At 38.2% G+C, this 241,755-nt stretch overlaps 11 protein-coding genes, 1 long non-coding RNA gene and 4 other non-coding genes across 23 annotated transcripts in view; 3 read left to right on the top strand and 13 right to left on the bottom strand.

Annotated features, from left to right (window-relative positions):
* slc45a2 (solute carrier family 45 member 2) overlaps positions 1-490 on the bottom strand; it is a 23,503-nt gene extending 23,013 nt beyond the window's left edge. Inside the window, exon 1 of the mRNA XM_066646391.1 lies at positions 40-490. Coding sequence (XP_066502488.1) covers positions 40-490 — 451 coding nt within the window. The remainder of the gene's footprint in view (positions 1-39) is intronic.
* A 2,144-nt stretch (positions 491-2,634) lies between these two features.
* On the bottom strand, positions 2,635-16,912 carry amacr (alpha-methylacyl-CoA racemase). Of its 2 annotated transcripts, none has more exons than XM_066646016.1 (6): positions 16,874-16,912; positions 15,609-15,866; positions 14,624-14,767; positions 12,241-12,401; positions 7,800-7,986; positions 2,635-3,989 (listed from the first exon to the last, which is right to left on the bottom strand). In XM_066646016.1, the coding sequence occupies exons 2-6, from the start codon at positions 15,853-15,855 to the stop codon at positions 3,580-3,582; spliced, it is 1,149 nt and encodes a 382-aa protein (XP_066502113.1). In that variant the 5' UTR covers positions 15,856-15,866; positions 16,874-16,912; the 3' UTR covers positions 2,635-3,579. The 2 variants fall into 2 exon arrangements, with proteins under 2 accessions (XP_066502113.1, XP_066502112.1); XM_066646015.1 differs by lacking the exon at positions 16,874-16,912 and adding an exon at positions 16,660-16,775.
* Positions 16,913-37,915: 21,003 nt separating this feature from the next.
* On the bottom strand, positions 37,916-51,197 carry btc (betacellulin, epidermal growth factor family member). Of its 3 annotated transcripts, XM_066645223.1 has the most exons (7): positions 48,169-48,278; positions 47,959-48,050; positions 47,306-47,410; positions 45,639-45,756; positions 43,701-43,847; positions 41,916-42,055; positions 37,916-38,803 (listed from the first exon to the last, which is right to left on the bottom strand). In XM_066645223.1, the coding sequence occupies exons 2-6, from the start codon at positions 47,996-47,998 to the stop codon at positions 41,917-41,919; spliced, it is 549 nt and encodes a 182-aa protein (XP_066501320.1). In that variant the 5' UTR covers positions 47,999-48,050; positions 48,169-48,278; the 3' UTR covers positions 37,916-38,803; position 41,916. The 3 variants fall into 3 exon arrangements, with proteins under 3 accessions (XP_066501320.1, XP_066501319.1, XP_066501321.1); XM_066645222.1 differs by having other exon boundaries at positions 47,959-48,278; XM_066645224.1 differs by lacking the exons at positions 37,916-38,803; positions 41,916-42,055 and adding exons at positions 42,164-42,846; positions 51,180-51,197 and having other exon boundaries at positions 47,959-48,278.
* On the top strand, positions 50,175-53,542 carry LOC136668008 (myosin light chain 5-like). 2 transcript variants are annotated; one of them, XM_066645227.1, is made up of 7 exons: positions 50,175-50,241; positions 52,244-52,351; positions 52,434-52,509; positions 52,597-52,701; positions 53,067-53,145; positions 53,246-53,294; positions 53,370-53,542. In XM_066645227.1, exons 2-7 carry the CDS (start codon positions 52,316-52,318, stop codon positions 53,469-53,471), a joined length of 447 nt encoding a protein of 148 aa, XP_066501324.1. In that variant the 5' UTR covers positions 50,175-50,241; positions 52,244-52,315; the 3' UTR covers positions 53,472-53,542. The 2 variants fall into 2 exon arrangements, with proteins under 2 accessions (XP_066501324.1, XP_066501323.1); XM_066645226.1 differs by lacking the exon at positions 50,175-50,241 and adding an exon at positions 51,205-51,340.
* On the bottom strand, positions 53,537-61,779 carry hpse (heparanase). 2 transcript variants are annotated; one of them, XM_066645220.1, is made up of 12 exons: positions 61,421-61,779; positions 60,265-60,410; positions 58,958-59,086; positions 58,457-58,630; positions 58,109-58,280; positions 57,194-57,241; positions 56,844-56,937; positions 56,426-56,532; positions 55,478-55,592; positions 55,074-55,192; positions 54,552-54,704; positions 53,537-54,444 (listed from the first exon to the last, which is right to left on the bottom strand). In XM_066645220.1, the coding sequence occupies exons 1-12, from the start codon at positions 61,660-61,662 to the stop codon at positions 54,288-54,290; spliced, it is 1,656 nt and encodes a 551-aa protein (XP_066501317.1). In that variant the 5' UTR covers positions 61,663-61,779; the 3' UTR covers positions 53,537-54,287. The 2 variants fall into 2 exon arrangements, with proteins under 2 accessions (XP_066501317.1, XP_066501318.1); XM_066645221.1 differs by having other exon boundaries at positions 60,298-60,410.
* Positions 61,780-62,395: 616 nt separating this feature from the next.
* On the bottom strand, positions 62,396-73,148 carry helq (helicase, POLQ like). 2 transcript variants are annotated; one of them, XM_066645928.1, is made up of 18 exons: positions 72,689-73,148; positions 71,868-72,468; positions 71,436-71,614; positions 70,947-71,147; positions 70,758-70,830; positions 70,576-70,673; positions 70,370-70,468; positions 70,131-70,276; positions 69,336-69,575; positions 68,644-68,785; positions 68,000-68,104; positions 67,682-67,892; positions 67,396-67,553; positions 67,219-67,317; positions 66,528-66,701; positions 65,925-66,038; positions 62,686-62,820; positions 62,396-62,553 (listed from the first exon to the last, which is right to left on the bottom strand). In XM_066645928.1, exons 1-18 carry the CDS (start codon positions 72,887-72,889, stop codon positions 62,470-62,472), a joined length of 3,060 nt encoding a protein of 1,019 aa, XP_066502025.1. In that variant the 5' UTR covers positions 72,890-73,148; the 3' UTR covers positions 62,396-62,469. The 2 variants fall into 2 exon arrangements, 1 of the variants encoding a protein (XP_066502025.1); XR_010795496.1 differs by lacking the exon at positions 62,396-62,553 and adding an exon at positions 64,100-64,234.
* A 336-nt stretch (positions 73,149-73,484) lies between these two features.
* mrps18c (mitochondrial ribosomal protein S18C) lies at positions 73,485-75,279 on the top strand. The gene is made up of 6 exons (XM_066645887.1): positions 73,485-73,636; positions 74,389-74,444; positions 74,534-74,617; positions 74,708-74,765; positions 74,847-74,906; positions 75,069-75,279. The coding sequence occupies exons 1-6, from the start codon at positions 73,564-73,566 to the stop codon at positions 75,143-75,145; spliced, it is 408 nt and encodes a 135-aa protein (XP_066501984.1). The 5' UTR covers positions 73,485-73,563; the 3' UTR covers positions 75,146-75,279.
* Positions 75,280-75,291: 12 nt separating this feature from the next.
* abraxas1 (abraxas 1, BRCA1 A complex subunit) lies at positions 75,292-80,089 on the bottom strand. Its single transcript, XM_066645886.1, has 9 exons — positions 79,746-80,089; positions 79,019-79,109; positions 78,861-78,897; positions 78,712-78,778; positions 78,418-78,614; positions 78,208-78,327; positions 78,037-78,121; positions 77,818-77,932; positions 75,292-75,900 (listed from the first exon to the last, which is right to left on the bottom strand). Exons 1-9 carry the CDS (start codon positions 79,827-79,829, stop codon positions 75,533-75,535), a joined length of 1,164 nt encoding a protein of 387 aa, XP_066501983.1. The 5' UTR covers positions 79,830-80,089; the 3' UTR covers positions 75,292-75,532.
* Positions 80,090-81,479: 1,390 nt separating this feature from the next.
* On the top strand, positions 81,480-91,751 carry gpat3 (glycerol-3-phosphate acyltransferase 3). Its single transcript, XM_066645766.1, has 13 exons — positions 81,480-81,586; positions 82,049-82,246; positions 83,711-83,777; positions 84,806-85,100; positions 85,702-85,776; positions 85,991-86,080; positions 86,414-86,507; positions 87,177-87,292; positions 87,405-87,460; positions 88,817-88,902; positions 88,984-89,112; positions 89,213-89,292; positions 90,054-91,751. The coding sequence occupies exons 2-13, from the start codon at positions 82,100-82,102 to the stop codon at positions 90,142-90,144; spliced, it is 1,326 nt and encodes a 441-aa protein (XP_066501863.1). The 5' UTR covers positions 81,480-81,586; positions 82,049-82,099; the 3' UTR covers positions 90,145-91,751.
* Positions 91,752-105,394: 13,643 nt separating this feature from the next.
* Positions 105,395-202,511, bottom strand: LOC136667964 (uncharacterized). 2 transcript variants are annotated; one of them, XR_010795453.1, is made up of 7 exons: positions 202,397-202,511; positions 196,812-196,912; positions 194,853-194,951; positions 183,857-184,071; positions 150,923-150,981; positions 147,418-147,544; positions 105,395-105,507 (listed from the first exon to the last, which is right to left on the bottom strand). It is a non-coding gene; the product is annotated as an uncharacterized lncRNA (long non-coding RNA). The 2 variants fall into 2 exon arrangements; XR_010795454.1 differs by lacking the exons at positions 150,923-150,981; positions 183,857-184,071.
* Positions 202,512-203,920: 1,409 nt separating this feature from the next.
* Positions 203,921-214,466, bottom strand: nkx6.1 (NK6 homeobox 1). The gene is made up of 4 exons (XM_066646580.1): positions 214,396-214,466; positions 207,778-208,350; positions 206,042-206,214; positions 203,921-204,703 (listed from the first exon to the last, which is right to left on the bottom strand). Exons 1-4 carry the CDS (start codon positions 214,427-214,429, stop codon positions 204,461-204,463), a joined length of 1,023 nt encoding a protein of 340 aa, XP_066502677.1. The 5' UTR covers positions 214,430-214,466; the 3' UTR covers positions 203,921-204,460.
* Positions 214,467-216,648: 2,182 nt separating this feature from the next.
* rpl17 (ribosomal protein L17) lies at positions 216,649-220,143 on the bottom strand. The gene is made up of 7 exons (XM_066645894.1): positions 220,100-220,143; positions 219,282-219,331; positions 218,646-218,686; positions 218,077-218,211; positions 217,802-217,900; positions 217,335-217,526; positions 216,649-217,080 (listed from the first exon to the last, which is right to left on the bottom strand). Exons 2-7 carry the CDS (start codon positions 219,319-219,321, stop codon positions 217,033-217,035), a joined length of 555 nt encoding a protein of 184 aa, XP_066501991.1. The 5' UTR covers positions 219,322-219,331; positions 220,100-220,143; the 3' UTR covers positions 216,649-217,032.
* On the bottom strand, positions 217,220-217,285 carry LOC136669003 (small nucleolar RNA SNORD58). Its single transcript, XR_010795577.1, has one exon. It is a non-coding gene; the product is annotated as a small nucleolar RNA SNORD58 (small nucleolar RNA).
* LOC136669005 (small nucleolar RNA SNORD58) lies at positions 217,967-218,035 on the bottom strand. Its single transcript, XR_010795579.1, has one exon. It is a non-coding gene; the product is annotated as a small nucleolar RNA SNORD58 (small nucleolar RNA).
* LOC136669004 (small nucleolar RNA SNORD58) lies at positions 218,299-218,365 on the bottom strand. Its single transcript, XR_010795578.1, has one exon. It is a non-coding gene; the product is annotated as a small nucleolar RNA SNORD58 (small nucleolar RNA).
* Positions 219,405-219,475, bottom strand: LOC136669006 (small nucleolar RNA SNORD58). Its single transcript, XR_010795580.1, has one exon. It is a non-coding gene; the product is annotated as a small nucleolar RNA SNORD58 (small nucleolar RNA).
* Positions 220,144-241,755: the final 21,612 nt, after the last annotated feature.

The following is a 241,755-nucleotide window of genomic DNA, read 5'->3' as shown; positions in this document are numbered from 1 at the left end:
ACTTTTTTCAGTTAAATAAACTCAAACGTAATTTCTCACCTGAAACCACAGCATCTCCGTTGAGGAACAGGGCGAGGCCCACCAGCATCATAATTCCCAGGGAGAGAATGTAAGGTCTCCTGCGGCCCCAGCGGGAGCGGCAGTAGTCGCTGGCTGAGCCGATGACAGGCTGCAGGATGAATCCCAGCACGGGGCTGATGAGCCACACCAGGCTGTAGAGGCTCCGAGGGAGTCCCACACTAAGAAGAACAGGTGTGACGAAGGCTGCCTCCACAGCGTAGCAGAATTCCCTTCCAAACATCACCACTCCATGCATTATAAGTCTACCTCTAGATCTTCGAGGTGGCTCCACAGCCTCGAACACGGCTGACTCTGCGGAGTCCACCAAGTCCCCCTTGGATCCATGGTCCACAGAGCAGGGCTCTATTGCTGTGATGTGGCTGCCCGGCTTGGGAAACCTGGTTGGCTTGTCCTCACTCAGCAGAGTCATGGCTCACAGTGCTAACTGACCACTCCACAATCTCCAAAACCTCCCTAACTTCCCAAACCTGCACCTACTAATCTCTACTGCATAGCTGAGTGAGCAGAGTGCAAAAGCGAACACTTGAGTAAGCCCTCAAGATCTGATCTGAACTGAGGGAGTATGTAGTTGCCTGACTTGGATGAATGAAGAAAGCCTCTTTTCCCTCCTTGCCTTGCTCAAGGCCTACAGCAAGTGCTGTAAACACGTGACACTGATTATGCGCTGAAGCTTCTCTCCCTCTCCCTTTTTCTCTCTCTCTGAGCTTTCAGCTTTGCCGAAATTCCTACTCTGGCATGTTTCTATGGCTGTTGTTGGCAGACAGACGATGGTCGTGAGCTGAGCTTTTCTAAGCAACTGCAGATTGATTTACAAGCACATGCTTCTTATTTTGTTTATTTAATTACCTTTGTTTTTCATGTTCTTAACTTCTCCTTGCTGACTACTCACAAGGGCTCTTTTGTGGCCTCTCCACTAGAGTGGATTGCGCACATTTGGTTTATCAAATGATGTAACGTGATCAATAGAAGAGGACGGCACATGCATCCCAACTTGTCACAAAAATTCCAAGATTGTAAAAACGCACTAATGCTGAAACTCTGACCTCTTTGTACGTAGTTTGTCTTAGAGCAATGTATATACCATAGAGTCTGAGTAACTTGTGAGCTCACACGTGGTTAGGTATCTCTCCTCTCCAGCTCATTCACATTCGTCATGAGATACTTCAAAGAGATCATGTGAGAACCAGGCCATTCCACTGATTCACTGAACACGCCGCCCACCACAGTCAGAGGCCAGGCCACGGCCCACCGACAAAACATCAGATGGGTTGAGCTGTTTGGATTAAATGCCACATACCTCACATATCTCTAAATGAACATGGGTTTAGAAATATGGGTGGATGCACTACACTAGAGTGATTATGAAATGAACATTTCCCACTATTTTACTTCTTTACGGTGTGTGTTTATAAGGGAACTGTTCCAAATATTAGAATTAAACATAATGACAAACATTAGTAACACAGTAGTAAATTACACAAGCTAAAAGAATAAGGTTAAATGTGGCAGGAAAAAGAGGCACATGCAAGAGTAATATGTAGCTTTATAGTTAGACTACTGTGTTGTACTGGTATGTGTGGATCAGACACAGCAGTGGTGCAGTAGTTATTAAACACTGTTCACACTTCCTGCCCACTCAGTTTAGACACACTTGGTCCAACTTGTAGATTTAGAGACAGTAGCTCATCTGTTGTTGCAGAGTTTGTGTTGGTCATCGTCTAGTCCTCCAACCATGAACACAGGACACTGTTGGCTGGATATTTTTGGTTGGTAGACTATTCTCAGTCCAGAACAGATGGCCCCCAGTTTGTAAGTATAGAACTACAAAGTGCTCCTGGCAATAAAACACTCTTAAATTCATAAACTACATTTATGCAATATATATATTTCCATTATATCTATCATTCTGGACTTATGCATGCATTATTAAAAAGAAAAAGAATTGCGTATGAAATGTCATCAGAAAGATTTGGGCAAGGCAAATGAACTATGCACATTTGAGCACTGCTAGCAAAAGATGGACAAACGTGCAGCAGATGATGAGTTATCTCAAGCCACAAATTCCAAAGGGAAAATATCTAATTATGATGAGGCATATCTTGAAGCAAATTCATACCAGTCACTGAAGAGATGAGGGGATTAAATGTGCCATTTTTGCAGAGCAAATGTGCAGAAATAGGCTTTTTCTCTCAAGAAGCTGTTTTATAATGTACTTTTTTCTGCAGAGAAGCAATTAGGAGCAAATATGTTTAACAATGAATGTTAAGCACAGTCATTATATTTTGTATTTCCTAAAAGTAGCTGCAGTTTTGTATAAATGTATACATAAATTCCAGTGGAGCTTGGAAGTAAAAGATGTGTATGTGTCAATACAGGGGGTTGAAAAGGGGGCCGCGAATATTTTCATTTTTTATCTACAAAAGGGGGCACGGCCGAAAAAGTTTGGGAACTACTGAGCTAGGATACGACAATGCTGAATTTAAGGTCAGGGTGATGGTAAATAAAACGATACAATAAGTACATTTTAATATTTTATTCATTCATACAATCCAGATATACATGCATACATAAATCAACACTTCATTCTCAGTTAGAAACTACAGTTATATATGAAAATATAATTGCTACTTTCTGATCTTGAAAATCTCAAGTATTAAATTTTAAGTGCACATAAGGAAGTTCAAAAAGGCAAAAGTAAAATGTCTTGAACGGAACATTAAGTATGACATTTGTAAGTTCTATGCGGATATACTTTTATACAAATACGCATTTGCAGATAAATTTCATTGTAATATTTGGATTCTCAATTGTTTATTTAGAAAATCTGATGTATGTTTAGAGACATATCTAAGTGGTGACACAAATTATATATACACAACAAAACAGCCGTACAAATCCCTGAACTGTACCTGGAATAAGTAATGTTGAAACCGTAAAACCAAAACAAACGTGCATGTAGATTGTGCTTTAGAATGCTAGAAAAATAACCCATAAACTATCTTGTCCATTGCTGACTGACATTTAGCGAAAACACATTTTGTAGTTACACCTGTAGAATGTCATTGGTATTTGATGTGCTAGATGTACCATTATCCTTGGTATATCATGATATGAAAGTAGTTGGCAGACAGAGGTTCAGTTCACAGATAAGCACATTACTCTTTACCAATTAGATTTTATGTGTAAGACACTTAATGCTAGAAATAACCTCCATCCAGAGCATAGTTAAAAAGTTTGGGTCATTGTTGATAAACGCATCTGCCTAATGTCATAAATATTAAATTCTATTTGGACGGAATTTTTCAACAGAAATGTACACTCTGAAAAATGATTTATATGACCTGTCTGTTTCAGATTTTCCTGCACTAAACTGGAGTAGCTTTTTTAGCTTAAACCTTCTTCACCCCTCACTTCTCTGTTGAAGGCAATGGGTTTCAAGTCAGTTTTTCACTCCGATGTTCAACACACTCTTGGTAGTGAGTCGTACAGAGAGACATCCTACAAACGTGCTTTAGCTTCATTGCACTCTACAACGCCTGCAGACATCAGCTTTTCAATCTTAGAAGAATCAAAGCCAATCTCCTCCAGGACAGAGCGAGTGTGTTCCCCAACGAAAGGATCACGCAACAAAGAGGGAGCAGCAGGAGAGCGGGACAATATAGGTGCCGGCCGGGGGCTGACCTCGCCCTGGGCATTCTTGAGGAATGACCCTCTCTCATGGTTGTGAGGATGAGCAGACACTTCGTCCAGAGAAAGCACAGGAGTCACACAGGCATCTGTCCCATCAAATATCTGACTCCACTCCGCCTGTGTTTTCTTGGCAAACACCTGGGCGAATGTCTGTTTTAACTGTGGCCAATCAGAGACGCTCATCTGGGATGGAAGGTCTGCCACATTCAGTCCCAGCCCTGAGGTACAGCAGAGAGGCATCACGAATAGGGATTAAAAAAAAAAAAAACAATCAGTCAAATAGATCAAAGCGGATGTCACAGAGAACTGTGTAACAGATCAGTACTGAAAGTCTTGGGAAAGTTGAAACTGCAGTGTTATAGGGACATTATGTCTGGCAGAAAATGATTAATAGGGCTGTACATGCACCGAGATGGAGAGTTAAGAGAAATCAATATGCACACACTGGTAAGTGTCCTGTGATTCTACACTTATCGAAAAGTACCTCATGTTCTTCCAAACACTGAGCTCTGTGGCAAGCCCACAGTGTCCTTCAAAACTCTGAGGTCAAACTCACTGCAGCTTCTTACAAATTTCCACATTAAAGCAGATGCATTGTAAAAATCATAAACACAGTTACTGTGAGCTACACTAATGTATTAGGTATTAACTGTGCACATCCCATAGCTTTGTTTAACAAACATGAACAGTAAAGTCACCCTAAGACAGATAATGACTAAAATACCAATGCCATTAAACTGCATTAACTTTTAAACATTACAACTAAAGTGTGAAGTTGATAAATAAGAAAATATGCATTGAGATGGCATAGTTTAAATAAAGAGATTAGCCAAATCTTTCACTGATTATTCTGAAATTCTATTATTGATAGTTACAGGGTCATCTGTAAATAGTGTCAGATTTTGTTCATTCTGATCCCCAGAATGTAAATGTAATAAATGTAATATGAAACAATAAATGGAAAGACCATAAATATCAGCTTTGATACAAGAGAATTTATGTCCTCCTAAATATACTTCATGCCCTAACTCCATAGAGCAACTAAAAATAAATTTAATCCCTCAGAAATTCTTGATGCCCTTTTCTCACTCTTCAACGTACACAAGTCATCTACTGTAGGTTAGAGAATAACTTATATTCGTTTCTGAATAATAAGCCCTAAAGCTTATTAACGAAATATGTGAAAGAAATGTGTTCACATCTTAGGTTGTAAGTACACATTGTAAAACTTTACTTTTCACTCAACAGTTCACAAAGGAAAATATCTAAACTGCAAAAGCAGCCTGTTTTGATGTCAAGAAAAACATAGTGTACCTAAACATATTTAGCCTATAGCGTTCGAGCTTTTCCAGGAGAAGTTAAAAGGAGTGTTTCAGCACAATCTTGCTTTGAATTGAAGTCAAAATAATATATATATATATATATATATATATATATATATATATATATATATGAATAAACAAATAAAAAAAAAAGAAAAAATACAGAGAAGCCAATCAGAATAGAGAATTTTTACATATATACGTTATATACATACATATCTCTTAAGGACACATTATGAGAAAAGCAAATCTATTTACACTTATACTTAGTATAAATTAAGTCTGGAAAATGTTGAGTGGAAAAATAAATATTTGAGCTTTCGGTAAACCATCCCAGACTGGTCAGAGGCTCTAAAACATTACAAATGCAGCATAAGCCCTTAGTCATTAATAAATTAATTATAAGCCTGCAGCTAAAGAGAGGTTAGTCCCCCAAAATCTGCAACTTTGTTAAACTGACACTATTTCTCATTGTTTCAACAATGTTACAATTCCTTATTCTTGTTTTTTTGCATTGATTCTTGTCTTCAGTATGTGAAATGCTTGCTCAAAGGGTTCAGGTTAAGGGGCTAACATCAATAACATTCTAGTTTGAATGAAAATGCTGGGTTACTGATCTGCAGTAGAACATAGTACAGAAGCAGTTAATATGTATTTGGCTTTAAATATTTCTGAATTAATTTTTGCTTCCAGCAATAGATCCTTTTCTTCAGGATGGGATTTATGTCATTTTCATCTTGTTCCACAGATGAGGTGGTTTATTCTGAATCATATTTATATAAATATATATATGTGTGTTCTATAAGACATCATTCAAGGCTCTACAGATTATCAGACTATGTATTTTTTTTTTTAGAAACTGCTACCTGGTATTTTCTTGCAGTAACTGTTAGCATCTTTAAGCATCACATGTTGAAGCCACTGAGATCATGCTGCTGCATTCTTCTTTTAATGGACTGTGTTTGACTTTTTTTTTAATTCACTTTCAATAGTGAAAGTCATCATGGGCACTTTAACCAGCCTGTGGCTATGTAGCCTCAAACACATCAAGCCACAATGCTCTGTGTGTTCTAACACCTTTCCATCAGAGCCAGCATTAAAGGCTAAGTACCACTTAATGGACCTCCATGAATATTTCACATTATTTTAGTTACTGACATATATAAGTATAAATTAAAATGAAAATAGCAGCTTAATTTGCTTTAAAACTGACAATTTTTTAAAATTGACGGAAAAACCCGAGCTCGCTACGGAATTGCGTTCAAGAATCCGTGACGTCACTGGTGGACAACAGCTGAACAACGCCACGGTAAAACACTGTTATGACTGACTGTTATGAGAGTATCTAGCTAGCTAGCGATAAATAACAAACATTATTCATGACAATAGCTTAGCAATAAGCTAAACTCAAATTTAGAGGTACCATTATTCTTGTAAATGTGATCAAAGTCGAACTCGAATTCATCCGACACTATAAACCTCCGTAATGCAGCTACGTAGCCGAGTATAATCTGAGCCACCGAGTTTAGCAAGTCAAGCTAACGTTAACTAACACCAACTAAAACAGGCGAAGTAAGTGTCCTTACCGTGTTTACCTCCATGTTACAGAGGCTCTTGAACACCTTTTGTTGGTTTCCTTACATGCCCATATTGTTGGAAAAGCGCCAGTGAAATGAGCTACAGATAACGGAGTGAGCGGATGGTCCTTTCCAAAGTGCCCGTTTAAAGTTGACAAATTTAGTCCTAGATATTATAATTTTCTAGATATTTTGGGATCTTTGGGCCATTTGTGCACAGATGTCCCACTGTACATTGAATTATTGCAGCCAAAAACAACACACCTTTTCGTCATTTTGCATTAAATTAAGTGCAACTTCTAGAGTTGTTGTCCACCATCTACGTCACAGGCAAGACGCCTATTAGAGTTTCCCAACACCGTTGGGGGGGGGACCAACAGTCTTTTAAACCTTATTCCTTGAATTAGTGAGAACATGTTTTCTGACTATTAATAAACACAAGTTAGAAACTCAAATTCCACTTATTTATTTGTTTGACACTTCCATATAGCTGGTGCTTAGCCTTTAACATTTTAGCCATTTTTGCTACAGTAGCTTTTGTGATTGAAGGCAGGTTTTCACTCCCCACATTCCTCCGTCTTGCTCAACCCTGACTCTGGATACTAACCACTGTATACAAGGAAAATCACACAAGACCTGCCATTCTGAACAGCTCCTAACTAGTGGTTTAGACATCAAAATTAGAGCCAAGCAAAAGTCACTAGGATCCTTACACATGCCCATTATTTCTGCTTTCACCACATCAACGTCAAGAACTGACTTTTCACTTGCTGTCTATATATCCCACCCTAGACAAGTACCACTGCTTAATTGATGTTAGTCACTTGATCTATCAATGGCTTTATTATTGTGGCTTTAGTCACTTGATAAGAGAGAATAATTGAAAAAGTATTTCTTGTATGATTCCCACAAATACCCGAAAACAACTGAAATACATAGACTGTCTGCAGTTTAACCTCATTGTCATTGTTTATTGTGGATGGGAAATACGGGAGTAAAGATCACTAACAAAATATAGTAAGTTTGTATGTACAGGAGCCTTACATCTTTAGGTGATTTATTGTCCATCACTACATTAAAGTAAAATTCTCTGAACATAGTGGTGTTTGTGTACCTGAAGAGTACTGACCTTGAATGAGCTGACCATAGAATTGTGGCTCGATGGCTCCTACTGCCATATATTTTCCATCAGCGGTGCGATATGTGTCATAAAACGGAGCTCCACTGTCCAGTACATTTTCCCCCCGGGGTCGATTCCACAATCCTAGACCACGAGATTTCCACATAAAGGACCCCATATAGGCTGCCCCTTCCACCTGGACAAACACAGAGTACACACTCTTTACAAGTACTTGTGTGGCATATAGTTTTAAAGCAAGTGACAACACACTGCGAAAGTGACATTCTGACCAATGACAAAGCTACAATTTTCTTCACCTAAATTAATCTCATAACACTCTTAAAGCAAGATGCTGTGTGTGTATATTACAGTACCCTAGTTTGATTATGACACTAGAAACTAAAATTAAACCCTCATAAATAAATTAACATGCATTTCAAAGGCTGCGACTTCACAGAAATCTTAAATATAGCATATTCTCAGAGAGGACAGATTCCCAGAGATCTCTAAATCTTCAAAGCGTTGTTGACACTTTTTTAGTCCATAAAGTGACCCAAGATTCTAAAAAACCTAAATGACCCCAAACTTGTACAGTCACAAGCAAACATTTGAGCATCTCCAGGCAAATTAAATGTTTCTAGGAAAACATTAATAATAAAAATACAACAATGAATCCTCCACAGAGAACATACATGTTGAAATTCCCATTTAATGGTGATGCGATATATATTTAAGATTATTTTGAGGAAACAACTATGACAATAATTTTAGGTTTGATTTTTTAAACTTAAAATTACATTATCTAATCTATTTACTCAAAATAAATATAGAATTTTACATAAATATTGCAGGAAAATACCATTTTTAATTTTGTGCTCCTTAGAGAATGTGTTGAAGCTAATTTAATGTTATGTAGATTTAAGTCTAAAAGCAGCTAATCTAATAATCAATAACACCCAGTTATCAATCACATGTAATAAACATGTACACATAGTTCAGAATATAAATGTTTTGTTTCTCTATCATAAACCAAATTAACACATCAGGTGAACAAGTTACTCCCAAGAGAAAACTAACACTTGAGAGCAGCGGCACCAAGTAACAACACTGGGTTTTATGACCAGTCACAACCAAACAATATATTTAAGAATTAAAAATGAATACAATGTGGACGCAAAATATGTTGCTAGATTTGATCTGGAATATGACAAATACAATTTTGAACTCTATCAAAGCAAACTGTCAGAGACATTTGTATGGAAACGCCTCTGGTTAAAAAACAAATAAAAAATTCACCAGATGTAATCAGTGTCCATTCAAGGAATCTAAGTATATGAGGGAAAAAAGAGAACTGACAATACACTGAAAGCTTGTGAGAAATTCAGTAGAACTGCGAATCTCTTTTGCAAAACTAAAAAAGCCTTCAAACTCCCTTTTCTGACATCAAAAACACAACACAAAATCAAATTACAACCCTTGCACATCTTTGCAAACTGTTGAAAGCGTTGCTGCCACCCTATGTTTATGTGGCGATGCCAAAATGAAAGTGACTGTGCATGGAACTTGAAAGAAAGTCTGCTGATTGATCCTGAGCCATTCTTTAAAGTCAGTCCTCCATCTTGATTTGAGTGCCTCTACCAGCAAGGTCTGAACAGATTATCATCAGCAATTTAGCTGAGACTGCCTGACCAAAGTCCGTTTTAGAACCCACTTTAAACCCCATTATTTCTCAGTAGGTACAACCTTTCTGTTACCCAGGCCATTGATAAATTGTGTGTAATGTCATTCACCCTGCATGGATCAGCAGGATAATCACAGTTAAATATCATTTTAATCCTAGGCGTCCTCAAGCAGAGCTGTGATTTAACAAGTGACTTACAAGAAGAGCATGAAGAAATGACACTTTAGCATCCTGGCTCTTTCAATTCAATCTAAATCAGTTTTTGAGTGGAGGAAGCACGGTGAGGTTTGGGGCTGTCAGAACATTTCACATTGTTCATTATAGCAAGGGCATGGATACAAGTGTTAGTCACTGTGAAGCCAGTGTGTAATCACACAGCACAGCCACAAAGAAGCTCTTAAGGGAAAATATGACAAATATCATTACTGCCTGTCAACTAAACAGCTAATTAACATGACGGCAGCACCTGCTCATCCCACACTCTCTGAGGAAGACTTCACACAATCACAACTCTGCTCCGTAAGTGAATTCAGAATTGAAAAGCCATTCATCTCATTCAAACCATTCTCTTTTTGTCCATTCTGGCTAATTATGATCCACAAAGAATAGACAGCACTGTGTATGTAATACTACATTTCTAAAACACATATTTTTTTTAATTTACAGTGAAATTATATTCCAAGACTCTGTGTGCAAAATATAGCTTTAACAGAATTAATTTATGGTAATAATTTAAGCAAATAGCTAGTCATTTTATTATAATTAAAAAGTGTAAAATAATCAGTTGATAATTACATTCGTTTATTCATTCATTCATTACATTCATTCAAGGTGGGTCCGGAGCCTACCCAGAAGCATTGGACCCAAGGCAAAAACACACCCTGGAGTGGACACCAGTCCTTCACAAGACAATATAAACTCTCTCTTTCTCTCTCTCACATACACACACTGACACTTTTGAGTCATTAATCCACCTCCCAAGGTGTGTTTTTGGACCGTGGAAGGGAACCGGAGCACCTGAAGAGAACACAACAAACTCCTCACAGACAATCAGCCTGGAGCTGTGGGACTGCAACACTACCTGCTGCACCACCATGATGCCCTGGTAATTACATGTATAATCATTTGCTTATTATTATTCTTATTATTGTCTTCTTGTAATTTGTAATCAATGACCCACAAGCAGAGAAATTATCTATTAGCTGAAATGTTGATAATAATCTGTGGGAGCTGGTGAATAATTACAATTTATTTGTGAAAGCCTTCTAGTCTCTAGAGGACTAACCAAAAAATGCTCAAAATCTTTCTTTCAAGTCTTATATCATCACATCCACGTTGATATTACAACATAAACATGCAGAGCACTCTTTGCATTCCTTACATCTCAGAGTATATGGAAGAATATAGAAATATGAAAACACATATATAAAGCATTCTATCCCAATGGTTGTCGTGAGTCACTCTGTGGTCAACACAACAAATGATCCCCAGTGTCTTGATGATTTGGAAGGTAAATATTAATTTTTGCATGATCTCTGACCTGTATGTTTTCAAACAGATAAAAACTACATGGCGTGGATTAATTAATTAATTAATTAATTAATTAATTCATTCATTCACTGTCTATAACTGTTTATCCAGTTCAGGGTCGCAGTGTGACCCTACCTGGAAATCACTTGTTTTAAAAAAATCTAAATTAGTAATCTTCCTTATGCACAAATATTAAACTGAACCTGTGACCTTGTTAAATGATTGGCAGAACTGTGAGCTACAACTGCTACATAAAAATTACTTTATTAAACAGTAGGAATCTCCACTAATCTTGTATGCTGTTAATATGTACTATGTACATTAGTATGTACATTAGTAATTATACAGTTAAATATTTCATGTGTCTATTTCAAATCTTCACAGTAGAAACAGAATTAATTGGAAACAAGGAGCAGTACAATAGACTTCACAAGCTCAGTGAAAGACCAGAAAGGACATACAAAATAATTTATATTTCCAATTTTTCACATGCACTCCTGTGGTACTGCACTCAGGGTCCACAGACTGCTGAACAGCTAAAGTGAAGAAATTGTACATTCTGACGTTTTCTAAGCTGTTTGAACTTGTGCAGATAAATGAGAAAAACATAGACTCACACTTCAAGCAGAAATGTAAGGGTGGAAAAAACTGACTATTAACAGGGTGGCCTGGAAAGAGGACTACAAAATGGAGGGAAAACTAATGTTTATAATGGGCACAACTGACTGTTGGAAAATAAAACTTTTGTGGTACTGTTAAAAACTCTAATAATCTACAAGTAGAAGAAAAGCCTGAAAAGGCTTTGTGAAAAAAAAATAGTGTGTCTCTGGTGAATTTTACTGCAAGAAATAATACAAGAATTTTAATACAAGAAATTTAAAAATGAACATTCATGCATCTGTGAAATGCAATAGAAAAATAAGTGATTTCTGTCTATAGGGCAAAAGTTTTCACACTGTTTGAATAACACATTTTGTCTTGCATAGTTTACTTACACAGTTTGGTGAATTAAATTTTTTTCTACACCACCTGAGCATATCATTTGTACTTTAGATTGTGTGATGCAAAATATGCAATATGCAACACTGGAATGCTCCAACATGTCCGCTTTACCTTAATGTGCATTAGAATCTAAGAAAAAATTTGCCTTCCCCTGTAAAAATACTACTTTGAAAATACATGTTTCTTCTGTAAAACGATATGTTTATATATGGCAGAATGAAAGAACGAGAGACTGACCATGCTGGCATCAATGATCTGGCCCTGGCCTGACCTGCTTCTCTCCAGCAGAGCCAGGACAATGCCTAGGGCACAAGTTAGGCCACCTCCAGCAAAATCTGCCACCAGGTTGAGCGGAGCATATGGCTTTTCTGAGCTGCGCCCCAACATGGACAGCAACCCTGGAACAGAAGAAGACGAGACCATGAAGAACAGAATCAGCTGTTGGTGTAATGTAATGGGTAACACTGCTATTCTACAGACTAGTGTTCGATTAGCAGCAAACTGAAAGGAACACATTATCTATTCCAATAAGAATCCTTGGGCAAAACTCCAATGTTGCATTAGTATACAACAGCAAGTGACAAGAATTGTTAGTCACTCTAAACAAGATCATCATTAAGTGTGTGGAACTGTTAAGTTAGCGATAAAAAACTGTGTTTAATTCAATTAAAATATTTGTTTAGGAACCAGTCACAAACAAATTAATTTGAAAAACTTAGATTTAACTTAGATTTCACAAACATTGTCTCACACAGGTGCAAACTGCTTTGGTTTGGCACTGACTGCCAGGCTCAAAATATGTCAGCTGAACATTACTACTTCTGTCAGTTCATGGAATAAACCTGGCAACTGTCCTACAGCATTAGTCAGCAATAAACTCCAGAGATAAACTCCAAGTATCACTTTCTAAACATGTTGTGACATTTATCAGATCAGTAAAAACATATCTGAAACAAAACATGAACAACAAGTCTAAAATGAAGCTACAACTAACAAACATTCATTAACATTTATTGATCTAAAATGTGGTCCATGCCTTGTTTTCTCTTGCCATTCCTGAACTCCATTAATTAACATTAAAATCAACAGAAACCAAACACTGAATAACAAAAAATATGCTGAAAATTTGTGAAAGATTCTCCATGCAAAGAATTTATAAAATCAAAAGGTCTGTCTCTGTGCCAGATTACCACTCTTTTTCTGCTTTATTCTCATTTAGATGCTATGTTCTATAACAAAAAGAGAGCTTGCACTTTGTACTTTGTCCTATGTCAAGTTGAATCCAGGCAGCCAGGCTTGTAGCTTTCTTTATACAGGGTATCAAAGATTCATCACATTCCTACATAAAAGGGATATATTGTGAAAAAATAAATCTAATTTTCAATGTTTTCACAAATTAATACTTATATCCAGAGAATAACAACACACAAACTGTGACATGGCATTTGTTCTTCACTTCTCATCCCTGGACGCTCACACTGAATTCAGCTGTGGCTCATTTTCATTTAAAGGAACAGGAGCTGAATCCAATCATTCTGAACACAGCTGTTTAGGAATGTACCGAAATGAATTTTGTTGGCTGAAACCTGAATACACTTTTTGCAGTGTTTTTGTCACTTTTTCACCACCTTTTTGCCTTGGTTTTCAAAGAAAAAAATTACTAAACTGATATTCAAATCTATTTATTTAACACTGAACATTTTTAGCAGCACATGCCAAGAATATGACTTAAATTTGTAAAACGAAAAATACAGTACGACCATATAACTTCACATAAATATGAGAAAAATGTATGTAACATACATTTCTGTATACAAATAACAAAAAAGTCACGTGCATAGAAAAGGGACTAGAGAGAAGGACCAAGAGAGAAGGAACGAGTGAGGGATGGAGAGTGTGTGTCTGTGTGTGTGTACGCACATGTGCATGCTGATGAGTTGTGTGCCTTACTGTAATGCTTGTGTTACTGTAACACAATGTTTTTTACTCTTACTGGTGTTAGGTTTGCTCAAATGTTTGAAACTGAATAAAAGCTGGGAATTTTTAGTGTGCTGTATTTTGACATGCTGTCGACAAATATCAAGTTAAAGTGGGTATTACCCTGGAGCAGCAACTAGCTAAGGACTAAAGTTCCACTCTGTTTCCCATCTATGGCTGAGAACTAGAAAAAGGTAACAGTGTAAATAAAAGCATCATTTTTTGGTATAAATTATTCAGTCTTTTCAGGGGTTTATTTTCAGCCGAGTAATTTCAGTTCCCAAATATTCGGTGCATCCCTACTGTTCAGTGCGATTCAATTCTGTGTTGTTTGATCTTTGGTCTTGTGACAGAATGAGTCTCAGCCATTTCAGTTCAGAAAATGTCCATACTTAAAACAGTATATATATATGATTTGGACATATGTATTAGACATTTTAAAATGTATTTCACTTTTACATTAAAATATTTTAATTTAAAAGTCAAAATTATGGATAAATGACGTTCGCTAGCATACCTGCATATGTGTGTTTATTTACAAGTGTTTCACATGTTACACATATTTATATTCTCACTCTATTACAGCCTCACCAACAGTTCATGAGTCAAAGCTCTGAAAGTGAATTATTAGTGAATCACATACCTGACAGGGCCAGGAAGTTGATATCGTGTCCAGCAGCCTTGGCATATGAGCCGCTCTGACCATAGCCAGTGAGCCGTGCATAAATAAGTCTTGGATTCTCCTTCAGCAACTCCTCAGGACCTAAACCCATCTTCTCCATTACCCCTTCAACAGCACAGAAACAGGGAAAGGGTGTGTGGGGGGGCTTCAAGTTGAGTACATTGAACATGAAAGCAGCAGGGGGCTGGATGGTTAGAACAGGGGACTGGGTGGTTAGCTGAGAGCAATTTATTCTGCTTTATATTCATTCATTCATTCATTGTCTGAAACCACTTATCCAGTTCAAGGTCACCGTGGGTCTGGAGCCTACCCGGAATCACTGGGCGCAAGGCAGGAACACACCCTGGAGGGGACGCCAGTCCTTTACAGGGTGAAACACACACTCACAAATTCACTCAAACCTATGGATACTTTTTTGAGTCGCCAATCCACCTACCAACGTGTTTTTTTTTTTGTTTTTTTTGGACAGTGGGAGGAAAACCGGAGCACCCGGAGAAAACCCACACGGACACGGGGAGAACACACCAAACTCCTCACAAACATTCACCTGGAGCGGGACTCGAACCCACAACCTCCAGGTCTCTGGAGCTGTGTGACTGCAGCACTACCTGCTGTGCCACCATGCCGCCCTTCTGCTTTAGATGTCAAACTAAATGTAAAAATTATTTTAGCATCACCCCTGCTACATTTCTTAAGTTATAACAGCATAAGGAAATGTAAGTTTAAAAAAAAACAATTAATTCACAGAGGGTAGATATTTGTGAAAGCGATGTTTTGCACCATAGCAGCACTTTTCTTGTTTATCCTCATCAGTGTTTAGGTTACAGTGCCTTGGGTAGCCTTTTAGGGTTTTTAACCACTGCAAAGTCTAAAGTGATCTGTATCTAATCATTTGTAAAACATTCATTTTATTTCCAAAATCGAGACAAGTTGCTTACAGACTAACCTTTCCGAAATGGTTCAAGAACCACATCGGATTGAACACACAGTCTTTTAAGCACCGTTATGCCTTCAGGGCTCTTCAGGTTCAAAGCCACAGATTGTTTGCCTCTTGCTTGAATATCGACTGTCATTGCTACCTTTGTCCGATCCACGCGAATGACCTTTGCGCCAAAGTCTGCCAGAATCATTCCACAGAAAGGTGCAGGAGCCAGCCCAGCAAGCTCAATCACACGCACTCCAGCCAGCGCCATGACACTGCCTTCTGCATAAACAAATAAATAAGCTATAATAAAAATGGTTTGATGTGATGTGAAACAGTCTTCTTCTATAGAAACATTGACCTGTTCAAATAGGTGTTGATAAGAACCTGACCTAAATGATTAGTTAATGCCCTTAAAATGTTACTTTACTTTTGTTTTCATAGAGTTTGAAAATAAGCTTTTGGACTAAATCTGTTTATCAAATTTTTGGAGGAGAGATTCATGAAAAATGTTTTAATTTTCAACAAGACCAAAGGAAATACATTTTTTAGGGACTCTTGAATTCTTAGAATAAAAGTCTAAAAATGAAGTGTTACTTTATTAATCCCCTTGGGGATGCCAGACATAACACCCAGAAAGCAGCTGTGGGTTAGGTGTCTTGCTCAAGGGCATTTTATCTGTGGAATCTGAGGGAAGAGAAGGCACAGTTCCTTCCTTCCTCATTTATCCAGTCAGTTCTGCGAATCATGCCAAGATTGGGTTCACTGGGACATGCTTCTCATGTCTGCCCCCTAAGCAAACTCTTATTTCTGTCCTGCCACCACTGTACTCTGTGAACTAGCTATAACCTTGTCAGCTTTTCAATGCACAATTTTACTTCAGATTGTTCTGAATTACTTCACCTCTATAGTGTTGTGAACTGTGTTGAAAATTTAAAAATGGTTGGAACAGCCCTTTAACCCTATCAAGAAAGATTCAATACAACATTCAGAACTCAAAAAGTGCTCAGTCTATTTAGACAGAGAATAGTTATGAGAGAGTATTCATATACAGTATTCATTAGCAAGGCATTACCTGTGAGAAAGCACTGTTCCCACTATAAAGCTAACGGTTTATTTGAGGTAAGAGGATCCTTCAGGAGATAATCCATTTTTTGAGCAGGACACTAAAAGCAGGTAGTCATGTTAAATATCTATATATGGATAGACTTTGATTTAAACTTGCTTTACAGAAGAAACAGAGAACCTTTAAAAAACACTACAGGGACGAGAAAAATCACCTCACTCACCTTTCACAACGCACTGAAGAAATGCAAATAGTTTGGCGCCATTTGTTGACGTCACTCGCTCCAAATGACTTTTGGGAGTTGTAGTTTTTTTTTTTTTTTTTTTTTTTTTTTTTTTTTTTTTTTTTTTGCGCTGATGATCTGAGACGTCCTTTGATACGGAACTTTGATCAAAGTCAGAATAAATGAAGGCGTGAGAACACGTAAAATTCCTTGATCCAAAACTACCTAGAAAACTACCTAGCAGATGCACACCCTGAACAGGGCACCCATCCATCAGAGGCCATCACACACTCAACCAGTCACTCATAGATTCACAGCCATGGGCATTAATGCAAGGCCAATCCACAACATGTGATTTTGTATTCTGGGAGAAAAGCAGAACACCTGGAGGAAACCCACAAAGAAACAGAGAGAACAGCCCTCTTACAGACCGTGACCTCAGTTATCCTTTTTCAAAATTATATTTAGACGACATGGACTCCTCCAGCTGTTTAATTGAGGAGGTTCATTTGTAAAACTAACCTCACCATAGGGTAGCTGTTTTCAACCTGATTATTTTTTGGTGGGATTTTTACTCATACTTTAAAATAGTAATAGTTAGAGTTAGGGTTTCAGACACCAACAGTAATATAATTTAATACACATAACTCTGGTTTTCCTGCTCATATATGAATGCATTTATCTTCACAAATACATTTATCCCATGTTTATTACTTCCTACTACAGTGCTAATGTTTTCTTATAGTTTGTCTTGAAGACCTATGTTTAAAAATATTACTTATTTTCAAAGTTTCTGTGCATCAGGCATTAATATTATAATCCCCCAGTTCTGACACACTGTACAGTGGCATTTTATTTTATTGCATTGTACTATAAATGCATTATTTATGTGCATTTATATTTTAATTTGGGCGGAACGGTGCTGCTTGCATGTAGTGTCGCAATCACACAGCTCCAGGGACCCGCTCCGGGTGACTGTCTGTGCGATCTTCCCGTGTCCACATGGATTTCCTCTGATTGCTTCGGTTTCCTCCCACGGTCCATAAACACACGTTTGTAGGTGGATTGGCAACTCAAAAGTGTCTGTAGCTGTGAGTGTGTGAATGAATGTGTGTGTCACCCTAAGACCCACCGCAACCCTGAACTGAATAAACGGTTACAGATAATGAATGAATGAATATTTTAATTTGCAAAATGCTGATAATCACATTATTCACTTTAACATTCTATTTACTGAAAACTGCATCAAGCTGTAACACTTGAAGTGACATTTAAAGCACTGAGTTGTTATACAACAAGAGTTTTAGCCCTCTAGTCCTTCATACAGATGTGGAAAATATGATTACTGGAGATTTTGGAGGTCTGTGACTCAGCAGCACATTTTACATTGTGGTTGTTCCTCAGCTTCAGCTTGGTGAAATGTCAGCATCATGAGTTCCACAGTGTGATTGAAATTCAGGAAAAGTGTCTCTGAGGAACTGTGTGAATGCTGATTTGAAGGGTTGCACTCTTCATGCGTGAAGATACATGGCACTAAATCCTGCCTCGTCATGTCTCTAGGGTTATTTGATTCACTGGAACAAAATGGCAAGACAAAACCACTGACTTATATCTGAAACATGTTGTGTCTCCTTCACAGATGGAAGAGTGGTCAGTTTTTATAGGACCCATGTTGTACTATGTCTCATCCACTTTACCCACCACACATAAAACCCTGTGATTCATCTGTGAGGGTCCTAACCACTGAAGAACAGGGTGAAAGGTGACTAACAAAGTATGCAGAACAGGAGATGGCTTACAGACTGTAATTGTTGAACTATACAAAATGCTAAGTATATTGTAAGTGGAGCTGATGCATTGAACAGTTAATTTCCGACATGAACTAAAGTTAATGTTATAGATATTCAATGTTCATCCATCCATTATCCACCACTTATCCAGGTCCTGGTCATGGGGGAAGCAATTAGAGTAAAGAAACCCAGACCTCCCTCTCCCTAGCCACTTCTTCCTACTCTTCCGGGATGATGCCAAGGCGTTCCCAGGCCAGTCGAGACATGTAGTCTCTCCAGTGTGTTCTGGGTCTTCCCGGGGTCTTCTCCCTGTTGGACATGCCTGGAACACCTCACCAGGAAGGCGTTCAGGAGCCATCCGGACCAGGTGCCCGAACCACATCAACTGGCTCCTCTCAATGTGGAGGAGCAGCTGCCCCACTCAGAGTCTCTCCCGGATGTCTGAACTTCTAACCCTGTCTCTAAGGGAGAGTTCAGACACCCTGCAGAGAAAACACATTTCGGCCGCTTGTACCCGCAATCTCATTCTTTCCGTCACTACCCAAAGCTCATGACCATAGTTGAGGGTTGGGAGGTAGATTGAACTGTAAATCGAGAGCTTTGCTTTTCTACTCAGCTCTCTCTTCACCACAACAGACCAGTACAGAGTCCGCATTACTGCTGACACTGCACCGATCTGCCTGTCAGTCTTATGCTCCATCTTTCCTTCACTCGTGGACAAGACCCCAAGATACTTGAACTCCTCCACTTGAGGCAGGAGCTCACTTCCAACCTGGAGAGAGCACTCCTACTTTTTCCAGCTGAGTACCATGGACTCAAATTTGGAGGTGCTGATTCTCACCCCTTTCGCTTCACACTCGGCTGCAAACTGGTCCAGCAAGAGCAGGAGGTCCCAGGTGCCCGAGACTACGGAACCATAAAGGTTATGGACAGAATAGGTGACAATGGGCAGCCCTGATGGAGTCCAACTTCGACTGGAAACCAGTCAGAATTACTGCCAGCCATACGAACCAGACTCCTGCTCTATTTATACAGGGACTGGGTGGCTCTTAGCAAAGAACCCAATACTCACAGAGCACCCCCCACAGAATATCCAGAGGGACACGGTCGAATGCCTTCTCCAGATCCACAAAACACATGTAGACTGGTTGAGCAAACTTCCACACACCCTCCAGGATCCTAGCGAGGGTAAAGAGCTGGTCCTGTGTTCAACAACAACGTGGAATCCACATTGTTCCTCTTGAATCTGAGGTTCAACTATCAGTCGGACTCTCTTCTCTAGTACCCCCGAAAAGACCTCACTGGGAAGGCTGAGGAGTGTGATCCCCCTATAGTTGAAACACACCCTCCAGTCCCCCTTTTTGAAATGAGGAACCACCACCCCTGTCTGCCATTCCAGAAGCACTGACCCTGATGTCCATGTAATGTTGTAGAGACATGTCAGCCAGGACAGACCCACAATATCAAGAGCCTTGAGGAACTCAGGGTGGATCTCATCCACCCCTGAGGGCCCTACCGCCAAGGAGTTTTCTAACTACCTTGGCCACCTCGGCTTGGGTGATAGACGAGCCCTCCCTGGGGTGCCCAAGCTCTGCTTCCTCTATGGAAGACATGCTGGTGGGATTGAGAAGATCCTTAAAGTATTCCTTCCACCACCTAATGATGTGATTAGTCAAAATCAACAACTCCCCACCCTCACCATATACAGTGTTGGTGGAAAGCTTCTTTCCCCTCTTGAGTCACCTGACGGTTTGCCTGAATCTTCACTGAGCAGACCGAAAGTCGTTTTCCATTTCCTCACCGAACTCCTCCCACACCTGGGTTTTTGCCTCGGCAACAGCGGAAGTTGCAATCCGCTTGGCTCTTCGGTACCTGTCACCTGCCTCCAGAGTCCCAAGGGAAGCTGTGCCTCTGCTGTTCTTCTTTTCATCTTTGTTTTTATGGATCACTCTTTGTCTGGCCCATCACCTAGGACCAATTTGCCTTGGGAAACCCCACCAGGGGCAATTTCCCTGGACAACATAGCGCCTAGGCTCACACAGTCACGCAAACCCCTCCATCATGTTAAGGTAGTGATCCAGGGAGGGGCTATTCAATGTATTCAATATAAAAGATATTTCATGTAAAGCCACAAAATTGGGCTGTCTTCTGGAGTTTTGGAGCTCCATCCATTAGCTTTAGAGTGATGGCTTTGATCCAGAACTAATAATCCTATTTCACTACATGATGTTACTAATGCTTTTTTGACAAGAATGCCAAAAAAATCTTCACAGACGTGTTCAGACATATGGTATAAAGCCTTCCCAGAGGAGCAGAGGCTGTTACTGCATCAAAGGAAGAAAAACTACCTATTAATACAAACAGTATTTTCTAATGTTAAGTCCCTCTTGCCGCTCCATGTTTGATATTTTCATCTGCAGTTGCTTTATGGATGAGTGGTGTTAAACAGCTTTATTATTTATATAGTCCAGTGTCACCGTATATATTCTGCTAGGTCAAGTGCAATTCAAATGATTATTTCCTGTCTTCGTTTAAAAGAATGTCCTAGAAAATGTTGTTGTCATAATCATCAAATTCTTCCTCACATTTATAAAGCCTTAAATCAGTGCTGATCTACAAAGAAGTGTGAGTTTAGCGTTTTGTTGCATTCACTGAGAGACTTCCAGCTGTGGCAAGGCAATTAAAATTACTCTTACGCTCTCACAAAAAATGACTGCTTTTCTCTTTCCCCATGTCAACGTTTGAAAGACATTTGATGAAGTGGATCTGACATGAGTCATAAGTAAACTGACATGGAATACAGTGCTCATTTCAAGGACAGTGAGACTTTGAGGAGTCATGTAACTACAGAAGCTGAAAAAGAAATCAGAAGTTAAGAAATCATAGGCTTTGGTAAAGCACAAAGCACATTGCACTTTCGACACATCTAAAGTGAATTTGCCTAGTAGAAGTGTCTAAGACTTTTGAATGCAAATTTTAATTGGTTCTGTAGAGTACTGAGAATCACACAGAGTTGTAAAAATGTTTAAAAGAAGAATTCAAAACCCTCATCCTTAGCCATTCCTAAACATACATTATATACCCAAATGTTATATAATTATGATTAGTGAATTCAGCATCGATGTTCCATTACACACCCCCAGTTTGTATAGTTTCCATAGAAAAGCATGCTCCAGCTGCACTTGAGCCAAAGATCATGGTCAATGCCAAGCATTGGTTCAAGAATAAAAAAAATTCTACCCCCACTCTCAAGCACAGGACTGCATTCTCTGGAGTTGTTTGGAGAACAATCCAGCCTCTTATACAACATCTGCACCTGACTAACGAATGCCTACAGATTCTTACAGAAATGGTTAAAAGAGATAATTTGGGTGAAAGTTGGATTAAAAAAAATTAATAAATACATCCATAACAAAATTATAAATATCTGTAATACTACAGCAAGCATTTAAATGGCTGCTGCAGTCCAAATTTAGAACATTGGAGAGAGTTGTCTATCCCAACTCTTTCTCCTCCCTAGACAGGAATCTTATGTGGGTTGCCAGGTTGAGAACAATGAACCTAACTTACAAGCACAAGGTGATTTCAAGAATTTTGAACCTTCATAGCTATAGTCTGTATTTACCAGCTTCATATCTGACTATCCATTTCCAAATTAAATGTGTAACTGGACAAACTTGTCATTTTCCATTTTTTACCTCCACTTTAAATTCCACTTTAGAAGGCAGATCTTTGGTTATTTTGTCATATTTTCATATTGAAACGTTTAGTTCCACCTTAAGTGGGTCTTTTTACAAGACCAATATTGGTGTTACTTGCCAGCTGCTTATGTGAACTTGCTGTTCCACCTTAAATAGGCAACTATGTAAGGTTGAATTTAGCTCAACTCTTTCTTCACTTCTTATTCTTCTTCATTTTAAACACACAAACCACAGTTTATACCTTTTAATCCTGCAGTTATTTTTAACTATCTTTGTTTAAAACACAAAGGCTGCAGAATTTACACCTGTAATCAATATTTACCCTTCTCCGTTTTTGTTTTTCAAATACATTCACAAAATCTACTCTTGTTTTACTCCATCTCTGGCCATGAGATTTTTAAATGCTGAGGCTTTTTAGATCTGACTGAATGTAATCATATCTCTGTTCACTTGCATGGCTGCAGCATACAGTTTTTGTGTGCTATTTCATTTAATACCTGGTAACCCGGATTTTGGGGTAGTATTACAGGCCTAACACAAACAGAGCCCCACTCCAGAAGGCATACTTCTCAAAAAAGATAGCACTGCTGTCAGAGATGCCAGTGCTTAAATGTATCTCAGATGACATATACTGGTAATTATTTTATGAGTTATCACAGTAATCATATTACAAATTGCTTCTTTAAATAAAATAATCTATACCATACCCTCATGTACATGAAAAATAATTAATAAATATATGGTTAGCCAATTAAAATCATTAAGACAAACCAATACCATTCAGAAACAAAGCACTAGACCAGAGGTCACGAATAGGTGGACCGCGGTCTGAGTCCGGAACCAGATGTTGTCCTATCTGGACCTGGACCTGTAACTGAAAAACTATTAAAAATAGTTTTTTAAATGGTGTGACTGTTGACTCTTCTAGTCATTACGGTTCAGGTTTAGTGCTTCAGGAAACTCAAAGGCTAATTGCATGCGTTTGTGCATATTAAATGCAAGGCTACTCAGCTAATCAGATCTGTGCATCATGATGAGCGCTGTGACTTGAATGAGTGACACACACAGGGCAGGGCTCCAGACACTGCTGTCCTGGGGTCAATAAAAATAGCCCACTGGACGTGATAAAAGCTCTTTTGGCACCCTTTCAGGACGACAGTGTTGTGTGAGGTAAAACCAGAAACTTTAATAAGAAGGGAACGATTAACGATTGTAATATTCTCATAACGCTGAACATGGATTCTGTTTATGGATAAAGTCCCTTCAGCACAAAGAGCCAATCGGCTCGCTGCTAATGGATAAAGTCCTGTCCTTCAGCAACAAATGTCAATCGCAGTAAAGTCAACTTCACCTGTAATTTGATTTGACATTCAGTTAACTGCATAAAATGTTGCTATACCTACTTGAGTATGCAGGTCATGGCACTGATCATAATGCATGTTATACATTATATACAGGCGCTTAATAAATTTTAATTAATTACCCCTGTACTAGACGATATTTTGAATTTAATCCTTCCTCTAGAGAGATTATTTTGCACCCTGGAAATTCTAACATATTTTAATCTGTTTTTGCTATGTTTGGCTGGACCGACAAAAATGTCCCCTTATGGAAATGTGGCATCAGTATTCATAAAGATTCCTTTGCTACAGGACAGCCCTCAAATATTAAGTTGAGTTAATTACACACATGCACTGAGCTCTTTTTCACTCAGGAAAATCCTCTCTGCTTTGCACATACCACATTTGATGTTGCTGATGACATTTTGATCACTGATTCCCTGTTTCCACTCTCAACAAGGAGATGTTTGACACTGAAAGGAAGGAGCACATCATGTGTGTGAAAAAGCGCCAGTATGATCTACCAGCTGACCTTTTCCAGAACACTGTGAAATCAAAGTACATGCTCACAAAGTTCAGTCCCTGTGCTACCACTGCATCTGCGGCAAAGAATCCTAGACAGCCCAACTGGAATTAAAATTTTACATCATCACTTCACTTCATACTTACAGTCCCTGCAGCCAAGTCCAAACAATCAAACAGGAAAGAAAATCCCCACAGAGCTGAGAGTGTAAAATCCTCTCTGAGTAGGAGAAGAGACAGTCTGAGACTGAGAATACACTCTGAGCTTCAGTCACTACACTCTAAACATTTTTATTCCTTATTGCTTACTTTTATCTTTTTTTATATGTTACCATACTGTAGGGTTTGCCTTGGGTTTGCTTTGAGTGTGAGGTCATGATAGTGTCTTTGAGACTACTGCATGCTACACCCCTAGAATGTATAATCACTGTTCCATGAAGACATAAACCTTCAAAATACCTGGTCAGATAGATGTCTGTTGAATTTGTAAGTGAAAATAAAAGCCATGATATTTTTTCTTTATTTTTTTACTGCTAAGATTAATTTACACAGATCCTTTTTGATTTAAGTCCACTCACTGTCCATTTTCTCAGCTCCTTTGACTATTTAGGACTTTACTACAGTCCAGCTGTAGCTTTTGCAGGACCAACAGAGAGCAGGTATTTTCTGGGTGGTGAATTATACTCTTGCTGCAGTGACAATGATGTGGTGGTGGTTTGTTAGTGTGTGTTGAGCAGGTACAAGTGAATCAGATAAAGCAGTGTTGACAGGGGTCATTTTTGCTGTGTCATTTTCATAAACAACACAGCAAGAGCACTCAGTCGTTGGCTGGACACAACAACAACAAAAACTCTAAACACTAAAAATAAAATTTATGATAACAATTTATGGTCATATTTGAATGGACTCATCTATTTTTTTAATTAAATTAAAGTTGTAGGTGTTCTATAGAGAAAAAAACTCTCAAATTCTCAAACAGCCTGGAGAAATATAAAAAAGAGTTTGTCTTAGGACAAAGTCACAGCGGCTCACTTAAGGTCACAGTGGAACTAAGTGGAGGTTAATTGTCCTGTCAATAATCCATTACTGAGAAAACAAAACAAATGCACTCTGAGGGAGTCTTTCCTTGCTACTGCTAAAGCTAGTTTGTGACAACAACATTTGTAAAAAGTGCTCTATAAAAGGTTAATAGCATTGAAACAAAAAAGATCTGGGGAATAGCTTTAAATCTGGAGAATTGCGGCCTTGTGTCTAAATATTCTGGTTAGGCCCCTGACCCACTGGGACTCTGATTAAAAAGTGGTTACTGAAGGGGAATGACTGAAGTCTCGGGAAGAGTGGAGAGCTGTAATGAAAGCAGTAGATAGTCATACTGTTAAACCTTCTATTAACTATGTGATATTTGCTTTTATTTTAACTGACACTGAAAAACGATCTTGTATTTAATGGCAATTTTGAGAGAAAATTATACAGTGTGGTCTCTAACAGTTCTATATACTGTAGTGCCTTAAAGAAACCCCAACCCGTTAGTTGTCATCGTCAATCCAACAAGCACATCACGCTCAACAGCATGACCAGAATCTGCTTAAAATTCAACTCACACATTTCTCCCTGCATTTGAGCAGCTGCTTTCTTGGAGATCTTATTCACACACTATTTGTGCTTCAAGTTGCATAGTTTTCTTTTGTTTTTCCATGATTGGAAAGATCTACGTTTGTTTTCCATATGCTGCAGTAAAAATTACAGCTGGCTGCATATCAGTTTGTATGCATCCATCGGCATCTTTCAAGTTTGGGCAAGGAAAGTAATGGCTGTGTTGATGCTAAGGCGTGAGGGCCCAGCATGTTACCACACAAGAAAATATGTCAGAGAAAGATAAGGCCTATTTTGATGCTTTCTGGAGGATCCAATGTGGATATCTGAGACTTAGTGTGGGGCTGAGTCAGTGTAAAGTGCACAAAAAAGCATCTGCTTTTATCTTCTGTAAAAATTAGGATATATTTTGGATCAGACATGACCAGAGTGTCCACACTTTAGAGAATAATCTGACATAGATTAAAAAAAGGGGGCATGCTGCAAATGTCAGAGACCACCCTTGATTTTCCAGTCAAAGAAACATGAAGTACAAGTTCTATATTTAAATCAGACACAGTAGTCTTTCTGAAGTTTTTAAAACCAGTGTCACTCGACAATTTACTTGTCTGTATATGTTGACTGTTCAATAAATGTGATGATATGTTTTCAAGGTGGACATAAATTGGGCAAACTTAATGCATTGCTTTTTAACAGTGCCCTTGATTGACATTTTGCTTTACCTCTCATGAATAGTCCTTTTACTCATTAAGAGCCTGTGCTTTTATTATATACTTGAAGATGGAGCATTTTCTTTAGAAAAGGCAAAGCCTGTGAAGTAGGAGTCATCTCATTAAGACAAAATTTTGCCTCCCACCTCCGCTCAACATGAACCTGGAGTCAATTAGTGATAATAAAGAATGGTTCCCTTCCATCGCGGAAGATCTATGTCAAAACACCAGTTAGTTATTCTGTGTCTTATAAATATTACTGTAAGAGAGCTCTCTGAAAGGTCATAATGCTGCTTACCACAGTGTTATCATCATATGTGGATCAGCGTAAGACTAATTAGTAAAAGACTAAGTTCACATTCACCTACATGTTTTTTATGTGAAATGGACTGATAATGAATCTAAAACTTTGCTCCTTTCATTTGCTGAATCTGTCTATTTTAATCATCTAAACACTTTAGTCTAAAAATGAAACTGTATTGTATGATAAAGATATAATTTCAGTTTATCATGTCAGATTAACATTTTATTAGATTTTCATATGTTAGCAACGTTGGCTAACCCTTATATTAGACAAAATATCCTTGACAAATAGACCAATAGAAGATTCAGTATCTGTAACCACTTATCCAATCAGGGTCACCTTGGGTCCAGAGTCACTAGGTGGAAGGTGTTTATATAAATCTACAAAATACTACAGTTGTGCCCTTCCACCTTTCATCCCACGTGCACACGTGTTTGTACTAGACTTGCCACATCTGAGTAGTGGAAAACCAGGACGCCTCGGTACTACAGTTGGGGTAGAGGTTGGAGACTAACCCTATCTGTCAAATGGCTTAGAGTTATTTAAACCACTATTAAGGCATTTTGGAATGCCTTAATATGAAAGATTTTCTCCTTGGAAGTAACTTCAAAATATGAAATTATGAACAGTGATGAGTTTTTGAGGGGTTAACTGATGGCTGGAGGGGAACATCAAAAAACATCCAAATTGATTTCTATTCCACCAGCAGAGTTAGAGGCTATGAACATGTTTTGCTTTTTCAAAAATGTGCAATTTCAGATACATAAGGGTTTAGAGACTACAGCGATGGAGAGATACCTGTCTAAGCCAAATATTATCAGTCTACAGTGCTCTGGAACCAAGAACATCAAACACTTGAACAAAATTCAATCAGACTTCATGCAGGGAAGACTAATAACCAGCAGTGCCACGATAAGCCCAAGAACGTTCATTTGGTGAAGTTTGAAGGAAATGAGTGGAGTCCAGCAGAGTAAAAATAGTCCATTCTTATGGATGAATGACTGCCTAAAGACTGAAAAAGTGAATGTGAATCAGCTTCTAGAATACTAGTCCATTTTCTCCACAGAAGAAATTAAAGGTAGAGGTAGAGCGGCATTACAGAAACCATATTTCATGGTGGTCTGTTCCTCCCTGTTCACTGTAATTCAGAGTTATTTGGGAGTTTATATGGAAAATACTGCCCTACAAACAACATCATTGCTCTCCAATGAAAAAAATATCAATCTTCTCAGTTTTTTTCAAACATTTGAACACAGCAGCTGCCCTTCACATTGTGTGAATCAATAGAATGGACCAGTAGAAATACTCCACAGCAATGATATTTTACAGAGTGAAGCAGCCCCCTGTGGCTTGCTTAAGTGAAACAGACCCGCAAGGTTCCTACAAGAAACAAGGAGGGTAATTCCACCCACTCCACCCACTGCTGCCTGACCCACTCAGAAAAAGCACAACACACACTAACACACCACCACAACCTTGGTGTAACTGCCGTGCTGAAAATGATCCACCACCCAATCATACATGCCCTGTGGCAGAGAGGCTTGATCAAAATAGGGTAAAAGGGGGCAAACCAAATATCCAGCGAAACAGAGACAGACTACACTCTGTAATTGCAGAACTACAGAGTTCTCCTGTGTGGTCAGTGAAGCTGAAAGAATGGACAGCCAGTGTAGAAACAAGGAGGTGGTCATAATGTTATGATTGATTGATATATGCTGCTGTGAAGACAGAAGGAATTGGTGTCACCACAGACCCAATAAGAATGAATACACATATTTTGACTGATTAGAAAAATAATATTAACTGTGTTCTGGCAAAATTAGAGAAGATCTGATTCTAGGAAATTTTGGAGCATTTCTACTGATTTAATCCTCTTTAAAAATTCACAGTGTTACTGGCTGAATCCGTGTTCAGATGATCTACAAAAATAGAGTAAAAATAATAGAAAATATTATAAATATAAACATTCTCAAAGTGACATTATAATACAGCAATTTTCTTTTATATTTTGCAAATTACTAGCTAATTATCCTCCAGTCACACAAAGGCATCAAGCTGGGATAATGTGGGCAAGCATGCGCTTCCTCTGAGACACATGAACAGCTCAACACACTTGGAAGAGAATTCTAACTGCCCAGATTATCCAGGTTATGGCAGCATTTAGCTTGTGATAAGGTGAGAAGAAAGGGTATCCTACCATCAATCAAGAGAGTGAGGATCAATGACAAGACCAACACATTGTTTTCTTTGTTTAGAGCTATAGTTTTTCATTTGAGTTTCCATATTTCATTGTACTTGTCCTTGCCTTCTGGACTTTGTATCATTTACCTATCCATCACTTCCCATTGCAAGCGTTTTATAAAGTACTATTACAGCAACAGCATTGGTATAAAATATGATTTTGTCATCTAAATGGCTAGGAGTGTCAGGCCTGGACAAATTGCAGGGGGCTTTTGCATTGGTTTAAACATAGACAACATGTAAACACACAGACAGACTTCTCTGAATGCAAATGAGAGCTTCCCCTGTAGCATTCTGTTCTAGAAAACAGAGCTCTCTCATATGACAACTGCTGTGAAATATTAAAATCCCAATATCAACTTGTAGTCTGATTAAATGGACATTAAACCTTCGGGATGAAACCACCAACCTGCTGAATACTAATGCTGTTGCTAAGCGATATGTCCACATGTTTGCATTCAAACTTCAGGCGTTATTTAAGACATGATGTGATATTTAGCCAATGCACTGCTCGTTCATGTATAAATGTAACTATATTTATAAAGATTGCCAGAATTGCTCTTTATCTCAAAGCAGTCCGGATGTGCGACCGGGGGGGGCAGAAGCTGACCACACAGTGAGAGGTCACTATGCAGTTCCATATTATAATCAGTACTCAGAGATACAAAAACAGCTACATTTTGTAATAGCTATGACTCATTTATCTTAAAGCATTATTTTTCTTTTTCACTTTTTAAAGCAAGGCCCAGTTTAGAGATCAGATGGCAGAAGCTGACCACAATGATTGAGGTCATTTTACACTTTTATAGTATAATCAAATCTTTGAGATATTCTCTCCACTTGAACAGTACAAAGGGATTTCCTTTTATTGCTGTTTCCTTTGAATGTTTTTATTTATTATCTTGTATTTTTTAGATTTGGCGCTGATACTTGAATCATTAACGTGGTCCCTGTATTTTTAGTAATATTTACACTGCATTGGGCCAAATGAGTCCTTGTAGATCTTGCACGATTCCTCTGGGATGTGGAGCTGAACTCTTTTATCCTGGTCCTGGGGGCATTGGCACAAGCTGTTCAGCTTTGCTCTGAAATAAAACAAGCCTCAAAATGCCTGAATATACTGCTCTCTGTACACATTCCACTATCCTCTCTGTTCCACTCCTAATGTTTTGAGGTTATTCTCTCACTAGGGACAGTAATATGTGTGTGTGTTTGGTGAAAAGATAGGGGAGAGCAAGGCATTAACTAATACGAGGCAATAAATATAAATAAAAAAATAATATGATTAATATGATGTTTAATTAGGACACATAGTGGTGGTGTCACTCATAGCTCCGGTGTCCTGTGTACCTGGGATTGATCCTCACTTCAGGTCACTGTCTTCAAGAGTTTGATGTGTTTTCCCTGTGTCTGTTTGGGTTTCCTCCATACTAACTCCTGCTTGTATGACTGGCTCTGTACATTTATTCACAGATTTGAGTGACTGGATGAATGTGTTATGCCCTGTGACAGACCTGTCCATTTCAGGTGGGCTCTGGACCTGCCTAGACACTTGTCAAGTATAAAACGGTTAAAGATTACTTATAAATAAATGTTGAATTTTTATAGCATCATTTTAAAGTACAGTTTACATAATTAAAGTAAAAAACAAATCACACACACATGCACACAAACAACACATTTTAGCTATGGAGGTATATTTGGTGTATAACCCCACAGCATGTGACAGTGAAATTTGTAGTTGTACAAAATAGTCACACGTGTGTATCTAGAATTTTGAAGTGACAGAGAAAATCTCTTCAGGAGTTGCAAACCTGTAGATTTTTCCTCCATTTTGTTCTTTGAAGAAGGCTTTTTGTAGGAGACGCTCAGTCACAGAACCAGGAGACCTAAGCCAATAGCATTTGACACGGGCCTAACGAGTCCTGTGGTTGGTCAGAAGGGTTTGCTGATCCCTGAGCAGTGCCTGCCCCTGGCTCTACAGATGCACAAATTAGTTTTGCACCACACTGACTGAGATATATGGTGCAAAGTGAAAGCGTGCGAAAGTTGTCACGTGTGAGCGACAAAGTGAGCATTTGTGACTCGTAGCTGCAGATATGAGCAGGTGTTGTCATTGACTTATGTTTGTGCAAAGCAAATATTCATTCATTATCTGCCCTTCACAGGGCAATACACACTCACACATTCACACGTATGGAGACTTTTGAGTCGCCAGTCCACCTACCAACGTGTGTTTTTGGACTGTGGGAGGAAACCGGAGCTCCCAGAGGAAACCCACATGGACACGAAGAGACCAACTCCTCACAGACAGTCAACCGGAGCGGGAATCGAACCCACAACCTCTAGGTCCCTGGAGCTGTGTGACTGCGACACTAACGTGCTGCCACCATGCCATGTTTGTGCAAGGCAAATATCCTCTTAAAAAATCTTTTAAAAAAAATACAGGTGTACAACTTGCATTGCAGATTCACATATTGGTTTGAGAATGTGCAACTTTTGAGCATGTTTTATACGAGTGTGGGAATGTGTTCATTTATATTCACACCATATTCACAGCTGCAACTGGAGCAAAATTGTGAGCGTATGATATTTTTGTACTTGTGTTTGTAGAATTGGATTTTTTTGCATCTGCAATGAAGAGTTTGTGAAGGTGTAACAGTTAAGTTGTATTTGTCAGAGAGGGAAAAAATCTACAGGTTTACAACTCCTAAAGAAATTTTCTCTGTGACTTCAAATTTACTGATACGCTTGTGTTTACAACTACAAGGTTCACTGTGACAAGTGTTCAGGGGTTTTGCACCAAATATACCTCCATATTTAGCTTTTAGTCATGTTCTTGTTTTACTGTAGTCAAAGTCATAATAGATTAGTCACAGGAGTCATTGTGTGCAAAGCTGGAACATATTTAATTTACTGTAATTATATAAATGAAAGTCATTAATCACTGAAATATTTCTAAATTAATGATATTATTTTCTATTAGTCTCTCAAAAACAAGCTATTAGTGATTTCATCTGTTGTAAAGAAATACAACTGGACAGAACTGGAGTTATGCAGTTTTGATTTGACAGTAAAAATACTTTAAGATTTCATGAACAATTTAGGGGGAGTCAGGGCAGTGGTTGTAAAAAGCATGTGAAACTGCTGCAAGTTTGGTCCAAAATCACCGCCATTCTGCCAAAGCACAGCACTTTGTACAAAACCTTTAATCACATCACAGCCAGGAACATGTTTGGATTTTATTAAATTTAAGCCCCATATGAAGTGGAAAACGTGTACAGCTAAATACTCTATTGCAGGATTAGAGGATTTGTTTGGAGCTGCAATAAACTCTGTGTTGTACCTTATAATAGTATTAGTATGACATGATGCTGTGTGCTATTATATCATTGCCAGATTATTTGTTTTGTTTGTTGTTTGTATTGTTCTGTTGTAGCTTTCCCATGGAAGATTCTGAGGCACTCGCACACTCAGAGATATGAAAATATTTTCATGGCCAAACGTCATGGAAAAAACCCCACAAAGACATGGGATGATCACAACACGCCTCTGCATTGTGGGGGGCTCAGTAGAACACCAATTAAACAGCATCTAAACAACAATAAAAAAAACACAACTATAAACACATCAAAACCCCTAAATAGCCGAGAGGATACAAACACCTCATGGAAGATACCTGCTGCTAGCTTCCCCTACATTTTCTCATTCTCACACACAAACACAGCTCAGTGTATGCCGCTCAGTATCCTTGGTGATCCCTCAATATTGTTATATAACAAATATATATATATAACAAATCTGTCATACACATACACATAACACTGCAGGCCTGTCAGATTTACAGTAATAACTCAAATATTACCCAAACTACTGTTTCTTGGGATTTCATTGCAATCTAACACTTAAATAAATTAATAATACAATGTCATTATCATATCCCCAGCTTGTCAGTTGGTGGTAAAACAATAAAATATATGAACGTCTAAAGATAGATCCAAAGGGCAGAAGTCCAGTCGTGCAGCTCTGACGAATGTGTACAAAATTCAAATTATGTTAACTGCATGTTTTTGTGAAAGAATTCTTTGTAGTTCACAAAAGCAGCAGATGGCAGGGTACATCTGTCCTATGGTTCCTTAATGAGGTGATAACGATGAAAATACTTGATCCTTCATGTGGGTGAGAGAGCGAGCGAGAGAGAGACTGTCTGCACTAACATATTAATACATACAAACAGTTGGACACATCACTGGTGTTATTATCAGCTTATATCCACATGAAGGAATTCAACATGACTCAAAAATACCGTAAGCTTCTTCTAATCCTGGCACACTACAGCAAACTGAGAGCCACATTAACAAATTCATCAGTGTAACAAGATTTCACACCAACACGCCTTCAAAAACGAGAAGTATCACACTGTAAACACTTTCATGTAGGTTAAGACACAGTTCAGGAAAAGAAAACATAAAACAGTTTTAGTCCATCATGTTCAATGTCAAGCGTCAGTGAACGCAGACCCCAAGTACGGCACGGTGGAGTACTGGAGCTGTGTACCCTGTAGAGAGATATAACCCAATTCGGAACTAACCATGCAAGTACTTGACCTCACTAATGCTCTTGCAAAAGAATGCAATCAAATCCTGATAGAAATGTTCCAACATGTAGCATAAAGCCTACCCAGAAAGCTGCAGCAAAGGGGGACCACACACTCTTGGCTATATAGGGTATATGTAAATGAGCTCTTTTCATGTTTTCATTGTCTTTCATTTGTTATTAATTTTCCATAACCACTTCATCCTAAAATTGTCATGGAGGGTCCATAGCCTACACAGAGTCATTGGGCACGAGGCATTAACACATAAGCGAGGAAACTGAAGCAATTACCCCAGGTTCCTGGAGATGTGTGATAGTGACACTGCCTGTTGCAGCACCGTGTACCTCCAGTATTTATTGCTTTTTTAAAATATTTTATTTATTAATTTTGTGATATCACAAAAACAGGCCTTTTGTATTGCATTGTAACTATACAAGCCCTTTCATTTCAAACATGGGTCTTTGGAGCGACATTAAACAAAAAACACTGGATTCAGAGCTGGAGCGCGACTGGACAACCGCCCCGTATTTGGAAAATAAAACCGTGTTCTGTTGGACCCGATATGGGAGGGGTTTTATCCCGAACTTCTGAGGTGGAATTGTAAAGAAACTCCACAGTAGATGTGGGCGGATCGATCCAAATATCGATACCAACGCTGGTATTGATCAATATTCGTGTAAAAAGATCGATACTCAAGCTTTTTTCTCTCCCGCTGCTCTTCGGCTTAAGACTGTGTGACTCAGCGCAGAGCAGCGCGCACAACCACCACCCCCTCCCCCACCTCTACTGCACAGCTCTACTCCTCAACCAGAGAGAGAAGCTAATTCTTATTGGTCGTCACTTATTTAGCCAATCAGCAGCCGGAGTTATCTGTCCTTCATTTAGTGCTGCAGCCAATGGAGTCAAAGTCCCTCCTAGATAAACTGCACTGAAATACAGTTTTAATCTTACTTTAATAGAGATGTTCCGCTTATTAAATATTAAACCATATTTGTTATAATGAACTGGACATGTTCATCTATTTTGTATGTTGAAATGATGAATTGAGTATGCACCCTGTGGATAAACTGAAACATTAAGAGGAGTTGCTATGTTATTGATTAAAGCTTTTGTGGTCCAGCCCGTACCTGACATTGAACTGAGTTTAATGTGGTCCACTACCCGCTGAATTTGACACCCCTGGTTTAGTGTATTTATCACAAATGCACAGTACTGCAGTATTTTCTGAATGCAGCAACAATGCCCTGCATTTCCTATGTTTTTGTTGACATTATGCTATTTTGAGTGTATTAATTAAATACTTCCATATTAAAGTAATCTCAAAGAAAATGTACATATGCAACCAACGTATAAATATATGAAGTTTTAGTAGAACTGCACTATTAAACCAAAGCCCCTCACAGTAAAATCTGCATTCTTGTTTGGTTTGACCTTACAAACATTTGGTAAAGATTTCATAGAGCAACATTTCTTCTTGGAAATAAGACCCAGGTCTCTTTGCAGACTAGGCACGCCCCTGGTTACAGACAATGAATGAATGAATGAATGAATGAATGAATGTTCTGAAAACAAGCAACAATAACGTCTTATGAATACTGGAATCTCCTTTATTAAATAAGTTGCACATGGAGCTCACAATGAATCACTTTAGATCAAATGTGCTGGAGTAAAGAGTTCTGCCAGAAACCTGCACACTCTGATACACATGCCACTCTAATATGGGGCCTTTGATTAAGACATTAATCCACAAGTTCTAAAACAAAGAGACAGGCCTTCCAATTTTTTTGTGGCTAAGCTTTAGTTTACTATTTGGTCTTAGAGAGCCAAGAGTATTCCGTCATGTGCTTTACATAATTCCTATTAAAGTCTAATACCTTTTATTAAACAGGTCCAGCTCAAAGAATTTTGATTTACTCTTTTAGGAATAAAGAGTTTTGTGTTTTGTACAGCTTTTCTTCTGAAGAGCAACAATTTTTATTTCCCAAAATATAATATAGAATTCATAAGCATATCAGGAATGTTTAGTACTGAACTCTAGATGGCAGTGTGGACATATGCATCTTCATGCATACAGACCCTAATTATTAGATATTTTAATGCTCATACACTTCATGAACGTGTACAAATACATTCCTACATGCACATACATATGTCCCCTCACATGTCCTTAGGCTTAATTAAGATTATGATGATTATGATATTAATTACTCTTCTCTCTCTGCAAATGTCAAAATTGCAGCGGTCATTGTTGCTACATTGTTCTTGTATTTATATATATATGTATTAACATTGACTTATGAGATCTATATATTCAAGCTGTCCCTGTTTATTTAACTTAAATGGAGTTATGACATAAATAAAATTTGGGAGAAGGACCATAGCCAAACTCTTCTTTTCCATTATTATGCAGCCTATGATACTCCCCTCACATTCTCATGACAAAAATTAACAACTCAGCACCTCTTCCTTTTCCAAACACCACTGAATTTTGCTTGGCAAGGGGGGGTCCAAGTCTCACCAGTAGTAACCACCCAGAACTCCAGTCCGCATTCCTCCTCCTTGCTCAAGCTCACTTTGGCTGTGGGCCACATTTTAAATGTATTATGTGTAAATGAGCTGTGCTCTGACTGGCTGTCCTGTGTTGGGGCTGTTTCACAGAGCACCCTGTGCTAAAACACTTATAACTTCAGCATCCATCTCCCAGATCATACCTGCTCTGCAGTGGTCCTTCAGGGATATGAACATTGAGGAACAGGGTTAAAGGGGGCTACCAAATTGTGCAGAGCAACAGCTGGACTACAGTGAAACTACAAAGTACCCCAGAACAGACAGTATGTGTAGAAAAAAGGAGGTGGTCATAATGTTATGGTGTGAGGTAAAAATGTAGTTTTAAAAAAGTGCACTGTGATTTTTCTGGCATCAAAGAATCAGCCACGGAAGCAATAATGGCAACGACATCGGTGACAATAAATTCAGTTTGAGGCTTGAGCCTCTTGTAACTGTTTCTTTGAAGCATAAGGCGGCTGCAGTAAATTCAGCTCAGCAGCTGAGGAGAAAGCGTGTCTCATGAGCTGATGGAGGTGTTGGATTGCAGACATGGCCCCATCACTGTCACCCGGCCAAGGCAAGCTATTTATGGCCTTCTGCTGAAACACGAGGTTGCCTGTGCTGATGGTCGTGGACAGTTTCTGTCAGTATACACACGTTCACCCTTCTAGACTTAAGAGCAATAAAAGACCTTTAAAAGCTGCGGCACTTCAAAGCATTATCAGATACGGTTGTGGTTCAATGACACTATAAGCCTGGGTCACGCAAAGGGCGGCAATGTCATAATTAGGACACAAAAGCAGAGAGGTAAAGGCATGGAATGTTAATTCCCTTAGCAACAGGATCAGAGAAATGGACATTCAAGCCCAGCACCTTTGCTCATTCCCTCTTAAGGAAGTTTTCGAACACTAGTAGGGCGTGGAATTGTTCAGTTTATTAGACAATGCTATTTTCACCAGACGTTCACCTGAATGGTGTAAGCAAACAAAGAGAGGCTCTACCTGGAATTGAGCTGCTCAGCCAACACTGACCAAGTTGTATTTTGGAGTGGACCGATAATTAGATTAGGGATCTGGTGTCTTAGACCTGTGCAGTCTTTTTTTCCTTATGAGTAACTAATATGACCGAATGGAAAACATTGATTACAAAATACTTTTGTAATGATGCCTACTTTGAACTTTGGAAAGTCCTTTTGGATAAGAGTATTTTCTTAATGCCATGAATTCATTCATGTATAATATGAAAAAGACAGGTGTACCCCTTCCCCAATAACACCAAATCATCAGTACTTAAAGCGTTTACCTCTTAGAGGCAGTTAAATATCAAACTGCTAAATGTGAGTGAGTGAGTTACAAGCCTAAAGACATTTGTGAAAGGCCGATCCACTAACCAACATGCATTTTTGTATAGTGGGAGGAAATTGGAGCACCTGGAGGGTGGAAAGCTCCTCCCTCACAGAGAGTCACCTGATCAGGACCCTGGTGATTCAGGTAGGCTCTGGACCCACCGCAATCCTGACCAGAATTAAGTGGTAAAAGATGATGAATGAATAAATTAATAACGTGTGTTTGTGTTGTTTTAAGTGAAATAAATGAAGGGTGGTCTCTGACGTTCTGCTCTTTTCCCTCTCATTAGTCTGTGAAAACATAAAGACATACTCATAAATATGTGACAATAACAGATTTATTGTGGATGAACTTGAAACAAAAAAAAAAAAGCTGAACATTTTTTCAAAACAGCAGAGAAAATCAGAAACAACTGAAACTTTAACTATAAAGTATATATTAGAAGACAGCAATAAATAGGTCAAAGTGATTGATGTAAAGATTTCTGTTGGTCCTTAAAACATATGGATGAAAGCAAAAGCTAGTATCATGAAATGCTACACAAACTATTAAACCGATTGAGGTAATTGCCAATAGAGGGATGCATTCAAAGCCTATTGTCATTGCACTTTGCCCCAGAGGGTCTTGAAAACTCTCACCATAAACCTTTGTTTATCTGACAAGAAGAGTCTGTAATATAATACATGCACTCTAGTTTCAACTGGAGTAGTAAAGAAACAACTCATCCATTGAAGTATTAAGTAACCTCTGTTTAACTCCATTGATTAATTAATCCAGTTCATTGACAAGAATGCAGCTTCTTTATCCTGGTCTTCTGAAATGCCAGTTATTCATAACAGACATAACACAGCTCTGTGGACATTACAGTTGAGTGTTAACTTCTCTCAGGAATCTGCAGACCACCATTGCACAGGCTGATGAATTCCAAGCTGACATGGTTTCATTTCGAAGTACATTAGTGCCCACTTTCCTGCCACCCCAACTGCTTGGAATTGCAAGCCTTTTCTTTCTCCAGCAAAGCAGTAGTCTCTTAAAGGAAAGGGTATGCAACAGTGCACTTAACAGTTAAGGACGGCCGACATGCCGAATCCCCCCAGGTCCATTTAAAGTCCACTCTCAGCAGCACTCTGAAAAGGACCAGCTCAGTTCGCTCTATTTTTTTAACGCCTTCAAGTTCAGTTGTCAGTCAAGCCTTCACCCTGCCCAGCAGGAGGAAAACCCTGTAGTCCTGCTTCAGTGCTGGAAATAAATCAATACACACACACACACACACACACACACACACACACACAGTTGGCACTGCGAGGAATGTGCTAAAATAAAAATGATAATTTTTACTGATAAAATAATTGCACATATTTACAGAATTGGAAGCACATTTTAAACCATAGCTAAGTGAATGACTGACTCAAATGGCTGATACACGTCTAGTTTAAGAGATATGCTCAGAAATTAATTATATTTATTTTGATAACAATAAAATATATTCTACCAATAACAGGAAAACTGCATAATACACAATACTGTGCAAAAAAGCTCAGACCACCCTCATTTTCACTTGTGTTTCTGGTCAGAATTACCAATTGTGATGAGAAAATGCAATATAACATTGAGCTAATAATGATAATAATCCACCAATATATTCTATAATGATTGTTATAGACACATCCTGACTGAGGTATAGAACATATTGTGCTAAAGCTCATGACGTTAAATTGCTTATTACACGATGCACTCAGGACATGACCCTGGAGTGGAGAGGGAAAGTGCTTAACAATGCACTTCTGTAGTTAAATTAGAGAAGTAACATCTCTAGATAGATTGGAGAAGTCTAATAAATATGTTGAAGAACATCCTGAGTGGAAAACCTGATCTAACCGTCTGCAAACATTATGCTGACAAGAAAAAACAAGACAACAGATACACGCACAGCATAAGATGCCAATTAAGGGAATGTCTGGGTTTGTGAAATGAGACATGATGTAATAATGTCCGAACGCTACACACGATGCTGGGTGTACGTGACTGGGGCCCTATATGTACTGCATCAAATATTCAAATAAACTAGAGATTGGAGTGAATACTTGACTCTGTCTTTATTCCTCTGATTTCTCCTCGGGCCTGAGAATCGGTCTTCCTTCCTGGTTGCATATATAACACCCATAAATTGACAAAATGTTTTTTCAATTTATGTGAAAAATACATTTTCACATTAATGGCTTATTTACAGCTGCACATTCTTTCTGACCCACACAGTTGAGTTTTCTTATCTCAGTGGAAAGATCCACAGAAACCACTGTGGATTTTTTTCCAACCAGAAGCAAATTTTGAGCTAAATGTTGAGCCATCTCTTAAAGATTAATGTTTTAATTACTGTTTACATGATAGTGTCAATGGGCGGCACAGTGGGTAGTGTCGCAGTCACACAGCTCCAGGGGCCTGGGGGTTGTGGGTTCGATTCCCGCTCCAGGTGACTGTCTGTGAGGAGTTGGTGTGTTCTCCCTGTGTCTGCGTGGGTTTCCCCCGGGTGGGGTTTCCTCCCACAGTCCAAAAACACACGTTGTTAGGTGGATTGGCGACTCAAAAGTGTCCGTAGGTGTGAGTGTGTGTGTCTGTGTTGCCCTGTGAAGGACTGGCTCCCCCTCCAGGGTGTATTCCCGCCTTGCGCCCAATGATTCCAGGAAGCCTCTGGACCCTGAACTGGATAAGCGCTTACAGATAATAAATGAATGAAATGAATGATGGAGTCAGTTCAAGTCTTGCACTTTTTGTTAGGAACTTCTCTAGATCTTTTAGACTTCTTTTTAGACCTTCTGTTTTTGGAAATTTTGAACAGTTGCATTGTCATATGTAAATGCCTCAAAATACTTCCTAAATAACTTTATTTTTATATTAATTTACTATATTTACATGAATTTGACTGTAAATAAATAAATGATATTTGCACAGTCTTTAAAAGTTAATGATCAACTATAGAATGGATTTTTTTCTACAAATTAACACCCAACACCTCTCTTCCTCCTGGAAATGCACAGGATGTTTTGCTTCTCATTCATATTAATGAAGCACTGCTAACCTTCATGGATGGATGCAAGCGGCAAGTCATCTTGGCTCCTCAAAAAGTAAACAGATTCTAGCATTGTGTAAATTATTAAAACGGAAACAAGCTTTGCTTAGATTTCCATCTTCAGGCATGGCATGTACTTCCCTGTTGTGCCAAGCACCATTCATGTAATCAGAATTATCCGCTAGCTTTTGCTTGCTTACAATGTTACTCAAGGCTACTTTTTAAAATTCTCATGAATTCCGAGGTTATATCTGGTATTTCTGTGATGTTTTTGGGTTTAGCGTTTGGAAGCAGCGGGGAAGAATATATAGCTTAGTATTAAATAGAAGCCAGTTTCTTTTTAACCAAAAGTATTTGCTGCCCTTTCTCATATGCTTGAATTCCTGACCAATGAAAATATGTGGTTTTATGTAATAATTCTATGACCTAATTCCAAACAAGAAAAGTCATTTTGACCAAAGGGCACTCCTCAATTTTTGTGCATTATTCATGCTTGAGTTCTACTTAATTCAGTTGGATAAGATCATGTTATTTTTGTTATTATTATTTTTACGCTAACCAATAGAAAGGACTGGCAAATAGTTTCTTCTTTGTTGGCCAGATGTACAATGTCATTTCAGTTTACAGTACGACTGTGAGTTTATATAATGCTCACCAAGGCTGACATGCTTTATGACTGTTGACTTTATGCACACGTTCCCTTTTAGAGCCACCAAGAGCGACTTGTTGCTTTTGATACAACTCAGAATGGATCACATTCATTGTCCGTTTAAGGTGTGGAAACATTGTCATCGTTTTATCTGATAGATGTATCTCAACTAAGCTTAAGAGATCCCAAGGTCTGTAGACTTAATCCAGTGCTGGCACCAGACTGAGACACATGAGCTTGTTTTTAATGACTGTAAATTAATATATGATTTAATTATACATGTTATGTTTTTTCACATTCTTCTTTAACAAAGTATTGAGTAGGGGTTGCATTTCTAAGGAAATAAATCTATCCATGTATGTACTGGACTGTATACACAATTTATTTTTTTTTCCCCATTTCAGCTTGTATTACTACTGTTAATACATGTTATTGACATTCCTGATTACTCAACTGCATATCAAGTTTTTTTTTATGCACTGTTATCCTTTTACACAAACATGCACAATGTGTGTAAAATTGTATGTTGATCATATAAGTTAAACTGCCAACTGTTTCACTTTGGACACTGTCTAGGTCCAGCAAATTGCACATTGTAAACAATCAGAGATTTCTGAGACCATGAAGTTACTCACTTTATACTGTATTTGTATCAGACGTATCTGCAGGTGCAGACAAAACTTCATTTGCGTTCAATGTAGGAAGTACACGAAGCCTTTCCATTTCATCCTTTTCCTCCTTTTTTCTTCTCTTTTTTCTACCAATTTTCAGCCTACTGCAGTGAAAAGAAAGCACTTAAATGTAATCTTTTTTTAGTGTATACTTCATACATTCATTTTTACAAATAAGAATCATTTTATGCAACACTGGTCCAGCGACTGCATTTGGCTATGTCAAATATGTGATACCCCCACACAACATATACACACACGTGTTAAAAACATATACACAATTTCCATTTCCATACACATAATTTACATTTATGGATACATAATTAATCAATGTCACAGGCATCTACAACTGGAAGCTCAAAAGGGGAGAATGCTTGGTGTGATGGAAAAAGCCTAGGTTAATGAAGGAAGTTTGCACTAAATACCAGTGATCTAATCCCTGAAAAATGCCGTTAACTTCATTAACAACACATTGCAATTTGATAACATTCCATTCTCTTGTGTCCTCACACATTAATATAAATGGAATGCAGACAACATTTAGATACAGGAAGTATTTTACAGAAAAAGGCCTCAGTAGTTTTGGTCCAAGACTACAGTGGCTCCACAGCACATGTGGATTCTCCTTTTTATGATACAGATCTGGACTTCACAAGGCTGGTCAAGCACATGCAATTCTGTAACCCCCATACCATGGCACAGAAAACAGTCTTTAAAGTCCCTTTTGTGTCTGGCACAGAAGTTGACATTTGTTTTTTCCTAAGACTCCTATCATGGTGGCATTTGTGCAATGAATTGATTGAACGCTTCCTCCTTGCATAGTAGAGTTTCAGGTTGGTTGTGTTCATGCAGCTGCAGACTACATTCTCAGAAAAGCTCACTGTGGTGGTACCCTCTAAAAGGTACATATTTAGTACATTTAGTTATAGAACATAACTGTACCATATTCTACAACAACTGTAGATTTTAAAAGTGTTCATTTGCACCATTTCATCTCCAGGACTTATTATGCTCTTTTATTCTTTAGTTCTTACAAATATTTACCTCTACTTCTGTACAAGACAATGTAGTGTAACTTTAGGAACACAGCTGGACTTTAAAACTACTGTTGTACATTTAATTGTACATTTACAATTCTTGTACCTGACAATAATCAACCATAATGTACCTGTTCTATACCTGAGAGTATGTTTGGTGATAATGGTTTTCAGAATAACACTTGAGCAAAAAGTAGAATGACTGTTCTTATGCAATACTGTCTGAGGGCTCAATGGTGTTTTCTAGTCTTGCCTTATATGGACTGAGATTTCTCTTTTGGATTTCAGAATTTTTCCACAATATTATATATTGAAGATGGTGAAAGACTTAAATTCTTTGGAATTCTCAGAAAGTTTGGTACAAAATTGTAAGCTATGACTGAGCCTTTGGTGGATGCTTCTTTGTTAATCCACATATTTATAGTAGTATATTTCAAAACAGTGTAACATCAATATTCTATAAACTCTCGACTTTTGTCTATAAACTCTCTATTTTGTCCTTGTAGAAACCTTTTTTTGTGTTGAGTGTTTTCTTGGGATCAAATTCTAAGTGCGTTTACATTTAGAAAATATATTCAAGTTAGTCAGTTAAAACACTGAAATATTTCCTTGTAAAATTGATGTTTAACTAAAGGTTCCAAAGCACTAACTTTATTTTTCTGTAAACTGGGTTTGTACTTCACAGATAAAAATGTTGTTGTTTGTCACTTACGTTACACAAATGCATGTGAAGACAATGAGAAGCAGCAGTAATACCAGCCCAGCTACAACACCAGCGATTACTATTTCTTTTCGATCTCCCACCAGCCAGCCGAGATCTAAATATTCACATCTTGCACCAATATATCCACTTTCACATCTGTGTAGAAATCAGAGATTCATCACTTTGCAAGCAGTAGGAAATAAAATAGAGAATGGTAAAAATAATAATACAGAGCCATAAGATTGAAGCATAAGTCATAGCTCATTTATAAATATAGAGAAAAACACAGACATGGTTTATATTTGGCTTTCAAACAGCATCAAGTCTAATCAGCAATGGCAAGTAGAGCACTGTATGTCGATGACCGAAGTAAACATAGCCAAGAAAAAAAAAAAAAAAGTAGGGCTATATAGAGATAAAAATCTACTCAAATACAGAGTTCCCTATAGAACAGGGTTGAATTTCCCATAAGTCTCTTAAAACAAAGAAGATTCTTAAGTGGTATTGTGAGCATCACACTGAACACTATCACTCCCTGTTAAGATGATCTTTTCACTAAGAGGTTGGGGGAACCAACATCATTCACTGACATACAAACCCCATTTTCAGAACAGTTGGCACACTTTGTAAAATACAATAAAAACAATCTGTATATCTGTATATATAAATACAAGGATATTTTCACCAAAAAAGTAATAATAATAATAATTGTATTTCACAACTATAAATACATTTACAATTTGACATTTGTAAATATAGACAAATTTAAAGCTGGGATAGTGGCATGTTTACCACTGTGTTACATCACACTTCCTTTTAGTATCTGGACAGCAGGCAGGTCAGTCAAACACATGCACACTGTAGTTATGAAACCATGTTTTAGAATACAGAATGAGCCCTGGCATTGTCGTGCTGAAATAACCATGGACTTTCCAGGAAAAGTCACCAACACTGTGGTCACTGATGCACCCCTATACTATGAAAATAATATAAAATGTTGGCTTCTGCATCTTTTGCTAATAATACTACTGCATCATTAGCACAAAGCAAGATGTAATGAGTACTTGTTTGCAGGTACACATAGAATTAGCAAGTGACATGACAGAGTTCAAGATTGCATTTCTTAAATCAGTGGCAGACACGTGGCAATATTTAATCACTTTAATATAAGAGTTTCTTATGCAGGTATCAAATTCAAAATGTATATTAAAAGTCGATAACTGAAACATTGGGAATATTTACTTTCTGATTTTTTCTGTTAAATAAAGGTCCTAAAGAATAAATAAATATAAAAAACAAACATAAAAACTAATTTTATTGCATTTGCAAAATGTCACAACATATGGGAAAATGGGTTTGTATATTAGGTGACGTAGAATGAAAATGGTATACATAGAAATTGGAGAAAGTTGAGCAATATTAAAGCAGACTTCGTGCTGGCCCCATGGGAAAATAATAAGATTAAACAAAAAAATTAAATAAAATATGAAATAGGGTAAAAATGCAACAAGTATACTTGAAAACTAGTAAAGATATTGTTGAAACTTTGAAATATTTACTAATATTTAAAACAATGTACTACCAGTGAAGCATTCTGCAAAGTATAGTTTAAAAAAAATATTAACATAGTTCCTTCATTATAGATTGTTTTTAAATATTATATTAAGCATAACTGGAATTTGTGGTAAATGGACACACAGACACACACACACAGGTGCTGAAACAACAGACCACATCCAAATTAGGCACAGTGAAAGAATCAGGAACTCAACAATGAAGGACTAATTTCCAAATGGATAATACCTTGTGCACTTGAACAACTGAAACTGATGAGTGCAACGAGGTACTACCTGCCTCTGCTACTACAACCTACTGAAAAATGTCTATTTCATTCACCATTGTGATTTTACAGCCTGACTTTTCAAGTGACAGAGTGCAAAGTCTCACCTGCAGGCCGCACTATTCTGCTCTTGCAGAAAGTGGCAGGTTCCATGGATACAGTAATGGGTGTACTCTTCAGGACACTTGGAAAAGTGGCCACTCCATCTGTGGTCATCCTTTGCATCTGTTCAGAATAAGTATTTGAGATGAAAACAAATTCTGCATGTTGTAGAAGTTGCAAGTGCATGTGCATAAACACAACGCTCAAAGGATTTCGATTTTCATTTCTAGGTATTTTCAAAGAGGCCTTTGTCTTGCAAACAAGAGACCATCTGTGGAGTAAATTGTAAGTACACAATTATGCATACTATTTTTCACTGTTAACAGATAAGCAGGTAAGTGAGAGAATAAAATAGTGGAGTAAAACATGGAAAACATGAACATTCTCCTCGTTTTCTACACCATATCAAAATGAGTTTGTTATTGTGTGTGTTACCATGCAAAAAGGCAACCTTAGCCAAAAAAGGGTGAGGCAGCAAATTGGTTAAGGTTCAGCTCTCCCACAAAATGAAACCTGAAACCCTGACTCCTTCCCAATGACTTACAAGATGAATGGAGTTGGATCTGGTTACTACAGTCAAGCATAGGCAACATGATATTCTAGCTCAGTATTAGAAGATTACCTGTTGTAGAGACGCTTTGAAATATTCTTAGTGGAGGATCCTTCTATGTGACCTTTCTCTTTAGGCCAATGATGAAACATCACTAAACACCTTTATTTATAAAACAACGTTATGCTGAACTATACATGACAAAAACGTCCACAATACAGTGCGGCGACACGTGTTATGTGACGGGTTTCTTTTATTTTGTCCAAATTTAAGTTTCTATTTAATCTATACAATATAATAGCTGTTGCTCTTGTTTATGCTAACACACATTCAGCTGTCAAACGTCATGCTTGGGTCCATCCATATTGGCTAAATGACATAGTTCTGAGGAGTTGAACTTAAAAAAAAATATTAATTGCATCAGGAAATGTGAGGGCAAATGAAGACGTCCGAAACGGGAGTTCAAAAAACATGGAGGGAACGGGTTTCAGTCCCTATGCAACTAGCACTGTCCCATCTCATAAAATGGATTTACTAAGTTCATCTTTGAGTGAGAAAGGAGATATTAAAAGGTAAAATTAGAACTAAAAAAAAACTAAATTACTCCTTACCCTTCCACTATGAGAACTCTAAAGATCTGAGAGGATGTGGACCTATGAAGAAGCTTTATAACAAGAGTACCAGAGCTGGCTGCTGAGTAAGGGTTAAAAGTCTGATGAGTCTTAATTTAACATTGGATGTACAGCCAAATTCTAATTTTTTTTTTGCAAATATGTAAAAATACCCCTGCACTTCCCATGCCTTGAATGAATGGAACCAGTAATAAAGGCAATGGGTGGACATTCAAATAATAAAAAAATATTATTCACTGCGATAATGGCAGATTGGGCTGTGGGAGCACAGGCCTGTAGATTATAAAACAAAAACACTGATGGTTATATCTTCCTCTTTTACATTCCTTGAAAAATATCTCCTTGTGGGGTTATAAAACAACTGACAACAGGTATATATAGTTTCCTTTCACAAAGCCAGGGAGATTATTATCCTTTAAACTTGTTTTATTGGTTGCGGGCTGAGAATTTGAGAGGAACAGAAAGCGTGGTGCATAGCCGTTTCATTTACCTGTGCAGTTGCTGCTGTTGTCATGGGGCCTGCAGGACACGGTTTTATTTGCTGTATCCTTTGTTGCATTCCATTCAGCCTGGGAATATTTGCATAGGGCAAAAGCTACAGGCAGAAAACAAACAAATCACAGGTGGCACACAGGACACATCTGAACACAAATCCTCATGCATGTTTTCTGTAGATATGAGAAAGGGATAAGACATGTGTGCTATGTCCTGTATTTTAGGCCTGGGGCCTAGTAATAAACATTTGTTGGAACTAAAGTTCTCTCAGAGAGATCAGGAGATATATTGTTTAGAAAATGTGGTTCGGGAATGGCATCAAAATCTATTATGATTAATTACAGAGTGTCAAACTGGCTCAACAAGCTTAAAATACAAGCAAAAAAGAAAGGTGAAGACTTCTATACTAGGTTACTATAAGACATTGTGCTCAACTGTATTATTATACTTACACTCCTAACCACACCCACTGCCATTTATGTGCGAGATTTAGCACATAGTTCTTAATGGACACTTGGAAAATTATTCTAAAGCTCATCTGGGGAGATTTCATTTTCCAAAATTATATTATATATAAGGTAGAGTAACTGCAAGTGAAAACATCATTATATTTCTAATAATATATTTCTATAAGACGCTATGTCTTACCTGTTATTATCCCCAATATCAGTTTGTGTGCCTTGTCCATGTCATTAGCCGTGGCTCCAAATTAAGAGTTCATTCTCCAGGTCAACTACTTTCTGAGGAAATAGCCAGAAGAAAAAAACACAGCCTACGGTTTTACCGCTCATTTAAGCTGATTTATAGCCTTCATAAGTCGGTTTTCCACCGCAGTTGTCGAAGTTACGTCCACATTACCCCACTGCTTGAAATCTCCTGAGCTCGGCCAGCTCTCCCTCCCCTCAGCGCCAGAGCACCTTCAGCTGTGGTTCTCCCGAACCGAGGGGGCGTGGCCTCTGCCTTCGTCTCTACAATCCCAAAAAAATCAACCGTCACCCACACAGCGCGGGCTCTAATGAACTATGAATAACTCTAATAAAAACATCTGCGGTAACGTGTCCCGTCCCCCACACACTCTTAACACAGGCTTCTAGCCAAAGGGCTGCAGATAAGATGACTTACAGCCTTTGAAATTGTAACTGTAACAAATGCTTCTTCTGCCTGTGGGGTCTGTTTTAGCTTTAAACAAATTAATTCAACTTCAGTTTAAATAACAAAATGCATTCATTCAAGTCTTTTATATAAAAACAGAATATTCTTCAGAAGGTAAAGATTACAATTTAGCAAGGATTTTTTTTTACCAAAAACAAGGTAGACCCAATGTTTATTCTTTTTTGAATATTGAATTATTCATTCACTCTTTGTAACCACTTATCCACTTCAGGGTCACGGTGGGTCCGGAGCCTACCCAGAATCACTGGGCGCAAAGCAGGAACACAGCCAGGAGGGGGCGCCAGTCGTTCACAGGGCGACACACACTCACATTCACCCACACACACACACACCTATGGACACTTATGAGTCGCCAATCCACCTACCAACATGTGTTTTTGGACTGTGGGAGGAAGCACGAGCCCCAGAGCACGAGCAGGAAATCCATGTGGACACCTGGAGCGGGACTTAAACCCTCAACCTCCAGGTCCCCGGAGCTGAGTGTCTGCAACACTACTGCTGCGCCACCATGCTGCCCTATTATTAAATTACATTGTTTAGATTTTGAATATTAAAGTTTGACACAGACTAGTAAAATTCATTCCTTCCTAGAAAATATCTGAGATTATGTGCCAAAATATACACATGTAAAGTTTGTGCACACTTTGATTAATCACATGCTTAATTTTTATGACTTAAAAACTCACTAGATTACTTTTATCTTAAAATTACAGCTTTAAAATCAAAGTGTTGCCTCACTGACCTGTAAAGTCAGAATAAAGCCTCTGTCATTGCTACTTTGGGCTTAACACTGCAAAAACTGCATTATATAACTTTTGGAGGACGGTAGGAAACCACCCCTTCACTAAAAATCTCTTCACTTGAATCAACAAGACAGGCAAACAATTTAATGCAACAGAAATACTTTGTAAAAGAGTCATTTTAAATGTTTAGGTTAAATGTTTTTAGTAGTCATAATCTTATTGTCCTGCCTTATTTATATCAAGAATTATATTTTACAAATACACTGACTAGCTCTTGTAGTCCACCACACTGACATCATATGAGTGATCTTACAGTGTTTGCTTTTACCTCTATTAAAGGTTAATTGATTTATAGAATTACTGCTTGTGTTATTTCTTTGTCTCTAGAGGACTGAACTACAATGAAGACACTGTGTTCAATGCAAGTGACTGTGACATTTAAGTATTGAGTATGTAGCTCTGTAGCCAGACGGCGCCTCTTAATGAAACTGAGGGTCAGCTGAGAGCTGCGGTGTGCTGTGGACACACTGCTGGTCAGAGCATGTGTTTGTGTTCATTGGCCAGCAGGCCGGAGCTTTCTCCCATGAGGCTGAGAAGATGTGTGGTTGGCACAGCCTTCAAGAACTTGCTCCGGCTCTTAGACACAAGCCAGGCATTATCAAGTGCCTTGACAAACAACCAGCCCTTCATCCCCAACTTAGCACTGACAAGAGCACAGTTTCAATGTGCTGTTTCACTGGTTGTTTAAACAAATTAGTTTGTGACATTCCGGTGTTAATAATGACTGATAGGTCCTTTCAGACCCAGATCTCCAGTTGTGAGTGTGTGTATATATATATATACATATATATTGCATAATGTATGTATTAATAGTTGCATTAGCACTAACACTAACCCTAACACTAACCCTAATAATAACACACCAAACGTACGGACTATAGAAACTATGGAAGGGCTGTAACGACGGTTAAACGAGGAAACATCGCCACCTGGTGGAGAAGGCGGCTCAATTCGGGTAAATTCAATCTAAATGAAACTTGGCATAAATTCGGATAATGTATAAAGCAACCACATTACCATGTTTGGGCTTCATTTAGATGGCTGAGAGATTCGCTGTTTCTTTTGCCATTATCATGTTACCGTTGTAACAGTTTGTTAAGACTCTAGGGCCACACTGAGCTGCTTTGGACGGCGTTTTGTAATTGCTTTACAGTAATTGCAGACCTCTAAGGGCCAATTTACATTTCGAAGTTACTTTTAGGCAATGGTAGTGCTTTAATCATGCCCTGGGTTTATGTAAATTGTTAAATTTAGCAAAACAGTTGTCCCTGTGAATACACGCATAGCTCATACATAAACCAGTTTTTCCTTTGTATAAACTCAGCGGTTTAAAATGCACATTTGTATTATAAAAGAATGACCATTGGCGTTCAGTGCGTTTAAATCTATTTTTAATAATGTTAATGAATTTATAAAATTTATATATCGCATTAAAAACAGTATAGTCTATGCTGGTGTGGAGCTTGTTATGATAATATGCTAGTTTCTTTAGCAGGGCAATTAAAAACCATGTAAAATGCATATAAAACCCATATAAAATAACTTCCTTTGACCTCCATTTATCTTTTGAAATCTGCTAAACGTCTTTACAAATAGAATATCTATCTAAAGCTTTTATTTACATTAGGATTTTAGTAACTGACTGTTCACTTTAAAGCCTCTACCTTAACAACAATACTCTACCATTCAGTTCCCCAATCTGAGTTTGATTCAATTCTTCTAAAGTTGATATGTGATATTGATTTTAAAAAGTCTATACAACCACATCAAAACGTGAACTCTGTTTTGGCTTTAAACAAGGAGTCAGATGCTTTAACAAGAACACTCATTTGACCTCTGGAGGATCTGGGATTTGTCTAGCAGCTTGTCCATGTAAGGAGAGTTTTGGCCTACCCCCTGTCCCTGCTGGACCAGGTCTGTCCTCTCTGAGGGATGCTTAATGCTGGTCCATGGTTTAGATCCTCACCCCCTTTCTGTCGGCTGCTGTATTTAAGTTCAGAGTTTACTCCCAAATTAAACACATCCCTGAGCAGCCTTGATGTGAGTGGAGCATGGTGAGTTTTGTGGACTTTCCAACTTGTCTTTATTGTAAAAGACCTGGCAGAAACCAGTCTATGAAGTACTGCTGCCTAAATAATTAATTGGCTTATAGTCGTCAAATGGTATAGTACAAATAATAAAGTAGATGGAATCTTATCTGTTCTACAACATAAAACCCAAAGTGGAATTCCACACATTTTAAAAAATTCTATGTGATTAAGTTGTTGATATTTATAAAGTAATTTAATATTGTGTGAAATGGCTGATTGTAGAGTGGTCTGACTATTTGGATTTTTTTTACATATGACATACATTAGATATACAGACATTTGAGACAATAGTTGAGTGCCTCAGTGTTTTTCATTATGTGTTTGCAGTGTATGTAACAATGTTCATGTAGAAAAAAAAATGCTGACTCTGAAGACACTAATAATTGATATCGATGTTTCAGCAACAAATGCATAGAAATGGTAGTTCACTGTAAATGAGCTTGTGCTACAGATACTGTTGACACATTAGATTGAAAAATGCTGGACCATTCCTTTAAGATAATTAACCTTGTGATGCCTTTCTTATCTGATGCCAGGAGAGCTTATTTGACCCTGTCTCTGGTTTGGCTCGATGGCCCTCTTTCTCCCTCCTTTGACACAGTGTGATCATAGCCAATAAAGCAATTTATTTGCTAAAGTAATGCATCTGGGCAGGCAGCATTCTCTCCCAGTGACATTGTGTTGACAGCAGTTTGGAGAGAGGTGGCACCTGGTTTCACATGTCCTCATAGGCATGAGTTAACTTTCATCACCCTAGCTTGGCACAATCTTGTGATTGACAGGTGGCATAAGCAATGAAAAAACAAGGGAAAATGGGCAACAAAAAGAAAAACCAAACAGTACTAACATCAAAACATGACTGTTCAGGCCAGCAGAAAGACCAAGAAGAAGGAGGGGGGAGCCAGGCGTGCCCAAAGAGCCTCCTCCAATGTATTTTCCATGTTTGAACAGACTCAAATCCAGGAATTCAAGGAGGTGAGGAATAATCAGACAAGAAGCTTACAAATAAATCTCAATATCTAATACCGATGATTTATCAGATTTTTCTTTTGGACAGGCATTTACACTCATTGATCAGAACAGAGATGGCTTCATTGACAAGGAGGACCTTAAAGATACATATGCATCACTTGGTAGTGGCAGCTGCATATGAAATCTTTTTTAGTCTTAAATTCTTGTTTCATGGGATTTCTGTTTGAGATATTTTTTGTTGACTACAGGTAAATTGAACGTTAAAGACAACGAGCTGGAAGTCATGCTTAAAGAAGCCAGTGGTCCCATCAATTTTACTATGTTCCTTAATCTGTTTGGAGAAAAACTGCATGGTAAGTCATTGTGTAAAAAAGATTTTATAAAAGTGTAATCCTGCTATTACTAGGAAAGAATGTGAACTCAGTTTATTTATTTGCATGTCTTTACAGTACTTCATACTGTAAGTATTATTGTCACTATTTATGACACAATATTTTTACCCTTTTTTTCTACAAGTGTTAATATACATTTTGTGCCATTTTCCTGATAAATTGCTCAAAAGCAATGGTCCAAAAATTTAGCGTATTGACTTACATTAAAAGCTAAGAATGTTTTCACCTTCTCTGGTAAAGTTACAAAGTCTGAAAAATGTTTTTGTCTGTACTTTGCCATTGAAAAATGTCAAAAGCTTTTAGTTATCAGAAGTCTCTGAATTTAGGCACTGATCCTGAAGATACCATTCTTAATGCCTTTAAGCTGTTTGATCCTGAGGCAAAAGGCTACATCCATACATCCAAGTAAGTGCAGAAAGCTGCTAAAGCAAGTTGCACAAATCAATGGAGCAGCTTCTGAAGATGTGAAATCCAGATTCTGATTATGCCCTTCCTTAAATTCCAGATTGCAGCACATCCTTATGACACAGGCTAACAAGTTTAGTGCAGAGGAGGTGAGAAACATACAAAAACATTCACATGAAGACGTGTGCTTAAATATTGTGGCTCACATTGTGTTCTAATCAAAGGTTCGTCAGATGTTCCAGTCCTCAAATATAGACACAGCAGGAAACCTGGACTACAGATCCCTCTGTTACATAATCACACATGGTGAAGAACAGGAGGAATGAAGAATTTGTCCAAGGGAAGCCATCCCTCTTTGATGGTTTGATGGTGGATCTTCTAATAAAAGCACCCAATAGCACACATCCCATTTTCTTACTTATTTCTTTGTCAATAGAACCATGAATTATTCATAGGTGCCATCATGTAAACAAGACGGTTCTTAGGATGCAATAAAACATCATACCAGTTAAATATTAAATCCAGAAATGAAGAAGCAATAAAACAACATGGACAAATATTCTAGAAATAAAAGACAGATATGAATACTAGAAACGTAAAAATATCAGCTTTCATCATCATATAAAAACAGCATTAAATATCTGAATACGTGAAAATAATCTTCAGCACTTTCATGATTACAGTGTAGTTACAATTTTCTTAAATTAATAAACATATTTCAATATAAATACTGAAATCAACAGCATAATATTTCCTTATAATTAAAAACATACAAAAAAATAAACCAATATTCTTAGACTTTTACTTAGTTTTGATAAAATCCAGTGTTTCTTAACCCAACATTGTCATATAAAAATACTACAGTATATGTTTACTTGTGTAGCCCGCATAAAAATGTTACATTTTTTACTTGAAATATAGAAAAGCAAACTTTCCCAAAGAAGTGAATCAAATCACTGACTAAACAAGGACACACAGTGTCACTGACATGAAGCACTCTTCTTATGAAGCACCAATAGCTATTTGACTGCAAATGGTGCCCCTTTGTGGAGAGTTTTTAATTTGCAAACCAATGCAACTTACAACGTCCAAGCCTTTAGGTCCTTTGGCACAAAATAAAAACTAACTAAAGAAAATCCTTATCAGCAAACTGCAGCATGTGCCTGTTTTAATATATAAAAGGCGAAAGACAGTCCAGGCAGTGTGATGTGTTCTCCAGGAGGAAGGTCACGTCCTTTCAAGGAAGGGAGGGTTCGTTCATCCACCATTTTCAGCAAAACACCATTTAGTGTGACAGCCCTGGAAAATAAAAAGCATTGGGCTTAAACTAGACAATCCTGATAGGGTGGAACCAAACATACTAGATGAAAAATAAGATGGAAAACAGTGAGTGTATAAAAGAGCACCTGGAATTGAGTCCCTCCATTCCTGGCTCTGATGACTGGAGCACAAAAGCCTCAATGGTGCTGTTGGAGAAGTGGGCTGGGAGAGTGAGTTTGGCTTGTCTTTTGCTTAGGTTTAGGCCAAACAGTGTGACTGCTCCTTGTCTATAACTTGGACTACAGAGAAAAGAATAATTTGAATAAAATTATTTATTTTTTCTGATTATTATTATTATTCTTTTTTTGGACCAAGATCTCTCCCTAATTTCTAATTTCTCCCTGTTCCACATCACACAGTCAACCAAGCTGGACGGGCAAAGGCTATCCAGTGGTTCATCTAAGACAGGAAAGCCAAAAGCATCATTAGAGAATGCTAACTGCCCGTTTCTCCTGTTACGTAACCCAACCTAACAGAGGGCCAACATTTTTTTATGCCTCTCAGGGTCCCCTCTGTGTCATCTCTAACCATCTGAACTGTGTACCCTCAACATTTACTCATTCATTCTCAAGGTAGCATATCAGTGAATGTTTAAAGCGCATTATTACCATTTTCTGTTGGTGCAGTGAAGGTAGACCCTCAAATGATTTCCTCTTAAGTTTGAAACAGCTACTTTTAGCACTTCAGGTCCAACTAGCCTTTTATACAGCAGTGAGAGCCAGTAATCCTATTACAATAAAACACAAGAGGAATTTTCTATTGATGCATTCTAGCATTAGGATCAAAAATGGAACAAGCTGAATCACTTTGAACACTGATGTGATCTTAACACCATGATGCTTTGGTGAAATGGTCTGCAACTCAATAAAATACAGTACAGGAAGAAAGTATAAACTAAACTGCAAGGTACAACTCTCATATTTTCCAGGTTCCTGTACATTTCAAATAACAGACAATTAACACCAAGCAATATGTAATGTGCTCAATTTAAACACTGAAATATAATACATACCGGAAGTGGATCCAAGTTATCATCTACTAGATGGTATGTGCCAGAGCCCATCAACACCTGTCTGATTACAACATCCAAACCCATCTTGGCAGATAACCCAAGTTTGTCCAACCACCTACAACAAACAAACAGCATTCAATTAAATAAAAAAGTCTGACAGATTTTTCATCACATGGACATGGGTAAAGGAAATCCACCACTGCTTAAATGTAGTTCTACAGAAACATCCATCCATTCATTCATTCATTCATTCATTTATTATCTGTTACCAATTATCCAGTTCAGGGTAGCGTTGGGTCCGGAGCCTGAAGTCAGAATAATTTACAGCAGTGCAAATAATAACCAGACATATATATAACCAGGCAAAAGGTTTAATGTTAATGCCTGAGACATTGTTTTAAGGAAATGTTTGATATGTGATTTCCATCAAAAACATGTTAAAAGACATGCATGACGGAGAGAGGCATCATAATTAAAAGCTCAGGTTTGGAAACAGGAAAACAACTGCTTGCATTCACCAAAGTAAACTTTTGAGAAATTGGTGGAATTTTAGAGCTTGTAACTCACTGGTGCGTCTTATCTCTAGTTGAAAATAAAAATAAAAAATATTGTTCCCCCCAAAAAATGTACTTTTATAAATATGTCTTTTAGCTTGTCCTATTTGGCATTTTTGTGCTGAAAAACACACCCCGAAAATCAACACCAATGTGTTATAATGACTTACCAAAAATCTTTGTGTTTAAAGACAGAAAATTTTTGTGCTAAATATCTTTTAAAATGAACATTCTTGTATTAATAATCTAACAATTTTATCCTTCACAGGACATGCTTTTAAAAAAAAAAAAAACATCTGTTGTGAGTGTATCATTTTACACAGAAAGCATGATAGAGGCCTAGCTTTTTGAGCACTGACTGATAGAGAATTAGTATTATAGAACAGGTACTCACATAAAACCAGCAACAAAAGTGTCTGAGAGGTCCATGGCTCCACCACCATACGCTGAGCTTGTCTCTCCGAGCCACACTCTCTTCCCCGGAGACACAGAACGCACAGTCTAGTCAGTGGTAAACAACATGAGTTAATCATCTGATAACTTTATTATGTGTGAGAGAGGTTGCCTGATTTTAATTAAGGGGACCTTATGTAACCGGTCAAACAAATAAACCGGTCTAAAGGCTCCTTATTTCATTAAACTTCTAAAATTGGAATACATTAGAGTACAATTTATGCTTTAAATTTTGTTTGTATATATATATATATATATATATATATATATATATATATATATATATATATATATATATATATATATAAAAATAAAAGCATGCTTTTAGAAAAGCTAATAAAAAATATAAACACTTTTACCTCAAGGACCACATTAATTTTGACAGCTAGGCTATCAAGTACTTCAGGATCAATGAACTCTTCCAGCGATGTGTCTCTGCCATTCACATAATAGCTAATGACCAAGGGGGGAAATAGATAAGGCATAAATGGTAAAACATCATGAAAGCAGATTGAAACTGATTAGAGAGCTAAACTAACTGTAGATAAATACAGCACAGTGTTGTTAGATTAAGCCCTTTGTGTCTTTTCAACAGGAAATCCACTTGTGATATTTCACAAGAACCACACCAGGCCTTCTGTTTGCTCAGCTAACAGACACGTAGGAGACATGTGATTTGTAGTGTATTGTGGAGTGCTGTGCAACTTACTGGTGCCAGGTACATGCATCAATGGCACTGTTTGCAGTTTTCAAAAACCTGTGAATATAAATAGAGTTTATGTGCCAGCAGTATGACTGTCATTACATTAGCATAAAATGGCTTTCGTAGGTTTTGTAAATGACGCATTTCCTACAGTGTCTGGGGATAAACGTATTTACTTAACATAAAATATGGAAAAATTTAACTGTGGAACATTCTTTGTACCAGTATTCACCAGCTTAGGAGTCTGTTGACTGACAAAACAGATTTGGCCAGTTCATTTTCTCTTCCATGTTCTCCCTGTGTCTGCGTGGGTTTCCTCCGGGTGCTCCGGTTTCCTCCCAAAGTCCAAAAACAGGTTGGTAGGTGGATTGGCGACTCAAAAGTGTCCGTAAGTGTGAGTGTGTGTTGCCCTGTGAAGGACTGGCGCCCCCTCAAGGGTGTATTCCCGTCTTGCGCACAATGATTCCAGGTAGGCTCTGGACCCACCGTGACCCTGAACTGGATAAGGGTTACAGATAATGGATGGATGGATGGAATGGACTTTCTCTTCCAATGTCCAATGATGTTGTGTTAGAGGCAGGTTGAAGAGAGGTAGTGCTGGCTTCAGCTGTCTCACATACACCTTCTCACTCCCAGCTGGTTGCACAGTTGTACACCCCCCCCCCTTGTAAGGACCATGTACAAAAGCACTACTCCTGTGCCAGCTATGTAGAAGTTTGGCTTTGCATAAATTACCTTTTTTCAGAGCTATTTTCATAACTTAAACTGCATGTGGCTTGTATTAACCTATTGCTTCAGGAGTTCATCACATTTTATTATCTTTCTCCAATACATTAAATTCAGCACTTACTGTGCATTCACATTTTAAAAATCTATTTGAAGAGCTAGGTTTCCCAGAACACAGAGAACAGACACTCTTACCCTGGGAGTAAATATTTGCGGTGGTCTCGTGGCTGACTGATATCTGGTCCGTAAAGCTTTGATGAGCTGTATGTTTTGGATTTCTTCAGAATCTTATGAAGATTGAGGAAATCCTGACCCAGCTGGTAACCATCTACTGTGATCCCTGCCTTCTTTTCATAGCTGTTGGGTTCTGGAAAAAGCCACAGAGCAATATATAATTTCAAATATTATAAACCAGCAATCACCCACAAACATCTTAGATTATTCAATAAGGGGATGGCAGTGATGTAATTGTTTTTAGAGTCCAGGTTGAGTAAGGTTTCTACAGCAGTGTTCTCAGAGACAAAGCAAAGACAAAAGCCACACCATTTCCCAGCTCCCAGGACATGATGTAATGTCTGGATTCACAGTAGTTCATCAGCAGCTCTGCATTGCGGCTGTCCCAGACGTTGTCAGGTGTCCGGAGCAGTGCGTTCAACCCGAATATCAGATCAAATCCAGAGCAGTTTGCAAAGGCGTATAACAGGTCCACTTCATCTTCTGTCCAGGTGTGAAAATCAATCATTTAATAAAAATTAACATTTAGTTCAGATAAAAAAGAAAATAATTAAGACATGTATTACATTTGCTTTTAAAAGATCCACTGCATCAGAAACCATTATTCACAGGGGAGAAGCTAGGAATGATTTGGGGACCATAACTAATGATCAATTTTCTTATCAATAATGCTTTTACAATTTAATTTCAGCTCAATGACCATTGAATAATTTAACTAATAAATATACAATGTAAAAATATAAAATAGAAACTGAAGTTTTAATATGAAACAATTCATCTTTTTGGCCTAAGGAGGATTAAGCCATTTACCTGAGAAATATTCTTCGTCAAATTTTCCCAGTATTTCTTGCAGATTTAGTTTCAAGGCCTGCAGTGCCCATTCCTGCTTCAACTTCTCCTCTAACAAAGGAAGGAGCTCAAACCTGTCACATGAATGTCCTACAGAAATATAGAAGATATTAAAGAAGACGTTAAAACAGGAGTTCACTGATCATCAACAGGAAAATGCAATCAGAAGGATCTGGTTATGGTCAAGTGAGGCAGAGGTGTAATGTGATTGGCCCTAGTATAAACAAGTAAGTAAGTAATGAAGTAACTAAAACAGGACCCCATATAGAGATATTTAAATAAAACATAATTTAAAAAAAAAAAGGTCAACTCTGAGTGTTGGACCAAGTACCAGGATTTTAGTAAATTGCATCTTTGGGATGACTTAACCATCAATGGCTGGGAGTTTAAAAAATCGTGCATGGCCTCCCTGCTCATGAACGTGTAGGCTGGCCCTCATTTCCTCATAAACTCAGCATGAGCCTAGCCAACACGTGCATCTGTTAGTTGACATAACAGAAGTGGGCAGATAGCATTCTTCTTCAAGCGTGTTGAGCTGGTGCTGTGTTGACAACAGCTTGAAAAAATAAAAGCAGTGACTGGCTTTATATATCAAGGAGGAAATATGTGCTGCATTTACACTGCCAGCTTAGTGAGTGGAATTGAAAATGACATTAAAGAACTGTAATTTGTAGTTTTATTTGTTATAGTTATGTCTATAAAAGTCATGTCCCGCCACTCCACAGAACCTTCTGAATGGTTACTTTAGACTAATGTTAATTAACTGAGATGTAATATAATTAATATTTAACATATTACATTGCAGATAGTGAGGTACAGAAATGTTTGAGATGCATTATAATAATACGGCTGTCTGTGTAGAGATGTTTGTGTTGCATTTATTGTAAGCTAAACTGCGATCTGTTGTTACAGACTGGGATCCTTCTGGGAATTCACTTTGTGTCTATTTGAAGAGCCCAATGAAAATGGACCCTCCAAAATGAATCACCTTTCCCTACAGTAGTTCCACTACGGAGGTTTACACAGGGAATTTACACATTAAAATACACATCATTCAACAAACACAATTCTCCACTGTAGTCTTCCCTATATGTTCTCAACAAACCCTTGGCCATAGGGGGATTTTGGGGGAAATCACATTTCTGTTCTCTTATTAAAACAAAACCACAATCATTTTGAAGAAGTCAGATGACCGCAGCACAGCTCTTAACCACACAGTCTGCCAAAACCACACAAGAAGGAAAGAACATGGGTAAATAGGGATGTACCAGAATAACCAGAACTACTTCTTTTATATTCACTTGCTGTGAAATATTCCCTCTGTCGGATGAACTTCATAAAATCTTGTTTAGTTCCTCCAAACCTCAGAAACGCTGGAGTCAAGGCTCTTGAGAGTGTTCTCAGTTTCGGCGACCTGTAGAAGACAGACAGACATACAATCTATTTCAGAGCTATGGGAGAAAATTAAATATGGTCAATGGTGCAAACCAGGTCTGACAGTAGTAGTGGAGGCTATAGGTTACACACTGCTATTAAACTTGAATGGATGTTAACAGAGAAAATATCTCTTTCAAGTAATTCTGGGCCATTCATTAAGGACTATATATTATATATCATATACAACATTATTAAGAGGAATAATGTCAACTATATACAGTAAATAATTCAATGTTTATTTCTCCTCTGAGTGATATATGTAATGACAATTAAAGAGAACTGCAAGAACTACACTGTCAGAATGGTGACTGTGGTGGTACCTCCAATGGTGCATTACTTTACTTAGAGAACATTATTGTACTTATTCTATTAGAATTATAGCTTTGGAAAAATACACTCCATTTCATTTCCAGGACTTATATGATGACATTTATTTTACACAGTTCTATAATGAACGATTACAAATATCACCTCTCCTTCTGGAGAAGAGAATGTAATTTACCTTTAGGAAACACAACTGGACTTTAACACCACTGCTGTATGTTTGTACATTTACTGACTTCTGACCTATAAATGTACCTCTACTGTACCTTTTTTCTGAGAGCGCAAATCTAGATGTTTAAGTTGTTTGAAAGGTGTATATTTTACCTAATTACACAGAGCTTGCAAAACTGGAAATATGGTAAACAACATTACATTCAGAACTGACCTACAGCACAGTGGGAATCAAACCGTGACCTGCTACCTGTGTCTGCTGAATGAAAATAGTATTATTAGCTTATTTACTACACCGTGCGCTCAAGCAGACATTTAAGTCCAGTCAGAGTTCGTGTAATTGTGTAAATTTACATCCTAATATCCTTCTTAATGAGGGATAAAGTTGAGGGATGGTCTATACCACATTCGGCTTGTAAACTAATTCACAGTGAATCAGAGACACAAAACCCCACATATTCCCTCCAGCTCTAAACTGAAATACTGACTTACCCCAGCAGAGACATGAACTTCGGCTCGCTCATTAAACTTGCATCTATGGCCACTGACAAAAATCTTTCGTCTACTCTTCTGTCCACACGAGTCACGTCCAACTCCAGGTTCACGGATTCAAACCCGTCATCTTCAGTAACCGCTGGAACCGTCCGGGCTTGTAATGTATGAACCGATACAGCAGCGCACAGAAGGAAGGGAGCAATAAAACTCCTCAGTCCAGGGAATTCACACAGTCTCATTGTGTATGTGAGCTTTACGTGGACCTACATCACTAACACGGTCCTACTGCGGTGAGTGAGGGAAAAGGAAACCTATTCTAACCTGTTGAAAACACATGACTCGGTCGCTTACAGAGATTTCCGGTAAAGAACACCGGTCTCGGCTAACGACCAAACAAACAAGACAGGGTGGGCACCAAGAGGCGGGGCTCGGGTTCTTTACAGCTCAGCTGATTGGAGCAGTGGTATTGTCCTGTGCGCTGATTGGCCACATAATGTTTTCAATGCTCTAAATCAGCACATTCTTCCACAGGCGATATAAGTAATAACTTCGCTGCATGTTGTTTGCAGTCACATATCCCTAGAATCCCCTTGTTACATACTGCAGATTTAAAGGGACACTATGTAGTATTGATATCTTAAAAGTACAGCTTTGAATTCATGCTCCACTGACCTGTAAGGAAGGTCAATATAATAGGAAGAACTGACACTGTCATTGCTAGTATGGAATCAGCACTATTAAAGCAGCTAAAATATGTACTTGGTGGTTTGACTGCTCAAATTTAGTTTTCCTGGACCTTTTCCTAGTTTTCCTGGAGTATTACCTCATTTGCCATTGCCATTAAACCAATCTCAAATCAAATGATCTTTATTACTCTTTAAATTTCTAACTACTCATCAGATGCCTGGATGGTAAAGAATGTCACACTGTGGTTAAAATAAAAGTTTTTTTTTTATTTAAGTTCAAGCCTACACACACACACACACACTATTATATATATATACATGTACAATAAATTACTATATAAAAATAAAAGGTAGACACATTTACACTGATGGGAGATCAACAGGTAACATCAGCAAATCTTCAAACTCCTCCTGCAGGGCTTCTGCTTTCTCTTGTAACAGCATCTGGAACAGTTAAGAGACTGAATTTCAAAAAGCTTGCATAAATGCTGATTCACAATGAAACTGGACAGTCTTAAAACTTCCTCTAGTTCCAGTATAACATTTTGTTTACAGAAGACCAATAAGTATACTAACTTTTGCAGAAGCCACAATCTGATGGGCCTGCTTTTTAAAGAGGTTGTCCACTTTTTTGATCAGTACATTTGGGTCAGCGTTGGCGAGATGAGCCAGTGTCCTGAACCCAGCGTTGTAGAGCTGCTTGGCCCGGAGCTGGAAAAAAAGGAAAGCAAAGATTTAGTCATCCAAGTGGGTATACGGGTATGATATGTTTAGACTACTGTTAATACGTGAACAATAATTTCTCATATTTTTAAACCACAATGAAGTTACATATAAAGAAACATACTGACTCAGATCCACAAAGATACACAAGTTGCCTGTTTTGTCTTATGCATTTTGAGCATATTTGACTCTTAATTATAAAAAAATATTTAGGAAAATTATTTGGAAGCTAAATATAGAATTTTTAAAATGATAATAGAACATTGCAGGCATCATGAAGAGTGTTCATAAATTTTTGTGTAATATCTTTCTCTTGGGGAAATTTTAAAGAATTTTAACGTGTCTGGTCCCCATCAATGTTGTGATAAATATTGAGTCTGTGCATTCAATTCATTTTATTACTCTAAATTAATGATTTATTTTTTGTCTTAATCATTCATTTGTGCAGATAAATGTCCCTATATGACTGCTTCAGTCTTTTGTCAGCATTCATGTGAAAATAGAAGCTTGCATCATACACAAATTTTTGATATTGGCTCAGAAAAAAACAGAAGAAATGGTTTCGTTTCTACTTAAGCAAAACCAATATGTATGACTTATCATTAGACCTGTACTCGTGGTATGAAGCTCATTTTGACATGTGGCCTTATTGCACTGTTAAATAAATTACTAAGCTAAATGTCAACATGATCGGGAAACTTAAGCGACGGGACTTGAACTAGATCCTCAACCTCCCGGTCGGTCCGGATCAGGAAAAACTGGTTCAATTCCCACTGGCAGGAAAATTGAGGGTGGTGAAGGAACAGCACTGTCCTCCACCAGTCCACGGCTGAGGTGCCCTTGAGAAAGGTATCGAACTTACAATTGTTGACAGTCCAAGTGCACTAGTGTGAGTGTTTTCACTGCCACAGATGAGTAACATTTCGTTCAATGACAATTACATTACATCTCCAGCATTACCACACTGAGAACTGGGGTTGTTCATTCTGCTGACTCACTACCGCACAGAGGGTTCAGCTTGAATCACATCATCAAATTTGCAGATGACATGACTGCTGTGGGTTTCAACAGCAAAACGACAAGTCAGCATACAGAGAGGAGGCGTAAAGTCAACAAACTGTTTTTGAATGTGGACAAAACTTAAAAGAACTTGTTGACTTTAGAAGAACAGGGCGAGATCACTTTCCATTGAAGATCAAGGCGGCTTCAAAGTTGAGATGGTCCAGTGCACCAAATACCTTGCTGTTCACCTGGAACAGGATCTCACCTAGGCCCTCAACACCAGCTCCATAATCAGAAAAACCCAGCAACATCTCTACTTCTGGTGAAGGCTGTGTAGAGCCTCCTGAGCAGCTGCATCACTGATTGGATTTGGAACTGCACCACCTCAAATCGCAAGTTCCTGCAGAGCAGATCATCATTGACATTTACAAAGCAACCAGCTGTGGATGATCCCACACACCCACTCTTGAAACTTCTACCATCCAGGAAAAGGTACATAAGCATTTAGTGCCTCACATCTAGACTTAGCAACAGCTACATTTCAGAAACCATCAAGGCTCCTCAACAACCAGTGGATTGCACACATTTGAACACACACATGCACCACTCCTGTTGTACACTGAACGTTGCTTATTTATTCTTAATACTAACTGTTACATAGATAGTCATGGCTATCTCATCTGTTGTTCATTAATGGGTCATGTTTACAACAGTGTAAAATGTTAACATTTCGGTCCTATTCTGCACTTTATCTCACTTTAAATCACCCCTAATGTGAACCAAGTCTGGTCGAGCTGCACTGTCACCCTGAGAAAATGGTCCAGAATGTTGCTTCATTTCACTATGTACTGTACAATGCATATGGTTAGAATTACAATAAAATCAACATGACTTGATCAAACTGACCAAAAATCAGATTATCCTTCTCTCAGTCTGCTGCTGAAAAACTCATTCATGCATTAGTCACAAACCATCTTGATTACTGTAACTCTCTCCTCTCTGGTATTAATTTCTGTTCCCTGCATATGTCCAGATGGCTCAAAACACAGCGACCCGCCTTCTTACCCACACCTGCTTGCATCAACTCATTACACCTGTCCTTTATAATCTTAACTGGCTCCCTCTTAAAAACTGTATTCATTTTAATATCCTGTTGTTCACATACAAAGGCTTAAATAAACTTGCTCCTTCCTACCTCTCAGACATTCCTCAACTCTACAGACCCTCCCGCATCCTTAGATCTTACACTTACACCACTGGCAGACTATCCATTTCCGGGCTTTCTCCAGAGTCAGTCGCTACCCTTCTCTGGAACTCCCTTCCCTCACAAATCCAGCAGTCAAACTGTGTCTTCTTTTAGGTCAGAGTTTCTTTGTTTTGTTTGTTATGATCTCCGTCTGTCGCTTTATTGCCTATTATAACTGTAACTTGTAATGTATTATTATTATTATTATTATTATGCTTATGATTCAATTACTTTTTTTGTGTCTTTTAAACAAGTATTAGTATTTACTGACAAGATTCCATTTTTTTTATTTATGGCTTGATCATTGGATCATGAGTGATGGAAAGGTAGATTGTGAGATCAACCATAGATTGTGGTGGTGGACTTTAATGGTGAAGAGGGAGGACAGCCATAAAGCAAAGCTGTCAATTTACCAGTGGATTAACATCCCCACACTCAGCTATGTTCATGAACATTGTCTAGTAAATGAAGTAAATGAAGACTGCAGATACAAGCACGCGACATGGATTTTCTCCATCACGTACATGGATTCTATTTTAACGTGTGTAGAACTCTGTAACCTGGCCAAAGGGAAGGAGGCCCCATGGAAAATCCAGGTCTGGGAACAACTGTGGAACTCTCAGAAAGGGCTAGATGAAACTGCAGGGGTCAGAGATGCCAAGGCTTCTTTGCGCATGACTTTGCTGTTGTGACTATGACCCTGAAACTGATTAAGCGGCTAAGATGATTATGATGATGATTGTCATGATGATGTATTTCTGTTCATTTATAAAAAGATTATTGTGGTATTTTTAAATAAACAGATGCTATTATAATGCTGAGGGGAGGTCATCAAATTAAATACCTCCATCACTCCAGCAACCTCCATCAGTGGAATGAGCTCCATCTGCACACAGTAGGTCAGTCTGCGGGTCAGTTCGGTCAGAAGGGCTTTATAGGCCCAGAATTCTTCCAACTCCTGCAAGGAAATGTCAAGAGTAAAATATGTGCAAACTGAGATACTGAGTCACTACCTGCATTTTACTGTGCCTGTCAAATCAGCCATTCAAAGCTTTAAGAAACTAGAGGATCTCAAGTACCACTCTGCTTCTGAAGAAATCCAGAGGTCTTTCTGTTCCTCCTTCCATTGTAAAGTCAACTCAACATTATAAGCCTGAAAGTATGTGTAGCCTCAATAAACCATCATTGAAAAAAAAAAAACCTATGGACTGGCCACCAGAACACCAACACCTCAACTTCACTGAACATCTTTGGGTTTCTGAGCAGAAGAAACTACAACTGATATTTGAGGCTGAAATGTGGCAGTATTGAACAATATTCCTGTATTTCTTTGATGAAGTAGGCTTTAATGAATGAAAAGGGATGACCCAATACAAACACAGTGAAGCAATAGTACTGTCAATCAACCTAACAACATGGCTGTGTGTTGTATGCTCTCAGATCAAACCTCTGTGAAGTGCAGCACACAGGAGCAGAAGGCTGAAGCAGAACTGAGGAGTGTCTGAACAAAGCCTCTAGTCATCTGGAACCTATCGGAGATGCTCCACAGGTTGGACTCCCTCAGTAATGAATAAAGCACCAGTGCCAAGTACAGCCTGTTCACCACCAGAACATCCACATTCTGGGACCCATACAAAATCACAAATCAGATAAAATCAGATTCATTTTATTTATCCCTGAGGGCAATTCCTGCTTAACACATGGACATCACACAAAGGAGAAAACAGAAATAGACAGAATGTGAAACTACTTATGTCCAATAAAAACAATCCTAATGTCAAGCAATTAGTGTGAGTGCCACATTAACTGCTTGGATATTAGAATGATTTTATGTGACCATAGAACATACAGTAACCACACATTTTAATCTAATAAGGATTGTCCACACAAAATTGATTTAAGATCACTTTCAGCTACTTATGGAACAATGTATGTGTAAATGTGTATTCAACAAAGCCACTTCCTTTATCCTTTAAGAGGATTGGGGTCTGAGAAACCATATAGTTCATGGGACTTACAAATGGCAGAAGGATTTTTATAATTGTCTTGATCTTTAAGTAATTCTATTTAATCCCATGCAAAGACATGAGAACCACTTCAAACTTTAATCTAAAGGCATGAAAAGAATGCAGACTAACCTTCCTCACGCTTTGTCCAGCTGCTTTTCTCGCCAAAAAGCTCTCAGGTACCCCTATAGTGGCTGCCATTTTTTGTTCAGAGGGTGACAACTTTGCAAACTGAAAGAAAAACAGAGTAAAATCTAGTTGACAAGATACAAAGAAGTCCTGTAAAGTTAGCGATTGCAGATCCCTCACCTGTGTGAAATACAACATCCAGTCTGGTTTGCACTGGGAAACCATGTCATAAGGAGTCACCAGGTAAACCAAGTGCAGGAAACTGTTGAGTAGCAGACCCTCTAGACCTTTACACAGGTCTCTGTAGAGGACATCACAATAACTTAGGTCTACTGAGCCTAAGGAAGGAATAAAGAATAAAGAGTGTAACCGAGAATTTATTTCCAATTTGAATAAGTGAAAAATAATTACGTGTCAACACGTATTCTCGAAATATAAAATCTATTCACACAACATGATGTCTCACCTTTATATGTTGCCCTTCCAAGCCTGGTGACTTGGAGACAGGGTTCAGTAGATGGCCTTGAAGAATTTTCAACGAGACCCTTTTCTTTCAGTATGCCTATGGATTCCTCCGTGAGCTCTTTGAGACTTTTCTGCAGACAGGACTGGGTCTCCTGGACACTGAGTAAAGTCCCAGACATGAAATCCAGTACCTGCTCCACTGTTTGGGTTATCTGAAAGAAAAATTATAAGCATGTTAGTTGGTAGGTTATAAAACAAACTCCTAAACATAAGAAAATTAAACAGTAACTAATTTAATGCTATGGCAAGATTGACTTACATTGAGGCCAATGAGGGAGAGAATGAGGCTCAGAAGACCCTTGTTCCCATCATGCAAAAGGTTGCTATAACACTTCTCCATTGGTGCAGAAACTAGTTTTTTGACCTAGTAACAAACATATTAAGATTAAGCCAATGTACAAAATAAGCTCATTAAAAATCTGACCATGGACAAGTCCTTTATTTTATTATAGCCATAAAATATTAATAAAATCTGATGGAAAACCTAACTTTTATAAGAACTGTAGGTTGATGCCAATATTTGTCATGAACATTCCTGCCAATACTAATAATGACTGTGACAACGTTTCAAAAAATATTCAGTATGAGAGACACAATTATTAAATCCACTTGGCTTAGAATTACATAGATAGAGAATTACAAAAGTACAAATGCATGAAAATGAATAAAATGCAGATATTTTGGCAATTTTTCCAGGCGCTAACTACATAATCTTGCCTTCCAGAGTATAACAACAGATATTTAGCTTGGTCAAAAATAAACATCACAATGTAAAGTGCATTACAAATAAAATGCATTATTATTATTATCACTTTGATGCAGATAAGTAATTTCCTGTCAGTGCTGATATGATACTTATAGCATTATTCATCCAATCTGATGAACATATGCGCTGATATTCACCATATCTTTGTCTTTGTCCTGTATAATGAGAATACTCTCGCCCACTGAATCAATACCGGCACGTCCTGCTCTTCCCACCATCTGTTTGTACTGACTTCGCTTTAAGAATTCTGTAGCCACATAAGGGGAGCGGAGAATCACCCTGATTATATACAAAAACATAAGAGACTAGAATGATCAAACACAGCATTTAATAAAAGATTTAATACTAAGTACAGTTACTTTAACAACACAATGTTATAAAGCAGCAATGATATATTTAAAGAATTGTGTTCAAATGATATCGGTCCCTGTAATAACTTCAGAAAATCAGATTTTGAAAATGAGTGACCCAATAATCTGATTTGATTTTTTCTGTTCGTTGGCAGCTCGATAGTAAACTCATCATCAATATGTGACAAAACATTTTTTAGTTTATAGGAACTTGTCACTATGTCATGGCTGTATACACTCTCTCACATACACACACACACACACACACACACACACACTAAGGCTTTAACAAATCAGAGGACACTGGCTACATGCGTAATTGTGCAATTATTGCCAAGTGCAATAATGCTATTATAACTATTTAAAAGACTTTAAAAATATAGTCTATATTTTTTGAACGGCAGCAATGAAATACTGGCCAAGGACACATGTTTATTTCACTGGGGTTGAGGAGTTGATGAACTCTAAGCAGGACTGACCTGCGGGCAGGTAAGTTGATACCTGCAGCCAGAGTAGAAGTGCATGTGAGAAGGCAGAGTACCCCAGAGGAATAGGCCTCCTCCACCAGCCTCCTCTCATCACTCGTCAGGCCACTGTGGTGGTATGCCAGACCATAAGGGATAATTTTCTGAAGCACTGGACACAGGGATCCATTCCCAACATTCCTCAACTCAGAAAGCAGAGTGGCCTTCTGTTCCTCTCTGTGCTTCAGAAAATCTCTGTGATAACAATCAACACTACAGTCAACAACTGGAGACTTAATAAACGTTACATTTTGATCTTGATTTATATATTTTTACATTGTCACAATCCAAGTGTCTACAATGAACTGGTGCAATAAGAGAAGTGATCAGATTACTTTACATTACATTTCACAGCATGTATGATCAGATCACATCAGATGTCTAATGAAATAAATGCCTGTCAGTTCTGTGCAAACCCATCCCTTCAGATAGCCATTGCTACAAAGCTATTTATAAAAGCACAAAAACTAATCTCTCTTTGATTTCTAATTTGTTCTACTATATTTTTCCTTTGTTGTTATTTGGATGTTAGTTATGTTTCCCTTAAATTACAAAGCAAAATATGTCTACACTTGTTGCTCATGTAATCAGAAACAATATATTTTCACCATATCTTCATTTAAAAAATATCTAGTTTTATGCAGATATTGAGAAGTAGCTTATTTTAGCGAATGCCAAAGACACAGTCCTTCAGCCAATGCCTATGGTCACGTCACAACCTTGATGAAGAGAATAATTCGGAGTACTTACTTTAACAAATACTTGCAGATCATACTAGCTACATTCTCACAGTTCTTTTTGGTTGCACAAAAAATCAAACAGGACTGCTGTGGTATCACTTCAGTAACGAGGGCAATAATGCGATCTGGGTCCATCTTCTGCATTCCACTTGAGTACTGTTTAAAGTAAGAAAAAAAGATAGGAATAAAGAAAAGCAAACAAACAAAATACCCCAACACAATAAACTCATTAAAACCAACTCCTAGTACCTTAAAAGCTAGATGGCGTGACAACCTGAAGCACTGCTCCTCTTTGGGCTCAACCACATATATGCTGTCTCCCATCTTTACATATTCCTTCAGCTCAACCTGGGAAACAGCAAGGCAGAATGCTGATAAAGATCCTCTAATACGTTATCTCTAGAAAGGCCTCTGATGTGATTACCACAAAACAAAAGATAAACTGTGATTCTCACTGGTCTGAAGTCACTGGTATAGTTCTCAGCTTTCAGGAATTTCTGAAGATCTCCAATGTTGCCCAAGGTGGCACTCATTCCAATTATCTGCATACTTTCTGGGGAAAAAACACACCGTTTGAGCAATAATAAAATAATTATAATGGGATGTTGGTCAGAGCATTTCAGTGACGATTACTTACTGTTGATATACAGCACTTTTGCCAAAGTCATTTCAAGAATTGCCCCTCTGCTGCCATCTCCAAGCATATGAAGCTAAAATTAGTTTTAAAGAAAAGTATGAAACTTCTCACAACGACAGCAGTTGTTATTGAAAGGGGAAAAATATTTTGCAAAAGCACTAGCACAGAAGAATGCTAAACAGAACCAACCTCATCCACCACAACTAGTCCAATATTTTCCAATCGGTGTGTCTCGATCAGTGAGTTAACAAGGCTGTGGCCTTTCTCGATTGTTGTGATGTAAAGAGAATTCTTGTGTCTTCTTTTCACTGGAGGAAACTTTCCTTTACTCCCTGCATACTCTTCCACCATGAAGTCCAACTCAAGACCAAAACTAGCCAGCCCTCGAACCTAAACAAAAAAATGGAAATATTATGGGATGAGGTTTTAGAAGTGTTAACTCATTTTAAAAATGTATATGGTATATATTTACATTATAATCAATTTATTGCAGTTCAATACTGTTAGCAATTCAAAGGCCACCCTTCAACACTTTCATCTTCAGTCAATAATGGTGATTAAGCATAAATTGTCTGCGTTATTGAGAGTCAAGACATCACTGAATGATCTCACAGTGAATGACTGTGAGAAGAAGAAATGAAACAAACTGGATACTAAAGACATGATTAATGCATTTACCTTTTCTTGCACCAAGGCTACATATGGTAAGATGAGCACTGCATCCTTCTTCCTACAAAGAATCTCTTTGAATATGAGAATCTCTGCCACCAGAGTCTTCCCACCACTGGTTGGTAAAGAGTAAATGAGGTTCTTTCTCTGTTTCACTGAATCTAAGTCCAGACAAGCCTTCTGCCACTCTGAAACATGTAAAAACAACATAAAAAATATCATCAGCCCAATTCATAGTGATCATTAGAAAATAAGAATTGGTGTGCTGTCTTAGCTGCCCTATATGAATCAATATTATGTACCCTTCATTAACTGGGTCCAGTAGATTGGGAGAAATAACAGCTAACAAAGACTGAGGGCACATTAGGGCTGGACTGAGGATTTCTGATATACAGGGTATGTTGTTTATACAGAACATTACATAGAGTGTGAATTAATCACCATACAAATCCTGGACTCCCTTAAGTCTCATGATTAAATCCTTGACTTTGGAAGGAAGGCCAAAAAAAGGTCCAAGGTCTCCATCCATGGAAGCAGATTCAATTGTCTGCATAGCGACACTGAGTTCTTCAGTCATCACAGCTTCTTTCTGTAGAGCTGTCTTGGAGACCCTGCTGGATGAGCCTGCATTTTCCAACATTGCTTTCTTTAGCTGGTCTGCCATACTTCTTCGAGCTTTTCGGGCTGGTTTTGTATTATTATGCGTAGGAATATCAGTCAGTTTGGGGTGTTTTACATCTGGAGTAGAGGTGATCTTCATGCCAAGACCTGGCTGTCGTTGTGGGTTTGTCACATCTTGTTGAAATGCTAGCTGAGAGCTTGGCAATCCCCTTAGTAATGTATCAGGGAAATCCTCTGCCAAGATAGAGTCAGTGAGATCATCCCCGCACGACTGTTTAGTGAAGTCTTTAAGAGGACGTGGGTCAAAACCAACATTGTCATTTTCTACTTTCTGTTCCATATCTTCTAGTTTGGCAAGGAAGGCACTATCATTAATTATACTGTCATAGCCATCAAATAGATCCTCACTGTCACTGTAGCACTGGAGAAAAAAAACAGAGACAAACAATAACATGTTTTTAAGATATTCTTGTGATTCATGGTGTCTGAAGACAAAATTTGTTATCTGGAGGCCACAAGAAAATAAGGTTGTAAACACAAGAAAACATAAATATGGTAAATTATAACTCTTGGTTTCTAGATACATCCTGCATAAAATCAGACTGTTACCAGAACCTTGTAATTATAAAAACAGCAGGTACCTGTTCTGTGACTCTGCTCTCCTGTGTCATTATTTGAGTTAACGGTATGCTGCTGGATTCAGTGTTTGTAAGGGCTTGTCCATTTAAAACACTCGTCCGTTTGTTGGCCTGAATGAGATTACACAAAGAGTCTCTGGGTCTTTTCTTAGAAGGAACCCGTTTAACAACGGGTCCAGGGGTGTTGTCTACCTCAGTACTCATATTTGTTTTGTTTTTTGTTTTTTTTGTCTAACTAGCTGCTCTAGATCCATCGGTTGCAGTAACGACCACGGGCTGCAAGTTGCACGTTTAATTCTAACTTTAAAACAGAGACGCGGCATGTACATGGACTACACTGTGTCTTTTAAACAGTCAACGGCATTAATGACAGCTTTGCTTTAACCTTTAAAAAACTCAAATACGTTGGTGAAGTTATTCGAGTGACAGCGGAAACACCGCACAAAACATCCCACCAACTCCATCCTGCAGCTCCCTAGCAGAGATATTATCAGGGACTTTTATTATTGGGTGAGTTTAAAACGAACCAGTGACGTGCAAGCATTCGCACCCTGACAGCGATGCGACAAAATAAAAGTCTCTCTACTTCGGTACAGCAATGAAGCATAACATTATAATCCACCTCCTTGTTTTACTCACGGTTCATTCTCTCAGCCAGAGCAAATTCATTCTTAATATATTAAGCCTTATAAAGTCATAAAATCTTAATTTATACACGTTTTAAATTCAACATAAATCTTTAAAGATACATTTAACACGTTTATTTCTGTTGTTAGATTACAGCAGTTAGTCCAGTAGGTGGCAGGAGAGCGCTGAAAGAGCGGAGACTCGGAGCTGTTTACAGAAGAACAAGAGGGACATAGTGGAGTTCTGGAAACATGTTTAACCTTTCTCATACGCGATTGTTTCAGTTAGCTTTTTCCAGACATGGAAGCATCCCCAACATTACAGGTATTCACCATAATTTTCCGTGTATGGGTAAATCCCCGTGAAGTGTATATTTCTTTTTATGGTGTGTAATTATACATATGTGGAACGTTCGCTGCTAACATTCTTTGGTATAGGACATGACACATTACTGCTGCTATTTCTGGTTGTCTAGGTATAGACAGTATATGTTTATATCTGTATCTGGCTCTCTAAATGAACATTAGACTACCGTAAAACTTTATTGGCTTGGTGCCTTGCTGAACGTTTCCTTTGTGCTTACTTAAAAAATAAATAAATACGTTTCCGCAAATTACTACGGTTATATGGAGTTTACAAACTGCCTATACCTTTAACCTTAATCTATTACAACACTAATTCCCGACATATATCATATTGTTCATGGTGAAATGTTATTGCTTATCCCGAAAACTTCCCTTGGATGTGACCCTCTTGCAAACTCCTTGGATCATGCACAGCAATTATGTGATCATCAAAGTACAGATTTACATTCTCATTGTGAATGATCTGACAGAAATATGCAAAACCTAAGTGTGACCCCCTCATCCCCAAATTTAAAGAGAATTAAAAAAAATTGTGTACTGCTAAGTGAAATGTCTACCTCATAGTAGTGTTTATACCAAAAGAAGTGTCAGTGTTTTAGTTGTATATGCCATTTCGTTAGAAAAATTGCTTCGTTACCACAGACATTTGGGTTTATGCAATAACCTACATTTGATTATATTCCCTTCAAATGTTATTGCCGCATTTCTCAGCCTGGTGTCTCAGGAGCGTGACCACCACCCAACAAGAAGACAAAATAAATGATATGGTACGATGCCAGTAAAATATCCTTTCTCCATGTTGCTCTCACCAAATGTCAATTTGCAGTCGATGTGACTGTTAAATGTTTTCTTGCAGCCCATCAAAATGGATAATCCATTCAAACAGCCTCAGAAAGGATGCATTCTTTGCAATGTGCCAGTAGATTACAAAAATGTCCAGGTTAGTAATTTAATGCCACTTAGTCCTTGAGTGTTCGGAATTGAATTAACGTTTAAAAGGGTACTAACCCATGATTAAATCCATTTGCAGTTGCTGTCACAGTTCATTTCACCACATACAGGCAGAATATATGGCAGGCACATAACAGGTGAGGTTGGCTTCATTAAATAGCAGAATATAAATATATAATTTTATTTCTTAAATAACTAACAAAATACAACCATTGCAGGCTTATGTGGGCAGAAACAAAGAGAAGTAACAAAAGCAATCAAGAGGGCCCAATCAATGGGTAATTTGACAATTTTTTGCATCTTTAATTTTTTTTATCCTATCTATAGATGACAGTGGTAGCCTTGTATTTAAACCATATTAACAGTTGACTCCTGTTATAGAACATTATCCATTATAGGTTTTCCTATAAAATTAATTTTACTATCTTTCCTTTCAACAGGTTTTATGTCAGTTACACTGAAGAACCCACAGCTTATGAAAGATCCTAACATTTGCTCCATAAGGCACTTGGATTAGCAGGAACCTGAACCTCATTGTGAAGATGTGTTTTTGAAATATGTAATAAAAAAAACCCTGCTCCCCTCTGTGTAATGTGATCACTGACTGTTGTAAAGCACACCAAATCTTACAACTAAAATTTATTTAAGCAGTTTAGCAATGGAACAGGTTACATTCACTCACAATAAAAAGAAACATTTAAAAAAATAGTTAAAGAAAATATACAGATTTTTTTAGCTGAATGTAAAACTCAAACATTACCAAAAAATAATTCCCATACCATTCCTTTATGCAGTTGCGTGAACTGAAGCACATTAATATGAGTATTTTCTTGTGACAGTAATGCATGTGGTCTAGTCCATTCATACAATTGTTTAACAGAGTCCCAGACAGATGTATTAGCCTTTAGAAAACTGGAGAATTACTGTCATTTGGGCTGGACATGTCTATCTCAGTGTCTGACCCACTTTCTGATTCCTTTGCATTGATCACGTTCTTCCTCTTATTTCTAGGTGGCATGCTTGTGACACAGCTTTTCTCCTTTACTCTGCTTGCTTTCCTCTTCCGTAGGCCATTTTCATAATCCAGCACCAGTGGCAGTCTATTACAAACATTAATGCCATGATCAGTGTTGCAGCAGAGTTCTAGTACTGGAAAGCCTGGAACAGTCAGAGTTTGTGTCTGTAATGCTGGAGTGTTTGGGAATAGGGCTTTTAGAGCTGCACAGAGCAGGACGTTCTCCTTGGGCTCATTTATAGTGGAATGTTCACTGGCTAAAAGAAAAGAAAAGCAGTCATGCAATAATTAATTACAAATATAAAGTATTTCTTAAAAAAATATATATAAACCATAATGTACACTTTACACTTCCTTTCCATTAGACAAATCCCATTTGGTGTCTAAAGTTTGCTTATTTAGATTTACAGTGGAGCTACAAAGCTAGTGTAATTTACAAAAAATGCAAGGCTACAGACATGAAGCATATTCTAACAAAGTCTAAATAAACGAAGATACATAAGATTAACAAATGCACATTTAGAGGTTCAGCAGTGCAAAATCCTAGGCAATATTTTGCAATATAAAAGAAGGAAAAAATATATAGTATTATAAATAGAGAGGTCGTCTTCACAATATTCTCCACTTGGCAGGATGCATGTGTGGATTGTTAAAGCCCCTTATATGAAAGACATTTTGTATTGGATCTACTTGTTCTTCTAGAGAGTAATATAATACAAAATTATATTTTGCCAATCACCCTTTTCTTATAATTAAAGTTTTCTTATGTAATTTGTGTGGCATATTTCAGGAGGACAGGGCTCCTATTCACAAGGCACAAGGATCACTGGTTTACGTACATAAATTAGTGATGCACGATATATTATTTTGGGATATGTAGATTTTTTTTTAGTTATTGTTATCTGTCCGATATTGGAATTTTAGCAGATATTAAAACTGATAACTTGGCGCTTTTCACAGTTTCTGGGATTAAATTTCTCTGTGGTGAAAACTAATTTAAAACATGAGCGACGCTCAGTACCCACACACACACATCGATGTAAACACACACACAGCCAGTTGAACGACAGTAAGATACTATCAAACACCACAGTGCAGGAACCCTTCTTGTATGAAAATAGATAGTCATTGAGCGTCTGAATTTATTACTGAATCATGATGATATGATAACAAACACTTGCTCAAACACACTCTCCCTTGCTCAGAGCTGCTTTATGCTGCTCTCTCCCTCGCTCTACAAAACAAACCTGGTGCTGCCCTAATTAGCGTCCCTCTAGAAACCATTCATGCGGAACCATCTTTGATAAAAGTATAAATGAACTACACCTAATAAAGTTAAAGGATAAGATTAAAAAGTATCCTAAAAATCCCTAATGCAAATCCATTTACCTAATTGACCCACCAACCCACCCCCAAATAGTAGATTCTGATCCAATATTAAAAATTGGCTGAGGGAATATCTTTTGAAACACTGATGTTCTGTCACTTCAGGACAGTCCTAGAGGCCTGTGCAATTTATGCTAAAGTACACTGGTTTTGTGCCTTAATAAGGCACTTCCTTTACCTTGACATCACAATGAATGCTACCCTATTTTAGATGACTTCAGGTAACCTAATTTTTGTAAATTTTGCTCCAGTGCTTGCAAAGTTTGGACATAAAACATCTCATCTTGGCCAATCAACTTAACTTAGAGGAAATTATGCAAATCTGAATTTACAATACTGAATCAATTTAAATATATATATATATATATATATATATATATATATATATATATAATTGTTCATTTATGCATTATCTGTAACCCCTTATCCAGTTCAGGATCGCGATGGGTCCAGAGCCTACATGGAATCATTGGGCATAAGGCGGGAATACACCCTGGAGGGGGCGCCAGTCCTTCACAGGGCAACACACACACACACACACGTCGCCAATCTACCTACCAACTTGTGTTTTTGGACTGTGGGAGGAAACCGGAGCACCCAGAGGAAACCCAAGTGGACACGGGGAGAACACACCAACTCCTCACAGACAGTCACCCGGAGCGGGAATCGAACACACAACCTCCAGGTCCCTGGAGCTGTGTGACTGCGACACTACCTGCTGCACCACCGTGCCGCCCTTTTTAAATTGTGTAATACAATAAAAAAAAAAAATACAAGTAATATCTTACTTTCTCTCTCTTGTTGCTTTTTCTTTTGCTTGCTAATAGTGTCTTTGAGTTCACGGATATCTCCTTGAAGCTTCTCCAGTAAGCGCTCACTCTTCTCTACTTTCAAACATACAGTCTGGAACGGGAAAAAGAAGTTTAGGAATAAGACCAAGTCTGTATGGGATGTTAACATATATTAATTATTGTTAAATGATAATTAGAAGAGAAACCTAATTCTACCTTCATTTCATCTAACAAGGAATCATTCATGTCATTGACTTTTTCAACCTCCCCGATATCATCATCTGACGTGAAGAATTTGGCTCTAAGCAAATAAGAAATTTAAAACAAATACGGTTTAAAACAAGTGTCATGTAAACTACAGCCATGTGTTTTAAAGAGTTCAAGTACCTGTGTTTTTTTACAGCATTACAGTGGCTCAAAGTAGGGCAAGTAGCCGAGACTCTCCAGTAATCTTGTTGGTCCAGCATACCCAAGTTGCTAATTGAAACAGGGATGCTACTATATTGGCTGTAACAAAAAATAACAAGTAGTTCAAAAAGATTACAACTGTGCATACTCTCCAGGATTGTACTAGAGTGAGCAGTGATGTGTTCCCACCTGCCATTCCGTAGGAAGGCTGTGTATTCAAGACGATGTGTGGAGCCTGATAATGTAGCATTTGAGGGCGTCAGCAACAAGAAAATAAGTTCCTGCTGTGGAAAGACCTTCCTCAAATTTTGATGAACCAACTGTTCTTTTAAAGTCATCTGCTGACTGGTGTTTCTCCTTTGACGGTACCAGCCGATCACATTCTCCTGTGTTCAAAATCCATCTTAGTCATTAAAGATGACAGACATTATACATACATTTATAAACACACAGAGTTCTCCATAGAAAAACAAGTCATATTACCTCTTTAAAATTTGACAGAATTTGCCTAATTTTCTCCTTATCTACTTCACAAGCATTATTGTAGAAACTACAAGGGAGGAAAGAAGTGAGTATCAGTAATTACATAACAATAACTAAAGAAAAAAAAAAGTTAGACAGGTTTCACATACCTATGAATCCTCCTACAGGTGACATGCTTTTGAATATCTGAAGTGGAAAAACAGCATACTTCTTAAGTGCAGAAGAGCTAAACATAAAAGGTGCTTACACATGTGAAAGTAACATTATGGATTTATGTATAACGTGTTACAGTGGCAAGGTAACTTACTTATGGTGTGAACAAACTGAATATGATCCGTCTGTGAGTCTGTAATTTTGCTGTTCTCTTCCCCTAAATTTTCTCCAATGAAGAGACCCTCCTGTTTCAATGACACAACACACACCTAAATATTAAATGACCCATAAATAAAATTCAACCTTTCAAGACTTTAATGTAGTACATATCGACACTGCCCAAAGAAAATGTTCTTCTATTTTTATTTTACTACATCATTTTAAAAACTATTTGTAGTTTACAGCACCACAGCAGCCGTCCTTCACCTTGTGTGAAAATGTCATAATAAATGGACCCAGAGAAATGCTTCAAAATGAGTTGAAATAAAGTTTTCACTGACTTCCATTGTAAGTTAAGATGGTTTGTTCCTTCTCCTATAAAGTTAGTATTTTGGAAATACACAGGACATTCTCTGACTTCATTTCTAAATATATAATTTTGAAATGTGACTAACTGAGGTTTGATTAGTTTTAGGGGTTAAACTGGAGGAAAACAAAATGTAATAATTACTCTCCTTTCAGCACCGAGTTCTGACGAGAACAACACACCAATATAAAAACTTAAAGGCGTAATATTTTAATGAACCAGATAAATAGACGTATCCCTATATATATTATTTGTGTTAAATACAAACTACCGGCTGTGTAACAGCATACCTGCAACGGTCAGAAGATGTGTGGGCATTACTTTCGTGTTTACACCGAGTACACAGTTTACTTACCACATCAGAGTCACTGTTCAAATGCTGAAACATCAACGACCCGAGCACGAATCCCGAAATACGGACAGTGCTGTATTCCTCCATACTGCTGTCGTTAACTCAGAGTAACATGGTCATTCCCATTGTTCTGTCTCAAGCTTAAATGTCCTTCACCTTAAACAGTGAACTACAGGTATATAAAGTGCAGCGTTTACAGCCGCTACTCCCAGGTGAAGCTAACGCTAACACTACAAACTTTTCTCTTTCCACCATTATTTGCTCTCTGTTTGTCAGTTCAGAAATAGTTCATCACGTCGCCGCCTGGTGTCGTGGAATAAAATCATTACACCAAGCTGCAGTGCACCTAAAGCTTCGTAAAACCAACATCCGCGTATATTATTTTCCCAAGGGGTCCACGTTTAGCAGTTTTGTGTGTTTATGTGCTAAAAACTCTCGACCCTCTGATTCTGGTAATGTTGCTGCTACACAGCTGAAGGGGAATGAGGTTGTGGGTTCATTTCCCACCTTGGGTCACTGCCTATAAGGAGTCTGGTGTGTAATAATTATTTCTGCATGGGTTGACAGACTAAAACACAAATTGGTATGTAGATTGGCTGTGTAAATCTGTAAAACTGTAAGTATGTGAGTTTCTGATGCTCTATGGTGTACTTGCCTTGTACACACTGTTTCCATATTGACTCCTGACCCACCGCAACCCTGAACATGATGAAGCAGCTACAAAAAAATTCACCCTCATGATAAATCTTCTAACATAAAAACACCACATGTCACAAGGTAAAACAAACAAACAAACAAACATGATTCATTTCATTAAAGGTGTTTTAAAATATTTGGTCTTGTTTTGGATTTTAAAAATGTTTTTATATTACATAAAAATAATTGTCCTTTAAATTAATAATCATTGTCAAATGTCAGAGCTGGACAGAATAATTAAACCTTTTTTAATTCAGTTAAATAATAATGACTGAAGTCATAGACAGTAGTTATTAATAATAATAATAATGAATGAAAAAATAAATCAGATAAATGAAGTGGCCTATCAAGGTACTGCTGTGGATTGAAACTTCTAGGAATATTCGGTAGTAATCTTAGGAACTGTTAAACACTCTTTTTCTTGGACCTAAAAATAAACCATCTCATAAATACATATTATTCTCACTCTAATCCTAAGTAGTCATTCAAGGCTTGAGAAATAGGTTGTAACTGCCAAGTCCATTTCTGTTGTAACCACTCAGCCTAGTACACAGCAGTACAGCAGGTCGTTTGTGGGATGTGTGCCTGCTCTTTCAGGAAATGTAATGTTTAGTTTTTCCCGTTTAATAAATCCATTATTCCATGAGTTTAACTGGTACATATTAGTGTGGACTTTTGATGTGTCATAGTGATCATAGTGAAACTGAATAAAATGGTTTGAAGTAATCACACTGTTTAACTCACCCATAGCCACAGGTGTGATCACACCGTGTGACATGACGTCATGTGTTGACATTTGTAAGCCGCAAGAAGCACCACACGTTAAGCGCATGTAAGATTTATGTAATAAAGTGTCTTTCCTCGGGTGTGTGGTGAATAAATTAAAGCTTATATAAGATAAAACCGCCCGGAGATTCATATAAATGGTCGTTTTGCTCCAGGCAAGTAGTACAAGCCGTCCTGTTTCCTATTGTGGACACAAGGCGGCGCTGTGACACCAGCTTCGCCACATTTTAATAAACTTCAAGTTGAACTTTGTGTTCAGTCACACGAAAATAATTCAAGGAGAGATCAACAGGGAAATGGAGAGGCAGCGTTTGTAACATCAGTCTCAAACATCTGGGGAATGAAGAATGAAGGACACAACGGTACGCATTTGTTTAATGTCTGAAAATAAACGGAATATATCCTTAACTCGACGTTTGTTGGCGCTGTTGTGTTGTTGTTATTCGCGAGGTAGAGTAACAGACTGTAAAAGTATAACGGGTTCTTGTAAAAAGGAAACTTTTAAGTCACAGTTTTAATATATATCACACTGTTCTATTGTAATCTATTTCTCTTCGTTATAAACCGCGAGTAATTTAAAAGACGAAAAAGCTTTGCCAGCTGCTTTTAATTGTAAACATAACATCAGTTTGTACCGCGCCTTGACTAAAAACAGCTTTAACTTATAGTTATATTTAGTTCAAAGTGAAAAAAATCATGTACTGTAACCTAGGTAACCTGCTGCTCATTTACACTATTAACAGACCGGTATAACAAAACTAGCTCTGGTTTAAGACAGTTATGCATCAGTAATATTGTGTGTCATATTGTATGCCCACGTGCAGATGACCTGAGACCAGTGTGCTCGAGCCGTGGCTTACAGGGGTCTTGGTGAAATGGAGGGCTTCAGCTGGGACCAGGTGCTGGTGGTCTTTAGGGTGTGGTTGTCAGTCGTGTTGGGGCTCATTGTGCTCCCTGCCATGTTTGGGGTCTCTTTGGGCTTCACCGACCTCTACATTAAAATCTTGGTCAAAACACTAGAGGTAAATATTCACAAATGCATTAAAAACATTACATCACCTTGACATTTTTACTTATAATCAGACTTTATGTAGTGTAAATATTTTCTAGCAGATGTGTGTAGGGGGCAAAATACATTTTCAATTAAAATGTTTTGGTTTAAGTGTTGAAGTCCAGCAACCTTTTTATTTCTGGGAATCAACTGTAGTGTGAATACTTAACATCTGCAATATATATATATATATATATAGTGTCTAGGAATAACCTGATATGAAACATGAGCATTTACCCAGTAATATACATGGATAGACATAGAAATATCACATTTTGAAAACTCTCTTTATTTACTGTAGTGTACTTATTTACTTGAATACATGTAACTAGTCTCTACACTCCTTGGTCTCTAGAATAAAATGGGCAAATGGGTGTGAACCACAAAATACAATAATATACATTGTGTTTCATAAAACATTGAACATTAATGAAGCACATGTGGGTTTATCTTCCAGTTCCTCACTCTGTCAGTTATATAAAACATAATAGTTAATTAGGAATTGTAGTTACTGGGTAATAAGCATTAAACCATTCATGTCCAACAGCTAAATTCAGTACCTTAACAAAAATGACACAGAATGTGTCCTGATGGTTTAGAAATGCATTTAAAATATTTTATGAGATACACTGATGCACTGATATTATTATGACAACCTCCTTGGTTTTAAACTCATTGTCCATCCTCTCATCTCCAATAACCACACAGGTGCAACTTTGTAGTTCTAAGACTGTAGTCCACTTTTTGCTCTACATTTGTTGTTTGCCCAGATTCACCCTGTTCGTCAGTGGTCGGCACCAAATTTTGGTTGGTGGACTATTCTCAGTCCAGCAGTAACACTGAGATGTTTAACAACTCCAGCAGCACTGCTGTGTATGATCCACACATAACACATGACCACTATGTCAGTGTCACTGCAGCTCTAAGAATGATCCACCATCCAAATCTTTACTGCTCTGTGGTGATCCTGTTGGGTCCTGACCACTGAAGAACAGGGTGAAAGGGGGTAACAAAATGTGCAGAACAACAAAAGGATTACAGTCTGTAATTGTACAACTACAAAGTGCTCCCGTGGAGCTGACCGTATGGACAGTGAGTGTAGAAACGAGGTTGGAATTAATTACAATTTATTCATTAATTACATGTATTTTAAAGAGCTTATCCAATACTCTTCAGAGTTTAAATGTCAAATTTATGAAAATTCCAGAAAGTAAATGTCAGATTCCATATTTGCCAAAATTAAGAATGATTAATGAAGATTAATTACTGAATTATTAATCTAGGTTTCAATGGGTTAATAGCTGCACTTCAGGTTTGTATATGCAGTATAATATTAGCACAGTTAGTCTGGGTTAAACATCTATGCCAGTTTAAGTAATATATGTGTGAGGCTGTGTGATAAAGGTCATCCAAAAATAAACTTGTTCAATGACAGTGGGCCACTATGAGGATCCAGAGAGGACAGAAGGAGCAGGACACACAACACGCTCATCTGCCCAATGGTGAGTGGGTTGGTACTGGCACTGTACCTGCATTTCTAAAAAGAATAAACAGTGTACATACAGAAAGTACTATCTGTGCCTTATTTTAGGAGCGCTTTAATACATTCACTTAAGAACACTTCCAGGTCCTAAACATTATAATTTGTTTAGTATTCATAAAGAAAATATTGATTTCCATTTAAATAATGTAGATTTGGTCATGCTTATAAAAAAGAGGGGTTGTGCACAAGCTGACATTTAGACTTCTGTGGATCTGAAAAAGCATGTTTTATTGTGCGTGTACTGATGCACAACTTTGTGGTTTACCTCAGAATCATCGTATTTTTAAAAAGTAATGAGTGTTTCATATTGTGCTACAGTTTTATTATTTTAAATTGTTTTATTTATTGCCACCAACAAGTTAATCGAATGTGTGTGATGTTGCAGTAAGGCAGATTTCATAACTTCAGTTGGACAGCACATTTTAGATGTGAACTTTAACCAGCTTGTGGCATGGCAGTAATTACCCTTAGAGACATTATTCACATATGCATTTGAAATCTGCAAAGAACACAGTGTTCAGTTTTGTATTGTTGAAGATTTCTTGACAAGAGAGACATAAAAATCCAAAATTTGTAATTTCAGATGTTTTCATGCCAACTTTCTTGAAGAAGTCAAAAACAGAGCCTTACAGGAGTCTCATTTATGTTGCTAATGTTGTTAATAATTATTTTCATGACAAAGGCTTGCATTGACCATAAAGTAAAGCTGCACTGTGTTGTTTTCCATACAAAGCATTAGCACTTTTTTTAAAGAGCTGAGCAGGAAGGAAACATCACAAAAGAATTAAACAACACCCTTAACCTAACAGTCCACAAGTTCGGTCCTTTAGTTTGACACACCATGTTCAGGTGTTTCCAGTAAATATCTTTATACAGTTTGAAGTGAAATACAGAGCTGTGCAGTGTTGGTTATTTTGTAAAGTTGTATCTTTGGTAACAGTTTAGAAACTGAAAGTTATAAAATTTGAAGATGATCTGTCATTTCAGGAATTATTGAGAAAAATGATGACTCAATGGAAGAAGAGATTGGGAAGCTACGAAGATCTTATCCAGAGTCTCTTGCTGGAGGAGATTTTACACTGTGTGATGCTTTTTATTTCTGTAAGAAGGGTATAGAGAGCATCGTTGAAGACCAGGTCACGCAGCGCTTTACATCTGAAGAGTTGGCCTCATGGAACCTTCTGACTAGAACCAACAATAACTTCCACTACATTAGTGTGAGAGTGACTATCATATGGGGCCTGGGTGTGTTCATACGTTACTGTATACTCTTACCTCTAAGGTGAGTCTGCTGATATAATGTTTCATTACATCTGTGTGGACTAGACCTGTGACTGCTGATTATACTGTACATTGCTGTAATAAAGTCAGTGACCAACATTTACTTATTTATGTTTCCGTTAACATGCCCATTAACCCTTAAGTTCATTTTTCAGGAGATGTTATTTAGGAGATATGTTATAAAATCATTCACTTGCATATGGTAGGAATAAGGAGAAGGGCTAAAACTATAGCATGTGACTCCTATTCATTTTCACCATTAGATAATCAGTACAAACTTTCATCTTTCAGAGATAGGAAAAAATGAAACTTATCCTACAAATGTCATTAAAGCAAAGCACAGAAGAGCAGCTCATGTGATGGGATTACCTCAGCTGTGGGAAGCCAAGGCTGAACTTTGATATGGATATCTGTGCAGATATCTTTAAAGAATTTAAAGAAAAACAATGCTTGTTTGGTGGTCTCTATGTGTTTTTTTATGATCAAATCAAGTTTAATCTAGGAATCATGACAGCACTTTTTTTAACATTAATCTATTTGACTGAACACTTCAAGTGCATTTTTTCAAGTATTGCTTTTATTTCTGTTCTTCTTTGTGACAGGGTCACCCTGGCTATAATCGGACTGAGCTGGCTGGTCATAGGCACCTCACTTGTGGGCCTGCTTCCCAACAGCATGTAATAATATTTTTAAGCAGTTGAAATAGTTTTTTACAGATAAGATATCAAGTCAAATGTTCTAAGAGTAAAGCATTTGGAGCCAGTGACTAACAACTGATTAAACTTTAACAGAAGTGTTTTCTCAGAGATTTCTTTTGAGATAAAATTGGTTTAAATGGCATCTTAGGAGTGAATCATTGTGTCCTAACATTAGCACCTTCATTTCTCCCAGTATGAAGAACTGGATCAGTGATCTGATACATATCACATGCTACAGGATCTGTGCTAGAGGACTTTCAGCCAGAATACGCTACCACAACAAGTGGGTAACTGCTAATTCATCTTCCAAAACTTTATTCATGTAAACTATATGCCCACACATTTGTAGACATCCCATTCCCTATTGATGGATTCCCTCGCTGATGCTTTGCATTGGGCCTGATTCCCTGAGACACATGTGTGACTGCACCAGAGTGTCCTGTTCTAATGGTCTGGTAGAATTGGTAGAATGTACAAACCATGTTGTGCTCAGTTAAATGATGTGGTCAGCACGCAGTAGAAGAAATGAGACAGATGAGGTGTCTACAAATGTTTGTATATTGTGTAGGTCCTTTTGATATATGAAAAGTTAGATGCTGTATGTTTATGTTTGCAGAGAAAATCGGCCAAAGAAAGGAGGGATTTGTGTAGCAAACCACACATCTCCCATTGACATTGTCATTTTGGCAAACGATGGATGTTACGCTATGGTAGGTTATCAGGTTTATTTAATTTAATAAAACAGTAGCCACTTAAATGGCCACGTACTTATATAACCTAAGAATAGCCCAACTACTTTGCAGTGAACACCCTCGAGTTACTGAATAATAAGCCTTATGTTATACGTCTGGCATTTTAAGGGGTTAGTTGATCATTTCTCATTTAAACATAACAGTTGTTGCCCTATGAACAGAACTAGGACTGCCAAATATATTGTTTGCTAATCATTTTTTGCAAGGTTGACCTTTGCAATACTGGCTGCAATATGCAAAAATAAAGTGCTGTCATCATTCTGACCAGGTACAGTTTTAGTTGAGTGTGGGTGATAAAATAAAATAAATTATTTTAATTATCTTATTTAAATAATCTCTATAACAGTTGCTTTGAATACATGGCAATATATTGTAAATGTGGTCTTTTGGAATATTACAGTAATACTAGTGTTTTGTATATACCATGCAGCCCTAAACTGCACTGGCCTATAGCTTTGTTGTGTGTATTTCAGCTCAGTAGAGAAACAGTTCGGAAACATTTTGCAAAAGACCACACCCTCATGTATATACTAAGCGAGTAAATAGAAATACGCTATGTGTAATTTCCTGAATAAACCTAGGCTTAGAGCAGCTTGTGTAAGTTTCAATGGTCCCCTCTCTCTATAGGTGGGACAGATACATGGAGGCCTGATGGGGGTCATCCAGAGGTCAATGGTGAGATCCTGCCCTCACGTGTGGTTTGAAAGATCGGAGATGAAAGACCGCCAATTAGTGGCCAAAAGGTGAGAAAGCACAGGAGTAAATCTGAACGTTTGAAAACAGAGCTTGAATAGTATCTGAGGATAAACATACTTTAGATGAGCTGCATGAAGGACTTGTTTTCTTGTGTCACAGACTGAGAGACCATGTCGCAGACAAAACCAAGCTACCAATCCTAATCTTCCCAGAGGGTAAGGGCTTATGCAGCACTTGAAATTTACATTAAAGGAAATTATCTCAGTGTATTTGCATGTCAGGTGTTGGTGTACTTTGATTAGATATGATATAAGATAATAATTACTTTTGGGAAAATCTGCAGAGGCAGGTTGTTCTATTTCATGTAATATATTAATGTGATATTACCTGTTAATAGTTATCAAATACTAATTATTGAATTATTTGCATCACAATTCAGAACAACAGCAGTGCCTAGCTTGAACAACATGTCAATTTTTTCAGCATTCACAGTGCACCAATTATTACATGGTGGAAATATTTTATATATATATATATATATATATATATATATATTTAGATCCTTCAATGATCCATACAAGATCCTTAAATAAATTGCTTTCAGAAAATTTTGCTTTGTCATAATGCAGCAATATATTCTCTTATAGCTGTTTGAAGATTTACATTCAAGGGTAAAAACCTGAGCACATTTAATCTGATAACTCACCTGAAGCTATTTTACGCATATGTGCTTGTTTGAAGGTTGAGGGCAGTGATGCATTTCTGTACATAATAACTTTCCACTGCAGCTGAGCTGAGCCTAAGCCTCCTCTTGCTCAGGGACATGGACGCATGTAACCGAAGCTAGTGTGGCCAGGATATTAGTTACATATTGTCGCTCTTTAATGAAAAATATGTGTCATCACAACTTCACAGCATCTGTCCTGCACGTAATTTCATGATGAATGACTAATAGACATGCTCCAAAATCTTTTAACATTGACTTCCATTGAAAGTTATGAAAGTTTTTTCCTTCTCATGTAATGTTACTATTTTGGAGATATATGTTTTCATGAAACAGACATGACATGCTAATGTGTAATGTAAGAGTTAAACCCTGTTAGGTTAAAGTCTGTTTAGTCTCTCTGTGGGCTAGGTTTGCTGAACATTGGTACAAACCTTTATGGCATATACTGACAAAACTTTTTTAAATGCTGTAAAAATCTAACATGACCTACCACATACTAAGACTGTGGTAGTGTTGTAGAACAAAACCAAATAAACTAAATTATGAGCACTGATTTAAGAACCTGTGAGGAGTTGGTGTGTTCTCCCCGTGTCCGCGTGGGTTTCCTCCGGGTGCTCCGGTTTCCTCCCACAGTCCAAAAACACACATTGGACCCTCCACGACCCTGAACTGCATAAGCGCTTACAGATAATGAATGAATGAATGAATGATTTAAGAACAGCATAGCAAGGAGAATATAAAAACAATGCTGATACAATGCAGACGGTGGACTTTATTATTCTTCAGCATAAAATTAACATTAGCCTAAGTGAAAATGTATGACTTTGCTTTCATCTTCTGATAGGAACTTGCATCAATAACACATCTGTCATGATGTTCAAAAAGGGAAGTTTTGAGATTGGAGGGACAATATACCCTGTAGCAATAAAGGTATTTAAGCATCTGTAAATTTACAGTATTTACAGCATTCCTAAACTATTCAGAACATAAGGTTAAATCTTTTTTTTTTAGTATGACCCTCAGTTTGGAGATGCATTCTGGAACAGTGCAAAGTACAACATGGTGAGCTACCTCCTCAGGATGATGACCAGCTGGGCCATAGTGTGCAATGTATGGTACCTTCCACCTATGAATCTCCAGGTGAGCTGCCAGATGAAATGCTGTTGTAAATAAAATAATAATTTGTAAATTAAAAGATAACTCCTTATATACATTTAGCTTTAACGACCTCTTTTGTTAGGATGGGGAGGATGCGGTACATTTTGCCAACAGAGTCAAATCTGCTATTGCACGGCAAGGAGGACTTGTTGATTTATCTTGGTAAGCATTAAGACTAGGGATGAACATATTTCAGAACATTTTGAATGTCGAGTAGTAAATAAGAATAAGTGATTATATGCAGATTAGCTTTTCTAACTTTATCTTAATACTTGCATCCCACATTTAAATCAAAAAATAAAAATACATGGACTGCAACAAATGTCACTGTAAGATGTGTTTATGAACTGAGGCTGTAAGGGTCCTGTAAGGGACAAAGGACAGAAAACCACATATTACAATTCTAAATACCATGTAAAATAGTACACCATCATTAACATTGCATTCAGTTTAAAATGAATACTATAATAGTCTATGGTTTGAAACTTAATTAGCTAACCAGAGCATGCTTGTGAGCTCTATCAGAGGTCATCCTTAACCAGTTTCATTCTCAACTTGACCCTGAGCACACTGACTTGTTAATATTTCTTAACAGAAAAACAGGATTGCACACTGGTAGAGTTTATGTAAAGAATAAACAGCATACAGAAGATGCTACTGTAATATTCTTTTTTCTGTTTTGTGTTGCTCAGGGTTAATATAAAGTACTGTTTAAAATGGTTAATGGTTAAAATAGATTTAAAAAGACAGAAAGCAAAAAAAGTACACAGTCCCGACTGCTATTCTGTTGTAGATTTGAAATGAAATAAATGTGAAATGAAAAGACATCAAGTTAATTCCTTTTTACAGGGTGGTTTGGTGTGGGGGGTTGTGTTTATTATGTGATTATTAATAACTAAAAGGATGTAATGGCTTTGTTACAGGGATGGGGGCTTGAAAAGAGAGAAAGTGAAGCAGTCCTACAAAGAAGAGCAGCAGAAGATGTACAGCAGTATGATTGTAAGACAGGAATGAAGACACTCTGAACTGAAGCTGTAGGTCAGGTTTTCCAGTAACTGATTACATCATATTAAGCTCACAGCCTGTTACAGGTTAGGTGTTACACAGTTCTTGAGGAATCAGTGTTGATAATCTTTGCTGCTTGGGAAGACAGTTCCTCTGGAAGAAATTAAGCCTCAGCTCTCATTATTCGAGAGCTTGATTTGAGAATCCTTCTTTAATGAGGTATCAGCTATGAACTGAGTTCAAATATACCTCATGGGTTGGGCTTTTTAAAAGCAGAAATATGATACTTTTCTCTTTTTTCCTGAGCCTTTTGGCTTTTTAAAGGTCTTCCATACATAATTGCCTACACTTTTATACTTATCACATTATATCTTATTACTGTCAGATTGCTCCCAGTTGTGAAAATCTTACTCAGGCTGATTCTATTGAATCTTTTGTAGTAATTTTATATGTAGCATTTTAGTGTTATTAGATCATTAGGGCTGCAATTAACAATTATCTATTCTGTTGATTATATATTGTTTTCATTTAAAAGATAAGTTGATCTGAAAATATATAAAAACACAATAAAAATCTAAAAATAACCATAAGTTTATAGCATAATTTCAGTGTAACATTATGAACAGTGCCCTTTTTTACAACTTTATTACTGAGCAAAATTGTTAACATGTCCCATGTTCTGGGTTAACGTTGGCTCAGTTTTCAAAGCTATATTGTCTGCTGTAGAATAGAGGCACAGAATCAGCTCTTCAGCGTTCATTTGGGAGTCAGACGAGACCAGCACACTGTAAATAAACAAAGTGATTTATAACAAGAAATTCGATGAGCCCAGACACTTACAGATTATATCCTTTACTGTACACCCTAATGCAGGACATATTTAGTGTCTACTGTTAGTTCTCAGATTTTAAAGCAGTAGCTTCTATGAAAGTTGAGGGAAGAGCCTTAGGAGTGCAGGTGACTGCTTGCACTGCTCCACTGCTCCCTTGTGGCGTGGAGATGAGTAGATGCTGCTAACTCTCTGTCTGTTTATACTTCCCATGTTTGATCTACAGCATCAAAACTGCTGCACATGCGCAAACAGTGACAGACAAACAGACTGAATATTTATCCATGGTAGTATGGAATAAAAAAATAGGCCAACCAGTTGATAATGAAATTCTTTGCCAGCTATTTTTCTAATTTTCTGATTGGTGGTTGCAGCCTTAGTGTTCATGATCCTTTGTATGATTATTTAAAAAAAAAAGCATTAGCAGATAGAGCAAATATGTAGGTATTTGCATTTGCAGTGACAATTTTGAACCTGTGGTCATCACACTCGCTTCTAGCAATATCAGTGCTATCAGACCCCATTGATTGGAACCTCATTTACCAGGACTATAGAGAGCTCATATTTCCTGTACTTCCTGGACGACTGTTCCTATGAGAGACCACTGGGGGTCACACTAAACCAAGAAAGGAAAGCTTTCTGCACATGAAAGACAAACTCTTCAGTATAAGCACAACTTTTTAAAATCAGTGTTATCTTTTCATACTGTTAAGTAGATTTTTTGTGACACAATGTGATATTATGTTTTTGCCTGTATTTTGCTGCAGTGTATCTTAATAATTAAATGTGCGTGTACATTTAATGTACATGCTAGAAGATTAAAACTTTGGCCTGTTTTGTCTGTTGAACCTAAAATAAAGGTGTCTATGTTATTTACACGTTAATAGTTTTATGAAAAATATTTACATTTGATTACAACTTTTTATTTTTAATTTTAAGGGGTTTTCCAAATTCACATCTGATATTTTCACAAGAACCACCACCTGACATGTTTTTCTGTGGCATTACATTTAAAGAATTGTACTGCCCTCTTTAATAAATAATTGGCCCACAAATGTATCTCTGAATGGCAGTGATGTACAAAAAGCATAAAATACATAAAAAACAGAGAGAATGTGAATTTGAAATCAGATCTTTGCTTTTACAATGACAAAACTAGCTTAGATATACTTTTCAACCTTGTGAAAGAAGATACAACTTTCGTCATCTTGTCATTAGCGTTAATGATGTTCAGAGCATCATTGACTTCTCAATTGCAATATTACTAGCTCATTTTACTTACAGCTCAATTGCAACGCCTGCCATTATAAACCCATTAGAGACTTAGATCTCTGAGCAGAAACTGCACCAAAAATCAAGAAAGTTTCTTGAGCTTGAGCGAGAGCGTGGCGAATCGGCTGTGGGTGAGGGTGAAGAGAATGCCTGAAGAGGGGGCCGTGATACATGTTTACTGTGACGGCGCTTTATTAAAGAAAGCAGAGAGTGTGAAATAGCAGAGTTATTTTCTGGCACAGAGGGATGGAGCGAGCTTAGGTATCATGGGTTCTCATTCTCTCTCTCTCTCTCTCTACCTCACATCCAGACCATCCTGGAGCCCCGTGGCAACACTGGGCTTTAATAACAATCCTGCAACTTAAATTGCTTGAACAGAAATGTTTGTTCTCTCCTAACAGGATTGTGAATTATTAATCGGATCTGGAGCCGATTTTATAACCTGATTGTTGAGGTGGGATTCTCCACGAGTGATGCTCCAGCACACCATTTACTGTGATGTATGTGTCTGCACATCTTTATATCCAATTTAATGTGATTCAGATAGATTTCAAAGAGACATCATAAAAAGCATGGGAGTGACCCCTGCAGCCCGCCACCCCCACCCTACCCCACCCATGAACGTAGGCTCTGTAAGATTGCCTGCTGCATCTCTGTGTTTTGATTCAATTTTCTCGATTTCTGTTTTTTACCCAGATGTGATCTATACAAATGTAATGCCAGTACACTCAGTAAATATGAATAAATCGCTAAATTAGATCATTTTCCCGGAGAATGTAGTTCAGGCCGAACATCATTTTAAATCACAGCTTGCCTGGAACAGAGTGGCTTACCTAATCAGAAGGGTAAATGACCCCGGCTCTGCCCTAGACCCACCATTAGTTGGAAGAAAATGTTTTTTAAATACATTGTTCTACAATCCTTTCTGTGACTGGAGCAGAGCCCCTGCACTAATGCAGGAGATTGTGAGGTACGCTGTGTCTCTCCCAGAAAAATCAATAGAGGAGCACTGAGAGAAATCCCAGCACACTCTCTCTGCTCTCCGCCAGCTCTACACCTTGATAGGTCTTAATACTTGATTGTGCCCTAACACTACCCCATTAAATTCATCTCATAGAGTCAAGCTGTACATGCTAAGTGTTCACCAAAGAAGAAAGTTACTCATGGTCGACTTGCTTTTCCAGATAAAGATCAGCTCGCTCTCACAACTGAATGAACCATCGACTTGTTAAGTGTGAATCATTACCATCCTAGCTCAGCTGCTCTTGGCATTTGGTTCAGCTTAAAGCTAATGCCTGTCATTATGCCAATAAATACTATTTTCCACATAATATTTAACAAGCATGTTTACATTTAAGTTACATTTACTTGCTGTAATGTCCAATTTATATAAACATACTGCCAGTGCAGTAATCTCCTGTCATTAAACCCATTTCATATATTACATTGATAGGCAGTGGAAGATCAGGCCAATTTTCTCTAACCAGACGGCCCTGGCCACAATGTGCACTCTTGCTGACACTGGTTACAGTCTGAGTTGTCTGAAAAAAAAAATGAATTACAAAGAATGTACACGGTCCATTTGAAAGGGCTGACCACATGGCTGCTGAGAGGACAAATAATCCAATCAGGCATGTGTACTCAGCCTTCAATAGGCCAGTTAGCCAAGCTTTCACACTGGACCATGGCTGGAACCAAAGAACGTGTATTAAGCTGTAACGTCTACACAGAAAACAAAGCTCAAAGCCTCTAAGTGTACTTCACTTGCCCATCCCAAAGACATATGGCCACACTCCTTTAAAGCCTTCCAGAGAAATGTATTGAAGTGGAAATGTTGAGATATTAAGTATAGTGCAAAAGTCCGAGAACAACCTTTCATATATTTTTCAGAGGAAACAGCTGTTATTTGTAATTATTTATTTTCAGCATGAGGATAAAATCAGAAAGCATTTATTAAATATGTTTCATATTAAAAAATAGTATTCAGTGTTTGAAATCATCTCAATTTCCACTTTTTTGTGTTAAAAATATATATTTTATTTAAACCTCTGAAGTTCAGTCTTAGAATTTGTCTGTATTTTCTGCTTCTCCATATTCAAAAATCACAAGTACATACAATGATTTAAGGTCTGGGCTCTGGGGTGTCAATTGTTTTGAGTAACACAGCATCTTCTGTGTTTGATTTGCATGTAGATATTCCTCTTTGTTTATTCCCTTTTCTCAGCAACCACTCATATGGTTGCCTTCTCACAGTGGGAGCATGGACAGAAACACCTGTGAATTTTTGAGATCTGAAGAAAGAGTGGAGTTTGACTTTTCTCATCTCAGAATTTCTCAGAGATGAAAACTTTAAAGGTGACAATTTTGGTGCTCTATCAGAGTTCCATTATCTTTCTTTAAATTCCTGTTCAAGAAAGTTTTATCTGCTATTATTTACCACTGTCTTTCCATTTCCTATACACAATCCTACAGTCTATATACATATAATGCAAAATAACTGAAAAGTGGTATTTTTACTATAGTACTGTTTGCAGAAAGGTCATTAGCATAAAATCAACTGCATATTAGTTTAAATTTATTTACAGGTCAAACCAAATTAAATCCCACATATAGTCCTTCACTGATTACACCAATTTTTTTTATTCTATAATGGTGTAATACAAGCTGAGTCCGTGGCCATGTTCCCCTGCATAACATACAGAACTGTGAAAAGACAACTCATAGATTTTGTACTGTACTGTGAGGATCCAGGAGGGGGAAACATAACACCAACTCATTTGCAGCTCTGTCTGATTAACATAGCTTAATGAAACAGGCTAGAGTTGGGCTGCATTGATTTTTTTTCTTTTTGATTGAGCTCCGATGGAGTCTGAACTTCTTTGAGTCGAGTGCTGATTGATTTGCGGTGAGATTCCAGACTATTCAATTTGAGAAATAATTATGTTCTTATTTAGTTATTACCAGCTTCCTTTTTACAGCCGTGTCTTCATCACACCTTCTGGTCGGTCTATTGTAATTTTCTTACTTTATTGCCTTTGTTTCATAAAGGATGCTTTTTAACTCATTTTACATTTTGTTATGATAAGCAAGCTCATTTACTCTGTTTCAAAGCTAATGAATGAACAAACAGATTTAATGAACAATATAATGGACTTCTAAATGATGCTCTGACAAAGTACATAACCTGAAAATCCATTATAATTAGCTTTAAAGGGGGAATACAGTACATTTTCGAAACATCTGTGGTATTTATTTGTTCAGATGTAAACCAGAATGGAAACTCGTATCTCACATTTGTTTACAGGGCATGTAAGGAATGTAATTGGTTACCAGCCAGAAATGAATGTGATTGGTTAGCACATTGGGCTGAGACCCTTGTAGTTTCCCTTTAGTCTTTGGAAGAAATACATGTGAAATACAACTTAAATTTTTACTGTAGACTTAATCTTATATATTTAATCTCAGTATTTTAATTTGCTCTATGGGAGGATAATGTAACTCCGTTCCATATAGAAAATATTATTAAATGCAAAATATAATAATGCCTCTGAGGCAGATTCTGAAATAGTACTTTCCTGCACATATGAGTTATGACTCTGCCTCAGAGGAAGCTGCAGAATGCTACACAATACAATTCTACTGCCTCTGAAGCCTCTTGATTTATGATTGCTGCCTCTGAAGAAGCTACAGACTACAATAGTGCTTTGCTTCCTCAGAGGCAGCAAACATTTGCTATTCTGCTTTTTCTTAGCCCCTGTCTCAGAGAAAGCAGAGCTTTATTGTATAACATTCTGTAGCTCCTTCAGGTGCAGCAGTTATAGCTCAAATGTGCAGGAATATACTTCTTAAGAATCTGTCCTTGTGGCAGCAGAGCATTAAAACATTCTACAGCTTCCTCAGAGGCAGTTCCATTACCCTCCAATCAAACAAAACAAAATACTGGAATTTTTGCAGCGCTTAAAAACACATTATGACACAGAACTAAGTACAATAACAAAAAGAAAATTCTATTGCATGTCTATATCTTCTAAAGCCAGAGCAGGCAAACACAGGGGTCTAGGAGGAGCATAACCGGTTTAATGCGTTGTATTTGAAAATCCCAACCCAATGTGTTCTGACCAATCAGGTTCATCCCTGCCTTTTGGCTGGTAACTAATTACATTTGTTCTACCCCGAAGACAGCGCTGGCTCTGAAACCATTTTGAATAGTGATTTTGCACACGAGCAGTCACAGGAACCAGGAATCATGCTGTCTACCTGAGACACACATAGAACGTGGTTTACTGTTAATAAATTTATTTCAATCACATTATAATGCAACTGATGTACAGTTTATTTAATGCAATTTCATATTATATTGAAAATTTGATCAAATATTTCTATGTTTTATAAATTAAAGTGTTTTGTGAGCTACCCGAAATAGTCTGAACCTACATGTACTCTGAGTATATTAATATTTAGCCAAAAACTTTTCTTGGGAGTTGTCCATTATGACCAAAAGTCTTTAGACACCTGACACAAAGTTTGTAATTTTTGAGTCCAGCTATTCATGTTAAGGTCATTGACATTCAGTTGGATATACACATTGATCCATACAGATTATATCCATGGAAAAGAATAGAATGCAGGCCTTCATGCTATATAAATCCTACTAGAGTTACTAGCTCAGTTTCTTGAATTTCCCCTGGGGATCAATAAAGTATCTATCTATCTATCTATCTATCTATCTATCTATCTATCTATCTATCTAGCTGTAGAGCAGTGTCATCTCGGGAGTGATCAAGCTCTATTCAGTACCTATAGGACAAGCTGAACTGGAGATTCTGATTCAGAACTTTTCATGCAAATCAATACCAGAGCCTTGTGACTGAATGCCCTCAGACCTTTACAGCAATGTTACAACATCTATCATTAAAACTTCCCAGAAACCTTTAAGCTGTTACTGTAGCAAAGGGGGGCAAACTACATATTAGTATCCTTATTTTGAAAAAAAAAAATGTTGGATAAGCAGGGCGGCATGGTGGCGCAGCAGGTAGTGTCGCAGTCACACAGCTCCAGGGATGTGGAGGTTGTGGGTTCGAGAACCGGTCCGGGTGACTGTGAGGAGTTTGGTGTGTTCTCCCCGTGTCCGCGTGGGTTTCCTCCGGGTACTCCGCTTTCCTCCCACAGTCCAAAAACACACGTTGGTAGGTGGATTGGTGACTCAAAAGTGTCCGTATGTGTGTGTGTCTGTGTTGCCCTGTGAAGGACTGGTGCCCCCTCCAGGGTGTGTTCCCGCCTTGCGCCCAATGATTCCAGGTAGGCTCTGGACCCACCTCGACCCTGAACTGTATAAACACTTACAGATAATGAATGAATGTTGGATAAGCAGCTGTTCGAGCTCAGATTCTCTAGAAAGCTGCATTTACATGTCAAACCAACTTATTTGGTGCATCTTAACAGTTGAATTCTACAAAAACGTTAAATAAAAAATTTTTTGTTTTGTTTTTTTATTTTTTGCTAAAACCAGAACAGTAGGAAATAATCTTGTTTTATGAACTTGGTCATAAATAGTCTGTGGCTTTCTGTGATGGGAGGCACATTTCTTGACATGTTTTATTGACAGACTGGCAGAATCTCACCTTGAGTTGGAACAGTGTGTGTGCTTCACTGCTCTGCTTTTTACCCTCAGCTGTGATTGCTTTTGTTTTCAGGTCACCTCCTATCTTTCGCGCCAACTTTTCCAATTTGTCAGGACCTGTTATATGAACACCAAAGCCATGCTCAGATAGTGCCGGAGGAAAGCAGGTCTGAAGAAATGTACATATAGCCTTAAAGAAAAAGCAACAAAGCAGAGTAGCTAATTGGGTGTGCTACAATTTCATGCTTTCTGAGCAATGTGAGTCTTCCCCTGAACAGATTCCATGAAAAAAAAAATCTTCCCTCTGCAAGTTCATCAAATAAATTTTGAAATAAAGGCTGCGGTCCATTAATAGAAAATTATCCAGCCTCATGATTAATTGTGTTAAACTTATGAAAGTGTGTTTTTGAACAAATCAAAGCGAGGAAATGATGGATGAGGATGCGTGATGAATGAAGAAAGCATCTGAACCAAATTGAAAGTGTACTCATCCGTTCTCTCCTCACAACTAATGATAAATTGAGCATGTCACACTGAACAATACATGTAGAGATTTAAACCTAATCCCCCTCTCAAAGGTGGGAAAAGGCTGTGGCAGGTAGTTTTGCATCAAATGTGAATTATATCAGATTGTTTGTAGGCTGTTTGTATTGGAGTTATTGTTTTTGTTGACATTTGGGGTGTTTGTTCTGTTCATAGTTTAAAAAGCAGTGTATGAAGCTGGTTTTAAGCTCTTAAACTGATGACCTTATCTCATTTACACATAAATGTATTTGCAAACATAATAAACTCTATTCTTTCACTGGGAAAATTATTTCACAGTGAAGATTTGTGGAACAACTGTGTAAACATTCTTATCACACACCGTGTATATGGTGTAGTGTAAGAGAAGGCACAGGGCCAAAATGCACAGGAATTATACCATCCACTGTTTAAACATTTTATATAGAGATGACTAAAAAGTAAATACATGAGTGTTTGAAAAATACTCAGTGGCTGTAAATATAGATATAAATATGGCCTTCCAGGATATAACTCAGGCACTGGATCATGTGATTTGGCTCTGTATGTGTGTATATGTTTGTTATGTCCATTAGGCAGGTGATATGGTGAGGGCCAACACTTCAGAATGACTAGAGTTGTATAAGCATTTCATATTTTTTAATAAATTCACTAAAAGTGACCCTTCTTTACTTTCATATATTCACACTTGGTGTTGTTCTACATCAAAAGAAAACTTTGTCCAAAGAAAAAAAAAACCCTATTGTGAAAAAATGGTCCTAATTGACAAGCTGCCAAAGTTCCAGATGATCAAATTCATATTAAGATTGCATCTGGCCCCGTTCCAGGCCACAGTGTGTGTTGTAAATAATATTGCCATCTGTGAGGTGCCGACAGTTGGGAAATAAGAAGTCACATGACTATAATTAATGTAGAGAAAATAAAGAAGGCAGTGTCTCCATAAACATTCCTGTTCATTGTGAGTTGATTTTCCTTTTCTTCATGCAGCCCACCTAGAACTAATCACACACACTAATACTATATCAACTCTTCATTTAGCTATTAATGAAACTGAGGATTTGTCACTGCTGCCAGAGCGGGTAGCTACTGATCACTTGCTAAGAAAGATAATGAAGTATAATAACCAATAAAAAATATTAAAACTTGAGCAGAAGCAGGTTACATTTAACACTCACAGATAGTGTATTGTGTCACTGCTAAACATAACAACAAATAATAAATGTGTTAAATATTAATGTTTAATGTTTCTTATTTGTTATTATAGCTCATTATCTTTCTGATGACATCAGATGAGCACTATAAATCCATAAACATGTTTGTTCTATAAAACTATGCTTTAAAAAATAATAATAATATTAGTTTATGGATTTATGATGCTCATCTGATGTCCTGCTGTGTATATTTTTAGATTAGTAGTCATTTTCTGCAGCTTGTTTTTCACTAGTACACAGCACACTACTGACATAACTTTAAATGTCTCCAGCCCCCTCATGTCTGACGAAGCCTTTTCATTTCTTTAAAGAAGGTATTGATATCTCATAAAAGCTATTTCAGTTTTTACAAAACATATCCTGAACCTGTCATTGAATCAGTAATATGTTGTTTAACGTTAATTGTGTCATGGTTTATTCCAAGTGTTCTCTGTGTGTCTGCATGAGTTTCCTCCAGGAGCTTCAGTTTTCAACACATGTTGGTAGGTAGACTGGCTGTGTGAAATTGTTCACAAATGTGAGTGTGAGAGGGGCTGGGTGAGTCTGGGATGCCTTGTGATGGTCAAGCCACATGGTATATGTTTGTTTCTACATTGTGCCCTGTGATTCAAGCCAGGCTCCAGACCCACCCCGACCCTGATCGAGATGAAATGGTTGCAAAAGAGATTGATTGAATGTACGTTCTTAACATATAACACTTTGCTGCATTCTTCTATTCACGCTATTATGCTGTGATCTCATGTTTGCTTCCCAAATGCTTTTGTGTTTTGGTGTGGGTCACTCTACAATGTACAGTTGAGTCAGTATCAATATGAGCGGCCTTGGATGTAATTTTCTTTATAAGGCTCAGCTAGAATGATTCACAAACGTTGATACTATATGAACAGTTAATTTTGCTATTATAAGACTGTGTACTCATCACTGTCTGTGTTGAGCTAATGATTGCTGGTTATGACAGCTAATGAAATATTATACCATATGTGGTGATGATATTAATTTGATTTTCAGTCGTGTTTCCCTACACCTGCTGTGTTTCAGTTTTCCTCAGCAGCAGAGGTGTGATCAGTGCTGTGTGAGGCATCATGGGAAAATCGTAATGACAGTCACACTGTCTACATTTCACATCAGGGCCAACAGCAAGCCATGCAGTGATATTGAAATGCACTGTTCAATTTCATTTTCTCCAAAGAGGGGGAAAAATAGAAGGCGAAAATATCAGCTCACTGGAGCAGCACACTACAAGTTCACACAGAAATGAATATTTTCTTTAATTTCTCCGCTTGCAATGGGCTTTGAGCCCCGAGACAATGTTGATGGATGATGTTTTAATGCTGCCGAATGTTATTTTTACTGAACAGGGAAAACTATAAATTTTTACTTCATTGCCAATGATCATGCCCTATGCATAAAAGTGTGGCGAGAGCGCGTTGCCCATGAATAATCGCCTCTCGCAGCAGATGTTACTTTGCAGAAACCAATTCTTCAGATAAGATTTGCAGAAGATTAATTGTCTACAGCTGTTTCATGGCCCAGTGCAATCTTAATACATTTATGATAAGTTTAAAAGCTCGCTAGACGCAACACGCGCTCCCAAGTGAGACAGCAGGGAGAAAGGGAGGCTTTATTCCTACATCTGGATTCATATCCTCTATCATATTCATTATTGCCTTTATGCAAGCTGACGGGGGCTGCATGGGTTATTATTGTGCAAGGTGCGGCAATGTTCGAGCCCTCAACCCAATTCCTTTATCCTCTCTTTCTTTCTCCACGGCCCATATTTCTGTTTCTCTCTCTCCCTTTTTCTAGGGAGCGAATTATTCAGATCTGTGCAAATGAGTTGTTTCCATTTCTTGCCCGTCTGGGTGGAAATTGGAAGTGACCCGGTGTGACCCTCCTCTATTAATCGTGGCAAATTGCAGCAAATGCACAATCCGGATCAGGCTGATGGTACAGGGCTCCCCCAATGAGTCCTTAATGAGGGGGATATGACCCATCTGGCTTCCCTCACTCGCACTAGTTAAGAACAATCATAATGTTACGACCCAAACCAGGGGTCTTATCAAGTGCCTTTACATTTTTTTCATTGACGACTAATCATTTCCCCTGGCCTGGTCATATGCCAAATGTTTCACATGTGCCGCGTGTTATTTAAGGGAGCCTTTGTGGTTCCACTACAGTCCAGGGGAGCAGGAGTGAAGGATATGAGCTGGCGAGTGTTACATTTGAAACCTCAACAGATCCCCTAAGGATTCAGAGTATTTTATTCCACATTATTTAATGAAATAATGGCTAGAAAATCCTGAAAGCTCGTTTTCTTAATAATGGGGTCCATTTGCCCACAACCACAATCAAACTGTGATTTGTGTGCTGACAATGACAAATATATTCAGCATATGCTCAATGATGATTAATTTCCAAGGTTAACATTTTTTTAACAAAGATATGAAAGCTGATAGAGCATACCCCTGTTGTTATAAAAGAGCAATGATGTTTTAAAATGTAAAAAACTTCATTTTAAATAATAGGGACATAGGGAGATATTTGTGCAATGTTTACAGTGTTGTTAAGCTTTCATGTATAGGAATCAGTAGGTCAAAACAAAATGGCATTTGAGAAGCAAACAAAAGATATGAACAGAGAAACTTAACAGAGATATGAACAGAACTTAACGTTCTGACTTAAAGGAACACTAGGTAAGATTTGGTACTTTTGCTCCTGCCCCCACCACACACACACACTCAATTGCAGAACAGATATTTCCTGTTGTTCTCACAGTAAAGCAAACCTACTTTATGTTCCCGGTGTTGTTTCTGTGTCTGCGCACTCACGCAGTAAAACAGGTGTATTCAGTATGTAGCTAAATATGAGTGATCTACCCCACATGCTGCTTTTCTGTAGATCTGTCTCATGATAACCATCATCAGCTTGCTCCTTGTTATTTCTCCCCAGCACATTAAAGAGCAATAAAACCCAACTGAGTATTAACTGACAGGTAGGCCATAAATATACCCGGCTAACCTTGGCTAATGCTTCACTTCAAAGCCACCTTGTGCATCGAACATGACTTAATATGGTGCAATAAAACGAAACCTTCACTTCATAAATTTGCATGATTTATATGAGGAATATTAAATTAATTTAACATTATGAATATGCAACAACATGAAACTGATGCTGCTTTCGAATGTTCATTTATTCCAATATGACGGCGACTTAATTAACGAATGCTTTCCTTTTTCTTTCCTTCTCCTTTGTGTGCAGGAAAAGGAAATAATTAAGTTGATGAACTTAATTATGTGCCTCCTGCTCACAGTTGGGTTCTCATTACAAAATGACTTTCAGCAAGTGCTTTTCCTATTCTGTGCCTCAGAAATTAATGAGTGGCATTAGGATTCAATATTCCATAGATAAGTATGTATTTACACTGTATACAAATTCACAGAAAAAAAAAACCTTCCAAAACTGGACTTCACAGAATAAAAAAAAAAAGTCAAATTTATGGAACTCATTAAAAGGATTATATTAATTGGAACAATATATACAAATATATCTCCGTCAGATAAATATCAAAATAGAAAATATATATTTCTCTATATACTATATAAACCACCACTTCACTGCAGTACTGAGAATGATCCATGAGCCAAATCATACCTGCTCTGTGTTGGTGGTCTTCGCTATTGAAGAACAGGGTGAAAGGAAGCAAGTAGCAAAGTATACAGAGCAACCGATGGATTATAGTCTGTAACTGTTAAGTGCTCCTGTATGGTCTGTGAAGCTGAAAGAATGCACAATGACTGTAGAAACAAGAATGTGGTCATAATGTTATGGTTGATCTGTGTACATATATTTATTTTGTTGCTGTAGAATATATTGGCTGCAGCTCTTAGGGAGTGGCAGAGAAGAACAGGCCATGAATGTGCATCGCCCCTCTGCATTTTACATCATCATTCCACTCCACGACCCCATTCCACCAGCCCACCTTCCAGCCCCGCGTATGAACAGATAGCTGTCACGTATGAAAAATAGGATGCCTCCTTAACAAATGTCTCATTCTCTGCAGATTATTTACTTTTAATGGGCGGGGGATGAGAAAAGCACTTAATATGTGGTCACAAAGGCCATGATGTATGGGGTCACTGGAGCGATGGTGGCACCCCAGTTTGCTCTTTTCTAATAAATCTATCAAGGCCTGGGGATTTTGTGTGTCTTATAACAAATTGCGTTATAAAATCCCTATTCCTCCCACTAAGAAGAAAGACAGTGCCAGAGCCACTGAAGTCTAATACATTGTTCTTGTTACTGTTTTGGTTCCATGCACTGTAGCTACACAGCACTTATTTGAACTTAATTCATATCAGATATGAAGTAAAATATAATCACGCATCAAATTTTTGCAGCAGAAATTAACTTCTGCAAAGCCCTGTGTTATAATGTTTACAAAAAGCTTGTTGCATATGTACCTACTGGTTTGACTTCACATTTCCCATAGCTGCATTTTGACTGCAATACACCAATGTTTTGTATTCAGCTCATAGAATATGACCTAATACCTTCTCTTACTTAGCTTTCAAATGTTTGATGATTAACGTGTGTAAATTTCAAATTCCATTATTAATATCCTGAATGATTGTAATATCTACTGAAGTCCCCATAAAGACAATGAGATGGCTTCTGTCATTTGTCTTATTTAAATACCAAAATGATAACACTATATTTCAATTCATAGAGAGATTAATTTTCCTCAGATTTTTAAGTGCTGACTAATCACAGTAATTTCACTAAAGCTTAATCAAACCCCCAAAATCTGCCATCAATCTTCCTAACAGAGCTTTAGTGGATGATTTGCAATTTAAATGTCCATCCCCTGTTTTATCTTCTTTGCTAACCTCTGGAAATGGTGCACATTTTAGCCGACTGCAATTCGTCACAGACGTGTCATTTCTAATTGCAGCAAATGTAATGCAACACACAAAGAGTGCTGTCAGTGCTGTGATGTACAAGTTAACGCAAATGCACACATTACTTCTGTATGTTTGGTTTTATTGTTGATTGTGAAAATCCTCTTGCCTTTTTAGGGCAGTTTTCTGTGGAACACTGTCCTATAAAATTCAATCTCATCAGGACAGTGGCGTTTTAGAAGGAAAAACAACAGTAAAGTGACACTCACATCAAAACTTTCATAACACCAAGATTTAAATCAACTTCACACAAGTGCTTCTGGAGAATTTAGAGAGAATGAGAGTGCTATGTTGTGTGTTTGCGTGTGTGTGACCGTGTATAGAGGACTAAAGCTACACTACTACATCAGTGACACCAATGAGCCAATTCCACAATATAATCGTGTCTTCCAAATTGAATTAGAATTTCTACTTAATGCAATTCTCAAGATTTAATCTAAATCAAACACACATATACACAATGATCAGCAACAGAATTTTGACCACGTCCTTGTTTCTACAATAACCGTCCATTCTTTCATCAAAACTGATAATTCAGGAGCACTCTGCTGTTTAACAATCACAGATTGTCGTCTATCTGTTGCTCTGCATACTTCGTTTATCCCCCTTCACCCCATTTCTGCCAAAACTGGACTACAGTTTCTAATTGTAGAATACAAAGTACTTCTGTATGTTCTGTGGAGCTGAGAGAACGGACAGTAAGTGTAGAAACAAGGAGGTGGTCATGATGTTAAGGACGATCAGTGTAGTGTGATATACAATGATCAGCCACAAGATTAAGACCACTGACATGTGAAATGAACAACAATGAAGTCTTGGGAAAATGTCACCTGTCAAAAGATGGGCTGTTTTAGGCAGCAACGGTACAGCACGTTCATGAAGACCATCTCCAAATGGCAGGTCTTGGGTGGGGTTCGTGGCATGCAGTGCTTACCCACCAAAAATCTAATGCTGTAACTGTGTGTGGAAGCATATAAACCATAATTAATAAATTGTGAAGTAGGTAGATGACTGAGTTGAGAACAGTTATGGGACATTCAGATTTACCACTCCACATTTATCAACATTATTCTCATGCTTCAGGATTCATCAGCTTGGCTATATTTGCAATGCAGACACCACAACCCCTGGCTCCAGTAATCACAATCATAAAGAAAATCTAAAACGCAACATTTCATATTTAATCTTTCTGTGTGGCGTTTGTCTAGAGCTCAGTTATATAGATCTTGATGGGATTTCCCTTTAACCAGTTTGACAATGCAAGGTTTGCTATGACTTTTGTTGGTTTTATTAGAGGAGTAGGCATTGCACTGGATGGTGAAGGTTTGTGTTTAGAAGGTGAAATGAACACAGGAGCTCATCATTGGGGACTTGAGCCTGCTGCCACTTGTTGATGGCGAGGGTGAAGATGAATCACTAGATTATGCGGCAGGCCGTGCTCTTGGTAAATGAGAAAAAGGGCATTGGCCGACATACGCTGCCGCTTTCTCATCATCCTTTTAATAACCTGTAATACTGTAGTGGGAGATTTTTGCCATCAGGAGCCTGATTGATGGCTTTGCCCACAGAACAGCACAAGAGCAATGTAAATTGCCCAAACAGCTAAACATATAAATGATTAAAAAGGCGGGATTCACTGGTACAGCCCTTGTGTGTGTGTGTGTGTGTGTGTGTGTGTGTGTGTGTGTGTGTGGTGGTGGTGGTGGGGGGGTGGGGTGAGGGAAGAGCAAGTGGCCTTTATTTAAGAACATCCCATTTCCAAGAGCAATTTATAGTCTATTGACTCGAGGCAGTTTCTTTTCAGGTGCGGAAATTGTCTTATATTGCAGATGAGATGTTGACACCGGATTCAGAGGCCATTACATGAGCAAACATAACATTGCATATCCGGGTAGAAGAGAGATGTTATCCAGCAACCGGGCAATCATGATCTTCAGTTTGCCGTGACTTAACACCTGCTATTGATGAAGGCAAACACAAGCAGTAAAGCACTTGATGCTTTTCTGTCCTCTCCAAGTCACACAGTTACAATGATTAGGAAGAGAGGCAATGTTTTTCCTCAAACCTGCTGTGTCGACAGCACCGAGGAGAATCTTCAAGTGGCATTTCTCATTATCTCCCTGTCTGTGATGTTTTGACAGCACAAGATCCTTCACTGCCACTCAACTCTATCAATGTCAGGAGAGGGCTTAGCAGCAGACTCATATATTTGGATTAAACAGTCAAAGTCATTATACAAAATGTTATTGACCTTTTAAGATACAACTTTAATAGCTTTTTGTTCTCTCCTTTCTCTCTCTCTATGTGTGTGTGTGTGTGTGCACACGTGTCTCAAGCTGAAATGGCAGCTCTCCTTATGAAGTCCCTGCAGGATTTGCTCCAAATGGAATCCTGTTGTTTATATTCGTCATTGCGTTTGACTGGAGATGCTGAGAAGAATGAATTAAATGAGACTACACTGGAAACAAGGATGGAGGTTAGGATTACAAAAAGGCCACTAATTTTCCACTCTCATGAGCAAGCCTGACTTTTCTGCTTTGGCTGAGTTTATGATTTACTGAGGTGGAAAATCAAAAGGAGAGCAGAAAACCAAGTGAATACTTCCATGTGATTATGGACTCATTTGGTATTTCCAAAGAGAAAACAGTGCTTTATTGACCACAAAATTTGCAGCAGACAGTATTTCGTGAAAAGTATTTTGTGAATTATAGGAGTGTCTCTATGAGGCTGTCAGGAAGTTTTAAGAATATCCACAAAGGCCTTTACAAAAAAAGAAAGAAAAAAAATTAATCAGACTTCCTCCGCACTGAAAGTTTGAGGGAATCTAAAGGTTTTGCGTGAGCTGGGTTGTCTCTGTGGTCTCTGTGGGCTCGTCCAGCATGGTCGTGGGTGTCTGAGATTCACTCTCACCTGGCTGCTGTCAAAGCCGGCACAGTTATTCACCATCTCATCAGCACTTAGCTTTTTTCAATTTCAGACCCAGGGAAGTTACAGCTCTTTGTACAAGTGCCTGCAGTAATTGAATTTGCCGCAGAAATGGCAGGCTGGAAAATTTCATTTTCTTCCCTATCGGCTGTGTATGAGTGTTGGGAGGACCGAGCAGACAGGCACCTCCCCTCTCCAAACTTATCTTATCTCTCTCTCCCTCTCTGGCTTCTTTGGCAAAAGACAGACTTTCCAAGTCTCTCTGCTCCCCACCTCTTTTGGCACAAGGCCAATTTGTTTTAATGCCCCCCCCCCCCCCCCCCCCCCCACAAATTTCTCTTTTCCTATCGTCTCTGCCTTTTTCCATTCCATTTCTCTTTGTCTGTCTTTCCACTTTGTTTCGCTCTTTCTCACTCAGCCTTGTTTAGCAGAAGACAGATCTACAAATCCTTTCTCTCTCGTGTTCTGTCCCTCTCTCGCTATTTGTTTCTTTTCCTCCTGCTCTTTCTTTCTCTTTCTTTTTTCCTCTGGTATTCATTATTTCTTTCATCCTCTCTCTCTCTCTCTCTCTCTCTGTCAATCCCCCTCTCAGTCTGCAGGACACGTTATTCCTCCGAGGGGACAGCCTGGATCCCCTTCTCTCACCCTTCCCTTCGGCTGCATCCAAATCCTCGTCCGTGGATAATCTCTGTGAGCTCGGGGGGCTTGTCACCGTGGCGATTTTCCCCCTAAATGCCTTCCACAAATAATGGTTTTCAGAATGAGCATTAACAGGCTTGATTACACGAAATGGCCCTTTTAATTTACAGCGGGGTTCTATTGATCACAGGAGTGCAGATTAAAGCGTTCAATGAAGCCGGTGATGAGGTATTAAGCAGCTGAAGCCCCCCAGGGGAGCCGAGAGGAGCCGAGGAGAGCAGGAGGCAGACCGGCCGCCACAGCCTGTGTACAGTTATTCCCTCTGTAATGAAGTGCCTCTATGCGGCGGCATGAAGCACAGACAGGAAAAATAGATTGAAGATGATGAGCTCTTCAAAGTCATTTCTCGCTCTCTCATTCCGCCTCATGCCCTGCTCCTCCTGCCATTTCCCTGCACCACTTCTTTGCCAAAATGCCCCGGATTTACTTAGTTGGACCAATGCAATTTTTATGACCTTATTGCTTTTTTACCATGGTAATAGTTTTGAATCAATTTATCAATCTGCAGGAACCATCAGCCATGTTGCCCTCAAAGATCAAGTCCAGGTCATTCCATCAATTCACTGAGGTGCACCCAGATGGAAAGTGAAGACAGAAAAGAAAAGAAAAAGGAAAAAAAAAAAAAAAAGACGACCTCCCCCTGCATCCCCACACCTCCCCATCGTCACCACCACCACCTTCACCATCGCCTCCACTCCTGCCTTGTATAAAAGCAGGTGTCAAACTGGGACAGGATTAACTTTATCACCATTTTGCCCATATCACAATCATCACCAAACTGTACAAGCACAGGGCTAGGGGCCTGTTTTTAAAGGGGAAAAAATTACTTATTTTTTTTAAATACATCCTTTATTATAATTATCAACATTATATATATCCCCCCTGTCCAATGAAAAACATGTATCTCCCAAAATAGCAACAGAAGGGAGAAACCTTCTTACATTTTAATGGAAGTCAATGTATTTTGGGGCATTTTTAAAAAAGTAACACAATATAAAGTTTAAAACAGCCCTAAAGTGCCTATAGGGGTTGTGTAGTACTAAAATCAACCCCTAAGTTCAAAAATGAACTACTTTTGGTTCTCTAAACGAATTTGCAAATCGTGGTTCTTTAAGATGCTTGAAGAAGTATACATTACCAGTTTGGAGTTTAAAGAGAATAACGTAAAGGTTCTATATCAATTAAAGTCTTTATAGACTATGGACTTTATATCCATGGTTAGAACCATAAAGCCCTGGGCTACACATTTGTCTCTGATAGAAACTAATCTCCACTGCTTTCAGTTTCACAAAATAGTTGATTTAAAACCCTTTCTACCCCATGTGGCCATTTTTATTCTGAATTTGCAGGAATCCTTCAGGATTTATTCTGTGTGTTTGAAAGTCTTTTAATTTGGTCGTATTCCCTTGATGCCCTTTGTTTGGCTTGAACAAATGCCAATTAATGTTCCATTTCCCCAGTCAAATGGGATCTGAGCCCCCTAATGCAATTGTGATGAATTATCTGAACTGGCTACTGTACATCGAGTAATGGTAATGCAATAATGTGATAATGACAAAATAGCTTTTAGGGCCTGGCTTTTAAAATGAGCTGCATTTATCAGTGCTCTTTCATTTCAAAAGCATCTCTCACAGTATGGTGCATTTATATGCCTCTTTTCATTTTACATATATTTTCCCTCTCTTACCAATGTTTATGTTAGTTTTAAAGAAATTAGAAATCATTTTATCTGAGAGGAAACAGGCACAGGCCATTTCTGAAGACATGCTTCAGATACTGTAATCCAGTTCTGTTTGTTCAAGATCCCAAACCTGTCCAAAGAAAACCACAAATGTTTTTTGTAAATGTTTTCCCAAATTTTTCCCCAATTCATTTGTCATATAACCGCATCAGCTGCTTTTTACACTGTGAGAAATACATTTAAATTTAAAAGAAATAATTAAAATAACAGCTCCAAAATTAGTTGGAATAAAACTGCCTTATATAAAATTTAAGAATGGCACTGTCTCCAGAAACATTCTTGAGGTGCATGGATTTTTTTGGACAGTGAAAAGAAAGTATAAGAAGAAAGGAGTTTATTCATTTAAACTCAAGCAAATTGTGCTGTGTGTGGATCTGCCCTTCACTGTCCCTTGGCTTTCCTCCGTCTCTACAATGGGGCAATACGTCTCTGGAAGGCCCAGCATATCGGATCCTAATGAGCCTCTTTAAGGCCGTTTGAATTTCTAATGAATAACTCAAGGCACAAAAATAAACACATTGCCATTGATCGTTCCATGAAGATTTAGGATAATCTAATAACTGTGGCCAGTATTTGGCTGGAGTCTGGAAGCCCTGCTCTCTCTCCACAGGGTTCTGCTGTTTCTGAGCTGTTATGACTGTACGGATCATCTCACTACATCAAACCCAGGTTTGATATCTGAAACCCCTTGCTCCACCAGACGTCTTAGAAGAGCATGTGTGTCCCTACGGTTTAATACATTCAATCCTGGAATCAGAAGTACCTGTTACATCAGGTCAGCAGTCTCTTCAATTCTATGGCTTTGTTTACATGCAGTGTATACACAAGATAAACACTCATTATTTGATTATTTTATAACTTAAACTAATACTTTTCCTGACCGTCCAAGAAATCATATCATGCCAGGCCAATAAATAAATCTACAGGAATATGTGTTAGCCTATTTCTCTTGGCAGAATCGCAGGAGCAAATCTGAAAGTAAAAATAAATAAACGTGTCCCTGAATTGGTGAATACTGACTGTTGAAATTTTTAGTGTATTGTATAGTGGGGTAAAGAATAGGCCCAGAGTTTTGTGCTAATGTATACATTCAAAATAAAAAGGAGGGAAAAAAACATCATCTCATTAAAAACATTTCGTAATGGACTCAAAAGACACCCTACTTCTAAAACCACAATTCTGTACCTGGGGGTGGGTGGGGTGTGTGGGGGGGTATTCTATTTGTCTCATTATCATGACATTTTAAAGATGACCAAAATTTATATTTCAAATTATTTTTAAAGAAATACTTACATTATAAAAGCTAGCAAAATATTCTTTGAGCTCAGAATTTTTTTTTAAATACATTAAGCTTTTAAATTATTGTTTATATTTAGAGCAGAACACATCACTGCTGGAATAAAGTATTGCAGCCACCAAATTACAATTTTACAATTAATATAAAAATTCTTAACTTTAAATTATATTGATTTCTTGGACCTTATAAAATGTTAAAATGTTATGGATTTATGTATGGAAATATGTTCAATAAACCTCTTCTTGTGGTAGCCTGGACTGTTTGTTGTTACTACTATGATGGAAGTTATGCTAAATTCCAATTTTTACATATGAAAATAGCAATTCAAACTACATATTACATCAGTAAACCCCGAAGCATCAGGTTGGGTGAATTGTCCCCTGTTAATTCTGCAATGTACTTTATTGAAATGTTATGCAAAATTTTAAGTAATAGATGAGTGCAGTCAAAGCTAAGATACATGATTGATTATTCGATGACACTATCCAGTTTTTTTTAACTCATGCCTTTAGAGCAAAGCTCTCTGCCCCTGGGGTACTGGGCCTGTAGATGGTGATGGGCCTGAGGTAATGAATGTTTAAAATGTATATGCAAGTGTGTCAAGGGCACTTCCTTAAATGTTGTGTTAGCATCACTCATACACATTTTAAAAAGGGGGATGCAGAAGTTGCATTAGAAGGTCTGGTACATCTAGGAATCACGTATTCACATTATTTTCAGTAAATTATTTTTTAAAGCCTTTCAAAATCAGTAAATAAAATTTAAATATATACATTTTAATATTTGTAAATTTGTAAAAAATAAATGCCAAAAGGCTCTTTATAGTGATGTCTTGAAATGACTTTAGGAAAAATAGCAGCTGTACAAAGTTATTTTCACATATTATGAAGGTCCAACAGTTGAATTGTAGGATAGGTTTACTTCAATTCATTTTGTCAGAATAAGCAGGGTGTCTGAGATATAAGGAATCACCCATATAAAAGTGATCCCATTTTAGACAAAGTCTGTGTGGGAACAAGTAAACCATGGCCTTTCCCCCTTCTTTTAAACACAGATTGTGTCTAAATTCAGATCACCATATTCTATATGGGTGTTTACTTACACATCTCTTTAATTACTTTTGAGACACCCTGAATTTTGATGGAAATGTGTGTAAGCTCAAAGGGAACAGTTTTTGGTTCATGTCTTTTTGTGTTTTAATTCCCTTTCTTTATTGTGTTTTTTTTTCAGTCAAGCTGAATATATGTTGTCTGTTTCATCATACAGAATTTTAAACTTCACCCCTCAACTCAACACAGACTGACATTATATAAAGAGGGTCGGAACGTCATAGTTAATCTGATATCAGACTTGTGAGGAAAAAAATATTTTGTTTGATTTTATTCATTTAAAATTTCCAAGCTTACTTATATTCTGTCTACAGAATGGCCACTTGGGGGCTGCAGAAGTGGACAATAAGAGTGTACTTTGAACAGAAAACACATCAACATCCACATTGTGAACACAAATATAAATCCAGTCTAATGAAAACATTTCAAATGGCTCCAAATTGAGAGTCATACAGGATCACGTCTACAGTAACTGAATGTTTACTATGACGCATTTGAAAAATCCCTGAGAGAGACATCCATCTTTCTGTGTGATGTCTGTGTAGTAATGCTGCTCTTTTAAAGCATTGGGGGGTCTTTGTGCAAGGCCAATAAAGAGGTCATGGAAGTGTATACATGATTCAGTGGGGAACATGGCTGTGTCCAGAGACCTCGGCAAGCCCTGACCTACAGAATTCCCAGAAAGAGATCCGGCTTGCAAAGGCTATTATTAGACTAGTGCCCCTATCTCCCTCCTCTTAGAGGTCAGCCTTAAAATGAGCATTAAGAAAATAGCTAATGGAATTTAGGGGTATAATAATATAGGGATATAGTGAGAAAATTCTATTAACAAGATATAAATCATGTTGAGTGTGAGGTAAGTGTTTTTTAATTGATTGATGGAAAAGACGATCCATAGGTTTTCTGAAGACTAACAGCCATTTACCGTCTCCTCTGCAGTAAAAGAGGCAAAAAGGGAAAGATAAGGAAATTACACTGTGCAGGGAATAAATTATTCAGAGAAGATAATCATTTTGTGCTGACATTACTAATGTGAAGAAGCATTTAATCTCCCTCTGCTAGGGCTGCTCCTCCGGGACACAGGACTTGGGTGAAGGTTTTTATAAAGATTAAAGCTACATCCTCCTCGCGCAAGCTGCGATTGCTTTTAGCCTCCTGTATTCTAATCACTGCAGGCGGCTGAGGGAATGTTGCGGAGTGCAGCATTCAAGAACACAACTCCAAAACACTCTACACTCTAAAACTCTTTAACATCACACTTTGTGCCCACACACTCCCTGCTAAAGTCACCACAATCTTTTCAAATGAATATAGTTGCTGTGTGTATGTATTTGTGTGTGTGTGTGTGTGTATGTGTATATATATATATATATATATATATATATATATATATATATATATATATATATATATATATATTATAACTAAATAATACCTTTTTATTTTGCTAAGAAAAAAATATACTGGAGTAAATTCTGAATAAATATAATAAAATATGCAAGACATGGTAGACCCACAAAACTTTCAATATTAAGATTAATATGATTAATAAGATTACATTTCTTATTTTTGAAAAAAAAGGGGAAATTTTAACTCTCACAACTTTCCACTGTGAGAAGACGATTTAACACTGTGTCTGAAATGATGGGGTGCTGTCAAGGAGCTGTTAATGAAGAAAGAATATAGACAAAAAAAGAAGAACATCTGTAAAATAAAAAAAGTGGCAAGTGTTTCAAACTCTTTGAATATCAAAGTTCAGTATTTGATTTTAATGTTTTTTTTTTGCCTGCATGAAAAATGAAGAACTGCAAATCCTGAGCAGATCCTATCACTCAGAAATCCCCATCACTTGACAATATTAGATGTTGAAGCCATTCCAGAAATTGAATGAATGAATGAATAAACAAATGGATGTTGTTGGGTTTTTTTAAATGCTTTTCCATGCCCAAGTAAGTTTTGTAGTTATGATCCAACATCTATTTTATTTCCAACATTTGATTAATCAGTGAATCCTTAAATTAAATCAGGTATTGACTATATATCTCCAGTGGCTGAGAAGTTAGAAACCAAACTACTTTTCTCAACAGCTCAAGGAATTTTAATAAAAACAAGAAATGAATTTAAATTTGTATTGCATTCAGGTTTGACTGCATGTGTTCTCCAGTGGTGAGCAACGGAAGCTCAGCTTCCCCTAAAATGTCAAAAATTAAATGTGTACAGTTGTGTTAACATTTCATTGACTACAAATGCATTAGAACACATAAATATTGAAAACGAGTTCATTCAGAATAAACTACTTATCACAAATAGGACTGACTCGATTTTGTTAACTTCTCATACATTCCCATAGCATCAATTCATTTGCCGGTAGAAGCTGAACGTCGATTTTGTCCCGCCCCCAGATGCTGAGCGTCTCTGTGGGTGAATGGAGCTGTGGGCGGGTCTGGACACGGAGCTTCTGCAAGCTGATTGGAGGATCAATTAAAAGGCTCAATCCCATTTTGATTGACAGCTATTTTGAGATCTACATCGTCACTTAATCACTTGAAGGTTCAGTCCCATAGGGGATTTTGCGAGTGAAGTCGAAAGACAAACTGCAACCCATTTCTTGGTATTTGCTTGGTGAAATTACTTGACCATTTCCATTGTTCATTGTGTAAATAAAACACACTCATAGTATTTCTTTGTTTCAGTTTAACATAATTTCAACATTGCCTTTCAACATTGCCGTTCAAGTTTAATGTTGTTTCATTAATTCATTCAGTCAATAAGATCACAGGCCATTTTCTTGAAAAGGAACGGAGGGCAGAATTTATGTATAAATTAATTGACAAATTTTATGATATAAGCCGACAAAGAGCTTCCCCTCTTTGAAAGACCAGCAGCCGCCACTGGTGTTCTCATATCATACAGTTCGTTTTACAAGCATAAGCCTAGTTGGTTGTACATCAGACATGTTCATCATGCCCGGTTACAGTCAGTGGTACTGTGTTCTCAAAAAAAATGCTTCTTCTTCTAGATTTACTGCAGACATGCAGGTTTCTGTTGATGTGTAAATGATATAGAAATTTCATTCTGGGTTTTAGCCGTCCAAACCATAGGCCTGTCCTTTCACGTGTGCACAAACATGCACTTTGTTCACGTCTGCTTTGGTGACAAGTAAGCTGAACTCTAACGAACAAACAATAATGTCCCCCTAGTATTGGCTGAAGACAAGAGACATGTTCATGTCTTAGACCCCGTAAACATCCTGTTTCTTGTGAATCAACAGATGTCTCCATCCGCCCGGGACGCCCTCTGATCATTCACACATACATACACACACAGCACATCTGCAATGTATACCCATATTGATCTCACCATAGATCCATGGTGTCAGGATGATACACATTATTTACAAGTGCCTGCTCTCCCCCTCTTGCTATTTTTCACCTCACCTCTCTTCAAAGGGCGAATTAGAGGAGGAAGGGTGAGGGGGGGGTGCGGGGGCAAGAGACAAGAGCAGGCCTCCGATAACCATCTACCATGACAAATTATGAGTGTTACAAAATAAAATGACAAACGGGGTGTGCCGGCCTGGAAGTTAACAAGGTGCTGATCAGCAGGGCCCGCTGTTATCTTCTCTTCATGTTTATTGCAGTCAGGCCTCTTATTGCCCCCCGCCCTGACATTGATCGACAGCTTCTATTAAGGCCCCTTTCCCTGCAGGGAGCAGATACATTAAATAAAACAGTTATTGCTTTTCATTGGCCGCCCTATAAAATATTGCCACTAAATAGCTGCTGCCATCAGATGCAGTTTTGGCTACAAGGTTTTAATTTGAGAGACTGCTTTATAACGCTGGCGCAATTGACACCAGCCTTTGTTTTCCCTCGCTATAATGATTGTGTACATATCGCTGAATTGATGGGCCTGTCTCCTCGGGGGGCTTTGTTCTGCTCTAATGTGTGGTCTTGTTTGCCAGGCAGGAGGAGCGATGCCTGAACATGGATTTTATCTCTCCGTTTTCTGTCTGCTCCTCCTCTTCCATCCTCCCTCGCTCTCTCTTCTTGTCTCCTAGCCAGTGTATGTGTGTGTGCCTTATCTGCAGCTTTTGCCCTAGAGTGGCCCTAAGCTCTCATCTGGCCATGAGATAAGACATTCCTTGCCGGTTGTGTGCATGGAAACGCAACAAAAGCTTAGGTTGTCAGGCCCTAATTACGTCTCCTTTTGTGTCTGGATGGCACCTCCCACACACACACAGACACTACTGCCTGAATTACAAGTGTGAAATGGGCCTCGAATGTTGGTAATAATGATGTATTTGGAATAGGACCGCACTGTCCAGAGCGGCCCCCTCTCCTCACTCCTGTTATCTCAGCGGTGACGGCAGGACAGCTGTGTTCTACGGTGTGGGTGTCATGTCCCTGCTTTGTGCACTGCATATTAAAAGCTTTATGGAAGCAATTAAATGTGTGCTTAATGGCAGGGAGCTGGCAGAATGAATGTACAATTGAATTAGCAGTTATGATGGGGCACATTACAAGATGAAGTAAATGCAATTACCTCAGGCGTTTCCTCTCTCTCCTCACCGTCAGGTTTGGCAGCAGGACATGACTTAATTACCCCTTTGTCACATGCACTTTTCTGCGCTGATCTAATTTTTCCCCCCTGCAACAGCTGGATGTGTCCGGCCGAAAGTGAGCGCATGCCCTCTTCTCTGGACGTCCACTGATATTCTTAATACCTTTTTTGGAATGTGATGCATTGGAGCTGACTCATACCAATAATAATTACTTTCCAAAGTGGCCTCGGCAGAGAGAAGCTGCTGCACCTCACAACCGCCCCCGACCAAACTCAATTACAGCCAACACTCTCAAAACAGCAGAACCTGCTATGGATACAACTAAGCAACAAGAGACTTCTGTCACGGGTTAAACCAAAAGCAAGAGTGACTGAACTGGACGTATTCCGTCTGCACTATTCAGTAATAGCACTGATTGATAAATGCATGGATTCCTTTTTGATAAGGATATGAAATGTCACCAAGTGTGAGCCTTGAAGATATAGTGCCTGAGCACTTTAGAAAGGTGGGATTGATGTTATCATCAACATGTGATATTTGTGCCCCAGAGGTCACGCCAAGATCAGGAAAAAGTATTGAAATAATGTATCACAGCAGCTTACCTCTGTCAAACAAAAGAATGTGAAAAGTGTCCTTTTGTTTTCCAGTAATGAAATTTTACGTTGGATATATTTGTCGTGACTGTACTGGTTAATCCTCATCAGACCCTACATCATACTACTACTACTACTACTAATAATAATAATAGTAATAAATGCATGTTAATTTATTTGCACATAACATATAAACCTTATGTAAACCTTGTGAAGATTAAACACCATAGGAGAAAAATAGGAAATATTATATAACTACAGTTTTTATAATATAAAAATAAATTGGATTTTAAAACACCCTGCCTTTATAATAATAGTTTTTAAATGACAGTTCTAATATTGTAGCCCATTGCTGACATTTTGCCACATCTGCTACAAACCCACTGCAAAGCGAATTATGCATGAACATAAGTGGCACTGTGCATCAGCAAAATTAAAGTTAATTAAATTAAAGAGAGTTAAAAGCACAGTGCATTTACACTAGAAAACACTGGAATTTTACATGCAATCACATTTTAAAAATGGTCATGGGTGAAAGAAAAAAAAAAGAAAATAAAAAAGAAGTTTTGCTTTCCTGCTCTGTAAGAAAGAAATGATCAGGCCGAGCATCATCAACCACTGAGAGAATGTGGTGTCCTTGCAAATTGAGTGGTCACTTGTTCAACTTTGGCCATTAACCTGAGTGCAGTGGGCAGTTTGCACTCCCACTGCGCTGCACTGGCACATTTATTGTATGGGGACAGACTAATGGAACCCAGTTAAGGTGTGTTAACAATTTTTCTATCGATTAATGAAGGGGAATCATAGCCAGACTAGACTTAGCCCCCAAGATTTAGTGGCTTTTAAGGTAGTAGCGATGAATATAATGCTTTAGAAAGAGCTTCTGTACATTAGATATATGACACCTGCTACATTAAGCTACATTAAGGTTTAATACGTCTTCATTACTGGCAGGCCGCCGAACCCCTTCAAGGTTGAAATAGAGATCCACCTTTCATTATGCCACCCATCATCGCTCTGTGGAGAGATATCAAATAATAATGGAATTGTTGAAACAGTTCTGCCCGAGTTGTTAATGTTAATCGATGTATTAAATATTAAGGATTTCCATAACAGGACTTTGAACAGCTGCCACAGTGCTTTGGGAAGGGCGCTTCACAATTCCACCAGAGGCCCAACTTTCCTCTCATGCTTAATTAAACAAAGTAGAAGATAATATTGGCCCCATCACCTCTCACCTCTGACCCGCAGGAAAGCAGTCCACTGAGTTGCACGTGATTTATGACACAGCTGTCAACCTCAACACATTCCTCTAATCCAGCGTCAAAATAACAGTCGAGACAGCAGAAATTTGTCTGCGAAAGTGTACATTCAGAAGAGAAATATCAAGAACTGGCATTAACCACTATTTTAAATTAATTAACATCAGTCTGAAATAAATTATTACATGATATTTTGGACCATGACTATTGATCCATCCCCATAAGCTGTAAAAGGGCAGCTATTTTCAAATTACATAATAACAATGTAAACATATTTTAAGAAGCAATTGTTATAAACCAGAGGCACAAATATATACTGAATTATAAAGCTATTCTAGTCATAGAATAGATGTGTTTTGCAGGTTTCTCCTAAATACCAAGTCTTTACAGTATTTTACAGACAAAAGGAATGTATGTAGAGTATGAACTCTACAGAAGAAGGAAAATATCCCTCATTTTTAATGGAAATTAATGGAAAATAATCTCATTTTTCATTATTATGAATCTTTCTAATGGTCTATTCCTCATGATTAGTTGATATAATGTAAAGGAACTTACAGGGTATTGTTCTAATGTTTATAGACAATTATTTCACCACAGTGTTTTATTATAATCATAATAGAACTAATCAAACAGATGTCTCTTTTACATGCACTGTGTGGTGTGTTTGTATATTAACGTTAGGACGCAGACACCGACACCGACACGGACACACACACACACACACACACACCCCTGTCTTTTAAATGGCAAACAAAACATTCTCTCTGGTCAGGTCTTTTTCATTTACACTGATGCACAAACATATGACTGATTTCAAACAAACACTCACTGGGCAAGGACACAATGCAGTAACACACTGTGGGAATTAAACAGAATGCCCTGGATATGAGAGCAGACGGAGGCGACCATGCTGGATTCCTCTACGCCGCACACGATGTAGCACAAATAAACTGAGCTCAGAGAGCTCGTGGTCACACTGCCCTCGCTCGGACCACCGCTGCCCTGCCTGCTCCACACAAAGAAAACAGGTTCCCCTGCAGGACGCAGCAGCACGGCCCCGCCAGCCACGTACACTCAAACCTCATCTCTATTTCTCTTTCCGACACAGTGTGCAGAGGCCTTCGTCATGTTTGCCTTTCAGTCCTTTGATGAGAGTAAATGTCTTTTTGTCTCCAGATTCCTTCTTTCTGTCAAAATAGTGACAAATCAACCATGGTTTTCAGCTCTGGCGGAAGAGTTCTGTTGAAGAGTCTGAAAAAACGTTCCTTGACTGTCTATGACCCTTGTTGGAGCCATAAAAACATTCATTAAAGGAAATATAGCCCAATGATTTACTCTTGTAAAACAGCACATTTTACATAACAGTCGCTTTAATTTAGAATTCACTGGTTGAAAGGCAGTCATTTATGTACATAGAAGAAATTAGTATTTTACAAAGCCTTTGAACTAGGGGTGTCAAATGATTAAACAAATTCCATTATTTCCATTATGCAGAGACTCTGAAAGTGAATGTTGAATAAAGTATGTGGTGAAGGGCAGGCGTTCAAAATGCAGCTTTCTTACAGTTACACTCATGTTCTTTGCACTGCCCATGATAAATGTTGATAAATGTACTTGGATACATCCATTAAATATTTGACACACACTTCAGTCTCTCTCTTCTGGATTCTGGTGCACACAAACCAGAATCAGATAAGGTGTGGCAGCTGCATTGTGTTTAACAAATCAGGAGAGAGCAGACCCCAATTCATCTGGTTCTGGTTATTGCACAGCAGATAGTTACTTCATTTCCATACAACAGAGAAATGCTTATGCACCGAGCACTATGCACGGAGACTCACAGAGCCTTTAAAAAGCTGCCATTTATGTTTTATTACAGTAATGTGCTTTTGTAAGGCATTAACTATAATACAACTGTTTTTAAAATAGATGTTAAGGCCAAACCTGTATACAATGTCATATCAGAATATTAGCATCATCTTATTTCTACACTCACTCCCCATTTTCTCATTTTGTAGCTCTACAATTATAAAATGGAATCTATTTTTTGCCTCGTGTACTTTGCTTGTCCCTTTCCCACCACCATCATTTCAGCATCACTGTGGCACTGAGAATGATCCACCACCCAAATCAAATCTCTTCTGAGGTGGTCCTGTGGGGGTCCTGGCCATTGATGAACAGGGTGAAAGAGGATAAAACAAGAATGCAGAGCAACATATGGACTGCAGTCCATAACTGTAGAGCAACTAAGAGCTCCTGCATGGTCAGTGAAGCTGAAAAAAATGGACAGTGAATATATAAAAAAGTAGGTGTTAATTATATTGTGATACGACGTTGTATTTTATAAAGAACCGTTTTCTGCAATGCCAACAAGTCTTTAAAAATTTCAGCTGATGTGGGTCAAACTTGTGCAAAATGTACTGCTACATTCTGACACATTTATATATATATAAAAAAATGCCACATTCTTTTTTTTCTCAATTATAATGCAGTGCTATTGCACCTTCATTATTATTATGAATTCATCATAATTTAAAATCTGAAACAACAGAACATCCTAACATTGACGTAGGAACGCTGCAACAATTATTGATGACAAAAATTCTCCATTTGTCGTTCCGTGGCACTTTTACAGTGTGTAATGTGGAATTGTTGCCAATATTTTGCGTGGGGCAGATGGGCAAGTCAGCAAGATGGATCAGATGCCACATAAATTGGCGAGTGCCACAGAGAGCGAGGAGAGATACAGCTATCTCTGCTTTATAGACCAGAGCAAAGAGGAGAGTTGCCAAAGGCAACAGCTCAAACTATCTGTCCTGATTATTCCCTATTCAGCACAGCGAGGAATACATTCAAAAGATATTAGCTCTGTCACTGAAACATAAGAGCTCTGTCACTGAAACATAAACTGTTCAGCGTGTAATTGCTAACAATAATACATAGCTCAGTCATATCAGCTGTAAACTGTTCCTCTGAACAGTGAAGGAGACAACTCAGGAAAATACAATCTTTATTTCTATATTTCTAGTCAGTTTCAATGGCATGAAGACGCAAATGCTTTTCCCAGCTGCCATAAACAGCAACTGAGATGAGACGCTCAAAAAAGCCACAGCTGAAGGCCAAATCTGAATGTTTGTATTTCCATGTCATTTATGTATGTAAAAGGTTGATAGAGTCCTGCAGTTTTATATGGCAAACAGATGTGGGGCTGAACGTGGCGCGTCTTGTCGCACCTGCTTGAGTAAACAGAGGCCTGCCGAAGCCTGTTTTCTTTCCATAGGCACCTTACTGCATCTCAGCAGTGGCACAGGGCTCTGTCCGCCTGCTAGCCACACATGGCTCCTGAGAGGGCTATTATCTTCAAGCCCTTAAAGTTTCTTTGAAGGTTTAGCCAACGTACTGTTTGTTTTGCACTTGGATATTTCATTTGTATGGGCTCAAGAGAAAAATCACACATTAATTTTACTGACATAGGATTTATAAGAACATTACACATGCTCTGAAAAATGCTTGATTCACTTTAATAACAGTTTAATAATGTACCTAAATTCCACTAAAGAAATAGAAATAGATAGAAAAGAAATTCAGAGCTGTGGATATCCATGCCTTTTATACTGCTTTATTAGCTGCAGTGTGTGAAGTAAGAGATACCCGAGTGTATTCTCCAGCTTTGTGGATATGTTCATTGCTGCATCTGCCCCAGCCAGACACCATTACAAGAGTATCTACTGCAGGCAGACATAGACCCCCCATGACTGCTTCATTCTGTGTGCCCCCGTTACCACAATTGACTTGTCATGTATTTCACAGCTAATTAGGCCTTTACAAATGAGGCCTATGTCCACTGATAAGGACGTTGCTAAATTGACCGTAAATGCTACCATTCAATCACACACAATGACTAGCCCAGCAGCAGTAATCAGGATTAATTAATACTGCTTTATTGGGAGCAGAAGAGATGAGCGAACAGCTAGGGCTTTGAAAGTGGGAGCACCCCATTATGTTTCACTATCGGTGTGTTTGTCAGAGCCAGACAGGGTTAAACAGAGGAGTCGAAGGTGAGAGTGTGATCAAAAGAGAAAGATGGTGTTAAAGGATTGTTTACATGAAGTGCCTTTTAATACCTTATCTAACATTTCACCCACACAGCCCACATTTTGAGGCAGGGACATGAAGGAATGGTGGTTGCTCATGTGTAGTATGGCAAGAATTCTTACTATCAATGTTACTTATCAAAGTAGTTGACTGATTCATTCATTCATTATCTGTAAGTGCTTATCCAGTTCAGGGTCGCGGTGGGTCCAGAGCCAACCTGGAATCATTGGGCGCAAGGCGGGAACACACCCTGGAGGGGGCGCCAGTCCTTCACAGGGCAACACACACATTCACTCACATCTACGGACACTTTTGAGTCGCCAATCCACCTACCAACGTGTGTTTTTGGACTGTGGGAGGAAACTGGAACACCTGGAGGAAACCCACGCAGACACGGCGAGAACACACCAACTCCTCACAGACTCGAACCCACAACCTCCAGGTCCCTGGAGTTGTGTGACTGCGACACTACCTGCTGCACCACCATACCGCCATAGTTGACTGATGCAAGTCGTTTTTCAACATTAGGTAGCTAACTTTAACTAACATTTCTCTGGAGCAACAATATCATTAATAATACTGTAATCACTATAAAATGTTATATAATTATCAATAAAAACAGAATTTTGATAAGCTGTGTGAGGATGTGCCCATAATTCACAGTGAAAGCTACACTTACATATTTAGTACTGTCAATACTGGCTTTATTCCATACTCCTTGTTTACTACTTTAAGCATGGTTCTTTGTTCTAGACATTTGCTTCTTTTGGAGAGTATTGGAGTGTTTCTGGAAGCCCCTCACAGTCGGCTCCCATTAGCCTTGCCCTCACAATTGGCTGCGAGTCCATAGGCTGTGTGATTACTTGTAGCTTCGCTAGTTTTTTGGGATTAAGATCCAGTCTTCCTAATCAAGTCAAGCTCTCATGCACCATGTGATGACAATCAGACAGGCTGGCATGAGAGCTGTCCCGGGGGAAGCAGCTGCATGCCCTCCCCTTCAGCTATCACATTGTTTGTCTCCAACAATTGCTAAGATGTTTCACTGCCTGGTGGAGGTTGACTCTCTACTTTGATCGGCAGGGATGAGGCAGCCATTTTGGTGCTACGTCATCAGAGTTGGACACATTTGAGTCACTGACATCATAGTTTGCTACTGAATCAAAATTTCATACCTCTATTTTATATATATTTTTTGTTTTTCATACAACTTAAAACAACACAGTTTAATAAATTTTACAATGAATGGACTGCATGGATGTGCTTCACTATGACTTTTTTATTTTTCACTATGAAAAATAGCTTCCACTTATTGTAAAGTGAACAGTGTTAAAAAAGGTATCATTTGGGAGATAGGAAGTTTTCTCACAAGAAGCCATTATACATAACTTGATGGTCTTAGCATCAGCGTCAGGTAAAAGCGCTTCCCACAAACCTTATTCTACCAGTTATAGAATTCCTAATTAGGTTCAGGATACAGTAACCTCAGAAAACAAAACAGATATAGCTGTACACTTACATTTTATTCACTTCTGTTGTTTCTCTCTCTACAACCTGACCTCTCTCCCTTATCACTGGTTGGTCTGTAGCAATGTCCACAGATTTGTGTCCTTGTGTGTGTGTGTGTGTGTGTGTCCATGTGCTTACAGTTTATTCATTATTCACAAAGTTCCCACAAGGTACCCAAACAAACATGCAGGGTAATGCTATGTCCCAAGCCTTGTTGTAAAACACTGATGGTATGTGATCACTGGTAGCATGCAGATGTATAAGTGTCACTATGTTGATTAAATCCACTGATAATCAGTTATGACCTGCTTTGATGAGCTCTTTGTATACACCCAAGATGGGGGGGAAAGGCATAAGGTTGATTAAATATCTTTTATTACTGGAGTGCAAGCCAAATTATATTTTCTAATCTTTTCATTGGCATCAGGAAAATTGGCGTTTCAGTCAAAAATCTGTGCCCTGTGAATACACTCCTGCTGAAGAACCCACTATAGATACATTTACTCTGTGTAGTGGTAATATCATATATAACATATATTACATATTTATTTCAGAGGTTGTGTTTAAATGTGTCAAATGTGTCAAAGCATGGTGGAGAGGCATGGTGTAAGATATTCTGCATAGCTTTGCCAACTAATTTTTACCTTCCAGGAAGAACAAAGTACCAACACTGTTACGTTATCAAAATGCATGCATCATGAACCACAGTGCACTGCTGCTGACAAATCTGTTATAAAACTTTTAGTTTTTATTATGATCTTAAGCTGATCTAAGTGTGTTAATCTTATTCTCAGCTCCAAGAGGATTATCCAATGTTTCAACTCTGTTTCAGGTGAGAATGGCAAATTAAGTGATATTCTGTTCTGTGTTCTTTTTTTCTGTCAGCGGATTCGACCTTCATTCCCTGCGAGACACTGAGTGCTGAAGGACGAAGCGACTAGCTGACGCTGACACTGCATTTCCACTGCCCGTGGCCTGACCGCTGCCAAGCCCACCACTGCCTGCCCACTCTCTGCAGCCCCTTGATGAAGAACAGGAATCGATGAAGCGAAGAATGATGAAGAAATAAAAGTGGGAGACAGACAAGCTGCGGAAATGTGTGTGGCAGTTTTTACAGCATCAAAAACTATTCAGAGTGAATATAGGAATATAACAAATGGTAAATTATCAGTAAAGCTACTGCAGTATCAACAAACATATCAATGTCAATTTTTGAAAAAGAAAATACATTAATGAGGTCAAGTATTGAAGTTCAATGATTAACTCCAAACCATCAATGCCAACTTTTAATTCCCCCCTAAAAGTATTGAATGGAACGTTACTCCAGAGAGCCCCATGCTTGTAGGCTTTACACCTCTAGCTCATGGCTAATTGACATGTTATATGAGTGGTATCTACACTTTCTGGACATGTCTATATTTCAGCTGAGGCACTAAGGCTTGAGAGGATGCACTGCGGACAGTGTAGTCTATATGCACAACACGAATGTCGAAATCCACACAACTATACCAATAACACTGCTTCAGTGAAAACACTAATGTTATTACTTTAACATGATGTAATATCAAACTAATCTCTATAATGAAAGACAATGTATCACTTTAATGTTTACTGCTTAGTTTGGATATAAATATGAATTATGATTATACTTCAAGCAATTGCTTAAACTCTTCTCTTTCTACTGTATGCACCAGAAAACAGATTGATGAGCATACAGAAGTTTGAACATTTTTTTTAGATGGTTGGCAGACGTTCAGAAAATTTATCTTCATTTTGAGAGCATCTTTGTTCATATTCGGTCCGGGAGAAAACCATTTATTGTAATAAATGTCAATAAGACTTTGAGCAAACATAACAGGTAAGACTGTGTATCTCCATTCTGCAGATATTGCTACATGCTGCTATTACAGTTAGTCCATTTCAGCCACTTTGACTCTTTTCGAAAATAATTTAATCATCCAAAAGAAGGCATGTTACCTCCTTGTTGGCAGTCAATTTCTCAAACTGTTTTTGAGTTAATGAAATTCGTGCTGTATTCATATCTTCATTTCTATTCATATCATTTATATCTACATGCATACATTGCTTGACAAATCTTTATATTTATCATTGATACTGGATATATGAGATTTATGTTACTCAATTAATTTATGCTATTCAATTAAGGATTCAATTTTTTATTAATAATTCATCAATCTATTTAAAGTTCAGCCACTGCAGACACAGATACACTATATGGCCATAAGTCCAGGATCACCTACAGGAAATGTTATTACCTCCCATTTTAAATCCACAGGCATTACTATATGAAGTTGGTCCCACCATTGCAGCTATAAGAGCTTCCATTCTTTTGGGAATTAAGTGAGTTGGCAAGGTCAGACACTAATGCTATTTGAGAGGTCCTAGCTTGCAATCACTGTCCTAGCTCATCCCAAAGGTGTTTAATGGGGTTGAGGTCAGTGCTCTATGTGGCCAAGTTCTTCCACACCAAACTCACCCAATTCCTTAAGGCCTTTAAGAGCCTTGCATTGTGCACTGGTGCACATTCATGCTGGAAAAGAAAAGTTTTTTTTTCCCAAATTGTTCCCACAAATTTGGAAGCATTCAATTGCCCAAAATATCTTGGTATGCTGAAGCATTCATGATGCGAATGGTCTTGTTGCAATGGTGGCATCTGATTACAGTGCAATGCTTGAATTCACTGAGCTCTTTTGAATGACTCAATCTTTCACATTTTTTTTTAAAGATAGACTGCACTGCTAGGTGCTTGATTTTATACATCAGTGGCAAAGTGACTGAATAAAACACCTGAATTCAATGATTAGGCGGCATGTCCCAATACTGTTCCAATATGTATAGTATTATCGCCACAGAGAATGCATGAAACATAATAGAGCCCTCTAGAGTTTCTACACATGAGCGTAAGGTCACCATGTTCAATATCAAGAGTGTGCTAGAGTGGTATAAACATCAGCACAGGCCTGTGTACAGGTAGAAACTCTAGAGTTGTGCACTACAATTCAATACCTAATTCAAAACTAATCAGCCAACATCAGTACCTTACTTACGGTTTTGTGGCTAAACTCAATAAAATGCTCCAGTCTTTAATCTTGTTTCCAGAATAGTTGAATCGGTCACTGCAGGAATGTTGGATGAGGAGTATTTGTGCAGTATTTATAAGAACACTAATCCTGAAACACAAAAACATGAATGCTAATCCTACATTTTTGAAAAATCTTGAATTGTTCTTTCTGTTTCCCAATCAACCGCACTCATACTAGTATCTAGCAGTGTCATGGTTCAAAGGTGTTTGGACACTTTGTACTGGCAAAGATGTACATTTTTTTTTAAACAAGATAACAAAGCACTTTTGCAATTTGCACATGAGTTAGCATCTGATAACTGCCATAAATATATATGCATATGTCCACAAAATTTTGGCCATACAGTGTAAAATAGGAAGGGTTTTGAATATTAAATGTCAGTTTTCTGTTGCGCACTTTTTTAAAAAAAAGCATAACATTGGAACAAAACCTTGTGTCATCAAACCCTTTTTATCTTTGACTAGGAATTAAAGGAATAAGAATATTGGAACAATTAATTAGAGGAGCAAGTAATTTTGAACCATTTCTATTGGTCCATTCATCATGAAGTGTTTAACAAAAAATAAAGGGCAGCTGGCATTTTCAAACTGTGTGGGAAAAACATTTTGTTTAAAAGTAATAATACATAATTATACCATTCATCATTTATTTTAATAAATGGGATTCATATGAGATTATATTATACACTAGAACAATAATATTCACCCTCGTTCGTCCTGTTACATATGATCAAACAATGTACACTTGACCAATGCAGGTAGTGTTTAACATGAGCAGAAACATAGCACATGGACATACATCATCAAAAGATGGGGCTAAATGACCCTGCGGCAGCCATTCCTCTATTTCCTCCACAATTGATTTATTTCACATTATTAATGAACTTTGCTGCAGTTCCACTTGTCAGGTCTGCTCTGCAGGGGTCAATAACGAGAGGAAACTTGATGTTAGTGGATCCAGCTTAAGTGATTCTGTCGTGCTAACGATTCAATATATCAGGACAAATGTCAGCCGCTTATAATATGTTGATTCACCACCGCTAATCTGCATAAGCGCTGGGCTCGCAGGGATCCGAGCCCCTGCCAAGACCAGAGATTTATAACGGCCTGCTAAAAAGTCCCTCTGCTTTTGGTAAATATTTGATGTAACAGGTACAGGCAGCCGAATTGGAAGGCCTGCCGAACAATAAATAATCCACTTCCTGTTTCTCTGTTTGGAAGACTGCTATTAAAGAAACAATGCATTCCTTTTCCTTTTTCTTTCTGCAGGTTAGCTGCATCTGGGTTCCTGCTCATCATGTGACTGCAAAAAATGAGCCTACATGATCTTTCCTTACCCTGCAAAGTCTATAGACTCTTACTGATAATACTGATAATATAGTACTGATAATTTCCTTTATTTATTTATTTATTTACTTACTGAAACAATCTATATGTCTTTATTTTTTATTAAATACATGTATACATTGTAATTAAATGTAATGTTTCATACATACTCTTGTTAGATATCATTGCTGCTCCAAAAATTACTTATAATTTGCATTAATACAAAGAGACTATTATTTTTACAGCATTTCTATTGATCCACACTTCAGCAGCTGACAATAAGTCAGCTGCTGTACTCAAATCTATAAAAAAAAAATAGTATTAATAATTAAAATAAAATGTAAAAATTGAATAAAATATAAAAAATGTCTTGTCTTTATTTACTCAGGTCAGTGTGTGGTTGTAGGTAAGTCTGTATATTTAGGCTTATTTTAACTTCTATAAAAGAGGACAGAAGTTGGTATGTGATTTTGTTGACTTGAAAAAGAAGTGGCTAGGTCTTTTGTCAGAGTAGCTGCTGGGCCTCTGAGTTAACACTAAAGGTGACTAAATTGCTGGCTGCAGTTTTCTGGTTGGATGCAAAAAATCGGTGGGATGGATTGGCAGGGAGAGATTTAGTTGTGCATGGCAGAGGTCAGTGTATTGTGTATTCTGTGCAGTCAATAATAAAGTTAGAACTTATGCCTGCTGAAAGTTAATGAGCAATCACAAGGACCTTGAAAAGTCATTTGCATCCCAGCATTGGCTGCTTGGGCCGGCTCTGAAAGGGCCCAGGGGATCTGGAGTCATCGTAATGCCACAGCAGAGCCGACACACAGCAGATAGACCTGCTCCGGCTATTCAATTCCAGAAAGCCTCTTAAAGCAGCTCGGCCTGGAATCAATGTCAAACAAATCAGACGATTCTGCTGTTCTGTCACTGTCATAATGCATTACATTATGCATCTGCAACTGACGTAATTTAATTGGGATAAGACATTAAATTCATGAGGTGTTTAGGAGCTCACTAGTTTATACTGCTTCAGTTTCCAACAAAGCACAGCAGCACTTTTTTATGACATATCTTTAAACTGAAATAGGCAATCTAAGAGATCACAGCTGTTGACTCTCTTTAAATCCCCATGTCAGTTTGACAAACACTCTTGCCTCTCTCTCTCCACCACAGCGTCAGTAAAATAAACAAAACAACAAATATGGGCAAGCCCGTTCACATATTACAAAAGCTTTACCAGTAACAGCTGCATTATCTTAAGGGTGCAATAAGAAATACACCACACCAGACAGAACTTAAGTCAGACATCACCATGCTTTCCAATTGCAGAAATCCATCATCAACTGGTGCACTTGAGCTAAATCCATATTACTGCGAGTTTCCAGCTTTCGGAGAGTGCGTCTTAACAAGGGCCCGCCGCTGAGCCGGAACAATCGGCTGAAGGAGCAAAAGGTGAATAGTCAATCGGAATATTCAGCATGCCCTTGAAGTCAACAGCCATCTCCGCGCATGCCGGAAGAATTCACTTTATCAAAAGGTTGCACCCTGCCACAGTTCGGTCATGTAATCAGGCATGCTCCTTTCAAATACACTGCAACATGGCTGTAATCTGAGCTTGTTTTAGCATAACATACACTATGATATCCTTGTACATGGCTGGTTTTTGTTTCAGCAATGAGTATTTCATCTAAGCCAGTTTCATCATAACAGTGTAAGTACAGATGCACATCTCTGCTACTTTTTAATCCTCTCCACCCGACCTGCTGTGTTCAGAAGTAACTGCTGTGGCTTGAGGCACAGGGCGTCAAGCTGGGGTATGAAACTATACAAGCCCCTGGTCAGCTTTTGTAAAAATGCAATTTGTTTACAACAAAATGCACCGAAGATCTGAACCTACTGCCACAGAGACTGAAAATACACCTAAACCAATTTTGTCTTCTTTCTGCAGGCTGCTAGTGGCCATTTGAGCAATAGAGTGGACATCAATTTTGATATATTTCATTAATAACAGCACAAAATACAAACAGTATATATATATATATATATATATATATATATATATATATATATATATATATATGCTACCAAGCAATAAGTGGTGAAAGAGGAAGGGTGTACCTCCTATGAAAACAATTGGCACCATTCTGCAGATACTCATGTTGAAACCCCTCTCCCAAAAAAAAAAAAAAAAAAAAAAAAAAAAAAAAAAAAAAAAAGCAAAAAAACATAAAACAAATGTCCTTAATGTAAATTTTCTTCTAGATTTTTAATTTGTCCACATTTTCCTGTTCAAAAATATTCCCTTTGTGTATATATAGGATTTCCAAAACAGGTAAAAAAAGACTAAAGATATGATCAGTACTTTCTACTCCACCGATGGTTGAAGTGCCCCTGAGCAAAGCATCCAACTACTAACTGCTCACCAGGCACAGAGGTGGGTGCTGACTACCTCTAATCACTACTGTGTGTGTGTGTGTGATTGTGTGTACGTATTTTAACAAAATGGGGTGGAAAAGTACTGGAACATTTTTTGACATGTGGTTAATTAATAGTATACCATTGCAAGATGTATGTTTTGAACCTACAATCTGACATTTTGCATCACCTCTTATTATCTTGTTTATGGTTAATAATTTCTGAATGGTCCCTTACACAAATGCACATTTAACAGAATACTAGCATCTAATGTGATGCTGAAAAGGTGAAAATAAATGAAGTAGGGTATGAAAAATGGCATCCACGTTTAGAAAAAAGAAAATCATGCAGATTGAGGTTTTGTCTTTAAATAAATTTGAATTTCAAGGTGTTCCTAAATCCTTATGATGCAGAAATATAGGCATGAGCAGAAACACATTTCATTACTTTGCTCGGTGCCATTTTGCAAGGCAATAATGGAATATCATGGCAAGAAACAGATTGTTCCCCAGCCCACAAACAACAAGCCTTATTCTAATGTGCCAAGGCCACGCGACTCCCAGCTTTGTTACAATCAAGTGTGAGGGCTTTTTCCCCTCCTATTTTTAATAAATCTGTATAGAGAGAAGTAGATGCTACGCTGTTCTGACAAGAGACAAATGTTTCATTCAAATGTTGCTTTCGCATATTGTGGGAGAAGTAATGAATTCCGCTGCTCCGCTGAGCCCAGTTCACCGTGTCAGACCCACGCAAGGTGGAACCAGGTTGCAGCAGCAAAATTAAATTTAATGTTCCGGCCGCCACCAGAAAGGTGCATAAATCAAGGCTTTTGATTTGCATGGACTGTGGTGAACCACCCCGTCCCATGCAAAAATAAACCAAGCCTCGAATATGATGTCAGGCAGAGAACAAAGCAATCTTAGGAATCCCAATAAAAGCCAGCTAGAGGTGGGAGGACTTTAATTTCCACTGGTATTATGTTGCTCTGATGTCAAGTATATTATTAAAAATCTAGCTTACACCACCTCTTTTCAATTGAAAAGGGAACCTGTTTGTTTTGTACATTGTTTTGTTTTTTTCCCCCAAATGCTCAAAGCACGAGTGAGGAAAAGTATTTCTCATACAAAAGTTTGACTTTTTTGCTTGTTGTCTGAGAATTTTTTTAATCTGAAACTTGATGATATGCCTGTTCCTTATTGGGACCTTGTTAATCATCTGAGTCATAATATATATCATACAAGTGTACATACAAATGTAAATAAAATCAGCACAATAAACAATAAAAAGCAGCAACAGTAAGAAAATCTAGCATGGAAGAGTTATAATGCTGTCCAATTTATTAATGAGTTATCTCATTCACTGTCAGCACAAATACACACTTTTAACACTATATAATAAGAGCTGGGAGCTCATGATTCAATGGGCGAGCTCTGAGGAAAGCCATCATTGATATTCCAGCACCAGTAAGCTTACTGTAATTTGAATCCGCTCCGCAGTCCCATTAGAAATCAGCCTTGATCAATAGCTAGTGAATTAGAGTCCTGCTGATCCTATCAACTCCCCATTACTTCCTTTTCATTCTAATTTGAGATGCATGATGAGAAAATATCCTAAATTTCTTCGTGTTTTATTTCTGATATAATAGGTGTGATTTAAATACAATATTATTACAAACTAAAGATGTGATCAACTTTACTGTGAATGCCTGAACCTAGGGTCTTATGTTGTTGGAGCAATAATTCAGCCATAATCTTGAAATATCTTTGCACAATGCCAGCCCCATTTTACCATGAGCTTCAATGGTCAAAATCCCCAGAGGACCACCAAAAACCAGGTACTAATTGCATGGTGGATCATTGTCAGCACTTTTGGTGGTGTGCCTTTGGCCACTAATTGGCCACTATTAGATACCATTTGTGGTCCAGTTTATAGATGCAAAATATCTTGCACAGTCATAGTCATCCTCAAGCATCAGTGTGCACAGGTTGTTTTCCACTAGGTGCTGTTGGCTGGACATTTGTGTTTGGTGGAACATTCTCAATCCAGCAGTGAGAGAGAGGGGTTTAAAAACTTCAGCATCACTGCTGTGCCTGTTCCACTTGTACCAGCATACCACACACTAACACACCAAGAAAGACCCACCACCTCAATAATACCTACTTATTCTGTGGTGGTCCTGACCATTGAAATACAGGTCGAAATGGAGCTAACAAAGGAAGCAGAGCAACAGATGGACTACAGTCTGTAATTGTACAACTACAAAGTCCACCTACCTGGTAAGTAGAGCTGATAAAAAATGGCTGATTGATATATGGTCATATTATAGCATTATTAAACCATTTTGTGTATTCATATTACAATCACAATTTCTATTTAATACATATATTTTAGTGCTTGAAAAAGGCAAGAATATATATTTACCAGGTGCTAAGGGTTTTAGCATGTTTGTTAGACAGGAAACGGCTAGAGATTAATGCATTGAAGAGTGGCTGTATTAATAAAATAGCTTTGTGCATGAGGGGGAATGTTTTAGAGAAAGTGTGTAGGCTACAAATATTGGTAGATGGGGTGAAGCACAAGATTGGAAATTGCTGGTGTAGCTGCAGGTCCTAGAGTGCATTGTGTTAACTACACTGAGGCCAGACATAATGCTCTATCCTGAAAGTAAACGGATAGTTTATTTCATAGCGTTAACAGTTCCATTTGAGGATGCAGTAGATGAAGCATTCGAAAGGAAGAAGCTGAAGTATGCAGACTTGGCGGCTGAGGTGAGGGAACGCAGGTGGCAAGCACATGTAAGACTGGTGGAGATAGGTGTTAGGGGATTTATAGCCAAATAGGCCACATCCCTGTTATCAGAAATATCTGAAAGGTCTAGTCAGTGGTTGTGGATAAGAAGAGCACAGATTACATGGGGAAATGCACTGTAGAGAAGATATTGGCATTGTTGGTGATGTAGCATGTAAAATTCACATGGAACTAGCAACACTGAGCATGCATTAATGGTGCCAGTGGGGCTATGAACAGTCTTAGTCACCAGGGAGGCCAGTGTGGACTTACGGTTGCTGATGGTAAAGGGTAAGGTAGAACTGTAAAGCTGTCTTGAAGGGGGGTAGGTCTGGGACACCAGAGTTCACTGTTGAGCCTTCTGGAGGTGTTGTGGGCTTAATTCAGCAAAACACCAATGAGAGGATGTGCTCTCATATAAAGCACAACACTATGTATATATTTGTGTGGTCCCAACAAAGACTATTCCCAAAAGTCACTGACACTGATGTTACCTTTGTAAAATGTACACAAACTACCCAACCACAGATCTGTAACTAAAGCAACTAGAAAAAACACAAAATATTGTACCTTTGTTGAGGCTTATGTTTTTATTTTTCTGTAAAATTTCTCTGCTTTGTTCAGACCCAGAAACATGATCAGATAAAACAGTGGTCTTTGATTTTTGCACTGAATTTTAATTACTAAATAAATGCAATGTATACAGTGTATATTTACACACATGCATTACATATAGCTGTAGTTAGGGTGAGTGGATGTGCACTGCACAGATTTCTGTGCACTCTCAGGAGTAAAAGCCAGAGATGCAGGTTATTGAAATGAAAGAAATAGAGCTGCACTAAATCTATTTCCTCATGTTCTTTCTTTAAAGCTACTACACAGGCCCCATCGAGAGAGAGAGAGAGAGGAGAGAGAGAAGGTAAGTGTCCTCCTACAGAATTATGGGATTAGTGTTGACGCTATAGAGCAATTGCAGCAGCTCCAGAAGAAGAGGTTCAGGTGTAGCGACTCACCCCTGTAGTTAAAGAGATTATCAACAATAAATATAATCTAAAAAAAGTTACTCCTTTCAATGGCCATGATGAAAAGTCTTGCCATTTTTTGAACAATTTCCCAGAAAAGGCTTTTTATTGTATAAGCAAGCAGGAGCCAAGCGGCCCATACAGGTGGCCATGCGCTCACCCTCTGATCCCTGCCCACATCACTTCACTCTGAAAACTCAATAAAAAAGATAGAAAGGACGATAGGCTTTTACATTAAGAGCCATATATTCTGATGAATTTTTCTTTTTGTGCAGTTGACATTCTCTTGATGGAATGAAAATATGACACAAGGAGGCATTTAAGGCAGAATCAAGGCTACTGCAGCGTGGGAACTTAGTGTGAGGAAGACAACACAAAGATGATGTTTTTATTATTCTAAACAGGGGCTTTCGTTAAAAAGAATTTAAGACCGATTTGTGTACTTGATTTCTGTTCTGATAAAAAGTTCTGGTAAAAAAAATACATACAAAATGGTCTGTATCAGTGCCATTTCCAAATATGGCCAGTAAGATCGGGAGAGTAAATAGGACACACTAACACTTTAGCCATGTTTACATACTATATTAAAGAGCTCTGTGATATGGGCCTTTAAATCTGAAAAGTCCCAGTGGTTACACACCAATGCTTCCATAATTTATATGTCTCCAAAATATACTGTACATATTTCTTATTAGAAATCCTTGAGAGTAATTTAGATGTGTGGATAATGTCCATTGTTTTCAGGCAACATTTTCTAATCAAGTATACAAGGCTTTCCATTGAGCTTGAAAATGCAGACTATAGATTTATATCCACAGCAGGAATAAATATAATAATCTGAAGAGGTCATTTCAAACATGATGTGCATTTTTTGTCGTTAACTCGTTAAAATATCAAAAACTGTTTTGAATCGACGACTTGCTCATGAACTAATGATTAGAGCACATTATTTCAAACACCAGGGTCCAAAGAGGCAACAGGATCCATACAACGGTTCCCTACATTTAAATTTAAATATCATTAAAATTAATTAAGAAATGCATTTTGTTGATTATACATTTTTAAAAGATGCATTAACATAATCAGAACCTAAAGTGTAGAGTTTGCCATGAACAAAACCATTTTTAAAATGAGAGTGTCATGGAGATGTGGAGCTAGGAGTAGACAGACATTCTGTTAAACTTCCTGCACAGCTAACATTGTAAGATTATATGTAAGATTACCCTAAACATAACCAAAGACAAATTATTAATATCCAACAGAGGTGTAAATATGTGGTAATATTTACTTGAACTGGTCGTAATATTTTTTTCCCACCTCAATGACACAATAGTGCTCCACCCACCCACCATTTTCAGGCTGTGCTGGGGGCGGGGTCTCAACTTTCAAAGATGTCAAACACAGCATAGACAGTTCACAAGCTTCCCAGGTGTGATTAAAACTTGCCGCGCAGACAATGTGACTTACAGGCATCATGAATGGGAGTGGCAAAAGTGTATCTAAGAAAAATACAGCAGTACTTAAGCACATATAACTAAGCCAAGACATTTTCATTTGAAAGATTACTTCTGATGCAGCTCTGACTAAAATTGACCAACATTATCGTACAGGACATCAGTCTCTATGTGAGAGATGCTTTTAAATTTCACTTCACTTAGTAGAATACAACACACCAACATTGATGCTGCAAAGTTTAAAACTGTTATCAACAGCTGTATGTGAAGACGTCTTTGTCGGGCCAAAGCTAACAGATGCCTCTTTGACGTTGTGTTCTCAATTAATGGCAAAGCCTTAATTTGGAATGTACAGCAATAAACAGAGTAATTTATGCTGTTGTCTTTATCGTTCAGCAGAGTACCGTGTTTCAGAGTGATTTTATGTAGAATGCTGGAATAGAGGAAGTCCTGAGCATCATGAAACAGAAAGCCCATCTGTGTGTGAGGTTGCAGTGCGAAACAGTAACTATTAATGTCCATATGGCCAAACAGAGAGGGCTATCTCCAAGTGACAGAGCTGTATAATGCCAGTGGCAAATGGCTCACTGAAGTGAATGCATTAAATGGTTTACTGTTGTCATATCAAATGTATGTTGCATCATGATTTAAGGCCTCTTGAGTCCAATTAAATATTTGTTGGACACAAGCCCAGATATGCTGCTCCTTTGCTGCATGGGATGTGATGATATGTCACACAAAGCCAGAAGAAGTAAAGCACATGGAACCAAATCACTAAATGCATGAACCTTAAAACTATGGAGATTAATATATAGTGTTGTGCAAATGCCCATGTGATGAAGACCTCTGTTCGTTTATTCAATTTCCATTCAAAATAGTTATTAAATATAAGCAATTCATTTTCATGGGCAGAAAAAAACAATAGGAAAAAAAGAAAATCATACCACATTTTAAGCTTTGATCTGGACGGATGTTTTCCACATTTCTAAATTTTACTAAGCACTGTATATTTTTCTAATCTTTGTGCTATTAATGAGGCACTCATTGTAATAATGTCTTGTTCCTCTCATGAGCAGCGACATTTATTTCAGATATTTATTTGCCTAATTGCTCTGTGAGAGTTTGTTTGTGTGTGTGTGTCTCTCTCTCTCTGTGTTGTACTGCTTGCCAGCGTGTGTGTGAGACTAGGGCAATGTCAGGACAAGAGCTCTGTGAGAAAAACACACAAACCTTCACAAATCAATCCTACTGCAGAGAGAGGGAGAGAGCTTCAGCACAAATACCTTTAGCAGCGAGCCCAAGACCTCAGCGAAAACAAGTACAGCAAAGGAGAGAGGGAGGCAAAATAAGGCAGGACTGAAACTACTCTGGATTTCCAACTTGCAAATAAAAAAGAAAAGCAATCAATCATGTTCGAGGGCCTTCATTCTTAGGTTGCTCTTCTGGGCAGCTAGAGAATGAAACGGGACAAGACTAGAATATGCAAAGTTGTGCACTCTTTCAGAAGAGTTGCTGGGGAGGGTAAACGGGCAAAGAAATAGACACATTGGCATTCCAGTGAAAGCCATAAATGCCTGGTAAATGTTCACCATCACAAACACTAATTAATCACCTTGCCAGCTGCTATTAATCATATATTAATGAGACACTGTCTTTGTTTTGGCCAGTCCAGAACACACTCTGTCCTTGCTGGCCTTGGAAATAGGACGCGGAAAATGTCCTCAAGACTCAATTAATCTTACAGCGCCTCTATTCACACAAAACGGACATTTTTTACTGAAAAAAAAGCAAATAGTCAGAACATTTACACAGGCCGTATCTCACTGCGCAATTTCAGAACTCTTTAATCACCCAGAGTCCACACAGGAAGACAGGCTCTTTTCTGCTTTAGAGGAAAATAAAAGAGAGAATGAAGCAACCTGTCAGCTCCGTGAGAGATTTTGATTTAAGCATCCTTTAGATAGAGAGAGTAAAAAATCCTGTGTATAATGAATAATGAACATGACAGGCAATTTGGACTGAAGAGTATTCAATGATTCAAATACAGTTCAAATGCAGGTTTATTATTATAATTTATAAGATTATAAGATGTATTTGTGAAGTAAAGTGTAACATTACAAATATAAAATATGGCTGTGAAACAGTTCATATTCATTCATGCTTATAGCCACATTTACAAAGTATTCTGAATGCTTTATAATGGGTCACAAATGTGTTCTCAGTTTCTTCCAGACATGGGATTTATACATTTATTCTATTTTATTGTCTTTTCCCTTACTTTTACTAAAGATGCCAACAATTCCGGAGCAGTGTTCACACACACACATATATATATATATATGTATATATCTAAAAAGAAACTACTCTCTATATGTCTCCACGGGAGCTGATGTCTTAGACAAGCCTGCTAGTCTGCCATAGCACTGTAGTTAGTTCTCAAATAATGGAGGCTCATCCGTCAACTGTCAGGAGCTTTACAATGTAGATGTCTGAGAATATTTCCCTCTTTCCATATTCCACTGCCATAGCTGCACCTCAGCATCCACTATCTGCTTATCTGTTTGCTCGAGACATACTGAAGCATATGTACACTCAGAGCAGCTGCAACTGTTTGATGTGCAGCCTTAAAATGCCATAAGGGACTAAAGGCAGCTCATTCTAAAAGCTTCCCCATTCATTACCTCACACACTAAATCAAGTTACCATAGCATCAGTATGATTTTGAGTAACAAATGAAGTCCTACATGTAATCTAATAAAACCATTATGCAAATTTGCCACTCCTGTGCAGATGCTGCACTGCTGAAATAATTTTACATAAATCATTAAGGCTCAAAAACACAGCCCAGAAGCGCACGTGTCCTAAGGTCACTGCGGAGGCGGGAGGATTTCTCACACAGCCTGCGGCTGACCTGGGCACCTGCTAGGCAGAAATGTTTATCGCACTTTGGGCATTTATAAACTGAGGGAGTGCATTAAAGAGAGGAGGTGTCACTGCATGCTGATGGAAGGAGCTGCTTTGCTTTCCCAGCCTTATGCAGATGAGCAGAAGGGTCAGCCAGCCTATACACTCTCCCCTACGGCCAGCACATACTAATCACACCACTGCAGCACAACATCGAGCTGCTGACCGCATGCACTGCGGAGCTATGTGTGACATGCAAATAGCTCTTTGAAAACACTATGATATACCAAAACAGGTTTGATTTAAAAAAAAAAAAAACTGCTTAACAGTTTCAACATCTCTGCAAATGAAACTTATATACATGTAAAATTGCGATCAGAGTAATTACATGTGATTTAATATTCTGATCACTCTACTCACTCACAAACTCACACCTATGGACACTTCTGAGTAGCAAGTCCACCTACCAACGTGTGTTTATTGAATCGCGCTCTGCAACTTCAGGGGGAGCCCAGGAGCAAAAGTGCCAAACCATCCATAGTGTTCCTTTTACTGCAAAGCATAATTTTCCATTTTTCAGTGTTCACTGTCATTGGTGTCTGTTTTCATTCCTGGGAGATTTAATGGCAGAAATCCCCTGCTGAGATATATTTCTCTCTTCTAAAGTTTAGTCTCAGAAGCTGATTGCAACAACAAACAGCATAAATAGTTTACAAGCTTCTAGCAACGTGTCTGGCATAACTAAAAATTACTATGTCCACTCTATTAGTTTCCCTAGTGCCTTAAGAAAACCCGTAACTATCCAGATCATATCCTTCACCAGAATACCCAACTATAATTTAGAAGCTTCTCCAGATCTAAGTAACAATAAACACCTCCAATGATGTTGAGGTTTGGGGAGGTCAGTTATAGTTATTGTGGTTACACGAGTTGTTGTGATGTAGTGAAATGAAATGTTGTTTCTGACACAACAGTGTATGCTTTTCAGACACTGGAAAAATCATTTCATGTGGACTCTCTGCAAATCTATTAGTGACAGGCAAACAGCTCACACAAGATACAAAATTTTGTCTGATTAAAATTACAGCTTTACATGCCTACTGTCTTTTAGACACATACAACTGTTCTGAACGTTGCCTACCCTGTAAAAGAGCCTTACATACATGGAAATTTCCGTCAAAGTAATTAGGCCATTTGCAGTGTTTACTTGACTCATGCACAGCTGAGTAATTCCATTCCAAGGAAAATATTTTCAGATCAGGCGCTCGTCTTTGTTCTCAACAGGACGTGCCATTTATTGCCGCATAGGAAACCCTTTCCTCAATTAAAAAATAACAGAAGATGATTCTGTTCTAGCTTTTGCGGCGAAGATGCTGACATGGTTAATCTCCTCACTTTACGCCCTCTCTCCCTCCAGAGAGTAAGATGGGGCCTCCAAGCCCTCTGCATGTGGCAGTTCATAATTCCATGATTGTACCCTGGAAAGAGTTAATATACACAGGAATGCTAATGAAGTGAAACTCATCTCTCCCCCGGTGCAGGAGGCCTGCTGTTTAATTACCTTTTAAAAAGTCGTTTGATAGTTGCACACGGGGAGCTGCTTTTTCAAAGGAACAATGACGGGCCTGTTGAGAGCATGAGTTTGTCTTTCAAATCAAATTCAAGACGATGCCTTTTGGGAACGGGGAAACATGTGTAAAGGCTTTCAGAGCAGTGGGAGATGGGCTTGCCATAACCTTTTCTTGTTCTCTGTCTCGCAATGATCATTGTGGGTCATTTTTCCACCACCCTTTTTAAACGGATAAACCTGGGGCTGGAATCAAATATGAATCCCAGGCGAATGATAATAATGAAGCACTTAGAGGGCCATTGGCATAATCGGACAATGCAGGGCATCAGGCAAGAAACAGAATCCCATTTCCTCCAATGACCTCCAGACTGCGACACTTATCTGTAATAATGGCCCACACGGAGGAAGGGATGACATAATAAACATGCGACCCTGTGGCCGGGTTTGTCAGGGAAGTGTCCTTTAACGGCAAATACACTCTCTAATTGGTTTGCTTTTCTCTTTGGGAGAGGGGACTTTGTCTGTAATAGCCTCCCAAAATGAGAGGTGGGGTGTTTCTGGCTCGTGCCGAGGTCCGGAGTGATGGGTGCACCCGTGTCCTTCAGTGCATTACCCTGAGAGCGTCCGGAGAGGGTGACAGAGATATATCTTCCACATGCGCCCCAGGGGGACAGCTGATGGCTTAAAAGCAAGGTAGGCACAGGAGACCCATCGACCTCTGGACAGGAGATGGTGGCACATGTGATGGAGCGGAAGAAAGGGAGGGGACGGAGTGAGTGAGAGAGAACGAGAGACAGAGGGAAAAAGAGAGAGATAGGTGTAATGTATGAGGAGAGGAGTGGAAGTGTTTGGAGAATCTTGCCTTACTAACCCTGACAGCTGATCTCTCATGGGGCCCTTGCCCAATCACTGTTGCTTTAATTAAGGGCAAAGCCAAGAGGAAACACTCTCCTTCAGGCCTGAAGTAGCCCTCATGGGCAGGTTTACGAAACAGTGGTTCTATGGAATATCATCACTGTCCAGTAATATACATGTAACTTTTGTCATGTTCTTGCAATGTTTTAAAATGCAGTACATGTCCAAAGTAGAGACCCCTTCTTGAATTGAGATGTTTTAAGGGCACCTGCTGTGGACACTTTTGTGTGTGTGTGTGTGTGTGTGTACATACAGCTTCCATCACCACATCACCATCCCAAACATTGACTAAATGGGTATTCAGCCCCCCAGGCACTGGCCTGTATAAAACAATGCAGCTGATTGCCTTATGCAACTAGCTATTGGAAAAAAAATAATAAAAAATGGTGTGTGTGTGTGTTGTTTCACTTATTTCTGTGTCCTATATGTTCTTACTATTTTGCATACTTGCCATCTATCTCATGACAGCACACACTTTGACCATCTCATGCCCTTGACGCTATCACTGAAACCTCTGGAAGAAAAATAAGTTGATGATGAGGGTGGTGCTGAACGTGGCACTATTTGTGCATGCGTGTCAGAACGCACGCATGCTATGATAGCAAGGTTAGGGCCGGCAAGGCTAGCCTCAGCCGGAGCTCCCTCGCTGTGGAGGAATGACTCAGCCTGTGCAGGCATGTTTGTGGAGCCCTCAAAAGAAGCTCGTAGCTGTGTGGTAATGTCAACGCTAATGTTATGATTAGTTGGGTCGAGGGCCTTTGATGACACGGTTAATGAGAAGTCTCGGGGTCCGACCCAGCAGGGTGAAGCTGAGACCTCCCACATCAAACACTCACACTGCTGGCCTGCCATCCACCCACATCTTCAATCTCTGTGGACTGTTGTGGAAAAAAAAATTCACATTTCTCTGGAGAAATTCCCCCTTCCCCAAAGCCTGTTAGCCCTCTTCTCTGGGGGGCTTCATACCACAGGAAGACTCAAGAGATCTTCCTCAAAAACCACGAGCACATAGCTGGAGCTGCACACAACAGAGTTATGTAAGCAATGAATGCAGAGAAAATAAGAACTGAGTGAAGTTGGCCTATCCAGGCTCCGCCCACAAAAGCATTGTTTTGCTAGCTACTGTTGTCAGTTTGGACCATGGCTGAGCAAAATCCTTTGCTAGTATTGTGCTAATCAGCAATGCACAATTTAGTCCCCTAAGTAGCGCTAGAAATACAAATGAATTCAGACACTTCCACTGTCCCTTGCTTGTTGGGAGATTGTAGTGCGCTCAGACTTTAATTCAATTTTGTGTTTCGGACACTTGGTGAAAGTGCACTCAATAGTGCCCTAAAACCTAATTAGGAGTTATTTCGATCTCAGTCTTTACATAACACTGGCAAAAACAAACTGAGGCAACAACTAATTTTGTAAGCTCATAATAAACAATTATACAACCACTAGAGAGTTTGATCATTTCAGAAGATTCTAATTGTGTATGTATACTTATTTGTCATGTAATAAATGGTTAGCATGATAACTTCCACATTGTTATTTCAATGCCTAGCAGCGATAAGCTACAACACATTCCTCAGACATAATGAACAAAATATTTGTGTAGGACATGTACACCAATAAGCCACAACATTAAAATGGCCTCTTTGTTTCTACAATGATTGTCCATACAATCAGTTCCCCTTACCATATTAGGTGCACTCTGTATTTCTACAATTACAGACTGCAATCCATCGGTTGTTTAGTCCCCTTTTGCCTTGTTCTTCATGGACAAGACCCCCACAGAGTAAACAGGTATAATTTTGATGGTGTATCAAGCTGAGCACAGCAGTGACACTGATGTGGTAGTGGTGTGTTACTCTATGTTGGAGTTGTATGAGTTGATCAGACGCAGCAATGCTTCTGGAAAACTGTTTTCACTCACTGTCCACCCTGTTAGACACACTTACAGATGGCTGGATAATTCTGGTTGGTGGAATGATCTCAGTTCAGCAGTGACACTGATGAGTTTAAAAGCTCCAGCAGCAATGTTGTGTCTGATCCGCTCTTACAGAGACTGCACACAATAACACACCACCATCATGTCCGTACCACTGCAGAGTTGAGAATGATCCACCACTCCAGTGATACCTACACTGTGTTGGTCCTGACCATTGAAGAATAGAGTGAAAGGGGACCAATAAGCATGCTGAACAAAATCTGGAATAAAGTCTGTAATTGTAGAACTACATAGTGCTCCTGTAAAATAAGCAAATCTGATAAAAGAGACAATGAGTATAGAAACATGGCGGTCATTTTAATGTTATGGTTGATCAGTGTATAAACATATTTATTAGTGAAGCAAATAAACCCTGTCTCTTAATGTAAACAAATTTACTGACACCACCATTCTAACACCTGGTGCAGGGTTGGGTTATGTTAATGAGTGTGCTACTAATTACATCCATAATATCTTTAGCTCCCAGCAGCAGCAGCAGCGGTCCTAGGTGGCATGTGATGCGGAAAATCTCCGAGGACTGGTTAGGAGAGAGAGTGAGTTTGACTGTCAGTGTGATGTGTGTCTCACACGTCCTCTCATGGAGCAGTTCACCTCCTGGGATGCACTAAGCTCCAGATAGGGATTCATCGCACCCAGGGCTAGAAAGTCAAGGAGCTCAAATAATGAGAAAGGACATGGAGGGAGGAGGAAGCTGCAGAACAAATGCCTTAGACAGCCACCATCTAAGCCCTTGATCAGCCTCCGCAGATAAGCATGCCATGTCACTCTACAACACAGCCATCCTGGAGTTCTCAGAGCCAAAGCTCACACACACAATATTTTATTTGAATGTGTGCACATCTTTCTTTCACCTGAGTAAAATATACGGCACAAACAAAACTGTGTCTTTTGGAAGTGCTGGTGTTGATGCAATGGGTTTATTTCATTTCACTCAAGTAATTTCAAGAATTAGTTCCTTCTGTTCACAGCAGACAATACAAGCTTATTTTCATAAAAATAAATGTTCCAAAAAAGCTTCAGTGTTACTTTTTCACGTTTACATTTAGATGTTGGTTGGATTCTCAAGATGCAAGGAATCACAGAACTTACTCTCTATTGTAATAAATATTTTAACTTCTAGTTCTTTTTGCTTATTTCAGTATTTTCCCCTTCCATATGCAAGTGGACTATTTCAACTCCTCAGAAATATCTCCAGAAAAAGTAATATTTAATGGTCCTTTTGACTAATAAACTGGAGTGTGGTCTCTGACTGTTGCTGCGCACAGTTTAAGGGTGTACACAGTCCTTGCACACAGATATCATGGCCTTCTGTAGTGCGTTTTTTTTTTTCACTCCCTCTTCTAAAAAGTTTACTCAGCTTTGGAATCACATCTCGCAGATGGCCAGTCCATTCGGGAAAGAGCTGTAGTTGCGCAGGGAAAATATTATTGCAGTCCTGACCTTTGTTTGAAAGTGTTCCCATCGAGTGTTTGGTGATTCCTGTAGAAATAACCCCCCTGAGAAATTATCGATATCATCAAAGTGAACCCCTGAGCTTCGCAAAACCACATGGACTAAGCATGACAGAAGGCTTCATTATCTGTCCGTACTGACAACAAAGACAGCTACATCCTGCATGGTTTATGAAATGCAGAACTAATCAGCAAAGAAAAACATCTCTAAAAGTGCACACAGCCAACAAATGCACTGATGTAAACTTAACACCAAGGGACTTTTAAATTGTTTCCTTTTTGAAACAAATTTTTTTTCAAGATCTAATCACTGCTTTTCAATAAACCTGCAATTGCACCCCATTATAGTCATTGTCCTAAAACATAGAACTTGTATTTGTCTCTGCCTTCAACCACACTTTGTTCTAAAATACAAAAAACCGTCCATGTTTTGGCATTAGTAGATAAATGAACTGTCCTATTTGCGGACATGAAAGAGCCTGTGATGTTTGTTCAGAGAGGAAAATGTCTGCTTGTGTTTGCTTAAGGCTGTGCTCAAGTGATGAACATCCGCTCACAAATTTACATCAAAGCGAAGTTTTAGATTGAGGAGTATATTTGATTACTCCAGTGTGACAGCTTTCTCCAAAGCACAAACTGTGCTGGTGCATGGAATGGGAGGAGGTCTGCTGGATTTGCTGCCGAAGCTCTAATTGGGCCTTCATCGTTTGTTATTACCAGTCTTTGCTCCACATGTGTGACTGGCCAGCAGTGCGACAGAGTGCTTTTATGATTTTCTCTGTAGTGTCTGTGACGGCCACTGCTGGCTGGGATTACATGATTGATCCATCTCTGCACTGAGCCATTCCAGGGCTGAAGGGCCGAGCGTGAGAGATTGTGAGATGCTTTCTAAATGTCCCAGAAGGAAGGAGTCATTTTGTGCTGTCAGTGTAGAGTCTGCAGGAGCTACACACTGCATTTAAAGATAATCTAAAAATGATCATCTGTTCAATAAAGGTTACCGCTGTTTCAAAAATGGTTCAAATGCAGTGTATCTGAAAGGTGTATATTAAAAATGTATGACAATCTTTGCTTTCTAAAATGACAAATGTAGGAAGAGTAGGAAATAAGTTTTAAGATTTAGATTAAATTAAGATATTCACCAGCCATTTCGACCATTTCTATAAAATGCTCAGACAATGTAACAGGAAGAAGTTATTTCAAATGCTGCAAAAATGGTTTCAAGGTTTTACATATAAGCAAGTAATCAACAAAAACAGAAGAGATTCTATTGCAATTTCAGAAATACATAGGAACACAGGGAGATCAGAAGATTATATAAAATATATCTCTACTTATATAAGTATTTTATTTTAAACATCAGCAACACCTGAAGTATAGATTTATACAGCACATCATCCATGCAAAAATAAGTTTGTGTACTCAGACCATTCATTTAGCTTCTTCTGCTGCAGTCTGATTAGCTTAGTAAAGGAACCTACTACTGAAGCCAGTGACACTTTATACTCAGCTCTGCATTTACAGCTTCGATTGAATAACACAGCTCAGTTTTAGTCACATGCAGAAATCAGCTAATATTCCAATATTTACTTGTGTATTTTATTCCACAAAAAATATAATACATTAGTAAACAAACCTAAAGAAAAACAATTTTTCATACTTCTACTACTACTAATAATAATAATCCAAGTGTATGTGTATGTATATTTGTGTATATGTGTATGTATTTTTTTTCCTCAAATATTCATATTAATTGAAACATACAAACTTCACATTTCAGAAGAGAAGAGAAAAACTTTCTTAATTTAATGTATATGAATAAAATGGACCTCTGCTCAATGTAATTTGTACTGGTCCAATGACACTATAATCGTGTAATATAATTTAATGTTTCTTTTTCTCTGAATATTAATATAAACATATGTAATCTTACGAATAATGCTAATATGTCTGCATAATTTGTTTTTAATAAAATACAATTTACACTAAATAAAATCAATGTCTTCTAGGTATATAATTATTTTTGCTTTTCCTCTTCCAACTACTAATTACAGTATTAATTGTAATAATTTAACATAAAATAAAAATGGCTTTAAATAACATAACAATAGTGTTTATACTGTCCAACTGAACACTTACTTTGGTCCTGTGCATAGATGGATACATGTTTTTTATTGTCTTTTCTGGCATGCAATCTCTGTATGACTCCACCTTCCACACCTTCAGAATACAAGTGAACTGACTCCAACAACTCCAGATTCCACATCTGAGTGATAGAGAATCAAAGAACATGAAGAAGAATTTGTGTAAACTGCAAACCAATTTATTTCTTTATTATGACAATGCACTCAGACTGGAGTGGTCTTACACATGGGAAAAGTAGAACAAGCTAAATAATAATATAAATTTAAAAAAAGATGTCAGATGTCCTGTAGTTTCCTCTGTATCCTATAGATGGCAGTGTAAGAAGTTGGTTGGTAGGTGGTGGAATTGTATACACCACAGCCACAGGAACATCACTCAAACTTGCATCCACCAACATCAAGAGATAAGACATTCATGTGGTCTGGCATATTTCAAAACCTAGGCTACAGCTAAGGTATGCATATTAAAAATATTCAATGACAGAAGTTAATTTATCTAAGCCCAAAATAAACATTAAAAAAGGGTTTGTGCTTTAAATCGCTGATTTAATAAACTGCAACAAACAAACCTTAATATTTAATATAATCTTTGTATAATTAGTATTATTAATAGTAGTAGCAGTTGTATATAATCATTCTATGATAATTAGGTTTGTAAGACAGATTTGCTTTCTGCATCATCCCGTGCAAATTTTTTAGCATGTTTTACTTTCCCATCAAATGAACAACTCCTTAAATTTAATTAAATAAACTTAGGCTTTCTTTAAATATTACCCAATAAATATACATGAAATTTACTACCAACTTTTGAATACACTATAATGAGTTATTCCTTAAATCTGTGTTTCATTTATTTACAAATATTTTTAGAAGTTAAAAATGACATAGCCTAATTAATAAATAATTACATAAGCAATTTAATCAATCACATGATTTCCAGTCCAATAAAACATATTTGATCAAATTTGTCATTTTCAGTCATGTTCAAAAAGTATACATACTCTCTATAATAAGTAAGTATATGAAATACGCACTGTAGAATACTGTTGTTCTCACAGAATACATCAATGACTGTTTATAGATTATATTGAAAAAATCGCATTCTGCACACGATTCCCTATAACACCTTGTGTGAAAAATAACCTGCTGTTGGCAGCAGTTGTGCTGCATATAGACATTGCGGGGGCCTATTAACCTCCATTTAAATTCTCTTTACCCTCCCCTTTGAAAAGGCTCATGCAATTGATTTAACTTCCATGCATGCATTGCTTACCCCGCGTGGTTAAATAAATGGCTAACAGTTTAAGACTTAATTGATTTTCCCTACGCCCACCCCCACACCCCCACATCCCCGCACACACTCCTTAGTAAGGTGGAATTGTATGTAAATCCTATTTCAGAAATATAATAAATGAATTAAAATGCAAGGTGACTTATATGAGTTTAAGTGTCTGGCCAAAATGAGACTTAAGTATAATTAGTTGAATGTTTAGGCTAATGATATTAGGTGCAATCCATCAGGGGGAAGTGGAGGGCGTTTCTAAGGGAGGGAGCATGAATGGGCAGCAGGGGATATGTATGGGGAGGGAGAGCAGCTGCTGTGCCATGGGTTGACTTAACCTCTGTCACTTTGATGGCCTTTGTGCTCACTGCCAAGCCAAAGGAAGAGCAGATGTCTCCTAGCCCCTCGTCCACACCCCTATAGACCCGAGATACACCCTACCGCACACACTCATACACTGGTGACATTATAAAAGCCTAACACATCGTCTACTTACTCCATCTGTCTGGTTTATAATGAAATGATATGAAAGTATATGAAAGGGAATGAGAGAGAGAGAGAGAGAGAGAGAGAGAGAGAGAGAAGCAGATTGATATTATAGAGAAAGTGAGAGGGAAAGAGAAAAATGAGGGATAAACAGATTGGGTCAGAGAAAGAAAGAAAGAACGAGAGAGAGAGAGAGAGAGAGAGAGAGATGTTTAGGACTTGAAAAGCTGAGTGAGCTAGGTCCATCGATATAGCCCTTTAAATGAAGTCTGGGTCTCTGGAGCCCACAGACATTGTATGTTATTTCTTTGGCTGAATTAAGAGTGTGTAATGAATAGGGCACATTAAACCACCCCCCGTCGCCACTCCTCCTGCCCCCCACCCTCCTTCCCCTTCCAACATCCATCAGGAGTAGAGAAACCCTGCTCTAATGAATGTTAACTAGTCATGAAATGATCAGATCTAAACAGTGGCTAAACCCTAAGCCAGGGGCCTACTCGTGTTGAGAACCACTCAGGCAGGTCGTCATTTGATGGAAAAGTTTTTAACAGCCCATTGGATATGCTCTGTAAACAGACTGGATCCTGACACATGTGCCAACTCTCAGCACAGCAAAGGAGCTGTATTCACACACTTAAAAATAAAGGTTCTTAAATGGTCTTTGGCCAGGACATATGCTTCAGAATCCTCACTTTCAAAAAGGGTTCTTTAAACAACCATTTATAGAAAGGAGCTTTAGGGAATTCCCAAGTGTTTCTTCCATGTCTTTGCTCCAAAAGATCCCTTTTGGGCATCTTTTTTTTTTTTTTTTTTTTTTTAATAGTCCAGAAAAGAAAAAAAAAATATGAATATGAACATGGTTTCTCCTTTAAAAAACTTAATCAGAAGAACTTAAAAATATGTATAAATTAGTATAACAGAATTATTTATTTTCCTGGTCCATTCTAGAACGGATGGCATGCATAGATGGGATGGGTCCTTGTACCTTTCGTTAATTGGTTTTCCATTTCTAATACTGCAATAGAAAAACGGAGATTGGTGATAACCAATGACATTATATTAATAACCTTATGAAAGTACACTTCAGGCAAACAAATTCTTTGGAGATTTCTGGAAGAAATGTATCTATACCATGACTCAAACGAAAAAAAAAAAAAAACTTAATTTTGTTTATGCAATTCACATCTACATGTGGCTAAATTTATTTACAGCCTGTACACCTGCAATCATCACATATTACTCTTCTAAACCTTTTTTTTCATGTAATGTCAAATTTTCATGATGTATGGGCCAATAGAAATGTTACAAAATTGCTTGGAATAAAGTCTTTTTACATTGATTCCACTGAAAATTAAGGCTTTTCAGAGACTATTTCAGAGACACATGATATCTCTTGTACAGGGATGATATGTCCTGTTAATATCCTGTACACCTATTGTTTCTTTATCTTAGTGCAAATGTATACGTTTAGATGAAAACTACGATCTGGAACTCAGAACGTTAAACATAAAATTTTACGCTTATGTATACAAGAAAAGTGAGTTTAAATTTATAGAAGGTGTTTCATATGCACGGATTGCATTGTTTTTACAAACTACTCTTGATGGTGCCTCCACAGTGTCTTATGATATTCATCTAAAGAATAAATACCAGTCTGAAAAAGAATCAAGTGCAGTCATCCAGCTCTGGGAGGATAGTACGAACTTATGAACCCCAGACAATGCCAGTGTACCTGACTCCAAAGCCCTCTTGGGTGGTCTTCACACAAGACAGGGGCAGAGGGGAGGGTGCCTATAAGACAAAGGGAAGGGTAGCATTCATTAAGTAAATTAGCCTTACAGTAAAGACATTTGAACTGCTTTACTAATCACTTCTTTCTTCTACACTGTCACTACGATAGGCAGGAAATGTCATTTGCATTATTTCCTGCATCCCATTGGCCAGTGCACTCGCTTACGGATGAGCAGTATAGCTCCTTCTCTTGTGCGCTTTCTCTTTATTCTCTCCAGTGCCATCCCCATGCTCTCTCAGTCAGGAAGGCTGTGGATTGAGTGCACTAGCTGCCCATTGGCTTGTAAATGATTTCTGCTGAAGAGGACGGCAATGATAATTTGTAACACTGAGAGCTATAATAGATTACATTGTGAAGTGTAATGTCCCACACTTGCCATTTGAAACTCAGGGAATCCAGCTCTTTAAAGCTTATATTTGCAACAACATATGAAGAATCAGCACTCAAAGGTTAATTCTGTTTTACTGCTAGAGGTGGGACATTTTTACCCTGCATTGTTTGTGCAATTTACAAACTAAATTATTCTTTAAATAGTTAAGCCTCAGTAAGAGTTGTGCAATTTTATACAACGGTTTAGACATTGTTAGGGACTAGTTTGTATTAAAATGAATATAAAGATATATTACCATGACCGACTTCAGTTAAATGCCGAGCTGGCTCACTGGTCAGTGACACTTACTTTTAAAGTAATTTTTGTTTAATGTGCTAGATATTTACTTTATACAAACCAACGTAAATATGGATTTTATGACATCACAAAAACCTCTCATTCAATGCAATTCAGTGTTTTTCAACTTAGTTTTCTTAAGGACTTGAGAGTTGAATGGTACATTTAGAAACTTTAACATACTCTTGTTTAAAGAAAACTAAACAATTCTGTTTTCAAGGTTATGGGCCCTTTAAACTAGAGGACATGATTATTTGAAAGGGTAACTAAATTGAGTGCATGACAGACATGAATACTAACCAGAGAATAACAAACCTCCCTGGGATTACTGCCGGGCCTGAAATTGTGATGTGGAGAGTAAACCATATCAAACACATGTCTCTGTGATTGCAATGTATGAGCTGATTCACAGATGTGATACAAAACAAGATGTATACTTTACAAAGGGACCCAGCTCCATCAAAAATAATGATCATTTTTATCAAATAAACAAATAAACATTGATTGAATGAACTGCTTTGGTGTTCCGTGGTGTCTGAGTCATTCATTCAAACACTGGAAAAAAAAACGTGTATTGACACAGCAGTGCAGCATGTGACAAAATTAAGTGATAAATTATCTGGCTGCCACTTTTGATTAATAGTGGCTTTAACGTAAGAGTTAAATGCAATAATAAAAGAGACCATCATTCACTTTTCACATGGCCTCCTCATAAAATTAGTCAGGACATAAATCATCATAAGAAAACCATTTTGAATTGATACCAATTACTTTCCTAAGCAGAAATTGGTACACGCATATTTACAGAGTAAATCAAAGTCACAGTCTGTATCATGACATCTGTAATATTTTAAAAATTTGTTTACATCTTTTAAAATAGTGAGACTAAATTAAATGTTTACATAATAGGAGATTTCACTGTAATAAACTGATTAACAAATACACAAATCTATATGCACTTTAATATGCTCAAAGAGGACCTGTCTGTTTGCTAAGAGAACCTGGAAAGGAATGTTGTTTAAGTGATCCTAAACTAACTCAGTAAAATGCTCCAGAAAATGGGTCACTGAATGGATTAAACAACAATTCTTGTTGACTTTGTATTTAGCTTATTTATACAATTGAAAAACGAATCCTCTCAGCCAGAATAAAAAAATCTATATTTAGTTTACAGCAGACTTCTTATAAAAAAGTTTTAAGCTCCACGTTTTTTTAAGGTGGAACGGTGTGTTTGACAGGAAAAAAACGACAGTTGTTTGTATGTGGCTGAGGTTTAACTCGGCTGTAAGTGTAACTAAGTGTTTATTCAAATTTTAATTACCACAGAAACTCATTTGTAACTGGAGTTGTTTAGTTTTGTAGCACTTTTGGAAATGGAGTTAGCAGTTTCCTGGGTTAAGTGATCCAAAACAGCAAAAAATAAGTCAATATTACACACCTGTGGAGCAGGAACAGAGCAATCCTTATTTTGACATGTGCACAATGTTTAGCGTTCTCTCAGTTGTCTAAAAATACTCCAGCCCAGACAACAAGAATATATCGGTCCACTGCCTTAAAACGGTCGATACCCCGCTGACTGTAGGCCCCTGCTGGTCCACCATCAAACCACTTAGATACTGGCTGTGGACAATATCAAAATGACCATCCACAAACTGATTTTAGACTCAGTCTTTTATTCAGGAAAATATACTAATACAAACAGTACCAACAAATATGCAACTATACAATACGGAGTAGGCCCCATAGAAAACAATTTAACATATTTTTTTAAACTAAATTTTTAACCAATCTAAATTACAAAGAATAACAAGAGAAGTTAATAATGAGAGGAAAATCAGTAAATTGGGCTGTGAACATTCTAGTGTACTTCTAACTTTGCTCTCAATGGGCCAAATGTAGTCAGCTGCTGTCTCCTTGCTATCAGGAAAATGCCTCTGAGAGTGTGTGAGAGAGGCATAGAGAGTATGAGAGTAAGAGAGAGAAAGCGTAACATACTGGGCCTAGGCAGCTTGTTTATTTGCTCATTTACTGACACTGGGGCTTCGTAAACACATTAGACTGGTTTTGAGCATGCAAACAGACTGCAGAGCTAGCAAATAGTGAGGCAACACATGAATTTTATAAGGTGTTTTTTCTTTCTCTCTTTTTTTTTATTACAGTCAGGAACTCTGCCTTGAAGTTCCGCCTGGGACTGATTACATCAGTTATAATGGTCTAAGACCAGAATATCCTACTGATCTCTCTTAGCTGGAATATGCCTTGGATCTCTTACAGCTTGGCTGGTGCCAGATTGTTCTCTTATAAAGAGACTAACCTTATGTAGAGATTAAAACAGGAATATTAAAATGTTAGCATTGTCATGTTTTAAAACATTATTCTCATATATTGTAAAATAAATGCTGTAGCTTTGGTAACTATTAGAAATCAGTGAAACGTGTGAATGCAGAATTGGGAATGCAGATCTCTAGAGAAATGACTCCTCCAATCATTCACACATACAGTTGGAGGGGATAAGGATTTGATGAGGATTCCACATGTCAAACCCACACTCCGTGACCCCATGAATTTATACAAGCATTCTCCCACTAACACGAAACCTCCTTATGGAAACAGAGCCACGCTGTTTGGTGTGTGACTCAGCTGGATGCGAGGGATATCTCAACGCTCTAACACCTCATTAAAATAGCAGCCACACTCACAGCAGTAAACTCTGCAGTTTGTGTTAGGTGATAAGGCTCAATCGGCTGGAATAGCTTAAACTGAATATCTTAACTACTTGAACTAATATTATTGCAAGGCATTATTGTTATGCGACAAGTTGGTTATGGGAGATGTAAAGGTGTGTCAACCTCCTTCACTTGCCATAAAAATAAAAGTTTACATGCACTGGTAATCAACCAGCACCATGCATATATGCAGTCAAAGAAATAAAGGCAGCAGAAAAGGTTATTTGGGAAATGTCTAAAGGTTCATTACCAGCCTTTCCCTGGCCTTATCAACATTCTTTTGGAACCATTTTTGTACGCCTGCATTTAAGAACAAAGAATTTTATAAGCATTTATACCATGTAACAGCATTTGTGTAATCAAATCAAAATGTGTAATCAACATTGGAAGATGTGTTCACTGCACTGTAGATGATCAGAATTATGCATGACTATTTGTATTTAATAATACTATTTAAATGGAAATAAAACAAACACATTAAAAAAACGTTGTGTTCCACAAGATTTTATATAATATTCTTCTATTCACTGTATATATGTATACATTTAGGCACAAGGATGGGGTTTAGAAAAGACCTACAGAAAGGGAAATAAGTCAATTAGGTTACAAAATCCAAATTCAGGGAGCTTGAGAATTAATTGCCTAAGTGCTCATTAAGCATTCCATCTGGGCAATTAGATTCCTTTTAGTGTGACAGAATAAATGACTTCCCGATAATAGCAGTTAGCGGCCAGCTAGCACCTGAAATGAAATACATTGCAATGTCTCATTATAATAAATGCATCAAATAAAAATGATATGGAACATGTATTAGCTGTGAAGTGTGACTGTGATCTTAAGTGTGTTGCTTTTACATTTAATCCATTCTGTCATCTGTGTCTCAGCTGGAGAATATTCTGCCTACAATTTGAAAGACTTTCTTGTAGAAGTCACAAAAACATTGCTTTCTGTATTTAAGCCAAACGTTTAAACTTCTTGATGGCCTCATTTTACGAGATAGCTTATTTTTGTGCATATGTGCAAAATACAAGACTTCTACAACGTGTATTCTATTTATGTGTGCGGTATGGACAGATTAAAGATGAGCAGACTGGCAGATAACACAAAGAGATATTCTGTGGTTTAATAAATGCCCAATGAAGATTGGTGTAATTTGGCCAAGAACAAAAATCCCTTTTCTTTACCTTGAACTATGTAAAAGAACATGTGGTTGAAGCATTTTCCACTGAATTGATAGTGAACTGATTTATGGCCCTTATTGAGCAGTATAATTAATTTTATGCATATGACTTCCGTTACAATTACCATGTGGGGCGATTGCAGAAGTTCACTGCTTATATGAAGCCATCAATAATTGTGAATTCATCACTGAGAAGCCTGAATGTCGCCATGGATAGAGAATAGGAGAAAAAATCCTTTTTCGGGACATAAAAGAATCTGTTAAAGGGCAATTGTCTTGGGTTGACTAAATCCCCTAATGAAGTGAGCATCACAAATTTGAAGGACACTTTGAAGTGTGCGTGTGATAGTGGCAGGCTACAGGAAATCACATTTTTCTGCAGATAATATGTTTTATCATTGAACATGTTCATGGAAAAGCCTAGAGCATGGGGCGTTATTTTCTTGATGTATTATTCACATTTTTTTCGTCATCTACCAGTTCAGTTTGAAGTAGTTAAGCACACTCAGTCATGCTGACCTTACAGCAAATCATTCCACTTGATCTGCTTTTTCATTGAGGAACATTACAGAGAAACCCGTCAGAGCAGAGATTGTTTGCATATCGTCAATGGCCAAAGGAAAACAGCTGTGCTGTACATTGTGTGATGTTTCATGATGTACTTACCAAAAGAAATGCTCCAAAATCACTTGGAATTATATACTTTTTATACTGACTTCCACTGAATATTAATTGGTTTTTACCTTCTCTTTTAAAAGTTACGATTTTGGATAAAGAAAGAGTAACAAAAAAAATTCTGTTAAATTCTTTGGCATAAAGAGTGGATATGAGTGTAAAAAGGAATACTATAAGGGAAATATAACATTTGGCTCCTTATATAGAAGTCAAATTGTTCAACTACACCATTATTATTCTATGTTTCTAATGACTAAAATTACAATGGACTACACACAGCTTTTTTTTTTAACCCTTACCCATCTAGTAAAAGAGAAGAGTCTGGGAAAAAGGCATCCTCATTCTGTGAGGTAAAGCGAGACAGGCAGACAGAGAGAGACGGCTGTAGAGAGAGTGGACAGGTGAGAGTGATGCGTTGAGTTTCCCCCATCAGGTGTGTGTCAGGCTCATTGGACAGATGATTGGAGCTGAAGCACATCACCCATACCACTGAAGTAGCCCAGTCAGGACCAATTCTGGGCTTGTTTTACTAAGTGACTGATGACCAAACTGGGGTCAGGAGTAATGAAGAGTACTGATAGCACAGCCAGAAGCTGGGAAGCACTGAGGGAGGCCTGAGACAGGACCATGGAAGAGGCCTTACCAGATCTGTCCATGGGGAAACATCTCAGAAGGGACAAAAGGGACAAAGGTGTGACAGAAGTTCACTCTGACACCAGCAGTAGATTCAGAGAGATCTATTAAGCTCTGGGGTCCACGGCTGGGGGACATGAATGACGCATGCGTAAAGTCCCACTGGCAAGCCTGGAAACACTTGTTTAAAGCCAATAAGACACGAAAATTATCTAATCTAGTTTCTTGTCAGATATTCATGAAGTCTAACATGTTGGTCCCACATTTAACATCAAAAAGCCAGAAAAAGAGCTTTCTGACTGTGTCTTGTAAGAATATCTTGACCAACCTTAGATTGTCAACTCCAGCAAAACAACTGTTCATAAAGCTTTCCGTGTTTGGGCCTCTGTGCATGTTTTCTGACTTAATTAAAAACAAGGAACTCAATGGATGTTCCATGCTAAAGCTAACATCTTAAACAGGCCTCATCCTACATTTTAATTATTACTTTTTCTACAAGGTCCACCATTTGTTCTATTTATTTATTTATTTTTGAGGGGGGGGGGGTATGTATAAAAAAATTAGCAATAATTACTTTTTTTTATAAACGGAATTATTTTCCAATTTAGAGCCTAGAAGATGAATATATGTAAATGATTTCTGTTCTGACTGTTTGCCCAGACTGAAATTCTCATTGTGCCATTAACATGAATAAAAGACCTACTGTTGGCTCAACAGGTGGATATACAGTACCATTCAAAAGTCTGGATACATCCTTTCAATAAAATAAAAATCAATCTGGTTCATGTTTAAATTAACTCTAACACGTTAGTACTGTTTAATACTACAACACTTATCAAACACATGCTGGTAGGTAGATTTGCTACTCAAAGGTGTCGATAGGTGCGTGTATGCGTGCGTGTGTCGCCCTGTGAAGGAATGGCGCCCACTCCAGAGTGTGTTCAAGGTAGGCTCCGGACCAACTGCCACCCTGAACTGGATAAGCGGTTACAGACAATGAATGAATGAATATGAAACTCATTTCAAGTATTGAATGTTAGTAAAGGTACAAGTCCCATTTCCAGGAAACATTTAAATTTAAACAGAGGGATTTCTCCAGAATATGTTTTTAGAATACCATGTAAAGTGAATGGTGAAATACTAAAATCATGCATATCCAGTTATAATACCTTAACCTACCTCACAGGTTGCAAACACTCAGGCTTATTATGGATTTTAAGATTCTAATGTATATTAGTCACACAGCTCCAGGGGCCTGGAGGTTGTGGGTTTGATTCCCGCTCCGGGTGACTGTCTGTGAGGAGTTGGTGTGTTCTCCCCGTGTCCATGTGGTTTTCCTCCGGGTGCTCGGGTTTCCTCACACAGTCCAAAAACACACGTTGGTAGGTGGATTGGCGACTCCAAAGTGTCCGTAGGTGTGAATGTGTGTGTCTGTGTTGCCCTGTGAAGGACTGGCGCCCCCTCCAGGGTGTATTCCTGCCTTGCACCCAATGATTCCAGGTAGGCTCTGGACCCACCGCAACCCTGACTTGGATAAGCGGTTACAGATAATGAATGTATATAAATATTCTATAAACATCCAAACTTTCTTGGAGTGTGCTGCAGGCATCAGATTTTTATATTTTTTTATATTTACAAAATAAAATTCAGATGTTCAGTGACAACACTGGAAAATCTTTCTTTATGCTAGTTAGGTTAAAAGGTTTTATTGCATTTTACAAAATGTTACATTTTTTTGGACATTTTAGTTTATAAGGCAACATTAGTTTCTTATGTTGCCTTATAAACCGGAGGGTAAATGAAGCAATGTTTACATAAATAAAAAGCAAAATATCAGACTTCCATGATATGGGCCCTTTAACCTAAATCTAAATATAGAAAATGTCACTCCATCTGTTTCTTCATTACAGTGCATTATTCAAACATTACTCCTGCATATGAACTGCAGCCGCCCCTTCTGTGGCTTACATACAGCTGAAATGAGATACTTATACCAGTTGGATCTGTTCTGTAAACAAAGCTTCTGCTTGACATATGCCATCATCATGTCTATCAAATGTAATTGAAAACCCTTAAGGCCCTTTCTGCGCTCGGCAGCACATCACCCTTGTATGTCTGTAAAACAGTGACATATAGCGTATACCAATGCATTAATGTCAACACATCAGCATGTCATTGAAAAGCAGTCTCTGCCAGCTTCCAGGGCCTGGCTCAGAGATCTATATTAAAGTGAAATGAATGCAGAGGAAAACCCCTGTTAGATGTATGACCTCCGCCAGAGAACACATTTTGACTGAATTGATCTGGATGATATGAATAATTTAGGAGACACTAAAGGAGGCAATATAAATGCACACATATATTCTAATCTTTCAAGCAGTGTTCCGTAAAAGCTCTGTTTTCAGCTGCCTCCATCTCACGGGCATGGAGCACCCACTGGCTGCCCCGGGGCTAAATTAATCCCGAAATGTATCCTCTCCTCTATTCCACATTCAAAGTTATTCACATATGGATGCATAATAATTATTTTGAGATTAAATCCAGCCTGGAATCCGTGTCCCCTCTTTTCTGTGGTGAAGCAACTTTTTCTTCTGCTTCTCTCTGGCTCCTGACCTTTAGCTTGCCTGCAGGCACATTTCCTGAGTAATTCACACTGACATTCTTTCTGTGCCTTTATCTACAGCTAATCCCACTGACAGGTCCAGCTCCCTTGTTAGACCTTGTTACCTGCTGCTTGAAAATGAGCCCTCTCAAAAGAGTCAAGGGCCTCAGCAACTTCTGCAGTAACGCTTTCCAAAAGCATGAAATTTAAAATTTAAATTATATATTTTCTGTAACACTTATTAAATACTTGACTATCAGTGATACATCAGTGTTCAACTGTTCCATTATTGCAGAAACTAAAATAAATCTTTTCAAATAAACATTACTATAATGGAGAACAAATTTTTTCTAATGTAAATACTTTAGAAAATGTAATTATGCTATTTAACTGTTTTTATATTTATATTTTAAAGTAAATGCCCCTCAAAAACAAGAGTGCAATTAAAATGAAAAACTAAATTCTTTGTTATAAATATCTTTGGTATTTAATTTGTGCAGAAATTCTCCAATATTTTATTTAAATTAAAATGCTTTTTCAGAACTGTATAGCTATGCGTCATATGATTATGCAGTTATGCTGTAAAAACTATAATATAAATATAATTTAACATATGTGCACCTGCACCTTTTATTGAGGCATTCAAATTTCATTATCAAAGAGAACAGCAAGCTAGAATTAAAGGCAACATTCACAATTTTATTCCAAAAAAACTTTATTAAATTCAGAGGTTTCCTCCCAATTTGGTCTTTTTGTGCCCTGGAAAACAGTGTAATGTGTTTATGAAGCCGCAGTGTGTATAAATGGGTAATAATAATCATAATAATAATAATAATAATAAAAAGCTTTTTAAATCAGTGAAGAGGACTTCAAATGTAGAAAAGCATAAGCCGAGATGATAATATTGATTCATTTTTTGCTGTTAATTCAAACACTATATTCATGAGAGCACTTACTTCATGAAATTAAACACAGACGTAAAGTGCTTCAAAACTAAACAACTTGAGTAACCATGGGTTTCTTTGGTAATTCCAACAGCGAATAAAATCTTACAGACAAGTTCAACTTTAGCCATGTACAAACAAGTTGTTTTTCCTTGAAACATACAGTTCCACCTTAAAAGACACAGAGCATCTTAATGTCAACCAATCAGGGAACAGCATTTCCCCACAATCGTAGACATTCCCTTTAATGAGCTCACTGACAGGCAAAATAAACTGCATTTTCAAAATAATTTTGTTACATAATGAGAGTAAGGGCAGAATATTTAACTACAAATAAGAGAGCAACTGTTTTGAACTTAAACATCTTTCAAGCTTGGTCATCTCTTTGCTAATTCAATGTTATATTTGTTGTTCAAACTAACAAAACCATGTATCTCAAAATGTGATTTTTCAGAAAAACTTATAATAACTGATGAAAGCAATTCTTCAGACAGTGAATAAAATCTTAAGATACATTTTCACAAAGTAGAAAAGTGCATTTGAGATGTTCATGAAAAACTGATTGATTATATTGCACAGTGACAACATGCCTTTTTTTTTAAAGAGTGCAATACATAAAAGTTTTTCTATTATCAGCTTGACACCATTATTACAACATCACATGAAGCAGAGATGTGCAGCTATTCAAATATATTTTAACTAAAATATGACACTCGCGTGGTGTAGTGCAAGGGAGGGAGGAGTCGGATGTAAATGCAAAGATGCATATTATGCATAAAGAATAAACAACAGAGAAGCACAACAGACAAGAGGCTACTAAGAAAGACAACTAAGATGATAAACAAAAGACCAGGAAACACAAACCTAAAGCCAGTCACACAAAACTGCCGACAGAAATGCTAAAAAAAACAAAAACAAAACTAAAACCAAACAAAGGCATAGGCAACAACAAAACTAAAGCCAATAGATACAGAGAAATATAGACTAAGAACAGAGACAACATACAAAAACTAGAAGTAACACTAGACAACAGATTTTACTAAAAAGCAACCAAGGGGTATGTAGAATATAATATAAAATTAATACCAAATAGATTACAAAAAGGCAGAGGCCAAAACTAGGTAAAACGAACAGACACCAAGACAAATATACAAAAGAGGAACACTAGAGGATAAGTGTGAGAGAGAAGGATAAAATAAAGATAAAGACTAATAATGGAAAAACCTGAGAAATTCTGAGATATATAAACAAAGAGAACAGAACCAAAGCCAGCACAGAAACTCCACAAATGACTGACAAACACAGAGCCCAAGGACCAGGCTTTTAAACACATACTAAGGAGCAACACCAGGAGCAGTCACATAAGAAAGGAGGTGTCCAAGATGATGGACAAAATGGAAACAGAAAGCACATGGGACCAAAGGAACACCAAGGAAAACAAAAGGCATGAGAAACAGAAAGCCTAAGAGTAGAAACAAACAGAAAAACAAGACTGAAACAAGGAGAAGGAGGGGCCAACAGTGACACTCTCAAGCTAAAATCCTGAGAAATATGCAACATATCCACTTCTTCAACAAGAATTATTTAGCTAATAACATCACAATGTGTGTAGGTGCTATTTCAGGAAATGTTTTGTTACAGGTGTGGATCAGGTGTGGATTTTTTTCCCTCTGAATTACACACTTTTTTTTGGCAAAAATTAGCCTAACATTGCTAACAGATCAAGGTCACCTTTAGCATAAAAAAAGGTGTTGATTTTAAGTTAGTTCATTTTGATATGGCTTCTTAAAAAAACACATGTTTGTATTTACAGTGGAACCCCCTTATTGGATTTCACTGATCACTTACTGTAATCACAAGTTGTTGTTTTTTTTATCTGACTATCCACAAAACCACAATACATTGCCCAAGGAGGGAGAGAGAGAGAGAGAGAGAGAGAGAGAACGAACCACATGAGGGTCAATACAATGGTCCAAGAAGAAAACAGCTAGGACACTGGTAACAGATGGCCCATAGTGGTGTGTTCATCTGGACACAAACAAAGACCATAGCAGTGATTTAATGATCATTCCGAACCCAAGCAATGATTTAATGATCATTCTGGCCTCACCTATTATTTATATAGACATATAATCAAGTGAAAACCATCTTTCAGCCACAAACAACAAATGCCAAATCCAGCCCTCATCAGTCATCTAGTGTTGTCAACAGTACACTGGTTGTGTCTCCTCACTGAAGGGCTGAGTTTGTACAGAGCTACTATATCCTTTATTACTGTTAAAACTTTACAATATTCAGGAAGTAGCCAATAAGATTTCATTGGTATGTTTTATTTAACATAACACACACAACTTCAATTAAAGTCCTCATAAAAATGCAGTCCTCTGGAAGGTATCCGTTTGCCAGTCCAATCACACACATTTAATCTGCATGGTTGACTGGCCTTGCTCAATAAAACCCAAGATCAGCCCTTTGGCTCATTCTTGTATCATGCATGCTTTACCCTTGTTTATTGTGATACAGAGATGATGACAATTATAAAAGCCCAAATTGGGAGATGACAACAGGCGTGTGCATCACGTATGGAGCGTGGCGCGTGGCATTGGAGTCGACCTGAGACGCAGGTTAATTACTGAACTGATCCAGGCCAAGATAAAACGACACAAGGTTCCAGTCCAACCGGAGCAGCAGGTCGCAACACTGACAGATGCCCTATTACAATGTTAATGATACCAGAGCCCTGGACAAATAATTACATTCAAAGCTTTTCCTTGTAAAACCACAATGAGCGGCACGCCAAAGATGGCTTTCCAAGATGAGGGCTAATGCTGCTGGGAACATATGTGGCACAAGCCAGGGGAGTCCCTCAGCACCACCACAGGAGCATTTGTCCCCAGCCAGCGTACAGCCGTGGCGCGTGTGCCTGACAAACAGGCCGATCTGAAAGACTGATAGGTAAGGGATTGCTCCATTGAGCTCCACAGCATATAAAATGTGCCCTCATCAAGGGACCGTCTCAGACCTTTTCATTTTCCCCAAGCTCTGACACATCCACTCCTCCCATTGTTCTGTACAAACATGGGTATCTTCAGCTCGGGACGTAACCAGGTGCAAAGTTAAAATCCACACAGTCGAGTTCTGCACAGTTCAAAACTTTAAAACATGCTTTAAATTGTTGTGATCAATTAAATTGCCATTAAAATGTATTCCTTAATCTGCATGTTCAAGCCAAGGACCATTTAGGAACCTGTGATCAACCCATGCAACGTGAATAATTAAACTTTAATTGAGTCACGCTACCCGTCTCAACCTACTGCAGTCCTGCAGAGCAAAATGTCCTTTTTGCTATAGAAATTTGACTACAGAAAATATCTTTATCATTACATACCTTAAAGGTAGGTAAAAAGCAGATTCTTAAGCGTCAATGAATAATTGCACAGAGCTAAAAAAATTCAGGGAGCTAACATCACTATGCACAAAGAATAGCATATTTCTCACATAAATTTGCAGAAAATAGCAAGTAAATTAGCTAGTTATCTCTGATGAGTTACTTTTTACCTTAAAGGATAAGAATTTTTTTCTCTTCCCATCTTGTGAACACATGAAAATATAATTTCCTTTGGACATCTAAGTAATTGAACACTCTCATCTATCCTTGGCTGTTTTTGGTGTGAAGTGCAGAGTGCTTGTTGGTGACCAGCATTTTTTTCAGTAATAATGTTATGGTCTATATTCCTACCGTCCTTTCCAATAGTCGCCAACCACTTTCAAGTTCAAAATACAACAAACTATAAGGAAAGAAAACCCTGATGTTATCTAGACAGCGGCCTGAAAGGTAAAGGTAAAATATGTTTCTTGAAGTAAAATGCTCTTTTTTACTGCTCACTCTCGGCACCGACAGTAGAATTTTTGTTTTATTTTTTTATTATTTGTTATTTCATTATTTATTAGCTGTGGCAAGGCTAACAGTAAGGATTGATTGGGGATTCCCAGTAGGTCTGTAATATATTTCTATAATAGATACTTGATGCTGTAGTGAGAGAACAGTGATGAATGAAATTGGGGCCATGCTGTGCTATAAAAAGTACCTACCATATTGGAATGCCCCTTAAATAGAATCAGAAATGATTATTGTTGTATACTGAAATCATATTTAATTGCATTATATGATCCAAGAAACCACAACATAATATTATAAATTACATTAACATAAGGCTTATATTTGTGGTGTACATTAGGAATTAATTTGGATATACATCAGAACATCTTCCAAGCAATCATTTTGGATTACTAGAGTAAATGTAATTCATTTGAACTTCTAGCACTGAATATAAATATTATAGTCACATTGGTAAAAACAATCCTAGCTCCTTTATAACCGTATCTCATAGACAAATATTTCCTTTGACAAATCTCTATAAAACACCTGACCAGACCCGTTTGTACCGAAACTTACAATTCTATCCATTTCAGATCAAACAGACGCTGAATTTGAGAGCTGAAAGAGACTGTGAAATGACATGAAATATTCCGCTTTCTCTCTGATGATATAGAGACATATCAAATAGCCGCTGAGATGAAGGTGTGAGAGCCCAAAAGCTCATTAGAGTGTGCTGATGGGAAAGAAAAGTGCTCTACATGTAGATCACAGTAACAGTGTGTGGGGAGGGGTCACCTCTGAAAGGCTACCGTCATAATTCAACTGACCTCTCCATGCTGTCACCTCACATCCTGAGAGAACTAATCAACAAAAGGTAAAGAATGGGGTGGGGAGGCCAATGGCCCAAGATGGGGAAAAATGAAGAGAGCAAAGGAAACCAAAGAGCCAGAACATGCGGGAAATTTATTTTTTAACCCCTGTCCTTGCAGCGTATTAATCTTCCCATGACCTCCTGTTCAGTGAAGTGTCTGAGAGTGATATTCCCCATCTTGGGCCGCTCACTCCCTCTCACTCTCACCCAAAACATTAAATATCACCTGCCGTGATTAATCCCAACTTAATTAAACCCATCAGTGAAACAATGGCAAGGCAATGAGCTATGTAATCATTGAAATAGTAAATTAAATGATGTAAGGGGCCTTTAGTTTGCCTTATTGACAGTGATGGAGGGGACATAGGGGGTCCCAGGGAAGCAGAGAGCCGGAGGTTCCGCCTGACCACGCTGGCCCAGCCCCCTGCTACACGCTGGGGAACTTTCCAATCTGCCGCTCCGCACCGGACACATTTGAATTAATCGGAGCCCTCTCCTAGCCCTCCCCATTGGCCCCTGGTTTCTTATGGATGACTTCCATTTAAAAGCTGTTATTACTAGTGTGTGGAGAGCGTATCTGTGTCACTGAGCTAATCACATGGATGCTGTTCACATGTCTTTGAAGCACTCTAGAGCTGGCTGTTCTCCATGCACTTTGCAGTGCCATAGAACCATTCCCAAGAACCTTTCAATGGTTGCAGAAAAAATATATAAAAATGAGGAGGTAATCTTTCCACATTTAAAGTGCATCTACTTAGAGAAATAGTTCATACAGTACATTTTTATCTAGAAACATAAGGCCAATCAACATTAAGGAACATTTATGTTGGTGGCATTCTTGGAAAATATGCACCTAAAGGTTTCAATGCTCCTTGAAACTGTTGAAAACTATTTTGTGACAGAACTTTTAACAGATACTCTACACTCTCATACAAGTACAGTGGAGGTACATTATTGGTCACTAATGGTACAAAGTGTAAACGTATCTTGAAATGTACAACAGTGGTTTTAAAGTCTAGGTTTGTTCCCTAAAAGAACATTCCATTCCATTCTCCTATATGACAATCAGCACATTCTTCTATATGACATCAGCCATGCTTTGCAGCACTTTTTCTTTAATGAACCTCAATGAATGCAGTGATGAACAAATTATTCTCACTCACTATTTTCAAACTACTTAATATTTAAGGGGTTTTGTGATAAAAATTTTAAATTGTCTTTAATACTATGAAATTGTCACCAAATAATGACAAAATTGTTACACAAAAAATGCTGTAAAACGTTTTTGTACAGCTAATACACCCATGTAATACAATTCATCATGTACAACATAATCTCCATTATTCTGAAGACTAGTATCACCATGCACATTTTTCTGTATTAAACCCTGGGCTCTAAACAGATACAATGCTTTTTTACCATTTTAGTCATATGCTGTCCATCAGAGGTGCTTTGAGATTGAAGACTATCCTGATTTAAGCCTAGGTGTAAATATAAAGTTCTCAATAAGTTGATGAGCAAACATCCCCTCATGCTCTGTGGGTTAAACAGGGTCAACACTCAACCTTTCCCGGCTCCATAACCACAAGGTAAACAGCTGTTTAAAGAAAGAGCATCCCTTATTGACCAGAATGCAGGTGCTGAACTCAAATGGCTGACATCAACCTGTGTGTGCACTTCCCATTGCTACGAATGCAGGCACACACACACATTGTCATAATGGGTTAACATCAGCCACAGCTGGGATGTTAATGCCAGCAAACAGGATTATCCCCAGAAAGGATTTCTCAACTAAGCATTTCCCCTTAATTAGATTTCTTAATCTCAGGAATGAATAGCTTTTTAGCAGCAGAAGCTGTCACTGAGGGAGCTGTTACCTCCTTATAACTGAATTAAATGCATAATTAGTGATATAATTATATTAGCGGGGGTCTTTTGTGTTTGTGCATGGGACAGTGAGAGCCTGAGGGAAGAGAAAACAGTAGATAGATATGATTGTCCATTAATAATTTATTTTCAGAGTCCACTGCAACAGCTTCTTCTGTTGTAACAGCTGTAATGAAATGGATTCTAATCAATCTTACCTGTCACCTTAAAATGTAAAGACTATTGATACACTATTTATACAGATGGTTTGATAACAAATAAATCTTCTGTAAAACAAATGGTGGACTCAATATAAAAGTGTAAACAATGTCTCAGGCGCAAGTTGTATGCTGAATAACATTGTAAACAAAGTGGATACAAACGGAAAGTAAAACACCACAAAATTTCCAGACAGCACTTTATCATCGGTGGACTTTTCTGTTTGCTTCTGTCAACTGTGAAACATGTATAGGGTACTGGTCTATGATCAGATATCGTATGTTCATGTAGTTTAGATATAAAATATTTCATTTACAACTATTTATGAGGCAAATACATACACCAAAGACAGAAAAGACTAGACCTGAAGTAGTATCACTTTCCTAGATATAATTTACTTTGCAGGTTGTCATGCAAAGGCATGCAAAGCATTAGAGCTTCATGCCGTGTGAGAGCAGTGTGTAGTACTATAACTCAGCGGGGTTGGGTCAGCAGCAGTTAGGCCTCAGTTTGGGCCTCAGCTGGCACGGGCGGGTCTGAGAGAGGAGCGAATGAGCGAGCGAGGTCTTGCGCCTTTCCCCACACCACCCGCACAGTCCCATTCATCACCCAGCCCTTGCTGACAGTGACGGATGGGTCAGCCCAGGACTGGCACCGCACCAGCGCCAGAATCACACGGCCCACGAGCCCACTGACAGCTGGAGCGCTGTGTCAAGTGGTGGAGGGACGGCGGCCATTAATAATCCCCGTCACATGATCCGAGTGACGCGCGGACGGTGGAGAGGCCACCGTTCAGATGGCGGCCAGGAAGGGAGATGTCACACTAGGTGGAGGTGACAGTCATGGGGGCCTTCTCTTTAATCAAGTGAGCTGAGATGGGATAATGAATAGATCTTGCCCAAATTGGGAGAGGGCACGATGAGGTTTCTAAATAAGGAGTTTTTTTTTTTTTAAATAACCTAATCTGGTTTTGCCCTAAACAGCTCACCAAATGCCTTCAGCTCCAGTTTCAGAAATGTTATGAATTCTTCTGTATACAGGTTTATTTCAAACCATTAAGCAGTCCAATAAAGTAAGGAGAGAGGAGTAAAAACCACATTATAGTAAATATTATTACTAATATTACTATATGTAAGCATTAAATATATGGTGATTACGGACATTTTTATTTATTTGTCAACTCCTCATGTTTGTGTACAGGTGTGACTTAAGGCAGGCTTCATGGACATAGACACTGGATACATAAATATGGGAAATTATTGCCATGTTTCACAATCACAAATACTACTTTGGCCTTAAAATACTGGATTTGGGTTTAATCTGGCGTTGGGAGCCTGGCCATTAAAGCTCTAAATCTAATTCTTGTAAATAGTCAGATTTAATGCAAAAATTGATATGCATGGCAAGTGGCAAACCTAAGAATTATGGATGGGTTTTAATCGTCTTTCAACTCTCCTTGTCCTGAAGCATGCAAACTATGCAGATGCATTGCATGTGCTTAAGCCATTTATTCTTTTGCAGTGTTAAGGAATAAGTAAGATCCTTTAATCCAATTTAACAAAGCAATCATACCGGCACAAATCAAGCACATAATAACCTGTAAAAATGCCAGCTGGATCACATGTCATTACTGAGTGTTTTGCAGTAATGAAGTTTCTTTTTAATAGGATTCCACAAAGCTTCCATCGCAAGATATGCATCCAAGCATCAACACTAATTCAGTTAAAAATAATTCATAGCAAACACAAACTGGAAAAAGTAAGCAATCTCTTGAGGGGTTGTCCTCTAGGAACAGCACCTTAATTTTACCCTTGTGCCAAAACCCCCTTTTCGATGAGGGAAAATGTCATTATCTATATCAGTGCTATTAAGGCAGCATGCATTCAGCCAAAGAGTGATTAACTGAGATGTCCTCCATAGCCCAGAATTATAAATAGAGTTTTGGCTGATCTGAGAGGCTAAAATCACTCTGATTTAGTTGCGCAGTTAGCAGAGCTGGTCTTTACTACCCTTGTATGTGAAGACACTACCAAAAGACTAATACCTAATAAATAACGTTTAGTTTTTCAGATGTGCCCTAAGGACAAAAAATAAGTTGTTTTTTTTAAGAGATCTTGCTTTCCTACTATATAATATTTCATAAGACTAATATTTGTGCACTTACTCTCTCATATGTACACAGAGGTAATGGCTGTTGACAAATCCAGAAAAGACTAATGAGTTTTAAATGGCTATTTTCAAGGCCTTACAATTCATAAGTCAGCGCGAGTGTAAGATTTGGGTGTCTGTTTAACAGGCAGTAAGTCATAATAACCACATTTATGGAGGGCTTTAGCCATAGATCTACACTTTTAAATTACGTTTGAATGCTGGGCTGACAGATTAGGTCCATCAATTTGAAGAGTGGGAGGGAAAGAGTACACAAGATTGATGCCAAAATTGTACCTCCCTGAACAATTTTTTTATCCATTAGTTATGATAGTGAAATTACAAATCGGCTCCGGCATCATCAAAGTGAAATACATTAGCTATTTGATTTGGAACCTGTAAATTGTTCCCATTCACATTAATATTCCGCCTGTGCATTCCATGTAAAAGCAAATATGGATTCAAAAGAGCAGAGAAGTCTGCTTGAGGACTTTGGATATTAAATCTAGCTCTGAAGGTGCAATAACTAAATTATTTAAATCTAAGCCTCCCATGTCTCCACTCCAGAGATAAACCATATTTTCATTGGGAAAGTTGTATGCATTTAAGCTACAAAGCCAAACGTCATACAGAGTTGTTCAGCTACACAAAGTTCAGCAATCATATTACGTAAAAATCTTAACATGTCTCAGTGGGAAGTATGCAATGAGGAGTTTAGGGTACAGTTCCACTAAAGATTTTGTCATATAATAGAGGCCAAATGAGTAAAACTTCAATTATTATAATTCTAGCCTCTGAGGTTGTTCATCCAAGAAAGTATATCATTAGTATATAGTATTGTGCAAAAGTCAGAGACCATCCTCATTTGTCACTTCCAGGACAAAAGGTCATTAAGTACAAGCTATTTATTCTTCAGTGGCAGAGAAAAGATATAGCTGTTATTCTGAGGACACCAGCTGTTCCTCTGTTACGAATATTTCCTTATTTCTGTAACATCTTGTAAGGCCCGTCTTTTAAGTGCTAAGTTGAAAGATAGACAAAAACAATTCTGGATTTTTACAGCTCTTAACTGATCTCGAAGTACTGAAGTCCCCCCTCAGCATTATTTATACCCTGCGAACTCATTTCCATATCAGACAAACTCCCTCCCACCTCAACCCCTTTTTCCTGTATTCACCTATCCAACAGGGGTTTGGCTTTATACATGTTCCAAAGCCACCCTGAACTAGTTCACCTCCACAGCTTTTACGGTTGTGGTCCGTACTAGCAAATGAATGTTTAAGCAATGTTTGTCTGATGGTGACAATTGTGGTTGTCTCTAAGAAATGGTTATTGTTGGCATTGTTAGGAGTTCCATTATAACCAAACATTAACAACTGATTAAAAGGCTCTTCACTAGGGTGAAAAGCATTGTTTTATGGTCCTTGGAGAACTTTATTTATCACCCAGAAGTGTTTCGATATTCTTACATAGAACTTTATTTGCTATAATTTATTTTAGCTAGAATTGTAATATCATGGTAAAATGTCCTTCATCATAAAATGCTTATCCAAACAAAAAGAGAAATTGTAAAGCCAAATTTTTTTGTCCCAAGCATAATTGTACAAAAATGTTTCCACTGGGACATAAATGTTGCATTATGTGCATGATAATTACTTAAGTATTTAAATTTATTTGCAATAAATGGTTGCCATCACCAGTTGAAAAGTTCTTTCTAGGAACCCTTTTTGGCATCTTTATTGTTTAAGCATAAAATATCAGTTATTTCCCAGAGACCTTTAGCAAATTCTTAGCAAAGTCACAGACGTTCCTCTACAACTTACAATGGTTTCATTAAAGCAACCGAGTTGCTCAGTGCATTTGCACTCTATTGCTCCTCTTTATTTCGGAGGACACCTGCAAAGGCAGACGGCCAAAGCAGTGGGCTGGTAAAGACTGGGTTGGGGCGGAACTCTCCTTAGCTAAGGAACACTGAGCTCTTTTTCCCTATGACTCCCATCTGTTGAGTGCTTATTGTGTGTAAAGTGTTACAGCTGCAAAGGAGCAGTCCTACATTCTGCACAGAAAAGCCTTTTTAGCATATTCAAACCTCCACAGCCTATTATCCCCCTACTGTTACCAGGCCCTAATTTATTCATTGGCTTTTGACTCGGACTCAGGCATACTCTCACTGTTTAAATTTCACCCATTACCCCACCCCTGGATTTACTCCTTACTCCAGCATCTCTCCCCCTTTCTCTCACTCTCTCTTACTTTTTATATATTTAAAAAAAAAGTCTCAAAAGTATTGCTTCCGGGTGGAGCAGACATCTGTTTCTTCTGCCCGCCAAGTGATTCTCTGATCACATCCTGCTTGGGAATTGTTCACCCGTTCACTCTGCTTTTGTGTCCAATTTCATGCCATGTACAACTTTGTGTTCCTGTCCTTCATGAAGCTGTCAGCTGCATAAAAGTAGCCCTACCCAGGGTCGTGCTATGAGTGGTGGGAATGGGACGTCAGTATTGCTGCTTGGAGGCAGCCCACCCACAGTCCTTTGCTCAGCAGGACTTTAATTTGACTTCAATTTTTATTATGCAGGCCCCCCGAGGAGAAAACACTTTTACAAGGCTCCGTAAAGCCCCTTTTAATAATGGGGCTGAGGGGGCAAAGAAAAGGGCCGCCACTGCTGTTTGACCGCTCATGGCATGCTCTAATAAAGTGCGCTATTCATCCCTGCTCCCTTTCACTGAGTCACTATGGGGAGAATTTAGGGTAGGGTGCTTATGTATGGAGTGCCAGGGAAAGCCGGCGCAATAGATTTAATGGATCTCTTGATTCATGCACACATATCTTAAGATGGCTTTTCTCTCACCACTTCCTTTGCCACTTTTCTCTCCCCTGCGCTTTTGTGAAGGACCTGCTGGTGAGGAGATTATGACTGAGTGTCTAGTTTGAAATGGTGCGCTAAAGTGCAACAGAGAAAACAATGAAACTTTTTTGCTTCAGACTACTACATCTGACAATAAGGAATAAGAACCTAGGAGAGGGGGGAGAGAAAAATTTCTCTTAAAGGTCTTTCATGTATTCAAAAAGTATATAAATATATAATTAAAAATAACAATTACATTTGTGTATATATATATATTTTTTTTGTTTTCTTTTAAATTTTTCAAATGACAAAACTTAATTATTCTATAAATTCTAATAAATAATAATATCTAATAAAAAATAAGCAATTTCCTTTAAGTGAATTTCCCCATCAGATGTGCAAAAATACACAATACAAAATCAAAAGCAAATTATTCCTCATTAAACCACTGTAATGTTGCTTTGATAGTACTGCGCTCAGAATTTTAAATAATGACACACACACAATACACTGTTACAAACAGCCTGAGGGGCGCTGTTAAACCAGCCAGTCAAACTTAATGCCACTATGTGTTAACAGATTGATTCCCCTAATCTGTTCAGCTACACCAACAGTCAGCATGGGGCAGCTGAATTGTCTTAAGACAGCCTGGTGTGCTGTGTGTTAACAAATTTCACGGCCATCTGTCACGCACAGTTAAACTTTGCACAGCCATGTTTATGGGAGGGTGAGGCCCCTGAGGCTGACCCACAGAGAGACAACAGGCCACAAGGGAGAGGAGAGGAGAGGAGAAAAGAGGAGAAGAGAGGAGAGGAGAGGAGAAGAGAGGAGATCTAGGTTGTTGAAGCTGTGCAGCATTGATCCTACCACAGGCTGGGCAGCCTCAAGTTCATTCAGAGCACCACAACCAGACCAGTGACTTTTCTTCCTGACTAATTATGTGGAAACGACAAAGACAATAAAGCATCTGGTGGTCTTTCTTCCCCATTTCAATTTTTCTCAATATTGTGACAGGCTAATGCATTGTGTCTGAATCGCCCAACCCAGCAGGAGGCTCTCTGAAAGGCCAGGTCAGGAGAGAGCAAATAGATGAATTTATAACTTTGCCTTTTCACATTAAAGCAGCGAGATTGTTTCAGCGGGACCCACTCCACCCCCTCTCGCTGTCCCTCCACAGAGACCAGCAACCTCTCTGAAAACACGTTTTGTCCATGCCACCCAAACTGAGTCTGGCCTTGCCTATTCGGAGGGGCCTGGGTCAGCAGTGTTGGCCAACCTCCCCTATTCCCCCAAGGCTCATGACACAGAGCCAGAAGAAAAGAGACGAGAAAGACAATCCAGCAAACTGAGCTGAGAACAGCATCCAGAAAGAGAGAGTAGGAAACAGTGAGCACCACTAGCAGACAGGGAAGGGTCTATGCTTTGTTTACACCCTAGGTTTACTGGAGAAACACACATTCTTTTAGGAAACGCTCAATGCCAGGACCATTTTACAAAAGAAGAAATTCAAAACGTGAACTTTTTAAAGTTTAGTGCCTTTATAATTAAGAGTGTGGGAAATGCCTATGAAAAATTTCTTTAAATTTAAGTCTTAAATCTAGGACCTCTGGGTGCTGACACAGCAATATAAAAAAACAACAACAATGAGGTAAAATCTTCAGTGTCTCATTGTTGTTGATGTTAGTTAAACTTCTTCCTGACTTTCTGTATATACTGTTTAAAATTCAGAACAACTCTGAAAGACGTTGGAAAACAATGAGCTTGGCTGAGACAGATTAATGACAATGATCTAGTGATTTGATTTTCTCCTAATGTAAAGCAAATGATTTTTCTGTTATGCATTCACAGTGCTGAGGGACTGAGCTGCTATGCCTGCAGACACCCATAAAGGGGAAAAAAGAAGAGGGCAGTGAGAGAATCTTCCTGCACACCCGATCATATCCAAGTCATCGCTGATCTTCAAGAGCCCTCCATTTCCCCTCTTTTCCCCCTTAATTAAATGTGCACTTCATTAATGTAAATTAGGGAGCTTTAATGCCCTTGTTGAAATTCTGAAGAAAGTGCTGTGGCCTCGCGAAATGCTCCAGCATCATTGCAAATTAGATTAGGGACCAAGAAAGGCAGTAAAATTAGAATGATAATGGTTGATATGGCTGCCTGACAGGCATGACTATTCAAGGATCAATGGGACACAGAATGCCTGGTGAAGCCCACTCTCTGAGGCTGGGACCCGAGTCAGCCTACAGATGTGCCTTTTGGAAGCACTTTAAATTAGTTTAATTTGGTAAATGGTAGGGATTTAGAAGCTCTTAGCCAGCCTGTAACAAGACAAGAATACATTGAAATGTTTTGCCATTCTTTTATTAGCATAAAATAGGATTGAGGTGATTTGCATTCCCAACAAGTCCACCTTTTTTCTTCATCATTTTCTTCCTCTTTTTCCTTTTTTTAAAGCTAAGATAGCATTTTCATCCATTTCTCATGCCCAGTCTTTAGAATGAACCCTTTTCCCAAGCTGCTTTTCATTCTCCCTAATCCTTTTAGGGCATGGAATGGTGGTTGATTTTATTCAAACTAATCTAATCAAACACACCAATTACAAGGTAATTTTGATTAAAAACCAATGGCTGAAAAAGGCTAAGAACATTTCATTGCAACTTAAGATTCATAGGTGTCTTTGTTCAGCAGCTCTTGGCTCATCTGTCAAAAGCTGCTTGTTCACGAGAGAGCTTACTGTGAATAGTCGTGTCCAATCACTCACAAAAAACCTGCCTCAATTTAAAAGAAAAAATAAAAACACAGAACACCAAACTGGCAGAAAGCTGGAAGGTGAAATTTGGTTCCCAGTAGGCAGACTTGTATGAACTAACAATTCCCTTTGATTTGAAACCCATTCTTCCTGTAATCTGACATCACTGACTCTCTTGGTAAACAGCACAGCACAGGGCTGCTTTGGAGGAGAAAAAGGAAAAGAAAAAGACGGAGGGCTGGGGGGAACTGGGTCACAGGAAGAGACTTAACTGCTTTGCTGGTTCAGCCACTTAAGAAAAGCAAAGAGAGGATTAGTGAAGAACAGCGCTGCTTCACTGTGAAGAGGGGACAGATCCCAAAGACACAAGTATTAAAAATTATACATACGAATTCAATCAAGCAATTCTCATTTGCAAACAAATGTTATGAAAAAAAAAAAGAAAGTGTCAAAGTATCTTAAGTCTAATGAGTCTAACTATACCATATTTTGGAGATTGTTTAGTTGTGTGTTTAGTCTTAGTTTACAAAAAGTAAAAGAAAATATTATGTAATTAAGTATTTAATTATGAATTTACTATAAAAATAGCAAAGCAAAGACAAAGGCAATAAATACCACAACCATCCATATTTCCTCACATTCTGGGAACATTCACAATAAATTCCAGCTACTTAGGAAAGGGCTTGCTGGCTACAAATGTCCACAAGCCCCCATTAATATTCTGGAGCTCACCCCATAGAGGGTGGGTTTCATAGCAGCTCATCTGTAGGGCAACAGGTCAGTACACAGTGCTGGAAAAAGCCTGAGTCTGCAACAGGCGCAAACACAGAACAACAGTCAGACTAAGAACTTTAAATATATACAGCTGGTATGTGTCCAGCCACCTGTAGGTAACCAACAGAGCACCGTAATCAGGCTGTATTTCAGGCAGTATTATGACATGTACACAGATATAGATATGAGAGTCTTTTTGTAACCTAAAGAAATATATTACCTGGTTGGGGAAAATATTACATTTAATACACAATGTTCTTGAAATGAATATTAGCTGCTGTTGTGGCATAAGGTTTTATACATCTCTAAGATCTGGATATCTAAGGGCAGTTTCACCAGTCCTGAATCAAGTCAAGTTTTTTTTTGCACTAATCTGCATTGGCAATGGTGAATCTCCTTTGAATATTCTACTATACTACTTAATGAAGAGTCTGGGAAACTAGCTCACAGTTTATTTGGTCAAAGATGATGTCCCATAAAATATTTGGCATTAAAGGTGAAATTGCCTGAAATTTAATGCTATTTAATATTTTGCTTTGAGGTCATAGAGTGTAATATTTTTAAATGTTTAAAGGCACTGTAGCTGTGCCAGGTGCCTAAAAAATATGAAGTTTTAATAGTGCCATTATGTCCAAGGAATGTGTCCGTTTGCTTTAAAAGACCAGCAGAAAGCTAATGAGGGTCCTGCGGCTAGTGAATGCACTATAATTAATCAGCTTCTCCTGTGATTATGGTGTCCATCAACAAGAGGTACTGCCATTTGCACCAACAGGAAAAAGGCTTTCGATTAGATACTAAGGTGAAATGTTCAATCGGTTTGTCAAGTGTTGAGAGTATTACATTCCTCCAGGTAAAAGGAAATCTTTCTAAATAAATGTAAGTAGGCAAGGACAAAAGTAATCCTACAATACTTTTACTATGCCTCCATAGTGCTCTCTCTCCTCCCTTCCTCTGGACACTAGTTGGCAAGGATACATGTCCTCCATGATCCAGGATCAATGGTAAAAAGTGGAATTAGTCATTCTAAATCATGCAGCCGTGGTCGAAGAGATGGCCTCCGAAAATCATTAGACAATCATGTATTCCTATTGATTTATTCAAAATACCTGGAGGGAAAACAGATTAAAGAGATGGTAAAAGGAAGCTAATGCTGATTAAATGGCTCTGAGATGGGAGGTCCTTAGGGTATGTTTTTGCCCTAATCAGTAGGAAACAATACTGGTGCAATCAGCGGCCCAAGCAGGTCTATTAAGGATCCTTTACTTGACATATTTATGTATTTCAAATACTGTGGAGCACATTAAATTGAGTTTAGTCACAGCACCTTTGCATCTGTTTGTAAACATCTGACAAGCTAAAGCAAGAATGGAACAATTTTATGCTCCAATTGGTGTCTTTATCGATATACAATTTTAACACAGGACTCCATTAATGCACGTTACCATAAACTAAAATGAACATTACTATCTTATAAACAACACTTCACAAAAACCTTGATGGCAATATGTTAACCAACTGAGGTGGTAACAACTCACTAAATGATACATTTCGATGATACGAGCGGTGTCTTGGTTCCATAATAAAATGCTTCCATTTAAGAGCATTTCTCTTACACTACCTTATATAGTGTCTGTTAACTGAACTGCTACCTGAACTTAACTGCATCACAAAATTAGTGTGTCAAGGATAACTGGTGAGATTCTTCGATTAACAACATTAACATGTATAATGTAACAAGTATTATGAGCAGAGAACATGACAATACACTGTAGGACCAGGTGATATCTCTGAAAAATGTTCTAATGACTCATTATAAGTTAACAATGGTGAACAACATAGTTAAATAGTGACAGAACTAACTAAGGCTTACTGTAACAATGATGCACTAGAAGTGAAGCAATCTTATATTTAAACAGCTGTGAGTCAAGAGTGTCCCATCTCTGGTATGAGCTCTGTCTTACACATTGTTTAACCAAACCCTCCAAATTGCACAGCGCTGTCTACACCAAATGAAGAAAGCAAAGACTTATTTGAGGTTTGTTCCCTATTTTTTTTTTTTTAAAACACGTCTTCATAAAACTGGGCTGATGGCTATGGTATTGCATTCCAACTGGGCTACAGTTTAAAAGGCATAGTTTCAAAACAAGAGTTAAGTATTTTATATAATTAATACATTTGGTTTGATTACATTTTATATGTTATAAATCCAATTTTTGAATAAACAATTCACTAATGAAACTGTTAGAAGACATCATTTTAGATCACTTCAATAGATGCATAGCTTATTTTATTCAACATTAGGGAAAATTCTTACACAAAATGTATATTTTAAGACTTAAGTATCATGGTGATTTGTATATACATAATGTTCTCCCTTTTTAGTATCTTCTCTGAAGCCTAATATCACAGGCTACTTTTTCATTATGAGGCACTACATGCCATATCCCACTCCATGGACAATTAACTCTTAACATTATTCCATATACATGCTGAGTACTCTGATCAAGGTTATTCACACTTGTGTCCTACACATTTATGAACCCAAAGGTACTGAAAACAAAATACTATGTTCTCATTCCAGAAAACATTTTAAGCTTTGTGTTAACACTTTATGTTATTGTCCTCAAAATGTCCACCATACTTGTCAGACGTCTTTCAAATGGCTAAAGAAACAGTTCTCTGCATCCCATTCAGTGAGGGAATCCAGTTCATCACTGAGCTCAGAAGTCAGTCCTGTCATTTATAAATTTTCCCTCCTACTTTACAAACAAGCCTCTGAGCCTCGCAGTAACTGAGCCCTGACAAATAAGGAGAAAAAAAAGGCAATTCAACTTTGAAGAAAGCTGAGGGAACCCAAAAATCCTGTCATTTTGAGTGTGTGTGAGTGTGTCTGGCTATGTGTTAAAACAGGATTTGATGTAGCATGGTTATGCTGAAGATCGACTCTAAGCACAGGCCACCATTGCACTCAGATCGATACTCCTTCAGCACAAACACACAAAATAAAAGCTCATTCTCAGGCTCAGAGATTCTCCTCTGCCTTAGCAATCTGCATTGACGGCAGAATTGAGCGATCGGTGCGCACTACTAGGTGGATAATCAATGAGGCTAGGGGTTGAGAGCTGCTGATTTACTCCAACTGTAGGTTCTTTAAGCATCAAAAAAGATGAGTTTTATTCACTGTGAATTTCAGTGCACAAAACACAACACAACCCTGGAATAATTATTTACAGTAAATGTAATTTCATTTAGGGATGCATAATTAAGGGAAATCAGAGATGCATATATACAAATCAGTTCTCCACAGACAGACATCAGATAAAGAGTTTAAATAAAAACGGATACCTTATGTACTGTTCAATGGAAAAGCAAACTCTTTTGGTGATGCAGGGTTACTCTGCTAAAACATTCATTATACTGCACTTGCATTGTTTATTATAAAAATAAATGCTAATGTAATGGTATTCCAGGTTCATAAATATTGATATATCAACAGTGGCAGATACCGTTAATAAAAACCAGCAGAGCATCCTTTCAGTGGCTTGAAGTTGTTACAGTTTCACTAAGCATGTGTATTTCCAACTGATTTGTCTGCACCGAATTCAAGGCTACTGGGATTTTATTTAATCCTGGAACAGAAATTAATCCTTGTAGGTATTCTCAGTTTCCCTGTCAAGATCCTCTTTTTAATTTGCCACTGGTGCCCTTTTGTTGACAAAGGTAAACTGATAGCAGTTAGGAAAGGCTGCACTCAGGCTTGTTTTAGAGAGGGGAAAAAGGTCTGTTGACCCTTCTTAGATTGAATTTAGCACTATGCGGGATAGCAGTTGTAGACATGATGGATTATTGTAATGACCACCTCTATGGCCTTTTTGTCATGTTTAAATGGCAATAAATTTAACTAGGAAGAAGGCAATTTAACAACGCAAGCCTGAGAGGGAAACGGTGTGTTTGAGTTGTAAATAAAATGCACCTCATTAGGGATGCACATATTAAGGTCTTGCTGAACTGCAGGATTCAGACTGTTAATATTTAATCTGTATTAAAAGGGTCCATCACAGCCCTCTCCATGTGTTAAACAAGTTACACATATAACCAAACAAACCCACACAGAACCCATCTTGTGCGCTAAAAAGGAAAAAAATGAAGATGCCATTCAAAAAAGGCAAAGCAGCAGTTGAAAAGAAAGTCTTTTTTACAGCAATTGCTCAGTAGACAGTAATAAAAAGCTACTGAAGCAGGCTGAAGAATGGTTTGAGTGAGCTGGAGTTTACCTTTAGCACTATGTTTGCTTTTGAGCAATTTGTCACGGGGTGGAATCAGCAGCCTTGGAAGACATCTGATATGGGACATGGTCTTGTGAGAAGCGCCACAGTTGTCATCATTTAAGAGGTTGCTGGTCGATGTGCTCGGTATGGAGGTATGAGACTCCTTTGGTCTTATCTCTGCCTTTTTAAACACTAGTGATTGAGTAGGGGATTAAACCATCAGGGCACCCTCTCCCACACTTGCTCACTCACACTCTCTCTCTCTCTAGCTCCCACACACTAAGCTATACGCCACAGCTGGAAAATAATAATGAATTCCCATATAACTTAAAATATTATGCAAAAATATGGAAGGAAAAAAAATAAATAAATAAAAAATTCTGCAAACCATTTACAGAAAGGTAGGAAATGCCAAAGGATGAATCTGAATTAAATACAGAAATAAAATGGAATGTTAAACAAACTTGTAGGACCTATAAGATCAAAACCGTCACGTCTGCCACATCATAAACAACACTTTGAGTGATAAGAGAAAGGTAAGCTTAATTTTTACTTCAGGGTTTCTGCCCATCTTTCCACTCTGGAAAGACATCAAAAAGCCACTTCTAAGGAAACGAGATACAAATAAATGTAGAATGTTTGCAAATCAAACAAAAAAGCTGCCATACTTTTTTTCTTTTTTTTTTTTTTTAAGAACAACGGACAGAACCCAAAGCCCAGACCTCCGCCTCAGTAAATATGACTGGGACCATAATTTTCTGACTGGAAAAAGCAAAAAAGTTAATCCCCTGGGAAAGAAAAGGAAGCTATTATAAAGACACAGGGTGGAGACTAACATTATGAAATTTTATACAATTTTTGTTATTCATTTCTAATAATGTTTTCTGTTGTCATTTTTTTATTGATGGTTCTCAAATTAATGCATGGTCTTTTGCACTGTGCTGTGGAGCTCATATAACAATAATAGCACAATCGTTTAAAACAAAGAAATACCATTTTACTTTAGTGTTTGAAGGCGTGCCAATGCAGAGAGTCTCACTGATGACAAAGAAAAGGAATGAATGAGACAGGTTCATCTATTTGGTGATGGACAGTCTATAACAGCATGTAAATGAAGTAGCCTGTGCCAACACACCAGCACTTTCTCTTTATCATGAATAAATATTGGTGGTTCTCACCACCTAACTTGGGTGCTTGCTCTCTCACAAAGCTCTGGCTGGTGCTGCATTCCATGCTTCTTGTTGCTACGCTCAGCATCTTTACAAAAGTGGTCAAACACTGGAGAAGGAAGGGATCTTTTTATCAAAGAACAGGTTAGGTGGTAAACATCAAGTCATTAACCTATGACCCTAATGAATTTGACGCCGGGGAAACACTGCCTTTCCATCTGATTGTTTGGGAAAGAGCTTCCCAGGAGCTTTGGCGGTGTCAAATAGTAATGGTGTCATTTAAAATATTTCTGCTCTACACCAAAACTGACAGTTGTTAACCTGCATAAATCTTCATTTAGTATTTGTAATATACTGCAGGGAAGCTGTTTCCAGGTCAGGCAGCATGCACACCGCTGTCATAACAAAATATTATAGGTCCATTAATGTTAAATGTAAAGATAATATAGAGATATTATGTATTTTATTAAGTAAATTTGAACCATTAATTGGGGAATGTCTAAAAAACACAAGTTGTTTTAACATGGCATAATGAGGGCAGTTGATATATTCAAATCCCATACATAAAATAGAGCTAGAATATATATATGTGTGTGTGTGTGTGTGTGTTATTGTGCTAGTACATATTTATATATCACAGAATTTCTGAAATGAATAACAGTGAATGATGCCTTTGACTGAGAAAATTTCAGCCACGTTTCAATATAAAACAAGGGAAAAACCAGGAGACAGGCAACACAGTCTACTAAGAACCTGATGAGACAATAACCAGTACCACTATGTGAGGACCCGTGAGATTGCTAGATGTGACCTAAACGGGCAGACATTTTCAGGAGCTGATTTGAAGCAGTGTCTCTGGTGACAGAGCGCTGTCTCCTTCGTGCTTTGGTATAAATGGTTCTACTGTCAGGGGGGAATAGGTGGAATAAACTTCACTCTCCTATCCCCAGGCCCATTTAAACAGCAGATGAAAAAGTGGATGGACAGGCAATACATGTTACCCCTCCTTCATTCAGCTCTCGGCAGCTGATAAACAAAACAGCAAATATCCAGTGCATTTTTGACAACCACTTTTCACCTGTCACTCCAAATAAAGAGACAAGCATGGACTTCACACGTACAGCAGCTCTCTATCGCTGTTTCTGACACCAGCCTGCCCAATAAGCCTCTATTTTCCATTCTGCATAGTCTCTCTCTCTCTCTCTCTCTCATGTACGTAGGATTAATTCCAGCGAGCTGCTGAAAATAATTATTGCGTTAAAGGAGCTGTAATCATTATTTAGAACATGATTAAATATGTCTCCATATATTGACTTCGGGGGCCCCGTGATTTATGCATTTGTTTAGTCAATAGTCTGATGTAAATGGTGTAATTAATTATAGACGGTGGTGTCAGGTCATTGATGAAAGGAAAAAGACACGCCGCTCTCATGTGTGACAGATGTAAAAAAGGTTGGATAAGAGCAGTTCAGGGAATTCCGTCATCCCCAAATCTATTTCTTTATCCCTCCAATCCATTTCTCTCTCTCTCTCTCTCTGAAATGCTTGCCATCACAAGTGATATGCGTCCATCAGTGCGCTTGTTCATCATTCATTTCATCAAATTGAGATTGGAATGGAAGGTGCAGTCGAGCTCTCCGAACAGAAACGGCAGAGATGGAGCAACGGCTCAGAGGAGCAGGCAGTCATCAGAGGGGAAGGAGCTTTCATTTACAGCTGTGTAAAAATTAATGTATTTGAAATAAAGCTAGATGAGCACACATCTGTTCAAATCGTTCCTCCTCCACTCCGTTACATAGCAATCTGGGAAATTAAGTGATGTCACCGGTACAAAGCATATATTCTATTCTAGAGAGTCATTTGAGTTATGTGAAACACAATTATAAATCACTTCCTTTATGCAGAGTACATTGTACAATTAAGGACACTAATCATTTACTTCAGAACTACACTCCGAAAAACAAATCATCAGGAAAGGCTTTTTATTTTTGAAAGTAAGGAACCATATGTAGCTAATGAGACATGAGTTACAGCACAGTGTCCCAGAAAAATAAAAATCTATTTTAACAAAACCCTATACAAAGTCCAACAACTAGATATCATTTTAATAATTATATATATATTGCTTTCTGTATTTAGTTTCCAATATTATTACAGAACCTCCATTGCAGCTTTCATTCTTTTTTGAAGGAGCCATGATTTCAAAAATATCTGCAGGTTTATTTTTCCACATCTCGCATCTCAAAGTTTAATCTTAGGCACTGGTTGCGTTTTCTGCGTCCAAAAATCCAGATTCAGAAACGTTTTGTTTAGTTATATTACCGCAGTATCTCACATTGACCAAATATCTCCTTTAAAATAAATTATTCTTAAAAATGTGGTAGTTATTAGTTGAAGTGAAGGGTGGTCTTTGACTTAACAGTACTGTACCTGAAGCATACCTTTAATGAACCACTGAGATCTTTAAAAGTAACAGCTAAGGCACCAACACAAAATGTGCCAAAAGTGATTGTTCTAGTGATCACACTGAATCAAAATATGATATAGCTCTTCTATGTCACTTTTCTTTAGGACACTTTTATTATAAAGAGTGAAGGAGGGGAAGAGTTGGAGTCATTGTCCACCTACTATTGGAAAATTGAGTTGGTACACACCTGCCTCCAGCAGCGGAGTGGAGACGTGTCAGCCGCGAGCGTCACGTGTGCCTCCTCATCCCTCCCTCTGGCTCTCTCTGGACCACTTCATGACCATCTCTCTCTCTGAAGGATCATTCGGTCAGCGCTTGGTCTCACTGGGAGGTCAGAGGTCACCTGGAGTCCCTCGTCAAGCTCAAGAGAAGTAATTTCCATTTTAATGTCGCACTCCTAATCTATCAAAGATGCAATGTACAAGACAAAAAAGCATTAAGTGATCTTCATATATCACCAAGCCCTTGTGCTTTCACTCCTATAATTGTCACTATTGCTCTCCATATCTCACCATCTACTGCCCTTACTGCAATAACAGTGCTACTGGGCCATAGCTGTCAGCCTCTGAGGAGACTGGAATTTGCAGGATGTTTCCATTCGCTTCTTTTGTGCTCCTTGACGCTGGAGGAATGAAAGAAGTTAACCCCATCCACTTAGCTGTGTGTCAATAATCTGCTCATTTGGGATTCCTCTAATGGATCTATATCCTACGAAGATGTTATTCACTGACCCTAATCATTACTGTCATCCCAATAGCAATGTCACTATGACTGTTAGGACCATAAACATGTAAAGACATCAAAAAAGCTGTGACATACAGTATTGTGTTTAAAAAAAATCCTCATCCTCCATTTAATCGGTTTACAGTCAAAAAGACTAATTGCTGGAATATTTATTCCCCCACATACAAAATTTAAGAAGTTAGTTACCTCAGACCAAAATACAATTGATGATACATTTATACAGCCTTCACATGCAAAAGAATAAAAGAGTTCAAAGTTCTTACTGACACCAATGAAAAACCTGAGCAAATATATATATTTTTTTTCAACAACATCAGAAGCTATGGAAGATTATATGCAGAGTATATGTTTTGAGCACAGTCAGTGTAGTAGAAAACTGCTAGGAGCCCATCTGGATCACGGTCAAGCTGTGCCGCTGTACACGCGGTGTCTGGGTGACTGCTCGCCTGGCCCGCTGCACACCATCATTTTTCCCTGTCAGAGACGCTGGGGGTGGAATTTGCGAGGGAACCCCACCGTGGAATGTTTATATTTCATAAACAAAATGATGTTTTCACCATTGGTTGCGATGGGTGGTTCCAGTTGCTGAATTTCCCCCCAGTGCTTGACGTAGATTATTAATGCGCTCCAGTAACTGTTAATTTCACTTTGGGGGAATGATTTATGGGCAGGCTAAGAAGAGAGGCATAATCTAATTGAGATCAGAATAGCTGTTTCTCGCATATTCACAGCACTACCACCCAGATGGGGCACTGTGATTAATGCCTAATGAGCAAATAATCCATGAAATTAATAAAAACAATTCTTCAACAACACGCATCTCTTTAGAAGGAATAAATAAATAAAATTGGGATGGAAGTGGTTTTGTCATGTTTCTCATCACCCTTTGTGTGCGCATGAGAGACAGAAACAGAGAGAGAGAGAGAGAGAGAGAGAGCGCAAGCAAGAGAAAGAAAGAAAGAAATCGCTATGAATAATCAGACCGAAGATTCATCTCACACTGTCTGAGATTGGATTATCTGCTTGCTTGGTTTACAAAGACCAGAGAAAGTTACATTAAATGCTAGATAGTGCCTGTGTTATAAGAGCTGGAATAATTATGTTCACATCTAAATGGCAAAATTTAAAACATTGCTGAAGCCAACCTTAAAACTAAACTATTCTTCTCTGAAAAAGTTATTTTCTCAGTAGCACGTCACACAATGTGGGGGAATAATGTTAAGCAAAACTATAAGATTATTTTTCTGTTTAAAATAAACATACATAGAAACAAAACTAGACAAAGCATTACTGGACAGCATTATTTGCATGAGGAAATGTGTAAAAGCAGAAGGGATTTAAGAGAGTTGATCATGCCATATCAGAGCAACAGATTGGCTTAACCTAATAAACAAAGTGCCATTCTTCATAGCTACATTAAAGGTATCAAGACGGACAAGCTTCAGTATAATTTACTACTAATATATTACACATTTATGTGACAAATTTAAATAATTTAATACAAATTCTTTAAAAAAAAAAAACATGAATCTAACTGGTGTATATTTCATAGTTAAATATACTGATGTTAATGTGAGATTTATATCAGGAAATGCTGACACATCCTTAAGCCATTGCCAATATTGATTTTTATATGATGGTTTCATCTGTAAGCATTATAACATACAATACAGAACCTTTTGCTGAGCAGTTTAACGGAGAGCCACTGAAAGCATTAGGTAGTTTTTATTCCACTAATGCTTCATTAGTGAAATGGGGTGTTCCCATCATTCAGCTGGACTGCTAATGAGGTGCAAGCTGAATTTGGAGAGACAGAAAAGTCTCCTTATACTATTACATCAAGTTATTTATTTGCCTAGCAGCAGCCTACACCATGCTGACCTGCATAGCTTACATTGCGCATACAGTATCACTGGTTTACACAGCTGGACCCTTGCCTTCCAGTGAGGGGAGGTGTTAGAAGTTCCCACTGGATAAGTTTCCATACTCGCTTTTTTATCAGCGCCAACTTTTACTTGTCAGATATTTGAGGAATTGTACTTTTCTTGCCAGCTTTCCATTTTGTGGCTAAAATGGAACTGTTCCCTAAATTTAGAAAGGAGGAGTTGAAGAGTTTGACTGCATATATCTCTGCATATTTTTAAGACACAAGAAGTTTTTACCATGGTGATCAGAACTTAAATGTGTCGTAACACAAATTTAAATATATCATAAACTATCTAAACAAAACCTCATTTCTAAAAGTCTACAAATATAATACAAATACATGTATAAACATTTTATTTACTATGTTAGTAATTTCTTTCAAACTATTCATTATGAAATGTCCTCACAATGTAAAGGACACATGGTGTGTTCCAAATATAATTACAAAGAAAAAAAGATTTTTCCTTCTGCCTTTTTACAGGTGAGAGGCATTCCCCAAAAAGTACACAGAAAAGTATTCAATTTTCTTTAAAACCACCCTGAATCTTCCACTCCATTAAAACCTGTGGATTTGACTGGACACACTTTAACTGACTAGCTGTAAACAAGAGACAGTTTGAGGTCACAAGACTTTATAGAGCAGTCATAATCTCCCTGTGAAAGACCTGCAGAAGTAATCGTGCTGAACATGAAAGGTATTGCTTTGTCAGGTCTGTGTACTTCTCCAATACTGCCATTGTTCATAACAAATAATCCAGGTCAGTTGAATTATATTATTTTGTTATTACATTAACATATTACTTTTTAAATACAATGAGCAAGGTAAGGCAATCGAGAATGAAAACTGCTCATTTCCCATTCTGAATAACTGAAAAGTTAATGCTGGATCTACAAATAATATTATAACTATTTATGTTCGGTCGCCCTTTTTCTTTTTGAAAGCATGTTCAATGTAAATGATTATTGGGTGCAGCAATATGGCAACATATAAAGATTACTACTTCTTCTGTTACTTATTTACTAACAAAATGGAATTAACAGAATAAAATTAGGGGAAATTTTTCTACAAAATAGTTCTTTTCTCACTTAAAATAAAACAGCTCTAATTTTTATATTGTATGCATGACTTCTTTTCAGTTACAGAGATCCATGTATTGCTGATACACTCTTAAAAATAAAGGGGCAACAAAATGTTTTCTGAATGATGTCGTACAAAACCACTTTGGGTATAAAGAACCATTTCTGCTATTATGTTTAAACCGATAAAGAATGTTAAGAAGAGTGAAGGACTTAATAAATAAATAAATAAATAAATAAATAAATAAACCCTTAAAAAAAGGTTCTTCACACTGACACATCTGTTAAACAAACATGCTTCCTTATGGATCATTTAAGGCATCACTCAAAGTACCCTTTGGAGAGAACCTCAACCCAATCATGACTATTATGTTGCAAATTTAAGTACACAAGTATGTTAAATAGATATGTGATTCTCATCCTGACACTATACAAAGTCCTGGAACTGAAAAAAACTGCTAAAGAAAAAATAAATATATATCATGAACATTAAATTCACTGTTGTGTGTGACACATAGCAAAAGAAATTCCATCTTCATTTCTAATACATTGCAAATGCACCCAATACACTTCAAGCTTTAAAGCATATAATATGACTGACATTATTCATTAAAAAAAGTCATATTTAAAATCTTTGAAATTAAACCAGTATTTAATTTTACTGTGATTTACAAAGCATTTACACGGAGAAGGCATTATTCTGCAGTGTTTTTTATTTGTCTTTCAGAAAAGAAGCTTGAATTTGAACATAGTATGTGAGCCTCTGCATTCATGGGGCATTTATATACATGAGATTTTAGCATGAGGTTTCTGCAAGAAAAGACAGATTGATCCATAAGCTACTAATTCTATAATGGTTTGCTTTAAGATTGCCTGGACTGCCTCCCTCTACCGCATTTTCATTATAATTTCTTCATCATTATATTATATATTTCCCATCTGGGCTTTACTTGGCATGGTAATCTAATTACCAATCTTCAAACTCAGTCTTTACTCCACACAGCATTGTTCTCTTCATTCCCCATGACTTCTACCAGGCTATGGAATTAAGCTGAAAGCCATAAAGATGGCTGCAATAAAAAGGCACAACAAAATAAAAGTTGATTTGTCTGTTTTCAAAGGGAAAAAGACGCATGTACATTCTTGAACACTCACTTGATTTTGCAGAAGTCTATCTGATGGGATGGGTGTATAGATTAGTGTTTTTTATGGTTTTTCCTTTTCTTTATTATTATTATTATTATACTTTATCATTTCTTTTATTAAGATGTATTGATTTATCTTAGTCTTTTCCACAATTTTGCTTTTAAAGTGCATACAGTGGAGAGGTTTACTTTAAAACGTAGTTTGCTTCCAAATTGTATTATGTCAGGGACCACTCCGTTTTTACTAATAGAACCTAAAGGATTTCACCATCTCAGTAGCATTGCTGATACAGTGTGCTTTCTTTCTAAAATTGTATAATTATTAGTTAATATTAGCTGGAATGAAAATCTCCATCAGGAAAAGCTAAAAATACATTGGATAACAATCTTTGCCTTTAGTTAGCAGAGCATGCAAAATGATCTACAATCTACACATTTCTAGTTTCCAGTGTTTTATGTCATCTAAAAAAGATTATGATTTTAGAAATTATTTTGTTGTTGAAATTTTTTTTTTATTTCTCAAATATATTAATTTGATTAATGAATTAATGAAGAGTGCATTATTATATCAGGACTTTTTAATGTTATCAGGTTAACCCCGAACTGAGTCATGTGAAGTGAAAGGCTAAAGCAGGAGGGGATTTAAGCTCTTTTACCAGCTACTACTGCTGTGAGACAAATTGTTACAAATTGTGAATTTTCCACTTTACAGCATTACAAAGATCCCCCACTGAGCCTTTATTCACAGCCCTGACACACACATACAGACACACAACAGCAGCAGCAGGAAGCTATGGAAGTGCTTAATGAACAATGCAGCTCAGAGAATTATCTAAGTGACAACCATTGTTGTATGATCTGACCAACAGCCAAGAGCACAGCAGACAGAAACGCTTGCTAAACATACTCATCTCAGAGATGTAGGTGAAGAAATAAGAACATTTTATTATAGTTTACTGCCCATCTCAATTATTTCAGTCTCTTGATTATAATTATTTGAGTTACTCGCAGTTTCTACTAGAACCGTTAGCTTCATATAAGATATATGTATAAGCTTGTAGTACTTTCATCAGCTGAGTTCTGTAAAAGTGTAAATAAATGAAAGTGTAAATAGCATTTATAGAAAAATGTTGGTTTTCCCACAAAACTGGAAGATCTATTTAAAAAATTGTTGGGGGCAGTGGATTTTAATACTTCTTTATTGAAGCCTGAGCTCTGTTTAGCCTGAGAGCTACTAAATGGTGACAACTAGAGACCAAGAGTGTTAATCAGTCTTACCCCTTTAGGTTTGTTCATTAAGTCCAAAACAACATTTAAAAGAAAATTGCCTGTAACACCGCTACTATTTTGTTTACAGTCTCCAAACTGCGCATCATGAGACTATATTTTGACTCCATTTTTAATGCAAAACAAATACACAGAAATAAAACAAAGTAGCAGTATAACAGAATGACTGAGACATGAATGGGTTAATGTTTACACTCACTGCTATCTCACTGGCCAGCAAGAATCAGCCCTGCTTGTGAATGGACACATTTTGTTTAGGCTACAAGTGCCAGAGGTGAAAGAGAGGCAAGACCCAGGAGAGCTTGATTTATGGCAACACTGCCCAAAAACGTTCTGTTATGTACCTAATCCTGCCTGGGAAAGTTGGTATACATGATAGAAAGTTGTCAGGTCCACGTAGATAGGGTGAACAAAACAAGGCTCAATTTGTGTTTGGCCCCTCTTGTCAATTTGCTCCCAGGCTATAATGCTATTTTCCCATGCTCGCCAAGGCCCTGGCGTTTACTTAGGGATGTCGCAATTGGGTGTTAATGCCTCTTTAGTTATGTCACCCCAATCTGTGGAGGGGCTGCAGAGGCGCCTCTGTCTCTCTGCTCTGAATCCAAGACTGTTTCAGTTGGGGAATGTGAGACAGTGTTACCATGAGGTCATGAAAGGATAGCTTAGGAATCTGCTGCTTTCTACACTACAATGTCATACAGAGGAATACTGGCATGGAGGTCAGTGTGTGTGTGTGTGTGTGTGTGTGTATACAGACAGAGAGAGACAGAGATAGAGAAACCACACAGACACAAATATCAACCAGAACATGACCACCTTCATAATTCTACACTCACTATCCATTGTCACAGATCTACTAACCATACAGGAGCACTTTGAAAATCTACAATTTCAGACTGTAGTCCCTCTGTTGCTCTGAATACTTTGTTTTGGACCTTATACGGGACCCCCACAGAGCAGGTATGCTCATTCTCAGTGCTGCAGTGTCACTGCCATGGTGGTGGTGTCAGTGTGTTTTGTGCAGGTCTACTCACTGTCCACTCTATTAAACACATCTTGCTAGCCTGCCTTGCACAACACACACTGACATACCACCACAACCTCTTGTTACTGCAACACTATGAATGATCCACCAATCAAAATAAACCCAAAAAAAAAGTCACTGTACTGGTCCTGTGGGGGTCCTAAACTTTGAAGAACTGGGTGAACAGGGCAATAAAATGTATGCAGAGCAACTTAAGAACTACAGTCTGTAATTGAAGAACAAAATAATGTGCCTAAGGTCAGTGGAGCTGAGAGAATGGACAGTACATCCAACCGGCCTCACAACTGCAAACTACGTGTAACCACACCAGCTCTGGACCTCCATATCCAGCATCTTCAACTCTAAGATCATCTGAGGTCAGCCACCCAGACAGCTGCTGCAACAATTTGTTTGCATAACCCAATAATTTCTGCACAAATTGTCAGAAAACGGCTCATCTGCATGCTCATTGTCCTCATTGGGGTCTCCACCTTACTGCGGTTCATCGTCGTATCCAACTTGAGTGGACAAATGCTCACATTCAATGGCATATTGCATGTTGGAGAGGTGCTCTTCACGGATGAACCCTGGTTTTCACTGTACAGGTCAGATAGCTGACTGCGGGTATGGCCTTGTGAGGGTGAGCGGTTTGCTGATGTCAACGTTGTGAATTGATTGGACCACGGTGGCGGTGGGATTATGGTATGGGCAGGCGTTTGCTATGGACAACGAACACAGATGGCTTTAATTGATGACATTTTGAATGCACAGAGATACTGTAACTAAATCCTGAGGCCCATTGTTGTGCTATTCATTCATGACCACCTCATGTTGCAGCATGATGTTCGCACAGCCATTGAAGAGGAGTGGACCAACATTCCACAGGCCACAGTCAACAACCTGATCAACTCTATGTGAAGGAGATGTGTTGCACTGCGTCAGACAAATGGAGGCCACACCAGACACTGACTGGTTTTCTGACCTGCTTGTGTACACAGAAAAAGTCTTGAATCTTTGAGGTTTGCTCATGAAAAATTCTACACATTCTCTAGATCACTTCCACTGTGCACTTTGTACATCTACAGTTACAGATTGTAGTCCACCTGCTTCTCTGTCTATTTATATGCCTATTTCATCCTGCTCTTCTATGGATAGAACCCCCACAGGAGCACCAAAGAGCAGGAATTATCAGGGTGGTAGATCATTCTCAGTGCTTCAGTGACAATGACCAGGTTGCAGTGTGTTAATGTGCTTTGTTCTGGTAAGAGTGGATCAGAGACAGCATTGATGCTGGGTTGATCAAAATTTTTGCCCACACACTGGCCATTATATTAGACAGATTTACCTTGTTGGTCCACATTTTAGATCAGTGACGAAAGGATGGTGACCACAGGACAGGTAGATAATTGTGGTTGGTCGACTATTCTCAGTCCAGGGGTGACACTGCAGTGTTTAAAATCTCCTGCAGAATTGCAGTGCCTGATTCACTTGTACCAGCTCAATACAACTACCATGCCACCACCACCAAGTGTAAACGCAGAGCTGAGCATAACCCACCACCCAAATAATACCTGCTCTATGGTGGTCCTGACCACTGAAGAATTGGATGAATGTGAGCTAAAATATATATATATAAAATATATTTAACAGAAATCACACAGAAGACCCATGTAACTACAGGTCAATACAGATAAGTTAAAAATTTATAGCAATGTGTGACAGGAATGGACCTCCAGTTTTAATAGGTCTGTGCATTGCCCTTACCCATAGACACCAATATGCACCCTCTCTGGAGGCTCAACTCTTGACCCCTAGCCACAGCAGAAGCCTGCCCAGGGCACTAGGCTGCCACTCACTGTCTCTGAGCAGCGTAATGGCTCTCATTTCTGACTGAATCATTTCCAGTGTAAACAATGAACCTGATGCCTCATCCACATTCTCCTCACACACTCAGAGACAGGCACTAGCCTAACCTGTTTCTCCAGGATGGCTGACCATTGTGTCTGCAGTCAGAGGATATAAGGAAATATTAGTATTCCTAGAGGAGCACCTGAAGTCGTTGCTTGGTGCTCACATTTTACAGTGCATGAATACGCTACAAAAGCTGATCATCACTACCCACCGGTCTGCTCTCATTTTGCTCTTCCATTCTTTCAGTCATGGTGAATGCTGATGGCTGACTTCTTTAACCCTGGTTTAGCCTACAATGAGCTGTTTGCATCCACAGATCAACAGCTGGCTTTGGGGCAGAATTCTCTGTTGTCATCTTAGATAAATGAATGTGCATCAGGCATGAAAGAGGAAAGTCTGACAGGAGGGGTTTTACTTATTTTTTTATAATAGTGAAATCCCTCTCACATGCTCCAGTGCTCAAGGGGAGTATAAGGGACAACAAAATTACTTTGTGAATCTGAGTAACTATGTGCATTGCTTGTCTTCACTTTGTTGACCAAGTCATACACACAGGAGGCAACGATTCCCTGACTTCTTAAAACACAGCCATTATCTTAGAGTGGCATCTCTGTCAACAGACAAACTGGCCTCATATAGCTGAAGCATGTTATTCAGTGCTGTGTGGCCAAAGAGGAGTTGTTGCATTTATTGAGACAAAGTATAAGGGTGTTTAATTTTTAAAAATTTATCACATGACTTGAGGGATTCATATCTGCTTTAAAGCATTTACGATGAGCTACCATGTCCTTATCTTTGCAGTTATCTATAGTCTGATTCTCTTGCTGAAACCTGAGAGAGGTGAAGTGCAAAATGTTGTCAGGGTGAAGCAAATTAGCCTGAAAACACTGAGACTATACGTTTTAGGTCTCTGTCCTCACTTCTGTAGCCACCTGAATTTGAGTAGTAGGTAACAGCCTCAATGCATACCATCTAATATTGTGTAGTTTCCTTAGTTTGCAAAGGCAAAGCCATTCTCAGCACATGTCTTCAGCTGATCTGTTTTTAAATTGCCCCCCCCCCCCCTTTTGGAAATAGATGCTTAATAACTTTGCAATGAAGCAAGTAAATGTCTCAAAGTACAGAACTATGCAATCAGCTGACTGAGCACAGTATTTAAGCGTGTGGACAGTGCACAGAATATGTACAAGGGAGTCTGACAATTTGGGAAGGACCTTTCTCAAACTCCAAAGTTGACTGCAACTAGGTCTAACTTCGTCTTCCACTCATCCCCTAAACCAAAAGCATGGAAGAGACGTAGAAGCCAATTCACTATGCCCTGTTCCATCCACACCCAGATTAATTCCTCTAAAAAATCGGAGGTAAACTCTAATTTGTAAGACACAGACACCATGTACATAATTTCTTGCTTCACTTTAGTTATGACTTCTGATCTGTTAAAGAACAGACCAAAATTTCAGATACCTTCACTTTTTCACTCAGTCCGGGTGACTGTGTTATAACCTGAATGGTGCAGAGTTCCCATTCTTCATTCACTATAAGCCCAATGTCCTGTCCTGTCCATTCTCCAGGGGGTGACCTGATTCTGATCAAGGCTCTTTACTATTTTTTGTGCTTTTCAAACCTGGGTGGTTCAAATTTGTGTCCCTATAAATAGAAACTATTGTGTGAATACTCATTTATTTACTTTCAGCTGGTAGAATCCCAAAAAAATTAGTTAACGTAGATTGTTTCATGGACATATTAATGAATCAATGGAAATCTTGTGAAAAAAAATCCCGAAAATATTAAGCTAGTTATAAAAAGTAATCTAACTATGTACTAGACAAAGCTACAATGATTTTGAGCAGGAGCTGTTTTCTGTTTGGTTTATTGACAACCACAGAGCCATGTAACTCTGTTGTGTTAAATGGGTTTAAATTTTTCATTGGCCTACCAATGACAGAGGTGTTTTATTGAAGCTCTTTAGAATTTAACAGCTTGGGGTATTAACATGCATTAAATGGACACTTGTAACATCGAAAAGGAACCATTGAGTCTGTGGCGTTGCATCACTTCAGTGTATTTACCTTAACAGTGATGTTGTCATTTCCTGATAGTTTGTAAGCCTTATAGGTCACACGCCCCATTTCACCATCTTCATCTTCACTGTGAATCACCACTTGTAACTGGAAAATTGGAGTACAGAACATTATGTCAATCCTTGCAAAAAAAAAATTATATATATATATATATATATATATATATATATTTATATATATATATATATAAATAAAGGTCATTCTGACACAGCGTCAAGCAAGGTTAGTTGACATTCAGAACACAGATATGGGTCACCCTAGAGTCACTATCTTATAAAGTCTATCTAACCAGAACAGAGACGATACAATAGCCTAGTATTTCCTGGACATTTCATATACAGGCATGTTGTTTAAGTGGTAAATGTGCTAAAGCACAAGCTAAGTGTCTTCACCGGTATCTCTGGGAGTCATTTAACATTTTCACTGTTTGTTAGTCACCTTGGCAATAAATAATGTTGAGGCAATGAGGCAATGAGGAGTAAGACCATAACCTGCTGAACTTGAGGTCTCATGGACATTGATTACTGCAATATGCCTGACTATGTCACAGGGCTGAAACATTGATTAAATACACATCAAAACAACTCTGGCAGCAGCCTATTTAATTAGTGCAGCCTCATTTAATATGTTTCCTCTTTAAAAGATTTTCATTCTTTTATGTATTTACTCAACTCTTCCAAAATTAGATTAAGGCACAACAATGCTGACGGTGAGTGACCTCAGGTGGAACATTTGACCTCTGACTTTTGACAGGACCAAACGTCTGGCTCTCTGGTCATACAGAGAGCCAGAGTAAAGAGAGCCAAGAGGTCAGACCAATGCACTTATGGCCTGCTTTCTCCATCGTCTTACCTCAGTTTGCATGGGGCCACGTCCTTTGATTTGGCATTCAGATCAATAGATTTTCAAAGATTGACTTCATAAGTAGGTCATAAGAAGCATTTTAGATATTAGTGCAGGCTGAAGAGAGGCTGCTCCAGAGTTCATGGTCTGGCCTCTCACTTAAGCTCTCACCCCAGCAATAAAACATAGCAAAATATACATGAATCATCCAAATTCAATAGGCTACTCTAGAGAAAGAGGGGAAATGGACAATAGCCGTGCTGTGAACAATGGTCAAAATCTAGGAATTTCATTATTAGACTGCCTCTTTTAACAAAGCGTTCTCTTTTAGCATCTCTATTGTTATGCAAAACCTAATGTTTGCAAGTTTTTACTTTTTCAGATTTATATTTTATTTAATACAACCCATCCTACCTTAGTCATAAACACTAACCTAAAACAAAATGGGTTTTTATTAAATAAATAAATAAAATAATAATAATACATAGTTTATACATAAAAGCTATTTGTGAAAGGGAATTGAAATCTTACAAACCAAAAAAAAAAAAAAAAAAAAAAAAAACACGTTTTCCTGAACAGTGATGATGCCGAGGTTCACTTTATCATTTTTCATCAGGCACAATATTTAATGGTGTTAGCCAGAATGCACTGGTGGTCACAGTGAAACCTTGTCAATGGCCACATGTCTCTCTCTCCTTCTCCCACACACCCGCGCAGTGCTATTGAGTGAGCTGTCTCTGTAATGGAGTGACGAGCTGGGGAGAGACACCCCCTGAAACACATTTGGGTAATATGCCAGGGCAGTCCCTGTTTATCATGTGATGCATTCATGGGCGGGCGCGGTACATTATGTACATAATTCACTGCTTACATTTGTCAAAACACGGGTTTGTATGAGAGCTAATGATCCGCATGAAATTAATGACGCTATAAAAAAGAAAAATCCACCATTCACGCAGCCATGACAGGATCCACTGGACTTGATAAAGCATAAAACGACCGAGAATTAGGGCAGAGGAGTAATCAGGCCCCATGCACTTCCGGCCCTAAAAACATACACCAGCCAGACAAGCAGCCACACATTAAATGCGACATCTGTTATACCTCATAGTTGATTGTGGTTTTAAGATCATCAAGCAGCCCTTGTCTTCTCCTGTCTCAGACTCGTCCTTTTAGAGCACCATAACATCCAAGAATAGTATGCACTGACGAAAGAAAACAACACAAGACAATGAGAAACAATTATTTCCATATTACATTAACCTACTTTTATAATTTTACATCATTTGAAACTGTCACCAGCCCTTAACATTGTGTGAATATTTAATGATTAATGGCCCATTAGTAATGGGCCAAAATTAACTGGAATATAATTATGTTATTAAATTACACTGAAAGTGATCAATTCAGAGATGCATGGTTTTGTTATGAATGAGACCACATTCATAAGCAGGTTTCTTTATGCAAAATGTCAATGCACTGATCACATGTTCTTTTGTCAACACACACATTGACTTTAACTTGAATTTGCCCTTTTACATTGCAAACTTTGAAAAGATTTTCAACATGGCTGAAACTTTATGTCCTCTAAAAGCCGTAAGTCCATAAGCGGCTGTACATCCTTTAAGAGCACCCCCTTTCTCCCCCTACACTGACATCACTATCACTGAATGATAGGAGTCGACAAACTCACTGCACTGCTTTAATTTCATTAAAAGACATAATACATTCAGAGTGCACTTTATCACCTTTTTATTGTCTCTTTAATTCATTGCACTGCTACTCTTGTGGCACCCATAACTTTTCCCCTGGTGAGTGAGGGATAAGCATCCTGCCATGCGATACAGGCCTAAATGAATGTATAATAAGGCTTTGATTTCAATGGTGGGCCAGGCTTTCGCAGCAAGCCAGGGAGAAATCTATTACTTCACTGCCATTTTCCTAAGTGTTTGTACCCCACCATGACCCTGCCACTTTATCTGTTGGTTTTTATTTTCAGAGTGCATGCTGTCCATATGTTACTCTAATAGTTGCTATAATTCTTGCCCGATAGGGCTCATGTTTTATTGGGCTGGAATAAAAAAAAAAAAGGAGACAAGAATGCATTTTAATAAAATCCCCTTTAGCAATACACTAATGGGCTGACACTGATGTATTTGCATAGAGATGAATTATACTGGGCTGGCTTGACGTGACTTTTAAAATATGATTGAGGAGGTTATTATTGCTGCACTATGTTACATGTTAACAGGTTATTTTAGCACAGCTAGTGCTAATAAAATTCTGAACAAAAGACTTGGCCAATGAGGGCAGCGTTTTCATGGCCAGAGTCATCTACTGAAGGTGCTCATTTTGTCATTATTTCTTCAGCCTTATCCCCCACTCCCCCCGGCTCCAAACGAGGGCAAATGACAAAGTCTTTATAACAAACTGGCAACAGAGGGTGAAAAAAGCCTTTGAACAAGGCCATAGAAAACTTTAGCTTTCTCATCAATCACACAGTTTATGGAGTATTTGTTTTTTCCACCATAGTTTCAAACACCACTGACACAAATGAACAATGAGTCTTCTAGCAGCATGGACCATAGCGAGCTCACACACTTCTCTCTGTTCCACAGACAAATAACACAAACAGATTAGTTTGTGAATGCTTATCTTGGGTTATTTACCACAATCATATCAACTGAATCCGTTTGTAAGCCACTAGGGTTGTAGGCTTTGACAGGGTAAGAGAGAGTATCATTAGAGAAGATTAGAAGAGATTATCAACACTGGAGTGTGTTCATCCCACCATGGGTGCCCAAGGCATCAGCCTACAGAGATAAGAGCCCCCAGACATCGCTACAAATATTCCCCTGAGACCACACACAGCAAACCCCAGCATTTAGTCTCAACATCACCTGCATCTCACCCTCACCTCCACCTCCTCCTCCCTCCTCGACCCACTGGATACGCAAATGATTAACCAAGTCATTCATTTGCTTAACAGATTAGGCTAACAATCTTTAATTAAGTTCCTGCAGCCTTCGCTCGTGCTCATTATTGTTCAACACACCAGAGGCGGATAGATTACATTCTTATATAATACAAAATGTGCAAGAACTGTGCGTTTTTTACATCCATTATGATTTATGGAGTGAGAGAAATAAATACAACATGAACAAAAGAAGTGTGATTACACAGAAAACATCCTAGAGGGGGCTCTCTGAGGTGACCAACATAATGGTTGCCGAGGCGTTTCATAATAGGGGATCCCAAGGTGCTCTTTATCAGAAGCTTCCAAATGGGTGTGAAAGAGATAAGGCTGCAGGCACATGTAAGCCAGGATCATTTGCTGGGCCTCCAGCCTCCTGTGACATATGAACCTATGTAATCTCTTGTAGTACACGTTCAACTGAGAGCACATCAATGGGCTCTTTATCCAAAGCATGTAGAAATCACACATTAGCTGCTTTACTAAATGTTATATTTTTACTACAATGGCAGATACAAGCATTGTATGTAGCTGACAGTCTTATTTTTATTTATTATTCTACTTAATTTTTTTATGTGCAATAGAACAAATATAGTAAGTGTTGGAGTAAAGAAAAAGACGGAAAGCATACAATAATAGACAAAATTCTGAAGACTTGTTCTAGGCACTTTCCCAATTGAGCATGACTTAAATTAGATATGCTTTAGAAAATAGCTGAAAGTCTTAGCACATCTGCATGCTGATGTGTGTATCTTTATATGTTTAATAGCTCAGTAAATAGAAATAAGATAATAACTGTTTTGAAAGAGGTAGGAAACTAGTAAATGTCGTGGCAATAAACAAAACGTCTTCATTCACATGGTCACCTCATATTAGCCACAATCAAAACTCCAGGAAGAGGGACTTTTAGGTGAAGTTCTCAAATTAATAAGTACCATCCTCAATCCAAACAAAATTATATGTTTGACCTAATTGTAGTGGAAATCAATGGAAACTACTAAGGATATTTAGGGAACCAGATATGTTATTACAATACTATAGTGATGCCTAAATTGTTAATTGTTTATTGTAAGTTTCCAATAAATCAAATTAATATATTTATTATAGATATTTTAATTACTGTAGTTATTTCTGTATGCTTTGTTGCATGTGTTGGTACAGAGGACATAGAAAAACAGTTGATAAACTACGCAGTACAAGCCTCCTTCTGAGGGTTCAGAAAGGCAGGGTAGTTATTTTTCGACTAATTAACCTCACTCCAACAAGTGTGTGATGGGATAGCAGCACTGACCCAGGAGCATGTGGCCATCTGCAGATACAGCTCACCACAGCATCACTGCAGTCACCCAACAGATGCTACTGCCAGTCCCTGAGGCATGCAAGTCATGTTCACCACACCTGGATCACACTGATGTATCACCATTCTGTTTGCTTCATATATATTGCAGTTATGCAAAAGCTATTTCAAACCTAATCCTGTATGAAAAGACTAGGCATGTATGTCCACTATTTCATGGACAGAAAAGTCATTATTAATAATGTTAATTTTTCAAACAAACTGAAAGTCAGAGTAAATGTATTAACCGTGACTATGGATTAGAAAGAAACAGTAAACACAGCAACAATTAGACTTCATTTCAGATATGTATACGTGTAAGAAATCCTTTGGGACATATAGAATGAGTTAGTGGTTTTGACGTTGGATGGTATTATAGTAATGGCTTTAAGCAGCAGCTGCTAGAACGACAAGTAGTAGACCACAGGGCCCAAGTGAAAACATGATACCAGTTACATAGCAAAGCTTTAGCTGCTCTAACATGATCTTGCTCCCATCTGAAGTACTTACACTTAACGTAACTTACAGCAGTAGTATGTGGAAAACAATGTTAAAAAATAAAATTTGTTGCTACTGTTCTGTATATCAAGATATTATGAATCAGAATTATCTACACATACTTACACACGCCCGTAAATCAATTTACAATAGCACCAATTTGCTTATCAAATGTAATTGGTGAGGATGCATGATGATATTGAAATTCCATGATTATCAGCAGATATTTACTTTTAAAAAAAATAATAAATCTGTTTCCAAATTATATCATCTTCTGCCAATATTTCAAACTGATTTTGGCTGAAGCATTTACTCTGCTTAAGCAGGGTTTAAGTGATGGTAGCCTCATAATATAATTATATTTTAATGCATTTATAGTCCTGCAGAAATCAAAATTATATTTCTATGCAATGCTAATCTATATAGATTAATTTACATTCACAACATTCAGCAGATGCTATTATCCAGAATGACTTACAGAAGTGCTTTACGCCATATTTGAAAGTCTAGTGGATGGGATTCAAATCTTTTAACAGAACACCACCATCACCCAGTAGTCTTGTATTGTCCTAAACAACTAAATTCATATCAATTTCAATATGACTACTTTAAGAAATTTCCCTGTAATATACCTTCCACTGTAAAAGTATTACCCGTTACTGAAAGAAGTAACGAGGTATATTGATATCAGAATCATATTGATTAAAAAATGTAAGCATCACTTTTTCCTACGCTGGTTATTCTGTAAATAATAGTGCTGCATAATGAACTAAAGATTTGACTAAGTGGGGAGTTATGGGTTTTGATATTTCATGTTTAAAAAAAAAAAGAAAAAAATATATATAGAACATATTGTTAACATGATTTGGTCCTTCAAATTATGCACCAACATCCCTGCCGATGGAGTGAGGAACTGTTGATGTCTGCCCATCAGCACACTACAGCACATCCTCTCAATGAAGCAGCTCTAGCTACAATGTTAATGAGCATGCTAATATAGATATTAGAGTTTGAAGCAATCAGAGATTAATTATTGCAGATAAGAGTTCATTAACTTCTCACTCAAAAGTAATTTGATACCTTATTGAAATCAGGTCATTGGCCTACATGTGTAGCCAAATAAGGACAGATTCATTAGAAAGTGACACAGACACCAGAAAATCGTTACATATTCACTGCTTGAGTCAGTGCTTATCAATTACACAATAAACATATAACAAACAGCTTGAGTTCTGAACTGATATAAAACACTGCTTTTCAACTGATTTTTAGTCTAATATGTTGACCAACCATTGATCAACAACTTTTATCGGAGTTCATCCTTTTGTAAGCTACTAAGAATTCATGTTCAGACTTAAACTTCCCTCCAGTAAAAAATAAATAAATGTTTTTTTAATGCTGTGAACAAGTTGTGAATATGTTTTATGCCTAAAACGCATAATAAGAGAAATAACCATCCAACAACATAGCTAAGCATTTTGGTTTGGAACTGAAAATATGGAAATTCAAAATAATCCCAAATCCCAAAAATGTATGGGTCAGGGCCCACAAGCCCTGAGAGGTAAGGAGAGAGAGAAGGAACCAATTGCATGTACACACATACCGAACGAAAGTGTAGAGTTATATCTACTTACATTTTAAGGCATGGTGTATTCATTTTTATAGGTGAAAATTATTCGTCATTTTGATGAACAAAGAAAGATTAGTTTTTTCTGGGTTTTAATCGATGACCTGAGGTTGACCTTAAAACACAGAAGCAGCACGTCCGAGTCTAATTTAATAGCAAACTAAACAGTGCATAATTGTATCATTATGAATAAACGGTTACTTAGGCCTCCCAACAGACATTGTGAAGAAAAATAAAAGGATAAAAGAGCATACCCTCTCGGTTCACGCGGGTTAAGAGGACTCATTTTTGGTTTAACTGAATCTCCTTGAAAAAACTGCCGCGCAAGTAGCCTACGTCACGTGCTCATGCGCGTAGATGAGTTCAGATAAAGGACTACTGACACACTACGAGTTCTGTGCGCGCTCCATTTCGACAATTCTGGCAGTGTATAAAATACCTCACCTGAAGTTATAAAAGTCTTATTATTATTATTATTATTATTATTATTATTATTATTATTATTCGATAGCTGTTCTCCAGGACTCTGCCGGTAGAACTATTAGCACTGTCTAGGCGCCCTTCCTATAGGCGCGCGTGAATATTGGAACGCAAACTTTTTTTTTTTTTTTTTGATTCACGAACCGAGTTTTTGTTTTGTGTTCGGTTTTATTTTGATTAAATGGGAATCGAGTTGAATAAACTGAAATGGTAAAAAATAAAATTCTACTTATATCCTTCCCTCGACAAAAACATACCGTAAAATATTAAATATTCCTTACACATATTTAGTAATAAAAAAAAGAATTAATTTCGGTATTTTATATTACTAAAAAGAGAAGTGTGATTTGAAGGTTTTAATGTAGCCAAGGCCCAGTAGATTAGCTCAATAAAAGCCTAGACATGTAACACATTTATGCTGAAGATAAATCAGTGTAAAATTATATATTGTGTGTATTTAAAGTAAACTGTTATTAATAGATACGAGTGTTTAAAACAGAGTCGGGGTCACTCACAAAGTCATTCCGGTGTAAGACATTTCTCCCGCTAGTGGTTTTTTTTTTTTTTTTTTTTTTTTTTGCAGACCTTGGTTGATTTGGTCGGAAAACTGCATATCACTCGTCTTTTCTAAATTAAATGTCCTGATGAGAATTACTGGCTTGTATAATCGCACACAGACTTAATTAAGTGACTAAGTCTGAGAACACGGTTTGCAACTTTTTTTTTTTACATTTAATTTGTGCTTATGATCACCATAAACATTGGAGCCCTTCCACCTTCACTACAGCGAAAACCAGGTCTCCATCCTGGTCCACAGAAGGCAATACAGTCATGTTTCCTAACAGCGGAAAGCGGAAGGCCAGGCACATATTCATATTATTGTTATTGTTATTATTATTATTATATATTAATAATAATAATAATAATAATAATAATAATAATAATAATAGTAATAATAATAGTAATAATATATAAACCATTTTTATTGTTATATATCGAAATTGTAATAATTTTGTTACTTGGGCAAATAGAGTACGTTCAGATTTTATAAATTAACAACAATAAAAATAACAATAAAAATTAAAGCAACGGTAATCAAATAAAGGAGGGTCATAATAATATTCATTTTTTTATTAAATAAAAGTGCAATACACACGAATATGCAAAGCGCATTTTCCGGATTCAGACACTGTTACCAAATGAAAGATTTCTTTTTTTTTTCATAAATTAAAGTGTGAAAAAGTAAAGGGAACATCATTCTATCATTATGAGACGAACACTATTTTTTATATTACAAATATAGTTTCACTGTTAAACGTCCGTTTATTATTTACACTGCAGAGCGCAGGCCGCTCAGAGGACCGTCAACAACTGTGGCCAAGGAAAGGAAACCGAAGAGAGTCGAGCTCTTGTTTCCACTGAGCAGAACTTTTTTACTTTTTTAAAGGCTGTTTATATTAATTAGAGTGCAGACCCTCGTTGAATTCGAGTGAAACAGCCCAATGAGAACTGGGGTCGGGGACGAAGAGAGTTGGAGGTGTTAACTTTACAAAAAAAATGAGATATTTGTACACATAAATATTCACAGTAATATTTTCTATTGGACAGAACCCACGCTCTTATTGTACATGTCCAGTTAATTGTCTCTATTGCTGCAAGAGCTCCTCCGAGAGAGATGCTTTAGCTTTGCATCATTTTTCCATTCACACACACACACACAACTGAAGATGTGTTAAAGTATGTGTGTGTGTGTGTGTCTGTGTGTGTGTGTCTGTGTGCGCGCGCGCAAGTCAATGTTTTCTTCTCTTCTTCATCCTCTTCCTCTTCGTCTTCCTCCTCTACGAGCCCTCGCTGTCGGTGTGCGCGAGGAGACCCGGGTTGTTTTTGTGTTTTTTCAGCAGCTGTGTGATCTTCTCGTCGTCGGAGTTGGGGTCCAGTGGCTTGTTGTAGTCGTCGTCCTCCTCCTCGTTCTCCGAGGCGCCCTTCAGCCGCTCGGTCTCCGAGTCCTGCTTCTTCTTTGCGGAAGCCATTTCAGCCGCGTGCCTCTTCCTCCATTTAGTCCTGCGGTTCTGAAACCACACCTGGTCACAACAGAAGAGAAACCGACTTTAATAAACCAGACCTGATCCACATAGAGCAACCATATTATTATGAATAATCCACTACTACAAAACACTAGAAAAAATAATGTTTAATCAAGCAGATGTGCAAGAAAATAGCAAGAATCATCACTATTAAACGAATCAGTCTCAAACACACAAATCAGACCAAAATAAACCATAATATACCAGACTCTCACACTCACAAAATCATCGATAAACCACGTCAGCTCATCGCAAAATAAAAATAACGATCAATCTATAACAGATCTGTTCAAATCACAAGAAAATTCATCAGTAATCAGAGACTTGAGAAAGCAGAGTATAACAAAATCATTCACATAAATCATATCCACTCAGAATAATCGATAATATACAAGAAAACAGAAATAATCAATGACGCAGAATCGCTCTGATCAAAACAAAATATTACAAACGTAAAACACAATTAGTAATAATCCATAATTCAGATCTGTGCAAATCTGCGGAAAAAATCCTTAAACATCCTTAATCATAATTCACTAAGATTCATTATGGATCCTAAATAATTATTCGTTTCATACAAGTCCAAATCAGAACAACATAATCAATTATTCAATACACATTATCAAATAAAGTATAGTAATAATAATAATAATAATAATAATAATAATAATAATAGCAGTAGTATTGTTATTATTATTTCTGTTGCTCTTGTTGTTGTTGCATTATTACAAATATCAATTTTTTTCCTAGCTAAATATTACAATACTTTGTTTTTCTACTGTTGAATATGTTGCGCATTTATCTTTCATTCATATGTCAATAAATATTTGAAACATGATTTTTTTTTTTTGCAAAATTGATAATAAATTATTACGTTTATTCTGACATTATACACACACACACACACAGAGAGAGAGAGAAAAATGAACACGATTGTTCAGCACTTAAAATAAATCACAGCTGACCTTTAAGCTATTTCAAACAAACATATTTCTGTTCTGACTCGCGGTGTTTTGAATTCATTGACACACTGAGCTAGGCTTCCAGCACTAAAAAGGCCTGAGTCATTAAACTGTACGATATTGGATATATTTGTTAATGTTATTATAATTTTACGGGATAAATATTTGAATTCCCTATAAATTATAATGCCTTAAATTTCTGATTTTAATGCGAGATTATTCGTAGATTATATGCCGCATAAAAATGCAAAGACGTGCTGTCTTTCTCGCTCTCTCTCTCTCTCTCTCTCTACACACACATATATATATATATATATATAATATAATGCCTTAATGGGGGTGTATCCGTGTGTACTCGGTGCTGTTCTCTTACCTTCACTTGACTCTCGGTCATTCCGAGAGAGTAGGCGAGGCGCGCGCGCTCGGGTCCCGCCAAGTACTTGGTTTGTTCGAAAGTTTTCTCCAGGGCGAAAATCTGCTGCCCGGAGAATGTTGGCCGTGTGTGTTTCCTCTTCCCATCTTTATCCAGCAGCACGGAGTTCTGATCTGAAAACACATAGAGTAAATACACAAGTGTCATCAGTGTGCATCACCAGTCACATCATATCAAGCACTATATGAAAACTATAGATGCAAAAATCACTAACGGGAATAACACTAACACAGGCACAAGGCAGCAGCAAGTGTTTGTTCCCTAGAGGATGTTTTTTTAATTATTTGTATTTATTAATTTATATTAATTTAACTAAAAGATCTAAAATCCAGAAGAAGGAGCAGTATTTTGCGTGTAACTTAATTGTACTGTGTGTAAAAAAGGAAGAATTACATACTGAGTTATTAGACTGGCACAGGTTAGTGAAGTAAAACTCAACTCAGACCTGGGTTCACTCTATTGTCAGAGTAAGTGTGTGTTTTGTTTTGCATATTTTTCGTTAATCTCTATCATCTCCACCAAATTCATCAGTGTTAAACCAACAGTGTTAGTGTAATAATGTAACACTCTCTGTGTTAACACTAACACTGGAGAATCTGCTGTGTATAAACACTCCACATGAAATATTATAATAGACTATAAACGAAATATGATTAAAAATCACAGCAGAAAAACAAGAGGAGGTGATACACAGAGATGAATGCTCTTGTGCGTTAATGCAGTGATATGTTCGTACTACAGTAGTCTACATGTATTGTAGTGGTATCCCAGCAAGTTGATGGAGCAGCTGAGTTAGAGGATGGATGTCATGGCCCATCAGGTCAGGAGGTTTAATGTGGTCAGATGAGAATGGTTAATATGGTCAGGTCAGGGGGTCTAAAACGGAACAACAATCTAAGCACTGAGAAAAATATAGATTTAATTCTGTTTCTCATTAAGAGAAGATTTATTTTAATAGGTTGATGAGAATCACAGAAATAATCATCAGCAGAACTTGTTAGATACTGGAGTTTCTCCAAGAGGCTCCTTTAGGCCCAGAACAGCTTCACACTACAGATGATTTGTGATGGAGAACTGAAACGTGTTTTATTCACTTCACTTTCAGTGACTATAATACAGTTAAGACACATTCGTTCCTGAAATTCACTGAAGCACTATGAGCACAGCACGGAGCACCTCCACAACGGACATCAGCAACATCAGGAACATCGGCTGCAGCAGACACTTCAACACTTCAGGACATTGGAAACATTTCCTTGATTTGATTCAAAGTGTCTTTTCTACACGAGTTGAGTCAGTGGAACCCTTTCATATTGGGATAGTTTCTTCTTTGTTGTCAGGTGTGTTTTATTATTGAACTCATATTTATTCAAAAATCTAAATATAAAAAAATTTAAAAATGTGTTGAATTTTTGAGGGGAAATTAGAGCAGTTTGTGAGTTTAAAAAATATTATTTTATGCAATGTGTAAAATTCAGCAAACTGCTAAAATGCTGAAAATGCATAATTTAAGATCATTTTAGTGTTTGTGAATTAAACTCATCCTTAAAACTGTACGTTTGTCACGTGAAATAAAGTTAGAGCTGGTCAGAATACCTGGGATTTTTATATTTATGCACAATATTATAATTCATACTGAGGTTATAAGAGTTTACAGGCTACTGTAGTACACTTACGCGGAGAGCAGGTGAACCTGGCGTCCCTCCAGTGGGGGCTGTGGACCACCCCAGGCCAGAAGATGGGGGTCCTGGGGGGCAGCTCACTGAGTGGCTTGGGAGGGTAGCGACCAGCGGCCACGGCGGCGGCGGCGGCGGCTGCTCCAGGGCTGAAGTAGAGGCCGTGGTGCGGCGGCGGGGGACTCAGGCTGCTGAAGCGGGGCAACCCCGAGAGTAGCGCCGCGGGGGAGGTGGCGGCGGGCCCGGAGGAAGAGGATGAGGAAGAAGAGGAAGAGGAGGAAGAAGAGGAGAGCGCCGAGGGTCTGTTTAGGATGTCATTGATGCCGTGCGGCGTGGCGAGTCCGCACTGTGGGGCTGTCGGTGGTCCTGTGGGCGTCTTACAGCCCGGAGAGGAGGCCGGGACCCCCGGGTTGGGCGACGCCGCGGTGGGCGAGGCGGAGGAGGAGAGCGGGTATGACGGGTACAACGGCGCCTTCAGCTCCGTCATCGAGTGCAGCGCGGCCAGAGGAGCGGCGCCGAGCAGAAACGAGCCCTGCCGAGAGCCCTCCATCTGACCCACCGCCAGCATCACCTCTACGTGGACACGACAAGATAATAACGGTATCAATGAAAACACAGGTCTGCAGTCTCAGCAAAAATGTTGAGACTTGTTTCTTAAATATGTAAATAGCGTTTTGATGAAGAAAAACAGTGGGGAATGTAATTTGAAGTTTTAAAAAGTAGAGGAATTTTTCTGTTTTACGTCTTTGAATTAAAAAAAATGTCAATTTTGAATGACTATGGAAAAAACAAAAGAGATACGCCGCGCTTCGTTTGAAGTCGCTGCAATAATGTGGCGATTTTTAAAAAATTATTTTCCTTCGGAATTTCGTGCGCAAAAACGCAAAAAAGCAGCGAAGCGGCACCAGGTTCTTCTGCATCAGCGCAAGTCGAAATGAAGAACACTCATCAGAACAAGGTCTTAATAAAGTCAATAACACAGAATCAACAAGTTTTTTTGTTTGAAAAATTGAAATAGTTTGTGTTTTTGATCGCGTAAAATTCCAGTCCGTCAGCGCGCGTGGCTAATGATCCTCACAGGAGAAATCCAGACAGCTCCATACAACTCTGCACATCTCGAAGGAGAGGCATTTCCTCTCCTTTACTCAGAGAGAGAGGGAGAGAGAGAGAGAGAGAGAGAGAGAGAGAGAGGCTGAGTCTGAATGGGAGACGTTGTCAAGAGTGTAAATAAAAGCGCGGCGAGTCTCGGCGGTTCACTCGGAGAGGTGAGAGATAATAAAACATTTTCATCAACCCCGCCGTCTTTTTGCTGCGAAACCCCAAACTTTTGGTGGATGTGGCTCCAAGAGCAGAGGCGCGCTCAGCACGCGCGCCATTGGACAAAGCACTGCCGTGACGTGGACTGGGGCAGAACTGTATACCCCCCACACCCCCATCCACACCCACTATACCCCCACACCCCACCCCTTACAGCTTTGCCTTCATTGGTTCACTGTATTCACCGCTTTCATTTGCACATTCACCCGCGCTTCTGCCGCCCACTTTTAACACAACAGAACCCTTCCAGAACTGACCCAGTATCTGCTCACCATCAGAGACAGGATACAGGTCCAGAGCTAAACCCTAAACACACCACAACTCCGCCAAACTAGCTAACTCAACAACTCCCTGATATCCAACCCTAACACTACCAATCACTGCCTATCTCCACCAATACACAAACACTACAATAAACTCTAAAACATTAAAAACATAACGGTACTAAATATTAACATTAACAAACACTATTAAATAGCAAATGCATACTTCCAAACACACTAACACTACCAATAGCACTATGAAAGAGTCTGTGCTGAAGTCTATACAAGTCTATAGTTTATACCAAACACTAACAAATACCAAACAATGTAAAACACTGCCAAATACTACCAAATATTATACAACACAATATAAGACTATTAACAAACTCTACCAAATACTACAAAGCACTACAGAACATGAAGAAATTCTAATATATATTTTAAAACACTGCCTAACTACTACTACTACTACCAAATACTACCATTACCTTATTCTTTACATTTCCACTACAGCAAAAACCACTCCACCAATCACCACCACTACCAAACACCACTTATTATAATCATCATTAGTGAGAGTTAACCTTAACATACACACGTTGGTCTTAAAAATAGGTGCAAAACCCCTTAATTCTATCACTACCAAACATTACAAAATACTGCCAAGCTATCAAACACAACCATATACTTCCAGACACTATATAAATTATGATAGTTTTTCAAACACATTTACAATCAAACTCAATAAACCCTCGACTAGCAAACACTATCAAACATAACACTGCCAGACATTAATGATATCAAATACAACCAAACACTAACAAATACAATCAAACTCAACAAACCGTCGACTAGCAAACACTAACAAACATAACACTGCCAGACATTAATGATATCAAATACAACCAAACACTAACAGATACAATCAAACTCAATAAACCTTCGACTAGCAAACACTATCAAACATAACACTGCCACACATTAATGATATCAAATACAACCAAACACTAACAAATACAATCAAACTCAACAAACCGTCGACTAGCAAACACTATCAAACATAACACTGCCAGACATTAACAATATCAAATACAACCAAACACTAACAAATACAATCAAACTCAATAAACCTTTGACTAGCAAACACTATCAAACATAACACTGCCACACATTAAAAATATCAAATACTACCAAACACTAACAAATACAGTCAAACTCAATAAACCTTTGACTAGCAAACAGTATCAAACATAACACTGCCAGACATTGACAATATCAAATACAATCAAACTCAATAAACCTTCGACTAGCAAACATTATCAAACATAACACTGCCAGACATTAACAATATCAAATACAACCAAACACTAACAAATACAATCAAACTCAATTAACCTTCGACTAGCAAACACTATCAAACATAACACTGCCAGACATTAACAATATCAAATACTACCAAACACTAATAAATACAGTCAAATTCAATAAACCTTCGACCAGCAAACACTATTAAACATAACACTGCCAGACATTAACCAAACACTAACAAATACAGTCAAACTCAATAAACCTTCGACTAGCAAACACTATCAAACATAACATTGCCAGACATTAACAATATCAAATACTACCAAACACTAACAAATACAATCAAACTCAATAAACCTTTGACTAGCAAACACTATTAAACATAACACTGCCAGACATTAACCAAACACTAACAAATACAGTCAAACTCAATAAACCTTCGACTAGCAAACACTATCAAACATAACATTGCCAGACATTAACAATATCAAATACTACCAAACACTAACAAATACAATTAAACTCAATAAACCTTTGACTAGCAAACACTATCAAACATAACACTGCCAGACATTGACAATATCAAATACAACCAAACTCAATAAACCTTCGACTAGCAAACATTATCAAACATAACACTGCCAGACATTAACAATATCAAATACAACCAAACACTAACAAATACAATCAAACTCAATTAACCTTTGACTAGCAAACACTATCAAACATAAAACTGCCAGAAATTAACAATATCAAATACTACCAAACACTAACAAATACAATCAAACTCAACAAACCTTCAACTAGCAAACACTATCAAACATAACACTGCCAGAAATTAACAATATTAAATACCACCAAACACTAACAAATACAATTAAACTCAACAAACCTTCAACTAGCAAACACTATTAAACATAACACTGCCAGAAATTAACAATATCAAATACAACCAAACACTAACAAAAATACAATCAAACTCAATAAACCTTTGACTAGCAAACACTATCAAACATAACACTGACAGACATCAACAATATCAAATACAACCAAACACTAACAAATACAATCAAACTCAATAAACCTTCGACTAGCAAACATTATCCAACATAACACTGCCAGACATTAACAATATCAAATACTACCAAACACTAACAAATACAATCAAACTCAACAAACCTTCGACTAGCAAACACTATTAAACATAACACTGCCAGACATTAACAATATCAAATACAACCAAACACTAACAAATACAGCCAAACTCAATAAACCTTTGACTAGCAAAAACTATCAAACATAACACTGCCAGACATCAACAATATCAAATACAACCAAACACTAACAAATACAATCAAACTCAATAAACCTTTGACTAGCAAACATTATCAAACATAAAACTGCCAGACATTAACAATATCAAATACTACCAAGCAAATTTTACAAGTGGAAAGTACTACCAAATACTACCATAATTAAACACTACCAATCAATACCAACTACTACCTAATATGATCATTTTCCAATTCTGCCAAACCCTACCAAATACTGACAAATGTTTAAAAAATGTTTTTTCCAGCTCCTGCAAAATTTCTCAGAAATGGCAAGTGATAACAGCTAAGATAACTTAGCTTCAAAGATTAAAATGTAGCTTTCAATATGACAGTTGTCATATTGTACAAACTAATAAGGAAACTTTACAGTTTGTTTTTTTCATCAATACCATCAGGTAACCACTTCCCTATATTAATTCACTGCACCGAACAATCACTGGATTAGGAACACCTACCTTGTATATACGTCCTTTTCCTTTTTATCAACCCCCTCTGACCATACAGGATCACTTTGTAGTTCTACAATTACAGACAGTTCTCCAGCTGTTTCTCTGCATACTTTCTTATCTCTGTTACAGAGTCTTAAACACTGTATCCACTCACTCTTAGATATACCTACCTCGTTGGTCCACCTTGTAGATGTAAAGTCAGAGACAGTAGGTCATCTGTTGCTGCACAGTTTGTGTTGGTTGTCTTCTAGTCCCTCATCGGTGGACACGGGACGCTGCTGGATGGATATTCTTTTTGGTTGGAGGCTTATATATGGCACCAAAAACGGTTCTTAACAAGCTTGACATTGTAGCAATAGAGGAACCCTTTTTGGTGCAGTATAGAACCCTTTTCTAAAAGGTACTCTATATAACCATTTGTAGCACATTCTACATCAATATGAAGAACCCCTTCACAATACAAAGAAAATTTTCTCTAAAGAGAACCATTTCGTTTATTAAAGAGCCCTTGTAGAAGCATCATTTGTAAGTGTGTACGGTCGTGGTTAGACTGCACTTAACTCAGTACACTCTGGTTTGATGCCAACTTTGTGTTAGTGTGTTTAATTATATTTTAAATCTCATTTAAGTTGCAGAGTTGAACTTTAAGACCAGTGTTATAGCTTTGATGGCATGTTTTTACTGTTTGTGTCTAGGAGCACACGGTCCATTGACAGGGTGTTTGTCAAATTCTTACATTTATCTTTTTAACTGACCTTAATCAAATTATATATACGTGAATGATGATGAAAGACTTATTAACTGTCTTTGATTTTGTCACTTTTTTTTGTATGTTTTCAGGTCTTTAGAGGAGGACCTTTACAGTGATGTAGTATTTGTAGCTTTTTAAAGCAAATTACAGCTCCATACAGTAGTTCGTATTACTTTTCACTGTTTCACTCTTCAAACCTCACTAACTGGTGGTCGGGATAGATGTTCTAATTTCTCCCGTTAAAGTGAATGTAATCCATATTCGTCCTCACTGAAAGAGTCCCTCGCCTTTCTCAGCGGCGACTTACCGCCCTCTGGTGGCGTAACACTGGATTGACGTTTTGATGTTACAGCACATTAAAACAGACTCCTGCCTATAGGGTACAATACAATACAGTAATTTAACTAATTGTTTTCTATTAAAAAAGACCCAAGCACGGTTTATTGGCTTAGTCAGCCAGATTGCCCAGTTTTCAGACATATTTTGACAAAAGTAGAAAGCACATCAATGTTTGATAAAAGATGAAATATTCTGCAATTTAATTACTTTAGGCACATTTGATATTTAAAAATTGTGGTTTCAATACAAAAATACCACCCTCGAATAAAACAAGTTGGCAGCCTGTGATGAGGCACTAATTTTCTGCCATAACTATGTTGTAGCTGTATATTTCCTTATTTTCCTCATTGTTTTGTGCGTGTTCCTTGTCCCTGACATGACTCTCCCATTCTAAGGTGTATCAGGAGAGCATTGCTTTTCATCCCAGTCAAGCAGAGAATGTTTCACCATATTTAAAAAAAATACCTCAACCAGATTCCTGCATTGTCCCAGTATCACTGATAGAAACATTGATTTATTTCTATATATATTTAAACTTTGTGTGTTGTCTTTGTACATCACCCTGATCTAAGCTCTATGGTGGAAGCTTCCAAATCAAACTGGGAGCTGTCAGGGAGACATCTTCATATTTGGATCAGGGGTTATTAGACTCAGCAGAATATACTTGACCAGCTTTCAGATGGGAAGTTTAATCTGGTCCCATTGTTCAAGACACCAAAAATTGCTCCATTTTCAGCATGGTTCCGCCACCTTCCCTGCTGACTCCCAACTTTCCAAAGGGTTGTTAAGTAGTGCATTAGTTGCATGAGGTTCATTGAAGCAGAGGAACGTCTATATTGTTAAGACAAGTGACTCACCAGGACCAGTATTTAGAACCACTTTTGTGATCATGCTTCGAGTTGCACATTACTTCCAGTGAGCTTCAGATTCTCTGTGGTATCACAACACCAAACTTTAGAGGTCGGCTATGCCGCCGGCGGGATAAAATTGAAATTCCACATAAACACGTATATAACTCTGCGAGATTTTATCCTAAAAAAAAATACAACATACCTCGGAAACCTTGAAGGGTCTACTTTCCAACTATACATAGGATGAAACGATATATATATTTATATTCTTGTGAGAGAAGCGTAAATAACAACCGGCACATTTTTGAGGCACAAGCTTTTTTGTTCCGCCCATAGACGCGTTCTGCCATTCATATGTTAACACTATGGTAATTCGGCAGCTACTAGTGGAGGATCATTGGCTGATAATTTGCATGAAAACGCCCAAACACAGAGCACATGTCGCGGAATTGTTTACGTGGAGCTTCGTCATGTCGCACTCACGGGAGCTGCGGAGGAGAGCTTTGTTCTGGAAAATGAAGAGAATTTCAGCTCATCTGACGAAAGCGGGGAGGACAGTGACGAAGAAAGATTTATTTTGAGATGCGGATTGATCCGAAGGAGGGTTTTTGTGATAGGTAAGTGAAATATTTCCTTTCAAATGAAACAAACCCACGCTTCGCGCTCACTGTGTACACTCCGCGAATTCCGGATAAATTAAAACAAAGAATAAATTAAATAAGTATTACTTTGTATATGAAAGCATAAATGAATGTAAAAAAAACCTGCTGTTGTGTAAACGGGACATTCAAGTGTAGCCTGTTGCTAATCTGAGTGTTCATGCTGAGAGTGCTAACACTACCATGCGAGGCTCCAGTACCATAAGTGTGGCTTATGGCTGTATATGTTTAGCCTAGTGTGGTAATGTCATGTGTAAATGGCCTGTGTGAATGTGATAGTGTCATCCTATGTAGCTTGTTATGCTATGTACTGCTATACATAGGTCATATGTAAGTACTGTATTTGAAATACAAGTAATTATTAGTTGTAGTGACTGTTGGCATGTATAGCTAATCTTTGTAACTGCTCAGAAGCTCACATTTCTTATTATTTTTCTTTCAGAAATGTGGAAAATACTCCACCTCCGAGCAAAAGACAACAGCAGCAACCAAGTCTGCAACCACCAACGTGTGTAAACACATGGTCCTTCCACATCTGCTCTGCAAGTTTAGCATTTTGCATTACACAACTCAGCACAAAACTTTGAAGTGGTACAGAAAACTGTTTCTTGGAACAGTTTTCCATGGAAATGTGAACAGTGTGATGTCTACCTTTGCATGCAGCCAGACAGAAACTGTTTTAGAGACTGGCATCTTTTGTTGAACTGACTCAAATATATATATACACACACAAGGATATACAGTATGACTATCTTTAGTATATTATCACTATGTTTACATGTGAACACATTTTCCATTTATTTTAATTCATGCCAGTTATTTATTTTTTTGTTTTTATTGCTTGTTTAGTTCTCTTTTTTTTAAATAAACTGTGATAAACTCTGCCTCTGGTCTCTTCTCTTTTGACAGCTGTGGCAGTGACAGCTAATGGGCCATTCATTAGGCAGTGGGGTGGGGACCTCGCACCTCGGTTTTCGCACCTATCTTCATACATATGCAACGTAGGAGCCAGTGACTGAGAAAAACAGAGTGTCACCTCACATTTGTTATGTCCTAAGTATAAAATTACATACAATTTATGAAAAGTAGAATCAGCAGTGTGTTGCCAAGACCCATGTTCACAAAGTTTTGACCTCAAAGGTCCCGGTGAGAAATGTTTAGAATGTGTTTTTTCACAGTATATCAGCACTTCTGAAAATAGGTTTTTGGAAAGTCTAAGTTTAGAGTAAATTTAATCAAAATATAGATGTATGACACTCTTACTGATTCAACACTGTTGTTGCAGAGATAGTTCTGAAAAATGCATGTGTAACACTTTGAGAAAAAATCATTTCAGATGCGTACAATTTGTAAAACAATCAAGGCATGTCAGACTACACCAAGGTGTCTGAAAACCCCTCAGACTCCAGGGGGTTAAAGTGGTTCTGATATAAATAACTCAATGCCAAGTATTTATTGAAAGAAAAATCCCATGGTCCTAGTGTAAAATAAAAATATCCTCATACCATCTTTGGCATAACTGGGTCAATTGAAAAACTAAACCCACAGTGGAAGTTTACACCAAATGTTGCATTCAAAATCAAATCGTCCCCAGACAGTATTGTTTTGTGGAATAGATTTAGTCACAAACTGATGTGTCACAAAAGCACAAAATGCTTTCAATACACGAATCATGTAAAATTACAACAAATGTAATTTAAAGGTTCTAGCATGCTTCCACCAATTTACCTGGGGAAAAAAATAAAAAGCTCACATTGTAACTTTTCAAAATATGATCTACCCACTTTCAACAATCTTAGCTCAACTAAGGCCATAGGCAGACCCCGACAACCAGACGAAACTATGTACATGCTCAGTCTGTGGAGCAAACAGGTATACTGTCCAAGTGAAAAACTGAAAACCTAAGAGAAAAGAATCCAGCTGATGATCCACAAAAAAACGATGCACACCAACATTGGGTAAGAATGGTGAAATTTATTTACATTTACTCCCGGGCCATAAGTTTCTGCTTTTTCAGCTTCTTCTGGGAAACCTAGCAGAGAAAACAAACACACAATTAAGTACATAAAATCAACCAGTGGTTATAATCATTCAACTACAGTTACAGACAACGTCAGCTCTAGCCTATCATCTGATTACATCACACTACATTACGGAACAATGAGTTAGTGGTTGCTCAGAATATTTGATTATTTTCATCATTAATCCAAAGGTGTCCTAAGAAGTCATCATTGCAACCACAGACAGGAACTTCAGCAGTAAAATAGCACAAATACAAAATCTTACCTTTTTCTTCTGAGCAACCTCCTCTTCTGGTTTAGGAACAATCTGCTCCTTCTCAGTGAGGATCATCTCAATGTGGCATGGGGAGCTCATGTAAGGGTTGATGCGTCCGTGAGCACGGTAAGTACGCCTGCGCATCTTGGGGGCCTTGTTCACCTGGATGTGCTCAATCACCAGAGAGTCCACATCCAAACCCTTAAAAAGAAAGATGGACAATTCAAAAGTAAATAAATAATCTGATGTTAGGTTTGCAATATATAATGCTACAATGCACTGAAATGACTGTCACTGATTTATGTCTGAAGTGGCATAAAGTGATTTAAATAAATTTCCATGTGTTAACATTTAAATAGATACGCTTAAAAAGCCACAGTAGAGTGAACTAGACAATATTACCAAACAACAGTTAAGACAAATGTAATTAACACCTTTATATATTAATATATACATAACTCTACATATTCAAATACCTTAAGCTCAGCATTGCTCTCGGCATTCTTCAGCATGTGGAGCAGGAACTCTGCACTTTTCTTGGGCCAGCGTCCCTGAGTCCAGTTATGTTGCTTGGCCTATAAGAAAAGAAATATTAAAACCAAGAAAAAAACCCCCCACCTCTTACACTGAAGAGTTAACAGGTTATTCAGATAAATTTAGTTCTTTTCATGATAAATTCCAAAGGTGTCCTAAGAATGTCATCACCACAACCTACACCCATGAACATACACTGTATACAACTGACTCTTACCTGAGCACAACGACCAACACCACCATTGTAACGGCGGAAAGGAACACACTGGTGCTTGACTACGACATCCTTCAGGTACTTGGTTGCCTTGCGAATGTGCATGCCCTTGATGGCCTGGGCAGTCTCACGGGTGTTCTAGAGAGAGAAAACAGCCCAGTTAGGGGAAACCCCTCAAAAAACAAAACTAAAAACACTGATTAAAATTGCATTCCACAATAAAAAGCTGCTCAGAAATTCAAAGTTCTTTTCATCATTCATCCAAAGGTGTCCTAAGTGGTCATCATTGCAGCTGCTGTGTGGATATGCAACACTTCATGAGGCGGGCATGGCCAAAGTACTACAAATAATTACATGCAACTCCTTCAGTTGGCAACACTTAGTTTAACATGCCCAGTAAGAGCACCAAATATTCACCACTAGAATTTAAGTACAAAGTAAGCAAATGTGTACAGTTACAAACATTTAACTACACTGTGGTAATGGCCAATTTTCTTACGTTTTAGCTTACTGGTCATCTCAAAAATATGGGGCTTTTTGAATTTCCAGAAAGTGAAGTAGTGAAACCTTACCTTGAAGTGAACACGAAGGTTGGAACCGCGCGACTTGCATGCTGTTGGGAAGACAGATTGCATATACAAAATTAAGCCTTTGCATATTAAACAGAACTGCTTTCTACAAAACAGCACAAAGCCAGCAACAGTTATCAACTGATGGCCCAAGTGATGAATTATCCTTGGTGACTTTAGGCAAAACTAACCACTCAATTCAGTCTTTATAAAACTAAAGTACACTTGTTCAGCACTCATACTTCCATATTACTGAAAGTCTTAAGAGCCAGGAGTGGAAACTATTCTCCACAGTAGACCTTGGGAACCATGGGCACTCTTTACAAACAAAGGGAATTTCACAATTGCTTTAAATGATTTGGTGTTCATTCAGAGTGTATTTATATGAAATGCTCAATTCTATAGAACAGGAACCAGAAATAGGATGAATGCCACTCACAGCCAAGTTCTTAAATGATGCTGATTACTAAACATCACTAAAACGTTTAGTTTTAAAGTTGCTTAAAAAGACAGTTTAGTCATGGATGAATATAACGTGCGACACTGTGGCGAGGCAGCCACCAAATGTCAGAACATTTCTGTATTACAGATCACTCCACATCGAACATTTTCAATGAGAGACTGGGGTTAGATACTCACACTTAGTCGGGTTCTCGGGGTCGAGCGAATAGCGGACCATTTCTGCAGGTCTGGAAAGGAAACAAAATATTAGATGTAGCTCCAGACAACATCCATTAAGCTGGTGTACAAGTAGTAATATAGGTTGCTCAGGTTCAAACAATGTTATTTTCATTATCAATTCCAAAGGTGTCCTAAGATGGTCATCACTGCAACCCATATGCTTTCAATACACTAAAAGAAAAGGTTTAAACGAATAAAAGCTTACTGGACATTTTAGTTCCACCTTAAATAAACTTTCAAGACGTGAGTTAATGCCTTAATCGATAGGTACGCAACTAATAAACGGGAAATAAAAGTTCATTTCGTCATTTAAAACCTCATTTTCACCTCAAGTAGCGCTACAGGCACTGCATTATTTAAGGTGGAACGGAACATTCCACTAAGAAGCCCACGATGAGCCTCTCCTGCTGAATGGTGACCAAGAATCTCAAACAGCCAAACTCAAAAAAAACAAACGGGTCTAGCAACGAGGCCCCAACAAATGTCCACCCGGTCACGAACATTAACCAAAAGTTTGTTACTAAACCCGCCATTTGCTACATTTTTACTGCTCTGTGTAAAACCCACCGGGACCAACGAAGGACCAGACTCGCCCGCAGAAATCTGACAATTACCGTTAAAATCCATCTCAATTCACAGGAATATTCACATATATGATCAACTATGAATAACAAAAGCTAACTAAGGTGATATTTTGGTGTCAGTATAGAGGATTTCTGTGATATTAGACGGATAAAGCAGTATTTTGTTTCCTCAGCTCCGCAATGAACACTTACGCTCTGAGGCCGCAGAAGGGAAGAGGAAGCGCAAGGCATTCTGGGAGAAAATAATGGCGTTGGGCTTCTTCAGAAAGACGAGAAATATACACAGCGGCCCCCAGCGGAAAGAGGAGACCACCGCACATTTAACAAGATATAGTTCTCTATATCTTTGTAGAATGTGAATAGGCATTCATGAAAACACTACAAACTTTATAACAATAATTTATGTGATTAATATATTACCACGTTAAATAGAGATACATTTTAAAACTGTAAAACATAACATTATTTTCATGGCAGTTATATCTTTACTGGCTAGTAGAAAACAGTAAGAGGAAAACACTTCCTGAGTCCTCGGTGCACCTGGTCCAACAACAGCACCAGAGTAACGAAAACATTAACTTTATGAACTTATTAATTATGTTTTACATTAAATAGGGATTGATCACTGTTTTGAAAAACATGATTGAGAAATATGAGAGTTTAAAATAATACTTTAAAAGTTTCTTATGATCAATAATACAGAACTTCAGGGTTTTTTTTTATTTTGACTCTTACTTAAGTAACTGCAATAGTAATATAGGGATTATATATATAATCAGGTGACTGGACTGGTTGTTTATTACAATCCATCCATCCATCCATTCTGTATCTTATTTATCCTGTTTAAGGGTCACTGTGTGTCTGGAGCGTTCCTGGAATCACTGAGCACAAGTCATGAACACTCACTGGAGTCGATTAAGCTGCATTCCACTCATTTTTTTCTTTCCAAATTTCAGTCCTATAATATCATTCTGCTATTGATATAAACAACATAAAACCCATAGAAAAACTGCCCAGAACAAACAAGAAACATGACATCACTGTCAAACATAAACCTCTTTCTTTGTCAATATTAATATTTTTAAACTAACTGGACAGCACCCTCTAACGACCATCAGTCATAACACCTATACCTTTTCAATAGGTATGCACTTGTTCACTTTACTTAGTTGTTATACGATTATCATGCACTATTGTCTACTCTGCCCTGTACATCCAGTATCCTACCTCCAAATCAGGTTACTGTATTCAGTCAGTGTCCCATTGACTCGTGTATGTCTATCAGTGAGCTGCTGGTATCATATGTCCTGCACTTGTCTTCTGTTTGTTCACTTTCATATATTTATATACTTAGCCTAGTTGAATTTAGTCTATTTTTTGTTAAATGTTACTGCATCTTGGAGAGGAGAGTAATGTAATTTCAATCCTTTGTATGTCCTGTACATATGCAGAATTGACAATAAAACTCTCTTGACTTGACTTGTCTTTGATAAGTAATGTATATACTAAAATATTGAAAATGTGTTTTAAAGTTATATAATTGTTATTGAAACATTTTTATTGCGATATATATTGATATTGAATGATTGTCCGGCCCTAGCTGTTGCCCTTATTTCTTGCTGAATCTCAAATGGTTACCAAATGAATAGTGCACTATAACTGTCCTAAAATAATAGTTTATGGGCCATTATAAGTTTAATGTACAACTACTTATATATATTCATTAATGCACGATTGACTGTAGTATATTTAGAACACTCTTTCAGTGTCGAAGCAACAGTTTCATTAGTTGAATGCAAAAGCACTAAACAGGAAGTAGGAGCCATATGAGGCTAAGCCGAGAAATAAAAAAAAACATTAATGTATTTCTTGAAGTTCCCTAATTCGGCCACTAGATGTCAGCAAAGGACAAACTCAAAAGAACTTGTGACTAGGCCTGATAGATGTCTCCCACTTTATGCCCTATCCTTTCCGCTTCATGATTTATGTTTTCCTTCACTTTAAGATAATTATCCTGTCTGTGGTAAGTAAGATCTGGTTTGTTAGAGCCAAAACACTGTAAATATTTCAGGACGGAAGGTCTATATGGACAAACACTGCTGTATGTGTAATACTAAATGACATTTTGGAGAAGTTCCAGTCGTGTTTTATATCTAATCTAATTATATCTAATCTCAGTACAAACTGTTTTAGCTGTGGCCTAATTGTTAGAGAAGGGGTGTTAGGACTGAAAGGTTGTTGGTTTGATTCCCACGACCAGGCAGTGGAAGTGAAAGTACAGCACTCCTCCCTCAATCCACAGCTGAGGTGTCCTTGAACAAGGGAATTTGGCACAAGACAGGAGCACACCCTGGAGGGGGTGCCAGTCCTTCACAGGGTGACACTCACACCTATGGACACTTCTGAGTCACCGATCCACTTACCAACATGTGTTATTGAAACCAGAGCACCCAGAGGAAACCCATGTGGACACAGCAGACTCCTCACAGACAGTCACCCAGAGCGTGACATGAACCCACAACCTCCAGGTCCCTGGAGCTGTGTGACTACAACACTTCCTGCTGTGCCACTGTGCCGGCCTTTTGCATAGTTTAGCAGCCTTTTATATCACTCAGTCTCTGTTGTTTTGTTCTCCTTCACAAGCCCGCTAAATATTCCAAAATCCTCCTAAAACTAAGGGAAGCAGCTCACCTGTGCCCACAAACTGTGAAACACTTTATCAGAAAAGCAGGATTAGTGGGCATTTTAAACCATAACTTAAAACATTTCTTTACCATCAAGCACATCGAGATGTGTTTATTACTATTTCTTTTTATTATGTAAGTATGTAAAACAAATTATGTATTATGCCTTTATATCCATTCTATATAATTACAATACTGTTATTTATTTATATGATTTTCTCTGTTCTTATTCACTTTGATATGAGTAGTCTGTATTTTTATTATTGTTGATATGACCACAAACACACACACACACACAAACACACACACACACAAACACACACACACACACACACACACACACACACACACACACACACACATCTACGGGCACATTTGAGTTACCAATCCACCTACCAATGTGTGTTTTTGGACTGTGGGAGGAAACTGGAGCACCCGGAGGAAACCCACGCAGACACAGGGAGAACACAACAAACTCCTCACAGACAGTCACCCGGAGCGGGACTTGAACCCACAACCTCCAGGAGCTGTGTGACTGCGACACTACCTGCTGCGCCACCGTGCCACCAATATTATTATTATTATTATTATTATTATATGAGGAATCTGATTTTATTAGAGGTTTAATTTTAAGATTTTATTCAATATTGTGACCTCAGGAAGGACATCCGGCGTTAAAAACTGTGCCACATCGATGGTGCAGATCGTGGTTGATCTGCTGTAGCGACCCCTGATGGGAGGGAGCAGCCTAAAGAAGAAGAAGAAGAAAAAGAATTTTATGTTGTAACTATATATTTGGGGGAAACATAAACCCCTTACTGCTCTTCACATTTACTTTTGCAACAACACAGAATTTAACAAGCCTATATGTTAACCAAGACACAGAATCACGGCAGCCATGGCAGTATCAGGCTTATCAACAATTCAAGATACTTTCTACTGCTTTCCAAGATAACCACAAAGTTTTATTGTGAAAAAAAGAGTTACACATAGAGTAACCTCTTACAGCTGTTCAAATAAAGATAGGTAATTCATGTTGACGTGGGCCTTGAATGACTTCCAATGGTCCTGCATTTGGCAGTGCCATTATAGTTTTGGGCAGACAAGCAGAAGTCAGTCAATGCCTCAGCATACCAGAGCACTTGAGGGGTAAGAAGCAGTTGGCCAGGGCTCAGAATTTCTTTCAGAGTGATCCCACCGGAGCCAAGATCTCAATATCGCAGCTTTCTTTCCTGTCAAGAGAAAGAATAGTGCAAACTACTGGTTTTCTCTGTGTGAAATGCTGATTGGGGGAATACTGCTTGTGGGCTTGCTGCATTAGTCATACGCAGCACAGTCTAAAGTTTCCTGCCTTTATCATACCTCTAAAATCCCTGCTCATCTCTAAAGCGCAGCGTTTGGGTTCTTGTATAGGGATTCAAGCCAAAAGCAGGCCCAGCTCTTTCAGGTAAACATGGACACATGCTGCTACGTTTAGTTCTTGGTTTGTTCCCTATGCTGGCCTTTACTTTGCTGTTCTTGTTTAACAAGGAGGATTGTGCTGCTGCACTGAATCTGATGCAGTATCGAGCTGCTTTAGTGGCCTGCCCGGAAATTTTGCTGAAGCCGGTGGGTTGAATTACGACGCCTCTTGAGAACAACCCCAGAGCACCTCAGGACAGCATTAGCGCCGCACCTGATCAATGTGTGTGGGACCCTTTTCTGACAAGCATTACATTACAGCAAATGTGTTTGCCATGCAAAGCCTTGTTCTATGTGACGACAGTATATTGATCCATAAAGGCAGCGTGAAACAAAGCATTTATTACTTCTTAGCCATTTCATTTATAGATATAAAGACGGTTCTAATAGACCAGCATCATGTGAGTGTATCAGCACTTGCCCTCTGAGTGATATTGACATGAGTGAAGTGCGGCTCTGTCCGCTCTGGCTGCATCCACCCCTTATTTTTGCTTTTTGCTGACTCGTGGCCTTGCACCGCCTCATGTTCTCCAGCCCGGCACTGGCCAGCAGTGTCATTTGTTAGATGTAGCACATCTTAATATGTTTTCAGTACTGCCCTCTCTGCAGAGCGCTAATGGATGAGTCCTTGGATGAGTTTCTGAAGAATTGAGTAATCCATTTTAATCACGTCTCCTGAAATACCTTCAGCATACATTTCCACTCCTGATAGCTCTAGCCTTGCTGCTGATGCAATTTGGCCTGATCCTTAGCCTCTCACTCACACACACACACACACAAATTCTAGAACATTTTATACGAAATAACTATTAAGCTGAGCTCATCACTCAGCTGCATTACTATGTGGAGCTGTAGGTTTATGGGACAAACTTATGGGGTGAGTAGACAGCTAAAGAGCAAAGGCTTTTGAGTGAGGAATGGTGTAGAAAAAGTAAGAAAGCTTTACTGAAGGGACATCCATTCTCGTCCATATTAGGTAGGCGTAGTTGCCCGTTTTCATTCCAACACACTGGAGCACATATGATCAGTCATGTGAAGAAACCAAGAGAAAAGTGCTGCTGTTTGTTAGAAAGAGAGATGCAGCCACACCTGCTTGTTGCTGATAAGTTGCATTAAAGGCCTTCCTGAGTCATTTAGAAGAGCTTTACTGAGAAGTTTTAGTCCATCGCTTGTAAATGCCTTCTTGAATAATTTCTAAGGGCTTCACAGAGTCATTTATAAGGGTTTTATTGAACAGCTGATAAAGATGTGCATCTTTTCTGAAGAGTTTACAAACCCACTGTAAACGCTTTATAGATTTAGTTTTACAGAATATATTGAATCACATAGAAAGGCCTTTCTGAATCACTTCTAGAGGTTCTATAGAACCATTTCTAAAGCTCCAGTGAATGTCAAGGCTGTAACCATTTCTAAAGCATGGAATCATTTCTCCATAGAAAAGCAGCCTAGGCATGAGTGAAAGGCTCACTGTATGCATGAGGTGGTTAACCATCAACATTCAGAACCTCAAAACAGGACTTTCTAAACTCATAACTACGACTAACAATACACCTGAGTGAATAATTACTTTTAATATATGGATGTCCATGTTGGGAAGTTAAAAGCAAGGCTTATTATTCACTAATGAAATGTATGGATTATTAATAAGTACCTACTGTGTAATTCCTTGTATAATGTATGTAGTTATGAGTGAGCAATTAAAGTTTTCCATTGGGGGCTTGGTGTTTAAGGAGTTAAATATAACATGGTGTGTGAGCTACGTGCTGTGTGTCCGTCTGTCCGTCCGTCCGCGAGTCTAGGTGGGCGACTCTCATACAGTGCTGCAGTGAGCGTCACTCTTCCTCTCAGCAGCCCTTCCCCTACCTCATCCTCCTCCTCCTCACTGCAGAGAAGCAAAGAGGGGAACAAGAGGAGGGAGGAGAATGGGGAGAGAGAGAGAGAGAGAGAGAGAAAGTGAGAGAGAGAGAGAGAGAGAGAGAGAGAGAGAGAGAGAGACTGCAGCACTGCAGAAGCTGGGCGTTGGCTCCAAATTAAAAAAGAGATGAAGAGAGCAGGACAGGGAGAGAGGGGGGAGAGAGAGAGAGAGAGAAAGAGAGAGAGCGAGAGAGAGAGATGTGGAGAAGGGGGACATATATAGACAGGAGTGTTGTTTTAGGGGGTGGAGTATTTGGGGGCTGTAGTCAATGTGAGTTTTAACAAGATCACTAGGGAGTCACTTCACTGCTCAGCGAACACATTTTATGAAAAATGTCACCTGCCACCACAAAGTCACAGTAATTATCTTTCCTCGCTGTTGTTCATTGATAATCTTTAATGAAGGAGGGATGGTTAATGGATGAAGTCAAAGCCAGTGCCACTGAAAAAAAGAACAAATGAATTAAATTCACTTGATTCAAATACACATTTCCACATGAATAACTGGTGTTACCAGCGCGACTGTTGTTAAAGGGAGTGAAACAAAAGGCAAGCTTTCATTTTTAGTGGCTCCAATAAATAATTCTTGTAAAATCGTAAATCAACAGACTCACAGAGGAAAGGGAATAAATGAAAACAGCACTGTATTACAATTTGAAACCATTCAAGACTGAATAAACACAGCTCTTTCTTTTCTCTTAGGACCTTGTTAAATAAAGGAAAAGATATTGGTGAAAATTAATTAAGGCGAGGCAGAATAAACCACATGGACATTTGAAATTCGTATTTTTTTATTAACTATTTTTTAAGCTTAGACCATAGCCATTGCATTCACTAAATCACAGCCATAAGACACTTCAGGAAGAGTGTAGTATATATACAGGACATGTTCCAGTTTGGGAAAATGTTTAATCCTTATCATATATTTGTCATAATTTTCAAGATCTGTCTGAAAGATGAATAAGTCGAAAAAGGATAAAAGATGGAGACAGAAATGAATTTCATGACTGCAGTAGAATGGCCTACCTGTTACATAACGTGAATGCAACACACTCGGGAAGCACAAATCTTGTAATAGAAATCACTTCCCTTCAGTGAGTGACACCGCAGTTAATCACCTCCACTGATGCCTTTGATTTTTCCACTATGAAAAAATCTAAACTCCCTCAGATTCCCTAAGGAATGCAGCAGGCCTCAGTTTTAGTCAGTCAGGAAAGGAACAGGAAGTTGGATTACTAATAGCTCTGCTTAGAGTTTTAAATATTTAATGAGTGCAGTCTGCAGAGGCTCCCATTCTCCGTGATGCCGCGGGACTTTGTCTTTTTCAGGAACGCCTTTTCATCAAGGTCTTACAGTGTTCCTTCGAGATTCAGCAACCGCACGACAAACACACAGTGCATACCCTGCTCCCCATCACTCCACCCAGAGAGCACAGATGAACACAGATGAGAGAGAGAGAGCTCAGACCTCTCCAGAGACATACAGCCTCTCCACACACACACACACACACACACACTGCTGCAGCTTTCATCTACCATCATGCAACAGTGTGATGCACAAAATATCTCCCTGAATGTGTCTGCGAACTGTGGGAAAGAAGAGCACTCCACAGGCTTCAGCAAAAAAAAACTTCATTACGAGAGTTTATTTGTAATATATATTATTTACAGGTGCGTAAATCTTATAAAGCTCTGTTGGGTCAGGTAAAGGATTAGGTTTAGGTTTTTGTTGAAGGACAAATTGGGATGAGATTTAAGTTTTAAATGTTAAATCTAAATGTAAATGTTAAATGTCTGATTGAATATGATATATATTTATTTGAATGTTAACATCATTCAGACTGCTGTAATCAAGTGCTGCTGTTCTCTTCATAGAAGTGGGAAGACTTCCCAAAATGCTCTTTAGTGATTTGCTAACTCTAAATCTTTATTTAACTGCCAAAAGCACTCAGAAAATATTTCAAATATTTTCACTGATGCACTTTTACACATTTACAATCTGATGTCTGCAACACACTCCATAATTTTGGGTTAGAAGTTTATAAACCATCCAAGTTAGACCATTATTAAACATTCAAATATAAACTGGAGAATATAAAAGATGCAGAAGAAGTATAGATTAAAGGATCAGTCTCTGCCAGCAAAGTTGTGCTTTAACTTGAAAACTGTCAAAAAGAACATTTCTCAGTGACATTGTGAATAATTTAATCTTTCCTTATATACAGTACATGAAAACTGTGAAAGACAAAAAGGACTATCAAGACTTATAGATACATGCAAATGCCAACATATGATATACTTAATACATACATCACTGCTCCATCTCTCTAATCTGCATATATCATCTAAGAGTCTGTATATTGTGTACAACGTTTATTATGCATTGACTGTAAGTCATCTGCACTTGTATTTATTCTAGGGAGGCATCAACAGCTGTAATCAAATTCCTTGTGTGTACCAAACTTAGACAATAAATCTGATTCTGATGCATGAGTGACTTGCATATGTAAGAAATTTGCATTGATGAAGAGGGTTAAAATTTATGCTGCCATCAATGCGACATCGTATCCAGGGACGTCTGTTGTAATTTCAGCAAGACAAAGCTTCATTATGCACATATTACAGCAGCATAGATTTATTGGCACAGAGTGTGTGTGCTTGGCTGACCTGGCTACAGTCTAGATCTGTCTCCTATGGCACATTATAAAGAGAATAATCTGACAATGGTGGAGCTGGACTGCTGAGCTGCTGAAGTCTGATATGAAGCCAGAATGATCAATCCTGCAACATTGTGTATCCTCTGTTCCCAAATGATTAAACTGTGTTTGAGAGTGTTAGGGGCATCTAAATGTGTTTATATTCATTCATTCATTATCTGTAACCGCTTATCCAGTTCAGGGATCCAGTTCAGGGATCCAGTTCCAAAACAGTGGAAATCTTTCATCTGTTGATTGTCAGTTGAAGTTTCAAGACAATTAACAAATCACACATTTTTGTTTAGCAGCATTTTTAAGAATCTCAAATTTTACAGATATGGTGTTTGTAATAAGTGAATATTGTGTACACAGACATTCAACTTAGTTTGTATAATCTCAGCAAAAAGCATGAAAGAAGCTGTATATTATCTTAAGGGCACCATGCTAAATTTTAAGCATTGGCTACTGCCATTTTTGCACTTCTGGTAGATACTAACTGCATTTTGTTGTCTTGTACAGAATAATGACAATAAAGTTGAATCTATCTATCTAGAAGGGTGAGTCCTCCAACATGGAGCTGTGGATTAGTGACAAATTATGTCCTTTGCAGTGATTGCGTAGCATCTTATACCACTGAGATGAGCTGAAGTGGTATTTGTGATTGGTTTTTAGTTCTTCACCTCAGTATCAGTACCTATAAAAACAAAGAAATGGGAAACATCAAATTAACTGCATGGAAAACTAACATAAGGATCAGAAAAGGAGCACACAGTGAGTGGTATAAGTGGTTTAATGAGTCCTGGATGAACGATAGATGAAGGTGCTAATGATGTAGCCAAGAAAGGATTGTCAAAGTGCAGCCTCCCCAGAGGGAAGGCACTGTGACAAAAAAAAGGTATAAAAAAAGTATAGTATCTATAAAGTAACTTTAGAGTAAAGTAACCATACTGAGGTCAAATTAAGCCAAAATAACATGAAGTCAATGTGTGTAAGGGAGAAACAGGAGGGAGTGTGGGCTCAAAGTTAGCCCTAGGGTTAATGTCCACATACTGCTTACCAGCCCTACAAGCATGGTTACACCACTAAAGTGCCAGTGTAATGTAAAACCTGCTGCATGCCTCAGCGTCTTTAGTGGAAAGACTACAAAATGTGCAGGAAAAAAATGGCCTTTACAGAACAGCGTTAACAAGACTACAAAAAAGCCGCCAGCTCAGCACTTATCATACACAGAAAGGAGGTAGGTAACTAATAAATAAAAGTACGTATGAGAATGCTGGATTATGAGATGACACAGAGACAGTCAAATGTCATCAAATGACAAAACAGAAACTAACTAAATACGGCAACTAAAAGAAAAGGTGCCAACTAAAAGAATCATGGGGTATACTCACACAACCAAAGCTCTCCACAGGACCACAGAACCTATGGCCTCATCACTAAATTCATTCATTCATTCATTGTCTGTAACCGCTTATCCAGTTCAGGGTCCGGAGCCTACTTGGAATCACTGGGCACAAGGTGGGAACACACACTGGAGAGGGTGCCAGTTCTCCACAGTGTGACACACACTCACACATTAACTCACACATAGGGACACTTTAGAGTCGCCAATCAACCTGCTAATGTGTGTTTTTGAACAGTGGGAGGAAACCAGAGCAGCCGGAGGAAACCCACGCAGACACAGGGAGAACACACCAACTCCTCACAGACAGTCACCCAGAGCAGGACTTGAACTCACAACCTCCAGGTCCCTGGACTTGTGTGACTGCGACACTACCTGCTCCGCCACTGTGCAGCCTCTCATCACTAAATCAATGAGAAAAAATTGGAGACAGCCAGCATCTGCAGATCAAAAATCTGTGTTGGAAATTAAACAGTCAATACTACACCCATCATAGCTTTACAAACAAGCACAAAGCTTTAAAATCAACATTGAAAGATTTGCCACTGTTATATACCTTCTTTGTTTACCCGCTTTGCTGCTGCTCATTTTTTTACTTTCAAGCTTTAAAATTTTATTTTACAACAGAAATGTACCAATATGAGAGGAATAACTGTTAACAAACTCCAGGTCCTGTGCTGATAGATGGTGGATGTACTTAAAAATGCCACTGCAGTTCTGTAGGGAACTCAGTTGTCCTACTTTTGTACTTCAACTCAAGTTTTTTGCTAAAGTTTTCAAAATTTTAAGTCATGACCTAGCAGTCTTTTTACCTGACTGTGGTTTAAAATATTTACTTCAGTTATATTTCTGGTTACTTCTTTTCAAATCTTGAGACCAGTTGCAAAACAAGGCCCCTGTAAGACCACAATGGCATGGACCATGGTAAGCATACATCTTCTCTTATTTATGCCAAACCTGTTCACCCCACTTTTCCAAAACTTTTTCCAAAAGTTTTTCAAAACTTGTAGAATTTTAAAGCTCTGTGATATAGAGAATGCAAACACCACTTTAATCTGTGTGAGTTCAGTACCTGTAGTGAGTGGATAACACTTCTATGTGGCTTCTACACAGAGGACTAGGGTTCAGTTTCTTGCCCAGGTTACCACACCGCTTTATACCACTAAGAGTCCTTATACTACATTTGTCTGAATCAGGTACATCTTTAAAGGCTCGTTTTAAGACAAAACAATCTAAACTTTCATTATTCAGTTTAACAGTGAACCTCTCTGCTCCCAGGCAATGTTTTAATCGAGTGTGTGCTTTGAGGAAAATATCAGTACCTTTGTACCTCTGATTGATAGTAAAATTTCTCTTCTGCTCTTTGACTCCCTCCACCATTTTTCTTCACTTTTCATTCTGTAAAGGCACTGTAATGTCAGACTAATTGATCAGACATGAAACAGATATTTCAAGGTGCTCATACTCACTTGGCATTTAAATATTAAGGCTTGTGCTTCATACGTATACGTTTGTGCACTCATCCTACTGAATATTTCAGTCTGTGGCCTTGGACACTGAGATGTATAACATTTTATGGAAAAGATGAAGACCTAAGAGGATGATTGTGTTTCTCTCTGACTCTTGTGCCTCTTAAAAAGATATTAGACACGGCGTTCTGAAGGGAAGCCTATAGCCATTAACTGGCCCGTGCATTGCTGGGCAGGGTGTCAAGGGAACAATGGCAATCTGAACATGAATGACAATTAATTTGCAGCACACAGCGCACACTCTTTTCCTGAGACACATTTTAATATTTCAGTCATATTTTCTGCTGTGAGTCAGTCGCTTTGTTTGTAGGAGGGTGATATAGCTGTAGAACATTTTATGGAATAGGTACAGAGCACACAACAAGACCTTGTTTCCTGTCCTTCAGAAAAAACATGTAGCGTTTTGCTTATGCTCTCCTTACTGTAACAATACACATGAAAGTTAATCAGCACAGTTAGTACAACTCACATTTATCATCACTATCCCCATCCCACTCCCACTGTCCTCTATTGTTTACATTACACAAGTGGTTTCAAGGTCACCTCAGTTTCTATAGCAGTGCACTATCACCACTAAACTGAGGAAGAAATTTAAAAAATGCAGCTACCATAAACCAACTACTTTTATTTATATATTTATGTTGGTAACAAAGCCCAATCGACTCGCCTGCGTGGTTGTATCAGCACTATCCTTTACCTTAATGAGTCAGCACTTCAGGGATATGGGGGTGGTTGTTCCAGCGTTGGGGTTTTTTTTTTGTGTGTGTGTGTTTTTGTTACTGCCCAACAGAGGGCAGTGTAATCTCTGCCTCCATATTCGAAACAAACCCAGCACGCACACATGCAGGGTGGGTGGGAGTTACTGAGGGAGCTCTGCAGTGCAGAAGCCCGCCTGCACCGTTATCAATTACCCCTCCATCTTGCTCATCGCACATCAGCCAACAGGCCTGCACACGCAGCACTTTTCCACCCGCCTGGAGCACATGGACGTACAGCAGAAAGCTGCAGCTTGCTGGGTTTTGGACGTAATAAAAGTACACAGCCTGCCTGCAGCTCAAAAACATATGCCATGTAGGCCTACTGAGGGGTCAGGGGAAATATTTTCTCAAAATTAGACCACCAGTTCTTGATATTATGAGCTACTGCGTAGGCCTGCTAACTGCCATGGGTGAATGCAAAGCAGAGGGTGATGTTTCAGCCAAATATGTGCACTATTATCCACTTATCTCAAATAAAACCATTGGCAAATTATATATAGGTGATTCTTCCACTGGGGGCCCTTTTACTGTCTTATAACTTGAAACATGTAACATGCTATTATACACTTAATTAGCATTAATCTAATCTAATCATTTCTAAAAATCTGAGATGAAGGTATAACCCCCAATTGAACATTCTTTTAATCATTTTACCTTAAAGTTATATGAGGCTACATAGTACGCACAGGAAGCTACATCTCCAGCAGGCATTTGGGGAGCTGGGACTCAAGGGGAAAAGGGGAATCTGAAAAATATTTAACGTAATTAAAGACACTCTTATCAAAAGATACATTTAATTATATTTTAGGAGGTTTTCCAAAGGCACTGTAAAGAACTGAAGCCCAGTCACTAGTGCCTAGGGATATATTGTTCATTTTTGCACATGCTTCCTCTGAGGCATGGACAATGGACAGCTGAACAGACGTTGAGGAGAACACTACCTGCTCAAGTCTGTTATAGTAGCCAACAGAATGCAGGCTAGCATCAGGATAAGTGATAGGTAGAGGCTTAAGTAAGTTTTTTTTCTTTGCCTCTTTGTGTAACGCGACCTGGGGTATTAGACAGGCGCTATATAACTTATTATTATTATTATTATTATTATTATTATTATTATGTCTAACACACCCAAAGAAAGCAAGTCCTATTATGCCCTTTTGGGGAAGACTGAGGCATTTCCTGGGATCAAACTCACAAAAGGACCAGGGTTTTGCCGTGTGGAGGTTTAAGCTATTGAAATGCAGATAGAGCAAAGTGTGAGTCATAAAGGGTGAAGAAGGGCCTCAGAGAGACTGCTGAATTCTTTCACCGCTGTTTTTTTATTTGCAGTTAAACCCACAATTGTTTAGAAACCTATCTACTCTTCATCTCTAATGGCAATGCATATAATTACAGTAAACTGTAGGGCTGCTGAAGTGTGCTGCAGAAAAACACACACACAGACACATGCATAAATTCATATTTTCTCTGTAGGTGGAAGCTGACACCTACATTATGCAATGAAGGACACACACACACACACACACACACACACACACACACACACACACACAAACACAGATGAATATTTGCTTGCACCACTCACAAGCCACACCTCTGCTGCTGTTTAGCTGGTCATTGGCAAGGTGGTTTGATACTCATTCTACCTACACTGCTGACCATAACATCATACCACGCTTCTGTTTCAAACTCTGCTCTTTTTGTTCACTCATCTTTCTCCAGCTGGAGTTGAAGACTGCACTGTAGTTGGAAAGTTATGTTGCTGTGAGACAACTCTACTGCGAAAATAATCACTACCATATATCTAAGCCGCTAGGTGCAAGTGCGACAGAGTTACATAACATCCTCTGATTAGTTTCCACCTTCTGCATCTGCAGCATAGAGGAGACAAACTGAATGTGTGACAATAAAACCCTCCCGGTGCTTTACTACATCTGCCTGAGCCATAATTAATCAGCCACCGCCCATTCACCCAGCCTCTTACACACATACACGCATGCATGCACTCACAGCAGCAGTATAGCCACTTCCTCAGTTGTGGTGTGCAATTTTTACATTCTCACACTCTACTGGGCCTGAACAGGAAACATTGTACACAGCGATATCTTGCCCTTTGTGTTGCCGTAAATCTATGATGCTTAATTATGGTTTGGGGATTACAATTCAAGGTGATAATAGTAATTATACACAGGATAAGATGTAAAATTTCCCATGCCAGTCCATTAGAGCTTCTCATAGGGCCCAAACCACTCTCTTCCTGCCGGCAACCACAACATTCCTGTAATTTTTGGCCATTTAAATCCTAACCTGTGGGTTGCTGTGGCCGTTTATGATCAGATCAGGAACCCACTACACTTACCACATAAGCTTACTCACCATGCCCAGCCCTTGTGTACCCATCTCAGCAAATGCGTCACTTGCTTTTCACACGGGTCAGCAGGTAGGCATCTTCCCTCACCGGTGTTTCTCTAAATTAAGCCCACGTCATCTTCAAAAGGCTAAACGGTGAAGTCTGGCTTCCCAAACCCACCTCACCCCCTCCTAGCTAGCTTTACACTCCTGCCATACTCTTAATCATCAACAACCATAAATCCACGCTTGCCTCCCTGGTGACTAAGGCTTTACTTATCCCGGTAAATGCATGCTCAGTGCCACCAGTTCCATGTGAACTTTACGTAAGACATCACAGGAAGCCGCGATAACACCACAGCACCCCACTCAGCTGTCCTGTCCTCCATGTACCTATTACACATCTAATGTATGTTTTCCCAAATACTTTGCACTCTCCTGACACAACCACTGACTAGACTTCAGCTATTTCTGATAACCCCTTCACAGCTGCCCCTGATGGCAAACTGCACAAGCAGGGATGTAGCAGACTTGGCTACAAATCCCCTAACACCTATTTCTTACTGTTACCTTATCTTTTCTTATCTTATTTTTCCAAGGATTCATGCACTACATCCTCATATGGAATGGTTAGCTCTATGAAATAAACTATTCAACAGGAGTTATTTCAAGATAAAAGTGATGAGTTTGTAATTGTTCAGCATGTGTTGTGTGAGCTGTTATTTTCAAAAGTATGATGGCCTGAGGGATGAAGTTCTTGCAGAGTCTGGCAGCCTTACACTGGATGCTGCGGTAATGCTTCCCAGAGGGCAGAAGCTTGAATAGTCCATGTGCAGGGTGGGTAGGATCCTTGACTATTCTTGTGGCTCTGCTGAGACAGCGTGACTGGTGCAGCTGGTGTATGGATGGGAGTGGGGTCCTGATGATTGTCTCTGCTGTTCTCACCACTCTCTGGAGAGACTTCTGGTCTGCAGCTGTGCTGTTACCGTACCAGACAGAGAGGCTGTAGGTCAGGATGCTCTCAATGGTGCCCCTGTAGAAGGTGGTGAGGACAGGAGGGGGGAGATATGCCCTCCACAGCCTTCGCAGGAAGTGGAGGCGCTGCTGTGCCCTCTTGATGAGAGAGCTACTGTGTTTTGTCCAACTGAGGTTGTCTGTAATATGAACCCCCAGAAACTTGGTGCTTTTGACAGATTCCATGGTGCTGCCGCGGATTGTGAGTGGAGCGTGAACCGTGAGTTTTCTCCTGAAGTCAACTGTGATTTCTTTTGTTTTGTTGACATTCAGTAACAGGTTGTTGTTGTCACACCAGTCCACCAGTTGGTTCACTTAATCTCTGCAGGCCACCTCATCATTGTTGTTAATGAGGCCTATCACTGTTATGTCGTCTGCAAATTTGATGATATGGTTGGAACTATACTTTGCCCTACAGTCGTGAGTCATCAGTGTAAACATGAGACTCAAAACACAGCCCTGAGGAACCCCAGTGTTCATGCTGATGGTTTGAGAGGTGTTCCTTCCCACTCTTACTGTCTGGGGTCTATTGGAGAGAAAGTCCAATGTCCAGTTGCATAGTGGTGTGTTGATGCCTACCTTTGTGAGTTTTTTTTACCAAGTGCTGGGGGATGACTGTATTGAATGCAGAGCTGAAGTTGATGAAGGGCATCCGCACATGAGTTTTTTTGCTCCAGATGAGTCAGGTTCAGGTGAAGTGCTGCTGATATGGCATCATCTGTTGACCGGTGTGAGTGATATGCAAATTGGAGTGGATCGAGTGTAGCAGGGAGATTTGCTGTAATGTGATCTTTGACCAGCCTTTTAAAGCACTTCATTATGATGGGGTTGAGTGCAATTGGATGGTAGTCATTAAGTGATGATACAGATGACTTTTTTGGCAATGGAACAATGGTGGTGGACTTGAGAACAGTGGCTTGGCTCAGGGAGGTGTTGTAGATGTCAGTAAACATGTGCGCCAGTTGGGAGCAACAGCTTTTCCTGGGTTGACACTGTGTAGGGCTGTCTTTCCTTGTTTTGTTTAACAGATAAAGATAGATGCCCCTAACTGAAGCTCAAGTGGTTGTAGGAAGAGCTAGCTGTAGGCTTTTGGTGTATAGTGTGTTTATGATTCCAGATTTGGCATTTCTTGACCAATTTTTGTTAGGGTCGAAATGGACCCTAACAACAGAAAAGCAAACATTTTAACAAGAGCATTTTATAATTTAGTAAAAAGAAAAATGTTATTATTTTGTTTAAATTGAAGTTCCTGACAAAGTCAAAAAGTTTTCCTTTTGCAATAAACAAATTGATGGAGTACTTGTATGCATTTAAAACCCCAAAACAGGTCAGTCAAGACCCTAACACAAGAGGAAGGTTAATATGACTTGACTCCATTGCCCACAATTCTTGCCAAGTGATCTTCCACTTCTTTAGATTCTCCCAGTGAAGCCACTGGCCTTGTTTGTCCTTGTTTTGTCCTGCCTTCTCTTCCTGCTGGTGAATCAAACTAGTCATCATTCGCCTTCTTTCTGTTTTCCACAAATCACCTGACCCAAGGCCAGCTCTTCCGCATTGCAATTGGCGAATTACCTCCCTTAGTTCTTGAGCTCCTGGCTACCTGTTCTGACACTCTTCCTTCCTGCTTTTGTGACTGGTGCTGCCTCGATTATCACTGCATTCTTAAATCCTAACAAAATCATCTCTTGACTCACCTTTGCACATTTAAATTCTTCCACTAAACTTGTGAGCGGTAGTTCCAGCTCCCCTCTCCTATACCATGCCACACTACTTAAACACCACAGCACCCCTAACCACTTCCTTATGGCCTTGTTCATGACTCTTTCCATCCTCTCTACTTCTGTGATTGAAAAATCATAAACGGTCAGCAGCTATCTAATGCAAGGCAATAGGCCAAACTGCAGACATTACAGTGTCAGCTTCCCTGGCAAACATGATCTATCAGTGCTATTAATAGCCCTCACCAGTTTGGCCTTCAGGCCTCCAGGTTGCTCTCTATCATTTAGTGCTGTACTGTAACATCTACCTAAACACTTCACTAGTCTCTCCAGGACAGAAGGGATCAGCACTCCTTCCATTAATTTCTAGACTTGCTCGGTTTAACTTTCAGCTTTGTACATATATTTAAACATTGTAAATATTGTTTTACTGGAATCAATATAATTTAAAGCAACACTGGTTGCAAATTGCTATTTTTGCTCCTGGGCTCTGCCCACAGTTCCAGAGTGTAATTCAATTTTCCAGCACTGTCCTGAGATCAAGGGGTTGGGGGTGGAGGTTTCCTACCCTGTTTCAAAAGTTACATAGTGCAGTTTCTGCAGTGCTGAGCCTGGAGTAGCAACAAACAGATGCTCTGTATTCTCCCTATGACAGGTCAGTGAGGTTTTGCCCATATCACACGTTACATGTTACATGTTACATGTACAAACTCTGAAATAGGATCAGTATGACACCTTTTGCTGGTAACCAAATCAACTTTAGCATTGTTTACAATCAAACACTCAGGCATTACAATGGCAAACTCAATCTTCATCCTCTCATTCTCCCATTGCCAAACCAAAGAAAGCTGAACATTACTGAAGGGAGCTTTCAAACTCAAAGAGAGCACAACAGAGTGCAGAATAATCATTGGCTCATGTTTAGAAATTAGCTATTAAAACTGGGAGCCAAGCGTTCATTGCTGTGGATTTTGTTACCTGTAATGTAATGCAAGACACCTGCATTATAGCGTATGGTACAATTGTAATAATAGCACATAAGCCGTTTAGCTTGCTAACACTGTTGTTTTTTTTTTTTAAAACAAACATTGCTAATCACTATTCTCAAACGATTTCAAGTGATATACTCACAGATAAATCAGATGCATCACAGAACATATGCTTTATACAGCTAATGCACACTGGCTAAAAGTAAAGTGTTTGTTTGCTTGTGGTGAAGAAAAGAACTGATTAATACTTATACCTCTTAGTTATGAAAAGGTTAGTTTGCTTCCACACCAATAAAGTCACATATAGTCCCTGTTCCACTGTCAGCAACGTTGCCATCAAGTGCAGTTGAATCTAAAAGGAAGGTTTTAAAACTGATTAATGTGCATACAGATTTAGACAGAGCTTTCTATAGACCTGTACATTGTCTTAGCTAAAATATTTGTTGCTGACGATAGCAATCTAAATAGCTTTAGTTTATCTACTTTTATTGTCACTGTTTTGACTGTTTATTTAAGTACTGCTGTACCCCAAATAAAGCCCTGAGTCTTGAGATTTTCCTGATTTTCAGCACATGGACAAAATCACTACTCAAAATGGCTCTGAAGACAGCACTGCCTTCAGGACAGAAGGAACATTATTGGTTACAAGCCAACAGACGTAGGATGACTGTGACTGGTTAAATCTCATTGGTTGGAGATTTTCAAATACTGCCAGTATTATTTTGCAATATAACATATTTTACCTGTACACTTCATTCTGTTTCATAATTTCTTGGAAGTGCTACTAATATTTCAGTAGTTTGTTTTACTTTAATGGAGGATAATGTAACTCGCTGCCTCAGAAACAGCTGCAGAATGTTACAATGCTGAAGAAGTACATTCCTACTCTTTTGAGTTATGACTGCTGCCTCTAAAGGAGCTGCAGGATGTTATACAATAATGTTCTGCTTCCTCTGAAGCAGTGGCTATGGCAAGGTTGAATTGAAACATGATTGCTGCCTTTACATTATTTTAAACATTCTGCAGCTTTTTCATAGGCAGCGATCATAAATCATGTATCCACATTGTATTTCTTTAGAATCTGCTTCAAAGGCAGCCAGATTTTATTGTATAACGTTCTACAGCTTCCTCTGAGGCAGCAGTTAAAACACAAATGTGCAGGAAAGTACTTCTTCAGAATCTGTCTCAGAGGCAACAGAGCATTATAACATTCTTCAGCTGCCTCAGAGAAAGTTACAGTATCCTCCATTCAAGCAAAACAAAATACTGAGATTTTTGCAAAAATTCTAACAAATAATGAAACAGAACTAAGTCTACAGTTTATTGCACATTTATTTCTTCCGAAGTCATTTCTGGCAGACAGAGTGGCAAACTGCAAGGTTTTTTTTTTACCTTTACTGGTTTATTGTATGGTATTTGAAAATCTCCAAATAATGTGTGCTAACCAATCACGTTCATCCCGGCCTGTGGACTGGTAACCAATTACATTTCGTCTGCCTTAAAGGCAGCACTGCCTCCAGAACAATTTTGGGTAGTGATTCAGCAAGAGCTGATTTTTAGTTTTTCTAAATTTGTTGGAGGTAATTGTTCTCTACATGATGACACCGTTTCATCATAAATTAACAAAACAATACATTCAAGATCATTTAACAGATGGCCATGTGATGGGGCTAGAAAAGGGCCATTCTACCAACTCAGAGACAGAAAGGCCAGCTATGGTCTCTTGATCTCCTGGCTTCTGATGACTTAGACATCACCAGGTTTTGAACTTGCAACCTCACAGTCAAAGGGCCTAGCACTTAGATGTTTGTGCCATCCTATCCACAAAGTTCTAGAAATTAGACAAATTGAAAAAGAGTTTCTTTTATTGTGCCAATGCCTACTGCATAAAAAAAGGTTTTCTATGTTACTACTCCGTTTTTCAGGAGGTGAAAAATGCTGCTAGTATTTCCACTTTAAACCAGCACAGTATGATGACATAAGATCCACAAAATGGTAAGATTCTTACACTGAAAGTTTCCATTCCAGTCTCCACCTATACACCAGTTTACCTCCCACCCCTGGCACAAAGTGCCTTTGAACACAGCACACAATAATCCAGAGTAAAGACACCTGATGGGTTTGTCTGTGTCACTGTAGAAATGCTAATTAATGAGAGAAAAGGATTAGCAAGCATTGGAGATCAGAGTATAGACGGCTCCTCTTGGTCCCACAGCTAGCGAGCAAAGAGCTTAGTGAAGTCTGAAAACACATGCTGAGAACCCAACAAAAACAGCATCTGCTCCACACACTCTTCTAATCTGTATATCTGCAACAGCAAGCAATGCAACATAATGCAACAACAGTAATACTGTACAACAGCACAAACAAATGTGTTTTCTCTTTTGACTATTTTTAGAATTTAAAGACAGACTTGTAGCTTTAGTTAAAAGAACAATAAGTCATTTCAGTCTCCAGCAGTTCATCAGCACCTTATGATCAGCCACTGTACTGATATCTAGAGGCTGGGATGTATCAGAATTTGTGTGATTTGAGTTGTACTTTATAGAGAAAATCTAAAAGTAATGAATAATCACTTTCATGAATGTTTGTTAATGTTTGGTGGTAAAAATAACTGCTTGGTCCTTTAACATGGGTATATAAGATAGTGTATACGGCTCATTATGAAACAAATACAAATCCATAGAGCACAATTAAATGTGGCTTTAGCTGGGGCACTACAACATGTATTACACCCTCAGTGTGTATTTCTGGATATGTGAAAAAATGAACTTCCAGTTCTTTCCAGGGCAAACATGCCAATATCCACTGTTCTGTGACTGTGAGAGACCTCCTTAGATCACAAGACTTAAGGTGGTCTAGAGTTATGGACAATTATGTCAATCAAACTAGAATCCTATTATAGTGGGGTACTATCATCTGTAAACAAATGTGTGCACTTCTATTTATTTGTAAATCCATATTCAGTAGTTTGTCCTGTACAGATTGAAATAGACAGTGATAAATGTTTACATTTAAAAAGATTGTTTCAGGTTGTAGCCTTTAGCAGGTTTGCTGCGCTCAGGTCTTCTCTTGTTGCAATGTTTGTTTGCTATCAAATGTGTTTATGGTTCTATAGTTACAGTAAAAAAAAGCAGTTGCATTTAGTAACACGAAGAGAAACCATGATTATGACTTTTCTCTATTGCCTCAGTGTTTCAGTGGAAAAAGACAAAATAAAGAGCAAATATTTTATTTCATGTCATTTTTAGCCCATGTCTGTTGGTGCATTCCTCTTGTTCACTCCACTGAGAACTGCAGAGGTTTAAAAAAAAAAAGGTATTGCAAGCACAGCTATG

The sequence above is a fragment of the Hoplias malabaricus genome, chromosome 15 (assembly GCF_029633855.1).
Source record: "Hoplias malabaricus isolate fHopMal1 chromosome 15, fHopMal1.hap1, whole genome shotgun sequence".
NCBI classification, from domain to species: Eukaryota; Metazoa; Chordata; class Actinopteri; order Characiformes; family Erythrinidae; genus Hoplias; species Hoplias malabaricus.
This window is presented reverse-complemented; position numbering and strand designations above follow the sequence as displayed.

Coding starts and splice junctions, on each gene's coding strand:
- gpat3 (XM_066645766.1), top strand. CDS start 82,100: ATGGAGGGCTTCAGCTGGGACCAGGTGCTGGTGGTCTTTAGGGTGTGG. Junction 86,081..86,413: donor AGAATACGCTACCACAACAA/GTGGGTAACTGC, acceptor TTATGTTTGCAG/AGAAAATCGGCCAAAGAAAG. Junction 86,508..87,176: donor ACGATGGATGTTACGCTATG/GTAGGTTATCAG, acceptor CTCTCTCTATAG/GTGGGACAGATACATGGAGG.
- btc (XM_066645222.1), bottom strand. CDS start 47,998: ATGGACAAGGCACACAAACTGATATTGGGGATAATAACAG. Junction 47,411..47,958: donor GATATTGGGGATAATAACAG/GTAAGACATAGC, acceptor TTCTGCCTGTAG/CTTTTGCCCTATGCAAATAT. Junction 42,056..43,700: donor TTCACATGCATTTGTGTAAC/GTAAGTGACAAA, acceptor TTTTCACTGCAG/TAGGCTGAAAATTGGTAGAA.
- helq (XM_066645928.1), bottom strand. CDS start 72,889: ATGAGTACTGAGGTAGACAACACCCCTGGACCCGTTGTTAAACGGGTT. Junction 71,148..71,435: donor TAGCCTTGGTGCAAGAAAAG/GTAAATGCATTA, acceptor TTTTTTGTTTAG/GTTCGAGGGCTGGCTAGTTT. Junction 67,318..67,395: donor GGATGTTGTATTTCACACAG/GTGAGGGATCTG, acceptor TTTTTCTTTCAG/TTTGCAAAGTTGTCACCCTC.
- nkx6.1 (XM_066646580.1), bottom strand. CDS start 214,429: ATGATCACAAAAGTGGTTCTAAATACTGGTCCTG. Junction 206,215..207,777: donor CAGGTTCACCTGCTCTCCGC/GTAAGTGTACTA, acceptor ATGTGTTTTCAG/ATCAGAACTCCGTGCTGCTG. Junction 204,704..206,041: donor TGACCGAGAGTCAAGTGAAG/GTAAGAGAACAG, acceptor TGTTGTGACCAG/GTGTGGTTTCAGAACCGCAG.
- rpl17 (XM_066645894.1), bottom strand. CDS start 219,321: ATGGTCCGCTATTCGCTCGACCCCGAGAACCCGACTAAGT. Junction 218,687..219,281: donor CCCCGAGAACCCGACTAAGT/GTGAGTATCTAA, acceptor TCTTCCCAACAG/CATGCAAGTCGCGCGGTTCC. Junction 217,081..217,334: donor AGGTTGCTCAGAAGAAAAAG/GTAAGATTTTGT, acceptor TTTCTCTGCTAG/GTTTCCCAGAAGAAGCTGAA.
- LOC136668008 (XM_066645226.1), top strand. Junction 52,702..53,066: donor GTTTGGAGAAAAACTGCATG/GTAAGTCATTGT, acceptor CTCTGAATTTAG/GCACTGATCCTGAAGATACC. Junction 53,295..53,369: donor ACAAGTTTAGTGCAGAGGAG/GTGAGAAACATA, acceptor TTCTAATCAAAG/GTTCGTCAGATGTTCCAGTC.
- mrps18c (XM_066645887.1), top strand. CDS start 73,564: ATGTTTAACCTTTCTCATACGCGATTGTTTCAGTTAGCTTTTTCCAGA. Junction 73,637..74,388: donor AAGCATCCCCAACATTACAG/GTATTCACCATA, acceptor CGCATTTCTCAG/CCTGGTGTCTCAGGAGCGTG. Junction 74,618..74,707: donor TAGATTACAAAAATGTCCAG/GTTAGTAATTTA, acceptor ATCCATTTGCAG/TTGCTGTCACAGTTCATTTC.
- abraxas1 (XM_066645886.1), bottom strand. CDS start 79,829: ATGGAGGAATACAGCACTGTCCGTATTTCGGGATTCGTGCTCGGGTCG. Junction 78,898..79,018: donor TCAGTTTGTTCACACCATAA/GTAAGTTACCTT, acceptor TTTCCACTTCAG/ATATTCAAAAGCATGTCACC. Junction 78,328..78,417: donor GCCTTCCTACGGAATGGCAG/GTGGGAACACAT, acceptor TTTTTGTTACAG/CCAATATAGTAGCATCCCTG.
- amacr (XM_066646016.1), bottom strand. CDS start 15,855: ATGGCGCTGGCTGGAGTGCGTGTGATTGAGCTTGCTGGGCTGGCTCCT. Junction 12,402..14,623: donor CAACTTCCTGGCCCTGTCAG/GTATGTGATTCA, acceptor CTTCTGTTCCAG/GGTTGCTGTCCATGTTGGGG. Junction 3,990..7,799: donor CTATGGTCAGCTCATTCAAG/GTCAGTACTCTT, acceptor GCTGTACCTCAG/GGCTGGGACTGAATGTGGCA.
- hpse (XM_066645220.1), bottom strand. CDS start 61,662: ATGAGACTGTGTGAATTCCCTGGACTGAGGAGTTTTATTGCTCCCTTC. Junction 60,411..61,420: donor AAGTTCATGTCTCTGCTGGG/GTAAGTCAGTAT, acceptor TGTCTTCTACAG/GTCGCCGAAACTGAGAACAC. Junction 55,593..56,425: donor ACTTTTGTTGCTGGTTTTAT/GTGAGTACCTGT, acceptor TGTTTGTTGTAG/GTGGTTGGACAAACTTGGGT.